Consider the following 271,169-nt stretch of genomic DNA (forward strand, 5'->3'; position numbering starts at 1 on the left):
GATGTACCATAGTTTTCTGATCCAGTCATCTGCTGATAGGCACCTAGGCTGTTTCCAAATCTTAGCTATTGTAAATTGTGCTGCTATGAACATAGGGGTGCATATATCCTTTCTGATTGGTGTTTCTAGTTTCTTAGGATATATTCCTAGAAGTGGGATTACTGGTTCAAATGGGAGTTCCATTTTTAGTTTTTTGAGGAAACTCCATACTGTTCTCCACAGTGGCTGCACCAGTCTGCATTCCCACCAGCAGTGCACGAGGGTTCCTTTTTCTCCGCATCCTCGCCAGCACTTGTCGTTTGTTGATTTGTTGATGATTGCCATTCTGACAGGTGTGAAATGGTACTGCATTATCGTTTTGATTTTGGATCTCTCGGATAATTAGTGACTTTGAGCATGTTTTCATATGTCTCTTGGCCTTCCTTCTGTCTTCTTTTGAAAAGTATCTATTTAGGTCCATTGCCTATTTTTTTATTGGGTAGTTTATCTTCCTTTTATTGAGTTGTATGAGTTCCCTGTAAATATTGGAGATTAAACCTTTATCAGTGATAAAATTTGCAAATATGTTCTCCCATACAGTGGGCTTTCTTGTTGTTTTGTTGATGGTTTCTTTTGCTGTGCAAAAGCTTTTTATTTTGATGTAGTCCCATTTGTTTATTTTCTCTTTAGTTTCCATTGCCCTAGGAGTGGTATCAGTGAAGAAATTGCTTCAGCATATGTCTGAGATTTCTCTGCCTGTGGATTCTTCTAGTATTTTTATGGTTTCCCGTCTTATGTTTAAGTCCCTTATCCATTTTGAGTTTATTTTTGTGTATGGTGTAAGTTGGTGGTCTAGTTTCGTTTTTTTTTTTTTTTGTTTTTTTTTTTGCATGTTTCTGTCCAATTTTCCTAACACCATTTATTGAAGAGACTGTCTTGACCCCATTGTATGTTCATGCCTCCTTTGTCAAATATTAATTGAGCATAGTGGTTTGGGTCAATATCTGGGTTCTCTATTCTATTCCATTGGTCTATATGCCTGTTCTTGTGCCAGTATCAGGCTGTTTTGAGAACAGTGGCTTTGTAATACAGCTTGAAATCTGGTATTGAGATCCCTCCAACTTTGTTCTTCTTTCTCAGGATTGCTGTGGCTATTCGGGGTCTTTTTTTATTCCAGATGAATTTTTGGAGAGTTCTTTCTAGGTCTGTGAAATATGCCGTTGGTATTTTAATGGGGAGTGCACTGAATCAATAGATTGCTTTGGGTAGTATGGACATTTTAATGATGTTGATTCTACCAATCCATGAACACAGTATGCTCTTCCATCTATTTATGTCTTCCTCTATCTCTTTTTTCAATGTCCTGTAGTTTTCTGAGTAGAGGTCTTTTACCTCCTTAGTTAAGTTTATTCCTAGGTATCTTAATTTTTTTGGTGTGATGGTAAATGGGATTGTTTTCTTAGACTCTCTTTCTGTAAGTTCACTGTTGGTGTATAGAAATGCCATAGATTTCTTGGCGTTAATTTTGTATCCTGCTACATTGCAGAATTCATTTATTAAGTCTAATAATTTTTTGATGGAGTCTTTAGCGTTTTCTATGTACATATCATGTCATCTGCAAATAAGGACAGTTTTACTTCTTCTTTTCCAATTTGGATGCCTTTTATTTCTTCTTCTTGTCTAATTGCAATGGCTAGTACTTCCAGTACTATGTTGAACAGGAGTGGTGAAAGCAGGCATCCCTGTCTTGTTCCTGTTCTTAGGGGAAATGGTTTTAGTTTTTGCCCATTGAGTATGATGTTGGCTGTGGGTTTGTCATATATGGCTTTTATTATGCTGAGGTATGATCCTTCTATTCCCACCTTGCTGAGAGTTTTTATCAAAAATGGGTGTTGGATTTTGTCAAATGCTTTTTCTACATCAATTGATATGACTATGTGGTTTTTATCTCTCAATTTGTTTATGTGATGTATCATGTTTATTGATTTGCGGATATTGTACCATCCTTGCATCCCTGGGATAAATCCTACTTGGTCATGGTGTATGATCTTTCTGATGTACTGCTGGATCCGATTTTGTTGAGGATTTTGGTATCTATGTTCGTTAGGGATATTGGCCTGTAATTCTCTTTCATTGTGTTGTCTTTATCTTGTTTTGGTATTGGGGTGATGCTGGCTTCATAGAATGAGCTTGGAAGTGTTCCTTCCTCTTGAATTTTTTGGAATAGTCTGAGGAGGATAGGTTTTAGTTCTTCCTTGAATGTTTAGTAAAACTCCCCTGTGAAGCCGTCTGGCCCTGGGCTTTTGTTTGCTGGAAGCTTTTTAATGACTGCTTCAGTTTCTTCCATAGTTATTGGCCTATTGAGATTTTTTTATTCTTCCTGATTGAGTTTTGGAAGGTTGTATTTTTCTAGGAATATGTCCATTTCCTCCAGGTTGTCCAGTCTGTTGGAATAGAGTTGTTCATAATATTTTTAAACAACCCTTTGTATTTCTGTGGGGTCTGTTGTTATTTCACCTCTTTCATTTCTGATTTTGTTTATTTGGGTCCTCTCTCTTTGCTTCTTGGTAAGCCTGGCGAGAGGTTTATCAATCTTGTTTATCCTTTCAAAGAACCAACTCTTGGTTTTGTTGATCTTTTTATTGTTTCTTTGGTCTCTATGTTGTTTATCTCTGCTCTGATCTTTATTATTTCCTTCTTTCTGCTTACACTGGGCTTTTCTTGTTGCTCTCATTCTAACTCTTTGAGTTGTAGGATTAGGTAATTTATTACCATTGTTTCTTGTTTTTTGCAGTAGACTTGTAGAGCTATGAACTTCCCTCTCAAGACTGTTTTCGCTGTGTCCCATATTTTGGGTTGTTGTGTTTTCATTGTCATTTGTTGCCATGATGTTTTTTATTTCTTCTTTGATCTCTCTGGTAACCCAGTCATTGTTTAATAGCATGCTATTTAGTCTCCAAGTGTTTGATTTTTTTGGATTGTTTTTATTGTAGTTGATTTCCAGTTTTATGCCATTGTGATCTGAGAAGATGCTTGATATGATTTCTATCTTCTTGAATTTGAAGAGACTTTGCCTGTGTCCTAATATGTGGTCTATCCTTGAAAATGTTCCATGTGCACTGGAGAAGAATGTATATTCTGTAGCTTTGGAGTGAAATGTTCTAAAGATGTCAATTAAGTCCATCTGATCTAGTGTGTCATTTAGGATTGCTGTTTCTTTGCTGATTTTTTGTTTAGTTGATTTGTCCAATGGTGTCAGTGGGGTATTAAAGTCCCCTACTATGGTGTGTATTGCTATCAATCTCTCCCTTGATATCTTCCAGAAGTTGTTTTATGTATTTGGGTGCATATATGTTTACCAGAGTTATATCTTCTTGTTGAATTGCTCCCTTTAGTATTATGTAGTGGCCTTCCTTATCTCTTGTTATGGCCTTTACTTTGAGGTCTATTTTATCAGATATAAGTATTGCAATCCCAGCTTTTTTCTCATTTCCATTTGCCTGAAAAATGTTTTTCCATCCCTTCATTCTCAGTCTGTGTGAATCCTTTGTTCTGAGGTGGGTCTCTTGCAGACAGCAAATATATGGGTCATGTTTTCTTATCCATTCAGCTACCCTATGTCTTTTGATTGGTGCATTTAATCCATTTACGTTTAATGTTATTATTGACAAGTACATATTTGTTGTCATATTTTTCCTTAATGTTTGTGTTTCTTCTTGCCTTTCTCTTTCTTCTTTTTACAGCAGTCCCTTTAGCATTTCTTGCATTGCTGGTTGGGTAGTGATAAACTCTCTTAGCCCTTTTTTGTCTGTGAAGCTCCTGATTCCATCTTCAATTTTGAATGATAGCCTTGCTGGGTGTAGTATTCTTGGGTTCAGTCCCTTGCTTTGCATCACTTTGTAAATTTCATTCCATTCCCTTTTGGCCTGGAATATTTCTGTTGAGAAATCTGTTGATATTCTAATAGGAGAACCCTTGTAGGTAACTTTCTGTTTCTCTCTGGCAGCCTTTAAGATTCTTACTTTGTCGTTGGTGTTTGCCAATTTAATTATGATGTGTCTTGGTTTCGGTCTTTTAGGGTTCATCTTGTTTGGGACTCTATGTGCTTCTTGGACTTGCATGGTTTTTTTCTTGCCAATATCAGGGAAGTTTTCTGTCATTATTTCTTCAAACAGGTTTTCTATTCCTTGCTTGTCTTCCTTTCCTTCTGGTACTCCTATTATGCGAATATTGTTTGTTTTGTGTTGTCCCAAAGCTCCCTTAGGCTCTCCTCTTGCTTTATAAGTCTTCTTTCCAGTAGCTGCTGTGTTGGTGTGTTTTTTCCTACCTTGTCTTCTAATTCGCTGATGCGGTCCTCAGTCTCTTCTAGTCTACCATTTAAGCCTTCCATTGTGTTCTTTATTGCAGCTATGTCGTTCTTCATCTCCTCTTGGTTCCTTTTCATGTTGGCGACATTCTCATTCAGCTCCTTATAATTCTCATTGAGTTGTGTGTATTTGTCATCCAGCCATTTAAACATCCTTATAACCATTACTCTGAATTCTTTCTCTGATAAGCTGCTAGCCTTAATTTCATTTAATTCCCTTTCTGGTGATTCCTCTTTTTCTTTCCTTTGGGGATTGCTTTTTTGTCTTCCCATGTTTTCCTGTAATGTTTTAATTGCAGATCCAATTGCTTTGCTACCCAGGTTCTTTTGGGGATGGTGCTACTTGTGTAATCTCTCAGTTCCCCTGGGCTTGGTAATCTAGTGTGGCTCCGTACTTGAGCTATTTGGGTTCTCTTGACGTAGGCCTGCGAGCTTGAGAGGCACACCTGTGGTGTCTAGAAGTCAGCAGCCATGGAGGGGAGTGTTTCAATTTTTGCTGTCTTGCACCCTTAATTGTAATCACGCGTGCCCAGCGGGGACTCACAGTGGCACCCAGGAACCGTCTGTTGGGGTGATGGGGCTCAGGGGGCCTGCACTCTGGAAAGGTGTGACTGTGGTGTCCAGAGTTCTGTAGTTGTGGGGTGGGCAGACTCAGCTTTTGCTGCTGCACCTGTGGTGGATAGGCGCTCACTCCCAGTGGCAGCTCACAGGGGCACCCACAGTACGTTTGCCTGCGAGGCACACTGAAGCACTCTGAAGGGCCCTGGCAGTGTAGCCGCATAATTGAGGTGCCTGTGGGCAGGTATCCAGGAGGAGTGAATTCAGAATTTCTACTGCTGGGTGGGAGTGTGCCCCTGTTTGTCCAAGATCACACCCAGGGAGAGCTCACAGTGGCTCCCACAAGCGCCCTGTGGGTAGATGGGTTCACGACACCTGCCTGTTGGAAATGCGCATCTGTGGAGGTGCCTTTGCCTGCGCAGAGCTCTGACACACTCTGAGGGGCCCTGGCACTGAAGTTGCACAGCTGGGGTGTCCCTGGGCAGTTATTCAGGAAGAGAAAGTTCAGAATTTCTACTGCAGGGCCGCGCGTCCTTGTCTGTACAAAATCACACCCACAGGGGCTCCCAGTGGCTCCCAGGCACTGCCTAAGGAGTGGTGTGCCCTGAATGTCTGTGCGTTGTCTGGAGTTCTGCCGCTGGGGAGGGGGAGGTTGCACTTACTGCTGCCAAGCTGTGCACCTTTGGAGGTGGAGGTCCCAGGGTCCGCAGGTCTGCGGGTGGGGCAGCAGGATTTTGGCTGGAGTGGCTGCTGTGTCACAGGGCAGTTCCAAGGCCTGTTTGGTGGTGTTGATGAGTTCTTAAAAAAGGCCGTTCTCCCCTTCAAGATGGCATGGGCTCCGTGCCCGAGTCCCGCAGTCCAGGGAGTGCCCGCAGCAGTGGTAGTCTCTCCTTAGACAAAGAGCCTGGTCTGCCAGCCCCTGCTGCTCCTACGGGGCTTTAACTGTCCCTTACTCACTCACACACACACCACACACATCCACACACTCTCCTTTCATACCCTCACTCACTCACTTCCTCTCCCTCACCTCCGTCCTGCCAGCTGCCATCTTCCGAAATCTCTGTTTGTTTGTTTTTTAATCCTCACCTAAGGACATGCTTAGAGAGAGAGAGAGAGAGAGAGAGAGAGAGAGAGAGAGAGAGAGGAGAGACATCGATAAGTTGCCTCCTAGGTACGTGCCTTGACTGGGACTCAAACTGGCAACCCTTCAGTGCACAGGATGACACTCAACCAACTGAGCCATATGGAGCTCAGGTTTTTATCTATAAGCTTCCATTTATCATTGGTTGAGGGCTGCTTCTGAAGGCATGAAGTCCCCAGGACTCCCAACTAGGCCCTAAGGCGAGCTGAGCCTGCTCCTGTGGCCAGAGAAAGCTTTCATCCAGAGAGCTGCGGGTGGAACATTGCGGGTTGAGGGGACCTGGGCAGGTCATCAGCATGAGGAGTGAACACCTATCCTCAGACTTTAGTTCTGTGGGGAAAAGAAACTCTGACCTGCTTAAGCTACTGTTAGTCAGACTGGGTGTTACTTGTAGCCAAAAGCATTCCTAAATGATACATGGAGAGCAAGAAGAAGCTGAAGTGTAGACCGAAGCAACAGTTTAGAGCAGGGGTGGGCAAACTTTTTGACTCGAGGGCCACAATGGGTTCTTAAACTGGACCAGAGGGCCGGAACAAAAGCATGGATGGAGTGTTTGTGTGAATATAAATTCAAAGTAAAGGAGCGGAGGGGAGAGCAAGAGAACCCTCTGCTCTTTCGGCTCCGCGGGCCGGATAGAATAGCCGAACGGGCCGGATCTGGCCCGCGGGCCGTAGTTTGCCCACGGCTGGTTTCGAGCAAGAAGAGACGAGTGATAATCAGAGTTGGAGGAAAATGTATTGGATTTCACAGACAGTATCAGGGAGGAGGGGGACCTGGTTTCCAGCTGCTACATAAGGTGGGAAAAAGACCACGGAGACTGGTTGTTAAAGAGATGACCCCCGCTGAAGGGTGAAAGGCTTGGAAACATTTCAGTTTGATGACAAAGAGACAGAGACCTGGAGACAGACGGACAGAGTGAAAGGTAGGAGAGGAGCTGAGGTAAAGGCAGTGATGGAGAGAGAGAGAGGAAGAGACAGTGGGAACTGAAGTAGTGTGTACACATACCAACATGTTACCAGGGACCATCATAAGTAGTGAGATGAGAAAGTATGTTTTCTCTCTTTCGTGTGCAATTTTCAAGACTTCTTCATTAAACATGTATGACTTTTGTGATTAGGAAAAGAATTAAGGAAAATGAAAATGTCCCACCTCTGAGGGGAGAACTTACAATTCTGAATAGGAGAATACCAACTTGGAACTGCTCCTCACTTTACTTCTTACATGTTTCTTGAAATGATTTAAATACAAACACAGTTCCCTTCCTTCTCCCCCTCTTTCCTTCTTCCTTTTTTTAGAGAAGACCTGGGTCAGGCAGAACTGGCTCAGTGCTGAACCGGAGCTGAAGCTGAAAGTGGGTGGATTGAAGGTCACTTAAGGAGAGGGCGACTAGAAGCTACTTGGAACTGAGAATCGGATTAACTTTTTCCTGGTTCTCTCTCTGCAAGAACTGTCTTGTCCTAGAGTCACGGAGGAGGGAAGTGGGAGGGAAATTGGCTCTGTTTACAGAGGTAGTAAAATTGGGTGTAGATGACTCATTCTTTCATAGGTTCATTTAACAAGCATTCAGGGAGCAGCTCTTGTTGCCCAGGTCCTGAGCTGCCCTGGGGATATACCACAGTCCATGCCATGAGGGGATCCTAGTTGGCTGAGAGAGACACACACGCAGACTGATAACACTAACACGAGAGGATCGATCCAGGCCAAAATAGAGGTTTGCACAAACGCTGAAGTTCTGCTTTCACCCAACCAGATACAGATCTCACTCATGAAATGAAGAAGTAGAGAGTGATAAGGGAGATTCTTATTTAGAAGGACAGTGGTGACAAACTGATGCAGGTGATTTCCAAAAGATCTTGTCTGGTGCTCTGGAAAGGAATGTAGCTAAACTTGAGACCCCTAGGACTGGAAGATGGCAGGGAGGGGACAGTGTATCAGTTAGCATGCTTTTGCTTCGAGTAATAAAAAAGCCCATCCAAAGTGGCTTCAACAGTAAAAGCGTATATGATCTTTACAAAGCCCATAGCTAGGTGGTTGCAGGGAGAGTTCAACAATTCAACACTGTTGTCAAGGACCCTCCCTCCTTAGCCTACTGAAGAAGAGGCGTATTCCCTCCCATGTGACTCCTACAAGAGGGAGAACCCTTTCCCAGAAGCTACTGGGCAGACTTTGCCTCATATCCTGTTGGCCAGGATTGAGTCATATGTCCATACTTTAAATGCAGAGGTGACCTGGTAAAATAGCATCTCACTTTTCAGCCTCTGTTACAATAGGTTTGACTCTGGCAGCCAAAAAGAGGAAATGGAGTGATGGTTGGATAGGCAACCAACAGTATTTGCCTCAGAAGGGAATTAATCTTAGTTGGCCACTGTTTATAACCCCAGTTGTCCCCAAAATTTCCAGCTTCCCCTTTAATATCTAAATAACAATAGGACCCCATGACTTTAAGAAGACCAAACTTTTATCAGGTTCTTTCTACAGGATATTACTCAGAATCTATGGGGGATGCTCACATGTCACAGGGACCATCCTTGCGGTTGCTTAGCAATCACAGTGAGCCATCTCTCCTTGGACTTCTGCCCTGTCTACCATCTGTTAACTGCCTGCACCAGGATGCTGCCCATCTCCAACACCATCTTGACCTGGAGGTGGTACCCAGTCCTCTTCCTTAACAGCCCCCCCAAAAACATGGCTATGTTAATCAGAATATAGGTTCAGCTACTGTTACTGAGACTACCACTAACAGTGGCTTAGACAAGGCAGAAGTTCATTTCTAACTGTCAGAATGATCCCTGGAAGCAACCAGGAAGACCAGACTCTGCATATCAGCTGAATATCAGCCCTTTTTATGTCTCTCTCATGTATTATTCTATGTGTGATTGGTCTGGGAATGATGACCACAGGATCATGGTGCCAGGCTCCTTCTATCTTGTTCTCTTCCATTCCTCACACATTGCCCTTAGATGCACAGTTCATGGTAAAGCATACTCTGTCCACATTCCAGGCAGCAGGATGGGGTAAAGGTGAAAGAAAGAACCACCCCTGCCCCCATCCTCCCCACAGGGCCCCTGGGCCTTGAGGGCTGATTCAGAAGTGAACCACATCACTTCCACCCACATGCTATTGGCCAGCGTAGAGTCTGTCACATGGTATATCTAGCTTCAAAGGACACTAGGAAATAGTCTTTAGCTGGGCGGCCATGTTCCTGTCTACAATACTATTTTTGTGAAAGGAGAGGAGAATTGATATTGGAGACAATTAGTATCTGACCCAACAACCAAGATGAGCCCATAGGAGGGAACAAAATCTTATTGAAGCCTTGAGGATGACAGAAAAGGAAAACCCAAAATGAAACTGTAGCCAGATAGCTCCTAGAGCCCTTGTACCTTCATCGTACTTTCCCTCGCGCCCGTCTTCACCCTCCTTTCTCTCTAGCCTGCCACCATGTGGTGGGAGTCACCCTGCCTCCCATGGATGGAGGCTTCCTGACACTGCTTTCTCGCTAGGATTTAAAACCAGCCTCCCCCATTCCTTGCCTAACCCAGATATGGGCGATGGACCAATCCAGGAGCTTTTCCTCTTCAGAGGAAAGCTCCCTCCCTCATGTGGTTCCCATGGCCCAGATTAGGCCAGCATGAGAGTTGTAAGCATATTCCCCCAAATCTGGGTCCCTCTGCTTTTAGTCACACAAAGTGTGGGTCCTGGCCAAGGGGAAGAAAACTCCAGGCCAGCCCCTTCCTCTCTGCACAGTTGGGTCTCAAATGGAAAATCATTTCCATCTTCAAATGCAGAAAGACTGGGGCAAAGACTTGATCCAAAATACATACATTTCTCCCAAGGAATCCAGGAACACTTCTGTCTAAATGTGAACTTAGAAGTTAATTCCTTTTCTCTAAAAGTCCAGCTACAGTCTTGCCACAGATCCACACAACTTACAGACATTATCGAGACGCTGCTGTGCAGTGGTGGACAAGTTACATAACCACTCTGTTTCCTCATCTGTGAAATGAGGTTAATGGCAGACTCTCTCATGGGGTTGTTGGAGAGCTCTAGAGAGATGGTAGAGGTAAAATGCTAGGTTAGCCTAGGACTGACCTATAGTTGATGCCCAATATGTGTAGCTATTATAATTACTACTAGAGGCCTGGTGCACAAAATTCATGCACAGGTAGGGTCCCTAGGTCTGGCCGTAGATCAGGGCCAATTGGGGCCTTCCAGCTGCTGGCCAGGGCCTTCTTTCATTCCTCGCCACCCCCTGGTGGTCAGCACACATCATAGCAAGTGATAGAACTCCTGGTTTCTGGGTCAAACTCCTGAGGGACATTTTGCATATTAGCCTTTTATATATATAGACTAGGGGCCCAGTGCACAAATTCGTGCACCTTGAAAGGAACTGTGGCCCGCGGTGGGGCACAGGGGCGAGTCTTGGCCCATCCTCTGCGCCCCTGCCTGGTCCCTCCAGCCACGGCCCCCGGCCCCCTGTCTGCCAGCAGCCCTGCTCCCACCACCGCCGCTCTCACACACTAATGGCACCAGCCCCATTCATACCGGCTGATGGTGTGGAGCAATTGGGGCCATTGCCAGCAGCGGGTGTGAGTGGGGCTGGCGCTGTCAGCAAGTGCAAGCAGTGGCTGCTGCCCCAATCACCCCTCAGGAGCAGGGGGAGGTGGAGAAGCCCTGAGGGGCAATCAGGGCCAGCAGCTGCTGCTTGCACCTGCTGACAGCACTGAGCGATCGGGGCCGGTGCCAGGTGCCAGCAGCGGGTGCGAGCAGGGCCAGTGTCGGCAGCAGGTGAGAGTGCCGGGTGGGACTGCAGTGTGTGGGAGCAAAGAATTTTCAGTAACCACCAGAGGCTCGTCCTGATGACCGCGACCGGAGCCCTGCCTTGGTCTGATGCCCCCGCTCACCTGCTCCACCATCCTGCCACGGCTGACACCTGCCATGTTTCACATGAGCCCCCTGGTGGTCAGCGCATGTCATAGCAACTGGTTGTTCGGTTGTTCCGCTGTTCAGTCTATTTGCATATTAGGGTTTTATATATATAGATTACTAGATAATAATAAACAACTCAGTATGGGGAATCTGTATCTGGATAATGTCACTGTTTTAGGACTTCCCGCAAGAGTGGTGGTTCCTCCAAGAATAAAGGGGGAAGACTATTCCCACCTTCAAAGACAGAAACTGCTCCTGACCCACTTCAAGAAATTGAAAATCGAGAGTTTCACCTCCAGGACTGGCTACAGAATTTGCGGAGCCTGGTACAAAATGATTGTGCAAGTGCCCTTTGTTAAAAAATGATTAAGAATTTCAGGACAGCAACAGCAGAGCATTAAACCAAGAGTGGGCCCTTCTGAGCACAGGGCCCTGTACAGTTAAAGCCCACTGGCCCTGCTCACCTCTGCCAGCAAGACAAAATTAGAGCTGTAAACAGCAGGTTGCAACATATACTATGGAGACAGATCAACCTACACAATCTACACAATTGTAGTAACAACAGCTATATTTATTGAGTCCTTGCTGTGAACTAGAGACCAGGCTGAGACACCATCTCATTCAACCGTCACATCCTTGCTTTATGTAACAGATGGAAAACCCAGGATCAGAGAGGGTAAGGAATTTGTCCAAGGGCACATAGCCCAAGTCAGCCAGAGTCCAGAACTTGAGCCCAGAACAGCTGTATATGTGACCAAAGTGTCCTCCCATCCTGACCCTCTCAATTGGACGAGGCGGAGTTTTAGTGACCTCTGGAAGCCGCCCAGACTCCTCCTTTGCTGAAAGCATGGGGCAAGGTCTAACTTCCCTCTCAGACCTTCCCCCAGGCCTTGACCTTTCTTTCTCAGAACCCATGTGATACCCTAGTTCCCCCTGAGCGCCTTCTCCTTCCCCCACTGGGACAGTCGCCCTTACAGGACCAGTAACTCAGGATTAGATTTATGTATATATTCTTGTTTTATTTTTAATGGCTTGAAGTAAAGTCTAAACTACTTTGTGGGGGTGGGGAAGTGAAGGAGTCTTTATAAGGATAGGGAAGAGAGCCCAGGAAGATGTGAATAAGGAGCTTCTTAGCTGCTAAACTTTCTGTGAGTTCTGAAACAGTGCAGAACTCACATACATTCATAGAATCTCAGAACTGGAAATAGTATCTACAGCTACAGAGGGTTCAAATCCTGGGTTCACCATTTCTTAGTTGTGACCATGGGCAAGTTGCTTAACCTTTCTGGGTCTTGGTTCAAATGGGGGACAATAATAGTACAGGCTTCACCATGTTGTTGTAGTGTTATTATTACTATTATTAGCTCTTTGTGGTTGTTTATTGAAAACTCATGGTAACAATGAGAGCCTTGCAGAGCCTGAACAGCATAGGTGAGAGCTCAGCTGCTGGGAGCAGACTGCTTGCATTTAAATCCTACTTCACTACTTAAAGCTGTGTGATCTTGGTTAAGAAATTGACTTCTCTGAGCCTCAGTTTCTTCATTTGCCAATATTTCTCTTGGCTTAGAGATGGCATGTGAGACTCGATTGGACCAATGAGATTCAAGGCCAGGACTTGTGCTGGCACCACCAGGGGAAAAAAGTATTCTTCACACTGAAGTTGCTGAGCTGGCAGGATGGGGGCCTGGATCTGCTCGGCCCACCTTGGTTACCTCGGGAGGAGAGCCTGCCTGAGAGTAAGGCTAACACAGGGGACACAGATAAAAGAGTTGTTAAGAGACAGTTATGATGACATTGCTTGGGCCCCTGGATGTAGCTGTGCCTGAAGCAAGCCATTTTTGGACTTCCCAGTTTCATGAGCCAGCAAATTCCCCGTTTTGTGAAAGCCACATTCAGTTGGGTTTTTCTCACTGGAAAGCATCCAGGCTGAGACCAGGAGGTTAAGCAACTTGCCCATGGCCTGAAAGCTAGTAAGTAGCCAACCCAGGACATAGATGCTTCTAACCTGCTGTGCCCATTGCTCCAACATCGGGGCCATTCTGCATTTGGGTGTTTGTTGACTTCATCTCTTTACCCTCTATGAGCAGCTCTTTTCTCATCTGAAAAATGGGATAATGCCTAACTTGCAGGGCTGTTGGGAAATAGAAAATGCTGGACAACACTGTTACCTAGTGCTGCTGTCTGTGGCTGCAGGCGGAAGCTCTGTGCATCGTTTTCAGTGCTCTGGCCTTTGGCTTTGGCCCCGGTTAGTTATTCCACCTCAGGGGTGTCTTTGGCTGACCCCAAATCAACCAACTAGTCAAGGTGCCCACACTATGTTAGCATGTGTGACTCTCAGAGGGAAGGGCCATTCCCTTCCTGGTTGCATGTCCTCAGTGGTGAACAGAGGGAGCAGGGTGACCCTGAGGACCCTTCAGCTCTGAGTCTCTTAGGTGGAAAGAAGCCCTGTCTTCTCAGTTTCTGGAACTTTCCAAGGACTTGTGGGCTCTTCTTGTAATGACCTGTAGCTTAAGTCAGCATTGAACCAAATTGACATAGTTTCTTTTCTTCATGAAATCTACATTTAGTGGTGGAGACAGACGATGAACACCTAAAACAAATATTTACCATAGTGCTGTGGTAACCCTGGGGAGAAAATATGACACCAAATGCCTGGTAAGTGCTAAGAAGGAAAAGGGATAGAGTGACTGGGCACTGTTTACCAGGAGGCATCAGAAGGGGCCTCTCTGAGGAAGTGACATTTCATCAGAGACCAATTTGGTCTCACTCTGGATCCCAAGCTCTTAACACTGAGCCATCTTCCAGGAAAAAGACCAGGACCAGGCAACGTGCTGACACTGCTAAGTTAGGAGTCTATGATCCTTGGGAAACACTCGTCCTTCTCCACTGAAACTCTTTAGGACATTTTTAAAAGTTTAATGGGTCATTGATTTCCTCCATTAGCTAAATCCACGAGGAAAGGCCAGAGAAACTGCGTGAGATCATGCCTGCCAGGAAAAGATTTCAGCTATCATGACACATGGCCATTTGTTTATTTTCTAACCAGTCATCACTAAAAGACTCCTAATCACCACCATCACTTCTCCGGGGATTCAAGAGCTTGGCTGGTTCTAGGCCAGACCTTGGCAGGGAATTGGTGAGCTTTACAAATGAAAGGAAGACTCAGAAAGGCATAGCAGACTCTGGTACCACGGGTCACTCCTCCCTACCAAATATCACACAAGAAGTTGGGGGAGATACAGAGAAGAAAACCATGTGAAGATGGAGACAGAGATTGGAGTGATGCTGCCACAAGACAAGGGACCCTGAGCGACCAGGAGCAAGAAGAGGCAAGGAATGTCTCTCCCCTAGAGCCTTCGGAAGGCTTGTGGCCCTGTCAGCCCCATTGATTTCGGACTTCTGGCCTGCAGAACTGTTTGAAAATAAATTTCTGTTGTTTTAAATGACCAAATTTGTGGTAATTTGTTATGACACTCCTAGGAAATTACCACGACCACGAAACAGTCCAGACTTGGACCCTGCTTTAGCCTGCTGCAGCCCCCCTCTCCTCCATCAAGAACTTGTGTGCAGCTTTGGCCCCACTCAAAGGCTGCTGCAGTCCTTGGGTGACACTCCCTGCAGGCTTGAGGGCCACTTGGGCTCCAGATGGGCATTTGATCTATTTACTTATTTAGCTCAGCCCACAATGATAGGAATGAACCAGCCCTATTCTCTCTTCCCCCAAGGAGTTCTGTGAGTACCAGACAAACTAGCACTCAAATCGAGGACAGGAAGAGTATACCAGACCCTGGAGTCACTTAAATGGGCTAAGACTTAAATTAGGCAGCTTCCAAGTGTGGGATTCCCAAACTTTCCACCAGAATGGACATCTTTTGTTAATTTCTTCCATGGAACACTCAGTTTCTAAAGACATTGCCTATTAAATCAATTGCATTTATTCAAAAAGAATTCATTTACCTCCCCGCCTCCACTTGCTATTATATGGAGGTAGGTATATAGTAACGAGGGCTTTTATTGATCCACTCACTATACTAATAGCACTATATATATACTTATTCCATCTTCACACCACCCCTATGAGGTAGGTACTTTTATTATCCTAATTTTACAAAGGAAGGAACAGAGGCAGAGAAAGGTTAGGTATTTTGCTGAAGGTTGCACAGCTAGTATTTAGTAGAGCTGGAATTTGGACCAGGCAGCCTGGCTCCAAAGCATTCCCCTGGAGACTAGGTTAGAATCTCGGCTTGCATACCAATGTGCAATGCAAGTGATTTTGTTTCTCTGCACCTCAGTTTCCTCATCCATAAAGTGGTAATAATAGTAGTGCCTATACTGTAGGATTGTTGTGGAGATTGAGAATGTGTACTTGGAATCCCAGGCAAGTGCCTGCCGTAAGCACTCAAGGAATTATTTCAACCAGCAATACCAGCAGCTTCTCTGGCCAGGTTTGAGATGCAAACAGGGAACAGAGATGATTCGGCCCTCTAGGTTCTCTGACCCCATGCAGTTCACTATTCCAGAGCTGGATGGCTTAAGTAGAACCTGCAGGAAGGCAATCTGACCAGCCCTTTTCATATGTGCTTCCAGAACCACAAGTGTACAATTAGCTGGGGTTGCTGGTAAAAAGTGCAAATTGTAGGTATCTGAATTCTTTGGAGTTGGACCCAGAAATCTGTATTATCCGACACTCTAATGCACCCCAGAATTAGTGCTCCTCTGAGTCTAGTCTGGGCAAGATTTCCTTGATACTTTGGGAAACTGAAAATCATGCCAGGACCTCAATCCATTCCAGCAGCGCCCTAAATTGGAGACCTCAAATGGAAATCTTGCATTTCAGTACAAGGACAGTACAGAGAATAGGGGGTGTCTTCCTCAGCAACCTGGTAAATAAAAAAGCTCTAAGTTTCATGAAAAAACGTGCAGACAACTGGCCAGAGGCAGGAGGCAGGAAATGGAGCATGCTTCCTAGGCCCATATTCCAGCTTGGAGCACTGAGGCCCTGGCGTTGCAGGAAAGATACATGACTATTTCAAGGCCATCCTGTGACTCAACGGGCCTCCTAGAGGTTTGATCTCACTATCCCAGGAGGCCTGGCAAACCCAACCGTCTTGCGTCGGGCTCCCGGGGTCGCCTAGGCAACGAGCGGGCGCCCCGCCCAAGCTCGGAGTTCCGGAGGAGAGGAGGGAGCGAGCACTGCGAGAGGTCTCGCGGGGCTGAGGCAGCTTCCCCGAGCCCACCCCCTGACTCCACCCCGCGGAAGTGTTGGCTGACCTGTCCGACCACTGATTGGTCTTCACTCTGGGGGCGGAGTCCACAGCAGCGCGGTGCGTACTTCCGGCTGCCGGGTTGACATGAAGAAGCAGCGGCTAGGGCGGCGGTAGCGGTGGGAGCCGAGGCTTGCAGCGGGACTCCCGGCGGAGTGCGCGACGCGGCCTAGAGCGGCAGACCGCGCGGTAGGCCGAGGAGGAGGCGCAGCAGCCGCCCTGGCCCGTCATGGAAATGGAAAAGGAGTTCGAGCAGATCGACAAGGCCGGGAGTTGGGCGGCCATTTACCAGGTGCGGGAGCAACCCGGAGCGCGGCAGGCCCTTCGCTTAGGCCGCGTGAACCTTCCTCTCAGAACCCCGAGTCCCGTGCTTCCTCTGGGTCTCGACCTGTGCGTCGGCCCTGCTGCTTGAGGATTCAGTCCGACGGCGGCAGAGGCCGGCCCCCTCTCTCTTTGTCCCTCGGGTGGGCCTTCGTCGCTCCCGGACCTCGCAATTCCCTTTGATCCCCCACTTACCTCGCATCCTCCAGCCCGGTGACCTCTCCAGCCCGGGGGCCGCGGGTCTCTGCTTTCCGCGCGCATCCCTCGCACCCCGACCCCGCCCCCCTTCCTATCCACTCTTTGTCCCCTGGGGTTGGTAGAACGCCCCCACCACTTCCTTTTCTAGACGGGACCACCTCAGACTCTCTTCCTTTGTCTCCCTGGGAGAAAGGGTTCCTCCCCCTCCCTCCTTCACATTTCCTTTCCCCTAGTCTCCGTGTGCTTCGGGAGTCCCAAGGATGACAGTCCCCTTCCCCCTTCCTGTTCATTCATTTAATGGATATGGATTGGCGTGCCTGTTCGTGCTAGGCACCGCTTAGGCGTTGGAGGTAGTGTTTACTGGATAAGACAAGACCTTATCCCTCGTGGAGCTTTGAGTCAAGTAGGACAGTCAAACACATAAGCAAATAATTTCAGATAGTGACAGGTGCTGTGAAGAACACAAAACGTAAGGGAAGGTGGGCTGCATCAGAGAAGGGGGTCAGGGCAGGTCTAGCAGACACTGGCTCTGTGAGCTGAAAGAGGAGCAGCAGCAAGCCAGGCAGGTATCGGGCTAAAGATCCTTCCAGCCGGGAGGCCCGAGGTACCCACTTCACTGGGGCCAAAATACTGTTACCCTTTCAGACAGGGACCATGGAAAGTTAACATTTGTACTGAAATCGCATCTTTCCCCGATGAGCATCTTATCCTTTGGTCGTGGCTGAGATGATTGGGTCTTCCAAGTCCTCGTTTACTTGTGGGCTATGGTGGTGCATACAAGTTAGGAAGGCAGGGTTTCTGACATATCTCTAAAACATCAGATTAAAAACACGAAGCGGTCTGCCTTCACCAGCAGCTAACCCTCTCAAGAAAAATATGTGCTCCTGATTAAATGTCATTGCGGGGGTTGTGAGGATTAACCAAAACCACACTCCATATTTTAAATAAACGATGTACAGAATAGAGAGATGTTGTTACTTGTGTAAATGGAGAAGGCAGTTTATTCTGTTTCCAGCTTATAGGCTCAAAAGGCAAATTGTGAGCTCTATCAGCTGGTAGTATTAAAATCTATTTTGAGCTCCACTTAAAAAGGAAAGAAAGCTTTAAGCAATTCTTGGGTATGCTTGACTAACAAAAGCCTTTTTTTGGCATGCTTGGTTTCATGTAGATTTGCATCAAGCTTATTTGACAGGATTACTTTTACTTAGACTATAAAGTATATTAGTTATTGATAAATATATACAGTTTGTATCCATTGTCTAGTCTCTCTGAAGTAATTGAGTGAATTTCACTAGCGACTTTGAGAATGTGTAGACATGCTGTCTGCGTCAGATTTAATGCAGTGGAATCTAAAGTGGTTCTTAATGAAAAAATTGTTCCTCTGAAGTGTTGGATATTATGATACACCCCGTCACAAGTGGGGGTGGCCTCCACGAAGCATTGGGGGAAATCTGTTATACTGAAACAACAAATTAATATTCTAAAAACTCATATTCTAAAAGAAATTGGTTTCTTACTGTTTTAGGCCAGAGCTTGGAGCATGTTCGTCTTTAACTTCCCTCCTTGTTCTTAAGTTTCTCTATTGTATTTGAACTCCAAGACTTAGTCAATATTTGCAGTATGTCCAGATTCCCTTAATGGATTGCCACGTTCCTAGAGGTGGTTTCTTTTGACATTAGAGAGTTGTCCATTATGGGCTTTCTCACCTCTACTGTACAGGTATTTTTGTTTTCTAACACTGAAATCAGAAGCTCTTCTCCTTTTAGAGGTGTAAAGTGGCTCTTTATTGGGCAATGTGGCATTTTTAAAAACATAGAGTTCAGATGACCTTGAGTTGAAAGTGGCACATATCCCAAAGTGTGTCAATTTATCGAAACCATTATTTCTCAGGAATTCAAAGAAATGTGTTTCAGGTTGGAAGTTAAAAAAAAATTAACAATTTATAGCATGTCACGATGAGGACAGCCTTGTACAAAGTCATTTTAAGCTTGCTTAGTCTATTGTGATTAGAAAAATATAATTTCTGCTTAAAATTTTGTAAACAAGGCAGTGCAGTTATTTCTTATGACACTTCTTTTCTAACTAGAACAAAAAGATGCAGAAACTTGGCAACAATTGGGCAATGAACAAAGGGTAAAGTAGACTTGAATGCTGAGGAATGTGGTAGTTTAGAAAACAAAAGTATCAGGCAAAGATTCTATGTAAGCTTAATCTGATAAAGTGAGCATAACTGTGTTTTTAATTGTTAGCCTAATAAATAGCATAGGTACTAGTGAGCATTTAGGTTTATTAAAAAGTCAGCTTTGATAACACATGTAGATGGTTTAAAAATTGTTCTCTATCATTTAAATGATTGCGTGTCTGGTTTGAAAAGTGGAAGTAATACTAGTGAGCTTAGAGTTTGAGTTGGTCTGGCTGTCTAAGAGGAGACAGAACACAGATGGGAAAAGGGATTAGTTTTTGGAGCTTGAATGAAGAGAAAACAGAACTTGAATTAATAAAAATAGCTGATAAGCTGCCCTCCATCTGTAGTTTAAGGTTGGGGTCAGGTGTTTTGCTCTTTCATCTCTAAATTCTTTGATTCTCTGACACTGTTCATTACCTTTAAATGTGAATGATTTGATTGTTTCACATCAAGGAGGTTGCAACCATAGCTTGTGACTTGAAGACAAGATTTATTCCATGTTAGAGGCAGGCTTTGTAAAATGGGCCACTTTTCCAAATGACTTGTTTTTATAGCTGCTTTCTTTATGAAATATGATCTAATGCATATCTAGGTTAAAACCATGTTATTACAATAGTTAACTAAAATTCTTCACTGCTATATTCAGTATGTTTTTATAATCCAAGAAGATGAATATTAAAATTTCCTAATAATGTTTATTTAAATACCATTCTCTTCAGAGAAAGACTGTTTTGTGAAGAGGAGACAGATCTATACACTATGACTCACTTCACTTAAAAAAAAAAAAGACAAACGGAAATGACATGGAGAGATTGGGAAGTTCTAGTCATCTTGAGTGACCCATTAGATCTAAATGTGCTTGTTTAGCCCTGGTTTTAGTGAACTAAATTTAGGTGTCTGTTCTCCACTTTGGAAATGGTGTAAAGACCTTTGTAATTGTAGGGGCTTATATTAAATTAACTGGGAACACAAGGAGAAATAGTGGAGGGAACTTTCTGCTATCCTTATTTGTTTGACATCACTGGCATATTTATAGGAATACTTTGGTACTTTTGGAAGTACATAAACAGGTCAGCTGGGTGATGATGGTAATGCAAATGATCTCCAGTTGCCAATTATCTGCATTTTAGCATGAATAGCTCCCCCAAACCTCTAAAAATACCTGGTATTGATTAATGTGTTGAATGTACTAGTATACTGAATTTCATGATAGAAATGAATATGAAATTTCCTGTAGGGAGTTTTTTAGAGTATAAACTGTTAGAATAATGACTGTGCCTTTTCTTTTTCTTTCTTTCCCTTTTTTCCTTTTTTTTTTTTTTGGTATTGTCTGTTTTCTGATCTCTTAGGGTGCAGAAATTTTGTCCTATGATGTGCTTTTAATTGCAGGTACTTTTTCTTAAGCCTACCTGAACCCATATGTATTTTGCGCACACTGGCATTCCTCCCTGCAGTGTTTGTGTTCATTCGTTCATGGTAACCAACTAATACTGACAGATAGGCTGGGCATGTTTCTTGCTACTGCCTGTGTTCCGGAAAATGGGAAGTCTAGCTGGGTTATTGTTTCCAAGACAGCATAGTTTGGTATCAGGCACTCAGTGTGTTTTGAGTATCCAGTGAGTGCTGGGGATTTGGACTAGTTTTTTATTCCCCCTACGACATTTTGTTGATTGGTCACCATAGCATTCTTTCTACCACCCCAGTAGTCTAGGTTCTTAAATCTATAATCATAAAAGCATAATATGCAAATTGACCGAACAGCCGAACAGCGGAACGACCATCTGGACGCCCTTCTGGATGACCTTCTGGACAAAGCCGGGGCTGCGTGGGCCTACTCTTGCATGAATTTCATGCATCGGACCTCTAGTTTTGCCTATAATACTATAGTTGTTTGTAGTTTCACACTAGAAACAAGTGAGACCAGTTACATATTATTATGGTCCCTCTAAGTTTCTCCACGTCTCCTCCTACCCCGCCATGTATATTCTTCACATTATCACTGGTAATTGTGTTAAAAACAGACCTGAGTCACTCCTCTGTTTAACTACTTCTAGTGCTTTCATAATACCTGTAAGGTCCATTCTCCTTAGCATGGCAGCCAGGCTCCAGCCATCCCTTCCCATGTATCTCTATTCTAGCTACACTAGAACGTATAGTGTTCTTCAAACTCATCCTTCTCTTTCACTCCTCTATATTTTGGCTCAACACTTTGTGTTGCCTGCCTTTCCCACTCAAATGTGTGCCTCCTCACACTAGATAGATCTTTGTTGTCTCACCTGTGTGTTTCCATACAACTTCATACTTACCTCTTCTGAAGCCTTGCTCTCATGGGAGCTGTTTCTTTAGATCCAGCTCTGTCTCCTCCAGAGTCCAAGCTTCCTGAGGCCAGCTAGTCCATCTTTTCACTCATCTTGGTGTCCTCTGCACCTGGACAAAGTAAGTGCCTAACAAATGCTGAATTGAATTGCTTCTCAGCCCCTTGCCAGGCCCTGACAATATAAAGACAAGCAATACCTGGTTCCCAACTCCCATTCTAGAGAGGAGGATGATAGTAGAGTTCACTCTTGGAGAAAATCATCACATTGTGAGCCATGGCCTGATGAGGCAATTTAGTATTGCCCACTTGGTCACTTGGAAGAAAGGCTTGAATTCATACCCAGTAGAAGTTGGTACCACCAGTTTGTCTCACAGGAACTTTAAATTAACAACCAATTTATACTTGGTCTGAGGCAAACTTAATAGGAAGTTTGCAGGTGATACATCTGTCTCTCTAAGAATTGTTGAATTACTTTATCCTCATCACTTTTGACTTGTTTTCACATGCCTTCTAGAAGGGCTTTGCATGTAGTTGGTTTGTAAATGGTTTTTGATTGTGGGCTATAAAATATGGTTCTCTGTAAAGTAACAACCCTACAAAGTCTGCTTTTTTTTCCAAAGTATAAACGGTAAAGGTTAATATTTTTGGCCTTTGATCAAACTACCTTCAGGCCAAGAGAATAATTTAATCTTTTGCTTTTTCTCTAGTCTTAGCTCTAAAACTAAAAGTGCTGAGTGGGTCCTTTCCTTTCTTTAGGCTTTAGTCCCTTCCTTTTTAAAAGTTATCATGGACTAGTTGATCACCAAGTTCACTTCAAGTAATAAAAAATCTTTAATGTGCTCACAAAGAAAATTTAGTGTTCCTGAAGTAATCCTTGTAAAACATTGTAGTGGGTACTCAGTTTTGTAAGGTGGGTGGGTGTCAGTGGGTACAGTTAAGCTCAAAAATTTATAGGAATTTTATGAGTCTAGCTAAGGACTCAAGAATTGACTATTTTTCCCCCAAGAGGTATTAAATTAAACATTCTTAATAAGTAGGGTTCATTTGATTTAGTAATGTGGGAAAATGAGTAGCCCTGACACATGAGTTATTTTTTCTCTTAAGTAGCAATTGGGTGGTTTTTCCTGTAAAAGATAGAGGAACTGATTCTTGAGAATTTACGAAAGATTCAACCCAAGCTAGGTACATGAAGAGTAGCTGCCCTTTATGTTGTAATTTTTTAAATAAACCAACATCTGGTCTAACTTTATTTGAATAGTGTGATAGTTCACATATCTGCCATGTTTGAGAAGAAAGTACCTAAGTCTCCAGCATTTTAGAAATAATGCTTTACTTTGTGTAGAAGTGGGCTTCCAGCTCCTGCCCTCTCCCTTTTCAAGGCATCTTGACATAATCATGAGTCTCTGACATTTTGTTCATTTTGAATGTCTGAAAACTAGAAACAAGACCAATTCACGTGGAAGATTTGCCCTCCAAAAATAAATAGCCAAAGAAAAGTTAAGTGCTCCCTCCCCTGCCCCCAAATCAGTTGATCTTTGGGATGTGGTACAAGTCACACTGAAAACAAAGTAATATCTACTGATAAATGATTTTTAGCCTCTTTTTTTTTTTAAGTGACATGCTTCAGTTAGCAGTTCTGAATGCTTGTTTCTACCAAGGCAATGAAGTTTTACAGTACATCATGGTGCTTAGACTTGGTGCTTCCAGAAGTTCTTTAGTATGGACTCAAAAAGTAAACATGGCTTATTAGCAAAGTGACGCTTGAGGCCTGCATTTTCTTTGGAGAATATGTGTATTCCCTGCTACTATTAATCTAGTACTATGCCAGGAAATTCTAAATCCTTACTGAGGCTTAACCACTGTTGATGGAAACATTTGGGCCCATGTGTTCTGTGTCCTGGCTGGGCTTCTTTTTTACTGCAGAAGTTTCTTCCCAAAGACTGAGTGAGGCAGGTTTTCTTTACAGATGAACAAGGAAAAGCCTCCTCTGTGTTTGTGGCTTTTGTGGGCGAGCGACACCATTTGCAAGATGAGTATAGCCAAGCTAGGTTTCCAAAAGTGTATTTTAAAAATTTATTAGTTAGTGATTAGAGAAGGAAAACTTTTCCTTATCTCTGTTATGAAACATCCCTCCCCTTTTATTCTTCATGGATCTTATTGATGCTTCTCTTCCTTTTGAAAAATACAATTTAAAAATTGCCATGCTGAGTTCCAGCAAACAGCTTAGCTAGTTTTTATTCTGATGAGTACTGATGAACTTGGAGGATTGTATACTATTGTGAATTACTTACAGGAAAGTGGACATCAAGTAATTGAAAGTTGGAGTTCTCTTAAGAATCTGGGCTTACTTAAAAATGTCTGCAAATGAAATCAATTCTGAATATAACTTAATTCAAGAGAAAAACAGGCAAGCTACATTTAGCATATATGGTGAATTAGCTTTACATTCCCTGATGGTTAAACGTTGATCACTGTTAGATTTATCCCTTTCAAATTTCATGCTTCCTCACTATTCAAATAGGGTTTAGTTTGCTTCTGCAAGGATGAAGGCAAAGGATGCTTTCAAAAATATTTGTGTGGCTCCCTTTTGCACAGAAAGAAGGGGCCTCTGAGAAGATATCCAATGGTCTTTTTGTGGGGGAGGATATTTTGTTGTGTTTTTTGTTGAAATTGTTTTGCTTCATTGTTTTTACCCTGATTTGGGGTGTATTTTAAAAGCATCTTAGAGGTAAGAACATTATTGTTCTCCACCACCTGGACACCACCTCTCTGTTGACAGGGTCTTTAGGATTGTCCTTGGAGGTGGGCTGAAACAGAATGGTGCAAGATCAGGAAGTTGCATTAAGCCACCACCACATTTCTGGAGCAACCCCAGTACACTGATTTAGCCACACATAAGGATCAGCTGGTCCACATCGCTTGACTCTTCCTCGGGAATCCACATCCTGGGATGCGGGTTCCCAAGGAATGGGTGCTTTATGTACTTATCATGGTACCATTTCTAAGTATATTTAAATAGTCCTCATGTCCTACTACAGTTTTCTTGATATACCCTAGGAATATTAGTGTCATTAGCAGTGTTTTATTTCATCTGTTCTTGCCACAAATAACTACCCAGGTCTGCTACTTTCCCTTATTTTTCTACCTGCTAATAAGAATGTTTTTGAGAGTTTGAGTAACAATATTGAAGAATCTACAGTGGCAGCTGGTAGCTTCTGTACTCATCTTTACTTCAGCAATTGTTTCCATCCTTTGGGAGCTTGAATTCCCCCCCCCCCCCCCACCAAACTTATGAAAACATAGTTGTCATGCAGAGAGAATCACTATAAAAGTAGTTGACATTGAATAAACTCATTACCTTTTTTTTTCATGAATGCATATTTGTCAACTAAACTTCCTTTTGCAACTTGTTCCACTACTTGATGACGACAAGCTTTTGTGTTTCCCAACAGACTTGGTTCGTTGGAAGGTGTTGCTTTTGAAAATAGAAAATAAATGACTATAGGAGAAGAAGGCAAGCTTTGGTTTGAAGTAGGAGTCTGGTATGTCCCTCGTGCTCAGTGTGAAACACAGCTGGAGATGGGTGTGGTCCATCATCTAAAATTTCCTATCTTCAGTTTGAGGAGGTGGTTACCATTCTAACCACTGAAGAACTGCATGGTACATGCTGTTTTACTCACAGGGCAAAACTTCGCATTCATGGTTTCCCTTGCACTTGTCTTCAGATAAATAAAATGTCTTTTTTTTTTGGTAGTGTTTACATGCCAGGTCCATTTTAGAAGGAAGAAAGGATACAGTTGAAGTTAAAGGATTAAATTGGCACCACACCTTTAGTTTTGTAAATGCCTTTAGTGTTTGATTTTTTAGGTTGATCATAAGGAAGTGATAAGTATGTTAGGTTATTTGTGGTTTGAGCTAATTTTAGTCTCCTATTCTCAGCTTGCTTTATATCCTTTGATATTAAAACATGCTTTCTAGAAAGATAAATTTTGAATGTAGGACACAATCTGTATTCTCTACTTAGGCTACGTTTCAAAAAATACTTCTCAGTTCTTTGGAAGTTGGACAGTTTGAAAATCATTGACACCTTTGCTTAGTAGCTCTACTTTCCCAGCAAATTATAGATTCTCTCATAGAAGTTTGGAGCTCTTGTTCCAAGCCAGTGGCTAGAAGGGCATAGTTGATATTAGAGGATTTAAAAAAGATCCGACCAACATGAGATGTATCGAAGCAAGGCTTTGATTGTGTAGGAAACCTTCCCTACCTTATCCTCTTAGGTGGTAGAGCCTTTTGCTCCTAAGGTCTGAGGTTTGTGTCTGTCTGCAGTACTGATTATTGGTTTCACACAGAACAGTTTTGTTTCAAAGCTGTAGTCCAAAGCTCCCCCCTGCTACCCTTAACCAACCACCTCAAACATACATGCCTCCAGGGACTTGTGAGGTAATGGAAAAAGAAGACTGGGGCTTCTGAGTCTGCCTTTGACTGTTGTGGGACCTGGAAGGAGTTCCATGCAGGATCTGTAAAATGTGGTGATTGGACCAGACAGCCTTATAGCATGATTTAGATCTAACATTCTGCATCTACATGGTCACATGAGGAGTCAGGAAAATGGGCAATCTTTTTGGAAAAAATTGGGCTTTTCATGTCCCGACAAGCTGGATTTGGATGTTCTGTGATCCTTATTATCTAAAAGTGGGACAGAACTTTGAAATTTCATATTAACTCAAATTAAAACTTTAAAATATCCATTATTATGTTCTTAAGAAATAATAAAACACTGTGAAGGCATAAATCAGATTATTTTATAAAATTACCAAATGCCACACTGATGAATGCAGTTCCCTTTGAAATTTTTCTCATGTCTAAAGGGGATTATTGGGTTTTGTAATTGGTTAAAAAAAAAACAAACCACTCATGCAAAGGAGAAATGCACAGTCTGATCTATGTTCTATCCTCATTCATAATAAAACTCAATAATAGCTAACATTTATTGAATTCTGTTATGTGCCCTAGGCATTGTGCAAAGTGCTTTGCATGCAGTACATTTATTATACACCATAAATTGGTCTTTAATAGCAGGAAATGTTTTAGGAGGACAATTAGGTGTCAGAGCTTGGATGATCTTCGCTTGAGGTCTTCCGTGTCCTGAAGCCAGCTTTTCATGCTCACCCTGATACACAACTGCACAGAGAGAAGAGGAATTGTGCAAAGACTCCCTGATTTTTAATACAAAGGAAGGGATAATTTGTAGATTTTGACCTTTGCCCAGGTTTCTGATCTCTTACCTACATATCACAAATTGGCCACCCACAGTCATATTTGGCTTGGTTCACATAGTGTTTTAACAAAAAGAGGAATTTAAGTTTTGGTCATTGTTTATAAATCAGGAGAAATAGCACAAAAATCTGGACTTCTTGCTCCTCTTGAAAAACCTGAAAGCCACATTGTCTTGGCCCCTCTTGGCAGTCATCTGCTGAATTGGGGGCATTGCTCCTGCTGGACAGACTCATGTGTGTTTAGTTCACAGTCCATGTGAGTCACATTGTCCTCACTGATGTGTGCTACCCAGCCCTTGGACACACTTGAGTTTGCATCCTCTATTCCATGCTGAGTTTTTTCTTGGAGTTTGGTATTAATGTTAGATTTAAGATAATTTAAGCCCTAGCCGGTTTGGCTCAGTGAATAGAGCGTTGGCCTACGGACTAAAGGGTCCCAAGTTCGATTCCAGTCAAGGGCATATGCCTGGGTTTCGGGCTCAATCCCCAGTTGGGGACTTGCAGGAGGCAGCCGATCAATGATTCTCATCATTGATGTTTCTGAATCTCTGTCCCTCTCCTTTCCTCTCTGAAATAAAAATATGTTTTTTAAGAAGATAATTTTAAAAAACAATGTTTAGCCTTTTAAGTAGTTGATTTACTATCTTTAAATGAAATCAAAGCAAAGGAAGACTATCTAGAGTTAAAGGTTTGGTGGTTAGTATGAAAATGCTTGAGAGAGTGTCCTTGATATTAAATTTCAGGATAAAATTATGGCCTAGATGCTTCTTTCCTTCCTACCCTTCCCTTTTCTCTTTTCATCCTTAGACCCCTTCTGCTATTTTGAGGAAGTTGGAAGCTGCGACCATTTTTTTCCACCATGGGCAGCTGAGTGTGACTGTATTTTTATACCATGTTCAATTATTTCCATGAACAATTTTTTTTTAACTCTCACCTGAGGATATTTTTTCCATTGATTTTTTTTTTTTAGAGAGAGAGAGAGAAACATTGATTTGTTGCCTCCCGCACATGCCCTGACTGGGTCTGGGGATTGAGCCTGCAGCTGAGGTACGTTCCCTTAACTGGGAATCGAACTCATGACCATTAGGTCCATGGGCCAACGCTCTAGCCACTGAGCCAAACTGGCCAAGCTGAACTATTTTTGATGACCAACTTGGAAATTAAATTGAGTGGTCTTTATGGAAATTGGTAAAAAGGAATGACATATGCTTGCACTGAGAAATCTAATTAGTAGTGTTTTTAATGACTTGCTCTATGATTAGGAATGATACTCTTTATTTTCTCTCTCAGCTCATGATTAGATAATTTTTCTACCTTACCTTTTCTGTCAAGGGGTGAAAATAAATGATAGCTATGATAACAATAAAATATATAGGTTACAAAAAACGTGTGTTGTTAAAAGTCTTTATTGCTATTTAGCAATAGAAATGCATATTATGTTGTAGGACATGCTTTTTCTTTGATCCTTCTTGAACATCTATTATTTCATAGATGTTGTATATGACAAATTAGAACAAGCAATAAATAGTTAAGGAAGATTATTGATCATTATAAAACAATTAAGGTGTTTGTTCCAAGTTTTGTACCTTCCTCCAAAAGCTGAATCTCAAAAGGACAAAACCAGCTTGGTGTTTTAGCATTCCTGAATCATGTGGCATGATGGTATAGCCACTTTATATTTTTTTGTATATATGAAATTAAAATCAGTAACTGAAGACCAACTTCTCCATGAAACGAAGCTTTTCATCTATCCTTCGTTTTCTCTTCTATCCTAGAATTACAAGCTCCTTGCAGGCAGAGTCCATTCAGTTACTCAGCAGATATATGAGCAGCCACTAGGTGCCAGACTCTGTGCTAGATAGTGAGGATAAGTGGTGAACAAGATTTGGTCCTTGTCCTTAAGAATCTTAATACTTAACTAGAGGCCCGGTGCACGAATTCATGCATGGGTGGGGTCTGGCTGGCCTGCCCTGATGGGGGCCCATCAGGAGAGCCGTTGGGGGGAGGGGCTGCAGGCGGTTGGCCCCACCCCCAGTCCGGGTGTTGGGAGCCGATCAGGGGTGGGGCCTGCCAGGGGGAGTGGTGATCGGGGTCTGGATCTGGCTGGTTGGCTGCTGCAGTGCGCATCATAGCCAGCAGTCGTTCTGGTCATTCCGCTTTCTGGTCGCTGGGCTTATATACGTATATATAGATAGTCCAGTCAGCAAACAGGCTGAATAGAGACAATCCCAGTTCAGAGTGTTAAGAGCTCTCATAGCCCTAGGTTCCAGGTATTGCGGGGACACTCAGGAAGAAGTAGCCTATTGAGATTGGGAGTAGGAAAAACAGATGGAGGACCGATTAGGTAAGGATAGTCTAAAAGTAGCATCTAAGTGAAGATTTCAAGGGCAAGTAGGTGGAAGCTCCATATGTTCTCCACATCACTAATCTGGGGCTTGCTTTTTGTCCTTCTCTGTTCATATCAAATGTTCTGTTACTTAAGTTTAAAAACATAGAAACATATTTAATTTTCTTCCTCTTAGGTCTTAATCCTCCTCCTCCCATTCCTTCACCCCCACCCACAAATTCACATTTTCTCTCTCTCTCTCTCTCTCTCTCTCTCTCTCTCTCTCTCTCTCCCTCCCTCCCTCCCTCCCTCCCTTCCCCCCCCCCCCACATACATATATACTAGAGGCCCTGTAAACAAAATTTTGTGCACTGGCAGGGGGGTGTCCCTCAGCCTGGCCTGCATCCATCCTCTCACAGTCTGGGACCCCTCGCTCCTTACCGCCTGTCTGCAGCAGAGGCGGGAGAGGCTCCCACCACCGCTGCGCTCACCAGCCGTGAGACCGGCTTCCGGCTGAGCAGCACTCCCCTTGTGGGAGCGCACTGACCACCAGGGACAGCTCCTGCATTGAGCGTCTGCCCCCTGGTGGTCAGTGCGCATCATAGAGACCTGTCGTTCCATCGTTCAGTCGATTTGCATATTAGGGTTTTATTATATAGGATGGGTGGGCAAAAGTGTTACAGTTTTGAGTACACAAAACATGGAGTTTATTATTGTATTATTTTCTAGATGAACAGCTGTAACCCTACTTTTCCCACCCCCATATATATGTATATTGTTTTCCCTCTCTCTGTTCTTTTCTATTTCCTCTGCCATTACTTCTCACCTTGATTGTGATAATGACCTCTGAACCCTTCTAATAGGCTGACATAGTGAAGGTTACATTGTGGCATTGACCTCACACCACCAAGTAGTGAAGTAATCTGTGTAGGTGTCTTCTCCAGGATGATGTTTGTATTCTGTTAAGTTGTATACCCCTAAAGCACCAACAAAGGTATGTTGTACTTAGTAGGTAAGTTGTGCAGTATTCGTTACAATGAACTGATAACTTCTGTGTAAGGAGTTTTATTTTTCTTACCCAAGTATATTTGCAGATACTTAGTCTGTTCAAAAAGCAGCAGTATAATATATTTAATATGCAAAGTACCTTATTTTGTGGTGGTTGTTAATCCTCACCTGAGGATATTTTTCCCATTGCTTTTCAGAGAGAGTGGAAGGGAGGAAAGAAGGGGGGAGGGAGAGAGAGACAGAGAAAGAGAGAGAGGGAAAGCACTGATGTGAGAGAGACACCTTGATTGGTTGCCTCCCGCACACATCCCAACTTGGGACAGGGAACAAATCCTAAACCCAGGAATCGAACCCCCGACTGTTCTGTGCGACTCTTCAGTGGATAGTCTGACCATCCTACCATTGAGCAACACTGGCCAGGGCAGCAAAGTCTCTTAAAAAGAATCTTTAAGTATAAGACTGACTCACTAAGAATAAATTGAAAATATGTAGCTAACCCCCTGATTTGCAGGTGACACTATGAGAATAAAGATCTCATTTTTTCATTGTGAATTTTAAAGGATATTTTTAATGATACTGGCTGGCTTATCCCATTATGTGGTCTGTTTAATAGCATTTCTTCATACACAGATGGCTTTGTTTGAGTGATTCTTTCAAGTTAAGTACCTTGTAAAATAAGTTTACTGACAGCCTACTTTTATTTTTATTTTTTTATTTTTTTAAAATATATTTTATTGATATTTTACAGAGAGGAAGGGAGAGGGATAGAGAGCTAGAAACATCGATGAGAGAGAAACATCGATCAGCTGCCTCCTGCACACCTCCCACCGGGGATGTGCCCGCAACCAAGGTACATGCCCTTGACCTAGAATCGAACCTGGGACCCTTCAGTCTGCAGGCCGACGCTCTATCCACTGAGCCAAACCAGTTAGGGCACTCCTGGTCCTTTTCCCCATCTTCTAGCCATCGGCATACTTGACCAACTCTAGCTCTGGATCAGGCCAGCCACCTGCCTTTCTCGCCCTGGGGCCAGGCCTCTAAGTGCTGCTGGAGAAAATCTACCACTTTGTAGATTGAGCCACTAGAAATCCAGTCTCTAACCTCATATCTTTTTCCCTCAGTTCTGGCCATCATATCATCCATCCTTTCTGCCTCATTTCTCTCACAAGGAAAAAGGAGCCATTGCTCCTGGCTAAGGCAAACCTTATATCTGTGCTCTTAACACCTTCCCAGCTCACCTCCTCAAGGCATCAAGTCACAGTTTAGAGACTCTTTTATGTATCCTTAGCCCTCTCTGTATGTTGCCAATTTACTTGGACCATTTAAGTATTCTCAGGCTTCCTCCACCTGCAACTCTCCCTGAAGCCACTGCTGTATCCTTTCCTTCTCTAGTTGAAATGTTTAAAATAAATAGGTCACTGTGTTCATTGGTCACCTCCCTGTCATTCCTCACCTAAGGAAGTTAGTTAGGCTCCACCCGATCAAGTCACTAAAATAATCTCTTGACTGATGACTATTAGCTTCCTTGTTGCTTATCCACTGGATATTTTGCATCCTTATCATAGCACCTTTTAACATGGTTGACCTCTGCTTCTTAAATGTTCTTTAATCCCAGTTTCCATAACTCTCTTTTTTTCCCCTTTTCTTTTATATATTCTCTTTCGCTATCTAGTCCTAAATCTCACTTTACTGGGGGATCTCCTCAAGGGTCTCCCCACACTGCTCTTTTCCTCTGACTGTTCTTCCTCAGCTGACTTATTTATTCACCCAGAAAGTAGTAGTGGCCCTTGAATTCAGAGCGTGTACATACACATTCCTGCACTCTGGTACAGCTTTCAGAAGTGCTTTTAGCCTGGTTGGTATGGCTCAGTGGTTGAGCATTGACCCATGAACCAGGAGGTCACCATTCCATTACCAGCCAGTGCACATGCCCAGATTGTGGGCTCGATCCCCAATAGGGGACGTGCAGGAGCAGCCGATAGATGTTTCTTTCTCATCAGTGTTTCTATCTCTCCCTTCCCTTCCTTTCTCTCTAAAATCATAAAAACATTTTTTTTTAAAGAGGCCCTTTTAGTTCCTGAAATGGCAGTGCTCTCTGTCTCTTGCAGAGCCTTTGCATATGCCTTTCCTCTGCCTGGAACAGTTTATCTTGCTAATTTTCATTCCTCTCCTAGGCACATCTTAGGCAACCTTTTTGAGAATAATTTCTCTGATGTCCCCTTTTCCCAGGTTCAAGGTAGCTGCCTAGAATCTTCTTGATCCTCTGGTGGCTCCTGTACTTCCCCCTTTTCTAGCACTTTGTGTGATTATACTGTAATTAAATCCATTGTTCTCTAATAACCTGTTTACTTACCTGTTGCCAAGTAACCATCAAGTTTTAGAAGGGGCAAGACTGCTTTCATTTCAGTCATTTGTATCTCTTAGTACCCAGTATAAGTGCCTAGCATATAGAAAGGACCTAATATTTCTTCTTTTTTTTTTTTAATATATTTTATTGATTTTTTACAGAGAGAAAGAGAGAGAGAGAGTTAGAAACATCGATGAGAGAGAGACATCTATCAGCTGCTTCCTGCACGCCCCCTACTGGGGATGTGCCCGCAACCCAGGTACATGCCCCTGACTGGAATCAAACCTGGGACCCTTCAGTCCGCAGGCCGACGCTCTATCCACTGAGCCAAGCCGGTCAGGGCGGACCTAATATTTCTTATATGAAGAGAGGAGCTATATACTATTTAGAAGGTTCATGAATTGGAAACTGATGATTGGGTTTATGTATTGCGTGAACCATGTGATACTGACTGACCATCAATTTAGCACACACTTTGTTTTCTCATTTGTCCTTTGTATTAATTTTTTCCATGTGGTATACCTTCCCAGTGAGATTAGAAGCCCCTTCTGAGCAAGAACTGTGTGTGATTTTTGGTGTCTCCCTCAGGAAGCCTTGTATGTAGTCGGACTTTATTTCAGGAGCCTAATCCCAGATATATATGATGGAACTAAGTGTCATCTATAATCCATCCTTGTCTTCCCCAGCTGGTCCTGTCTCTGTGCCATGCACAGACCATGCCACTCTGGAGAGGCAATTTCCCTGTGGTTTCCTAACTCTTGTGTTCCAGTGTACTGGCCAAGTATGAGAGAGTCAGAGGTATGAGAGTATTTTTTGTTCAAACTTCATAGGTTTGGTAGTTAGGACTGACCAATGCTAACAGGAAATAGAGGCATTTATTTAAAGCCAGAGAGTTGTCAACTTGCAGGAAGCAAAAGCTCTTGTTAGCATATGATTTTGTGGTTGGTTTGGTGGTACTCTCTGAAAGTGAAGAACCAGACAAGAATAGGAGGAGCATGTTTGGGCTCTAAAGTTAGTCCTTTTTCCTAATTTGTCTTTAGAGTTTCATTTGTTTGTAATTTCCTGAGATTTTGAAAAAAGTTGCCAAAAATCTCACAGGAAAAAAAAAATCTAGCCAGGTGAAGCATTTGCATCTGAAACGAAATTTTTGTTTTTAACCTTTTTCCTTAACATATTATCCTTGATGCAGCCCTGAAGATTATTCAATTATTTGTGAATTTCAACTTTTCCCTCATCTTCTGGATCTTATGAAATTAGTGCTTTTTGAATGGAGAAGAGGAGGAGAAGAAAAAAATAAATGTAAAAGCCTTGGCAAGTTTGGCCTTATATCTTGGAGTGGAATGACATGTCTAGTCTGGTGAAGAAGGGATATTTAGGGTTGGTTTGGCTTCTTATTCTATTTGATTTTTCTATTTAGGTTTGTCTTTTAAACTGGAGTTTTTATGTGAATGTAACTGAATTTAGAATAAAAGTACTTAGCTTCACAATTTGCAGAGCACTTTTCTGTTACTTTTAGGACAAATCATTGTGATAAATGACTTGGGACAAAGGTTGTTTTTCAAAAGAACTGAGACCCAGAATGATGAAGTGGTCCCAGGACAGACCTGCTACCGGAAGGGAATCCTTTTCTTCCTGGTCCAGTGTACTTTCCTCCAGATGTGCTGCTTTCCTGACGTCCTGGGATCGCCTTTCATCAGGGTAACTGAGTTTAAGTGGAATAGACACTTTATGTCAGAGCAATGGTTCTGAATCCTCAGTGTTACTTATATCATCTATATATATAAAAAGCTAGTGACCCTAATGGCCGTAACGACTGGTTGCTATGACGCCCACTGTGGCCAGCCAACTGTCAGATCAGCAGATTGGGCTGGCCACCCAACCTCTTAGCCCCTCCTCCCTCCCCCCTCTCGGCCTGCCCCTGATCGGACTCTTCCTACCCCACTCAAGAGCTGGCTGCTGGCCAAACGCCCCCTCTCTCCTCACCCCCCCCACCCCGCCAGCTCTGCCCCTTATCAGCCCGCCCCACCATGATAGGCCTGCAGCCACCTCCTCCCCCCAGCTGCCTGCCCCTGATCACACCCCCACCCCAATAGGATGTGGGGCTGGGTGGCCAACCACCTGTAGCCCCTCCCCTTGGCCGTCCTACCCCTGATAGCACTCCCCACCCCAATAGTGGGCGGGGCTTGCCAGCCAATCTGCAGCCCCTCCTCTCAGCTGGCCACGCCCCCAATGGGCCCCCACCACCCTGATCGACCCACAGCCCCTCCCCCCACCTGGCCCACCCAGATCAGCCCCCCCACCCAATCAGGCAGGGCCAGTCGGCCAACCACCCATGGCCCCTCCCCCAGGCCGCTGGCCCCCAATTGGCACCTCCCAACCCATTCAGGGGTGGGGCCAGCTGGCCCACTGCCCACAGCCCCTCTCCATGGCCAGCCCCCCCAATCAGCCCCTCAGCCCCAATTGGGGGCGGGGCCCACCGACCAATTGCCTGTGGCCCCTTCCCCCAGGCAGCCCAGCCCTGATCAGGCCAATCAGAGGTGGGCGGGCCGGCCAACCTCCCACCATCTCCTCCTCCTGACAGGCCCAGCCCCGATACTCCCCAGTTGGGGCTGGGCTAGCCGGACCCCACCCGTGCATGAATTCGTGCACTGGGCCTCTAAACAAAAATGCCTTTTAACAAGATTGAAGGCCAGAGGTAGAGCAGTTGAGAACAAAGTAGAAATAAAGCTTGAAAGACAGGGTTGTCGGCCAGAGTCTTAGAAAAGACATTGAAGACTGTGCGGGAAGCCATAAACATTTGTATTCCAGTGTGTTGGGTTCAGACATACGTGTTGTAGTCTGTTACTGAGCTCTCACCCACAATCATACTCTAGTCTTGTTTTTCCCCTTCCTTGCTTTCTCTCCTTACCACGCTCTCCCCCCATGGCTTCCACAACCACCACTAGCAATTACCCACATGCTGGATCTTGGGGCTACTTCCCTATAAGGACACGGGGCATGTGGTGTTGGCTATAGACATGGTAACCAAACTCTGTGGGTTCCCTCCCTGTATACCTCATGACATTTGACAGACTGCAAGCTAGCAGTAAACTGCTTCTTCTGCTGTCTAATCTATCTGTAGTTCCTTTCTATCTATATTTAATGGTACATCTATCTTCCAATGCCAGTGAAGAGGATGGATGATAGAACCATATGCTTAAGCAAGTTGAGAGGGATGTTAATAACAGCTGAAAAAGTAACTACAATATCCTGTAAAATTGAAATGGTCAGTTTGTGGCAAAATTTTTGTGTTTGTGAGTTTTGTTTATTTAATATCCCCATATAGTTCTTTTAAACCCATGGGCTTTGGGTAAAAGCCATGATTAGTCTTAGGTGTCATGGAGTGCCTGGTTTGTGACGCTCTAAGATTATTATTATTTAAGAGTGTCTCCTTAAATCTTATTTGGGTCAGTTCACAGGAACAGTGGTGAGATGAACTTTTCTGAGTGGCATGGAGTCAAAATGGTAACCAAGCATGAGAGTTCAGACCATCCCTAGTACACAAATGTGTCTCCTTCAGAAGTTTGAAAGTTGGTTTATCTGAGACGCTGAACATATTTTTCTAGTTAAGTTCCAAGCTCACCTGTAGACATACTTAATATGCAGTATACCTGTAGTATTCCTATTAAGGTAATAGGAAATTTCCCCATAGAATTACTATAGATGATAATGATTACTACATATAATACTTAACATTACATATAGTGGTGACTTTATGAATTCTGGGTTCCATGTGGGGGGTTTGACTCCCATGGATTGTGGAGGGAGGATGGATTCCAGGATGCTGGGGGTAGATCAGAGCCGTGAGGAATACGATTAGGCTGGAGTTTCTGGGGCTGGAGAGCATTGACAGTTAGCTCCCAGGGACACTTCTTGGGCCTGGCTCTTTCTTCATTACCGTCTTTTGTTTTTTCCTTGGTTACCTTTTGTTTTTTCTTTTTGCCAGCATTTTTGCCTCTTGTCTACAACTGAAGATCCTATCAGTCTCCTGTTTTTGAACTAAATATATAGTCTTTTAGAGGTTTTCTAAATTAAGTGTTGTGACAGAGTTAGTTACCACATGTTAATTTTGCAGTGAGAAAATACAGAATTCCAGGTGACTAATTTTTTAAAACTGTGCATATATTTCAGTTGTATTCTCCTTTATTGTGTATCACATTGCAGAAAATAACAGCTTTTATGATTAACATCGCCTTCCTTGGTGATATTTCTTATTTAAGGTTAGTTTCCAGACCTTTTCATGACAGTACATGAAATCATATGGTGTGCTTCCTTCCTATTTAAACCCTCTTAAACTGTTCACTGCAGTATTTCTTCTGCCAAGAGACTGGATAAACCTGTGAGTTGGTCATCTCTGTGGTTTCTTATGGCTCAATTCATGCTTCACATGGTAAAAAAGCTTGGCATTGTAAGTTAGTCATAACACACTCTGAATGGCCCTGCAGGGCTTGGCTGTGGCAGCTCTGTGAAAAAAATTATTTGTCTCTGGGACTTTTCTCTCTCATAAATATCCCATCCCTCTCCTTGAACCCCCAGGTCCTCAACCAAACACTGCCGAGATGCTGGGGCATTGGGCTGTTAGTTGATGAAGGTAGCAGGTCTAGAGCAGTGGTTGGCAAACTGTGGCTCACGAGCCACATGCAGCTCTTTGGCCCCTTGAGTGTGGCTCTTCCACAAAATACCACGGCCTGGGTGAGTCTGTTTTGAAGAAGTGGCGTTAGAAGAAGTTTAAGTTTTAAAAATTTGGCTCTCAAAAGAAATTTCAATCGTTGTACTGTTGATATTTGGCTCTGTTGACTAATGAGTTTGCCGACCACTGGTCTAGAGTATTTCCTTGCTTGTGCTTTTAAACCAGCTTGTGAAGAGCTGCAGAGCTGGAGGCTCCCTACTTGTTCATACACAGTTTTTGTCCCTGGTTTGACAGTTGCTCTTTCACTTCTCAGCAGAAAGGAGCACCCACGTACACCCATGCACACCCACGACCACCCAGAAAGGAAGGTTTGATATACCACTTCTGAAGGGTTCATTCTGGCATCATTGTAACCAAGAAGATGAGTCAGGTGGGGCTGAAGGTAAAACTTGGCTGTGTCCCAGAACTATAGATTGTTCCACAAGTGCATTCTGGCATAGTATGATGGAAGTTTCTGGCATTTTTTTCCTTAATAATTATGGGCACAGAAGGTCAGGGTGTTGCCTTGCCATAGAAGCTGTCATATAAAACAGCACTTTCTGTTTTTATTTTATTTTTTAAATTATTTTTTGTTAGAATTTTTATTTGTATAATTTAAACAAGATTTCAAAAGAGAGTTTGTAAATGGCAATTCTGAACAGTTTTCAGACTCTTAATATTTCTTTTTTTTTTTTTACTTTATTTTTACTGTTGTACTTTCTGCTTTTAGCAAATTTTACTCAAATGACACTTTAGATTGTTTCTCTAATTTACTGGCAGCTCTTCTGAAAAATATTTTTGCCAGGAAATCACTCAAACACTTAAGTCATTTTTAACCTCTACAAATATGCTACATTTAAAAAAAAAAGTCAGAAGTGGGTTACTCATAAAATTTTATATATTTCCTAATACATTCTTTTTAAATAAAAATAAGTTTTTACAGACTTTCTCATGCTTTTATTTAGAGGATGTTTTTTGTAATGTAGAGCACTGCTTCATCTTGTCCTGTGAGCTTGATTTTTTAAAACACTAAGCATTTATTTTTGTATTTAGAAATAGATTGAATAATTATAAAATCAGTGGACACTTAATGTTTACAAAGTTATATATGTCTGTTCTTAGTTGCACTAACTCATAACCTAAAGTAACCTTCAACTCTTTAATTTACTCTTACATATGATTGATTGCCGAGTCCCCCAACTTTATACTTGAAACAAAAATCTGAACCTCCTTCTTTTTTTACCCTTTTCCCTTTGTTCTTTTTTTTTTTTTTTAATATATTTTATTGATTTTTTACAGAGAGGAAGGGAGAGGGATAGAGAGTTAGAAACATCAATGAGAGGGAAACATCGGTCAGCTGCCTCCTGCATACCTCCTACTGGGGATGTGCCTGCAACCAAGGTACATGCCCTTGACTGGAATCGAACCCGGGACCCTTGAGTCCGCAGGCCGACGCTCTATCCACTGAGCCAAACCGGTTTTGGCCCCTTTGTTCTTTTTTATTTTTAATATATTTTTATTGATTTCAGAGAGGGAGAGAGAGAGAGAGAGAAACATCAATGATGAGAGAGAATCATTGATTGGCTGCCTCCTTCACGCCCCCTATTGGGGATTGAGCACGCAACCTGGGCGTGTGCCCCTGACAGGAATCAAACCCGGGACCCTTCAGTCCGCAGGCTGACATTCTATTCACTGAACCAAACCGGCCAGGGCCCTTGTGTTCTTCAGGCCCCCCTCATCTCTGGCCCTTTATAGTCACCTTCAGCCTCTTCATTTCCATCCTGTCTTTAGCTGGTGAAGAAGTGAAGTCACTGTCCTACTTCAGAATTTCAATGGCTTTGCATTGCTAAGAGTATAGCGTCTAGATTCCTTGGCGTCACCTAACACAAGTGCTTAAAAGCAGGTCTGGATAAAGTTGTTCCCTCAACTCTCCAGGCCCAGCTGCCCCAGCCAGCCTGCCCTAAACTCCCACACCTTCATCACATACTCCAGTCTAGGTCCATATTGATGCTATATCCTGCGGAGCCACCACCATTCACCGTCCTTTCAGCTCACAGTCCCTGCCTCAGTGAAGCACATGCCTCTTCACACTGAGCCAACATATCTATTAAATTTCTTTGTTTTTGAACTATGGAAATATTAATGTGCTTTCTCTATTGACTCTGTGAACACATTAACTTTTCCCTAACTCACCTGAAGAATCCATCTGCCCAAGGGCAAGAAAATTAGGATTTGGTTACAGAAAGCCACTAGAAAGAACATTTTCATCTTCTGACATGCTATTCTTTTTTAAACACTTAATAGCAGTTTATATAAATTAATATTTTATTCTAATGATTATATATTACTTTCTTCTCAGTTAGAATGTGAACCTCTAGGAATTTGCAATCTTGTCTTTCACATCTTTGTATCCTCACCACCTAAGGTACCATTGTGCTTTGCATCGCCTTGTGGAATCAGATCATGCACAGATTTAACCTTTCTTAGCTAAACTATATGTACTGCTCTTCTCCCCAAAGAGAAAAAAAAAAAAAAAAGAGAGAAATCCCTTGAAATACTACATTGTCCTCTCAAACCACACCTTGATATCCTCTATAGAGAAAGGGAGGCTAAAGTTAAAAGAGAAACAAAAGAGATTAAGATCTAGGCTTTAAAATAACTAAAGCTTTTGTCCTGGCATTTAAGGTATTCTTTCCAAGGTTAATTTTAATTATATGCAATTTTGCCTCATTAACTACAGAATTGCTGTGTAAGATAGGGTACCTCTGTAAACCCTTCAGAAATGTTTGTGGAATTAAATAAACCACAGAAGGACTCAGCACTTGCGAATAATCTACCTAACAATTATTCTTGACCAGTGTCCTAATTTTCTCTGTAATCCATTATGATGGTCATCTATGAATTATGTTGGCACTTAATTCATTAAAACATGATTAGGTGACTGCACTTGCCTTAGCAGTGTGCTAGGCACTGACAAATTCAGGGATGATCAAGAGCACATACCTGTGGTCCCTTTTATAGACATAGGAGGAAGACAACATGAAACAGTCACACAGATGATTCATTTTCATTGGGAGGAAGTGCTTTAAAAGAAGAATAAAAGGTGCAATGACAGTGTTGAAGAAGGACCTTTGAGCTGGTTTGAAGTGGTCCCTAGATGCTTAAGCAAGGCCTAAAGCTTGGGGTGGGTGAGACTTGTGGTTAGAAGTGGCTTAGCAATTTTCAAGAACACTGAGAAGGCTCGTATGGCTAGGGCATTGGTCTCCAGAGTACATCACCTTCTCAGGTTATGATTGCCAGAAATTAGTTATTTATTGGTAGAAAATAGTATTTCACCTTGGTTTATTCAGTATTTAAAAATTAAGAATTTATCTTACATTAGAATCCCATGATTTGTTAAACAGCCCTATAGTTACTTTATTCATATTCTTAGAGATTTTATAAAGTATTTTTAAATGTTCCAAGTCTTGATTATATCTTCTCCCCTTGTTAAGAATTCTTATTTTTTAATCATATACGTATTTTATTATGAAGTGATATATTTACTGTGGAAAACAAAATTTTTCTTTATCCTATCACTACACAATGTAAGTACTATAAACATTTTGTCTATGTTCTGCCAATCATATTTTTAACCGAAATTTTCAGTTAGGTAATTGTAGATTCATGTGCAATTGTGAGAAATAATACAGAGAGATCCCTTGTACAGTTTGCCCCCCCCCCCATGCAAAACTGTATGTAGTACTATATCACAACCAGGATATTGACATTGATACAATTTGCCCATGTTATGTAGATTTCCCCAGTTTTACTGCTACTCATTTGTGTGTGCACATTTGTTTTCCATAGACTGTAGTATTGGTAATGTTATTTTTTAATGTGATTTAGTTTTAATATTTTCCCCTCGAAAAGCATGCCTCCCCTAATCATATATCCCTCTCATGCTCTTGTGTGTTTTCTCTAAGCCTGTTTAAGAAAGTAGCTACTTGTAAAAGAAATAAATAGATGGAAAACAGAAATGTGAGTCTGAATATATTTTACTAGCCTGCTGATTGTTATAGACAGTTTAGCCAGTTTATAGTTCCTGAGTTGCTGATGAAAGATACACTGGATGTTTTCTAATCGAGAACCATTTAGTGCCATTCAAAATGGACTGAGGTGTCAATTGTGTCTGAAAAAGGCCTGATAGTGATATAAATGTCAAGTTGCCTATAATTCAAGTAGAGCAGAGTAGAAGAATAAACATGCAGGAAAAGTACCAGTAGCAAAGGAGGCTTTGAGATTTTGCTTTTAATCTTGAGTGAATATTCTTCTCAGATGATAATAGACTATCTGATTTTCCACTGACCCCCTCCCTCTCTGTGGGACAAATAACCAAAAAGATATTCAACACCCTGGTTGAAACACATGTGATCAGTTGATTTTCAGTGGTCATATGATTTTCATATGTGGTCTGGTTCTCAGTATTGCTTGAATCTTCTAAATAAGAATATTTATAATATTTATAAGCTGAAAATACTCCCAATCATCAATTTTGGGGTATAAAAAGGAAAGAAACACTTGATAAATGAAAAGTAAAAAGGGAGTTGTTTTAGAGTAACTGAGTTCAGACAGCATGAAGAGAGCAGGAGTCAAGCCAAAATGATTGATGCTGATCATCAAGTTGCATGGGGTAGCTAAATGCACATCAACCAGATAGTCAGCTGGAAAAAAATTAAAAGCAGGATATAACTACCAAGGGACTCTAACCGAGAAAATTGAAAAGACCTGAAGAAAAACTAGTTAGGTGTGATTGTCCGGCTAGATTTTGGGTATTTAGAAATGGGCGTTCTTTCTGTCCAGAATAGGTTCTCTCAGTGGATGTTGGTCTAGCCCTAATGAGCAATAACAGTTGAGTTCTAGTTGGACTTATACAGCAGCTCTTAGTAACTAAAACTTAGTAACATAAAGAATAGAAGGAAGCTACTTAAATAGGGGAACCTGTTTAACAAACCTAACTGTTAAAATGCTGAAGTTATTTTTAGTATATTTTTATTTGTTTATTTAAATATTTGTATTGATTTTTAGAGGGAGAGAGAGAAACATTGATGTGAGAGCAAAACATGGGTCAGCTGCCTCCTGCAGGCCCCTGACCAGGGAGACCGAGGATCAAGCCTACAACTCAGGCATGTGGCCTCACCAGGAATTGAATTAGCAACGCTTCAGTGCACAGGACAATGCCCAACCAACTAGCCAGGATTAGTTGAGTTTATTTTTAACCTATTCCAGCTTTTATTGTTTTGGAGGTTCTAGGTAAAATAACAAGAAAATTAAATTATTGCTAAAATACTGGGATTGACAGATTTATTCTATTTGCCAATGTGACTGATACACCTATAAACCCAGTTAAAAATACATGAGTAAATGAAGGTAGGTTAGATGGCTGATTACAAGATGATATCCTAGATATTTTCTAGTAACTGAATTGTGGTGATGATGGCACAGCTCTAAACTTCCTAAATGTTAATAAGTTGTACAATTACTAAAAACAAACAAACAAACAAACAAAACACCAAGATGATATCCTATGTAATAAAAGAGAAACATGCAAATTGACTGTACCTCCGCTACGCCCACAAGCTATGCCCACCAGCCAATCAGGAGTGAGTATGCAAATTAACCCAACAAATATGGCGGCGGCCACAGAGCTGGAGCAAGCAGGAGGCTTGGGTTGCCCCCAGCAATGGAGGAAGCCAAGCTTCCCACCCGCCCTGGTTGGCCCTGGCCTCCGCTCAAGGCTACACAGTTTTAATTTATAGAAGATAAATAAATCCCAACAAAGATGGCGGGGGCCACTGAGCTGGAGCCAGCCGGAGGCTTGGGTTGCCCCCAGCGATGGAGGAAGTCAAGCTTCGCACCCACCCTGGCTAGCCCTGGCCTCCGCTCAAGGCTACAAAGTTTCAGTTATAGAAGATAAATAAATCCCAGATACCAGGGCCTCTGCTTGGGTCGCCAGGGGGCGTGGCCGGCCTGCAAACCACCACAGGCCCCTCGCCCAGGCCGCCCCATGCCCCAAGGGAACCCCCACCCTGATCCCGGATACCCTTCAGGGCAAACCATCCGGCCCCCACCCATGCACCAGGCCTCTATCCTATCTAATAAAAGAGTAATATGCAAATTGACCATCACTCCAACACACAAGATGGCTGCCCCCATGTGGTCAAAGGTGGCTGCCTTCATGTGGACACAAGATAGCCACCACAAGATGGCCAGCAGGGGAGGGCAGTTGGGAGGGACCGGGCCTGCAAGGCAGGGCAGTTGTGGGCGATCAGGCCAGCAGGGGAGGGCAGTTGGGAGGGACCAGGCCTGCAAGGGAGGGCAGATGGGGGCGATCAAGCCTGCAGGGGAGGGCAGTTAGGGGTGACCAGGACAGCAGAGGAGGGCAGTTGGGGGCAACTGGGCCTGCAGGGAAGGCCACTTGGGAGGGACCCAGGCCTGCAGGGGAGAGCAGTTGGGGGGGGACCAGGTCTGCAGGGGAGGGCAGTTGGAGGGGACCAGGCCTGCAGGGGAGGGCAGTTAGGGGTGACCAGGCCTGCAGGGGAGGGCAGTTAGGGGCAATCAGGCTGGCAGGGGAATGGTTAGGGGGTGATCAGGCTGGCAGGCAGATGCGGTTAGGGGCAATGAGGAAGGCAGGCAGGTGAGCAGTTGGGAGCCAGCAGTCCTGGATTGTGAGTGGGATGTCCAACTGCCTGTTTAGGCCCGATTAGGATCCTAAATGGGCAGTCGGACATCCCTCAAGGGGTCCCAGATTGGTGAGGGTGCAGGCTGGGCTGAGGGACACACACCCCCATGCATGAATTTCATGTACCAGGCCTCTAGTTATAGAATAATATGTATACTATGTAAAAACAATCAGTAAGAATTCAATATTTATGTTTGCAATTGTCTGGAGAAAACTTTGGAAGAGTAGAAGCTACTATATTGTTAACATTGGTTACCTTTTATATATATATATATCTTTGTATTATACACTAGAGGCTCAGTGCACGAAATTCGTGCATGGTTAGGGGGTCCCTAGACCTGGCCAGTGATCAGGGCCAATCAGGGCCTTCCAGCTGCTGGCCGGGGCCTTCCTTCGTCCCGCGCTGCTCCCTGGTGGTCAGCGCACATCATAGCGAGCAATCGAACTCCCGGTCTCCTGGTTGAACACCTGAGGAGGCACTTTGCATATTAGCCTTTTATATATATAGATACTAGAATTGTTCATTTTATCATTAAGTCTTTTGGTATTTAGGAATGTTTGCATTTTAGCCAGTTAACGGCCATGATATTTTGAATTTAATTTAAAAAGGTCCACCGCTTGCATCTATAGACACTTGTGACATACAAATGGATATAATGGTTACTTCTTTACTAACATAGTGTTTATTATATATCCTTAGTTCCTTCAGTTTAGGGGTATTACTGTGATTCCCTTCTGTGAGCAGTATTGAAGTTAGCTGCTACAATCATGCACCACATAACAGCATTTTGATCAACGATGGGCTGCATATATACGATGGTATATGCCACCTAGCCTCAGTGTTTAATAGGCTATGCCACCTAGGTTTGTGTAAGTACACTTGATGTTCGCACAGCAATGAAATCACCTAACAATGCATTTCTCAGAATGTATCCCTGCTGTTAAGTGGTACATGACTGTAATCGTCTATTCTCTTTCCCTTCCCTTTCCTCCAGCATCTGATTTGAAGTATTCACAGTTGATATCTGAGGATTCTGTTTATATCTGTGAAACCAATCATCAAGATTATCTACTCTGCCTCCCATACTCCCTTTTTGATATTGTACTCCACATTTTATAGTACACCATCTCCCTTACAGCCATCCTTTTGTCTTAGACCTACTAATAAATACTAATGCTCACTCTGATTTCTTTCTATATTTCTCTAGTCGTCGTTTGCCTGACACTCATTCTCTACTATATTCTTCGGAAAGGGTTTATGGAAACATCGTTCCATAAGTTAATGTTCATAAGTTTATCTGCAGCTTTTATATTTGAAGGCCATTTTGTCTATATATAAAAATCTTTGGGTCCTATTTTCTTTCCTAAAGTAATTTAAATTTGTCATTTCATCGTCTTCTGGTATAAAGACAATCTAATTGTCTTTCCCTTAGAAGTGACCTGATCTTTTTGCTTAGATTCCCAACAGCTTTTATTTTAACCTTTTATTTCAAAGTCTAATCATTTATTGTATTTCTTCTGTTACATTGTTTTGGTTTCCTTCTTCAAGGACTCAGCTTATTATGAGTATGTTTGATCTTCTTTGCTTATCATGTTTCTTTCACCTTCTCTCAAAAATTTTAAAATCTTTTTATTTAAAAAATAAATGAAAATTTATTAAATATAATTTCAAAATACTAAATATAATTTTGACTTACAGAAAAATTGTAGCAATAGTACAAGGAACCTATTTCTATTTGATTATTTCTTTTGGGATTTTTAAAAACTCTTTTCTATTCTGTTTCTTTTAAGGCATTAAATACGTTTATTTGTTCTTATGTTCCTCCTTGTTTCGTCTTTATTTCTGAAAATATTTTTTTCTTTCTTTTCTGATTTCTTTCACCTCTTTTTTAATCTTTATTTTTTCCAGTTGCCTTGTTTTTTGATTTCTCATTCTCATTTATGTTGTTCTTCCACAGCTTCTACCATTTTTTTTTAAAGAAACCTCATCTTTAATATAAGGATTACCAGTTTAGATTTGCTTATTTTTTTTTAATATGTTTTTATTGATTTCATAGAGGGAAGGAGAGGGAAAGAAACATTAGTGATGGGAGAGAATCATCATTTGGCTGCCTCCTGCATGTCCCCTACTGGGGATTGAGCCCACAACCCGGGCATGTATTGTGACCAGAAATCAAACCATGACCTCGTGGTTCATGGGTCAACGCTCAACCACTGAGCCACACTGGCCAGGAGCTTCTACCATTTTCTTAATTCCTTTTAGCTTGTTGGATTAGTGTTAATCTATTATGGGCACCTTTCTAGCTTTCTTTTCTGTAGGATATTGTTTTGTCCCTTCTCATTAATATGATACTACTGTATAAAACTCAATTGTCTCATGTCTGCTCATTTTTAAGTGTACAGTGTTTCCCTATAGTTTTAGGAAGAAAGGGGTGGATCAGATAGATATTCTAGCTCAGGGCCCTCAGGCTCTCTCTTCAGTGATCTTTGTGGTTTTTAAAAAGATCTTGTACTTTCTGCGATCTGCCTTCCCTGTTCCTCCCATCCTACCTTTTATCTTAAGCTCCTCTTTCCTCAGAGCTGTCTCCTAGAAGGGCGTTTCAGTTTCTTAGTTTTGAGAATCCATTGGGTCTAGACTTTCCTAGCTTCTTGCCAGGAGGGGAAACCAGGCACTCCCTGACTGGGAATTGGAGCCTGCAGAATCTACTCACAGTTTGGCTGCTAACACAGATTGGCCTATCAAACTTTCCAGAGCCGTCAGAGTCACCTGTGTTGGTTCTACTTCCTCCCACACAAATGCTGGTACCACATGGGTCTGAATAAGTGGCCTATCTCTACTTATTGGTACTTCCAGAATCAAAGTGTGCCTCAACCCCAGGTTTGTCTTAATTGTCAGAGGAATTCATTTTACTGTCCTTATTGCTATGTTTATTTTTATGGAGAAATTCAGGGCAAATTAAAAACTATGCTACTGCTGCCGAGTAATCTCTCAGAAACATATCATTCCCCCCACTTTAAAAAAAATGGAGTCTTAAGACTCCTTAATGAAAACTTTCAAACATACAGAAGTAGAGAGATTAATATAATGAACCCCTATGTATCCATCACCCAGTTTCAATAATTGTTAAACTCATGACCATTTTCTTTCATTTGTATCCCCTTTCCCTCTTTAACTCCTCCTAGCTCTGATTTATTTTGAAGTAAATCTCAGAATCATAACAAATACTTTAATAAAAAAAAAAAAAAAAAAGCCCTAATCGGTTTGGCTCAGTGGCTAGCGCGTCAGCCTGCGGACTCAAGGGTCCCAGGTTTGATTCCAGTCAAGGGCATGTACCTTGGTTGCAGGCACATACCCAGTGGGGAGTGTGCAGGAGGCAGCTGATCGATGTTTCTCTCTCATTGATGTTTCTAACTCTCTATCCCTCTCACTTCCTCTCTGTAAAAAATCAATAAAATATATTAAAAAAGAAAAACATTTTTGAACACTTAGATCAAAGGAGCCAGAACCACATCTATATGTCAAGGAGAGGACCTGATACCATCCTGGGTCTGGGCTGAGGTGCCCATCAGCCTGGAAGTACATTCAGAGTATAGCCTGTAGGAAGCTGATCATCATGGCAATTTCTGTGGCACAAGAAGCTGGTAAGACAGCACTTGCCATTCCTACCTGAATATTTGCAGCGGAGAGCCCCAATGTGTCTTGATTTGAGAGTGCTTTGTACTACACTGAATCTCTCCTCAGCCTGTCGTGGGGGCTCCATGTACAAACCTAGATATCTCAGCCATTGATGTGCTCCTTCCCAAGTTTATAAGGAGGAATGCAGCCTTCTTCAGGAATATACCACATTAGAAAATGGGGCTGCCTGCAGGAGTAGGGAGGAAGCGTTGCTTTCTTCCAGAAAATGTTTCTATCACACCCAGCCATTTCCTGGGTATCAGAGCCAGAAATTACTCATTTCTGGAAAATCATCCATGAGCTTTCTATTGAGGAGATCAAAGAGACACCAGACAGCGTTCTCAGAGTTAGTTGGGTCATTGGTATTTTCTTAGGCAGTCAGTCATTATTTTTTCCACTGTCATCCTCGTGCAATATTTGTTTTCTAATTCCAAATCCATAGCTCTCATTTCAGTTCTTGCTGATCCTGTTTAGCACACTCATTTAGTAACCCCTTATTGAGGGCCCTCTGTCTGCAGGAATTGTGCTGCACTGGTGAACAAGCTAGGCCCGATGAGTGTCTGCTCCTTTGAGCTCGGGAGGCTCACATACCATCTCTTCTGGAAAAGTCTGTCCAGCCCTGTTAAGTAGAGACAGGAACTTGTGAAAGTGTTATGTGTATCCTGCGTACCCTTAGGAGTCTAGGCACACAGACATGAGTTGCAGGCCACTATAGTAAGGTGGGCCCCATCTCTCCTTTCTGATCTTTGGTATAATGGTGGCTTGGAGAGTAACAAAAGCAACAGACTTCTGGGGTTGCTGCAATGGAGAATGGCCATCCCTTCTTCACCCCAGCCTTCATTGCTGATCTCTCCTTTCAAGCAACAGTGCTGGAACAGACTGGGCAGAACAGCTTGGACATAGCTATGTATTTCCTCCCATTGATGCCAACCAAAGTCTGCAAGGAAAGGCAACTGGTCAGCAATGCCAGGAAGATCTCTTTCCTCTGCACCAGATGTGGTTCTCCATAGTTTCCCCTGATTTGATTGTTCTCATTTTTGCTAGCTAACTTTGATGCCTTCTCTTGTTGTAGGATAGCTTTCCCCTCTGATCATACTTTCTACTCAACAGTTTTGTTGTGGCTACAGGTGGTATTCCCGCAGATATAGGGGACTGACTCATTGAGGACAGAGACCATGAGAACCTGCCCCACCAACACTGTCATAACTTGAAATGCAAGAACAAAATTTGGCAGCAAGTACAATGATATATTGTGGTTGTGATTCTAAAGGTGATCCTCAAAACATGACTTTGGCATCTTCTGTAAGAATTTGCTTTAAAGAATATACTTGCGTGGTAAAGCCAATTACCATTAAAAAAACTACAGTTTTGGCTTTTTAACTGTTCGGTCCTCTTAACAGTGAAATGTTATACTGTTTATTGTGAGTAATCTTGTGAAATTGCTTTCTAGCACAGTAGGAAAAAAACATTCTAATAGTGATTTTTTTTTTTTTTTTTTTTAGTTTATGTAGTGCCATTACATGAAAGTGTCATTAGATTCAGTGTTTCTAGAATTATTTATTTTAATTATTGCTCCATTTAGTCCTAGAGATTTATGTTGCTCTAGCCCAGTGGTCGGCAAACCACGGCTCGCGAGCCACATGCGGCTCTTTGACCCCTTGAGTGTGGCTCTTTCACAAAATACCACGGCCTGGGCAAGTCTATTTTGAAGAAGTGGCGTTAGAAGAAGTTTAAGTTTAAAAAATTTGGCTCTCAAAAGAAATTTCAATCATTGTACTGTTGATATTTGGCTCTGTTGACTAATTAGTTTGCCGACCACTGCTCTAGCCCAACTTAGATATCATCATTTTGTGAACCTTTGAAGGGAGAGTGTTCAGCTAATTGTAATATCTTTAAAGGATATTGATCCTGCAATAGCTTCAGTTATTATGTAATAATAGTGATCCCATGTCTGTATCCTGCAAATATATACTACTATATGGATTTTGGTTCCTATATAGTTTTAGATGTGGCACTGAGATATTGAGAAAACTCTCTTGAGGAAGGATTTAGCATCTGTCAGCCTTCAAAAGCTTCTAAAAATTGATTATATGTTATTAGCAAAGGTTTACTGCCTCCTTCTATTGTATAGAAAATAAATGTATTTTTATGCATTCAACTCTAAGAAGGCAGATCACCAAAAAGATCATGCAGCTGTTGCCCAAGGCTATGACGAGAGGAAGAAGGGATAGAGCCTTTATAAAAGATACCATCTCAATAAATATGTTGAGGAGGTGGAAGATATAATAGTTTAATTTGTTAAGATACTGCTGCTTTATGCTGGATCTAATTTGAAGTAGTTCCTCTAAAAGTTGTGTTTTAATTAAATATACTTAAGAAATTTGCTCCCATTGAAGTTAGAAAGTTAGAAATCAGGTAACTGACATGGAGAAAACTACTTGTTTGTTTGTTTGTTTGTTTGTTTGTTTGTTTTAACAGACCTGCTTATGAACATGGTGAACAGAAGTAATTTAATGTTTTTTATTTTTCTTGTATTTGACTACAAGTCAACAATACACGATACACACAATAATACATAATAGATAAGTGTGTTTGGGGGGGGGGGCGGTGTTGTACCAGCCATCTGCCCCTTTTTTCCTTACAAAAGAACAAAGTAACAGCAGTATTCATTTTAACTACAGAAATACTACAGTAGTATAAAATTCTCTATATTTTAATCTCTTGTGTTCCTCTTAATCTTTAATTTGCTAAATAGTTGCAAAGAATCTAGCCTGCATCATCTTCTGAAAAAAACAAACAAAAAACAATTCTACCTATCTCTGAAAAAATAGTAATTTATTCATTCTGAAATTTAAATTATCAGATGCAGCTGCGTTTTGTTTCTGTTTGAATTTAGGGAGAGGGAGGAGGAGCTCTCCATAATATACAATCTGAGCTACCGTGATATGCAATCAGAGATTACACTAAGAAGGCAGATCGCAGAAAGTACCAATAAGTAGAGATAGGCCACTTATTCAGACCCATGTGAAACACTGATGGAACCATGGGAAACACTTATTCTTAGCATAGTGTGGGATTTAAAAGCAATATTATGAGCATAGTTGAAAATTGTAGGAAAAAATAAACCCAGATGGATTAAGATTACGTGTTTTTTAAAAGTGAGGAAGAATACTAAGGAGAAAGACTTGCTATTAGAAGCCATAAAGGAAATTGCAGAGAAAATGATCAGTAGGTATGGGTACATAATTATTTAAAACTACTTTTAAACTTTATTACACAGGTAATGCATATTTGCTATAGAAATATTGGGAAAAAATGAAAAATAAAAACCAATCATAATCCTACCAAGTAGCAGTAGCAGCTCTATCGTTACCATATTGGCAGTTTTGTGATCCTCCTACCACACTTAAATTTAATTTCCCATACATAAAAATTTTGTAATGTACAAACAGGTAAATTGGAAAAGTGTTTTCCAACATAGACAAAGAATTTATGGCTTTAAAATATGCAAGTAGCTTATATGAGTAAGAAAAACATTATCAAAGACTAGTAGGCATAGGACAGAAAGAGACAAACCACACTACCACTACGTGTGCATCATCCAGCAGACATTGAGCGCCTGCCTGCTAACCAAGTTAGGCATCCTTATTAAAGTTGTGCATACTGTGCACATAAACAGCTGTTAAAGGGACAGACATGTCATATTGTCATCTATATGTTTTCCAGCATTTTGAGGAATAATTAAGATACAAATTAAAATGTGCAGAAAATATTTTTCTTCTGTTGAACTTTCAAGAATAATGTAGGAGGATGTATTTTTTAACTTGGGATGGGCAAATGTTTATTAAACAGGATACTAAAAAAAAGTTAACAATAAAGGAAAAGATTGATAAATTGAGCTACATTGAAATTAAAAACTTCTCTTCATTTAAAGACACTATTAATATGCAGAAGTAGTCTTAAATTCCTCCCACCCCTGTCTGCATTCCCCTCTGAGTGTTTACTCTAATCAAGAGGTAGAGAATAACTTTTGAATTTGTCCTTGGCTAGCAGAGTATTGGTGATCATGACACAAACAGAGGCATAAAAAAGTATTTGCATGTTGGGCCTTGCCCTCTCTTGCTGTTTTTGAGAATTGTACAATCACTACCATGTGAACAAGCCCAGGCTAGTTTATTGGATGGTGAGTACCATGTCGCCTGATTACTGTCATTGCCCATGTGACAGCCAGCCAAACATCAAATATGTGAGACCATGGGACTACCAGCTGACCACAAATGCATATTAGAGCCCAGCTAACATCACACAGAACAGAGACAAGGCGTCCCAGCCCAAAGAGCCAACCTCTAGAATCAGGAACAAGTTGCTAGTTATAAGCCATTATGTTTTGGGGTGGTTTATACACAGCAAAAGCCAAATGATACAGAGAAAGGTATTTGCAGGGTATATAATCCCCAGAGGACAATTTTTAGAATAAATAAGGAACACTGCATATCATTTAGAAAAAAAAAGACAGCCTAATAGAAGAAAAAAACAGTGGACAAAGCCTAAGTATAATATGATTTCAACTATATGACATTTCTGGAAAAGGCAAAATGAGATTAACAAGATAGGTGGTTGTCAGGGTTTTGCGGGGGAGAGAAGTATAGATGAATAGATGGAGCACAGGAGGATTTGGGACAGTGAAAATATTCTGTATAATACTGTAGTGGTGGATATATGTCATTATACATGTGTCAAAACAAAATTTACAGCACCAAGAATGAACCTTACTCCAATACACTTTATGTGGCCTGTAGCAGTGGCATCTTTTTCTAGTGTTGCCACTTGTTCAGATGGCTTGTGAGCAGTTGTGACATGTGCCACTTAATGATTTTCAATGCTGATGTTATGAATAAGTTACTTTAAAAGAACTAAATTAGAGTATCAGTAAAGTCATTCCTGTAATGTTACTTTCACTTGTTTTATTCAGATGAGCTCTCAAGTAGGAATTTCAAGTAACACTGAGAATTGTATGACTTTTGATGGAAAAAAACAAACAAACAGAAAACCGCAGGCTATGGACTCATGTGGGTTTTGGTCTCTTGTAACCTCATGATAAGACTAGCATGACTTGGCTTGGTAAATAGTAAGCATTCACTAAACTGATGATTTTAGTTTTGTAAATGTCTTCTTTCACCAAAGAGATATTTTCCTGAAACCGTAGTTTTTAAGACCTTTGCTGTTTATTTAGCAACATTCTAAATTAGCTTTATGTCAGTAGAGTTGCATCTCACTCATGGACTGGGGTCTAAAAAAATGAGAAATCTGCGTAGATCAGGTTATCCTTAAATTTATCCCTAAAGGATGGTCGTTTTATGTGTGCAATCTGGTACCATTGTTCTTAGGAACATTTCAGTGCTAGAGCCCTTAATTTAACCCACAGGAAGAAGCAAAAAGAAAGACGCAGGCACAGATACAGATTGGTGCTTTTGAACCACTCATTCTGCCTTTCCTCGAGTGATCAGATCCCAGGATGGGGAGGGAGTGTAGGTAGAGTATCCACTTGTTTAGGGGCTTTACTTCGTCTCTTATACTGTTATTCCTCTCTAACCTTGGTGACTACTCATGAGTGTGTTTGTGAGAGTTACATGTGGCAGTGCCTAGCTCGGAACCTAACCTAATCTGTTTATCTGGCTGTCCTCCCCACTGAAACGCAAGGCACATGGCAGCAGGACTTTTGCCTCTTGTTCATATTCATATTCTTAGTGCCTGCCACATAATCCATGCTCAGTATATATAAGGTGGGGCAAAAGTAGGTTTACGTTGTTCATATGGAAAACAATACAATCCTGCATAATCCTATATAATAAAAGCCTAATAATATGCAAATTGTCCCCTCAGGCTGTCATTCGACCAAGAGTTTGACTGCTCACTATGATGTGCGCTGACCAGGGCGGGGCGGTGTGGAACATGGCGGGCGTCAGTGATGCACTGTGACCTCTCGCCAGCTATGAGGGGACAGGGGTGATGGGGAGGGAGATGCAGTGAGAATGCGAGGTGTCCACCGAGCTTGCTCTCACTCCCCCTGCTATCCTCCCCCAGGACGCCAAGGCTCACACGCTGGGGAAGGCCCTGCGCTCAGGTGCTGGGCACCCACAAGGAGCCCGCCCCGCACCCACGTGGCGTCTTCCAGGTGAGCCGGGCCACAGCTGCCGGGACCACAGGGGCCGGTCGGGCTCCCATGGGTTTGCACAGGAGCCAGTCTGTAAGGCCGGCCAGGAGAGAGCATGCTGCCTGCCCGGCTTCCGTGTGGTGTCGCTGGGCAGCCCAGAGGCCCATGCTGCGCCCCAGCCCGCAGCATCCGGGTGCCATGACTCAGGCGAAGAGGGGCACGCAGGGGCCCAGAAGCTGCCCAGATCCCAGAGGTCAGCTGGCACCTGCCCTTCCACACCAGACACTCACACTTCGATCACCGGCCAGGCCTAGGGACTGCACCCGTGCACTAATTTTGTGCACCGGGCCTCTAGTAATTAATAAATAGTATATAAGAATAAACTGTTTCCCATACTCACAACTGTAAACCCACTTTTGTCCACCCTGTCTTTGGATGAATTGAAGAAACTCATACATCGAATCTAAACCTTGCTTCCTTAATCCACATACACAGAGTTCTTTGGAAAGCCATGTGGAAGAGCTTGGTCACCTTCTTCTCTTTTCCCAAATTGTTATTTTATTTTTGTGGTCTCACTAAAGAGCTACCACTCCATGATTTGGGTCTTTGGTTATGTTTTCCTTCTTCATCCCTAACCCCCCAGATGGTGTTCTAGAAAAGTACATTGTACTAGAAAGTATTTAGATTATTGGTTGATAATGATGCAAAAGTCCTTTCTTTGAGTATGGTAATAGGATCATGTTCTGCTCTTAGAATATTAAAGCAATTCTTAACCAAATCTGGTTTTATTTTGACATTCTATTTTCCTCCTATTCACACTCTTAAATTATGCACAAAAGAATATACAGTTTCATAATTATGGTTCTCAGTCATTTCAGAGTAGGAATAGCATGTGGGTTCATAAGGTCCCTCCCGGTGACCACTGAGCTTAGAAAATTAACCATGGAGGGAGGAAGCTAGTGGTTGACAGTGTGATTCCTTGTAAAGGAAGGTGTAAACCTTCAACTTCCAGATGTCTGCCAGCTACTTGCATCCTTAGTCAACTGAACCACTATCCTCTGGCAAAGTGCTCCAACCCCAGGGCCTGAAATACTTAAACTGTCCTTATGGAAAGCAGAAGGTAAGCAAAACAGAAGTGAAAGTAGATTCAATTTTTTAGACAGTTCTCTTACAGGAATAGTTTTGTGGTTCTCAGCATTTAAAAACTGGTTCCAATATGTTTTATTGACATCAGTTACTGTAAGTCTGATTCATTTTCTGCCTATTGATTTCTGCCCACGGTGAAATTCATGACATTAAACAGAAAACATAAGTGATTAAAAAAACACATACTATTAAGGACTGAAAAATAAGGTTTAAAGTCAGTGATACTTTAAAAAGCAATATTTGTACTTTTTTGTTAACATTTTTGGTAGCATAACCATAAGAGTTGTTAAAAATTAAGTAAATGAGGAGAGAAACCAAGATGGCAGCATAGGTAAGCACCTAAACTGCTGCCTCGCACAACAATTTCAAAACTACGACTAAAAGACAGAACGGACACCATCCAGAACCACAGGAAAGCTAGCGGAGTGAAAATTCTACAACTAGAAGGAAAGAGAAAAGCTCACAGAGAATTGGAGGTACGGCAAAGGGTCTTTGTGCGCGCAGAGAGGAAGGGCGGCTGAGAGCCTGGCTGACTTTCTCTGGCGGAAGGGGGAAGGAAGCCCCCGACCGCACTGAACCCCAGTTCTGACTGCACTGAACCCCAGTTCCAGGCAAGCACCTGGGGACCCACGCTCTTGTGGGGGGAGTCTGGACTCGCGGGCGGAGACTCGGGATCTGGGGAAGGCAGAAGTCTGAAGGCGCGTGCGTGCCAGTGCGCACAAAGGCTGCAGAGGTTGCCACAGGCTTTCCCTAGTGGAAGGAAGTCAGAGGCTCCTGACTGCACTGAGCCCCAGTTCTGACTGCACTGGACCCCAGTTCCAGGCGAGCCCCTGGGGACCCACGCTCTTGTGGGGGGAATCTGGACTCTCGGGCGGAGACTCGGGAGCCGGGGAAGGCGGAGGACTGAAGGCACGCACGTGCCAGTGCGCACAAAGGCTGCGGAGGTTGCCACAGGCTTTCCCTAGTGGAAGGGAGTCAGAGGCTCCTGACTGCACTGAGCCCCAGTTCTGACTGCAGTGAATCCCAGTTCCAGGCGAGCCCCTGGGGACCCACGCTCTTGTGGGGGGAGTCTGGACTCTCGGGCAGAGACTCATGAGCCGGGGAAGGCAGAGGTCTGAAGGCGCACACGTGCGCACAAGGGCAAGGCTGACGGGAAGCCAAGACTGAGACTCCACCCCATCCAAGCTGAGCACAGAGGCTATTGCAATTTGGCAAGTCTAATCCTATAAGGCTGTCTCCAGCACCGAACTTCTCCCAGCATAGACACAGCTGATCCTTACAGCCAACTGGCCTGGAGGTCAATTCTTCCCAGTGATACCAACAACAATCAAGACTTAATTACAACAAGGCTGTACACACAGTCCACAAAGGGGTGCACCAAGAGTGTCCACCTCAGGTTAACTGGGGAGGCAGACCCACTGGGCCATATAGGAAACCTAGCACACAAATCTACCTTACCAACTCAGGGAAGCAGTGAAAATGCGGCGTCAAAGAATCAGATCACAAACGAAAGAAATGGAGGAAAACAAACAACTGGATATAGAATTCAAAACCACGGTTATAAGGCTTTTCAAGAATATCCTAGAAAAGACCGATAAATATAACGAGACTCTCGAAGATATGAAAAAGGACCAACTAGAAATTAAACATACACTGACTGAAATAAAAAATATTATACAGAGACCCAAAAACAGACTAGAGGAACACAAAAATCAAGTCAAAGAATTGAAATACAAAGAAGCAAAAAACACTCAACCGAAAAAGCAAAAAGCAAAAAAAAAAATCCAAAAAGTTGAAGATAGTGTAAGAAGACTCTGGGACAACTTCAAGCGTACCAACATCAGAATTATGGGGGTGCCAGAAGAAGAGAGAGAGCAAGATACTGAAAACCTATTTGAAGAAATAATGACTGAAATCTTGCCCCACCTGGTGAAAGAAACAGACTTACAAGTCCAGGAAGCGCACAGAACCCCAAACAAAAGGAATCCAAAGAGGACCACACCAAGACACATCATAATTAAAATGCCAAGAGCAAAAGACAAAGAGAGAATATTAAAAACAGCAAGAGAAAAACAGTTAGTTACCTACAAGGGAGCACCCATACGACTGTCAGCTGATTTCTCAACAGAAACTATGCAGGCCAGACGGGAGTGGCAAGAAATTTTCAATGTGATGAATAGCAAGAACCTACAACCAAGATTACTCTACCCAGCAAAGCTATCATTCAGAACTGAAGGGCAGATAAAGAGCTTCACAGATAAGAAAAAGCTAAAGGAGTTCATCACCACCAAACCAGTATTATATGAAATGCTGAAAGGTATTCTTAAAGAAGAGGAAGAAGAAAAAAGTAAAGAGAAAAATTATGAACAACAAATACATATCTATCAACAAGTGAACCTAAAACTCAAGTGAATTAAAAACCTGAGGAACAGAATAATCTGGTGAATATAATAGAATCAGGGGCATAGAAAGGGAGTGGACTGATAATTCTCAGGGGGAAAGGGGTATGGGGGGTTCATGAAGAGACTGGACAAAAATCATGCACCTATGGATGAGGATAGTGGGGGGAGGTAAGGGCAGAAGGTGGGGTGGGAACTGGGTGGAGGGGAGCTATGGGGGGGGGAAAAGAAGAAACAATTGTAATAATCTGAATAAAGATTTATTAAAATAAAAAAAATAAAAAATTAAGTAAATGACAATGTTAAAGCCCTGTTAAGCTGCCAAAAGATCATTGTAATTTATTTTGAGGATTCTTTATCCTTACTGTTGTGTAGCTTTACTCTTACCCTAATGTGTCTGGGCTCTGGCTTATTTTTTAGGTGTATCCTGGGGCCTCTCTATCCTCTGTTCCTTCGTGTTTCCTAGTTCTCCATGTTGCATTCCTCTGTACTAGCTTTCAATTTACTCATCCCTTGACTGCGCTCAATGTAGAGTTTACCCTCACTATTGAGGTTGTTTTGTTTTTTTCATTTCAATGATTATTGTTGTTTTTTTTTTTTCATTTCAATGATTATTAACTTCATTTCCAGAATTCATTTCTTCTTTCCTATTTACTTTTTCTGGTTTCATTTTTTCCTGTCTTTATTCATAACTAGAGACCCAGTGCATGAAATTCATGCACTTGGCGGGGGGGCTGTCCCTCAGCCTGGCCTGCATGCTCTTGCAGTCTGGGAGCCCTTGGGTGATATCCGACTGCCATGGAGGTGGGAAAGGCTCTGTGGGAGCACACTGACGACCAGGGGGCAGCTCTTGCATTGAGCATATGCCCTCTGGTGGTCAGTGTGTGTCATAGCAACCAGTCATTCCGCCATTCAGTCGATTTGCATATTATAATAGGATACTAGTGGCCCGGTGCACGGATTCATGCACCAGGCCACTAGTAAAATTAACAAGAAATTGAAAGGAAATTAATTACAAGGAAAGGAAATTAATTACAAGAAATATTTCCGGGCTGGGCTGGGCTGTGGGCCACATTTTGCACCATGGGGTCTTGGCAGTGTTGTCTGCTATTTGGTGGGGTGTTGCTCTGGGTGGTGACGGGTCTGTGTCCCATTTGGGTGAAGCCAAGTGTTTGTTTGTTGGCGCCAGGTTCGTGGTGCCGTTTATTTTTAAACTAGAGGCCCGGTGCACAAAATTTGTGCATGGGGGGGGCGTGGTCCCTCAGCCCAGCCTGTGCCCTCTCACAGTCCAGGAGCCCCGGGATCGATTGCCCCAAAGAGGGAGGCCCTGCCTACCTGCCGCAGCCCGCCGGTCAGTGGCCTGGGCATCTTTGGGGCAATCATGGAGCCGCCCCGATTAATCGATCACCCTGCCAGCTGGTGGCCTGGGCCTCCCTCTCTCCCCTCCCCCTCCCCCTCCCCTCCCCTCCCCCTCCCCCTCCCCCTCCTTCTCCCTCTCCCTCCCTTTCCCTCTCCCCCTCCCCCCCCCCCGCCAAAAAAGTGCACATTAATGATCCTTTGGCTGAATCAGTTACACACTGCTATGGATATTTTGACCCTGATTTACTCAGTATTCGGTGGTTTGTCCATATTAAGTATTTTTTCCATCTTCATCCATTCACACTAATTGAACTGACCTGATTGTTTCACCTCACAAGGCACAATTTGTACCTGTTGCTAAATGCTTCAGACTTTCATTTTCATTCCTTCAAGTTATTTTTTCTGTGCTCTGTAGCATTTTCCTGAAAGCTTAATCATCCATAAAAGATGTGATGTGTGTGTTACTACTAGATTCATTTGTTTAATTATAAACCTACCTAGGTTTATAATCTGTCATTGTGCTTTTAAATTATTGGCTTATCCTCTACTATGAGTCAAAAATTCCTCTCTGCCATTTTGCAGTTTTTAAATAAGTAGAATAGCAGGATGTGTGCATTCGTTTTTCTTCCTTTTTTTTAATCCAAGTTAAAAATGCACATGGCTTAAGAAGTTAAAATGTACCATAATAGGTTTGTGATAAAATTCAGTTATTGGCTTGCCCACCCCAGCCATTACCCCAGTCTTTTCTCCCCACAATTACCACTTTCAACTCTTGAGCTACTGATTCTAGCTTGTGTATATTGTATATATCCAAATTTCTAAGGAACATGTTTATCTTTTGATTCATTAATTTAGGCCTTTACTAAACTAAATTTCATTTTCTTAAACACCTCCTGCTTTTGCTCTCCTTTGTTTCCCCTCGCCATCTTCCCAATATGTTATATTTTTTTTTGGTAAAAAACAACATTATTTACATTATTTGCCTCTAGTAGTCACAGATAGTGTAGTACTGTGCCGTTTCCTTTTTAAAAAATTTCCTGTAGTTAATAATTGCCTGTTATTTTCATTTGCATACTTTTCTTTCTACCTATTGCTAATTCTTCTCATACCTTCTAGTAGCCTTTCAAAACAATTTTCTCAAGGTCACTTAGTGCTGTCCAGTAAAAATACAATACAACCCTCATATATAATTTTACCTTTTTAAGTAGCCAGAGTGAAAAAGTTTAAAAGAAGCAGATAAAATTAATAATATAGTTGACTTAACTCAAGATGTTCAACACGTTATTTCAACAAATAATATTGAAAATATTTAAGACATTTTACTTCCTTTTTTTAAGTACTAAGTCATCAACATCCAATGTGTATTTTATACTTTACGGAACCTCTTTTTTCAGACTGGTCACATCTCAAGTGCTCTCAGTAGCCATGTGTGACTTGTGGCTGCTGTATTGGACAGAATAATTTCAGGTGATTGCTTGGTTTCAATTTTTTTTCTTGCAGACATCCCTACTGCAGACCTTCACTCTCTTTCTCTTTGGGTTGGTTGGACTGTAGGCATGTCACACTGAGCTATCATCTTGAGGCTTCCTTTGCTTTTCTTCTCAATTAGATTTCCTCTCCCTAGATTTCAGGTCTTTTCCTCACTTCTCTCTGGTCCTTTTGGTCATAGTTGGTACACGGAAAAAGGCATATTTGTTGACACGTGTATCTCTTGAGTCCTTCTGCTTATTTCTGGCCTGTGTACTTCCTAGGTCTGTCCATGGTTGTCATCCTTGGAGCTCCTTCTTTCAGTTTTTGGGGAATTTGCCTTTGCTTTTATGTCAGATTTTTTTTCTTGTATATCTTGTATCTTTCTTTTTGGTTTATTCTCCCCTCAGGTAGAAGATATGCTCCATTGGATTGCTGAGAAAGGGGAGCATGGTTAGTAAAGTTTTTTAGACTTTGCATATCTGGAAATGTTATTATTGTCCCTCTCACTTGATGATTATTGGGCTGGATATAGAATTCTAGGTTGGAAATCATTTTTCTTCAGAATTTTGAAGGCATTGCTCCATTGCTGTCTAGCTTTCAGTGTTCTGGCAAAATCAGAAGCCATGCTGATCACCTTATTCTTTGAAAATCATCTATTTTTTTCTTCCTGGAAACTTATAGAATATTCTCTTTGTCACCAGGATTCTGGAATTGCAAATTCATGTGCCTTAGTATGGGTCTGTTTGTATCATTATGATGAGCACTTAATGAGTCTGGAAGATTTTCTTGAACAAAATTTTGATGTTTTCTTTCCTTGTATATTTTTAAAGTGTTCTTTTCTCTATGGTTTATTAAAACAGGGTTGTTGTTTTTTTCCTGGTGGGTTTTTTTTTCCTTGTGAATCTTTTTTCTACTAGAGGCTTTGCTTTTACATCTTGTAACCAGTGGTTGTCTGCACGTGATGAAGAGTAGGAGGTTACAAGGCAGATCAAGAACTCTGAGCAGGTGGAAGAGGCTTGTTAGTGCTGATCTGGCCACGAGCCTCTGGATTGTCAGTTGCACACCCTGGTATCTTTTGGTCTTTCCTCTTGTCTGCTTGGATCATCTAGAGAGCACTCTGCCTCTTGATTTAAGTTTTTCAGAAAATCTCCAGATGTCTGCAGATCTGGAGATTTTCTGAGGCAGTAGGAGGGGGGATAGTGGTGGGGGTGAGATCCTGTGTCACTCCTGACAGATTTCATCCTGCAGTGAATCCCATCCCCCTTTCCAGAGAGGCAGCACTGGTTGAGCCTTTGGAGGGTTCTGTGGTGTAAATCAAGGTGGTTCTCTGCTTTCCCCACTGCAGGCTTGCATGTCCTGCCAGCTACTGATTGCCAGCTTCCAAAATTTTGTTGCTGTTGTCTTCTCTCCTTTTCTTCCCTTGTGGATTTGTCTTTTTTTTTTTTTTAATTGGAGTAAAATATACATAAAAAATTTATCACTGTAACCATTTTTAGGTATACAGTTTAGTGGCATTAAGTGCATTCACATTGTTGTATGGGTTTGTCTTTTAATAATAAAATACCAATTAAAAAGCAAAGACTTTTAATGTGATTATGGTGGTGTCTTAGGGGGGCAAAATTAGATGTGTTTAATCAGTCTAGCAGGAGGCATAATGCAGATTTTCTGTTAATCCAGGTACTTCCTCTTTCTGACAGTTGAGTATAATGGAATTTATTTACCATCTCCTAGGAAAGCAGTTGGATAATTTATTGACATAAAAGTGCATTTTATCTGCTCTAACAACTGTAACTTTATAAAAGGTTATAGGTGGACTCCCAGGCTTTATGTTTAAGGCTGTCCAAGGTCTGGCCTACCCACCTGTATGCTCCAGCCATTTGTCATTCTTCCCCACCAGCCAACTGACTGTCCTTTCAGCCCTAGTGCCTTTGCTGTGCTGAGTGTTCCTGAGTGGAAACACACACACGCACACACACGCACCTTCCTTTTCCCTGCTCTCTCTGCATGTGTCCAGCTCCTAGCCCCACACTGCTCGAACCCCAGCCACAGGGTTGTTCCTCTTCTGTTTTTCTCTCATGACCTTGTACATGCCTCTGAATTATCACCTCGAGTTTCCCACACTGCCTGCCTGGCTCCCTTTGATGTCTGTTTCTGCACTGGGTCTTCCTCAGTGCTTGGCACATAGCCCATGCTCAGTTAAATGTCTGCATGAATTCCTGATGCCAGAATTTCAAAAGAGAACTCTTTCTCCTTTTTTCATAGGATATCCGCCACGAAGCCAGCGACTTCCCATGTAGAGTGGCCAAGCTTCCCAAAAACAAAAACCGAAACAGGTACAGAGATGTCAGTCCCTGTAAGTATTCACATCACCATTACTGCTCCTACTGCTTCCTTTGCGTCGGGCTCTTCCTCAACTGCAGGGACTCTCAGTCAAGACTCCGTTAGCCCAGGAGTTTGGTAATAAATCAGTAGCCATAGAGGTTTATGAGTTGATTGTTTCCTAAACAAAGGCATTAGAGACTTATAGTAATGGTTCATTTTTCCACCATTGTAGAAGGGATAAAGTTTCATTTTTCTGGAAAATTCAGATAAATTCAGAGCACTATTTTAGCTTTGACTGTTTTTCTGATAAATCATTTTCCTACCAGCTGAAGCAGAGTAGAGCAGGAGAAATATATTCTTTTCTGGATGACTCAGCAACAGTATTACCATTAGACCCCAAGCATTATATTGAACTGTGATGATGCCCTACGCAGGCATTCAGGGGTGGGAGCTGCTCACTCCCTCTTCTAAAGGCGCAAGTCAGCTCTGCTTGTCGAGTCCCACCCCCCTCTGCCACCATATTCTATTTCCAGCTGTTTTCTGCTGTTAGCTCTCAGTGTGCCTGCTGGCTTCTGGCAGCCTCTTCTGCCTTCTGAGTACTTGGCTCTCAGTCTACAGATATCTTGAAAGTAAATAAGTTGATGTGTTAGAATTTGTATAAAGCAAGCCACACTGGAACTTTGCCATCTCCTCTAGGCCACAGAAGCCTTTTTGCCTCATCTTCATGGTTTTTAGACATTGTCAGTCGGTGAGTTGTAACTGCCGACATCTCCTATGGCAGTATTCTCTGCCAGGGTAGAAGATTCTGTGGGTCATCCCTTAAGCAGGTACTTCCTGCATGCCTCCTAAAGCACACAGCCTCTGTTAGCAGTGCTCCCTGCCCTGAACTGAACAGTGCCCAGGCTCCTGGGAGGGGAGTTAAAATGGTACTAGGTTGGTACGGAGCTCTCTGTCTCTGACTGCTGCCACAGTTCCCTGCCTGGGTTTCTGTCTCAGCCTGCCACTTCCAGCTGTGTGGCTTTGGGCACAGTGTTCTCTTCTCTGACCCTCAGTAAAACAGTAATCATACTGAAGATGAAATAAAGTAGCATCAGCCACTTGGCCTAGTGCAGCCTTGGGCAAACTACGGCCCGCGGGCCGGATCCGGCTGTTCTATCCGGTTCTCTTGCTCTCCCCTCCGCTCCTTTACTTTGAATTTATATTAGTTCACACAAACACTCCATCCATGCTTTTGTTCCGGCCCTCCGGTCCAGTTTAAGAACCCATTGTGGCCCTCGAGTCAAAAAGTTTGCCCACCCCTGGCCTAGTGTCTCACTCAGAAATGTTGGCAGTGGTTGAGATCGTCATTAACTAAATGAAGGCAAATGCCAACAGCATCTGAAGTGTAATTCTAGGTCATCAGGTGACACATGATTGTACCTCAACACCTGACACTCTTGAGTTAGCATGTCTAGGCTGTGACACAGAGAGTATATATTCTTTTTAAACTTCCCTGAGTGATTCTGCTGTGAGGTCCTGGCCAGCTGCCTGGACCTTGAAAGGAATAGTTACTGTTTGCATCTTTCAACATTGCCAGGAGATACCCTTTGTTTCTAGCTTTTGCTGTACTTTCTCTGAGTTAGTCAATAATGTGTTCAATATTTCTTTTCTCCATCTTTGATCAGTGCTCAACTAAATGGTTTTATGAACCAGTTTTACAGAGAAAGAAAGCCTTTAAAATATTCTTCTAGGGAGACATTCCAAAACTTCTTTATCACCAATCTCACTTCTCATACTGTTATTTTCTCCCTTACATCCAATCTCCAGTAGAAAAACTAATTTGCTTTTAAGGTTATGAAGGAAATGGGAGAATGATTCAAGGTGGAAGGGGATCTTGTTATCTTCCATTCCAGTGAAAAACCGAATGCTCAGAGGAGTTGTTTGCCCAAGGTCCCCCAGCGCTGTTTGAACCTGCTCACATAACTCACCAGTGCCAGTCACATAATTTTTCTTCATGACCCACTTAACATATTATCAATCAAACTATTTCAGTTGTGTTAACCTTCCACAATGGAAAACAGTGTTCCAAACAATTGCTAATTTTCAAAAACATCTCTTTGGAATCTTTTAGAACAAAAAGCCCCAAACCATTTATTCTCACTAGCTTCTTTCCCATTGGGCTGGGGAGAAGATGCTTTTTATGGGTGATCACTTGAGTTCATTATCCCTTATGTTACATCAAAAATAAAAATAACAATAACCTGTTCTTGTTAGCTGCACTAGCAGGAATAGGAAAGTGGCCCTTGGGGAATCATTGTTTCTTTGACAAAGTCATGGTAAAAGGGGAAAAAATGCTGTACTTTTTCACTAATCTGGACAGAACTTCCAAATGAGAGTTTATTTTTAAAAGCTATTCTGAAAGTTACATTTAATATACTTTCAGTTTTTTTAATTCAAAATTACTTTTTCTAGTAAAACTCTTTTTTAAATGTCTTTGATGACAGATTCTGACTTTGAATGATTTAGAATTACTTAAGTATATTATACTTGAACTTGAGTTAAAAATAAAACCTGTGTAAAGGAATTCAAGATGTGACTTTTCACACTGTTGTGTACTTAGGTCATTTAATCTTCAAACCTTTAGATGTAGGTTAAGTTGGGGTATGCTCATAAATCCTATCCTATAAAAGTATATATAGCCCTAGCTGGTTTGGCTAAGTCATTGGTCGGCAAACTGCGGCTCCTGAGCCACGGTTTGCCGCTCTGTTGACTAATGAGTTTGCCGACCACTGCGTAAGGCATTACCCTTACCCAGAAGTTTTGACTTCAGGTTAAAGACATTAGTACATTATTAAAACATTTTTTAAGTGTTTTTCCCTAAGGCAGTGGTTGGCAAATTCATTAGTCAACAGAGCGGTAAACCACGGCTCGCGAGCAGCAGTTTGTCGACCACTGGGCTAAGTGGATAGAGTGTCAGCCTGCAGACTGAATGGTCCCAGGTTCGATTCTGGTCAAGGGCACATATCTGAGTTTTAGGCTCGGGCCCCAGCTCTGGTCGGGGTGCATGCAGGAGGCAACTAATCGATGTGTCTCGCTTACATAGATGTTTCTCTCTCTGTCTCTCCCCTTTCTTTCTACTCTCTAAAAAATCAATGGAAAAATATCCTCAGGTGAGGATTAACAACAACAGAAGTATATACAAGGTGGGGCAAAACTAGGTTTATAGTTGTGAGTACACAAAACAATTTATTCTCATGTTATTATTTATTAATGGTTGTATTATTTTCCATACAAACCACTGTAAACCTGCTTTTACCCCATCCTGTATTAGGCATCAGAACAGATTTCTTGACATCTCCTCTCCCCAGTCTACCAAGTTGTGAGGACAGTAATAAGTGTCATAGGAAGATAAGACCTAAGCATAGATTTCCCAAATGGGAAATAATCCATGTTTTAGTGTAGTTTGTCCCTGTTGCTATTTAGTATTAGGTTTCAGACACTTTCTGAAAGTTACCCCCATATTAAATGTTTCCATTTAGAAGGCATTGCCTCAGCCAATGTGAATGCCCTTAATGCTACCAACTCAACTTCTTTGCTTTCCCTATGGGTGCAATGCCTGTGTAGACACTTTGGTCGTCCAAGATTAACCTCTGAGTTCTGATTTGCCTTTCAGTTGACCATAGTCGGATTAAACTACATCAAGAAGATAACGACTATATCAATGCTAGTTTGATAAAAATGGAAGAAGCGCAGAGAAGTTACATTCTTACCCAGGTAAACCCAGGATTGTCTGAATTTTTTTTAATGGTTTTTGCCTTACTTGATGTCAATTGAAGCATTTTAGAGTTCTGTTACTACACCTCAAACAAAATCAGCCACATTCTTTAGAAGCTCAGGTTTTAAACCACCCATAAAAGCAACAAGATAGGAAAAAATCCTCCTTCAGAGATTCAGTTTGGTTGTAACACTAATCTTTCTGAGAAGTATGACATTGCTGGGCTTATGAGAAACAGCATTTAAATGCAGAATTGCCTGTGGTCTGTTCACAGAGGAAGCAGAGCCATGGCTAGAGAAGGGCCTGTACCTGTATTGATTCCATAAGTGCCTCAGAGCATTGAATGCTTCTCATGGAAATCTTAGAGGAGTAGTAGTTACTAGGAACTTTTGTCCAGATATCCATTCAGAATTCTGTGGCATGGTCCTCCTTTTTTGGTTCAGAAAAAAACCATTAGACTATGTGAACAAGGATGCAAAATCACTTAAAATTCCCATTGGCTTTGGCATCTTTATGGAAAGGATCATAAAAATGGTTTAATAATTGATATTCTTGTGAAACATTTACTGGTATAAGGCCCAAAACAATGGGTTTCTGGGAATGGGGATAAAGGAAATTCTTTTTGATTAATTTTCTCAAGTCTTATTCTGTTACCTGTAAGTTAGTCTAAACTAAGTTTCTCTCTTTTTGTTTTCTTATTCCATATCAGTTTATCAATCTTGTATATGGCTTTGAGTTGTAGGGTGATTTTGAACATCAGAATTCTGCCTAATATTTGGAAATTAAAATTATGGAGAAGCCAGAAAGCACTATGAACAAAGGGCTGCTTTTGGGGCAGGGAGCTAGATGAGGGCATATAAGTCGCAGCCCTTCTTCTCTGCCCCTTTTTGTCCTGTCCCAGTTCCCTATGTCCATGGCCATAATCAGCCCAGATGCCTCCCAGTTTTAATGTATGGAACATCAGCCATGCAGTGTTCTCTTCTGGGGGCTATTGAGTAAGTCCTTGGTATATGAATAGGGGACAGGCCTTTACTGGGATGGTTGGGGTGGGGTGATAAGGAGGAAGATCCTTTGTGGTGTCAAGCTGGTGGGAAGAGGTTGAGGCAAAAGTGGCTTCTTGGGAACTTCTCTTTTCAGAAGAAGTCAAGTCTTACTTTCTGATTTCTGCCATTCAACTTTGTGTGGGGTCAGGAAGCCCAAAGCAAAGATTCATAAGGTGTATAGTCAAATGGAACGAAAAAATCACCATGGAAACTTTTGCATCCTGTCTTTACCACCCCTTTGCCCCGACAATTACTTGGCACATCTGAAGTTCTGTCTGTTTGAAGGGTGGTACCACAGATGTATCTAGCTGCTGACATGGTCTCCCTTTGCCCTGGGACAGTGGTCGGCATACCGCGGCTCGCAAGCCACATGCGGCTCTTTGGCCCCTTGAGTGTGGCTCTTCCACAAAATACCACGGCCTGGGCGAGTCTATTTTGAAGAAGTGGCGTTAGAAGAAGTTTAAGTTTAAAAAATTTGGCTCTCAAAAGAAATTTCAATCTTTGTACTGTTGATATTTGGCTCTGTTGACTAATGAGTTTGCCGACCACTGCCCTGGGATTTACAAAAGGGATTAAAGCAGCCTAACCCCAAAAGTTGCACCTCTAGATAGTATGACAAACATTTTCCAAACCACCAAACCAAGAAAACCCTGCCTGTTTTTTAATTTTCATTATTGTTCATTATGCAAATAATACAAGTCTTTTTAAAAATCAGAGGTATAGAAGTGTAGAGAATAATGTCAACAGTGCCCACCTTCACCTCCCCCATGAAGTGTTGGCTAAGTTTGGTATGTATCCTTTCAGATCTTCTGGTTCTTTAAATTGATTTTACAGAGGAAGGGAGAGGGGGAGAGAGAGAGAGAAATATTTCTATTTCTCAATGATGATAATCATCAGTTGCCTCATGCAGGCCCCCTACTGTGGATCGAACTCATAACCTAGGCATGTGCCCTGACCAGGAATTGAGCCATGACTTCCTCGTTCATGGGTCGATACTCAACCACTGAGCAACACCAGCCAGGCTCCTTTCAGATCCTAGGTGATATTTAATCCCTCAGACCCATTTGAAGCTGGAGTGATGTTGGAGGGTAGGGAAGGCAACAACTGGTAACCAGAGCCAGAGAGCTGCATCTGTGGAAGGCCCAGTGAGGGATCCTCGTGCTCAGGTCAGAGATTGAAAGGCCTGGGTGGCCAGCCAGGAGGCCATGTGATTCCAGGAGCCACTTTTCTGCTAGTTGGAAGAAAGGGTTACACATGTAATCCCTGTTGTGTGAGCCCTACGGCATGTACGTGGAGTGCAGACTTTTGGGTCAGACAGCAAGTCTGAGATGAGTTCAGAAAAGAAAAGGAGAGCACTAATGGTTTGCCTGGGCAAAGAAAGTGTGGTGAGACTCCAAGGGAAAACACGTAAAGAATAAGGAGAAATTGGATGAAAATGGGTAAGAATGGAAACCATTCTAGTGCTGGAGGAGATGACTTATTCTGACATGGAGGTCATAGGTGATGTCCCTTCCAGGTCTTACTGAAAACAGACAAACTTGAAGCACTTGTACCCTTGTACTCACTAAACATCTATGCCCTTTGTAGGTGGGCTAGAGTGAGACAGGCCAGCTGCTTGGCAGTCACTCGGTCATGACCCTTAGGCCACCTGACTGACCATTTGTGTTGTCCACATCTCTTACGTTCCATGGTCCAAGGATGAAGGCTGTTTATGATCAGGTTTACTATTACTAACAGTAATAATAATAGCTAACATCTCATTGGTTGTTTACTATGTTCTAGGTACTGTGGGAAGGCATTGATATATGTGAACATAGTTAATTTTCAAACCCCTATGAGTAGATGCTGTGCTTAGTCAACTGAGATAAGTAGAGAGTGAGACTTTAGAAGTGAAGTGACTTGTCCAAGGTCACACAGATAAGTGATTGGAACTGGAACCAATTGCCGTTGGTCACTTCCCCATACCCACTAGTTTTGCTTAATATTCTTCTGCACCTGGTAGTTTTGCCTAATAGGTTGGTCTTAGTGGAGCCCCTTGACTGACCAGCCTAAACCAGAAATCAGAATCAGTGTTTTTTCTCCCCTGTTGACCAGCCCTGAGATGTGGAAATGACCTTTCACCATGTGTTAGAAAATAGAATGGTGGTTACTGACCACTAGGCAGGGAGAGTTGGATCTCTGTCCCAGCCTCTGCCACAACTCTGCCTCAGAGCACTGTTATCTGCTAGTTGCCAATGGTGAGCTTGCACTGGAGTATGTTTCTGTGTAAATGGCATGCACTTTGTGGGTTGTGTTTTTGCAGGGCCCTTTGCCTAATACGTGTGGTCACTTTTGGGAGATGGTGTGGGAGCAGAAAAGCAGGGGCGTGGTCATGCTCAACAGAGTGATGGAGAAGGGATCGGTAAGTGTGCATTTACCTATTCTTAAATCACTGTCTGCCTGTGTCATTCCACAATGTTAACAGTTTCTCTACGTTTGCTTCTTTGAATTGCTTTTAGATTTCTTTTACATAGTGTCTTTTATTTTAAAAAATTAAAGAGGTACTATGTAAATACATGTTTATTATAAACAAGTCAGATAAATAAGTGAATTAGTAAGAGAGACAAAGGTAAAATTGCCCTGTCCCCTTCCCACCCGCCATCAGTGAGCTTCTCTCTAGAGTTGTTTTGTTTTTTTGTTGTTGTTGTTAATTCTCACCTGAGGATATTTTTCCATTGATTTTTAGACAGAATGGAAGGGAGGAGGAGAGATGGAGAGAGAAACATCGATGTGAGAGAGACATCAATTGGTTGCTTCCCACACCGGCCCCAACTAGAGCTGGGGATCGACCCTGCAACCAAGATAAGTGCCCTTGACCAGACTCGAACCTGGGACCCTTCAGTCCGAGGGCTGACACTCTACTGAGCCACACCAGTTAGGGCTCTCTCTTCAGAGTCTGATGTGTGTGCTCTGCTTCACCCTCACCTGGGGTTCCTGCGCTGCTGCCGTGCATTATGGAGCTGTGGAAGCATAGTTTTGTTTTGAAAGGCTACTGTGTCTTCACATTAGCTTTTTTGGCTGTGGGAACGGCTGGACTCTGTATTTGCCTCTGTAAAATCCCAGCCGCTTGGCTCCTGGCCACACTCTTCAATGTGGACACTATCAGCTTATGCATTTACTTCAGGATTTGTGTTACCCTTTCTTCTAAGTTCTTTGCACCTCTCAAAACATTCCTTAGTCTAGTATGTGGACTAAAGGTGTGTGTTTGTTCAGGCCATCACCCGTGCATCTGTCCCTTTAGCCATCCCCACCACCCTGCTTTCTAACCTCTCCCCTGTCTGTTCTGAACCTGCATCCAGAATGGCCTTTCTAAACCCAGTCTTACCACACTTCTTCCCTCTGAAAACCCTTCTGGGGCTCCTCCTGCCTCCCAGTAATAGGGAAGGTGGCTACAGGGTCTAGCGTGATATTGAGTGTGGTTGGGCCCCAGTTAACTTGGACCCCACTCTCCCACCTCCGACTCCAGCCAGAACAAACCTTTTTTTCTTTTTTCTTGTTAAGTTTCTTGCCAGCTTACCATGTTCTCTAGGCTAAGGAGTCTGAATCACAGTGCCCACCCTCACCCCACTCCCAGGTGTCCTCAGATTGCTTCCCCTCTGGTCAGCCGTGGCTTGTGATGCCTTCCCTTCCTACACAGCTTATTCTGCAGGATTGCCTGTTAAAAGCCTGTCTCCATGTAAGACTCCATGCATGCCCAGCATAAGTGTGGTATTCAACATAGCAAACAGACGCCATCTCCCCACTACCCAGGTCCTTCCCTTCTCCCCCGACACACGGCTCAGCTGGGGCTCTCCAGCCTCAGAGGTTAGGCCCCAGGAGAAGGTGAGCTGAGGATTCTTCTATGACCTGGTGTTCAGGAGTAGAGAACTGGGTGTGCTGGGCCTGCCAGGTGCCAGTACTGTGCTCTCCCGGGCTTTGCTGGGCACAGCTCTCCCAGCTGTCCCAACCACCTTGGGACACAGGTGTGGCTTGCCAAAAGAACATGAAGGCTCCAAAGAAGCCACTTCTCCAAAGAAAGCACAGTCATGGCCCTAGAGAGTAAAAAGAAGTAACACATCAAAGGAAACTTCAGCAATGAAAACGGGAGGCATTCACCACAAAGCCTCTCTGCTCCTCCCTCAGGAGAAATGGTCTCAGTTACAGCAGATAATCCTCTTACTACAGCATGTGTTTAAAATCTTGTATGTTACTTCTGTCCCCTATTCTTAAAGGAAACTACTTATTTGCTCAATAGTAATGAAGCACTTACCTTTGTGTTGACGTTGATGAAATAATTTTGTCATTTTTTCAGTGAAAGTGGTTTTTCCTGCTTCATTGGCATGATTAGTAAAATGTGAAGTTGCAAATGTGAAGGAAGCCCCTACCTGTCACCACTCTTGTCAGCAATTTTGAATAAAGAAACAAAACATTAGGTTCCCACAGCACACACTCTCCCCAAGGGAAAGTGAAACATGGTGGCCTTTGCGGGTGTTCAACACAGATCACCATTCGGGGATTTTCAGGCTGGGCACTGCTTGCATAGGGCTGTGGCATCCCTGGTCTCCACCCTTGAGGCGCCAGCAGCAACCCCACCCCCAGTTGTGGCAAAATTGTCTCCTGACATTGTTCGTTATCCTTTGGGAGGCAATTGTCCCTGGTTGACTGTTCTAGATGATGTGAAGGGTGGGAGTTTTAAATCAAGACTTATTTATTTAAAAATCACCAAATATGATAGCATTTACTTTAATTTACTTGTTGCTAAAAGTTCGGGTAAAACCTCTTTGTTGTTTGCACACGGTTTGCTTTAACTAACATTGTCACAGTACAACAAGGAGCAGTGTCCCAGCACTGTAGTTACATGTTCGTCACCAGGCCTTGCTCTTGATTGTCTCCCGCCCATGGCTGACCATAAATGAACCGTAGATCCACTATAACAACCTTATCCTTAGATTGCTATGTCGACCATTACGACAACATGGCTGGTTGGTTTTGTTATAGTTTATTGTGATAACATGACGTAGTCCCTACTTTCCTTTATACTAACTGTTTTCACTCAGGGTCATTTGAGCATGAAAAGCAGCATATGATTTGACATTTTCATTTGGCATCAACAGTATCATCCCGTAAGGACTGACTGGCAAAAAGTATAAGAAAATGCAACGTCTTATTTGCTCAGCTAATCTAATTATAAACTATCCTCACAGCCGTGGTAAAAGCCAGTTTGCAGAGCGTTTCCATTTTATGTATGTTTGTTTTCTGGTTTCCTTCCTTCACCAAATATTGTAGGATGTTCTCTTCTTATTTTTGGCAAGCCTGCCTGTTACCCTTTGGGACCCTGTGCTTCCTGGAAAACAGTGTGCAGAAAATGATTGTGTGTGTTAGACTGTGGTCATGCAAATGGCCACATTGATTTGATTTCAGTATTAACTGTAGGCATGTCAATGTAGAATGTGATATGTATGTAGGATTGGGATTGTTGTTTAGGCAGGGGAAATAAACAAGGTGAGTTTAACTTGTTATTCCAGAAGTATGGCTTATGTCTCTCCTGAAATCCCTAGTAAAGGTGCTGTTTGAATTCAGGTGCTTTTGGGGCTCATCCATCTCTCTCATGCTCTGCTTAGTTCTCTGTGTTCATCATTCTTTGGAAAAGCCAAATGGACTGTCACAGGGTCACCCAGATGACTTTCATAGATTTTTCTTCAGGTTGCCTAGCTATTTTGCTTTAGGAGGTCCCAAGGGCACTCTCTCTCTTTTTCTCTCTTTCACACATACACACACTCACTCACATCTGCCTTCATGGCAGTAACAGCAACTAGGACAATACTGCCACATTGCTGTTTGTTGCCGATCCAAGGGATACCTCAGTTGGAATCCTGGTGAAAGACTGCTTTCTAATTAAATCTTCTTTTCAGGTCATATATTTCTATTCAATAGGATAACATGAAGTAGTGAGCTTGTGCTTATTTTTTGTTTTATTTTGTGTATCCAAAACAAAATTTATACAGGAAATGACAGAGCAGAGTATGGCATGTTACTGTAGATGCCTAAGAGTTCTCAAAAGTAAACATCAGTTGATTGACACAGGATTGCCAGAATTCCTCAGTTGTAGAGTTCCAGAGCCTTGGTCTTTACCCAAATTACAGAGATTTATTAGGCTTTAGTGGGTGCTTGCTGTATGGAGGTGGGATTTAAAAACTCATCTTCCCTGCCCATGAGACATGAAAACATTGGCCTCTTGGTGACTGGCCATTCTATGTCTCTGCTCCTTTATTCCATTCTCTCTGCACTTGCCGTGTTGGGTGCTCATGCCAGCAAACATGGTTTTGAACTTGCCCAGACAATCACTTTGTTTCTGGGGCCTTAAGGGATTACATAGGTCTAATTATTTGACATGTTGAAATAAATGCATCCTTTAAAGGTCTTCTAAAGTCTTGCTTTCAGCTGCCCCACCTACTTTGGCCAAGCATGGGTCTTGCCATTCGTTAATGTTTCTGTGTCCTGAGAGGCAGAATTGCCTCAATGCTGACAGATTGGCCCCATTCCAGAGGTTAGTTTATCTTTGGCAGTTCATCATCAATGTAGGGGGGAGGGTGACAGGGGTGAAGCTGGCCAAGAATTTCAAACAGGCCTGTGTCCAGGCTCTTAGAAAGCCCTATTAGCCTTCTGTTTGGGGACCGTGGAGTTAGATGTTGTGTTGGCATTGCATGCTGGTATTCTTGATTTGTTTCTGTTTTTGCTTTGTTTTTTGGTAGTGTGCAGATTTAGCAGAGCAGGATCGATGGGCATTTGTGGTTCTGTGTTCATCATCCTCAAGAGCCTCCTGGCTCCTCATTGCCAAGGTGATACCACAGGTTCCCAGGCCTGCTGCCAGAGGCACTGTGGTCTGGGGCCTCCTTTGGCCCCGTCTTCCACTGCTCCTCTGAGATGGGCTTCTTTGTAGTCTGTGCCTAGGTAATCCTAGACATCCTTCCAAAATACCTCTGTCAGAGCCTGCTTCTTCCACTGAGCCTTCTCTGATCTCTTTCCCATAACCTCAGCCAGCCTGAAACATTTACCTCTTCTGAATTCCCAGGGCACATCCATAGCATTTTCTCCTCAGCACTTCCCTTTGGCCATCTTGTCACTGCTGGGCATGAACAATCTGTCCTGATAGACAGTTGGCCCTGTAGGGACTCCCTCCACTTACTGTGGCATTTCAGACACAACCATCCTTTGCCTTGAAGGAGGTGTTGAGTGGGTGACCGCATGTTGAATTACAAGTGTCTTGAATTTATACCATTTCCCAAAGAGCTATTTGCACACACTGATACTTTATTCTATGGAAACCATAACGTCTTTGAGGTTCCATCTGTCTAGATACATTATCAGTCCTGGCTCATAGACAGCTGAGCTCTCATCCTCCAGCTGTTTTTGACCAGAACAGTTATCAGCAAGCAGAAATGATAGGCACTGGCGCAGAAATTTAGTTCAAGCAAAGTATACCATAAAATTTGAGTCAAATTCTTAAACTCTAAATGAAACCAAATCTTTAGAATTTTACTTGCTTTAAAGAAAAGGTTATTCAAGACCATCAAGTAGTTTCTGAAATTATTAGGCTAGAACATCAATAGTGTTTTTCTGAACTGAAGCAAAGCAGAATGAAAGTGCAGGATGAGGTAGTGGGTGATCCCATGCCTTGGAGGAGCCCCTCTCTAAACCATTGCTAAATAGTTTTCACGTAATAACAGTCCTTCAACCTTTCAAAGTGTTTCACATGGTCTCTTCTAGCCATGTTTTCAATTAGCCTGTTATTTTCCCCAGGGTAAGGTATCTGCACTATGCCAACAGCACTGATCAGATTCCTGGCAGTCTTTGAAATGATTACATAAAGTACTTTGCGAGAGACTGAACGTTTTGTGTAATATGGCTTCCCCTCGTAGGTGATAGGAAAAGGATCTGATCGGTGAAACACCTCACTGTCTGATTACCAGGGAGCTGCTGGCTTTGGAAGTCTACCCTGCCTGCACAACTAGCCCTGGCTCGATCTTTACAGGCCCCACCCCATCTCCCCTAAGGAAGGCAGGTTATGCTGATGGTGACTTCCAGGGTCAGAAAACCTCAGGCCTTTGGGTTTTCTTCAAGTTCGTGGAAGGTACTTCGAACCTTCTGTCATAGGAAAACAGTCATTTGCTTATAGTAATTCATTGTTATTTTCTCCCCTAGTTAAAATGTGCACAGTACTGGCCACAAAAAGAAGAAAAAGAAATGATCTTTGAAGACACAAATTTGAAATTAACATTGATCTCTGAAGATATTAAGTCATATTACACAGTACGACAACTAGAATTGGAAAACCTAACAGTAAGTATGGCATGTTCTTAACTATTTCACACGGTTACTGGTTGAGATTTATTTTTCTTTGGGTGATAATTACCCAATTCCAGTTTTCCTGGTTTTGTAAACCCTGAGCAAGATGTGGTTTTGGCACTATGGTGAGCAGACCTTACCTGCTTATTTACCAGATCATCAGAGATGTCTTGAGTGGCAAGGGAGGGGTCTTATATACCTCTTTTCCCATGGAGCTCACTCTCTAAACTTGAACATTAGGTCACACCAGTTCTTAGGAGAGGGGAGTTTCTTATCTAAAACTTATCTGTTCCTGCCTTTGCAGAGGATTGAAAGGGAAGCCTGCAGGTTAAATACCAGCAGAGCATGCTGCCTTCTTTCATTGTCTGCGGCCTTTCTTCTGAAGAAAGGGGAAAGGGTCCTTCTAGGGCTCAGCCCAGTTTCATAAGTTTCATAGCCAGTGTAAGTTTTCTAGGTAAGGTCTTAGGTTGATTTGTTGTGGGAAGAATTGATAATACCAAAGGCTGGCTATTAGTAAATGGTGGTGCTGGAACATGGCAAGACACTGTGCTAAGAAACAGCACCACAGAAGGCCCTACCCCTGAGGATTCTGAATCGCTCACCTGGAGCCATCTCTCTGAGGAGCCCATAGCTCAAGGCAGTTCCTGGGGACATGCCCAATCGAGGTGGTCAGCCACTACCTTCTGGAACTAGAGTGCCTGGGGTTGATCCTGGCCCACCATATCAAACTGTCAGTCTCTGGGCAAGGGGCATATGGCTCACCATGTCTCAGTTTTCTGACGGTTGGAGGAGGTAATATATGTGAAGTGTTAGAGCAACACCAGGCCTAGAGCATGTGCTCAGGAAGGGTTAGCAGTGCTGTGGGGTTGAAGTCACATGGGATCATTCTAGGAGTTGACCAGTTAAAGACAGATGACCAGTTAAAGGCAAAGTCGGGGGTGGGAATCACATGGATTGGGGCTTTCGGGCGGTGTTAAAAAGTAAGGATCTGAGTCTGAGTTACATTTGCTGCTTAGGTGCTCTCCAGTCATGACTCCAGCTGCTGAATTTAGTAGTTGAAGTAAGGTGGAGAACATAGCGCAGGTCACTGTGAAGTAGAGAACAGGTTAAAATCGCGTGGCTTTTGAGGAATGCAGCAGTGTGGTTTATCTGAGTGCTCTCTCTCTTCTCCCTCTGTGATAGCTCAAGCTGTGAGCCCTGCCCTAGCCATGCACGGAGGCTCAAGGGAGTGATTTATGGAGGATTTTCAGGAGTAATGTTGGCAGCAGGCTGGAATGTGCCTGAAGGATTATGTAGTAGACTTTTTAAAATGCTTTTGAGCATTTGCAAGCCCGATATATTAAGAGTGACTTCTGGTAAACTCTTGAGAATATTTCTCCTGCTTGTTGAGGGAAACGGAATTTGGACGGAGCAGAAGAGGTTTGTGCTGTGTTGGTGGGGGAGCAGATACAGCCACTCAGAGGCCTCAGTGTTAGTTAGGAGGATCTGTTTGCTCTAACAGGCTTTGTTTTTAAAAAGTCTCTTCTCAGACATGTGTATCTGTTCAAGCACAGCTCTAGAATGAATTCCTTGAGAACAAGCTGGGCAGGTGTGAGGGAGGGTATAAACAAGAGATAACCCATATCATCTTTAGGATTAAAAGAGATTATTCACTTTTAGCATACTTTTAAATATATATTAAGTGCTTTTCTTTCCCTAAAAAATAGAAGAGGCATTTCTTTTTTAAGCCAGTAAAATATTAGGAGATCATTTGCTAGGGAGGAAAGAATGAAATTGCTTAGTATCCTATATAATAAAGAGCTAATATGCTAAGTAGACCAGACGGTGGAACATTCCGAACGACATTCCAGAACGACCAATGGGCGGGGTCATGAGGGCCAAGCCCCTTGCACGAATTTCGCGCACCAGGCCTCTAGTGATTCTATAAATTACCCTAATGTCATAGGTAGATTTCTCCCTGTTCTATAGAAAGATAGCAGTGTATGCAATGGCAGGGTTGAATGTAGGTAGTCTTTTCTGATTTTAGGTCATTGGTGTTTATTATAGGTCCTTTCATTCGTTTTCATCACACTAGAGTCAGGGAAAGTTGTTATAACTAAGTTGTAAGCTCTGGAAGGGCAAGGGTTGTATCTTTACCTCATGGTGGCTGGCACACGATAGACATGTTGTGGACATTTGCCACATAAAGGAAGAGAGTGTTAGTAAATGGGTCTCTGGCCTGAAGCCGTTCTCCATCAGCTGCTGTCCAGGTGACCTAGGCATTGCCATGGTCCTTGGCACTGCTTTGTAGGAGACCCTCAAGGCTGGCATGGTTCCTTCAAACCTTCTTCCTATGCCCACTTTTGCAAGGATTGAAGGCCTTACTTACCCGGTGCCTGGTTCCCATTTACTGTGTGCCTTTAGCTTAGAAAGCTCTTGAGTGCTCTCTTCCCAATGAGAACTGCATTTTGATCATTGCTACTGGAGACCAGGTGTCCATTCTGGGTCTGGACTGTCTGAGGCTCAGAGGAAGGAGCAGAGCTAGAAGCAGCACCAGAAGTCATTCTTCTTTCTGCTCCAAGGTGAGCAGACTGGGCCGGGGGAGAAACACTTGGGGACATGGGCCAGGGTCCTTTCAAAAGTAACTGAAACTGGCCCTAGCTGGTTTGGCTCAGTGGATGGAGCATCGGCCTGCGGACTAAAGGGTCCCTCCCAGGTTTGATTCCCGTCAAGGGCACATGCCTGGGTTGCAGGCTCAACCCCCAGTAGGGGGCTTGCAGGAGGCAGCCAGTCAATGATTCTCTCTCGTCATTGATGTTTCTGTCTCTCTCCTCCTTTCCATTCATTTCTGAAATCAATAAAAAATATATATATATTTTAAAAAGTTACTGAAACTGGCTCTGAACATGGGCTCGAGTCAAGCAAACTTAGATTGAAACTCCTGCTCCTCCACTTAATGGAGGGTTGGCCTCTGAGCCTCAGTCTCCTAATCTGGAAAATGGGAATAATGGGAATACATGCCTTGAACCACTGTGCTCAGCACTAAAATGAAGTAAATAAATGCTCAGGATCATCTCTTCAGCTGGGTATTGAGCCACATGTGGCAACCTCCAGTCTTTGGAGGTGAAGTTGGTTGCCTTTTTTTTTTTTCTTTTTTCTAAAATGACGATCCTCTGAGATGTCCAGATAGTCTGATAAAGTTACCCAGAGCTGATGCCACATACACGCAGTTTATGTTTTCACTCTTTCATGTGCAACCTTGTGCTGCTTTATGGCATGGTTATCGTGGGTGGCAGTGCAGCGTCACTGAGGGGCAGAGAGAAATCAGTTGTAATCATGAAGGCAGCAGAGATGAGAGGGATAGTGAAGAAAAGAGGTGGGCGAGGCTCCTCCATCCTAAAGGAAGTGAAGTCAGAGCAGGAGCAGCCAGTGGTCTGGTGTCAAGCCCAGGGCCTGGCACCTCGGTGCTTGGTATTTGTGATCTGGGAGACTCATTGTTCCTGGGAGAAAATCTGAGAATTAAAGCTGTTCTTAGAGTGAATGGAGGCACTTCGTGCTTACTTGGAACCTGCGATTTCTGTACAGATAATTCTCTAAGAATCTGCATGAGTATTTTTCTCTTTCAGTCTAAAGAAACTCGAGAGATCCTACATTTCCACTATACCACGTGGCCTGACTTCGGAGTCCCTGAATCGCCAGCCTCGTTCCTGAACTTTCTTTTCAAAGTCCGAGAGTCGGGGTCACTCAGCCGGGAGCACGGCCCAGTCGTGGTGCACTGCAGTGCCGGCATCGGCAGGTCGGGGACCTTCTGTCTTGCTGACACCTGTCTCTTGCTGGTAAGGAGGCCCTGGAAGAATCCGGGAAAAGAAGGGACCATTTGTAAACCTCTCCTCTGGCCTGGCCACAGCTTCTCTGGTAATGTCTCTTCAGTAAACGATCTTTGATCTTCCCTTTGTAACAACTTCCCTTCTGTAAAAATAGCTTTACCCTAAATAGCTTTGTTCAGAGGGATATTCTTAATTTTACAGTGAAATCCAGGAAGATCCAAATAATCCCGTTTCTCATTCTTTCCCACCTGCTTACATGGTCCCAGTTTTGCTGCACTGGCTCACATTTTCTAGAATCCTGCCTTCCCTGCTGTGATTTTTTTTCTGAGTGGGCACTGGAGAGTTGGGCTGGCTGAGTTGTGTCTCCTGTCTGGCTTTTAGATGGACAAAAGGAAAGACCCTTCTTCTGTTGATATCAAGAAAGTTCTGTTAGAAATGAGGAAATTTCGGATGGGACTGATCCAGACAGCAGACCAGCTCCGTTTCTCCTACCTAGCTGTGATCGAAGGTGCCAAATTCATCATGGGAGACTCTTCAGTGCAGGTCAGCATTGCTTTTGCTTTCATTGATTTTCAGTTTTTGTCTCTGAAGAAGGGAGCTGTCCATTGTAAAAATTCAAACACTGTCATCTTCAAGTGTATGTCTAGAGACCCGAGAAGCAGAGATAGCCCCTCACCAAGCCATCACCTCTGCTCACTGAAAGGGGACAGATTTCCTGACAGAGCAGACAGGCACAAACACTGATGGGGCTCCATTTGCTGCTTTTTCCAGGAGCAATGGAAGGAGCTCTCCCACGAGGACCTGGAGCCCCCACCTGAGCATGTCCCACCCCCTCCCCGACCACCCAAACGAATCCTGGAGCCACACAATGGGAAATGCAAGGAGTTCTTCCCAAACCACCAGTGGTTAAAGGATGAGTCCGAGGAGGATAAAGAAGATGGCCCCATCAAGGAAGAAACCAGAACCCCCTTAAGTGTCCCCTGTAACATAGAAAGGTAATGTGAGATGGTTCTGGCTTATTGGGGGTGAGGAGAAATGACCTTCTGTTCCAGAAACCCGTGGATGCAGCCTCCTGTTGGCACACAGTGCTTCTATGTCCTTGGGGAATGGAGCCCCTGGACTGTCCTGCTCCTCCCCTGGTTGGAGGAGCCCAGGTACAGAGCCACAGGTTGGCCCTGGGAAGTGACCAACTTCAGTGGAGTTCTAGCACCACCTTGTGGTGCTGGTTGGAATCAGGAGTCCAGTGTGCTGGGCGTCCTGCCCAGTGATGACAGTCTCCTTCCCCAGGCTTCCAGCCAGTCCAGAAAGGGGATTTCAGCCCCCAAAATGGTCTTTTTGGGAACTTAAACTTTTCATGTAGCCCTGAATGGTTTGGCTCAGTGGATAGAGTGTCGGTCTGCGGACTGAAGGGTCTCAGGCTCGATTCCAGTCAAGAGCATGTACCATGGTTGTGGGCACATCCCCAGTAGGGGGTGTGCAGGAGGTAGCTGATCGATGTTTCTCATTGATGTTTCTAACTCTCTATCCCTCTCCCTTCCTCTCTGTAAAAAATCAGTAAAATATTTTTTAAAAAATCTTGACCCAAGTGGATTGCCATTTTGCTTCCTTATAGTTCTTTATTATTTTCTTAATCCTCACCCATTTATTTTTTCCCATTTTTTTTTTTTTAGAGGGAATGAAAGGGAGGGGGGAGAGAGAGAGAGAGAGAGAAACATCAATGTGAGAGACACATCAATTGGTTGATTCCCATTGCCGCCCCAACTGGGGCCAGGGATTGAACCTGCAACCAAGGTACGTGGCCTTGACTGGGAATTGAACCTGCGACCCTTTGGCCGACATGCTAACTATTGAGCCAAACCGGCCAGGGCTGCTTCCCTTATAGTTAAACAAAGATTATCCAGCCCTATTGATGCGTGTGAAATACTGAGATAACTAGAATATAGCTCCTGGTCTATGTTTTAGACCCTGTTGTTGGGAAGGGGACAGTAAATTGTAGTGGGAGCCTGTGGTCAGTGATGTGATGGGGTGCACGCGGAGAAGAGACACGCAGCCTTCCCTGAGTGTCAAGGAAGGCTGCCTATAAGAGGTGGCACTGTGGAAACTAAGAAGAATGCATGGGAGTTAGCTCCAACTTGAAACTAGGGAGGCAGTGTCCTTGGTACCTGCTGTTTTAGAGGGTAATTTAAGATGAGTGCACATTTTTACCCAGAATTTGTATGTATCTAGAAAATTAGCCTACAGTAGTTCTCAAACAAATGTGCAAAGAGTGTATAGGAAGAGGTGTTTGTTGCGACATCATTTGTAATGGTGAGAAATTAGAGATGAGTCAATTATATACCCAGGGATTAGGTAAATCCTCTTTCTCCCTTTGTTGGGATGCTCTGCAGCTCTTAAAGAATAGAGCTGGCTGTTCTCATGTGGCTGGACATTGGGGTGGCAGTATCCGAGAAAGCGAGTGACCATGTGTACCCCACAGGGTCCTCTGGTTAAATTGATCATCAGTATCTCACCCAGGCACCAATTCTGACTCATGAACCTGAGTCTGCAGGTCCTTCATGCAACTGGTCCTTATCACAGAAACACCAGACTTGGTTCTGGAGAGAAACTTGTCCAGTGGGCTCCCAGAGCAGGTGCCTTGTGATGTGCTGAGCAACAGGTCATTGGCTGTCCCTCAGGGATGCTGTGCCCGGTTTCCAAGGGCCTCTGTTGACATTCTCAGGGTGGGCTAGTGTGCTCCATCCGGGGGCTTACAGAGGGCCAAGGATGAGAGAAACAGGCTGCAAATGACTTACGTCGCATTTATGTGCTGTTTTCCTTATTTGTGAAGAGAGCAGTGCCTTTCACATTCTGTGTATGAAGATGCTGTGTAGGGAAATAGGGGATTTGGGAAGCTAAAAGCCAGAGAGTTCCAGAAAAAAATGGAGTTGTACCAAGAACATAAGTGCTGCTGGGTACCTGTGGGAGCCCACATGCCCATAGACTTCAGTGCTGTGCCAGGGCCTCGTAGGGAGGGCGCTGCAACCAAGTGCTCCTGCAGCTTCCTCCTGTCTCCTGGGAAGGTGGTGCCTCAGGTGATTTTGTCCGGCACAAGATGCTGCTGGGGTAGGAAGGCCACGGATGCATGTGTGAGGCCGAACTTCCTGTGGCCAGGGCCTCCTTGATGGAGGCAAGGGTGGAAAAAAGGAAAAGGCCTGGAGCAGGAGGGGAGTGGAGAAGAAGGGCCTGGCTTCTCATGGGCCCGTGATTCTCTCCTGAGACAGCCTTGGAGCAAGAACACTGCACGCTGTCCCCCCTGGGTCACCATCATGAAGGCAGCTAGATGACTGACTGCACAGGACGCCTGGGAAAGTGTCCCCCTGGCAGGATTGGATTAGTGCTTGGGATTCGGGCCTGGGAGAGGTGGGCAGAGGGTCCGTGGGAATGTGTGGTGTCTTCATGTCAGCAGCAACAAAGGCCTTGTGGATCAGCATCTATCAGGGTGTCCTGGGAGGGTGTGGAAGCATGTGGGCCACACCATTGCCTTTCCTGATCTGAATGGGAACATTCTACAGCAGACTCCAGGGCAAAGTTAGCACTTGTCTTTACACCAGTGGCTGTACTTCTCAGACCTTTACCCACCCTCCATCACTAAGGAGTCCACAGGACTCCTGAGCCCTGCCCTAGCTCTGAGGACCACCTGAACCCCTGGGAAGAGGCAGTGACAAGTGGGCCCTAGACCCATGTCAGCACTAAGCTCTGTCTATATACATGCGACACACATTTTCCTAGAATTCCCTTCCCCTTCCCCCGTAATAGTGTCTTTGCCATTGTTTTCCCCAGAGTGAGTAACCCATCTCTGCCCCTCTCATTCCTCAGCACGAGTCAAGACACTGAAGTCAGAAGGCGGGTCGTGGGGGCAGGTCCTACCCAGGAGCCGTCGCCACCCAAGGAGGAGCAGGACCAGGCGCTGACTCACTGGAAGCCCTTTCTGGTCAACATGTGCATGGCCACAGTTCTCACGGCTGGCGCGTACCTCTGCTACAGGGTATGTTTTCACTGACGGACGTGCTGGTGAGACCATGTGTACAGAAAGCACTGGCCGACAGCCTGGCGTTAGCATTCAGTGCTGTGGAAGGATCTGAGCCAGTCTCAGAAGAAACAGATCAAAGGTTTTAAAGTCTGGAACTTGTGAAGGGCTAACGAGAGAATTGAGGATTGATGCACTGGGGTTTTAAGGAGCCCTGTGGTCCCAAGAATACAAGCATCTAATCTCAGGGCCTTAACCTATTCAGGAGTAAGTAGAGAAAATGCCAAATACATCTCTTTCTCTCTCTCTCTCTTTTTTCTTTTCTTTCTTTTTTTTTTTTTTCATTTGTTTTTGGGGAAAAAATAGAATTACAACACATTGTTGTTTTTAACCTTTATAAAAAGCAGCTTTTTGTTATTTCTGGGGGGAAAAAAGACTAGGCAGTTATGAAACTTTCTTATACCCTTAGCTGGTGTAACCTGATACACAATTTCTATTTGATTTCCCAGGGAAAGACTCCCACACTTGGAGGAATGTAGAGTCCTCTGCAGACGAGGGTTTAAGGGTATAGGACGCTGACTTGCTCAGTCACTTCCTCTGCTGTGCGCACTGAGCTTGGCCAGGTCCTGCCAGCTTTCCCACTTAAGAAGAAAAACAACAAAAGGCCATCTGTAGGAATTTACTAGTAAACCTGGCTTGTGCTTTTGCTCAGGGTGTCCCCACTGGTTTTCCCTCATTCATGTCTCCATTGATCCCTTCTTGTAGCAGCCATCTTGCTCATGTCCTGCCCTCAGCACCCATCCAAAACAGGGTTCCTTGAGGACCCTGCCTCAGGGTCAGAGGTCACCACAGGTGGGTGGCCACCGGCTTTTTACCCTGCCATTGAGATCCAGAAGGAGCAGTTCCCACTTGATTTGGACTGTAAATGCCATTTCAGTAGACATCCACACCTGAGAAGTGAGTTGCTGTTAAAGTAAGGGGAAGGGAGGATTAGCTTCAAAACTCTGGTCATGGAAATAACCTCACAAGACTTTTATCATTTTAAAATTTTACCTCTTTTCAGGTGACCATCTTTGAGTGCATCAGATGGTTTAGTAACACACAGTTTTTCCTTAAGGGTGATTTTTGAAGGGGTGGGGGCTATTGTAAAAATAAATAAATAAAAGCCTCTTTATTGGAGTGGCCAGGGTTTGGGGGTGGTCAGGTAGTGCCAAGTCTGCAGCTCTGCCGGGCGGGTCCGGGCTCAACTGAAAAAGTTTGGTTTCATTCCAGTTCCTGTTCAACAACAATACATAATCTGACCCACCTCCAACCCACTGCCCGCTCTACTCACAGAGCTCACACCTGACTAGCAGGCAACAGTGTGGCCAGTGTGACGGGGCAGATGTTTGCCCTGCACTGAAACTACCCTCCCCAGCTGTTGGTAGTTTGAAACTACCCCTTTCATTTTACTCCCCCCCACCCCCTTCTTTATGTACCAGATCCACAACCTGTTTTTTTGAGGAGAGCAGAAGAGAGTCCCATGCTGGTGGCACAGAGTAAGGTGGCCTGTGCAGGGCGGCACATGGCATTTCCTGGGAGACTCCACGGAAACTGCATGTTGTGAGCCTCTCCACTCCATATTTATTTTTTTATTTTTTTCCCCAGAGGCATCCATAGTGCACTAGCATTTTCTTAAACCAATAATGTATTAAAATGTTTTGATGTCAGCCTTGCATGAAAGGCTTTCTCAAAAAGTACAATAATAAACCCTCAGGTAGTGCTGGGAACGTATGACTTTGCCATGAGCCCACTGCGTCAGACCAGTGCTAGGAAGGAGGACAGCTGTGAGCAGTGGGTATTTCATGACACTGTGGGGTAATGTGAGAGGAGGTTTGGCATTTGTTTATAGAGCAGTGGGGTAATATATAATGAACACTTGGATATTTAACATACATGACGGGAGATGACTTTGTCCGGTTATTCCCCTTCCCAGTTTTATCTACTAGAACTTTATTCTCGATCACCACTTTCCCCGTGGGTATTAGAATGCATGTTCAGTCTTCTTGTGTCCTGATCAAATACCACGTGCTTGAAATACTTAGATCTCTGCTTATAAAGTGCCCTCGTGTATAAGTCCAATTTCCCCTTGCATGATCAGACCATTACATGGCTGTGGTTCCTAAGACTGTTGCTGAACTATTCGCCGTTCAGCACTGGAGGGATGTTTCCAGTAAAAGATATTGGCCTAATTCCTGGCATGAAACTCTGGTGACTTCCTGGTGAGGTCCGGCTGGGTCCCACTGTAACTCAAACATTCCAAGGAGATGGGAAGCCATAGTCACACCTCACACTCTGGACATTTAGGCAAGCAGGGTCCCCTGCACACACACCTTTGGGATCAGCCTCCACTATCCCAAGTTCACACTCTTCTTGAGAAGATTGTGATTTGGAACCAAGGCAACTGTTGGAAACCACACTTGAAGCAACCTGGATGATGACGGTCCCTTGGAGTCAGCCTGCTGCTTTCTCAGTCGGAGGGCCTTGCTGAAAGAGGCCTGTCTGCCCCTGCCCTTGAACCCTGGGGACTGATGGTGCTCACGACTCTTCTTGTGAGGGGAACTTAAGACCTCCACATTAAGTGGCTTTTTTAACAAGAAAAAAAAGCAGCTGTAGCTCATGAGCTGCTCTTTTGCCAGCATTTTCACATTTTGCCTTTCACGTGTTAGAAGCCCGTGCAGAGAAATTCTGTGGTGGGAACATTTGAGGCATCGCCCCGCAGAGCCTTGTGAGGTGTGGATGAGGCTGAGGTGCCAGGCTGCAAGCATTTTGAGTTGGGCTTGTTTGTTTTTGAAGTCCTGTATATGTATGTAGTAGTTTGGGTGTGTATATATAGTAGCATTTCAAAATGGATATACTGGTTTAACCTCCTATCTTTGGAAAACAGATGGCTCTCCATCTTGTTACACGTATGTTAGAGAAGTAGCGAGCTGCTCTGCTATATGCCTTAAACCAATATTTACTCAGCAGGTCATTATTTTTTACAATGGCCATGGAATACACCATTTTTACAAAAATAAAAACAAACAAAAAAAGCGAGGTGTTTTGGTATAATACCTTTTCAGGTGTATGTATATGTGGATGCATGACGGGGTGGGGCGGGGGGCGCGTCTCAGGGTCTTCTGTGATTTCACAGAACTGTCAAATTGTACAGTTTTCCAACTTGCCATATAAAAATGATAGGTTTGCATTTTAGTTGCAACAATAAAATTTTTTTTTCTAAAGAATATGGATTTGGGGTGCTTCCCATTTCTTTGCTTAACTGGGCCTAAACCAGAATGGACAACCCTACTTTCCACCCCTGCTAATGTGAGGCAGATGTTGTCAAGCGGGGTTACAGGTTTCCACGTGTAGGAATCACAAGGGCCTCCACAAGATACACTGGGGCATTCTCCCTGAATGGAAGTTCATTTAACACATCCTGCCTCAACCTACTTCCTCCAGCAGAACCCACCTTTGGCACATAAGGCCCTTGGATAACTTAACAAACTTGTACAAGTTGTTTGAAAAGCTGTTCAGACCTCAAGAACATGCCTCTTAACCAACTGCCTGTGAGACCCAGGGGTTGTTACCGCATCTCAGTACGGTCATGTTCGATGTAGAATTGACGTGGGAATAGTAAGATGTGCAGAATCATGTAGTCTTCCTTTTTTGTACAAAATAAACGTAAATCTCCCCTAAAGTGATTTTTTGGCTTTTTGTTTTGAGATAATTTCAGACTTGCAAAATGTTGCAAAGAGGTACAAAGAATTTTCTTATATCCTTCAAGGCTTTCTGACTGTTTCAAGGCTGGCTACTGAGTGAACTGTTTATGCTTTGGCCTCCTGGCAGGATCCTGGAAGTGGGAAACAAGCACAGTCATGATCATGTGACCACACAATACCCACTGTGGTGGCCAGGTTGGTGGTGCCACACCCATGGTCACTTCCAACTGTTTCACATACCAAAAAATGGCATCTAAGCTTTTATGAAGAGGTGGAATGCCAGTGTGGAAAAAAAATAACTTAAGTTTGTGACTTTGGAACAGAAATCAGATGGGGCAAAAGGCCAGGCAAAGGCCATACCTCATGGTGTCTGGGTAGGAAAGAGTGTCTAGGGAGCTTTACGAGAATCCAAGGGACACACTGCCTTTCCTACGCCTACTTCTGTGGAGAACCCGCTCCACAGTGTCACACTGGAGCGAGTGCACTCCGGGACAGGAGGGGCAACTTCTCCCAGCGGGATGTTTGAAAACAACCACTCTTTACTTTTTCCAGGTAAAATGAAACACCAATAAAAATTGTTCTTTTTAATTGAAATTTCAGAAAGTTCAACATACAAACAAATCAAATAAATACTAAGTTAAATCGAAAAACAAAATATATATAGGAAATATAAATGAGAATGTTTAAGTTACAAAGTTCGCTGATGGCGTTGTTGATAGACACATGCACACCCCAGGTTATCTCAACATCATTAACACAATAGCTCAGGACACATTTGAGTCTTAGACTTAACAGGAAACTAACTTTGTGTCTTTAAAACAACATGCTGTTCAGTGAAATCTTTCTTCACACCAACTATGGCATCTGAAGCAATTTATTTACTAGGCCCTAAGTTGACTTGCTTCAGAAGTGGGATTTCACTTTGTTTAGTGAGGTCACAGTGAATGCTTTTACTGACGTGATACTTGAGGCTTCTGCTTTCCTTTGTGCTCTTGAACATGGTGGAAAGAAGGTCCATGGGCAGCAGACTGCCACTGGGCATTTGGGCCACAGCTCAGGTTAAGAGTTGAATCAGAACCCCTGGCTCTCTGCAGTGGAAATGACTTGACCCACGGCACTCTTTCCTTATTAAGCTCATAGGCCTGCCAGCCTCCTCAGTCCCAGTATTTGTTGAGCCAGAGGTGCTGAGCCAGCTGACTTGCAAGGAGACAAAGTCACCTTGGAGCCTTTTATTCCAGGCCTCAACTCCATAGCATGGCTGGCTCTGCATCCTGGGGAACAGATTCTCAAAGCCAAAAGCTGATAGGTTGGTTGAAGTGGCTCGGCCCGTGTGCTCCTATACAAAAGTCCCACTTGTGCCCTGGGGCTTTATAACTGATCTGAGGGGGAGCAACTCTGGCCAGCTCACACTTCAGGGGCACACACAGCGTGCCCCCATCCACAGCTCAGCCCCTGTGTCAGGACTGGGCAGCAGCAAAAACAAAGATGCCAGCTTTGAGCTCATCGGCTGAGATTTTTTTTAAAATATTGTGATTTCAACATCTGCCTCCTGGAAAAAGGCTTCTTCTCTTTGTTCTAAGCAAAGTTTGTCCATTTTCTCAAAAGCGAAGCGTCCTTTTTCACCTGCAATATTAAGATGATTTGTCACTAGATTGTTCCCTGCCTTGGATGGCCTTAGCAATTACTGACACCTGGGTCTCAGGGGCCGGGGGGCATTGGGGTACCAACTCGTGCCTCACCCTTATGTCCAAGACAGAGTCTACTGAATCATGTCCCTTGAATCTGCTTTTATTCCCAAGAAACATAAACTGACGTTTAAGGAGGAAATAAAGCATTTCTTGCCACCTTAACCATGAAGGAAACCTGCCTTGGCCAAATGCAGTTAAAGGTTGCTAACAGTGGCCATCTCATGTGCTAATTTGCATCTTTTGAGAGCCGGCCCTGGCTGCTTCAGCACAACCTTGCTAAGGACCCACTGCACATAACGATTGATGCTGTACTTTACCGAATGACAGCGTGGCTTCCCGGGCTGCCGCTCTCACAGCCTCCAAGTCAGATTGGCACAGGCCAGCAATCTGATCAATGCTTTCAATGCCCTGCTTAGGAAAAAGAGGATCCATTAGGAGACTTTTTTTTATTATTACTGATTTCAGAGAAGAAGGAAGAGGGGGAGAGAGAGAGAAACATCAGTAATGAGAGAGAATCATTGATTGGCTGCCTCCTGCATGCCCCCTACTAGGGATTGAGCCCACAACCTAGGCATGTGCCCAGATTGGGAATCAAACCGTGACTTCCTGGTTCATAGGTTGCTCAACCATTGAGCCATGCTGGCGGGGCCATTAGGAGACATTTTAGGTAGCAGCTAGAATCTACTTGTAGAAACCTGCAGAACCAGCCCTCGCATGGTCTGGGGCCTGATACCTTTTCTGAAGGCTCTGGGCTGCTCTTGTGGCCTCCGGTTCATCCAAAGCACCATTGCAAGGGTCTCATTTTTCAGTCCTGACACCTGCCAGCAAATAGGCCACTAGCAATGATGTATGGACACCTGGCAGGCCCATCTTGAAAATGGGAAGACCTGATGCCCTCTGGACCTTTCTACCTCCTTCCTGGTCTCCCAACCATTCCCTCCAGGTCAGACTAGGAGAGGGGGCAATCAGGGGCTCCAATTCAGGACCCCTGACCCCAGGATGTTCTCCAGGGCCAAGGAACAGAGTGCACTTCAGCATCCTTTACTGGGTACCCTGACTGGCTATTTGATTATAACCAAACCATTCCAGAGTGAATGGGGTGTTTAATCTGTGCGGGACTATTTTTCACCTAGTAAATCGGCATTTAAATGAGAATTCTAGATGCAATGAGGTTGAAGCTTTATGCACAAAAATGCTTATACTGACATAATAAGTGGATAATGAAGCTAAGTTTTCTACAATAAGAGTAGGGGAGTAGGTTAAATTAAGGTGTAACTTAGATAGATCCTTTATAAAAAAATTCAAAGGCGCATTACCAGTCTAACACAAAAAGTTATTTTGTTCACTGTTTTTAAACTATAATATCAATTTTCAGTGCCCACACATACCCACAAGCAAAAAGGAAATACACCAAAATGTCAGTAGTTTCCTCTGTTAGGATGATTTACATATGTGTTTTACACTCTTTTTCCTCTACAATGAGCTTTTAGAAATTTTTAATCGAGGATATTAAAGCATATGATGCAAGAGTTCAGAAGTGAATTCCTGGAGCCACCTGTGCTTCATCAGAGGCAAAGCAAATGCTCACGACTGGTGGGGCTGCCGCTGCTGGCTGCTCCTCTCAGACGAGCTCTGCAGCTCTTTTTTTGCCAGCAGTGATTTTTTTTTAAATTATCTTTTTGGTCCTGGTGGAAGAGTTTTGAGCTAACTTTAACACAAGCAGGCTTCTCCAGCACCGTGAGGAAAGGTTGAACTCACCCTGAGATGTTTCAGTGCCATGCATGCAGCTTGCTGGAGTTTTGCATCATTCTCAGTCAGGGCATTGGTGTAGAAAAGCAAAGCCTGGGAAATAAAGCTGCTGTGAATGAAGGAGGGAGGGTGCCGAAAGCAAAGCCCACGGTGCCCACGGCTGATCCTCCAATTGCTGACAGTAAGTCAAGCCCTTACCTTTTTCTAAACAAAAATCAGGTCATGATCCATTAATCTTTGGGCCAGGTGCAAAGTCCCGAGATGGATACTACAGTACTGAGCTTCTCTCTAAAAACACTGGTCTCGTGGTAACCGAATGAAGAAAGCTCTTTTTGTCTAATGTCTACAAAATGCATTCTGGAACTGCTATCTAGAGGAAATGCTAACTCGGGATCGGATGTTTAGCTGGGACAAGAGAACTGAACACACAGATGGAAAAGCATCGCCCCTTCATCACCCTCTTCCAGTCACAGCTCTGCCCCTGCCCCCTTGGTGACATGACCATGGCCAAGTCACTTCCTCTGGAAAATAAAGTTGGCACTTGCTTCACAAAATTGTTGTAAGCACTTGGGGATGTGCCTGGCCCTCAGCAAGCCTGAGACTATAGTAAGGCCCCAATATTGCCCTCCTAGGAGGCTGATATCTTAAATCTAGAATAGTCACAGGTCCAGGAACCTAAAAGGCATAGGGGGTCCAATTTCTTCGTTTTCAAAAAATGGACTGAACACAACCAACCAGCAACACATTAATTGCAGGTAAATGAGGATGACCACTGGAATTCCAAGAAACATGCAAGTGACATCTCAAAGACCAAATAGATGTTGCTTTAGAAACACTGAGGTGAGGGAGGTGTGTGGCATGTGGTTCCTCCCAGGGCTGGTGCTGCCGAAGGCGATGGCGTGAGGAGAGCTGTGTTCATGTTTGGAGCATCCCTAAATCCAAATACCATGCGGCAAATGCAGCTCCTGTCACACACACCTTGGTCTTTTCCGAGAGAGAAAGCCTCCCTCCCTCCCTCCACCTCCCCACACCTACGGCCAGGAGGCTGCCACCTCCCCTCATACATACCTTTTCCCGAAAGCTCTTGTTCTTGGCTGCGCTGGCCAGAGAAGCGCTGGCCGCCCTGCACACCTTTGGAGGCCCGTCCAGCTGGAGCAGTGCCCAGGCCCTTAAGGTCTGGGGCAGGGGCTGGAGCTGGCCCAGCTGCTTCCCCTGCAGCTTCCTGATCGCCTTGGCCTGCCCCGTGCACTGCAACTCCTCCACAAGGGTTACTGGAAGAGACGGAAGAAGTGAGCCCAGGGTCCCCTGTGATGGTGGCTGGGCTGTCCAGCTGCAGGTTAGTTTGGCCATGGCATTAGCCATGGAGAAGCAAATCCCAGATCAAGCCCATGTGGTCACCAAGGACCATCTGCCAGGTGTCCATACATCATTGCTAGTGGCTTCAACGGGGCCTCCTGGAATCTCTAGGAAGGCTTTCTAGCAAGGGATCAAGTCCGCCCTGAAAACTGATACAGCCCAACCCAGACTTCAGGGTTGCAGGCCAGTAGAGTCTCCCATCATACCCACTGTGATTTTTGCGCTGTGCTGAGAAAAGTCTTCTTCCCCTAGAGCTAATCTCATCACAGGGACTGAAAGGGGGTCTCATTAAACTGGGGTTCTTAAAAGAACAGCTGGAGCAGACAGATGCAGTGGTTCTTCAAAGCTGGCTTCCGGGAGCTGGGACAGAGGCCTCTATGGATGGAGTCCCTTTGCTGTTGCATGTGGCCACGCTCCCAGCTCCTACCTTCCTTGGTGAGCTGGGCAAAGTGCTTCTCCAGGTCTGAGACACTCTGCCTCTGCAGGTAACTGTGAAACTGGAACCAGGTGACAGTCCGTTCTTCGGGGAGGCCGGTTCCAGGGAGCAGCCCACTGCAGCTGACCACCTGCTCCAGGAGCCTGCGGCACGCTGGCAAGGAGACACAGGACGGGGCTTTGAGACACAGAGACCTCGCCCCCTAGGAGCTTCTTAGCTGGCGAGGCCATGTCAGCTTAAAGGCTTTCTGAGGGCATGTGGGTGGGTGTCCCTCCCTGCACCGCCTGTGCCCGGGGAAGGAGGGTGCTCCAGTTGGGGTCGCAGGCCCGGGCTTGGGCGGTCCCGGGGGCACATTCACATGGCTGAGGCCAGGACTGGGAATATGCAGGCAACTGAGCAGCCAGCCCAGTTGGTGGTCAGAGCTGCTGACAGCCACCCAGCTTCTGGAGTATGAGTGTCACCTCCAGCTGTGAGCAGGAAATGCTCTGCCTTCTGAACCCACACTGCGGGGCAGATAAAGGCTTGCCTACCTTTCCATGAAGGTTCTTTCTTAGCCCTTCAAGGTTCTGGTGGAAGCCATGGAATCCGCCCTCAGGAAAAGGCCCAGCCCACTAATGTCTGCAGGTTCGCAGGCCCCACCCTCTCCCCAGCAGAAGTAGGTGTTTGCAGTAATGTCACGCTTGATGCCATGAAGACACTCAGGGGCAGCTAGAGCGGCGGCGGTGAGGCCCGCTGTGACATCACTGAAGCCGGACACAGGTGCGGGGGAGCAGGGGGAGTTACCTATTTCCAGTTGTCCCGGGTACTTCCCCCTGACTCTGTGCAGGAACGTTTTCTTGAGCTGGTTCAGTAGTGTGGTGGCAGGGCAGGCCAGGACCCCGCCAGGCTCCGTGCACCCTCTCCACAGCTTCAGGCAGCCCTTCCTCCGTGCGGCCTGCGGAAGGACTGAAAGCCCAGGCTCAGATGGACTGCGCGGAAGAGCGAGCACAGGCCCCAAAGGTTTCCCTCCACTGGGACTTGAGGTCAGAAGCTGAAGGTGACATGCAGTGTCCTTTTCCCACACTCCATGGTGACAGAGAGAGGACAAGCAGCTTCAGCTCTAAGCACCTCACCCGGGTCACCACCCACAGTCCTCACAGCAGCCCGACTACTGTCACCATCCTGTCCTTGTGGACAAGGGGAGACCCTGGGGCAGAGGCCGATCTGGGGTCACAGCTGCTGTTTATGTGAGCGCATGCTGTGTGCCTGGAGTGTGTCCTAAGGATTCCTTCACTGACCCATTGCCCAGATGGGGAAGCTGAGGCTCCGAGGCCCAGAGACACACAGCTGACCACAGAGCATGTGCCTCTTTCTCCAAGGCTGTGTGGCCTCCCTTCCCGCCCCCACAGTGTCTCTGAGCCCAGTCCAGCCGGACACCCGGGCTCCAGTTAACTGGGGGCATCAGGAAGGGAGATGAGGCTCTCCTGCACTCAAAGCCTGTCCCTTTGTGCCATTCACACAAGCAGCCAGTGGTGGGCAGTTACTTACTCTCTTCAACAGACGTCGCCTCTCTGACCTTCTCAAAATCCAGCATAGACAGAGTCTCCAGGACCTGCTTTTGCTGTGCAACTTCTTCCAGAAGGCTCTCCTGGACCATCCTCGACAGATTAGGAGAGGCCAGTTTCTGGGAAGCAATCCATGTGCTCCAGGTTAGCACGGACACGCCCTCTGATGTCAGTTGTTACGACTGTGGCCCTCACCTGCCCCGAGCCCATCCTTTCTATCCCTGTGGAGGCTCCGTGGCTGTCACCTGGGAGTCCCCCTTCACCAAGGTGGCTGAGACACAGGGTCCAGGCTGGCGCTGCCACGGGCTGCCTTTGCCACCACAAGGGACCAACCTGCCTGAAAGTAAAGTCAGCCCACACAGGAAAGCAGAGCTAACAGAGGGAGAGGCCCAGTCAGGATGGCATTTGAAACCCTGGATCCAGCTGGGCCTGAAGCCCACCTCTGGGCTTGTCAATTCTATGAGCCAATACATTTTCTCTTTAGGTTGAGCCAGTTTGGATTGGAGTTCTGGCTTCTACGACTGAAGGCGTCACAGCCACTGCCTTTGATTCAGAGCTGGGCTGCAGAAGAACCACATGACTCCACCCAGGCCTGGCCTGAAGCTTCCCCAGGGGAACCTCCTCAATCGCAATGGCTCTCAAGGTGCGGGCCTCTGGCCCCTGCACCGTGCTCCCTGCCACCTTCAAGGTCAGCCCTTTGCAGAGAACTCACAACCGCACCGGGCCCCCTGGCCAGTCCCTCCCTTTCCACCTCACTCCCCTTCGCCAGGTCCCTTAGCACCTGCAGCAGAGCCTTGCAGACTTGGAGGTGGACCGTGAGCAGCGTGTCCAGCTCAGGGGCACCAGCCGTGAGCTCCCTGGATGACTCTTTCAGTGATGGTGGTGGGGGCCGGGTCCTGTCCTTTCTGAGTTGAGTGGAGAGCTGGGTGACCATCTGGTTAGGGTAGAGGGAACCCTCCCTCCCTGGAGAGCTCTGACCAGGGAGACCAGGGTGCTGTGGTAGCTGAGGGTGGATTGCTATGCAGAGGGGTCGGGAGCAGTGACTGCTGCATGTCAGGTCAAGGTTAGAGGCTCTACTGTGTCCTCCATCATTATTTTTTAAGATTCAAAAGAAGTCCATTGCTCGGAACAGAAAGCTCAGGGCTAGGCTGAGCTATTCTCCTTCACTCTGGTCACTGGGAACCTGCTCTGTATCAGGCAGTGGACATGTGGGGGTAGAAGAGGGGGCACAATAAATAATCAGAATAAATATCAATCGGGCAGTGGGAGACATAGCAGGAGGCTGATAGGAAGGAAGGAGCTAAGGCTGGTCACCTGGTCAGTGCTGGCGGGAGCACTCACCGGGGACCCTGGGGACTCCCAAAAAGGGACAGCTCGTGGGGGGCAAAGTCGGCGTTGAGGAAGGCGAAGCTCTCCAGGATACATTCCATCAGGCTCTCGGCCGAGCTGTGCTCCCGGCGGCCTCCGCGGGGCTGTGGACGGAGCAAGACCTCAGGGCAGCCTTCCCCACTCACCCCTAGCACCCCCACCTTAACAGCGTTCCCCAAGTGGGCGATGGGCACGGGGGCACAGCACTCCCCAAGCACCCTCCTGAGTGGCATGTGACAAGGTATGGTGCAAAAGCTCAAGGGAGACAGATCTTAAAATTCTCAACTGGCCACAGACGCCCATGGGAACAGGGTAAGAGACAGGAGGGAGGGAGTGGGGGACCATGCAAAGTAGGAGAGGGGGTGCCCTCCCCGGAGAGGCAAGCTGCTGCTCCAGCTGGCACCTGCCACTTCGGACCATGGGCCAGTGTCACCAGATCGTTCAGTTTTCTAAGGAAAGCTGGAAACCTAGATTTTGTGGGAAGCTGCCCCATTTTTAAATATTGACAACTGATTTCAAATTAGTGTTAAAATATGGTGTGAGTCAGGCCAAACACCTCTTCAGGAAGTGCAAAGGTGTCTGCGGATTGCAGGGAGATGGGGAAGGAGAGGAGGCTGGAGGCAGCGCTGATGGAGGGGTCGTGTCCGGGTGCATGTCTGAGCGCTGCCCCTGCTCCGTCCTCAGAGCCTCCTGGTGGCAGGTCTGAGCATGCGTGCGATTCTCGGTCTCCGCGGTGGTCTATAAAGTCTCCGTGACCCCTGGCTTATGATCTGGAACCATTGCTCCTCAGGGAAATGCAGAAGCTTCAAGCCTCTGGTCACATTTTCATCAGCGGCCAATATGTAACCTTGTTTTATGTGTGTTTCTGTTTAAAGACACTTTACTTCATATGTATTATTTATTCCTAAATGAATTCAAGCCAACAACATGAAACTCACGCCTAACCCATGTATGTTCTCCGGGAGGCACATCACAGCCATCTGCGCTTAGGACACTAGCCAGCACTTCAACCCTGCCCTGGGAGCCTTTAAAATAGTACAGTCACCAAAAAAAACACAAAAATAGAAAAAAATGTAGCACTAAATAGACTACAAAGGGGACACACCTACAGTGAGGGAGCTGACATCAGTGACTCAACGTTTCTGTCACTCAGAGCCTGACAGAACCATGAGTATTGATTTGGGGCTATGTACATGTTTTTGCAAGTAAATGAATTCACAAAAAGAGAATCCATGAATAATGAGTACATATGTAAACACACACACGTATACACACATACATGCGTGTGTAATTTCTCTTTTAAAAGTCAACCTAAAAACCATAGTCTGTAGTCATTTTCATTCTTCTAACTTGGTTTGCCAAAAAAAGAAGAGTTCCTCAAGATGTTTAAAATTATTGCCTGATTGCAGTATGATTTTAAGATGTTTATGTGAAGTATAATTTTTCAAATTTCAGGTGACAAGCTGCATGCTTCCTGAGAGATTGTTCTACCAAAAAATGCTGTTAAGAAATTGAAAAAAAAAACATTCTTTTTCTTCTTTTTTTTTTCTTGAAATCTTCAGGCAGGCCCATAGCAGTGGTAAATAGTGAACATTTTTTTTAAGTTACTAGATAGAAAATCCACCTTTCTTTTCCCCTGCACTGATTTGTAATGTTGGGGGTGGGGAAGGAATAAAGCAAAACAGGTTTTTGTAGGGAGCCCTTAAGCTGTTTCAGCGCCAATGTGTGTTTTCATAAATTAATTGATGTGTAAGTAGGTGCTGATGTGATACATTTTATTTTATGTACATTTAAATTCATACAGGCCCAAAAAGGTATGAACTGCCCAGGCCAGCACCCTGAGAGCCAGGCAAGAACAGCCCCTGGCGTGGGCCCTGTAAAGAGGTTTCGGGCTGGGTGGGGTGTTGCTGGGGACTTTCCGCGGTGCCAACTCTGGCCATGAGAATGCCCTAAGTTTGGGATTTTAGTGTCGAGCTGCTGCCTCACCTGCTCGGGTCAGAAGATGTGAGATGGGGTAGATTCTGGCTGGATGTGGAGCAAGTTATTCACTCTGAGCCCCAACTTCCTCCCAATCCACCTTCCAGCCCGATGAGGGCTCTTGTAATCCCCACTTGACAGACGAGCAAACTGAGGCCCAGAGAGGAGACATTGCCTACTCTGGTGATGCAGAGGTGAGAGCGGGCTGCCGGCCCAGTACTGGGTGTTACACCCTTGGCAGAGCAGTGCTGCTGCCTCCAAAGAGCGGACATACCTTCAGCCGGTCCCTGAAGCTGAGGACCTGGTACTCCAGCTCCTGGAGCCGGGGCTGGGCGGGGTCTGTGCACCTCAGTAAATCCAGGACCTCCTGCAGGGGCCTCTCAAGGGTCACCCCAGGCCCATCCACTCTGTCCCCGGTTTCTCCTTCATCGTGGTCTTTCCGGCTGCCCGGCATCATATGGTTGTGGAGTGGGGAGCCCCGTGGCAGGTTGGGGCTCTCTACTCCCAAATTCCTCCAGCCAGGCCGCTCCACAAATGCGCCTCCTGACAGGTGGACCATCTCTGGCAGGAGGCCCAGGGATGGGGAGTCCTCCTGAGCCTCCTCTTCAGTGGAGGTGTTGGGGCCAATGGCCAAGGGCAGGAACCCCACATCCGAGGTGGATGCTGACGTGCTGGTCTCGGTGTCTCGGGGGTCCTCAGAGCTGAAGGAGTCCATCTCAGGCAGCTCCTGACTCCGGCTGCACAGGCCAGGGCCCCGCAGGTCGCTGTCGGACAGGTAGCTGAGGATGGAGGTGGCCCTTGGACTGCCCAGCAGCAAGGCCTGCTGCGCTGGCTGCTGCAGGACAGACTGGAGAGGGGGACACAGGACCAGCCTCACTGGCCACCCCAGGCACCACAGTAAGGCCCCCGGAGGGGCTCCCCCGCCAGACACTTGCTCTGCATACCCACGTTCTCTGGATGACTGAGGTCCACCAAGCTGACTCGGAGGTGCTGGTAGCACCCAGCATCCTCTCTGCTCTTATCCCTCATCCTCTCTAACTCACACCTTCCAAGCCACAAAGGCCTCCTGCTGTTTCTCACACTCTCCAGGTTCATTCACACATTCCCACCTCAGGGCCTTTGCACTGACTGTGCTTCCTGCCAAAGAATATTCTGCTTTATTTCCCAGTCTTTCTGCCCCTCAGGCAGGCAGTGCTCCCTGAGGGCACAGTCCTCACCTGCCTGCAGAAGAGCCTGGCATATAGTTTTGAATGAGTGAAATGCATGGCGGAAGGAAGGACCTGACATACAATACACGTAAGTGCTCATTGCATAGAAACAGCAGCAGCTCGTCATTAAATTAAGCATTTGGTGTTTCATGCCCTGTTCGGAAGGCCTCGGAGTCCTGCCGCATTCCTCCCTCACACCTCCAGTCTCCAAAAGCATCACTAGGTTAAAAAGGCTGCTATGGATTAGAAGATGGAGAAAATGACGCGTCTGCTCCCAGATGGTATAGAGCAGTGGTCGGCAAACTGCGGCTCGTGAGCCACATGCGGCTCTTTGGCCCCTTGAGTGGCTCTTCCACAAAATACCACGGCCTGGGCGAGTCTGTTTTGAAGAAGTGGCATTAGAAGAAGTTTAAGTTTAAAAAATTTGGCTCTCAAAAGAAATTTCAATCGTTGTACTGTTGATATTTGGCTCTGTTGACTAATGAGTTTGCCGACCACTGGTATAGTGTCTCTAGAAGGGTGTAAAGTGTACAATGACCCTAAGATCCCTGGAGGTCAGAGGAAAGAGATGTTTTACTGTGTAGTATGTCAAGGTATTACTTACTGGAAATATATTCAGTTTAAAACAAATAAATTGGAAGCCAAGGCCATGGCCAGGGTGACAGAACCATCCAGAAAACCTTATTCAAGGTATCCAGGAGAACCAAACAAGTCTAGCAGCTCCCCCCCCGCACCACCCCTGAATTAAGGGGCCAGCATCAAGGAAGAAAAAGTACAGAAAAACACCCAGATAACCCAAAGCAAGGGAGGCTGAACCCAAAGCTTGCTACATCGAGAAGTGCTAGGCTACCCAGCCCAGTCCCACATGGCTGCCCTGGGAAGTCACCCCCACCACCAGTCCCAGCAAGACCTCCGCAGCCCTGCCCCGGCGAGGCCCACTCACCAGGTAGTACCTCTCCCGGAAGCTGGGGGTGCTCGGGGGTGTCCAGTTGTACAAGGAGCCCTTCCTGCTGCCCACAGAGAACTTGATTGTGGGGCTGGGTGACACCAGGAAGCTCTCAGTATCAAACGGGCTGGAGGGGGAGAGCAGCGACCAGGGTGTCACTGATGCCTAGGGGACACTCAAGCCCATCCAGGGCCAGGAGACCAAGGGAGATGGAGGCCTTGCCTGGGGACTCCAGGTCCACATTCTCAATCTTCTTAACCGTCTCTCAGACACTCACCACCCTGCGGGCCCTTAGTCAGATGGCAAGGGGCAGTGATTGGCCACCACTCATGTGAATGGATCCCTCATCTATACAGGGCACCATCCCAGAAGGACCTCTGGGCCAGTCACAGTCACAGTAAGGCTGGGGCCTCAAGGCCTCGCTGACCTTGCTCCTGGATCAGGGAGGTCTGGGTACAGCCTCCCGGCCCGAAGCGACCTGCTCGCTCTCATTTGCACAAAGGCCTGACTAGAGGTGTCTGGAGCCCAGCCCGACCACCAGGGCCCGTGTCTCAGGCACTGTGGGCACCTCGTGGGAGTTGAGGGCAGAAATGCCCACGAGTGGATGCTAGAGTGTGGTCAGGCCACCAGGGGGAGCCAGTGAGACCCACCGGGCTCAGGCTCTGGGTGTGCATCCCTCCAGGTAGGAATTTGGTGCTGGCCCTGGGGTGGGTCAGCAGGGCAGGGAGCCAGGCTGGCCCCTACTCACTTCCACAGCACCTCCAGCTGCAGCTTGATGGTGCCCAGCTCTGTGATGTCCACCACGATGACCTGCGGCCGGGTCGTGAAGAAGTCAGTGATGTCACACGTCACTGTGCCCACCGCCAGGGAGCTCAGGCCACGCAGCTCTGTCACCTGGGGGTGAGGAGTTGTGGGTGGTGTCTGAGCTGAGCCTCCACAGGCCCTGGCCCTGCCCTGCCCCTGCCCTAGGCCCCACCCACCTTGATCTCCAAGTTCTCGTGCAAGGTGGGGATAAAGGCCTTCTCCTCCTCGTCCCAGGTCTGGCTGTCGTCAGACTCGATTCGGCCCTTCAGCTTCCAGCGCTGGCGGCCCAGGCGCATGAGCACCTGTGGGTGAGGGCCATGAAGGGGTGGGTCAGCTGCCCCAAGTGGATGCTCCCACTTGCCACGTGCATGGAGGCCCTCCCTGCCAGGTGGGGCCCTGGGACCCCAAGGCCTGGCAGGAACCCTGGAGGGTGGCCATACCTCATACTGGTCTCCTGGACAGAGGCGTGCGTAGCCCACCAAGCCTGGAACACAGAGATGGGCTGAGCCCTGTCCTCCTCTGCCCCTGCCCCGTGGGTCACAGGCCTTCCCCTGCCTGAGTCTAGGAATCAGACTCAGAGATGAGCCATCACGATGGACAGTGGACAGGCCTGGACCCTCACATGCAACTCAGAGAGGGGGCAGGACCTGCCTGAGGTCACATGTCTCAGGAGTGCAAGCCCAGGGCTGGGCGAGGACCCCTGAATTCTGACCCACACCCCACCCTTGGCAGGAGTCCCAGGGCCTTCAAGAAGCCTGACACCCACTCAAAGCGGCTGCTGCCCACCCCCTCAGCCCTGTTACCTTTCATCCTGATGTGGAACTCGCCCAAGTGGACTTCCAGGGCCCCTTCTATGAGCCACATGTCCTGCAAAGCCCCACAGGATGGCTCAGCACCTGCCCCGAGGCTGGGCCGGGGTTGGGTGAGAGGAGTGGGCTGGAGGGGGGCAGAGGGCAGGGAGGAGGGGCACACACAAACTCTGCCAGACAGAGGCTGGTGGGCAGAGCTTCCTCGGGGCCCAGGGGACCCCCTAATGCTGGGCCTGGCCCCCACTGCCCTCTGGCACCCCTGCTGGCGGCCCACCTCGGTGCACTCCTGCAGGCTCCGGCCCAGCTCCTGCAGGCTCTCTCGGGAGGCGCGGCTGGGGGGGCACCTGGAGAAGGCCTGCTGCATGTTGGAAGCGCCGTCTCGCAGGCGGCACTGGATGCAGTAGCCCTCGTAGAGCTCGTCCACCTGCGGGGGCACAGGGCGGTGGGTGCTGCCCACGCTGAGGGGCAAGGGCCCCAACCTGTGGGTCACTCTCACCCTCTGGGAGAGGCTGCCCCTGAGTGAATGCCCCCACCCAGCCCCGATGGTGGCCACACGCTGCACTTGCTCCCGGCTCCCACAGCTCCCACAGGGACAGGAACCCCATCTGTCTCCTCCACTTCTATTCCAGCATCGGCAGTGGCTGGCAGGCAGTCAGTGCACAATGGAAAGGAGTGACCTGGACAGGTAACTGCAGCCCCTCCCTCTCCCTGCCCAAGTTTTCAACAGGAAACAGGGAGGTAATATTCTGCCTACCCACTGGGCTACTGTGGGGGAGGGGAGGGCGGGGGGTGGGGTAAAGCAAGATCATGGAAGAATTCAGGGACTTCAGACCCTACGGACTTGCTGTGAGACCTTAGGCAATCCTTGTCCCTCTCTGAGCGTCCACTCTCCCATCTCTATAGTGGGAGCTTGTTCTCAACCTTCCCAGCCTCTCAGATTGAGCACGAGGTCTTCCTGGGCCCAGCGCCTGCAGTTCCTGCTCCTCCTTGACTGCTCCAGCCTCAGCACCCAGAGAACCCGCCCCGCTCGGAGGGGCCTCCTGGCTCCTGCTATCTGGTGGAGGCCCAGGAAGAACAGACCACCCAACCCCACCCTGAGATACCCAGGCACCAGCTGACCTTGCTGATGTGAAATTCCATCTTCCGAATGTGCCTCTCCACAGAGCGCGTTTGCTTCTCCCAGAAAAAGAGAAGATGCTTTAAAAGTAGCCTGGACCACCTGCCAGTCTCGCCACCCTCCTTCAGGCCCTAACACAGAGACCTGGGCTCAAAGCCAGGCCAGCCCCTCACCTCCCTCGAGGAAGGCTCATCGCTGGGCCTCAGTTTCCCCATTTGTAAAATGGGGAGGACCCCAGGTACTTCTCCTAGAGGATGACCATAGGACGGAATCGGGGGAGCACACTATGCTCACCCAGCCAGGCCTAGCCATAGCCGCCTGTTCACCACATGCTGATGGAGGCAGGTTCACTCACCTTGTCAAGGTCGTAATAGAAAGCCTGTGTGGGAGCAAAAGGGGAGGGTAAAGGTGTCAGGGCTCTGGATGCTCCCCCAAGATCCATGAGGCTACATCCCAGGGGCACCTGAGCTCCGAGGACAGAAAGCCAGCAGCCACTCCACCCTCTGAGGCCCGTGGTCCAGGCAGAGGAAGAAGAGGGATTAGACTCATGTGCTTTGGATGAGGCAGTTCTAAGCCTGGCTCTGTTTCCCAGCTCTGTGTCCCCGGCCAGTTTACTCAACCTCTCTGAGCCTCTATTTCCTCACATAAAGTGGGATAGCCATCGCACCTACCCCTAGGCTTGCTAAGAAGAGTAAAAGACACAGTAAGCACTCAACAAAGTGGGGACCATGGCGATTTGACTATTTAAGGGGTAACTTCAGCCACGATCAGAAGAATTGGGAGTGGGGAGAGGCAGCCGGCACCACCAGTTCAAGTCTTAGGAAATGGCAAACGCAGACTGGCCCATCCACGCCAGGGGCCGGGGTGTCACCAATGAAAGGAATATGTCATCGGGGTGAGCAAACCTCTGCATCCATGTGAGAGGCGTGCAGTGGGTGCTGGGAAGGGCTGGGAACCGGGTGGGATCTTGCTAATGCCTCCTTCCTCCATCTGCGTGGCCTGCCCACCCCCCAGGGGCAAGACTTGACTGAGCTGACCATCTTTCCCTCCCCAAAGTGGCTGGCACACTACCGGCCCCCAAGGTCTGCTGAGCTGGAGCTGGGATGCAGAGGGGCCACTTGATAGAAAGATTCGCCTCCCCCTGCTGTCTTCCAACCCCTGCTCTATGCTTCGGCGCTGTTCAGGAGGGAGGCTGGAAAGCAGCTGGCAGGGCAGAGGAGCCCACAGGCAGCAAGGCAGCTCGGAATCCCATTAGGATAGAAGGGTGGGGTAGAGAAGTGGGGGCGGGGATTTCCCAAGACCGGAAAGAAAGAGCCTCCCACTGGGAGGATGGCGGTCCTGAGGGGTGGAGCCTGACAGTGTGAGCAGATAAAATATTGAACACCAGCCTTGGTTGGTGTCCTCAGTGGTGAGCATTAGCCTTGGTTGGGTTCAATTCTGGATTCCAGTCAAGGGCATATACCTAGGCGCAGGTTTCTCATCTCAGTTGGGGTGTGTGTGGGAGGCAACCAATTGATGTGGCTCTCTCACATCGATGTTTCTCTCTCTCTCTTTCTCCTTCCTCTCCCTCCTTTCCTTCTACTCCCTCTCTAAAATCAATGGAAAAAATATCCTCCAGTGAGAATTAAAAAAAATTATCAAATACCCAGTGACATTTATAGTTCTAATAAAGAATGAATAATTTTTTTAAGTATAAGTATGTCCTAAAGATGCATGGGACATACTTACACTGAAAAGTTATTTGATGATTATCTAAAAATCTTATTTAACTGGGATACTATTTTTTTTCTCTTGATTGTGTGTGTGTGTGTGTGTGTGTGTGTGTGTGTGTGTGTGTGTTTGTGTTTCTAAATCTGACTCTGCTAAGGGGGAAAATGGTAGCAAGAGTGCAGAGCAGATGAGTCTTGGGCTAGACAGGCCCCCGGGCAGCCTCTAAGCCACAGCCCTCAAGGTGGCCGAAACAACAGAGGCCTGGACAGGAGGACAGCACCGGGGCCCTGTGACAGACCCTCGAGTCGATGCCTGACCCAATTTCTTGGCATCACATAAGCCACCTGATTACAGGGCACTCAGATGGCCCAGGCCTATAAGATAGGACTTCTAAGACACATGTCTCTGCACACCCACCTGCCTTCGTTACTGCTAGAATCAAAGAGAGAATGGAGGTGGGTCCTCAGATGCGTGAACTCTGCACCATGTTGGGCGGGGAGGGGGAGCTTCCCACCAGCCCCTAGGGTTAAATTGATCCCACTGTAGAGCAAGTCCATTCTTTGTGGCTCTGAATTCCCGAGATTTGCACCCACGGTGCAGGCAAGAGTGTGAGGGAGGGCCCATCTTTGAACCCCAGTCAAGGCTGCCCCAGTGGAAAGGCAGGAGAGGGGTCTCACCAGCCTGGAATTCCTGTGGGTGTCCTTGTGGCGTCCTGACAGGTAATCCAGCTCGGCCTGCTGGACGCACAGGTACTCCCTTGCAAGGAGGACAAGGAAAAGGAGTTGGAAAAAGAATAAGAAAAAAAGAAACAGGCTGATGACCTATGTCCCGCAGCGCAAGCAGCCACAGCTGCCATTGGAGACAGCTGTGGTTCTCTCAGCAGCCTCAGAGGGCAGAGGGCAGAGGGCAGAGGGCAGAGCCACCCCACCCCTCCGGAAGCCTGGCCCCACCCGCCGGGCCTCCAGATCCCACACACAATGGACCACGTGCCCGGCACTGCGAAATATGGGGAGCATCTCTGTTAATTCCCCAAACAACCCCACAAGCAGGTTCTACTCTGATTAACCCCATCTTAGAGATGGGCAAACTGACCCTCAAAGATTGCAGGTAACCCAGCGCAGGGTCACACAGCAGGGAAAAGGCAGAACCCAGGTCGGAAACGAGGCATCTCTCCAGAGGACAGTATCTTCCCCCCAGTCCCAGGGGAGGTCCGCGAGAGCACGCCTCCCTTGTTGACAAGGGCGGTCGCCCTGCTGTCTGCATGCCCAGGGCCAAGCCCTAGAGAGGGGCCTGGGACACCCATTCTGGAAAGCACAGAGAAAGCCATGGGCTGGGAGGGGACATCTCATATGGTGTTGTCCAGTCAAAGGGACTGGACAGGAAACCTGATGTTTGGCCTTGGGAGCTGGGGTGGGGCTCCCTCATAGAGTCACCTGTTACACCACTATCTACAGGCGCTGCTCACTCAGAGGTTGGGCTTCTCGGGAAACGGGATGCTCTTGACCCCAGACAAGTCTCAAACAGGCGGTCCTGGGAGGTGAGCACCTTGGAGACAGGCGTCCCCCCTCCAGCACTGCCCCAGCTCTCACTGCACCAGCACCGGTGCGTCCTGGAAGGAGGGCAAGGGAGGCCTCCTGGGTGGCGTTGGCCCTGGAGGCCCACTCCCTGCTTCCTGGCCCTGGGATCCTGGAAAAATTGCTCCTCATCTTAATGAATAACCTGGAGCCGCCTCTGTGGCCTCTTACAGACAAGACCTGACCATGTTCCCCAGGGAGAGGCAGAGAGGAGCAAGCAGGCAAAAGGCCAAAGAGCCCACTGTTTAAAGGCCACACACAGCCTGCCCTTACTTGAGGCCTCTCCTCAGCGCTTCGAAGATCTTCCGCACTTGCTGCGTCTTGGAGTCCGGGCAAACAGACCCCTTCCGCAGCGTGCCGTACATCTTGGAGGATTTGGCAGGTATGCGAGACCTCACCGAGTTCCTTTGGATGGACTTTCTGTGAGAAGAAATTGGGGCGGGGGGCGGGGGGGCGGGGAGTCAGAGAAAGAGTCTGGACCCAGTCTTTCCCAGGGGCAGGCACTTTGGGAACAGCGGCCAGAGCGGAGTCCGCTCCTTCCACCAAGCTGCATGGTTGCAGGAAAGTTGCTAAGACGCTCTGGGCCTAAGTTTCCTCATCTATAAAATGGAGTTTGGAATTTTAGGATTAAAAGAATACTACTACTAATAATAACCTGATAGGAGAAATTAACTTACAGTGAGAAATACTAGTACAATCAAGCAGCCCAAATGCCAGGACTCTCTGTTCAGCATGCTTCGTCAATGCAGGCAGAACGACGTTGAAGGCCAACTCATAATGCTGTGGTGCACCCATGGGTGGGCACCCATTGGCTTTGCCTGCCCGGCATCCATCCAGCTCGATTTTCCTTTGGGTAACCTCCCCAGCCCCACTCTTTATACATGTCATTTGGAAGGAGGTGGCCTAACAAATCAACACACACATATGTGTATACACACATGCACATGAACACGCATACATGAGCATTCGCAGACAAGCCCATGCTCTACGCCTGGGTTAGCCAATATATTCCACTGCCCTGGCCCAGGGAGAAGCATGGGAACCAAGTCTGGCCAATAACTCTGCGGCAGAGCTGGGACCCAAACCCTAATGCATGCAGAGCCTCAGCCTGGGCTCTGACCCACACAGCTGGGAGCGGGACACAGGATTCTCAGGGTCCTCAAAATCCCCCGGAGACTGAGGCTCAGGCTGCTGACAGCCCTCACCCTCCGCCCGCCCCCACCCCCACCCCGCCGCCCCCAACCAGAGTTTCAGGTTTAACAGTTTGGGCCTGAGGATTTGCATTTTAATGTGTTTCTGATGCTGCCGGTCGATCCACTGACCACACTTTGAGGAGCACAGCCTTAGGGGATTCACTGTTTCTGCTTCACTCGGGAGACATCCTTTGCTAGAAACCCGGCTCCATGTCCCCCTAGGAGCCTTCACAGTCTGCTGCATTTTTAAGGTCTAAAATCAGGGGCTCAGGACTAATTCATTCATTCAAACACTCACAGAGCAGGGCTTTCCCCCGGTGAGGTGCCAGCATCCCATCCTCCAGGACTCAGTCCATGGGAGAGAGGGGATTGAGGTCTGGAGAGCCAGGTGGGGGTGGGGGTGGGGGGCAAGAGGAACACAGCTCATGCTCCTTCACCAGGCCTAGGAGAAGGGCCATAGGGCCACACCATGCCCTAGTCTCCCAGAGACTCAGCAGGAGACAGGGCTGTATTTCCAGCCCAGCCAGATGCTGCACATTCCACGCACAGATGCAGACACCTGCTGTTGACTCAACAGAGAGCAGCTGTCCTGGCCACCCTACTGATAGGGACCAAGCCCCAAGACCCATGGTTTCCCTCTGGCTGCATTTACAAACCAACATGCCAGAAATACAGACCACAGGCCCTGCCCGGCACGCTGAAAACTGGCCTCGGAGGATGCTACAGCAAGGAAGGGTCTGGAATCCCACCCTGGACGCTCAGGGCCCTTGCCAAGCTGGTAGGACTCACACCCCTGGTCAGCTGCCCATATTCAAATCCCAGCCCCAGAGGTCACAGGTATTTAACTGGAGCCCCATCTGTCAACGGGGGATAATAAGAGTACTTTCCCACAGAGTTATGAGATAGTCATTGATTCAACAAATATTTAAATAAGCACCTATTGTGAACCAGGTACCATTTTAGGGAGTGGGGGTACAACAGTGACCAACACAGACAAACCCCTTCCCCTGTGAGCTGCTGAGCCAGCTGGGGGACACGGTGGGAAGTGGTAACAAGGGCAGGCTCCAGAGAAAGTCACCAGGGCCTCTATCCAGCTCCCCCACTTTCACGCTGTGTGACCTTGGGTAGGTTATTGAACCTCTCTGTGCCTCAGTTTTCTCATTATAAAATGGGAACCAGAGGAAGGGTTACCATGAGAGTTGTGTGAGTTAATAAGTGTAAAGGGCTTCAAGCAGTGCCTGGAAAGAAGTGCTGTGTATGTGTCCAAGTTAAGTAAGATAATTTTTAAAATCATGTATCAGAGAATGCTTAGTGCCAAGGGAAAAAATAAAGGCAGGCTAATGAGTGTAAGTGGGATGAGCAGGGACGGCTCCTCCAATCAGGTGATGTTTGAGTGAGGTTCGTGCACAGAGCACTGGGCACAAAGCCTCTTACATTAGTGCTCATCCCTGTACCTGCTGTTGCCGATATCCATCTGTGACAAGTGACACTTCCCCAAGGCCAAGAAGGGGCTGTACACCCTCCTCCCTACCCTCCCTGAGGCCACATCACCCACCTCTTGGAACAGACCCTCCACAAAGTTGCCATCTCCAGGCCGCAGAGACGGGCAGGGCTGCAGCCTCCAGAGAGGTGGGTTCCAGACAGGCTAGGGTCCCCGCAGGTGGCAGGCAGGCAGGGTGGGCCAGCAGCTTTGAGGTGGGAGCCACGCTCACCTGCCAGCTCCCAGGGGCCCACCGTCCCTGGCAGGTGTGCACCCTCCGCCAGGCCCCCCTTCCATCTACTTGGCAGACATCCTCACCCTGGCTGCTGTTGCTGTGCCTGGAAGCGCCCGCTCCCAGGGAAGCTCTGAGCCCAGCGCTCCGAGGGCTGGCCCAGCCGGGAAGACGACGCGTGTGCAGCCTCCGGATGGCGAAATTGGGCTGCATGTCTGGCCGGTGTCACAACTGCTGGGGCAGGGAGCACCCTCTGGGGTGGATGTTTCGCCAGCTCTGGGCGGACTCAGTAAATATTAAACAGCCCTTGGCCAGCCAGACAAGATTCCAGACGGGCACATGCAACCCACTGGCCCAGCCCTCACGTGAGGCCGGGGGCAGTCCTGCCTGCTGCCGTGAGGAAATACTTCGTCGGAGGCCCTGGTGCGTGGCTGCTGCAGATGCAGGCTCTGCAGGCAGGCAGGGCCCGAGCCGCACCTCCATGTGACCGCAGTGAAGCTACCTTTCCTCCCAGGTGCAGCGGTGCCAGGTGGGCGGGCACTTGGCACTCGCAAAGGTCAAACTGCTCTGCGTGCTTCACGTGTTCTAGCCCATTTCTCCTGGCACAATCTCTGAGGTCCCCAAAGTCTGTGGCTCCACACGCACAGGACAGTGTGAGCGCCTCCGCTGTGTCCTCTCTCCAGCTCCTCGCCTTGAAAATCACAGGCTGCTGCTGAGCTATCCCACCCACACGTCCCAGCCGTCCCAGCGGAGGAATTCCCAGGTTGGTGAGGACATTTCAGGGGCTCCTGGCTCAGGAGGATACCTGCCTGACAGCCTAGAGGAGGGGAGCCCTGGCTGAGGAGGGGAACGGGATAAGAGCACCCCTGCCTGTCAGTCAGGGCAGAATGGGACAGTGTTAGGGCCTGGCCTCTGCTTGTCCCCCCACCTTATTGTATATGGCTTAGTTACAGCAACCATTCACACCTTAGTGTAAAATTCCCCCACCAGATTACTTCTTCAAGTGAACTCTTTGGTTGTGGGATTAAAAGCCCTGTCCAGAGTCAAAGGGGTTTCAGGTGCCAGAGCAGGGGTCGGGGTGGGGAACATCTACCCACCCCATCTAAGTGGAGCCCTGCTCGCCTGCCCTGTGTCTAAGGTTATTTTACCTGACCTGTGCCAGCGCTCAGTGCCTTGGCAATGTGGCTGTGTTTCAGCTGGTTGAATTACCTGGGAAATAAGGCCAGAGGTGAGGCCTGAAACCTGGTACAGGCTATCCGGCCCCGGAGCCAAGGGTCCAGGCCCCTGGGAGTTGGACAGAGATAGGAAGTTAAAAATAGCCGAACTTCTTCCCTATCATCGTGGGCAGCTTCTTCCTCACCCAGGGACGGGGGGACTACAGAGGCTGAGGCCAGATGGTGGCCACTCAGGGACCACAGAGCCCACCGAGGCCAGGCATCTTCCAGAATTCCCCAAGGGGGGACCCCCAGGAGGAGGAGCCCCCCAAGATAGTTACAGCCAGCAGGGCCCTCTTTCTTGGACTAGGATGCAGACTTGGCAGGACCTGCCTCTTACCCTTGCTGCTGACCACTGAGCCCTAGGGTCCGGGGTTGGATCCCCTCTGTTTTCTTCCCTCCCAGAGGGCTGACCCCAGGAACCCGGGAGGGGTCAGCAAGGGGCTGGCAATGGCCTGGGGGGACAGTTCCCATTAATGCTGGAAGTCCCGGGGCCCCCACAGACCTGACAGGAGGGGAGTTGCAGGCAGGACTAGCTACAGAATTTGTGAGGCCCAAGGCAAAGGAAAACGCAGAATTTCTAGATGGTGACAGCAGAGGGTTAAATCTATTCGAGGATCCCTGAGCCAGTCTGCAGGCCCCTCCACATGACAGTGCCTCTGGGTGATCACAGAAAGGCTACCTCCGGTGGACCAGCTCCGTGCCAGGGCACATAGCTTGGGAGGGTCGCATGGGCTGGAGGCCCCCTTGGCGGGGGACCTGCACAGCTGTCCTTAGCAGCCCTGACTACAGACCCCATGGTCTGGGGGACCCAGATGAAACCAGGAAGAGGCAGCTCAGATAGGGCTCATTCAGTCAAGAAACAACATCATTCTCTGGTCAGTTTACACTTAGCCTTTTAGCAGCATTTATGGAGCGCCTGCTGTATGCCTTCCTCACAGTGGCATCCACACTTGCTCCTCTCAGAGACTGGGGTCAGGGGCACTGGGCATTCACCCCTCTGGAACTTTGGCCAAATTTCTTCCCATTTTGGGCCTCGGCTTCAGCCCTTCAGTGGAGCCCTTCACACTGCGAATGTCCTCATGGTGGCCCAGGAGGCCCTCCAGGGTCCTCCCCACTCTGTCACCCACACGCCAGCCACAAGCCTGCTTTCTGTCACTTAACACGCATTCCCACCTCAGGGCCTTTGCACTTGCTCTTTCCTCTAGCTGAGAGGCTTCCCCACCCCTGCACCCCGTCCGCACGTGACCAGCTCTTTTTCTTCTCTGGCCTTCACTCAAACAGGGGGGAGGGGGGGGGCATTCTCTGATGCTTTCCTCGCAGCCCTCGCACAGTTGGGTCTCTCTCAGTGATTGTTGGCTTGTTTGCTGCCCGGGAGGAGGGCAGGGCCTGGGTCTCTTCCCAGAGCCTGGGGCAGGGACTGGCCAGAGTGGGTGCTCCATACATGTTTGTGGAATGAATTAGGGACTCCTAAGGGTGCTTCCAGCTGGGACACACCAGAATTTCAACCCTGAGATGACCTCCTTCCAGGTACACCTCAGAGCTGAGCAGCCCGGGGACAAGGTGAGTGAGCTGGGCGGCCTGACTGTGGGACCAGGCGTCACAGGACTCTAATGTGCACCTGTTACACCCGAAGGAAAGAGCTATGGGAGGGTGAGGGCCTGGCCTGGGGCTCAGGGGGTCCCCCAGGACATGGCATTGAAGCCAAGGCCCAAAGAAGATAAGCAGGAGCTGGCCAGGTGACGGCTGGGAAGAGTACCAGGTGCGGGCACAGCCTGTGCAGAGGCCGGAGGGGAGAGAGGTGATGTGGCCGCACGCAGAGCCCTGGGGCCTGGCAGGCATGGGCTGACGGCAGTGGCCCCCAGAAGCAGGAATGCACCTTCCTCCTGGGGATTACCTCCTGGGGAGACGCAGTGCAGAGCCACCAAGATCTCATTCCAGAGGGTCAGCACCACACAGGCCCGTCTCCACAGAGGCTGCTCCTCTGCCTTTAAAAACTCCCCACAGCACCTGCTGTGTGCCCGCGTGTGCCCGCGTGTGCCTGCATGTGCTGGCTGCTTGCCATGGGCCACGTCATTGTGCCCTTATGACAGCCATGAGGAAGGGACACTTGTGATCCCCGTTTCACACATGAGGAAACTGAGACTCAGAGAGGTGAACTCACCTGCCCAGGTCACAGCCAGGTGAGTGGTCCCATTTTCCATTTTTTCAAACAGGAAAAACAATCCATCTTAACCCCACCCCCAGGAGCCTCAGTTCCAAGCCCGAATCAATTTGGCTGCATGACCTTGGTGGGCAGCTCCACCTCTCTGAGCCTCAGTTTCCTGCTCTGCCAAGTAGGCCTGATAGGTTTCTCCCAACACCGAGTAACACACACACACACACACACACACACACACCACTTTGTCCTGGGCTGCAGGCCTGGCAGAGAGCGAGCCTTGGGGCACTGGCAGCGGGGAGAGGATGTCCCTGCCCAGCCCTGGACAAGCCCCACACAGGCAGAACTTACGCGATCCTGCGGCTCTGCGCGCTGCTGAAGCCCGCGAAGGAGGCGCTCCGGCCCACGACCCCCACGGCTGCTGCGTCCCCGGAGGACAGGAACCGCACCCTCACCGACATGGCTGTCACCTACAGGGAGAGGGCAGGAGCGTCAGCCTCGCACCACACCTGGTGAGGCTGATCCAGGGCTAACCACCCTCCACCATGGCCTCCAAGGTCCTTCCAGCAGAGAGGGTGCTGTCCCAGCTCACAGATGAGAAAACCGAGGCTCAGTGAGGTTAGAGAATCTGCTCGGGAGCAACGGCAGGAGCGAGATTCAAACCCAGGTCTCTGTACTCCGCTCCAGTTCTTGGTGCCTGAGCAATGCCGTGTCCTCGTGCAGGGGGACACAGTGGCTCCTGGACCCAGCTCTTCTCCCCTCCCCTCTGTGCTCCTCTCTGCCAGTAACCCTCCACCCCGCCACGAGTCCTCACTGAGCACTGCTGCATGCCACACACCGTGCCCAGACACGCACTAAGCAGACAGGCAGAGTTCTTGCCCTCCAGGGCTCCCAGCCCAGCAAGGAGGCCAACGAGCCACCAGACAGATGCAGTAGGAGTCGATAGTGAAGCGGGGGTGGGGGGGATCCCAGGGGGGCTTTGGCCCAGCCTTGGAGGAGGTGACCTAGAGCTGAGAAGGAAAGGCTGAGGAGGAGAGAAGGGGAGGGGAAGGAAGGGGAGGGGAGGGAGGGGGAAGGGAGAGGAGGGGAGGGGAGGGGAAGGGAAGGGAAGGGAGGTAGCGGGAACAGCATGGTAAAGGCCTGGAGGTGCAGATGACATGGTGAAATCCAGAAGTGACAGAAGTTCAGGGGGTTTGGGCGTGGCTCCAGGTGAGGTCGGAGAGGCCAGCAGAGTGCAGCTCACGGAGGACTCAGCCTCACATGGGAGGGTTTTGGGTTTTTGTTGTTGTTAAATATATTTTTATTGATTTCAGAGAGGAAGGGAGGGGGAGAGAGAGAGAGGAACATCAATGATGAGAGAGAATCATTGATCGGCTGCCTCCTGCATGCCCCCCGCTGGGGGCCAAGCCTGCAACCCGGGCATGTGCCCTGGACTGGAATCGAACCTGGGACCCTTCAGTCCGCAGGCCAATGCTCTATCCACTGAGCCAAACTGGCGAGGACCATGGGAGGGGTGTGAATAGGGGGTGACAAAGCCCAATTCACATAAGCCAGGCTGCTGGCATCAAAGGCTTCAGGAAGCCCCCATCCACTGCCCCGTCTGTGACCCAGGCTGCAACGAGGCCAGCCTCAAACCCTGGCTGTCTTCTCTTTTTTCCAAACCATCTCTAGATTGGAAACATGCCACACATCCCTTGGGACCGTCGCCTGCTATCTTCCCGCAGGACAACTGGAAAGCACTCCTCCATATCTAACCTAAATCTCAGCTGCTACGGTTTCATACCTCACTCCCCAGCCCCCCGATTCCGGGACCCCACTGCCCAGGCCAGCCATATAAAGAATCCCACCCCAACAACAAGTCCTGCTGGTGAGGCCCCTGCATTCCACATCCCCTCCGCCTCCAACCGAGTCCAGTCTCCACACCTTCACTCAGGCTGCAGCCTCTGCCTGGAGTTATGTTCTCTTTCCAGCCACATCTGTCCCGCGTCCAGTGCTGCTTTTAGTTTGTCAGCCCCCACCAGGGGCTCCAGAACCCTCACTCTAAACCCCCAGCAGATCTGTGCAGCCCCTCAAGCCTTCCCTCCTCCTATGCACCCCACCCCACAGCCCCACAGGGGAGCATTGGGAACAGAAAAGCCAGACCTGGGCTCAAACCCCGGCTGTAACTGTGCCACTCGTGGGCTCTGGGCCTCGGTGATGACATTTGTAGAATGGAAATTCATAAAAGGACCAATGAGCTAAGAGCACACAATGCAAGAGGCACTCAGAAGGAGCTGACTGTCTCTGTGCCATTGATCTGACCAAGACCCCTGCGCGGCAGGTGAGCTGCTGAGTCAGAGAAGCCGATGAGAGCCTGCCTCCCTCTGGGGGAAGGGCGGCATGTGCTGAGCACTCTCTGTGTGGCAAGCACAGTGCCAGGGACTGTCACCTGCTCCAAACCCAAGAACGACAGCACTGTGTACAGATGGGGAGGTTGAGGCCGTCTGGTGATGGAGGCATCATTTATTGGATGCTCGTTATTAAGCAGACTGGCTAAGTGCCTTATGCAAATTATCTTATTAAGTCCACACAACCCCCTTAGGCCTAGGATCCACTGCAAACCTAATTTGACAGATGAGGAAAATGAGGCTCCGAGAGGACCAGGGTGGCCCAGGGCCCCCCTCGAAAGCGGCAGAGCCAGGTTTAGAAGCGGAGTGTACAGATGCCAACACCAGCACTGTCACTGTGCGTGTCAGTTGTCCCACACTCGAGGACCTGCCCCAGCCTGCAGGGAGGTCCCCACAGCCCCCACCTGCCCTGTGTGGCTGCTGGTGGACCAGCTCACAGAGTCCATTGTTACATTTCCGGGAATTCTGGTAGCTTGAAAGCAGCCACGGTAGGAACACTTACACCACAGACATCAGCGAGTGCTACAAATTAGGGCTTTTCCCCTGCTGATTGTTAGACAATCAGGACCTCCATCCCACCACTCAGCACCTGCTCTGGGTGAACCGCTCCCCATCCCCCCGCCCCACAAGGGAATGAGGAGGGGCAGGCAGGGAGATGGCAAGGTCAGTGGGGGGACCTGGGCTGGGGCAGATTCACAGCACATCCTCATGGGACCAGAGGACAAGGGCTGAGACGGGGAGGCTGCTTCCCCAGCCGCCTGCTGTGCAGCCCGGAGTGCAGGCAGTGGAAGAATAAAGATGAGGATAAAAGGTGAGAATTTCCCACTATGTGCTGCACTCCGAGGGTAGGCAAACGTTTTCTGCAAACGACCAGAGAGTAAGTACTTTCGGCTTCGCAGGCTTTGTCACAAGGACTCAGCTCTACCGTTTTAGAGCAAAAGCAGCCACAGACGATATGTAAATGATATGCAAAAGCTGTGTTCTAATAATACCTTACTTACAAAAACAGCAGCTTCTGATGGCCGACCCTGGGTAGCCAGCGGTCTGCCTACTATCTGTTCTAAGGGCTTAAAACCTCATTTAATTTTCTCCACACTCTAGGAAGCAAATGCTATTATTGTCCCCATTTTGCAGATAAAGAACCCAAGACTCAGAAAGGAGGGGAAATGACTCATCCAAGGTCTCACGGGTAAGAAACCCCAAAGCTGGGATTTGAATCTGGGCAAGGACTCCACAGCCTGGCCACTTGGTGCTGGGCTGCACTGGCTTCGGCTTTCAGGCTGAGGGGAGGCGAGTGCCCCAGAATGGAAGTAGGTTCCTGAAGGGGACTGAGGGGTGGCCTCATGCCCTGCGGGCTCCGGGAGGTGAGTAGGAGCCCAGGTCTCTGTGGGCCCCTTGGACCCCAGTCAGCTCCCCTGCCATCTCACCAGCTGGATGGAGGTCTGGAGATGGGATGGCCTGGCTGAGACCCCTGGAGTCTCAGACACCCTGACCAGCCCCAGTGAAGGCTGGTCACCTTTGATCAAAGGTTATATTCCTGTTTAATCATTGACAGGAGCACTGGCCACCCAGAACAGGGGCAAGACAGGGGCACTGCCCACCCAGAACAAAGGCTGGGCACTGGGAGACTCCCTCCACCTGCAGGCCCCTCTCCCCCGGCTGTGGCTGGCATTAACCCTTCAGCTGCTGGATCATGGGCGGCCCTGGGCAGCCGCCACTCCTCAGGGCATGAGAGACAAGCCAGAGGCCTCACTGGCCCCCGGGGGCAGGGAGAGAGGCATCAGGAGTCATGCAGGTCCCAAACCTTTGGTGGCAGACAGGACTGCCTCTTCCTGTGTCCCTCGCTGCTCCTCTGGCCTGGCAACCTGGGCAGCCCTCGCTGGCAATGCCACGGGGACGCAGCTGGTGGTCGCAGGGAAGACAGGCAGCTGGAGGGCTCCTCACACCAGCTGCTCCCCAGACACTGGGGACCGTCCTGGGCCTCTTCCCCAAGGTGTGGCTGAGGAGCCGAGCCCACTCCGCTAAATCTGTCCCCTCACTGCTGGCCAAAGCCACCGCCTGCCCGCCAGAGGGAACCTGCAATTTCACCTCATTTGGAGGTGAGGCTTCTAAATTTAACGCTGGGCTCCCAGGGCTGGGCAGCGCTCATGCCTGAGCCCCTCACTTAGGGCTCTTTCATATCCGCTCAAATGCCAGCCAGGGTTTAGTTTGCTTACAGGAGTTTCCAAAATAGCCCCTCTGGTTTAGCACGAAAGGAAATGGCAAAATAGCCTGAGGAATGTGAGTATAGCCACGAGGCCTGGGCGTCCCGAGAGGGCGGCTCTGGGAACTAGACTGTCTTCGCCAGGGCTGCCCAGTTACAGCCCCTGCGACCTTGGGCCCTGCCTGGGAGGGGGTCATGTCTGGCGCCAACTCAGACCTGCAGGTGCCTGAAGGACCCATCCCACGAGTGACTACACGAGGGCACAGGCGGGCCATCGTCCTGGACCTCACAGCACCGCTGGGCCCATTTCACAGGTGAGAACACTGGGCACAGCCACAGAGGGCCAACTGCAAGGGAAAGGTCAAACCCGTGGCTCAGCTGCAGGGGACATTTGTGTGGCCATCAGGAATATGACTGTGAAGAGTAATGAGGTGAGAATGTTCAAAATAAGATGTTGCGTGACAAAGAGCAAGATGTCAACTATATGCAACACAGTCTGTTTTCATTTTGAAACCATGCCTTCCCAGTGTTCTGCAATGGACACGTGTCCCCCGAATTAGAAAAAAGTGCTGATTTGAAGAAAACAGAGAGACCTCTTTGCTCACACAGTAATTGGGCCGAGACCTGACTCTGGTGTCCTTTTGTCTAGAGCCCACTGCTCTTCATGGTGAGCCCGGGTCAGAGCAGCTCTCCTCTTCCAACAACATTGCTTAAGGTTCATAAATATCGTCCTCACTCCCACCTGACTCTACCGGCGTTTTTTGTTTGGTTGGTTTTTATTTATTAATTAATTTGTTTTTATTGATTTCAGAGAGAGGAAGGGAGAGGGAGAGAGAGATAGAAACATCAATGATGAGAGATCTCCACTGGGGATGGAGCCTGCAACCCGGGCATGTGCCCTGATCAGGAATTAAACCGTGACCTCCGGGTTCATAGGTCAACTGAGCCACACTGGCCGGGCACTACAGGGGGTTTTCTGAGATAGAGACGGCTCATGATTTCTGTGAAATACCCAGAGGGCCTTTTAATTTAAATGGCCTCATTGCTGCCCTGATCACCACCGACTCACCTGGAAGAGACAGCTACTCTGGGGCAGGAGCGTCCTGAGCGGGAGTGTGTGCAGGGATAGGATGGGGAGGATGGGGAAGACGGAGCCTGGATGGGAAAGAACACAGGTGGGAGCCAAAGCTGAATCTTCTCCCAAAAGCCACCCCCTCCCTGGTCTGCTGTAGGACCAGGGATAACCATGGGGCTGGCAGGAGGGACCGAGCTGCAGTGAGGGTGACCGAGGAGGGCAGTGCCCCCTCGGGAGGACAGGGTGAGGCCACCCACTGGTCACTGATCCAGGCCAGATGCCTCTGTTGGATGTCAAACGCGGAAACCCGCAATAGCGCTGACGACAATCCACACTTAGAGAGCACAGGCCCTGTGCCAGCAGCCGCCCTGTGCCAGCGGCCGTGCGGCAGGGTCTCCGGCCTCCGCACCACCGACACTGGGGCCGGATCACTCTTCGCTGCTGGGTTGTCTGTGTAGTTACCAGTGTCCCGACTGAATGGCAGGAGCTCTCCCCTCTCCAGCCGTGACAACCAAGAATGTCTGCAGACACTGCTGCGTGTCCCCTGGGGGCAGAGTCGCCTCCAGTGGGAACCATTGCTAAAGGCAGCTCTCAAGTCTGCACTAAGGTCAGTGGGTTATCATGATGCGTGTCACGGAGCACTTTCATGGCTGAAAGGAGTAAGACTGAAGATACCTTATTCGGTTGACTTCAGATATTGTCCGGGCTTCTTCCCCTCACATGAATAGGGTGTGGGAAGCTGAGGGACCCGGCAGCCTGGCATTTCAGCAGGGGCCCTGGGCCTGCAGCTTCCACAAGGCCTCTGCCACCCCACCCTGCACACACACACATATGCACACATGAACACACATGCACAGGACATGGACAAGAGCCTGGGGGTCTGAGACTGGGCACTTGAACTTGGAGAGGAGGCTGGACTCCTCCTTGGGGTCTGTTTGCTGTGACATGGGTTCTGGTGAGACCTGCCTTCCGTGTAACCCCCACCTGCAGCCCTCGAGCAGGGATCCAGGACTTCCTACCCTTCTTCACCCAGACAACCCGACCGTGGATGAGCGCACACTGGGTGGGCAGCTCAACACAGGCGGGGTTAGGACTCACACCCAGGTGGGCTTCCCCGAGCCACCTCGGCCAGCCACTCTGCACTGAACAAACCACCCAAATTCTCCAGAATATCGGGGAACAGAGCCTCCCCCACAGCAGGACACCAGAGCCTCTCTACACATCAGCCAGAAGGACGGGGGAGCATCCTCTCCCTGCTGCTGTCTTTGGAAGAGCCGTCACTTCTTCCCCCGGCCCAGGGGCCCTGCGCAAAGGGCCCATGAAAATGCTTGGATTGCTTTTAAACTCAAACACAAAACAGGTCTATGAGAATGTTTATTACATAATATTGGATATATCCTTATTTATGTATTAATTAGAGGCCTGGTACACAACATTCGTGCACTGGCGGTGGGGGGGGGGGGGTCCCTCAGCCCAGCCTGCGCCCTCTCACAGTCCAGGACCCCTCTGGGGATGTCCACCTTGCAGTCCAGGACCCCTCTGGGGATCTCCACCTTGCAGTCTGGGACCCCTTGCTCCTTACCACCCGCCTGCTGGCTGCTCCTTAGCACTGCCGTGGAGGCGGGAGAGGCTCCCACCACCGCCGCTGCGCTTGCCAGCCATGAGCCTGTCTTCTGGCTGAGCAGCGCTCCCCCTGTGGGAGCACACTGACCACCAGGGGGCAGCTCCTGCATTGAGCATCTGCCTCCTGGTGGTCAGTGCGCATCATAGAGACAGATAGTTCTGGTTGTTCTGCCGTAACAGTCGCTTAGGCTTTTATTATATAGATAACATGTATATCATTATATATGTACATCTTTATACCAATTCAGCCATAATAGACATTATTTCATCTTTTTCATGAAGCGTCCCAGGAGGCCAAGGTGCTCAGGGGCCATGGATGTCACCACGGTGCTGCTGTGGCCCTGTCCTAGCCCCCCTCCAATCCATCTGCTCTTCCCCTCCCGCCCACAGGTGCCTTCTCCTGCTCCTTCCCACCCAAGTCTTCTTATGCAGATCAGAGACTTTCTCCCCCTTCCCTCAGTTTATCTCCCACTCTCCCTACTCCCAACTCCACCTGGCCTAGCAGAGACGAGCTGCTGAGAGTCAGGCCGGGCCCTCACCCGCTACTTTGTCCCATCCAGGCCCTTAGGGCTGAGGAGCTCAACTCCAGGCAGCCAGGCTGTTGGCCCAACCTCTCAACCACAGGCCTATGGTCTCAACTGACAGGTCAGTAAAATGGGCCAGAACCCTTAGACAGGAATCACATTTGTAACATTATGATAGTATAGCCCCACCCCCAATCTGGTGAGGGTGACTGAGGAGGGCAGTGTCGAGAGACCCCTTGGGAGAATAGGGTGAGGCCAGGTCTGGAGGGGGGCGCTCCCCAGATCAGGGAAGGCTCCCCTCCTCAAGGAGTCCTGTTTAATCTCTCCTATCTGCCTGCCCTCCTAGTCCCCTTCCCACCTTCACTCTGACCCCTACTCAAAGAGGGTGGGCCTCGCTGCATTTCCCTGGTTCCTGAGAGCCACCTGTCACTGTCTTTAGACTCTTCTGGGATTTGCCAGTCTACATAGTCCTTTGTCCGGTTATCTAGATTTTTTTACTGATTAGAAGGAGCTGTCCATAAGTCCAGGATGGTGATCCTCTCTCGGTTTTCTCCCAGCCCCTCACTCACCTTTTAACTTATTCTCAATGAGGCACTCGCGTGCACGTGTGTGTGTGTGTGTGTGTGTGTGTGTGTATGTGTGTGTGTGTGTGTGTGTGAGAGAGAGAGAGAGAGAGAGAGAGAGAGAGAGAGAGAGAGAGAGAGAGAGAGAGAGAGAGAGAAGCTTCCAATATGTAGTGCCCGGGTCTGTCTTGGAGTGTGGAGCCTGCTCCCTCTGCCCCTGTGATGACATTTCTAATCTGCTGACACTGAAGCCTCACCCCCTAGCCTGGCTGTAGAGCCCTTCAGAGCATCTCTCTCCTCCCTGGAACTCAGTCAAGAAACTTCACTGTCTGCCCTGCTTCTCAGAAACACCCTGATCTGTCACCCCAACCCCCCCCCCCCCACCCAGAAACCAGAGCGAGCTTTAAAAGATGTCCATCAGCTTCCTCATACCCCAGCCCAGGCTCAGGGCTTCTGCATGCCTAGAATTACAACCTCAGCCCCACACCACACCCAGACCACCCTGAAGGAGATGCCACCTCCAGGGAGTCCCCCAGGGACAGCCGAGAGCTCCTATCCACTGCCCAGGAAGGCAGGTGCACCCCATTGTGCCCCCTTCCCACCCCTCAAAAATGAGTCACCACCGGGTCTTGTCCTAGTAAGAGCAGGTGTGGGGCGGAGCTGGGTGGGAGTCTTCACGATCATCCTCTTTCCACCCAACCCCACCCAGCCTACGAGGCAGGAAGAGGTGTCAGCCCCCCACCCCACCCCTTTGGTAGCTGAAGTTCTGTGGCTGAGAGAGGGGAAGCGGTTTTTCCACCCTCACACAGCCAGGTAGAGGCGGGGGCAACAGGGAAATCTTGGCATTCAGACGTATTTTGAGCCCTTTCACGGTGACAGGTGAGGGTGGGGTGAACAGGGACCACACTGGCGGAGCCTGTAAGTGGGTGAGGGGCTAGGGCCATAACTGAGAAGCCCAGTGGGTATTAGGAGTTGCTCTCCATCCCGACCACACCCCATGGGTTGGCGCCTAGACTACACCCTGAGTCTCATGAGGATCCATAGCCCACTGAGTCAAACTCCTGGAATGCCCAAGGCTCCCCAATAGCAGGCCCCGGAGGCCTGCACGGACACGTGATCTGATGGAGGGGCTGTTTGCAACAGAGGCTGCTAGCACAGGAAATGGTCAAGGGTTCAACAAGAGACGAGCCATCTGGTCGTCCCGAGGTAAACAATTTACAAGGGACAAGTCAAGCCAGCCTGCTGTTCTGGTTTTTCTTTCAACAGGGGGATGTGCAGTTTCTTTTTCCTCGGGGTGCAGGGTGGAGGGGGGGGGAGAGAGAGAGAGAGAGCGAGCCAGTCCCAGGCACCTTGCCCCAGCTCAAGCGCCTCCCTGGGGCAGGGAGGCAGGAAAAGTCAGATTTTTTCACACTTCTTTATGCCAGATGGTTAACCCACATTTTAAGGAGAGTAGATTTTTCTCCCAAAGGAACAAACTTATTTTCTAGAATCCAAAACCTTGAATTTCTAGAATCTTCAGCCTTAAATCCATTTCCTATGGCAGTGGTCGACAAACGGCGGCTTGCGAGCCACATGCGGCTCTTTGGCCCATTGAGTGTGGCTCTTCCACAAAAATACCACGGCCTGGGCGAGTCTATTTTGAAGAAGTGGCGTTAGAGGAAGTTTAAGTTTAAAAAATTTGGCTCTCAAAAGAAATTTCAATCGTTGTACTGTTGATATTTGGCTCTGTTGACTAATGTGTTTGCCCACCACTGTCCTATGGGAAGAAGACCCCCTGCTGGTCTCCCCCGGTATTGCAGCCCTGCTCTACCAGCCTCTGTAAATGCCCATAAAAGCCATAGAGGGGCTCCATGCTCATCCTGGGGAGGGAAGCCGATGGATTCCCAAGCACGCGGGATATTTAGGTGGCTTAACAGCCTGAAATAAACAGCTTGTGCTGGAATTGTCATCCTGGAGTTTCCAAAAGTGTTGCAAAACATCCAGGCTGACTCGGAGTTTGTGTACTACAAGCTGTTTATCAATTAATCCCCTGTTTGCCAAACATTCTTTCTTGGGTCTATAGGGAGATGGTTTTGGTGGGAACGCATCTCCAATTTTGGAATGAAAATTGCCAATTTTGTAATGAAAGCCTCAAATTTTGCAATGAAAATTTTGTAATGAAAGAGGGCTCGGTTCATAGAGGCTCATATTACAGAAAACGTGTCCGGAACAGGTAGTTCCCACAGGGACAAGGACAAGGATTGTACTAAGTTCTGAGCTCACGTAATAAAAATAAAAAAAAAAGTGTCACCTGGGGACTAGAATCTGGGGACTCTGCAGTAATCTGTGAGATACACATCCATAGAGTCACAAAGAGGTGATGAGTGTAAGTCTGGGGGGAGAGGGGTGGTCAAAAAATCCAAGTTCAAGTCTAGCCTTTACCTCTTTCTAAGTATTTGACCGGAGAAGTCCTCTGAGCCTCAGTTTCCTTATAAAATGGAAGCTATTGAAATTACTTTATTTTACAGTTTTGAGGACATGCATTCTTCTTCTCACTAAAAGGAAAAACCAAACTATAATTATCAGCTTTTTCTACTGCTTTGTGCTGCTAAGGTTAGGAATGTGAGGTTGTATATTAATTTCCTGTGGCCGCTGTAACTAAGACTTTACAGTGGACAGCTTAAAACAACAGAACTGTATAGTCTCACTATCCTGGAGACCAGAAGGCCATGTTCCCTCTAAAGGCTCGAGGAAAGAGTCGTTCCTCGCCTCTCCCACCTTCTGGTGGTGGCCATCACTCTTGGCTCATGGCTGCATCACTCCAACCTCGGCCTCTGTGGTTACATGGCATCGCCCTGTGTGCCACTGTCTTCACGGGCGTTTCCCTCTTGATATAAGACACCAGTCACAGTGGATTAAGGCTCACCCTAAAGACTTCATCTTACCCTGGTTATATCTGCAAAAACCCTATTTGCAAATAAGGTCACATTCACAGGCACAAGGGGTAGGACTGCAACATATGTTTTGGGAGGTACCATTCAACCCATAACAGACAGAAAACACTTAGTTTAGCCCAGCAGTTTAATGAGATTTGGGGTGTGCTAAAGTGGGCCTTGAGCATTGGTAGGTGGGGGAAGAGATGCTAGACTGACCCAAATAAGAAAACCCAGAAGTGTGTGTGTGATGACTGACAGCTGGAGAAGGGGAAGGCTTTGGGGGAGCTGAGGGGACAGCACATGAAATTCTCTGGGCAAAGGATAGGGATTCTAGAATTTATTTCCAAGTGTGCTCCCTCTGGGTTCCCAGGACCCCAAATTCTGTGGACTTTCTTCCTGATGGCACCCCATTTTCCTTTTGAAGATTTAGTTCTTGCCCACTGCTGTCGGTTTGATGGGACTGGCCCAGAGCCCCATGGGCCCCTCACCAAAGAGAGGCACAAGACCCATGCCAGGCTAAGCAGACACAGCCTCGCTGGAAAAGGCAGGACACGGACCGTGCTGGCTTTTCATCCTGTCTGCTGTGAACCCCTCTCGGGCTCCTGAGCCCCTGGTCCAGGCCCATTTGCAGGCCTGGTTCTCTGGACCCATTGGTGGGCCAGGTTTTTTTTACACCAGCTCACAACCGATATCTCCCAAGTCAGCTGTTCCGGAAGCCTTGTGTCAGCAATGCTTTGGGAAGAACAAAAGAACTGGAGCAGTGGACATTTGGGATGAAAGGGAAAAGATAAAAAATTAACATATCGGCACAAAGGTGACTAGAAGAAATGTTAAGCCCCTCAAGCATCCTGGGGGATTGTGCAGAGCACAGGGAGGAGGCGGTCCTGGGTTTCTCGCTGAGAACTCTGCCTGGTTTAAATATTAAAGGGAGGGGTATCCCACAAGAAATCCAGAAAATGAGGGTGCCTTGGGGCTGACGCTTGGGCATCCATGTCAAGTTCCAAGTAGAATGCCTGGCACACAGAGACACAGGACAGGGGGACCGCTACCTGACATACTGCCTTCCGGAGAGTGTGGCCCCCCTTTGGGCTGGGACATCACGCCTGGGCAGATGCCTCCCCCGCTGGGGTTGGGCCCCCGCCAAGCTGAGCTCCAGCACGTAGCTGCTTGGACTCGGCGCCCCTCAGGCTTTATTGGTTTTCCTGCTTAATGAGGTGAGGTTCGCCAGCCCAATAGGATCCCTGTAACAGCCTTGAGTTTCATGACCCAATGTGCTGAGTTTACAGGGAAGCACTCCCTGAGGACTGGGCTGGCTGGAAACAGATGCTTTCCCCTTTCTAAGGCAGTAAGAGGTTCTAATGGGAGGCAGGGGTGCTGTGGGTGCCAAGAGCCCTGAGCTGGGGGTCAGAAGATCTGGACTCCAGCCCCCGCTGGCTAACTAGGCATTCGCCTCTCCCTCATGGGTAAAGTGGGGATAAAACGCGCATCTCACAGCATCACTGTTGGGGTACAAAGACATGTGGAATCACCCTGAACGCCACAACGCTCTGGCTAGTGAAAGGACCAGCCTAACTGTAGCTGTCATTCACACCACCATTAGAACCTAAGACTTCCTGTGGCAGGCAGAGCATTGAACCCCCAGTGACTCTGACCTTGAATAATCCTCTCCTGTTCGAGTGTGGGTGGAAGCTGTGAATATAATGAGATATGACTCCTTTAATTAGGCTCCTCCAGGCAAAAGAGGTTTAAAGCATGAGAGGGATTCGGTGTGAGGGAGGTTCTTTATTTCTGGCTTTGAAGACGGGAGGCCACGTGGTAAGGGAAGCTGGATGCCTCCAGAAGCTGAAAGTGGCCCTGGCTGACAGCTAGCAAGGACCTACAGCCACGTGGAACGGAGTGACGCCAACAAGAATTATCTTGGACGTGGATTTGACCCTCCAGACAAGAACTCATCCTGACCAGTATCTTGAATTTCAGCTTTGTGACACCCTGAGCAGAGACCCCAGCCTCGTCACGCTGGGACGCTGCCCTGCAGAGCTGGGAGCTCCTCAGTAGGGACTGTGTGAAGTTGCCAGGTTAGAGGCAATTTGTTACATGGCAACAGAAAACCATACCCACTCTGTAAAGGAAGCCTTAACATGGAAGGCTCCTGCAGGAAGGCTCCTGCCCTCCCAGTGTATCCTAGTGGTTAGAGACAAGATTCAAACTTGACTATACTGCTCACCACCTATGTGATGTTGGCCACACTATCTCCCTCACCTCTCGGAGTCTCAGTTTCTTCATCTGTAAAATGGGCATGGAAAATAGAGCACATCATAAGGGCATGTAGTAAATGCTCAAGAAACATGAGCATTGTATATGTTAATTATTAGAATCTGCTGACAACTAACAGCGGTCACCTGTGGTCTTCAGAGCCCTGCCCCACACACCAAGAACATGGGAATGAGCTCTGACCTGGGAGTTATAGGCCACTTGGGGAATCAGGACCCCAAAAAGCCCCAACTTTGAAGGAAATAGGTGGCAAGTGCATAACATTCTTAGTGGACACAGCAGGGCACAGACCAGGCCTCAGAGCTCACAGCTCCCCCTTGGAGTCTGGCTCAGGCCTGGGTGTAGACCCTTCCTCAAGATCCCTCTGCACTGACTTACTAGTATAAGAGGAGGAAAATTATTTTTTTAGGATTCTGCTACTAAGCCTCTGTCTCAAGGCTGAGCACAAGGCCTTGCCCTTGTGAGCATGAGGAGAAATTGGAAGCCTTGGACACTGCTGGTGGAAATGTAAAATGGTGCAGCTGCTTTGGGAGGTAGTTTGGCAGTGCCTCAAATGTAAGCATAAAGTTACAATCCGACCCAGCAATTCCGCTCCTTGGTACACACCCAAGAGTAATGAACATACATAAAACCTGTACACAAATGTTCTTGGCAGTATTATTCATAACTACCAAGAAGTAAAAAGTACCCAAATGTCATCAGCTGATGAATGGATAAACAAAATGTGGTATATCCATACAATGGGATATGTTATCCGGCCATATAAAGGAATGAAGTATGGATATACACTGAGTGGCCAGATTATTATGATCTCTGAATGCATAATAATCTGGCCACTCAGTGTGTATATATATATATATATATATATATATATATATATATATATATATATTAGAGGCCCGGTGCATGAATTCGTGCATGGGTGGGGTCCGGTCAGCCTGGCCAGAAGGAGGGGACATGGGCGGTTCGCTGGCCTGCCTGCTGGTTGAACTCCTGGTCAAGGGGATAATTTGCATATTAGCCTTTTATTATATAGGATATACACTGACTGGCCAGATTATTATGCATTCAGAGATCATAATAATCTGGCCACTCAGTGTATGTTACAACATGGGTAAATCTTTTTTTTTTTAATTTAATAAATCTTTATTGTTCTGATTATTACAATTGTTCCTCTTTTTCCCCCCCATAGCTCCCCTCCTCCCGGTTCCCACCCCACCCTTTGCCCTTACCTCCCCCAACACTGTCCTCATCCATAGGTGTATGATTTTTGTCCAGTCTCTTCCTGCACCCCCCATACTGCTTTCCCCCTGAGAATTATCAGTCCATTCCCTTTCTATGCCCCTGATTCTATTATATTCACCAGTTTATTCTGTTCCTCAGATTTTTAATTCACTTGATTTTTAGGTTCACTTGTTGATAGATATGTATTTGTTGTTCATAATTTTTCTCTTTACTTTTTTCTTCTTCCTCTTCTTTAAGAATACCTTTCAGCATTTCATATAATACTGGTTTGGTGGTGATGAACTCCTTTAGCTTTTTCTTGTCTGTGAAGCTCTTTATCTGACCTTCCATTCTGAATAATAGCTTTTCTGGGTAGAGTAGTCTTGGTTGTAGGTTCTTGCTATTCATCACTTTGAATATTTCTTGCCACTCCCGTCTGGCCTGCATAGTTTCTGTTGAGAAATCAGCTGACAATCGTATGGGTGCTCCCTTATAGGTAATTAACTGTTTTTCTCTTGCTGCTTTTAATATTCTCTCTTTGTCTTTTGCTCTTGGCATTTTAATTATGATGTGTCTTGGTGTGGTCCTCTTTGGATTCCTTTTGTTTGGGGTTCTGTGTGCTTCCTGGACTTGTAAGTCTATTTCTTTCACCAAGTGGGGGAAGTTTTCAGTCATTATTTCTTCCAATAGGTTTTCAGTATCTTGCTCTCTCTCTTCTTCTGGCACCCCCATAATTCTGATGTTGGTACTCTTGAAGTTGTCCCAGAGGCTTCTTACACTATCTTCAACTTTTTGGATTCTTTTTTCTTTTTGCTTCTTCAGTTGAGTGTTTTTTGCTTCTTTGTTTTTCAAATCTTTGACTTGATTCTTGCATTCCTTTAGTCTGCTGTTGGGTCTCTGTATAATATTTTTTATTTCAGTCAGTGTATGTTTAATTTCTAGTTGGTCCTTTTTCATATCTTCGAGGGTCTCGTTATACTTATCGGACTTTTCTAGGATATTCTTGAAAAGCCTTATAACCGTGGTTTTGAATCCTATATCCAGTTGTTTGTTTTCCTCCATTTCTTTCGTTTGTGATCTGTTTCTTCATCTCCCCATTTTTCACTGCTTCCCTGAGTTGGTAGAGTAGCTTTGTGTGCTAGGTTTCCTATATGGCCCAGTGGGTCAGCCTCCCCAGTTAACCTGAGGTGGACACTCTTGGTGCACCCTTTTGTGGACTGTGTGTACAGCCTTGTTGTAGTTAAGTCTTGATTGTTGTTGGTATCACTGGGAGGAATTGACCTGCAGGCCAGTTGGCTGTGAGGATCAGCTGTGTCTACACTGGGAGATTTTCGGTGCTGGAGACAGCCTTATAGGATTAGCCTTGCCAGATTGCAAAAGCCTCTGTGCTCAGCTTGGATGGGGCGGAGTCTCAGGGGGAAGCAGAGAGTCTCGGCTTCCCGTCAGCCCTGCCCTTGCGCGCGAGTCTCCAGACCTCTGCCTTCCACAGTTCCCGAGTTTCCGCCTTGCAATCCAGATTTCCCCTGTAAGAGCGTGGGTCCCCAGGGGCTCGCCCGGAACTGTGGTTCAGTGCAGTCAGGAGCATCCGACTCCCTTCCGCTAGGGATAGCCTGTGATAACCTCCGCAGTCAGTCTTTGTGTGCACTCGCGCCTCCAGACCCCTGCCGCCATGGCTCCCCTGAGTCTCCGAGTCTCCGAGTGTCCGTGTGCCTTTCTCTCTATCTGACAGTCCAAACTCCCTGTATGAGCCTGGGTCCACAGGGTTTCGCCCAGAACTGAGGTTCAGTGCAGTCGGAACTGGGGTTCAGTGTAGTTGGGGGTTTCCTTCCCCCTCCCGCCAGAGAAAGCCAGCCAGGCACTCCGCTGCCCTTCCTCTCTGCGCACGCGTGTCTCTGTACCTCAGCCCTTTGCCGCTCCTTCTCTGTGAGCTTTCCTCTTTCCTTCTAGTTGTAGAATTTCCACTCAGCCAGCTTTCCTGTGGTTCTGGATGGTGTCCGTTCTGTCTTTTAGTTGTAGTTTTGAAATTGTTGTGCGGGGCAGCAGTTTAGGTGTTTACCTATGCCTCCATCTTGGTTTCTCCTCCCTGTTTTTCTCATGTCTCATTTGATCCATTAACAAAGAGGCTCAAGAGAGGTTAACGTTTTCAATTTGGACACAGCTGTTAAGGGGTTGGGAAGTCAGAATTCAAATACAGGTCAGTCCCAAGGCAGGCCCCTAGCAGAGCATCCCCAACACTGAGCAGTCATTTCCTCCTGAATCTTGAAAACATGATGCTGAGTGAAAGAAGCCAAATGTAAAATTATTCCATTTATATGAAAGTCCAGAACAGGCAAATCCTTAAAGACAGGAAGTAGATTAGTGGTCGCCAGGGGCTGGGAACAGAGAGAATGGGAGTGGCTGCCAATGGTACGGTGTTTCTTTTGGGTGAGATGAAAATGTTCTGGAATTATATGGTGGTGGTGGCTGCTCAACTTTGTGAATACGCTAAAAGCCATTGAATCGAACACTTTAAAAAGCGAATTTTGTGGTATGTGAGTTATATCTCAATGTTTAAAATCAATTTTTTAAAAAGGTTCTGTTACTAGCTGCAGGACCTGGCACAGGTGACTTGGCCTGAGTCCCCAACTCCTCACCCTTAGAAAAGGACCCGAACCACAGTGCTACCTCCTGGGTCTGCTGAGGTCACATAAGCAAATGCAAGAAAGCCGTGCTCGATAAGCGGAGTTTTAGGATCCATGCTAGGATTAGTCACTGGAAGAGTGGAAGGTCGGGGTGGCCTCTCAGGGTCTGCCTCCTCCCGCAGTTCTGCTCCCTCTGCCTGGAATGCCCTGCATGACCTTCCCTGGCAGGTCAGCACTCACCCTTGCCTTCAAGTGCCCCCAATAGCTCCTCCTCTGGGCAGCTCTCCTGTTCCCAGCAGAGCCCTAGGGCATGCTGTACCCTCCAGAGGCCCTGGCGAGAGGCGCTGACCGCAGCCTGAGTCACCATGAGTGCCCTCATCTCCGGAGCCAGGTCCTCTCTGAGCAATGTGATGAGAAGCGTCATGAAGCCCCACATTTCATTCATTTATCACCTCCACAGTTTTCCCCGTAATTCGCGTACCAGCTATATCAAAGTTACTCAATCCTTTCCTTTGTATCAACCTCACTTTTCAAAAAAATAAGTGTCTTTTAAAAGGACACTTAAGCTTGATGGTAAATGAAGAGCCAGGGTCATTTACCATCAATAATAACTTAGACAGGAAATTACAAAGCAGTCCCACTGGTCACAAGACCCCATTCAGTGCAGGTGGGCCGTTGCCGAGAAGCCTCTGCCACCCCAGTAGGCAGATCAGTGGGTCTCAATGAGGCATTGAAGGCATTAACAACAAACAGACCTTCTCACTGGTGTAATCGGGGCTGAGAGATCACTGAAAAGGGACTTACTCGCCCTGTGAGTCACTGTTATTTAATGCCTGCACCTCCTAAATCATCTCTCCTCGTCTCCTGCAGGTGGTGACTAAATACCACCTCCTCAGGAGGTGTTTTTTGGCCCCTCGTCTCTGTGAGTCCACCCCTGCCCCCCATTTCCCAGCCCCCTTCCAGCTTATTTTTTATTGAGTATTGATTGCCGTTTGATATCCTATATGCTACATTTTCCTATTGTCTGTCACCCCAGCTAGAACGCAAGCTCTAAGCCGCGGTTTACGGCCAAGGGCCCAGTACTTCCCGAAAGTGCCTGGCACCTAAGAAGCATTCCGTAAATATCTCCTGGATGGATGGATGGATGGATGGATGGATGGATGGATGGATCAATGGATGAGTGAATCTCATCTCTCCAGGACTTTGCACTATCTTATACTAGATTTGCACCAAATCTTACACTTAGGAGGTGGCCCGGTAAACAATTGCTGAGTGAGAGAGTGAATAAAGGAACAATCCATCCATGAATTTTTGCCTGGACAGTGAAGCTCCCAATTTTTGAGACAACCCAGACCTCATGTCTGTATGTTTTCAAAGTCCCCAGTTCTAAATTCTTCCTGCAGACTGTCTCCAGGACTGAGAGAACAGAGCCTTTGACAAAAAAAGAGGTTGCATTCCCAGGCCTCCGGTTTAGATTAAATAGTGATGGCTTACTGGAAAAAGAGAGTTGGGGATCCCAAGAAGTTGTGGGGCGCTGGAGGAGTGGGGAGAGCATTCCCCAGGGTTGGTCCCCAACGTGCCCTCCTGCCCAGCGCCCTTGGCACACTGCCGAGTGGGAGAAGCCGGCCAGACACACAGGCACGCTGCACTTACTAAGTGATCCTAAGTACATCAAGATGGGCACATGGACGCCAGCCACCCGGCGTGGATCTGGAACGAATTGGGGGGTTGTTAAGATCGCCGACTTGAGCCTCTTCTCACAGGAAAAATATTTCACCGAGCTCTGCTTTCTGGAAAGTTGCGCCTGTAACAATCTGCATCGATCTAGCAGAGTTTTGGCTACTGCTGGTTTTTGTCTCCTCTCCTGTCTCAGGCAGCGTGGGCTGAGTGTGCGCACGCTCGTGTGTGTGCGTGTGTGTCCATGATTATTAAGCAATCAGCCATAAGACACAGTCAGGACACTCTGCTCTACTTTAACCAGAAGGAAAAAAAAAAGGACATAAACTGAGTTCATGACATGGGACAGACACAAGACCTGGGTGTTTTAGCTGCAAAGATGCCTGCTTGCACGAGGCAATTACTTCTTTCCTTCCCTTTTTATCCAATATGCTCCTTTCCCCCCCCCCGCCTAGTTTGTGGGGAAAATACAGACAACTATAAGGAAGAAAGTAAAACTCACTCTTCCAAGGAGCCACGATTAGCCTTCTGTGCACAGTTCTTGTCATTTCTTTTCTACTCGTTGGAACCTAAGGGTTTGAATTCTGGCCTTGCCACTTGCTGGCTCTGTAAGCCTGACAGTCATGTGGCCACCTGGAACCTCTGTTTCCTCATCTGTGAAATGGAGTAAAAATAATACCATACTCCATGGGGTGTTGGGAGGAGTAAACAAGAGAAAGTACATACAGAGCTTAGCAGTTTCCAGCACATAATAATGCTCACTAAATGGTAGCTATGTTTATAGGATATATATATATATATATATATATATATATATATATATATATATAATTTTCATATGTTCTTTTTCCCTTTTCACTATCCTAATAATAACTGCAAAATATTCTCTTGCAGGGCTACACCAAACATTATTTTTTAAATATATTTTTATTGATTTCAGAGAAGAAGGAAGAGGGAGAGAGAGAATCATTGATTGGCTGCCTCCTGCATGCCTTCTACTGAGGATGGAGCCTGCAACCCAGGCATGTGCCCTTGACTGGAATCGAACCCGGGACCCTACAGTCCACTGGCTGATGCTCTATCCACTGAGCCAAACCAGCTAGGGCCCAGACATTATTTTTTAACTGTTCCCTGTGGGTGGAAATAGAGGCTGCTTCCACAGTATTACAAAAATCGCTGTGACAAACTTCTCCAGACTCAAATCTTGGTCTGCATTCGAGGTTCTGTCTCCAGGATGAATAGGATGAATTCTCAGAAGTGGAATTATTTAGTCAGATGGTATGAACACTTCCAAGAACCGCAATATATCATATTTAGCACTGGGAGCTGCTTTCCAGAGAGATGGACGTGTCTGAGAGATTCCATCTCACCACAGCCCAGCTGCACTGAGGGTAATTGCCTTTTAGTTGTTGCTAATTTGACAGGCAAAACGTCATCTCAATTCTTTAATTTCCATTTTTAAAAATTTTACTCACTCTTTTTCTCATACTGATTTTATTAGCGGCAATATGTTGAATGTGCACTATAGGCCAAGCATGGGCTTAGGGTCTTTGTAAACTATCTGCATCACACTCTGGGTAAGAAGTGGAAGCAGGGTCTGAAGCAGACATGTGCGCACCTGTGTTCATAGCAGCATTGCTCACCATGGCCAAAAGGTGGGAGCAACCCAAGTGTCCAACAACAAGTGAGTGGATAAACAAAATGCAGTATATGCTTCCCACTGAATATTACTCAGCCTCTAAAAGGAAACGAGTTCTCACACATGCTAGGGCATGGATGAGCCTTGAAGAGGTGCTGAGTGAAGTGAACCAGTCACAAAAGGACACGTATTGTCTGATTCCTCTGATATGAGGTTCCTACAATAGTCACATTCATAGGGACAGATGTGAGAATGGCGGTTACTGCGGGCTGAGGGAAGGGGAAATGGGTAGCGCGTGTCAGTTGGGGTGAAAGAAAAGTTCTAAAGATGAACGGTAGTGGTTGTACAACAGTGTGACTGTACATAACGCCACAGAACCGTAGAATGGTTGAAATGGTCAATTTAATGTTATGTATATTTTACCACAACAAAAATAATTTTTAATCAATCTTCATGTACTTAATCAAAGTACACGTTATTACCCCCCTCCTTTCTTTAAAAGATGATGAAACCGCCCTGGCCTGAGTGGCTCAGTTGGTTGAGTGTTGTCCCACGCACGGAGAAACTGCGGGTTAGATTCTCATTCAGGGCACATACCCGGGTTGTAGGCTTGATCCCCAGTAGGGGGGGCATGCAGGAGACAGCCAATCTCTGTTTCTCTCTCTTCTCCTCCCTTCCTCTCTCTCTAAAAATAAAATAAAATTTTTTAAAAAAAGATATTTTAAAAATAAAAATATTTTTTAAAATAAATAAAAAATTATGAAGCTACTGCCTAGAGAGGTTGAACACATTCCCAGAGTCACAGAGCCTATACATAGTGACAGGCTAAGATGCTAGGTCGTACCCTTGAAGGCCACATTATACTACAAGAATTTTGTGGATGCAGGAGCCAGAGGTAAAATTCAACCCAACTAAAGGTAGCATGTGGAGTTAGCAAGACACAGCGCCAGACTCCGGAGCTGCTGGCCCTGGAAGTTCAGAGTTCAGTTCTAAATTTATTCTCCAACCTCCTTGTGGGTTCTAAATATGGCCAAACAAGTCCTTCCAGCCTAATCAATGACGTGGGTGCGCTGTTTTGAAGATCAAACCCTTTTCCTGCTATGAAAGTAATAAAATGATGCAGCGTTTGTTTGGAGAGCAGTCTGTTTAGCAGCCATCTGGAATGAGCCTGGGCTCGCTGATGGTGGACACATGTGGCTCTTAACTGATTTCGTGGGATTAAAACCGTTTCCTAAATCCAAGTCTGAATTTCTCCTCCTGAATGAACCTGAAACAGACCTTCCGGAAATAGCAAGGCAAAAACTTCTAACCTGAACCAATAATAAGATTTTCCTAAAATTACTAAATAAGACAAAATGGGACTCTTTAGATAGCCTCCAAGCCGGAGAGAAACAGCAGGGTCTTTGGGGACTCCCAGGCCGAGTCCCCACTTCTCTGGGAAGGTGCTGGGTGCGGTGAGGGGGGAGGGGGAAGTGCTGACTGGTCCATTAACCCTTCTCAGACATGCTGCCTCCACTGAGGTGGAGTGGGCCTGTGACCCTCGTGGTCTGGCAACCAATGACTGAACAAGCCCTGAACGCTGGACTCAGGAGAGACCACCACTCACTTCCCAGAAACATACACCTTCTGGTGCTTGGCCCAAAAGGATGAGCCTAGGCATCATATTGCCTCCCTCAGGAATGCAAATAAGAGATACAGGACGTTGCAACTGGTGCCGATACTAGAGCTGAAGGTCATGGATATATGCAGTGGGAATGGCCATTCTGGGGGCACAAGCACACAGATGTACATGGAAGAGGCGCAGGCGCTGTGGCACTATGGATCACAGTGATAGTGTTGTGTGGCTGAATCAAACTTCACCTGAAACCCACCCTACCATTGGACTTTTCAAATTCATTTTATTAGATTTCCTGGGCTTTGATGTTTGTGTGGTTTTTTTTTTAAATAAATCTTTATTGTTCAGACTATTACAATTGTTCCTCTTCCCCCCCCCCATAGCTCCCCTCCTCACGGTTCCCACCCCACCCTCTGCCCTTACCCCCCTCCCCACTGTCCTCATCCATAGGTGTATGATTTTTGTCCAGTCTCTTCCTGCACCCCTCATACCCCTTTCCCCCCAAGAATTGTCAGTCCACTCCCTTTCTATGCCCCTGATTCTATTATATTCACCAGTTTATTCTATTCATCAGATTCACTTGTTGATAGATATGTATTTGTTGTTCATAATTTTTATCTTTACCTTTTTCTTCTTCCTCTTCTTAAAGAATACCTTTCATGATGTTTGTGTTCTTTAAATATATTTGTATTGATTTCAGAGAGGAAGGGAGAGGGAGAGAGAGAGAGAGAGAGAGAGAGAGAGAGAGAGAGAGAGAGAGAGAGAGAAACATCAACAATGAGAGAGAATCATTGATTGGCTGCCTCCTGCATGCCCCACACCAAGGATCGAGTCCAAAACCTGGGCATGTGCCCTAATTGGGACTCGAACTGTGATCTCCTGGTTCATAGATCGACACTCAACCCCTGAGACACACTGGCCGGGCTTGATGTATTTTTTTTAATAACCAAAAGGAACATCTCTATAACCTTCCAATGCATGCCTTTTACCTAAATTGTTAGAGTAGGTTGATGATCCACAGAACCCAAACAGAGCACACCCAGTGGGCAGAAGCTTTTGGGAGAGTTTAGGATACAAAGCAGTGTCCCTGCAGGTCCCAGCGACAAGCTTCCTTTTCCTGTCTGAGGCACTTGGAGGAGGGACAAAGAGGTTAGGACTTTGCTGCAGGAACACGCTGTCCTCACACCGACCCTTTCAGCCTCAGAACTGCTGGTATCGGACTCTCTGGAGGTTGGACAAAGGGTGAAGCCAGGAACTCCTGAGGCTGCAGGGCAGGGCAGGGGCCTGGGAGAGAAGGGCAGGCTGAGAGGGAGCGGAAATATGTCTTTTGTTTCCCTTGGGCCCTTGCAGCACAGCTGTTGTCCACAGTGAGTTTAGCTGACAATGGGGACGAATAGCATTCACTGGACAGGCAGTGACCCAGTACTGGGGGAGGGGGGGAGCAGGGGGGAGCAGTTAACCAAGTGTCATCCAGGTGAGTGGTGGCTCTGGGATTTGAACCTGCGTCTGATGGGCTCCAAGTGTGGCACCTTTTCCAATATCTGCCCTCGGACTTCCCTTCCAGCTGGTTCTGCAATCAGCAGCCCCTCCAGACGTCCCCCAGTGGCGGCGAGGAGCTCATTGCTGATGAGGAAAAAGATTAGCCACAAACCTGCCTCCCCCTCCAGCCGCCGCCAGACCCAAAGGAGGCGTGGGTGTGTCCGCCCACCTGGGAACATCTGCTTTTGTCGTCAGACAGATCACCCAAAGAAGGGGAAAGCCAAAAAGAATTAAAAGTAAACTTCCAAAGGAAATAAATAAGCAATGAAATTGGCCGCATCTGTGAAGCTGAGCGCTTCAGAGCCAGACACTGGGCCTGCGTGTGAACCCAGGTGCTAGACATCCAGGAGCTGCCATAATGGCTGCAGGGCTGCGCCTGGGGGAACTGCTGGAGGCGTGGAGGCCCAGCCCCCTTAGGCGGTTCATCCTCCAGGGCCCACCCAGGACCCTCCTCTCGGCTGCCCAGCACCACTTCCCCCATTGGCTCCTTGCCTTTTCCCAGGGCCCCAGGGGAGACAGCTGAACCGGAACCAAGATACGGATTTGAGTCCTTGTCCCACGTTCACTGGCTGTGTGACTTGGGGTAAGTCCATGCTCCTCTCTGAGCCTCAGTTTCCTCACCTGTACAATGGGGGCCTGTGCTAGACCAGACGTTTTCAAACTGCTGATTGCGCCTGTCTGTGGGCTGTGAGCTCAACTGACTGAACTCTAACAGGCATGTACTGATGTTATTTCGCCTCCACGGCGAGGGGTACACCCCGTCCTTTCTGGGGACGGCCACGTGCTTCTCTGATCCCACCCGGCACCTTGCTCGGAGCTGCTGCTGGGCGAGCGTGCTCACTGGCTAAGTGACTCAGGCTCTCTGTTCTGTTTCTCTGTGCATTGTCTGCCAGCCAGGAGTGTGGCTCGGTCAGAACTAGGGTCAGGCAGCCCAGTCCGTCCTGACTCCAGGGTGGCTGCCTCCCCAAGCCTCTGCTCCAGCATCCACCATAGGACCTCCTAGGACCGTCCTGTGAATTTGAATTGAGATGAAGCATGCAAAGCTCTCGGCTTTGTGAGAAGCACATGGTGAGCCCTCACACAACAGGCTTCTTGAGGTCAGGACAACCCTCGGTACCTTCCCACCACCGAACCAGCAGCCAGGTCTTGGGCACCGATTTTATGACTGATTGATTGGCTGGGGCTGAGCTGGGAGAGTAATGGATATCAAAGGGCTTAACCCAGCCGTGGGCAAACTACGGCCCGCGGGCCGGATCCGGCTGTTCTATCCGGTTCTCTTGCTCTCCCCTCCGCTCCTTTACTTTGAATTTATATTAGTTCACACAAACACTCCATCCATGCTTTTGTCCCGGCCCTCCGGTCCAGTTTAAGAACCCACTGTGGCCCTCGAGTCAAAAAGTTTGCCCACCCCTGGTAACCTCTACTTTCTGGCTTCCTTGGGCTGGTTGCCAGCCCTTTCTTCTCCCCTCCAGGACAGCCCTGACCCCTGTCCCCAGCATCACCTCCATTCGAGAATGGGTGTTTGGCAGAGCATGTGACTGGCTTTTATGATATTTGAGGTAGGGCAACAAAAGCCCATTGAGGTCTCTGTGGACAGACCAATGGTTTGAGGGTGGATTCCTGAGCGCCATCCTGCCTGTGCGCCTGCCGTGCTGCGCTCAGCCCAGGGCAACACTGAGCCAGAGCCAGGTCAGCGGCTGAGCTTCCTGGCTAACCTTGACCTCGGGGTCTTTCTGATCCAGGGGCAGCAGCCGTCTGGAGTGAGTCTCCACTGAAGGACAGACCTCCTCTTGATGCTCTGGTCAGGCAGAATCCCACAGGAACGTGGGGAGGGTTCGGTCTGAGTTCCTGTGTGACACTAGGCAAATCACGCCGATTCTCAGAGCTTCATTTCCGTATCTCCCTGGGCTTAGAACGGAACTTACAAACTGGTTTGGGCTTGTGTTCTGACACCACTGGTGGGTACAGGCTGCTTTGAAGAAGTGTCGAGATGGATTCTGAGGCTGTTTTGCTCCCTGGGAAAGGGTGCTGTGATTGATTGTCAATGTCTGCCATGAATTGAAGGATGGGCAAGAATAGTCTGTTTGGTGTCACACACTTGCCACCCCAACCCAGAAGGGCTACAGGGCTCCTCAAGTTGTGAAATGGTTCCGATTCTTACAGTTTCACTGGATCACACAAAATGTAAGCTCTCTCTGTGGATCTGACCTTTTTTCTAACAGCACCCAGGTTTCTCCTGGGCAGGGACCCAGCCCCACTCTTCAGCGCACACCGTGGAGGCCCGTTCAGACCATTACATCACACAGCCTCAGTGACTGGCTCGGCCAGGAAATCTCCTCCGGGCCAGGTCACTGGAAATCAGCCCTAAGAGCCCCCACCCGCACTGGATCCAGCCAGACCTGAAGCTAAACCTAATTCTACACTTTCACATTCTGTGAGCCAATACATTGTCTTTTTTGCTTAAGCCAGTATTAATCAGCATTTCATCACTTGTAACTCAAAGAGTCCTAATGTGCAAATTCTTTCTTTTCCCCAGGCAGGCCCAGAATGGGCACCAAAGAGGGTTTGGCTAACATGACAGTGAGAACATCTGGGGCTTTGTTTTTCTTTTCTTTCTTTCATTTATTTTTTAAAATCCAGGCTGGACAAGAAGCCTAGAATGCAGAAAAAAAGAGACCAATTTCTTCAAATGTAGAAGCCTGGGAGACCCGTCGTCCTGAGGGGTCTGTGTGATAAGATGGCCCCTGCTTTGGATGAGTAGAGTCAAAAAGAGGACAAATTGTCTGGAACATCCTTCTATTCCCCGCAAAACAAAGTTTTCATGAATGCTTTTTCCTTCGCTTCCTGGGGCACTGAATCTAGTGTGGTTAAAGTTTGTTTAAAAACACTGACATAAATCATAAACACCCTTGAGAGGGATCATTAACCATCAACCAGCCAAGTTAATATCCCTGCATGCCCCCGTCTCCTCCAGCTAAATGGCCTGGAACCTCCACCCCATCCCCAGAGGAAATGTCCCTGCCTGTCCTGGAACATTTCAAAATTGGGCTTCTGCGTAAGTTCTTGACGTACCCTCATCCAAGCTCAGCATGCTGGCCTGGCTCCTCCACAGTGAGGGGATCACGATGTGGAACTAGCAGCTCTGGACATTTCTGGAGTCTGGCTTCGGAAGATTTTTCTGGAGCAAATTCTTCTCTGCACCTCCCCCACCCCCACTCTCCTTCACCCCCCTCCCGGCAACCATCTGGGAACCTGAAAGGCACAGCAGCAGTGGGAGAGAAGTGAAGGCTTTAGAGTCAGATAGACCTGGGGACGAATCCTAGCCTGACACATACTTGCTGTGTCGCCATGGACAAGTTGCTTAACCTGTCTGAGCCTCAGTTTTCCTTTCTGTAAAATGGGGGTAATGCCACCCATTGAAGGGCTGTTTCTGAGAATTCGATGTTACAGTGCTTGCACTGCGCCTGATTTAGTAGCAAATGGTAGTTGTAGTAGTAATATTTATGTCATTCTCATTTTGATCTGCTTAGACCAGGGCAGGAAGGAAAGAGGATGGAGAAGAGAGAGAGAAGGGTGTTTGGGACATCCTCAGAGCTTCTGCATCATTCTACCTTGGGGGCGGGTCACGACCTCCCCAGCCCCTCTAGTTCGAGACTCACCCTTTTCAGTCCACCTGGTCAGCCCCTGGAGAGCTGTCTGCTTTATCCTTTCAGAAGACTGATTGATCTCTTTCTTCCCCCCGTGGGAAAACTGAGGCTGGGCCTCGGCCCAGATCCCGGAGTCCGTTGGCAAAGACTGAGCCGTGGCAGGAGCTCTGACCACCGGGTCTGCGGGACTTTGTCACGGTTGCCTGAACAGGCCGCGACAATTGTTGCACACCCTCGCTGCTCTTCTGCGTCTCTCTGTCAGCACAGTTAGCACAACTGTCCCCAATTCAGTGTGTGGTCGTTTCAGGAACAGGTAATAGTTAGGAAAATCTCACTGCACTTTCCTCCTTGCCTTGCCTTAAGCAGCCCTCCCTTCTTGGTCCTCAGGCGTCCACCTTCCTGGAAGACTGGGTTATGCACAGAGGGCTGCAGAGCGCACCACGCAGCACGCAGCACCTCGTAATCGAACAGACAGTAGACCTAAAAGCCACCCTGTGAGAAAACTGATGCCAGGAAGGCAAGCAGTGACCAGGGCATCATTTTTGTAGCTTTTCTGAGAAAACAGTTTTTAAAAGTCCATTAGTGCCTTGGCCAAGTAGCTCAGTTGGTTAGAGTGTCATCCCATTATGCCAAGGTTGCTGGTTCAATCTCTGGTCAGGGCACATACAGGAATCAACCAGGGAATGCATAAATAAGTGAACAAACAAATTGATGTTTCTCTCTCTCTCTCTCTACTCTCTAAAAATTCAATTAAAAAAATTTTAAGTCCATTAGCTCCCAATTAACATGGCAAAGGCATAGATTTTCTCACATGTTGAGAAAGTAAAAAGGTCTTCCTTCAATACCTCGGGCAGGAGCCCATGCATAAAAGGCAGGACATCTCTCTGTCCTTCTTGGCCTCAGCCACAAAGGACAGGAGCATGGAGGAGGGTGGTGGTGAAGAGTATGGACTCGGGGTTACCTGGGTTCAAATCCCAGCTCTACCACTTATTAGCTGTGTCACCATGAGCAAGTTATTTTGCTTCTCTGTGCCTCAGTCTTCCCATCTATAAAGTGGGACTAAGCGGATTTCCTCAAAGAGTTGCTGTGAGTATTAAATGAGTTTATGTGTGAGGTTCTTAGAATGGGCTTTGGTGGATAACAGGCATTCTACGTGTCTGCTGTTTCTGTGTATTTGTGTTTTTTATACAAGTAGAGTCAGCTCCAAAGGCCGGGATTGCACTGCCCCTCCAGGGGCTCGAGGGGGAAGCTGCACTGAGACCACCAGCCACCAGTGTACGGTGGGGACCCTGGAATTGCAGCAGGTTGAAAGGCAGGAAGCTCTGATGTTCCACTTTCCCTGGCTACACAGGGTCCCCCCGTGGTCAGGATGGGCTCCACACATGCCCACTCCGGTGTGGACACACTGTTAGGGCGAGGGCCATTGTGACTGCAGCAGGGGCGGGCGGTGACAGTCAGGGTCGGGGGCCAGATGCAGTGGAGACGAGGGTTCAGAGCCAAGGTGGAAACAAGTGGGCCAGGCAGGGCTCCAGGCCCCAGCTCCTCCAGCTGCAGCCACAGATGCCAGGAAGGCAAGCAGTGACTGGGGGCATCAGACACGGCTGCAGACCCCGCCTCATTCCCCCACTGGGGAGTCTCATGGTCAGCACACCTCTGGCCACACAGACCCAATGGTGCCCCCTACAGAGAGGCTGAGGAGGCAGCGGAGGAAATCTGAGCTGAGCAGGACCTAAAGGCCTGAAGTGCTGGGTCAGATTAAATAGACCAGATTACACTAAATCTGGTGTTTTTCCTTGTTGCCCTGGGACTGGGGTTTGTGAGAAAGCTCAGATCAATTACAGGAAATAAAGAGAAGACATTTCTCTCCACACACGCACGTGATAGTGTGAGTGAACAGCCCTGTCCGTTCAGCAGGCCAAGAAGCCGCTAGGTTTGGGGTCCTGTGTGAGGCAGCAGCTCTGTACCCATGGACCAGTCACTTAACCCTGATGTGTGTACTCTCATCTGAAAAGGGACATAATATCCACACCTTTCCACCTTATGGGTTCATTGCAAAGACCAAGAAGATGAGTAAACGAATGAATGGACGGATGGAAGGGACCACTGGTTGGATTACAGATTCAGGCAAGAAACCCAAAGGGGCAGGATGGAGCTCTTACTGAGCAGCTGCCACAAGGCCATGCCTGTACCTTTGGGAGGGCCCCTCACTAAGGGGAACCCCTACCTCCATCCTCACTTCACCAGCCGTTCTTCCTGGGGCTCGCGGACCAGTGCTCAGAGCTGCCGGGATGCTCAGCATCCTGTGCCACCCCCACACGGAGATCTGCTGTCCCTTTTTCATGGATTATGTTCCCCAAGGGGCTGCTGTTGCCCAAAAACTGGCCGGGCTTGGCGCCATGGAGACAAACAAGCGGATAGCCACAGCATCTGATAGCCCCAGAACCTGACCCTCGTGGGAGAGCCACAGCCAGCTGGCATGAGTCCCACGGCCTGGCCGCAGCTCCTGGGCAGTCAGTCCTGGGAGTGACAGGACAGAGGGGAGGAGTCAGACTTCAGCCTGCACGTGGTCACAGATGCCCGACTGAGTCAGGAGAATAAACGCAGGCCTGGATACACATCGCAGGACCCGGGAGCCTTAACAAATACGCTGTCCACACTCCCTGCCCGGATCTGTGTGACCCCCAAACCTGAGCCTGAGCCCTCATGTTGAACCAGGCTTGACTGCCCACAGAGGCGCACATCTGTCCCCCATCTCATCTGGGGCTGGAGCCACTGGAGCAGAAGGGCCATGTGGCCGTCGTCTGTCCCTCCCTCCCTCCTAAGTTGGGGATGTGAATCAGACCCTGGATGCCCACAGGTATGGAGACAGGTTGTGGGGTTTGAGGGTAACCCCAGCCCCTCTCTTGGGGTCCTCCCCACTCTAGCTGATCCCACAGCCTCTTGGATGCTGGGCACAGGGGCCCCCCAGTTGCCCTGAGAGGCAGGTACTGGGAGCAGGCTCCTGCTCAGTGTGCATCAGGCAAGTTGGGAGCCAGGCCCCTGAGCCACAGCCAGGAGACCGTAGTGCTGTTTCTCTCGTCTTAACTGAGCGCGCCCCCCCCCCACCCGCCATCACCACCATGACAACAATGGTCAGCATTAATGAAACCCTCTATGCCACTAGCTCAGGGATCCCCACAACCCCCTGCCCGCAGGTAGGTTATGTGATAATCCCTATTGGGCACAGGGGCGGGCTAAGACCCCACTGGTCAGTGAAGGAGGCAGGGCTTGAACCCAGGCAGCCTGGCTTGGAGGCAGTGCCCCCTGCGATGTGGCTGGCTCCTCCACGCTGGCCAGCCACCCCCGGCCAAGCTCTGCAGGCTGGCTTTGCCCTTCGGGAACCCCCGTCTCCCCAGAGGCCTCCAACCCACTCGCTGGCCGGGGCAGCTTCAGGCTCGCCCTGCTGACACAGCAGCTATTTCTTGGCCCCAACGCCGCAGTTGTTGGAAATTACAATCCTTCCTTCCTGACTCCGAGCTCACGGCTCCAAGAGGCTCCTAATGCGCATGTCGCCCATTATCCAGAGCAAGTTCTTTCCATGGCCACGACCCAGGCGTGTTAAAATGTAAACTGCCGAGCACCATGTGGCAGCAAGCTCATTTGTCTCTGTCAGGCCCCTCTCCCTTGCTGTCAGCCTGCGAGGGGCTTGGCCAGGCCTGGCCCGAGAACTCAGGGTCTGAGGACCCCACAGAGTGCACCACGACGTGAGCATCTAATAGCGTTGTCTCAATGTCGAATAAATCACACCTTCATAGACCATTTTCCAATTTGTAGCCCCAAGTCAAGACTCCTAAAACGTTACCAGCTGTCAGGGAGGAGATGTGTACCTCTGGCACGCGGCTTCCTACCCGTGGGAGAGCCGGGCACGGGTGATCTGAGGCAGAACGCAGCTTCCTGTTTGCCACTCAAAAAACAAGATTCCTGCCCGGCCAGCGTGGCTCAGTGGTTGAGCATTGACCTATGAACCAGGAAGTCACAGTTCAATTCCTGGTCAGAGCATATGCCCGGGTTGTGGGCTCAACCCCCAGTGTGAGGCATATAGGAGGCAGCCGATCAGTGATTGTCTCTCATCATTGATGTTTCTCTCTCTTCCTCTCCCTGCCTCTCTGAAATAATATTATTTTTTTTAAAGAAAAAGAAAAAGACAAGATTCCTCCCCCCACCTTGTTACAGCCTCTTTGGGGGACATGCATCTGGAGAGGTCTGGGCCAGAAGCATGTCTCACATGGTTGGGATTCTGGGACAGAAAGTATGGCAACTCCATGCTCGTGGAATGGGGCTGGAGGGCCTTGAACCCTTACCAGCTTTGGAGTCAGAAAGAAAAGGGTCAGAACCCTAGATTTGCTATTTACCAGCTGTGTGACCTTGGGCAAGTCATTTCACCTCTCTGGGCCTCAACTAAGTAATCACAGCACCCCCTTCCCAGCCTGTGGAGGGGCTAAATGGGAGAAGAAGAGAAAGGAGCTTAGAGTGTGTTTCGGGGATCCTGCGGTAAGGAGAGTGTTAATAACAGCTAATATTTATTAGGGGGTTTCGTGAATTAAACACTGTCCCCCCAAATAGGCACATCTCCTTGGAGTCTTAGAGCATGACCTTTGGAAATGGAGTCTCTGCAGATGTAACTGGTTAAGATGAGGTCGTACTGGGCGAGGTGGCCCCCAATCCAATGCTGTGTCCTGGGGGAGGAGGAGAGGACAGGAGGAAGGCCTGTGAAGGAGCGAGCAGCTGCTCACTCACCTGCTCTCTCGTTCAGAAAAAGCCCAGCAGCAGACCAGGCGAGGCCCGGCCACATCAGTGGTGCAGGGAGCCCTCTGGCCCGATCGGTGCCCTCAAACGATTCCAAGGTCACCCCTGCATTTACCCTATCTGGGTCTCACGCAATTGCTGCCGCTAAGCAGTAGAATGGGGAGAAAGTAGCAAAATACAGGCAAAACCATCCTTGCGATGCAATCCAACAGCAAAGATCCCCCTCCCGGGTCAGGAGTGTTTTTCCACCCGGAAACCAGAACAGTTCATCTGAGTTTCTTCACCCTTTGTCCCAAGACGCAAAAATGTCAGAAATGTCCCCCCTCTGGCCTGAGGGACACGATCTCGCCCTCGTGGTCCATTTCCTGCACCAGCTGAGGGTCGGGGTGAAGACCACTGGCCGGAGAGGCAGGACAGTGTGTTGGCTCCTGCTGGGCCATGTGCTTGCTGTGGGGCGCACGGGGGTGGGGGTGGGGTGTCCCTCTCTGGGTGCCAGTTTTCTTAGCTGTAAACCGGGGGTGATAATGCCTGGTCATCATCTCACAGATTAAGCTGGAGCAGGTCATACAGGGCTGTTTTCCTCTGTCTCCCCTAAGGGGTCAGCAACGTGAGAATCAGGCCTCTATCAGTGCCTCCCCAGACCCTACTTTATAACGCGGGGACTTGGGCTGTGGGTAAATCAATTTGTGTCCACGGAGCACCAGCTGCATGCTCCATGCCATGCCAGTTTCTGGGAGGTTACTTTTTTAAAATATTTTTATTGATTTCAGAGAGGAAGGGAAAGAGAGATAGAAACATCAACGATGAGAGAGAATTATTGGTCGGCTGCCTCCTGCACACCCCCTACTGGGGATCAAGCCTGCAACTGGGCATGTGTCCTGACCGAGAATTGAACTATGACCTCCTGGTTCATAGGTTGATGCTCAACCACTGAGCCACGCTGGCTGAGCTCTGGGAGGTTATTTATAACTGTTAACACTGATGCTTAGCAATACCAGCAGGAGCCACCATTTACTGAGCATTCGCTATGTGCTTTGCCTCTGTTAACTCTCACAATAAACCTGCAAGATACATATCATTAGAACCCCCGTTTTCCAGGGAAAAATCAGTTCAGCAGGAGTAACTTGCTCGAGGCCCCACAGTTCAGTTGGACTCCCTTTCAACTCTGCCTCCAAAGCAGACCCTGCTGCCCGCAAGGACCCACGGCCCAGTGTGCGGCTGCGGTGAGACCAAACCCCCCATAGATATGACATTCCTCACAAAAGCTTGTATTCCTAATGCCCGACACTGGGTCAAACAATCCATATGCCTTACGTCGCTGAGACCTCATAAAACCTTCCTGAGAAGCCATCGTCATTATTATCCTGTTTGTACAGATGAATCGAGGCCCAGGCGGTGACAAGGATGGTGGCACAAATAAGCCAGGAGCAAAAGCTGGCCTTCCTGACTCCACATATAAGGTTTTGCCCCCACCCTTTTCTTTTTTTTTTTTTTAATAAATCTTTATTCAGATTATTACAATTGTTTCTCCTTTTTCCCCCCATAGCTCCCCTTTACCCAGTTCCCACCCCACCTTCTGCCCTTACCTCCCCCCCACTGTCCTCATCCATAGGTGTATGATTTTTGTCCAGTCTCTTCATGAACCCCCCATACCCCTTTCCCCCTGAGAATTATCAGTCCACTCCCTTTCTATGCCCCTGATTCTATTATATTCACCAGATTATTCTGTTCCTCAGGTTTTTAATTCACTTGATTTTTAGGTTCACTTGTTGATAGATATGTATTTGTTGTTCATAATTTTTCTCTTTACTTTTTTCTTCTTCCTCTTCTTTAAGAATACCTTTCAGCATTTCATATAATACTGGTTTGGTGGTGATGAACTCCTTCAGCTTTTTCTTATCTGTGAAGCTCTTTATCTGACCTTCAATTCTGAATGATAGCTTTGCTGGGTAGAGTAATCTTGGTTGTAGGTTCTTGCTATTCATCACATTGAAAATTTCTTGCTACTCCCGTCTGGCCTGCATAGTTTCTGTTGAGAAATCAGCTGACAGTCGTATGGGTGCTCCCTTGTAGGTAATTAACTGTTTTTCTCTTGCTGCTTTTAAGATTCTCTCTTTGTCTTTTGCTCTTGGCATTTTAATTATGATGTGTCTTGGTGTGGTCCTCTTTGGATTCCTTTTGTTTGGGGTTCTGTGTGCTTCCTGGACTTGTAAGTCTATTTCTTTCACCAGGTGGGGTAAGTTTTCGGTCATTATTTCTTCCAATAGGTTTTCAGTATCTTGCTCTCTCTCTTCTTCTGGCACCCCCATAATTCTGATGTTGATACTCTTGAAGTTGTCCCAGAGTCTTCTTACACTATCTTCAACTTTTTGGATTTTTTTTTTTTGCTTTTTGCTTTTTCGGTTGAGTGTTTTTTGCTTCTTTGTATTTCAATTCTTTGACTTGATTTTTGTGTTCCTCTAGTCTGTTGTTGGGTCTCTGTATAATATTTTTTATTTCAGTCAGTGTATGTTTAATTTCTAGTTGGTCCTTTTTCATATCTTCAAGGGTCTCGTTATATTTATCGGCCTTTTCTAGGATATTCTTGAAAAGCCTTATAACCGTGGTTTTGAATTCTATATCCAGTCGTTTGTTTTCCTCCATTTCTTTAGTTTGTGATCTGATTCTTTGACGCCGCATTTTCACTGCTTCCCTGAGTTGGTAAGGTATATTTGTGTGCTAGGTTTCCAATATGGCCCAGTGGGTCTGCCTCCCCAGGTAACCTGAGGTGGACACTCTTGGTGCACCCCTTTGTGGACTATATGTACAGCCTTGTTGTAATTAAGTCTTGATTGTTGTTGGTATCACTGGGAGGAATTGACCTCCAGGCCAGTTGGCTGTAAGGATCAGCTGTGTCTACGCTGGGAGAAGTTCGGTGCTGGAGACAGCCTTATAGGATTAGACTTGCCAGATTGCAAAAGCCTCTGTGCTCAGCTTGGATGGGGTGGAGTCTCAGTCTTGCCTTCCCGTCAGCCTTGCCCTTGCGCGCACGTGTGCGCCTTCAGACCTCTGCCTTCCCCAGCTCCCGAGTCTCCGCCCGAGAGTCCAGACTCCCCCCACAAGAGCGTGGGTCCCCAGGGGCTCGCCTGGAACCGGGGTTCAGTGCAGTCAGAACTGCGGCCCAGTGCAGTCAGGAGCCTCCGACTCCCTTCCACTAGGGAAAGCCTGTGGCAACCTCCGCAGCCTTTGTGTGCACTGGCACGCGCGCGCCTTCAGTCCTCCGCCTTCCCCGGCTCCCGAGTCTCCGCCCGAGAGTCCAGACTCCCCCCCGTAAGAGCGTGGGTCCCCAGTGGCTCGCCCGGAACTGGGGTTCAGTGCAGTCAGAACTGGGGTTCAGTGCGGTCGGGGACTTCCTTCCCCCTTCCGCCAGAGAAAGTCAGCCAGGCTCTCAGCCACCCTTCCTCTCTGCGTGCACAAAGACCCTTTGCCGTACCTCCAATTCTCTGTGAGCTTTTCTCTTTCCTTCTAGTTGTAGAATTTTCACTCAGCCAGCTTTCCTGTGGTTCTGGATGGTGTCCGTTCTGTCTTTTAGTTGTAGTTTTGAAATTGTTGTGCGAGGCAGCAGTTTAGGTGCTTACCTATGCCGCCATCTTGGTTTCTCCCGCCCCCACCCTTTTCAAAATGGGGCTGGATACCATGGGTGCTAAATCCATGCAGACAGCCAAGGGTGTTGGGGAAGAGATCCTAGGGGGCTTCCTGGAGGAAGGGGATCACAAAGGATGGGCAGAACCTGCCAGACAGAGAGTTCCTCTCTGCAGACACCTGAGGGCATTTGCCAGGAACCTGGGAGCTGGAAGGCCCCAGCTCCATCCTTCTGAAACATAGCCCCTGGCACCTCATTCCCCCGAGGGACGCAGGAGGAATCTGTCCTGCCTCCCACCCCGCCCGCCGCACAGGCTTGTCTGCATGCCAGGCAGGGCTGGCCCTGCGCCCTGTGCACCTCTCTCCTATTCGTTCCTCGGGCCTCAGGAAGGAAGGTACAGAGCCAAGGTTATCGTGGGGCTCGCATACCTTAGGGGAGGGCTGGGTACACAAAGCACAGGTTGTTCAATGAAGCATTTATTTGCAATCACAAAAGACTGGACCCAATCTCACGTCCATCAACAGGAGACTGGATGAAGACACTCAGGCACAGCCACATACCACTCAAGGGTCAGCCGAGGAAGAGTGGGAGGGACATGGGAACACGAACAGCTGACATCTGGGAAGGACTTTACATGCACATGGGCAGGGCCTCATCCACGCATATTAAACCTTACATCAACCTCACGGGCAGGACCGTGATCATCACTTTAAAATGAGGAAGCTGAGGCGTGGAGAGGTCGAGTCCCTGGCGCCAGGACCGATGGCTGTAAGTAAACGGGGTAGCGGGGATTTGGGTCAGGCAGTGGGTGTCAGAGCCACGCTCAGGACACTCTGCCACATGGCCTCGCCCCTCCGCCAGGAGCACCCCAGCATCTGGGAAAGAAGAGAAACATGCGGACAACCTTCGCACTCCCATCCTGCACTGGCCTGACGAACGGATTGTGATAACTCAGATGCTGTGGTAGCCAATTTCTCTCTCCACTCCATTATGGCCAGTGGGCCCATTGATTAATTTTATAGCCTTTCCTGGAGTCAGGACAAGGAAAACGAAATGATCCGCAGGACCCCTTTCATCACCAGCAGCCGGGTTTCACGGTGGCGGTGGAGGAAGGAAAGAAAAATCAGTTTTTCCCCACTTTGAGCTCATCAACAGAACTCAAGGCCAGGCGGCCAACATGTTGGTGTTGAGAAAAGCTGTTCTCAAGCAGAACTAATTGGCAACAGAAATGGAATTTTCCCCAAAAAAAGGATAAACACGCTTTATCCCTGGGAATTACCCTGCAGAATAGGTATTCCAGACACGTTGTGTGCAGCGACCCGCATGCGGCCGGCAGCTCAGCCAGACGAGGCTAAAGGGGCCTGTGCTGCTCACCATTCAACCAGGTGGGCCTGCTCTGCACTAAAGATGCTCACGTAGGTCAACGGCCCAAACCAGTGCCGCCCAGAGGCGCATGGCTCTCCTCTTGCCTGGCATCACTTCCCTCCTCCAGGAATAGCAGCTGGCTTTGGGGTCCCCCAGACACTGGTTTGGCGGAGTTGACCGTCCCCTCCCTCCCCGCTCCCGCCCTAGCTCTGGGGACTGCCTGGCAGGCTTCTGCCAAAGAAGAGCATACTCCAGGGCAGTGGTCGGCAAACTCATTAGTCAACAAAGCGGCAAACCGCGGCTCACGAGCTGCATGCGGCTCGCGAGCCGCAGTTTCCGACCACTGCTCCAGGGCTATTTCAGGAATGGGCACACACCCTGAGAAACAATAGGCATGGCAGGGGGGAGGAAACACACTGAACGAGGCTTGTGGGAAGGGGAGCTCTGCCATTTTAGAGGTGCAGAGAGGCGGTCACACAAAATTCAAGACAGCAGCTACTGCCGAGGGGAGGAGGACATAAATGCATATAAATAATGTCAGCTTTCCAGTTCTCAGTGGGCAGAGGGTGTACAGGTGTTTTTTTATTTTACAACTGGATATGGTGAGACTTAGAGAGAAGATAAAGGGGGCCATTTGGGCGCCCCTCTCAGGGTCTCATGATGAGACGATGATTAATTCAATTATGGACCTGAGGTCCATGTTTTAAAGTCTTGAGGAAAACCACGAAGACAAGAGGAGAAACAGTCCAGAGATGGAAGACACTGACGACGCCTTGCCACACTAACAGTCAGCAGCTGTGCGACGCAGCAGGTTGTCTAGGACCAAACCAGAGAGGGTCAGACCTGCATTGCCACCATGTGCCCACCATCCAGATATCATTGCTGACATGTACACATAAGGAACTGTTTGACATTGAAACGGGGACTCAGAACTGTTGGACATTGAAATTGGGACTCAAACATTTTTTGTTATTATATGTTTATTTCTAGTCTGCAGAGGCAAGATTTTTTAAAGGAAAGAAATGGGGGGGAAAATAGATACAGAGGCAAAGAAGTATTGAACAGACTGTCAAACTACAGTGGGAAGGCAGGGGAGGTTGGGGGGGGGGGCTGTAAGAGATCAACCGAAGGACTTGTACGCATGCATATGAGCATAACCAATGGATACAAGACACTGGGGAGGGGGGACAGGTAAAGGCATGTACTGGGAGGTAGGGGAGGCCGGGGGGAGGTCAATGGGGAAAAAAAAGGAGACATATGTACTACTATTTGTAATACTTCAAACAATTAAAAAAAAAAAAAAGAAAGAAAAAAATAAATAAAGTCTTGAGGAAAGCTCTCGGTCCTGGATTTGGGGATCGGGGATCTACAGGGACCCCCTCCCTGGATAAGTGAGCAAAAGACATGAGGCCCTGAGGCTGTTCCCTCTGCGGTTAACCGGGAACAAGCCTCTTTGGTCCCTGGTGGGTAGAAGCGTCCAATGGCATGTTTGGAGGGATCGCATGCCCCCTTCCACCTGCAGGGTCTCCCCGCCCCTCCGTGGGGTGAGTGTGAAAGGCGATGCTGGGCCTGGTCCCGAGGAGGGCTTCCAGAAGCACTGGGTGGAGGACAGCACAGTAACAGCCACTTGACACTACAGAATCCAAGTCCCATAACCTGCCTGGCTCCTGGGTTTATCGGGACTCAGGTGAGGAAGAGGGTGTTGTTTCCAGGGCCCTCCAGCCCACCTGAGACAGACACTGACTCCCACTGCGATGCAACTGAAGGGCCACTCATTGGATGAGTGGTGAATGAAATACAGACATGCAGCTAGGCAGGGGTGGGCAAACTTTTTGACTCGAGGGCCACAATGGGTTCTTAAACTGGACCGGAGGGCCGGAACAAAAGCATGGATGGAGTGTTTGTGTGAACTAATATAAATTCAAAGTAAAGGAGCGGAGGGGAGAGCAAGAGAACCCTCCGCTCTTTCGGCTCCGCGGGCCGGATAGAACAGCCGAACGGGCCGGATCCGGCCCACGGGCCGTAGTTTGCCCACGGCTGACTGCTAGAGGCTCCCTAGGACTCTAATTCAGGATTCTCCCCAAAAGTCTGGCTGTCTTGTCACCCTTAGCAACATAGCAAAGCAAATATGTCCACAAGTATGTACTGAGTGCCTAGTATGGGCTATAGCATTGAATAAAACAGTCCCCACCCCACCCCTAAAAAAAATCCCTGCTCTCAGGAACCTTACATTTTAGGGGACATTGAAGAAAAGAAAAATATGTAGTATATTGGATGATGGATGATAAGTGGTGAAGAGTGAGCCAGTGGAGATCTGGACAATGAGTGCCCCAGGCAGAGGGGAAAGCAAGTGCCAAGGTCCTGAGGCAGGACTGTGCCTGGCACAATTGAAAACAGCAAGTGCAGTGAGGGGGAGAGTGAGGGAGATGAGCTCCAGATCCTGCAGGACCTTGTTGCCATGGCGAGGACTTTGCCTTTTACTCTGGGTGAGGTGGGAGCCAGGACAATGGTGTCCAGAGCAGAGAAAGGACAGGATCTGATTTCCTTTTAACAGGACCCAACTGGCTGCAAGTGGAGAACAGACTGTCAAAGCGGCAGGAGGAGAAGCAGAGACCTTGGTGAGGAGGCAACTGTAATGGTCCAGAGAAAGATGGTGGCCACTTGGGCCAGGCGGATGCAGTGGCGGTGACAGGAGGTGGTCAGCGTCCAGGTGGCGGGTAGAGCCGGTCAAATTCTTTTTACTGAAGAGTGGATGCAGCCAGGCTCTACTCCTGTGTTTTGGGATCGAGAAAGTTGGAGACCTGGTTAGCAAGTAGAGACGTGGTTATCAAAAGGGCTTTCTTCTTACAGCCTCCTGGGGCTCGTGTCATGCAGGCATTGAAAGGAATGGTTTAGGTCTTTGTGGGCTAAGAGGGAAAACACCCAGGACACATGGGCAAGTGAAAAAAGGAAGAGGCAGAGTGGAAGGGGAAATGTTCTCGCTTTTGAAAACCATGAATAGGAGTGAATGAATGGTCTGGGAGAACAGGCACACCTGGCCCTTAATTACCTGGAGTGAAGATTTAAACTCGTGATTGCCCTTCCTGCCACACAAAGTAAAATGATAATAAACCCCGTTTTTAGTTATTTTTTAAGTTGCTATGGCCCAGCCGGCGTGGCTCAGCATCGACCAGATTCCGATCAGGGCACATGCCCGGGTTGCAGGCTTGATCCCCACTAAGGAGTGTGCAGGAGGCAGCCGATCAGTGATTACCTCTCATCATTGATGTTTCCTCCCCTCTCCCCCTCGCCCTCTCCCTTCCTCTCTGAAATCAATACAAATATATTTTTAAAATAAAATGAAATAAAATTGCTGTGGCTGCCCTCTGCCATCACAACACACTTCTCTTAGCCAGTGTCCCTACCTGGGCCTCCTCCTTGGCCTGGACTGCAGGGAGGCGGAACTTGGAAAGGAGAAATATTTTCCTCTCGTGCTTGCTGACTTGGGAGAGCTGGAAAGAGCCCACCTGGCTCCTAAAGTTTCTAAAAATAGAAAGTTGTCTTAACTTTCCTATAGTTTTGGCTTAGCCCTTCCTTCTACTTGCGCCAAGATGCCGTTTGTGTTAGAGAATCGGTCACTCTGCGTGAAAATACAGGCTGGCAGGGCAAGACCTGCAGCGGGATGGAATGAGTGGGCAGCTGCCACTGAGGGGCCACCAGAGATGCTACCAGTGGGGACGACTCCTCCTACCCCACCAACCCCTGCATCCATTCCAGCCCCTGCTTCCATCCCAGCCCCTGCATCCATTCCAGCCCCTGCTTCCATCCCAGCCCCTGCATCCATTCCAGCCCCTGCTTCCATCCCAGCCCCTGCATCCATTCCAGCCCCTGCTTCCATCCCAGCCCCTGCATCCATTCCAGCCCCTGCTTCCATCCCAGCCCCTGCATCCATTCCAGCCCCTGCTTCCATTCCAGCCCCTGCATCCATTCCAGCCCCTGCTTCCATTCCAGCCCCTGCTTCCATTCCAGCCCCTGCTTCCATCCCAGCCCCTGCATCCATTCCAGCCCCTGCTTCCATTCCAGCCCCTGCTTCCATTCCAGCCCCTGCATCCATCCTAGAGATCAGGGCAGGGAGAGCAGTTTGGCTGTTCAGCTGAGAAGAGGAAGTTGAGGGAAGGGTTCCAAGGCCCAGTGCCTGGAGTCTGAATCCTTCTGGGTGAGGGCTGCGGACGGTCAACCTCAGGGCTTCTGAGATGCTGTGTGCCAGTGGTGGGCGGGTAAAGCGTTTACCATAGCTCCCCAGGAGAAAGTGTGTCTCTGTGTGTGTGTGTGTGTGTGTGTGTGTGCACGCACATGTGTGTACATTCAAATACTATATATGCACATACGCACGCACACATACACATACATGCATATACTTAGGGTTATTATACATTGTATTGACATAAAGGATGTGTAGCACACAATTTACAAATAAAAACAAAATTTACAATACCCCTTTTTGTAAATTTCATATCATCCATTGTTTCACACAGAACATTTTCATTGATTTTTCCCCCCTCTATTCTTGCATCTGTAGTCAACTTATGGATATAATGGATGCGCAACCATAGTTCTTCAGGAATGTTGATTGATATTTAATTTTACCTTAAGGAGTAAGACCACCATGATACAACAAAGAGCAGTCGAGCTTAACCCCTTTTTCAATGAAATGAGCAACTTGCTCGATGTTTGGTGCTATTCACAGTGTAACAGCTAGAGAGGCAACAGGCTTTTATGTTTAATCTGCTTGGTTAACTTTTTCTCCCTCACTTTCTCAAATCTAGACAATGAACAGAACACAAATCAAACCCTGCATCATACTCATTTGCCAATTCCCAAAATGTAAACACTCCCAATACGATCAGTATCAGGCTACCAACCTGACATCGCTAACAATGAAGTTGGGAAGAGACGCACCACAGCACACCGACATAGTATTCCCACCAGACAGCTACCCTGGATGAAAATAGCCTCAGGACCACAGGTAACATCATAGGTGCCAAGGTCCTTGCTTGCCCGGGACCGAGGGGGCTTCTGGGACTAGCCAATCACCCTGGAGCTGCGAACACCACTCCGGTCTGGGCTTGAGCCTAAGGCCGAGCCAGTTCCTGAAAGGACAGGAGGTCTGAGTCAGTGCAGAGCTGCTGCGGGATGGAATTTTCCAGGGAAGAGAAAACAGGAGGCCACATCTGGGTGCCAGGACCTCCAACTCTGTCCAGATGCCTGCCACCCGAGGGATTTCCCACCTGCCATGGCCCTGCTGTGTATTTCTTATCTCTTGGCTGCTGCGGGCCACAGCTGCAGGGCCGCATATGCAAATCGCCTGTGATAATATTAATGTGGGATGGGCGGGCGGTGGGGGGGGGGGGGAGGTGCATGTGGAAAGGACTGTTTGTGTTTCACAATTCCGTTTCTACAGAGGAGCAGAGGGGGCCCGGAGTGATTTGAAACACATTTTTGAAAAGGCAAAATAAAACTGGAACAAAACCTAGTAGAGACATATGCCACTCTTTCCAAACCCAGCTCTCCCCACCCCTGCCTAAGATTAACCCTCTTCTCTCACTACAACAGAGCAGCAAACACAGCAAATGACACTGGGTGGGCACACTTCATTCACACCAGGAGCCCTGCCCTCCCACCCCAGGACAGAGTGCCCCTTCCCTGGGCTGACATACTTCCAAGGAGCTAAAGGCTGCTCAGCCGGTTGCTTCTTCCTCTGTCCACATCTCTGCCTCCCTCCTCCAGACAATGCTCCCTCCTCCTTCACCCCGGCTTCCTGGGGTGATCATCACAGACTCAGAACACAGAATACTGGCTGTTAGTGAAAGTCAAGTCGGAAAACCGAGATCTGGTTCTCATCTCGGCCAGGGACCAGCTGTGTGTCCTTGGGCAAGTTATTCCACCTCTCTGAGCCTCTGCTTGCTCAGCGTACAATGAAGAGAATAATAATAATAATACCTCCTCTCTGGGGGATTGTGGGGTTCCCCAAGCTAAAGTTTCAAAATGCCTAGCACAGTGCCTGGTACACAAGCAGACACACAAGAAATAGCAGTCATAGCAAGACCCCCTTAAAGATCGCCTCGATCAGCCACTCCATTTTAGAGATGGACAAACGGAGGCCCAGAGAGGGAGAAGAACTTGCCCAGCGCCACACAGCGAGACACTGCAATGTCATCTCAGCTCCAGCGCGGGCTCCCTTCCCCGGCTTTGGGAGCTCCAGGTGGGAGGGTGAGGACCTGCTGCCCTCCTCACACCTCCCCTCCCTCCAGGGTCTGGTCCCCATGCCAGCCGCACCTGGAGCAGCCACTTCGCACTCACCATCAGCAGGTCTGGACCTTTAGCGCCCTGTCACCATCCTCCTGGGAAGCAGCCTGGTTGATCGCTATAGCCAGCGGGTTCCCATTCACGGCAGGACTCCAGCCAGGACTCGCCGCCTCCCAGGAGCCCACTGTCCCCGTGGTCTTTGCGACTGTGCGCTGCTGGCTCTGATAGAGCAGCCGGCTCTTATCTGGCCTGTGTCAGGGTGCAGGCAGCTGTGGAGCCGGGGTTCCAGGAAGCCTGCCTGGGGCGCCCCCAGTGGCCTGTGCCCCCGGATGCCGCCTGCCGCTCTGGACACAGCTGATTTGCCCGTCAGTGTCACTCGGAGCGCTGCCGGGGAGAATTCCATGTGGCCCCCAGCAGGCGGGGCCCCCACCCCTTCACGTCCCACCCCTCCACCCCCATCCTGGCAAGGGGACTGGGAAAAAAAAGGCAGCAAGTTTCAAGTCCACACGGCGTTTGTGGTCGTGTCCTGAACTCTCCGCGATTAATCCTGGAGCATCTGATTTCTGCTTTGCCTCGGAGGGGGGTGTGGGGACGCCTAGAAGTTTCTGTTTACTCCATTCTGCGGGGCTGCGTGCTAATCACAAACAGACAGGGACGCAGCCTCTCCCCTCCCCCCTCCCACCTTCTCCCTCTCCTTACCTTGCCACCTTCTCCTCACGCTTTCTCCTTTCCCTCCTTTCTTCCCTCTTTGCCATCAGTCCCCTCCTCAGACTGGGATTTGATCCTCCACACACCCCTTCCTCCGGTCCTGGGTTTCCCCCAAACCCCATCGTCCCCTCTGCACCTCCCCCATCTCCTAGGATGCGAATTGGCTTGGCTTTTCCCCTTTACATCTTTATAGTTAGTAGTCAGCTTCTTTTATTACCTTTTTCCTTTTTTTACAACCTAATTATTTCAGGGCTTGCGCCGCCACCCCCCCACCCCCCGCACACACACCCTCCCCTATTACATTTGTGTGTGTAAGACTCCTAGAACATGGTGTCTCTGAGTCAAGGGGTGGGGTCCCAGGCTCCTTTGGTCACCTCATGCATCTTGCTTTTTATTCTGCTCAGGGATGCAACCAGGAACAAAGTCCCCATTGACGGAGGCGGGCCCTGAAGGGCCTCCCAGCCTCTAACACCTAGAGACGAATTTCTCTCTGCCTCGCCTTGGCTTCTTTCCACCCTACAGCCACTGCAGACAAGAAACCAGGGCTAAACAGCCCCAAAAGAACAGAAACTGACACCTCCCACCCCACTCCCCCACACACTCATACCCTGAAGGGTAACTGGGCAAGAGCTTTGAAAACGGAAAGTGAGTGGAGGGTGCACCCAAATGTCACTTGTGCTTGTGCATCGGAGGCACACAAAGAGACGGAGGCACACAAAGAGACGTTTGCTACAAAACAATGGTTTATCACAGGAAACAATTGGAAATAGATGTCCATCAAATAAGGACTATTAAATAGAGCCCGGAAGAGTCATACTGTGGCTTACAAAGACTGAGGGGTGTCTGTTTGTAACAAGAGAGATGCATCTCCAAGATGTATTATTGAGGGCAAGGGGGTCAGAATGGAACATTTTATAATCCTGATTGTGTGACCCTCCCCCTTACACACACACACACATAAAATGAAATACTATGGAAACACATATGAAGCCAGGAAAATAGTCTGGAAGAATACAAACCAAACTGAGTCATTACCTCTGGGAGAGGGGGCGGCAAAAGGTTTCAGGGCTATGCTCTGACCTGTAATAGCTTCATTTCGAAAAATGAAAATGGATTTGCCTGTTACTCACGTCCCAACCAGCTTCCTTCTCTGGGGACACTGCACCTCACACAAGGAGAAAACCTCATCCCCCCATTTGCCTCCTTGGACCAACTCAAAGAATTCTGCACCCTGTCAGCGGAGAAATAAACAGCCGGCCTAAGGCGTGAACCCAGACATTCTGCAAACGCTCCAGTCGGATCACCTCGGGTTAGATGTTGGGACACCTTGAGCCAACAGTGACTTATCAGAGTGAAATTCCTTAAGAGCAGGGAGCTGTCCAGTTCTCCCGCAGCGGGCCAGGCCTCCTGGCAAGGACAGCAGATCCGTACTTGAAAGGAAAGGACTGGAGAGGGATGACTTCGTCTCAGGAAACCGTGGCACCTACTCTAACTTATAAAACATGAAAACCTTTTTGAGGCACTTTAAAGGAATACATTTGAACAAGTTCAGACAAAGGGCTACTGAGAAAGCACAGTGTCGATTGAGCCACGTTCCTCCCCCTTGCTGGCTGCACAGAGGACCACGTCTCACAGACAGGAGGGGCAAGCGGACCTTATATCCTACGCAGGGTGCATTCTCATGCGCTATGGTTGGGATTCTCCGGCACATTCTCTTGTGTTCTTCACTTGTCAAGAGGCAGCTTTATCTGGGGGAGTTGCTGTGGAGAAGACAAATGACATTCCCCATAGGCCTGAGCTAGTAGGGGCAGCCCCCTTCCCGCCCCCATCCTCCCGGGCAGAAGAAAGCCCCAGGTTTGGAACTCGGTCGTCGTGAACTTGGGGTTTCCAGCTGCCTGAAGGCCTAACATAGCCAGACCGTGCAGTTTCCCAGGCTCACATAGGGTGGTACCCAACAGGACTTAGTGACACACAGACTGGGCACCAGATATAGTGGGAAAGTCATGTTAAACCTGGGACAATGCTCTTCCAATTCCAACTGGCCTCTGCCTTGAACATCACCCACCATTTACTAACCTGCCTTTTTAACCAAGAGAAAGCTGGCCTTAGGCTTTCTTCACTCAGTGGCCAACAGCCTCCAGTTAGAATTGTGGTTTCCCATGGACACTTTCCAATCTTTACATTTTTAAATTTTAAAAGTGACTTTACCAGATAAGGAAAAACTAACAAAACATGGAATTTAGTTCTTGATAATCCTATATAATAAAAGCCTAATATGCTAAGTGTGCATCTGTTCATCCATTCAACCAATCAAAGAGTAATATGCTAAGGATATGCTAAGGCCACTCAACCACTCGCTCTAACGTGCACTGACCACCAGGGGGCAGAAGCTTCTACAAATTGGTTAGCTTACTGCTGGGGTCCAGCCAATGGGGACTGAGCGAGATGGGCCGGACATGCCCTGGAGCCCTCCCGCAATCCCTCCCCAGCCCCAATTGTGCACCGGTGAAATCCCTCGACCTGTCCTGCGCCCTCCCACAATCTGGGACCCCTCGGGGGATATTGGAGAGCCGGTTTTGGCCTGATCCCACAGGCCAGGCCGAGGGACCCCACTGGTACAGGAATTTGTGCACCTGGCCTCTAGTGTATCAATATTGGTGCATTCATTGTAACAAATGCTCCATAACATGTAAGATGTCAACAGGAAGGGAGACAGTGAGAAACTGGAGACACATTACATAAGAATTCTCTGTACACTCTTTGTAACTTTTCTTTAAATCTAAAATGATTATAAAAGTGAAAGTTTATTTAAATATTTTAATGGACCTAGAAAATAAATAATTTCATGTTGTTGTTCTGTTTTTTTAATCCTCACCTGAGGATATTTTTCCATTCATATTTAGAGAGAGTGTGAGAGAGAGGGAAAGACAAAGGAAATATCTATGTAAGAAAAACATGTCGATTGGTTGCCTCCTGCAGGCACCCCAACCAGGGCCTGGGTCGGGGAAGAGCCCAAAACCGAGATACATACCCTTGACCAGAATCTAACCCGGAACCCTTCAGTCTGCAGGCTGACGCTCTATCCACTGATCCAAACTGGCTAGGGCCCATGTTGTTGTTGTTTAATGTATATATGGAGAGAAATAGAGAGAGAAAGCAAATGTGGCAAAAATATTAACAATTGGTGAATCTAGGTGAGAGGTATTTGGCTATTCGTGGTGCTATTATCTCAACTTCCCAGCAGGTTAGAAATTTGTCCAAACAAAAAGCTAGCAGACAAAGGAAATCAATTTAAAGAGAAATATTAAGTACGTAAGAGCCCAGGTGGCAAATGAATTTGGCCAGGTGGCGGCTGAGCTGCTGGCACTTCAGGCTAAGAGGTGCCTGGCAACGAGGTGGATCTGTGACGACTCCAGATGACCTCCCTAGACCCTGAGCGGCCACACTCACCACTGCGGCCCCTCCGGCACACACTTCCAAACCACACAGCTTTTCTAACACTTCCAAACGATTTCCCATCTCTACCCATGTTCCCTCATGAGGTGAGCAGGGAGGTGTCATCGTCCCACACAGCCAGGCTGGGTGTTTGGCGACAGAGATGAGTAGAGAGGAAGTGTTCCGTGTGGACAGGTGTGTCGGGCCATCTGCACCGCAGCCCAGGTGGTAAGTGCTGTCGTCAGAGCAGTGGGGAGGGGCCTCTGCCTTTGAGAATGGAGGGGAAGCCCCGGGGGAGTGTGTCACCAGGGAAGGATGAGGAAACAGAAAGGTTACGTGATCTTTTTAGAACACCTCTATTCTCAGGCCTCAGGGGAAGGCCAGTCCCACAGCCTTAGCCGCCCTGCGGAGCCAGAGCCTCGCTGTCCAGTCCCACGCAGTCCCCTTCCTGTCTCCTGCTTGGGAAGGGGGTGAGGGAGGTGTGGGGTGCTTTTAACAGGAGGAACAGTCTCCAAAACCCACCCCACTTGGTACAATCCATCATTCTTCTGCAGATGGTGGCAGCAGAATTCTCCACTGCTGCCCACCCTGTCAGCCCTCAGCACTGACAGGAGTGTCAGTTTGCTGGATTCTTCCTGGAGATAAACATCTCCATCCATCCTTCCAGGCTTCTCTCCCCTGCACTCTCACCCAGCCCACAGCCTCTGCCAGCACCTCCGCTCACGTATCAGATAGACGTGCGCTCTGGTGAGCTGGGGAGGCATCTGGGATGACAGGCTCCCGCTCTGGCCTCAGCAGGGGCCATAAACCTCAATTCAGCAGAGAACGAACCTGCCCTGCAACCTTATCAGTTGGAGGGACTATTAGAGGCCTCGTCCTGACCTGAAAGAAAATCCAGACACCGTCCACACTCCCTCGGGGCCCTCAGGAGTCAAATATTTTCAGAACCAGCCCCAGTTAAGTAAATAGTTTCCTGCATGTGAATGCTCAGGGGGTTTCTCGGAGGACCTGACATTCTCCACTTGGTGACAGTCGTTTCCTTACAAACATAACATGGAGAGCAAGCTTTGCATTCCCGGGATGACTTCCCCCGCTGAGGAATTCTGCGATCCTCCTTCAGTTCAGGGCTGAGGAATTCTGCGATCCTCCTTCAGTTCAGGGCTGTTGCTCTATTTTGTGCTTTGATGACAACACCCCCACCCCCACCCCGAAATGCATCCTGTATAATTTGATAAGAGCCCTTTACGCTCCCACCCCATGCCTGTCTTTCTTCGCCACAAATTTCTAGGAAACTCTTCAAAATATGCGCTGCCTAAATTGGACCCTGATGCTGGGAGCGCTAATCGGTGTCCCCTTCAAAGCGATTCTCTACCACTCAACCACGTACGTGGGGCCGGAGACAGTGGGCTGAAGCACACAATTTATTTGGCTTGGCCGGTTTCATGCTGGTTGGAATCTGCTTTGGGGGGAAAACAAAGCCTGCATAGGTTTAGATTTATAATTTATACCAAAAGCACAAATACCTCGCAACAGGGCCAGAGTGAGACGCAGTTCTGAGCAGGAGCCACTGTCCATGGAGGCTGCCCTCTGTCCTGGACTCACTAACAGATTACAAGCTGCTGTTGAGTAAAGCCCCCTTCTTCTCTGCCCCCTCCCCAGGGAAACAGCTGTGGCAGACGCTCCCCACGGGCGACCTTTGTGCAAATGGCCTGCTACGGCTCCTTCCTCACTGCCTGGGTGGTGCCTGTCCCGTGCCCCGTCCTGAGAGGTTCCCACTGACTACCTCCCTCCCTCCTCATACACCGTCCCAGGCATCACGGTCCCCGAGCCAGAGAGGAGGAAACAGCAGTAGAGGAAGGGGAAGTCACTTCCCCAAAGTCCACGGCGAGCAGTGGACAGGGCCCGGATTCCAACTCAAGGAGTCTTGTTCTAGGATTAACGTTCTCCATCCTTAGGCGCTTTCCGAGTAAGATCTAGCCGGGATGCTTTACTAACTGGACTTTTCATTGTAGCCGAGTTGAAAGAGAAGCAAGACAATAGCAAGAAAGTAAAATGAAATCATGACTTAACCAAAGCAAAAAGGAGGCCCCGCTTCCCAGATTAAACCAAAGAAAAATGGAGAAAGAACATATTCAACCTACATCTCCTCAGCCTTCTCCACCTCCATCTCCAGGCCCAGACAAGAGATGTCCAGTTCGGAGAGGAGACTCGGAGTCCGTCCATCAATAAGCACAACCCAGAGCTGCCCTTTGGGTTCCAGAACAAAGACCTTGAGGGTGCACTCCGGAGAGATTGCTGTGAGGAACGTTATAATAAGGGCCCCCATGAATATGCCTTCCCAGATCCATGGTCCCCTGCAATGGGCTGACCCTGCTCCTCCCGTAAGAGGTGGAGCCTGGATGTCCACCCATTCGGGTCTGTGACTTGCTCTGACCCACAGAATGAGCTGGAAGTGATGGATCGCCAGCTTTGGGACCTTCTTCCTGCACTTTCTATCTTTGCTTTCACTTTGTTGTAACCTCAAGACCAGCAGTGGTGAAGGAGCCTGGACCAGAAGGTGGAGGCCCATGTGGAAGGGAACCTCCGCACCTTGGCCAACAGCCAGGCACTGCTGGGCGTGTGCGTGGGGCATCTGGACCCTTCAGCCCGGGTCCAATTTTCAGATGCCGGCAGTCACGTGAGTGAGCCCACGTGAGACCAGCAGAGCATGAACACAAATGTTCTCAGCAGTAGTATTCCTAATCCAAAAAGGAGAAACAACCCAAATATTCATCAGCTGGTAAGTGCATAAGCAAAGTGTGGTACAGCCACACATTGGAATACCATTCAGCCTTACAAAGAAGTAAAATGCTGATACATGTGTTGACCCTAAAAAGTAAGAGTCAAACCAGGCTGGTGTGGCTCAGTGGTTGAGCATTGACCTATGAACCAGAAGGTCATGGTTCAATTCCTCATCAGGGCACATGCCCAGGTTGCAGCTCGATCCCCAATAGGTGGGGTGCAGGAGTAGCCTATCAATGATTCTCTCTCATCATTGATGTTTCTCCCTCTCCCTTCCTCTCTAAAATCAATTTACATATATTTTAAAGAGTCATTTATATTACCGTACCAGCAAAATGGGTTTATTTAGAAACAGCAGAGGAATTGCAATCTGGGACAAGCAGACTACAAAGAATCAGACAGGCCTGAAGAACAGAGGACGGGAGCTGGCTTGTGCCAGGGAAAAGGAGGGAGCTGAGAGGGCTGTTTCTGGAGAGTTCAGGGTGGTAACGGCTTCTCATTGGCTGAGTGTGTCAGTTATTCATCAACTGGGCTGTAACCAGGAGCCCAACCTGAAGGCAACCAGCTAAAGGGGTTCAGGTGGCCATTGAGGCGTTTGCTGGACAAGGAGAAATCCTCCTTCCTCCTGCTGTGTATGTCCTCCTTTTGGGGTCTGGGTGGCAGTATGGAGAGCTCCCCCTTCAGGGCTTCCCAACTCCATTTCAAATGAGGTTTTCTTTATTTTTAATGCGTGCTACGATGTGGATGAATCTTGAAAACATTATGCTAAATGGAAGGAGCCAGACACAAAGGCCTACTGTAGATTGCATTTAGGTGAAATGTCCAGAATAGGCAAATCCATAGAGACAGAAAGCAGACTCATAGCTGCCAGGGGCTGGGGCCAGAGGGGTGGGGGAGGGGTAAATGGACGGTGACTGTTAATGGGTACAGAGCTTCTTTTGGGGGTGATGAAAATATTCTGGAATGAAACAGTGGTGACAGCTGTACAGCTCCCTTAACGTATTTAAAACCACTGAACTGTACACTTTAAAGGGTGGGTTTTATGGCATTTAAATTATATCTCAAACAAAACAAAACGAAAAGATGAAGGCCAACAGATAGCCAACCACACAAGGCATTGTGGCCCCTGCTTGGGAGCTTTTAACTTCAACCTCAGACTAATGGGAGCCACTGAAGGTTTGAGGCATACAATGGCAATATAGGTTTGCATTTTAGAATGACCTCTGTGATGAGTGGGCTGGATATAGGGGGCATAAACGGTGATGGAAAAAATAAAATAAAGAGTGGACTGGAGATGGGCAAAATGGGTAGTTTTGAAGGGTGATGAAGCAGGGTGTCCAGAAGAATGCCTGGCTTGGAGCTTGAGCAACTTGATGGAAATGGTGCCATTTGCCGGAAGGCTAAAAGGCAGCACATGGAGAGCAGTTTGCTGCAACAGCTGTTACAGAGATACAATCGTGCGTGATGAGATAAGATCTGGAAGAAATTACTTCTGACTGGCAGCACCAGGGAAGACTTCTTGGAAGAGGCGGCATTTGAGTAGAACTTTGCAGGGTTGGCTTAGGGCAGTGGTCAGCAAACCGTGGCTCGCGAGCCACATGCGGCTCTTTGGCCCTTGAGTGTGGCTCTTCCACAAAATACCACGTGCGGGCGCACACGTACAGTGCGATTGAAACTTCGTGGCCCATGCATAGAAGTCAGTTTTCGGCCTGGGCGAGTCTATTTTGAAGAAGTGGCGTTAGAACACTCAAGGGGCCAAAGAGCCGCATGTGGCTCGCGAGCAGCGGTTTGCCGACCCCTGGCTTAGGGCATACAAAGATTCAAGGGGCTTGCTAGGCAGAAGGAATCACACAAGCACAAATATGGGGGCTAGGAGTGCCCAGGGATAATGTGGTTCTGTTTAGCAAGGTCAGAAGGGAAACAAAAATGATGGTGATGCATTTATCAGCGTTCTCCAGAGAAACAGAACTGATGGGATATAGAGAGAGTAACCTACGAGGAGACATTATAGAAATTGGTCCATGCAGTTACGGAGGCCCAGAAATCCCACGATGTGCCATCTATAACCTGGAGAACCAGGAAAGAGTCGGTGGAATTCAGTCCAAATCTGAAAGCCTGAGAAGCAGGGGAGCTGTGGCCAAGGCCCGAAGATGACTGTCCCAGCTCCAAGGGAACAAATTTGCTTTTCCTTCACCTTATTGCTAGATGCAGGCCCTCCACAGATTGGATAATGACCAGTAGCATTGATGAGGGTGCCCTTCTTCACTCACACTCCTGATTCATCACTAATCTCTTCCAAGACACCCTCACAGGAATGTTTTACCGGCTCTCTGGGCATCCTTTAGCCCATCATACCGACACAGAAAGCTATGTCAACTTGGCACCCATATGCATCTCCTTGAACCATACTAAATCTCCTAATAGAGACAGTGCCTCGGTCATAATTCTGCCCAACGTGATACAACTATCCTGGGAACAACTGGAAACACCCTAAACTGGCCAGGAGGGGGTGTCCTCTCATTTCTCACACCTTCCCTGTGAGGCACTAGCTCCTTTTCACAGGAGGCTGAGGTTCCAATGGGTCTGAGTGACTTACACCTGATGCCCCATAGCTATAAAGAGGCTGCCGGGTTTTTAATCTTAGGTCTATTTGGGAAAAAAAAAAAAAAAGATGCACAGGGTGGGTTCAAACCAACGTATAGCATGTGGACTTTATTTTATAGTCAATAAAGTCATTCTTTCTCTTCCTAGGCTGTAAAACTCAGTCTTCCCCGCAGGTTTGTTTTGGATTACACATTCCGATCCCTCGAATCTTTCGAATGCAAGTTTCCTTAAGGGAGAAATTGTGCTCATTGTTTGGAAAATGTAGTTCGTGGTTGCACAGAAGATGATGGAGGGCTCCTGACACCTACATGTAGGGATGTAGGGTGTGTGTTCTTTAAGCGCCAGAGAACCGTAACCTGGGAACGCTGTGTCAGTGGGGCGATGACAGCTGCCTCATATTGCACAGCAGACTGTGTTCTTCCTGCTGCTTACACCCCCGGGCTTTGCTCCGAGCCATACGTACCCAAAACAAATACATATTTGTTGAATTCTTGTTTAATTCTGGTTGGATTCCAGTTGTTGAGATAGAACCCTTTCTTTATGTAATGCATTTTTTAAAAATGTACTTGAATATTTTTACCTTATGGTTTCAACAACCATGGGGAAAGTCTTGAAATATCTTTAAAGGGAGAAGGGTGAGGCAGGGGGGGAGGTCACAGGGATGAAGGATACAATGATTAGAACTTGGGGACCAGCGCAAACCTAGTTGGAGACGATGGGGACATCTGAAAGGGAGGAGAGTGAAGGGGAACAGATGCCAAGTACATGCCACCAGCTTGCTTCTCACCTGAGATGTCATGCAATCCGGGACACCCAGCGGGCCTGGCTGAGGGACAGAGCGACCGGGACTGCTGGTTGCTGCAGCTCTAAGAAAAGCAGAATTGCCTCCCAAAGTTAGTCTCCTGTCTTATCTAGCCTTTCCCAGAAAGTGCATCATTTCCCAACTTGCCTCAGGACAAACACAGCCACAGGTGCTCTTTAACAAGGCAGGTTTAAGGACCTAACCTAAAACCAGTGAAATGGAATGTGCGGGAGAGATTGTTAACTGAATGATTACAGGCAAGCTACTCAGCTCATAGGTGCCTCAGCTTCATCTTACAATAGTGATGGGAACAAGCACCCAGCCCCGGGGTTAGGTGAGGGTTGAATCGGGGAATCCCAGTGATGAGCTCAGCAGCGTGCTGGCACCTGTCCGTCCTCGATGGCTGTCACCTGCTTATCTCCTATTTTCTGTTTCACGCGAGGCACACATCTACAACGTCGCCTTCTCCAGCCTCAGCCTAGGGGAGTCTCCTCAGAGTCAGTGTGCATCTTGTTCCACCTGAATATATGTCACCTCTTTTGTGTTTTGGCAACACCGCCTGTGCCCTGGCTCACCTTTCGCCAGGTCAAGTGGAGAGGTGTTGCCTTGGGTTTCGTCTCAGGTGGTCACTGCCTCTTAGAACTACACGGGTTTCCATCGCTCAGCCTCATCCACTTACGAGCACTGACCTTGGGGCAGAACTATTCTAGGTCCTGGAAATAAAGTCGGCAAAACGAAGTCCGTGCCTTCGCAGAGCTCACCTTCTTGTGGGGGAGGCAAATAAGAAAGAAAGAAAGAAAGAAAGAAAGAAAGAAAGAAAGAAAGAAAGAAAGAAAGAAAGAAAGAAAGAAAGAAAGAAAGAGAGTAGATATGTCCAGAACCTGACCCTTTCTCACCGGAAGCAGAGAGCAGGAAGAAGTGAGGGAGAGGCAGGGGAACCTCAAAGGCCCTGAGTGAGGGGAGGGTGGTAGGAGATAAAGTTAGGGGAGAGGGAGGAAAGATTTGGGCATCAAAGGCTATTGTAAGGAGTTTGGATTAACTTTGTGTGAGATAAGAAGTTTTCAAAGGGCTTTAACCAGAGGAGGGACAGGGTATCACTTAGGTTTTTCCACGTTTTACCTTCTGGCTTGGTGTGGGGAATAGACTGTAGAGGGAGGGGCAGGGGTAGAAACAGAGAAACCAGAGAGGTGGCTACTGCAAGAGTCCAGGCAAGAGATGATGGAGACTTGGTCCAGAGTACAAAATATGAAGGTGGTGAGAAGCAGTTGGATTCTGGATATTTTTGGAGGTCAAGCCAATAGTCTTGGATGTGAGGTAGTAGTCATCTGGAAGACACATCTGCAAGGATAGAGTTGCCATCTGCTGAGGAGGAAACAGCTTCTTGATGAGCAGTGGGTAGAGAGAGCAAGAGTTCTGTTTGAGCTGCCTGATAAGTAAGGGGCCGAGGAGGCAAGTAAATACACACATAAGAAGTTCAGGGGAGAGATTGAGGCAGGAGATATCTATGTGAAGCCATGTCATTGGAGGAGACCACCTGGGGAAGGAGTCATAGACAAGAGGTCCAACGACCCAAGCCTGGGTGCTCAGGGTGTAGAAATGGGGGCCAGCAAAGCATCCGCTCTACAGATGCGGAATCCAAGCCCTGCTTAATGTAGTCACCAGTTGCTACACCTCCTTGGACCTGCTGACTGTGGACGATAGTGGAAAGAGACCTGGCTTTAGATTCCCAAGACCTGGCCCCTGCCACTCACTATGGAATCTTGAGCACAGCATTCTACTGCTCCCAACCTCCTCCTAAAAGTGGGAATGCTACTTCCCCCGCCACAAGGTGATTATAAGGACCCAGTGAGATTATGCCGGGAGGGAACACCACAAATTCACAAGTCTTGGTCAACACTTAGCTCTTCCTCAAGGGGCCCAGTCCAGAAATTCAGCCTGGCTAGGGGAACTCAGTGATTGAGGGTCGACCTATGAACCAGGAGGTCATGGTTTGATTCCCAGTCAGGGCACATGCCCGGGTTGTGGGCTCGATCCCCAGTGTGGGCGTGCAAGAGGCAGCCGATCAATGATTCTTTCTCATCATTGAGGTTTCTATCCCTCTCTCCCTCTCCCTTCCTCTCTGAAATCAATAAAGATATATCTAAAAACAAACACACAAAAAAAAGTTCATTCTGAGTCTGATCATATCGTCAACTTTTACTCATTCAACAAACATTTCCTGAGAGTCTCAAATGTGCCAGGAGCTGGTTCCCCAGCAGTAAGGATAGACACAGTCCCTGGCTTGCTGCAGCTTATTTTCTAGTAAAAAGACCGTCGTCCTAACAGGCACCTTTAATAGAATTCTACTTCTCTCAGAATCCTTGCATTTTGTGTTTTTAAGGTGGGTTTGTTTTTTGTTTTTTCAATTTTGTTTATTCCTAAGAGATGAGAAGAGAGATGATCAGTTTTTTATTTGTAAGTGCTGCTCCCCTGAGTACAGATATGTGTAGAATCATTGCTATGTTTTTGTTGTTCTGTTTGTTGCTTTTTTAAATATAGGTTTACAGTTGTGAGTATGCCAAACAGTTTATTCTTGTATTATTATTTATTAATTATTGTATTATTTTCCACATAAACAACTGTAAACCTATGTTTTTATTTTTAAAATGTATTTTTATTGATTTCAGAGAGGAAGGGAGAGATAGAAACATCAATGATGAGAGAGAATCATTGATGGGCTGCCTCCTAACACCCCACCCTGGAGACTGAGCCCGCAACCCAGGCATGTGCTCTGACCAGAATGGAACCGTGACCTCCTGGTTCATAGGTCAACGCTCAGCCACTGAGCCACACTGACTAAGCCATTGCTATGTTTTTCTTTTTAATGTTGATTTTGTAATAATGCAGGTGCCCCATTAACTAGATTACGTCGCAGTTCTGCTGTGGGGGGAATAAAGCAAATGCAGGTCTGAGAGAGAACCAGTGTGATATGTACAGCCGCACGTGCGTGGGGCGTGTCACCGGAATCGGCGAGCGGCTGAGCCTCGCACCCGTTCGTCTGTACTCGCTGGGCAGGTGGAAGCTCCTGCACTGCCAGCTGTTTCACGGGAAGTTTAAAAATAATTACTTCATTCATCTTTTCAAAGTGGAGATGGAAGCCACTGCATTTTTGACATTTCAAAGGACTCTCTTAATTAACAAACCCCGGGGGGGATACGAGGCGCACCCTTGGGAAACACAGTTAAAACACCCAGGGCTTTAACTCAGGCATCGCCGCTGCCTGGCTGCATGACCTTAAGCAAGTCACTACATCCCTCTTTTTCTTAATTGATTTGAGAGAGAGAGAAAGAGAGAGAGAGAGAAACACTGATTTGTTGTTCCACTTATTTATGCATTTACTGGTTGATTCTTGTATGTTCCCTGACTGGGGATCAAACCTGCAACTCTGGTGTACTGAGACGATGCTCTGATCAACTAAGCTACCTGGTCAGGGCACAAGTCACTACATTCTTCTGACTCTTCGTTTCCTCATCCATAAGGAAGGATCATAATACTTCCTATCTCCTGAGAATGAAATGACATCATACCTATAAAGGCCTTTGCTTTACACAGTCCGCTCTCCATAAATGGCAGCCATGATTATGGGGACTGAGGCACAGGGTTGGAGGCAGGCCCTGGAGAGCCCTGGGTGTCAGGCGAAGGTCGGGAGGGGTGGTCCCCCAGTCAGCCAGGCTCCAGAGAGGCGGTCAGATGGCTCTGGCTGCAGCCTCAGATGGGGCGGCTCAGACCCGTCTGCCTGTGGTGTTTACTAGTAGTTTCAGCAGGAGATCACGAAGGCCCACTCTGGGGTGCTGCTGCGTGTTAGATGTTCGGAATCGGGCAGCTACAGGGCCAGAGTCCAAAATAAAGTGGCGGTCCTGGATGGCCAGAGACAGTGAGGCCGAGGACAGAGATGGATTCTGTTGAAGATAGAGAAGCACAGACAGATATTTAGGAGAGGAAGGGCTCAGATAGGGATTAGAGTGCAGGGAGTGCCTGTGGAATTTGGGGATGTGGCCACTTCTTGTCCTTAAATAACCTCTTCAGAGCAATGCACCGGTGATAAGTAAAACGGACTCTCACCTCAATTAGATCTGAACTCTGAGGCTAAATTAGCACCATGGGTGCTTCTCCCTAATGCTCCTGCTCTCTGTCGGAAAAATCCCACTTCCAGCTCAGACTGCCCTCTGTTGGACACCTCAACCGCAAGTCCGATCCTTTTCAGCTCCCCAGGAGAAGGGTAAGAGAGGACACTATTTCCCGAGAGCCTCCCAAGCCTTTGCCGTATGGTTACCTTATTTCCACGATCACTTTGTGCGAAGGTTACTATTTCCAAGGTGGGGAAACTGAGTCAGGGCAGAGGTAAGCTTGGAGGCCAAGTTCTGTGCTTCACTCACTGTTCTCAGCTGTCCCTATCTATGACAAGGATGGTTAGGTCAAATGAGAATCAGATGTTCCTCCAACGGGGCTGCCAGGGCACCCCAAATCACAGTCCCTTTCTTAAGGGATTTAAGGCACACTCTTAAGGACCACGGTTAAAACCTGACACAAATATAATTATTCAAAGCCTTCACTCCTGGTTCTGCATAGGGCACCCCACCAGTCAAGGCCAATGGCATGGGGCTGGTAGAGGTCGATGGAAACACTGAACTTCACCAGACAGAGTCAGGAGTCTGTTCTTGACTCTGTCTTGAACTCACGTGTGACCTCGACCAGGTTCTTCCCCCTTTTGGCTTCTTGATCAGCAAAAGGAGGAGTGAGTTCAACAGCACACGTTTCCAACTTTAAAATCAGATGTGATTTGTACTACCTTTCAAGAGGACTGTTTTGGAAACACCTACAACACCCACTGGCTTCTTGGAACCAATCCTAGAGAAATACACATATATGCATGTGGGACATACGCACATGATGTTTACTGCAACACTGTGAGTAATAATGACCTAAGTGTCCACCATCACAAGACTGCCTAAATAAACGATAGCGTACTTAGACCTCGGAAAGCAATGCCACCTGGGAAAAAAGAACACAAGGAAAGTATCTAAGTATCAGAGTGGAAGTATCACCATGATATGTATTGAGTGAAGTAAGCAGATTTGTTTTTTAAAAATTCTGTGTGGTATAAGCCCATTGCTATATTCATGTGCATATAATAAAAGACCTAGAAGGAAGGGTAAAGGGGAGGTTTCTTTTTCCCCTACAAAATGCTTTACTTTTAGAATAAGAATGGTTTTTAAATATTCTAATCTGTAGAGTTCTTTGTAAGTCTAAACGGGTTGCATCTGAGCAGTCAGAGTGCTTGAACTACCAAAAGGGAATGATGATGAGACTTGCACAGTATTCCTCAAATCTGGGTGTGTCCAGGGCTTTGTGTGTTAGCTACACCCAACAACCCTGTGGAGCGGGGAAACTGAGGCCGCACAGATGATTGAGCCCTTTGGATTCCTACACAACGATTTATGTTCCTGTCTTTTGGGATCTCAACCTATGAGGACATTTATCACATTGTGTTGTAACTATGTGTACAAACCCCCATGCTGGTCCAAATGTGGTCTGCACAAAATGTGGAATCCAGCACTAAAAAAATGGGGCTTGCATTTTGTATGTCTTTGGGATTTTTAAATTCCTTTTTTTCCCTGATAATTCATCTTTATTATATTCTACAAAAGTATCCATCTGCAACAATTAAAAAGTGTAAATTGGTCCTTCAGCACTGTCTCCGAGAAGCACTGGGCGGAGGGAGTGGTTGAAAGTGGGGCAGGCCCTCCAGGTTTGGTGTAGGAATCAGTATGTAACAGACAAATGGCTACATAAATGACCCAGGAAGGAATTTGCCCAGAATCCAGGTTTCTCACGCAGGGCCATGCAAAGGGGAGAGAGCTCGGGACTTCAAGTTCATGGCCAGACTCCAGAGGAGCATCCCTAAACGCTCACTCTCCTGATTTACAGATGAAGCTGGGAGACCTTTCCCCCGCCCCACCCCACGTCATAGAACTGACCCGCAGAGGAAAAGTACCAGCAAGGGCCACACGCAGAGGCAAAGCAGCATTCACTGCTCATCGTTGCAAAAAATCAGATGGGGTTTGTGGACTAAGATAAACATCCTCCTTACCATCCTGAGCTAGCAGCTGTAAACACAGGCTCCAGGCACAGCTCCTATTTTAAGGACCGCTGTTTATGTGGAGGGTTTTGGACACATTTACCACGGGGTGATGGTACTGAGGAGGGGGCTGGGTTCAGCCCTAGGGCACAGGTTCAAGTCTGCCTGGAAGCCCTTCGAGTGTGTGGAAAACAACTTCAGCCTGAAGTCTTTGCCTCTGCACACAGGCAAAAACTCCCCCATCCAGAAGGCTGCCGGGCACACCTTGCTCCATTTTGAAATTTCCCTTTCCAGAAACAGATCTTAATATTTAAGGGGACCTGAGACTAGAAAAATGACATTTAAAAAAAAATTATTACTGTTATTTTTTTTTTTTAAGTTTCCCTGGAAAGTTGTGCAGTAAAAAGCAGAGTCAGAATGGACCTGGGTCCTAATCCCTCCCTCTCTGTGTGACTCTTTAAGCCAAACCCTGGATCCTCCCCTCTGTGCCTTGGTGTCCACATCTGCAAATGGAATAATCATCACAGTCCCTGAGTTACCGTGAGGATTAAGTATCAGGTTGTGTGTGGGACACCTAGCTGAAGCCTGACATGGAGGGAGCCTTCAACAAACACTAGCTCAGATCTCTGTCTAATCGCAGACCAAAGGCATCCTGACCAGGAACAAGTACCATTTACTCAGCGCGTGCGGTGGGTCAGAAACAGTGTTAGTGAACGACTTCTAATCTGCTGGGTTCCTTAACACGGCCCTCTAAGGCAGACACTCAGTATCCCCTTTTGGAGAGGAGACTCAGAGAGGGAGGTCCCTGCCCCAGGTTAGCCAGCTCAGAGACAGGCAGGCAGGACTGAACCAGGCCCCCACTCTGCTCCCCATCACTGTGCTCAAATGTTCTTGGCTTCCTTGATCTCGCCTTCTTTCTGTTTCCCAAGAGCATATGATTGTGGGCATTGACTTTGGATGGCTTTGTTGTTGTTCTCAAGCCTCTTTCATCATTGGTATAATTTTACATAAACTTGGCATTCCTTTAAGTTTTTTAAAAATATGTTCGGTTCTTAAATGTCTCCCAAGGGAGAAAAGGGTTTCTGTAAATGATTTCGTTTTCTTCTTCTTAATGTTGAACTTAATAAGGCTCAGTTACTGGATCTCGGTTAACGAGTTGAGTTGTTTGTTGGTTTATTTTCATTTTGGAAACTCCTCTCTGTAGTGAACAACACTCTCTCTCCTCCTGAAAAAAATCCCATGAGGAATTTTGATCAGATGCTGGGGCTGTGGGGGCAGGTTCTCTGGAGGGTGTCATGTTTCTAGAAGGCTCCTAGAAGACAGCAAGTCTTGCAACCTGACTCTTGACTGACTTTTTACCTGTAGGATTGCCTCAGGGCAGGGAAAGGGCACAACCATGCTTCCTGCTTCCAAACAAAATGATGCATTTCATAAAGGAAGACATATTTTTTTTAATATATTTTATTGATATTTTACAGAGAGGAAGGGAGAGGGATAGAGAGCTAGAAACATCGATGAGAGAGAAACATCGATCAGCTGCCTCCTGCACACCTCCCACTGGGGATGTGCCCACAACCAAGGTACATGCCCTTGACCGGAATCGAACCCGGGACCCTTCAGTCCGCCGGCCGACGCTCTATCCACTGAGCCAAACCGGTTTCGGCAAGAAGACATATTTTTAAACTAAGAATTGAAATTCACTTGACCCTATAAAAGGCAATGTGGAAGGGTAAGGGACCTGGAAATCAATGACTTGGGTTTGAGTCCCAGCTCTGCCACTTAACCTGTGTGACCCTGAGCAAGTTACTTCTCTGTGCCTCAGTGTCCTCATCTATAAAATGAGGGTGATAACTGTCCATAAGTTTTCGTGAAGATGAAAGGGTTTGCTAGGACTTTTCTGGGGTTTTCTGGAACTCTCGGGGCTAAAACTGGGAAGGTCCCAAGCAAACTGGGTGAGTTGATGAACTTAAAATGAAATGAGAGCAGACGGTATACTCTTTAGGAACAGCCCCGGCACATTTTAGTGCTCCATAATATTTATGTCATTATTTGTAGCTGCCTCCAGCAACCATCTTATTCCTCATGATTTGTTGCCTTGGTCTCTTGTTTCCTCACTATTCACTCTGCAGGGGCCTTCAATGTGCCTTTTATTCTGACAGTACACCCCAAAGTCCCCAACAAAATGTTTCTGTCCATTCACAGGACAAGCACTGGGAGAACTGATCATATGCCAGGCAAGCAGCTTTTAAACCAGGGGTGCGGGACCTTTTCTCTGTCAAGGGCCATTTGGATATTTATAACATCATGTGCATGCCGTACAAAATTATCAACTCAAATACTAGCTTGATATATTTGGTCAAACATTTAATTAATTCACTCCTATGCCTTGGCAGGGCCAGACCAAATGATTTCGCAGGCCTTATATGTCCCGCAGGCCAGATGTCCCTCGGGCAGATGTCCCTCTATGAATGAATCCTATAGTCTTTTTCCTCATCTTTCAGGCAACATGTAACTTAAAAGTTAACATGGGGAAAATTCAATGTGATTATAAAATGGGAGACTTGAGTGATGCCCTTGCAAGCGCAGGAATGCCAGTGAGGTGGCCACCCCCTGGAGCTGGGAGTGAGGCCTACATCAGATTCTCCCTCTGCCTTTGGTTTCCAGAGCAGTGAGAGGACACATTTCTGTTGTTTTAAGCCTCCCATTTGCAGTACTTTGTTACGACAGCCCTAGAAAATGACTAACGGTCCCCTTACACAGCCCACGTCCAGCCCTTCCCCCTCATGAGTCCTGACACCAGCTAGGGCCCCAGGGTCTTCTGCCTGCGAGTATTCTGTCCTCAATCTACCATGGACACCTGGTTCTGACTCCTAAGTCGGAAACCTGCAATGATGCCTACATCACCATTTTCCCAGACTTACCTGAGGGTAGGAATCCCTGGATGATAGTTAAGATTACAGGTTCCCTGAGCTCCATTCCAGAAATGGGACCACAGAAGGGGGGTCCTCAAATCTACATTTTTAATATGCACCCAAGATGATTCTTAGCCTCAGACGTGCTTGGGACACCCTGGCTTACAAGATAAAATCCAGAAGAGACCAAAGCCCTTGGTTGAATGATCTCCATAAAATGGCACCAAGCCCCCTACTTAAATTCTAGGGTCTGGAATCCATCCCAGTGTGCTCACTGCCTCACTCTCTTTCAATGGTCCTCCACTCAAGGGTGAGTGAGAACTTGGAGAACTACTTTGTTCTCACCATTTTCCTCCCTAGAACATCTCTTTGTTTCCTCCTTCTTCTGGGTCTAGACTCAAAGGCCACAGGCCTTAACGTTATTTCTAATTATTCGGAGACTAGAGGCCTGGTGCACGAAATTCATGCACAGGAAGGGGGTCCCTCAGCCCGGCCTGCACCCTCTCCAATCTGGGACCCCTCGGGGAATGTCTGACTGCTGGTTTAGGCCCTATCCCTGTGGGATGGGGCCTAAACTGGCAGTCGGACATCCCTCACACAATCCGGCTCCTAATCACTTGCCTGCCTGCCTGCCTGATCGCCCCTTACTGCCTCTGCCTACCGGCCTGATGTCCCTAACTGCTCCCCTGCTGGCCTGATGGCACCCTAACTGCTCCCCTGTGGCCTGATCGCCCCTAACTGCCTCTGCCTGCTGGCCTGATGCCCTTAACTGCTCCCCTGCCAGCCTGATCACTCCTAACTGCCTCTGCCTCAGCCCCCACAACTGTGGCTTTGTCCAGAAGGATGACCAGAAGACATCTGGTCTAATAGCATATTACCCTTTTATTAGTATAGATGGCTTCTCGGTGAACTTCTCCTCAATGACCTGGCCCTGCCCACCTCACCTCGGGTTCACCTGGAGCCATTCTTCTCCTTCATCCAGAAGCTGCAGGCACGGCCTTCCTTTGAATTCTTCAAACACACCAAGTTTTCCCCTTACTGGACTCTTAGTACATGCTCTTCTCCCTCGCCCCCACCCTTACCACCTTGTAAAACTTAAATATCACCTCCTCAGAGCTTTCCCATCCTAAATAGAACTCTCTCTCTCTCTCTCTCTCTCTCTCTCTCTCTCTCTCTCTCCACTTATTCTCAGTCACGGCACTGTTCGATCAGTTGCCATCATTTAAAGACCAGAAAGTTTCACTTAAAAATGTCAGCGTCTCCTCTAAAGAGTCAGACCTGCACTGTGAGGCCCGCCTTCCTGCAGGCCACACCAGCTGGCAGAGAGCCTGGCTGGGGCTGGAGCTCTCTCCTCCGCAGGCCCCTCCCTGCCTCTTCACTCCTTTCAGTTACCTGCCCCGCCACAAAGCAGTCTTGTTTGTGACACTCCCCTGCCCCGCCTCCCAGCTGGTCTTATCCCCAGAGCAACCCCAGCATCTAGCCTGTGCCTGGCACATAGCTGGACCTCCATAAAGATGTGCTGAATGAATGAATAAATGAATGGAGGGATGTCCTGCCTCCTCCCTAGGTCTCAGGGGCCACACCACTTATTCTGCCATTTAATCATGCCCTTCCCTGCAAAACTCATTAATTTGCTGTCCCCAGTGCCTACCTCCTGGCTAGATCTTATGAAAACACAAATCTGATCCTTTTATTGCCCAGTTTTAAAGATTTTTCTCCCAGCACTAACTGGAGAAAGCATAAGCTCCTCCCCAAGGCCTTTGAGGTCATTGTCATCTGGTTCCCACCTACTTCTCCAGCCCCCATCTCCAGAGAGGACCCCCACCCGGCACACACCCACACCCCACTCAGTGGCTCGGGGAACACACCGTGTTCTTTCTCCCCCCACACACCTCTACTGGGAAGCTCCCTCTCCCTGGAATGCCTCCTCCCCTTCTCACTGCCCCCCTCCCGCAATGCCTCTAGCTAACTCCTACTCATTCTTCTGCCCTTGCTCTAACCAAAGTCACTTCACCCCTGAAACACTCCAGAACTCCCCGGGCTGACTTAGTCATTCTCTCTGCTCCCACCCGCCTCTCCCATACCCCAGCCTTGTACTGAGTAATGTCTCAAAACAGCAGCTGGTGTCTCCTGAGCACTTGCTGTGTGCCAGGCACTGAGTGAGCTTTATCACCTTTAGTCCTCACACCCCAGCAGAGCCCTGCCTGGAAGCCGCCCCCCCCCCCACCTCAACCTGAGAATGAGGAGGGGGGAGGGGGAGGGGGCAACTGGAAAAACAAGAGCATCATTTTCTCACCTCCAGCTTTCCTGAGAGGCCATCCCTGCCACCTCATGTAAATTTCTCTCTCCATCCACACCTTGCCCCCTCTTCCCCCTCACAGCCAGGCCTCCCCATCCCCCTTCCCTGCTTAAGTTTTCTCCAGGGCTTTTAACAGGAACACACTATATATTTTAATGAAATAATTGGTGTATTCTCTCTCCCCGGGGATGTCAGCTCCAGGAGGCAGGGATTCTGTTCTGTCTTCTATACTATAGGATCCATCTAGAATAGTGCCTGGCACATCACAGACACTCCCTCAATAGCTATTAATTCAAAGAAGGTAGATACTATTACTTATCTTCCGTTTATTCCTGCGGAAAGTGGTCTTTAGAGAGAGTTCCACAGCTGGCTGGTGGAAGAGCCAGATGTGATCTCTGGGTGGTCAACTTCAGCAACCCCACCACATCCTTAACTGCTGTGCCCACCACTTCCAGAAGACGTCTCTCTGTGCGTCTGACCTCTCAGCTACAGTTCCTTGGAGGCAACAACTCTGTCGTATTCATATTTGTCTGATCCTGGTAGGAACTCAAGGAATGTTTACTGAGCCGATCTATATGTAAACTGAAGTGCCAGACAGTAGGAATCATATCTTCATTCTCTTTTCTTATTATCTTTCATCTCCATGTCAAGCACAGTGTAAATACATGGCTGGGGTTTATTAAATACTCATTAATGAATTCTATTAGGGCAATAGGTAATAAAAATAATTAGACAGCAATAATGACAATGAAAGGTAACATTTATGGAATTCTGACTCTGTATTGAGTCCCATTCTAAGTGCTTTATACGTGAATTAAGACAGGTAAATCTCATAGAAGCCTCATTTTATAAATGTGAAAAACCAAGGGTCACAGAAGTTAAAAACTTGCCCAAGGTCACCCAGCGAGGAAATGGCAGAGGCGGGATTTGAATACAGGCATCTGGCAAGTCCTGTTATCAATGACTCTAGGCTGACTCTCAGCGTATCTAAGAGATGTCCATTAAAAGGTTGCTCTGTGTGAAAACAAAAAGAATAGTTTAGTACACATTTCTGTTTTATTTCAAGGAATTTTTTTCAAAGGCTTTCATAGGCAGTATTATTAGCTAAGTAATAACGACTAATATTCGCATCACACTCGATGCTCTGCAAAGCTGTTATCTGATTCCAGCAACAATGCAATGGGCACTGCCATCTCTTCTTATAGAGGAGGACTCTGAGGCTTCGAGCGGTTAAGAGAACAGTGTCAAGGTCACCCAACCAGCAAGGAGCAGAGTTAGGGGCTCAAATTAGCATCCATCACCTAAATTTTTTTTTTAAGATCTGAGTGCCTCTGAATGCAAAGCTCTTTCTGCTGCTGCTTAAACGTGACTAAGATAATCCTCAGGAAAGCTTTGCACAGTGCCTGGCACCTGGAAGGACCCTCTTAAGTGTTAGTTTTCATCATCTTCACCAACACTTCCTAGAAACTGGACTATTTTAGCTGATGACTGCAGCCTGTCTGTTGACCCTGAAGAAAAGATTACCCTTTTCCTTCCAGTTTATCCCTGGTAATGTTGAAATAATGATCAATCTTCATTATCCCCGGGTACTGCAGAATGTTGAGAGCTGGAAGGGACTGTGGAGATGATCTCATTCTGGCGCCTGCCTTTGCAGATGGAGAAATTGAGTTCCAGAGAGGAAAAAGGTCAGCTCCTCAAAGGCTGGGCTCACGCACAGTACCTGGCACATACTGCCTCCCACGAAGATGGTGATGTTGCCTAGAAGGGCATCTAGCCTGTTATAGGCCACAGGGGAGAATCCATCAGTTTCTGGAGCTGTGAGTTCCAACCCCCACACCCTCCGTGTGCATCCACGAATGCGCAGGCACACACACACACACACACACACACACACACACACACACAGAATTAAAGTATTATAAGCTATTAACCAGAAAACAGATCATGTGACTTAATTCCACCTCTGCTAAAGAGCTTAAAATGCTTTGGTGAGTAGTCTGAGATTCATAAATATACACTTCAACTCTTTCTCAAAGAATTATTAACCAGCTCCATCAACTGGAACTTGAGCAATCAAGAAGAAAAAGAGCTGGCAAGAGAAACTTCTCTCAAGATACCTCACCACCATTATGTATGACTCCTTGCCACCTCTTTTTTTTTTTTTTCCTAAGAGTTGGAGGAAGAAGGAAAGAAAAAAGTATCATTATGCATGACACGAATCAGTAAAACTACTTGTGGAAAATTACAAACTCTTTTCACCAAACGAACACAACCGTGTGTTAAGTTGTAGAACTTAAAGACAGAAAGTCTTGAATAGGATAAAGCAGAAATGTAACAGCCCTTGCTAGCTCCTTTCAGGGGTGGAGATGGGTTAAAGAGATCAGAAGCTATGTGGGTGTGATAATCAGCGGTAGCAGGTTCCCAACCAATGATTTTTGTGAACCTATTAATTTATAGAGTCCGTGTCATACACTCGCTTCACTTTATCTTCCTAACTCCCTGAGTACTAATTCTCCCAGGCAAGGGACTAGCTTTTCATTCCACATGTAGGTCTTGGTCAGCTTGAGCTCCAGGATTTGGGGGTGGGGAGGGATGATGGAGAGAAATGAGATTAGGATTCAGCCTTCAAACCAAAGAAACAGATATAAACCCTTCTGTGTGCTTTTCTCGGGGCTTTATGTTTCTGGAGAAAGGCTGAAATTCAGGCCCCGTGAACAAATGTGTGGTCCTAACTGCTCTCAGGATGACAGGGTTCCCCTCCTCCACAGCGCCTTTATCAAAGTCTAACTATTTTCCACATTCCTTCCTTACACAGCCCAGGCGTGCTTGTGAGGCAGGCCTCCGCGCAAATTCTGCTCAGGAGATCCAGGGAGCTCTGGCCTGGCTCTCCCTTCTAGAAAGGAAAGTCCAAGTAAAGAGGGATGCCACACCCTGGGGGAGGGGAGAGAGGATATGACGACACCTCCAGGAATGCAGGGCCCACACAGGTGTGTTGGCACCCACAAACTTCCTTTTTAAAAGGGCCAGATAAATCAGTACCGATAACAGCAATAAAGCTCAACCACCCAACAATCACTCACACAAAGCTGGGGCTCTTGCTCCCAGGGTGTGGCCCTGGCAACTGGGGAGAGGAGGGTGACAGCTGAGATGGAGATCCCTAAAGGTTGTGACATGTTTTCTAGTCAGTGGTTCTCAAAGTGGGGTCCCTGGGACCTTGCTAGGGGATTCTCAAAGCTAAAACTATTTTCTCAATATTGTGATGTCATTTGCTCTTGTCACCCTCCTTGTGTATACAAAGGAGTTTTCTAGAAGGGACATGACATGTGATCTCATCACCCTGATGACTACTGGAATGTGTGCTTGTGTATTCTTGTGTCTTAAACATTTCTCACTTTTCATTCTAATACCATGAATATTGAAAGACATAACACATATAAATAAAACACTTGGTGGCCTCTGTAATTTTTTTAAAATATATTTTTATTGATTTCATAGAGGAAGGGAGAGGGAGAGATAGAAACATCAATGATGAGAGAGAATCATTGATTGGTTGCCTCCTGCACGCCCCCTATTGGGGATCGAGCCCGAAACCCGGGCATGTGCCCTTGAGTGGAATCGAACCCAGGATCCTTCAGTCTGCAAGCCAACGCTCTATCCACTGAGCCAAACGGGCTAGGGGACCTCTGTAATTTTTAAGAGTCGTAAGGGGTCTTGAGACCAAACCATCCTACGCCTCATCACAGGAGCTTGCTTCATTTCCAGCTCAGCTTGAGTCACAAAGTAGGTACTTATTAGTATGAACAGGGGTGGAGAAGGCAGACTTATTGTTATTCAGCTTGGGATGGTATCCTTTCCACCTGTACTGCCACGCAAAATGGCTAGAAAAACCTTATATTCCCCACAAGCATTTGGTGACTTGAACCCCTCAGGGGAAAAGATGGATTTTTCACCTTCGAAGCCAGGTGGGGCAAGTTAGCATGGAGAAAACACACTCCCTCAGCACCAGCACCCAGCAAAGACGTATCTGAGCACTTGCCAGGAGTCAGGTCCCATGCTACATGCTCAACAATGAACAAAGCCGATGTGGTCTCTGCCTTCCCACAGCTTTCATCCAGGGCAGAAGTGAATTACACACACACACACACACAGGAAAACTTCACCTTGTGAGTCACATGCTGACATGGAGGTGTGCAAGGTGTCAGGAGGGATGTGAGATGAGGGAGGAAGGCCCTGAGGACTCAGGTAGAATGAAACATCCTAACCAGCTACTCTTGGCCATTCCAGGTTAGACACCCGCCTGCAGGCCCAGGCAAAGCTCAGGAGAGGGTTCAACAGCTCTTTGTTGAGCAGCAGTCCCACAGTGAGCCCTTCTGCAGGTGGGTGCAAGGATTTGGGGGTCTCCTCCTCACCTCCTCATCGTGGCCAAAGCTAAACAGGGTCTCTGTGAGGCGAACCGGACTTAGAGCATTTGGAGAGGAGTCAATCTTTTGTTATTAGATACACAATCCAGAGGCGGTTATTGGTAGAAACAGCAAATGGCCAAGAAATGGCTGGAGGACGGGAGAGGAAGACCTCAGAAATTAAAACAAAGAAAAAGGAGGAAAGGGAAAAAAGCCTTGGAGGGCCTGTCTAGGAGAAATCCCAAAGGAGGCCAGACCTGCGAGGGCCATCCCGGGCCTCAGCCCACGTTCCCTCCCTCCAGGCACCCATTCTACCCCCTGGGACCTGACGGTTCGCAGAAAGTCTCTACGGACAAAACCAAACCAGAAAAACCCCGAGGTTCTTTCTCCCCCAGTAACTGTGGTAGAAGCGGGAAAACTTGAATTTTGCAACCGGAGTTGCAGCCTGACACCTAAAGAACGCAAATGGATGGTGGAGGGACGTTGTTTCAGGCGGCAGCATCCCAAAGTGCTAGCTAGCAGAAGGAGCAAGTGAAACCCACCCACCCCTGGACGACGCACCCGGCGGCACGTTATATCCCCCAGCGGGGTGCTAGCTTCAACCCCGACCTGGGCAACCCGGCCCGCGCCCGCGCATGCGCAAAAGGCCCACCCACCCCAGCTTGTCTCCAGGTGCGCTCGCGCTTCCGGCTGGCCTTCCCGGGGCGGAAACCACAGGGCGGGTGCATGCGCTTTCCAACTCTCCCTCTGGGTCAGAGAGGCCCAGAGCTTCAGGTGACCCGCCCCGCCCTCGCAGCGCGAGGCCAATCGCGCTGCGGTGGGCGGGATTTTCTAGACGGTGGCCCTCCCACGCGCCCTGCAAGACGTGTCCCGATTGGTTGGCTCCGCGGGCGCAGGTGCGCGCTTCCTATTGGGTGTGGGCGGAGCGCGAGCCTCCGAGGCCTTTAAGGAGGCTGCAGGTGAGAGCGCGCGCGCCGCGCCTCCCGCCCAGCTCGGGTGCGCGCGCGCGCGGGCTCGCGTGGGAGGCGGCCGAGCGCGAGGCTGCGGAGCCTGTCGCCTCTGCTCCGCCCCTCTACCCCCTCCGCCCCCTCCGTCGCGGGTGCCGCCAAGGCCCTGAGGGAGGGAGTCGCGTCCCCGCTGGCCGCGCGGCCAGTCCCACCCTCGGTCTCGCCGCGTGAGGAGCCGCCCAGCGGAGCTCTGCGCGGAGACTCTAGCCGCGGCCACCCCTCTGCAGGTGCCTGTGAGGAGGTTCCCGGCCGCAGCCACGTCCAGAGCCCTCCGGCCACGCACTCTCTCCCCGCGCTCCTGGGGGGCGGCCCGGCTGCCGGAGGCCGCCGCGGGGCCCGGCCTCAGCATGAACCGCAGCCACCGGCACGGGGCGGGCAGCGGCTGCCTGGGCACCATGGAGGTGAAGAGCAAGGTGCGCGGGGCCCTGGCGGGGCGGAGCGGCAGTCCTGATGGCAGCGGGGGCCTGGGGGAGGCCAGGGACTGGTCAGGGACGGCCTGAGGAGCTGCCGGGCGTCTGGGTCGGTGAGAGGCGCGGTAGTGGGATTTGGAGGCAGGAGATGGTGGATAATAAACTTGCTGAGAAGGAGAGGGCGTGGGGAGGGGGGCTTGTGTCTGCTCCTGGCCCAGGTAGGTAGATGACCAGTGGAGCACTTTGTCTGGTTCCTTAAATCTCATTCCTGTTCATGGACGGGAGTAAGGGCCAAGATACACCCAAGCCATTTGAGCGCAGAGAGGTTTCAAAACGTTTGGGGGAATTCTACCTCCTGGCCTATGAGTGCAAGGTATTTGGAGCACCCGTGGTCACAACATGTTACCCACTTCTGTGGTTCAGGGGTGCATGGGGTGGTGAAGAGGGAGCCCAATGAACTAAATAACCCTTTGAAAGTTGACTTTGCTTCCTGCTAGGGAAGTTCCTGGCACTGACTTAGGTATGCACTGAGTCTATAACATTAACACGATCACCTTTCGTTTGAGTAGCACTTCTACAGTTTGAGTCTGGACGCTGTTTTCATTCCATCATGCTACCTTTTCACATCAAGTGTTTTTCATTCTTGACCAACGGTATGCCAATCTGCTGATAATTACTTCGGTAATCTACTGAATTTCTACATTTCCAGGCTCCCTGAGCAGGGTAGTCTGTAGGGATTAGTTAGGGAATGCTTTTCCAAAGGAGGTTTTGAGCTGGAATTTGAAGGTGATCGGCAGCCACGGGAACATTCTCATGAATTGGAGAGCCAAAAGGAGCTTAAATAATCTAGTGTCATTCTCTGAGAAGACAGGGGCTTGGAAAGGTTACGACTTCTAAGGTTATGACAAAAACCTTAGAGCCTTTTTACAGAGTAACTTTTAGGCTTTATAGAAAAGGAAGAGCGGGCACTGGCTGGGCCCTGACACATGTGAAATAGAATCAAGAAGACCAAAACACATAAAAGGGTAGGAGAAAGTAAAAGCGCCTCAACTTCAGAAATAATGAAGCATCATTGAGTGTAAGACTACTTCGAATACACGCCAGGGAGGGGAAGGAAAGCTTCCCGGAGCCTGTGGGTAAATGCTTTTTATATTATCTAGAGTTGATAGACAAAGTTCTGTAAGTTGTTGTAACTGAGATAGTCACATCAAGAATATCTATATTCATTTTTAACATCATTTTACAATGTTCTCTGAAACTTAACTCATGTATCAGGATAGGCACTAGTTTCAGAAGCCTTGCTGCTTCCTAAGAATCGAAATGTAATAAGAGCAATTTAAGGAGAGGGTTCTTCCCTGTGACCCCCATGGAGCTGCCATCACAAATGGAAGTGACACATGCTTGAACTAACAGTTAAGATGATTTAAAACACAGAAAACTTTTCCTCTAGCAGTATAGTAGTGGTAGTGGTTGATAGCTGCCCAGTGTTGAATCTTCTAATGGCATTTCTGTTATAAATCTAGTATGGTTTTGTGGGAGTTGAGGTTAAAAAAAGAAAAACACAATATTGCATTATCTCAAAATTCAGTTTATGGTCCTAATTTTGGTAGCAAGTCTTTAATTTTTTTGGTCACAGGGAGAAAATGAGTAGGAATTCTAGGTACACTGATAAATACAACCAAATAGTAATTGATCTCCCGAGACTAGGAAACCTTGAGCTCTTGGGGACTGGAATTTCAGGCTTTCTGTCAACTGATTTGTAAATCTTTCCCATACTTATGTCTAACCCAGCCGTGGGCAAACTACGGCCCGCGGGCCGGATCTGGCCCGTTCGGCTGTTCTATCCGGCCCGCGGAGCTGAAAGAGCGGAGGGTTCTCTTGCTCTCCCCTCCGCTCCTTTACTTTGAATTTATATTAGTTCACACAAACACTCCATCCATGCTTTTGTTCTGGCCCTCCGGTCCAGTTTAAGAACCCATTGTGGCCCTCGAGTCAAAAAGTTTGCCCACCCCTGGCTATACTAGTATTATATATGGGACCTGCCATACTGCACTTTTAGTGAACTGTCTCTTAAATAGAATCAAGGCATTCTGAGAACCTGCAGGGAATGAAGTGTCATTTCACTGTCATTCTAGCTATTGATATAGGCACGGTATAAGCTCTCTTTCTAATGTGACACCTTGTGTTTCAAATATATATGGTTGATACATTTATCTTTAATAGAGTAAATAAAACACCTGTTACCTTTACCATTTAAAAATATTTGGACAGATGTTTTCTTTTTCACTGCTTTAGTGATAGTATGGCTTTTTACAAAAGTGATCCCTGAGAAGTTAGGTTGTGACCACAGCTAGGTGATGTGTAAACCCACATTTCAGGATCTCTTTGTTCTTCATAGAAAACAGTGTCAACTTTATCATCTTTGCTCATGGAAGGGAAAAATGGTACAAGTAAAGTAATGAATATTGCAAATATAACTATAGTTAAATTGTGATACCAGCTACCATGTGACTTTTCTTTGGTAACTGATTTATCTTCCTGTTTCGCCAGAGTTGGGTAAGTTCTTAATCAATAATCAAGGTGGTGTCCTTTAATAACCTTGGAGCAGTCTTTGAGCTGTACATTTCCTAATTATTATTCATGGACAAACAGAATATTAAAATTAAGTTTGCATTTCTAGAATGTACCAACAGATGCTAGGAGAAGGGTATTGATTCACATTCTGGGTAATTGAGACAAATTAGACCAAGCTAAAAAAGTTGTAAGTGGTTTATATAATGAATAGTTGTTGATTGGTCTTAATTTTATCTCTACCTTCATGTTTTGTTTTATTTTTATGTAGTAAAAAAGTTCTCTTAATCCTATTGTTCTGATGCAAGAAGCATAACAATTTCTCTTTTTTTCCTGCTAACATTTGCAAAAGGGCACATCAACTGTGAGCCATACAGTTTTCTATTGTTTTTGTCATAACATTTAAGCGAGAGAAGAAAATGTTGAGCAAAGAATTTTCATCCAATAGCTTTAGCAAAAGCATTGAAGCCCCAAAATGTTCAGTGATTAGATAGATGTTACTCCCATTTCTGGATCATGGGAAGTGATAGACACGGGTGAATCAAAGCCCTAGGAACTTTACGTTGTGATACCAGAATAAAGAAATGAAGGAGAAACTATGACTTTTGATAACATCATAAGACTAACTCTGATATGAAGGGTGTTCCCGAGTTTTTATTTACTTTGAAATGAGAAGGTGTGACTAAACTTTTTGAGAGCCCTGAGTATGAGTCACCTTATATTTCTTGACAAGTGTTAGTGTTTATGGTTCAGGAATGTATTTTGGAAATTTTTAATTATTTATTAGAGGTAATAGGTGGTTTTGGTGAGTTTTAATGTAAAACTAGTGAATATCGTGGGTAAGCAAGGGAGATGAACTTCATAGAGTAAGAGCTGTGACTCCAGATACCCATAAGGTCCTTGGAAAAATGAACTGACACATTTGTAACCTCAAATTATTCTGATAGGGACTTTGTCTGCAGGGTGCTTAAGGCTGTCTTAGTGGTGCATTAGTATTTCTTATAATAGCTATTTAGAGGAAAAATGAGTTCAGTGGTCAAGCACATTTGGCAAACATTTGGTTTTTTGTTTTTGTTTTTTGGGTTGTTTTTTATAATATTCAGATGCTTATATATTGAATGTAAACCATTTAAATGGTATTTTTTAAAATACATTTTTATTGATTTCAGAGAGGCAGGGAGCGGGAGAGAGAGATAGAAACATCAATGATGAGAATCATTGATTGGCTGCCTCCTACGCCTCCCCCCTCCACCCCTCCCCGCCACTGGGGATCGAGCCCGCAACCTGGCAAGTGCCCTTGACCCAAATCGAACCTGGGACCCTTCATTCTGCAGACTGACGCTCTATCCACTGAGCCAAATCCGCTAGGGCTAAATGGTATTTTTTCAGGGGGAGGGGTGGGGTGGAGGGGATAATCAGTGGTGGAAACCTTTTATTAGCCTTATCTAACTGATAGTTCATAGGGAGTCAGATGATGGTGGTTGGGTGTTGCTTTGTTCCAAAAATTTGAAATTCAGTGCAGAAAAGGGATGCGCAGATGCCTCCTTGCACCATGATTCAGTTTTGTGATATGATGGCTTCCCTGATAGAGCTTTTAGTTGAAGATATCCTTGTTTTCCTTATTTCCCATAGTTTGTAGTTCTGGAATATAGTTGCTACATTCAAGCCTTTTCCAGTCTGTTTCCAGAACTTGATTCTAGGGTATGATACCTTCCTTTTAGAGCAGTCTTGATGTCGCTTCTTCTTTAATTCCCTAGTTGTAGGACTTCATTCAGCCAGATTTCAGGGGGTTCTGAATGATGGTTGTTCTGTAGTTTAGTTGTAATTTTATTGCTGTTGTTAATCCTCCCCAGGGGATATTTTTCCATTGATTTTTAGAGAGTAGACGGGAGGGGGCGGGGAGAGAGAGAGAGAGAGAGAGAGAGAGAGAGAGAGAGAGGGAGAGAGAGAGAAACAAACATCGATGTGAGAGACACATCGATTGGTTGCCTTCCACACACACCCTGACCGACCAGGGTGGGGATGGAGCCTGCAACCAAGGCACATGCCCTTGATTGGAAATCGAGCCCTGGACCCTTCAGTCCTAAGTTCTATCCACTGAGCGACACTGGCTAGGGCTATTGTAATTTTGATGCGGTTGTGGGAGGAGATGCTTACCCTGTTTATTTATGCCACCATCTTGACCGGAAGTCATTTGTGAACATTAGCTTTAAAAATATTTTAATCAACTGCAGGACTTAACTGAACTTTTACTATCTGGTCTCCACAGTAACCCCTAAGAGTGTGACTATAGTTATGTATCATTTTCTACTTGTGTGGCTGGGTACACCTTTTTGAGGAAGGCTGATTAATCTTTTTTTTTTTTTTAATATGTTTTTATTGATTTCAGAGAGGAAAGGAGAGGGAGAGAGATATAGAAACATCAATGATAAAAGAGAATCATTGATCACCTGCCTCCTGCATGCCCCACACTAGGGATGGAGCTCCCAACCCTGATATGTGCCCTGACTGGGAATTGAGCATGATCTCTGGGTTTATAGGTTGATGCTCAACCACTGAACCACGCCAGCCAGGCTGATTAACCTTTCCTAGGTTTCCACATTTGGGGAGAAATGCCATTCTAGTCCCATAGTAAGTCCTATAGATCCTGTTGTTCATGTACTATATGAAATCAGTCCTTAGTGTTGAATAAGGGCCACTTGACTAATTCAGCATTTGGAGAACAGAGGTATGATTCTAGCATAGGGAAGCAGACCCGAGAATCAGAATTGTGAAGATAAATATTGGGCCTGGTAGAGGTGTCATGTACTCCCTGGTGGTATGATCCGTTAATACCTCTCTGATGTAACTATTCTCTTTATCCACTAATTGGTAAGCTCATGTAGGCCTGAGCCTTTCATTCTCTAGGGTCTAGCCCTGTGCCAAGCATATAAACACTTCTTGTGTTCCTGGGTAGTTGTAGGACATATACTTGACGTATTAATAAAGCTTTTTTAATAATATTAACAGGGAAGATGCTTATCTCTAGACTGATTTCTTAAATACTGTACCTCCATTTGTATCGTATCTTAAATGCCAAGAAGCTCAAAGTACTTTTTGTACCTGTTTCTGTTCATTCTTGCCACTTCTGTGAATTAGCAATTCCTTTTATGGGGGAAGAAACTTAGATGCTTTTTGTTAATGGTCAAAATAAAGACTTGGGCACCTCGTACCCCATGGCCTGAGTGAGGAGAGTGCTGCTTTCAGGATCTGGGCTGCAGACAGGGTGTGAGAGGACAGTCCCCAATGCAGCCTTGGTGCCTGGACATTGAGGTAAACCTGCATCTCTTGAAGTGATGCCCTTCAGAGATACAGCATCAAGAAGACACATCCCTGTGCCTTTCTTATGTTATTTTATCTCCAGATGATGAGGTTTCTGACAATAGACTGTGTCACTGGAACTATCTTCTTTATTAAGAGAAATAAATAAGCCTGATAATTTTCTGTGGCATGCATTTTAAAATTGAGTCCTGTTACTTTTTAAAATTAATACATTTTTTATCTTTATAGTTTGGAGCTGAATTTCGTCGTTTTTCACTGGAAAGATCAAAACCGGGAAAATTTGAGGAGTTTTATGGATTACTGCAACATGTTCATAAGATCCCAAATGTTGATGTTTTAGTAGGCTACGCAGACATCCATGGAGACTTACTACCTATAAATAACGATGATAATTATCACAAAGCTGTTTCAACGGCCAATCCACTGCTTAGGATTTTTATACAAAAAAAAGGTAAGTACCACTGTTTACAAAAATTGCTTTACAAAGAGAAATGGTTTTATTTTTCTCATTGATAGAATACACAGACTTTGCCACAAACTTACTGAATAGACATTTTCTGTGAATCTTACCATATTAAGCAACAAGTGAGTTTAAAACATTTTCAATATTATTGGTTTAATGATTATCTTTACACTTCACTAGTGTACTTTAGAAAATTTGTGGGAGTTTTTTGTTTTTGTATTTTTTTAATCCTCACCCAATAATATGCTTACTGATTTTAGAGAGAGAGAAACATCAGTGTGAGAGAGAATATCGATCGGTTGCCTTCTGTATATGCCCCAACCAGGGATTGAACCCACAGCCTTTCGGTATACAGGATGATGCTCCAACCAACTGAGCCACCTGGCCAGGGCAGAAAGTTTGTGGTTTTAATTACTTTAATTATAACCCTCTTAGATTTTTAAAAATAGAAATTTGGAATTTATTGAATCTTCACTTTAATGAATGAAATTTTGTTCATTCAGGAAGATGTAGAAAGAGTATGACTTTGGAGTCAGAGAAACATTCTAGTTTTTTGGTGACAACCAACTTTCAAGTGCTGTACTTAATAGATACCTAACGGAAAGCTGTTTATCCTTCCTGGGTCTCAATGTCTTTTTCTATAGAATGGGCATATTATTACATAGGATTACTAGGAGGATTGAAAGAGCTAAGTACAGTGCCCTGGCATGTAGTAGGCAGGCATCCAGAGACTGTTTTCTTTCGTTTCTCTTTTAGGATATTGTTCACAGAAAGCAAATTAGTAGTTACTCATCTGGAAAATTAGATAGCAACTCATTATTTTGGAGGAATGTAAACGTTGATATTTGTCTTATAAAAGAACATTTGAAGTAGCCACTTTATATTGCAAATGTTTTCAAATGTCTTTTGAGTCCTAAGTTTTTATTTTTTTAACTTTGTGTCTTCCTTCATGTGTGTCTCTCTGTCTGCAGATGGGCAGGGTGTGTGCCATTTATTCCTTTGTCTTTGGTAAATGAAGAGGTTTAGAAAGCTAGCAGGGAAGCAGCAGGCACTGTATTGGTGGGATAATTAAAGCCTTGCTGTGTTTGTAAACCAATCCAGAGACAGAGAATGGTAGGGATTACCCTTGAAGATGAAACTTTCTTTCCAATCAGTTGATAAGCATGGGACCACTCCCAGGGCTTTGAAATTCCACTGATTATGTATGTTAGCTTTTCTGGGTTTGGAGGAACTAAAGTCCACCAACAGAATAACCTGCCAAGCGCAACTTATATCTTTATCACTTGACTGTTTACAAAATATTAACAAACACAATTTTCCTTAAACCCCCACCCCCAGATGGATTTTGTAGATAACAGGGGTGTGGTACAATTAGAGTATTACGTTAGGAGATTAATTTGGCTGTTGAGATGAATTGGAGGAGCAGCAGAATATGGAAGAGGGATGGACTTAAGAGAAAATTGGTTTGGTCTTAGGGCAGAAAAGCTTATCTGGCTGGGGAGTTTCAACTGTGTTAGGAAATTAGAAATGGTAATTAAAGACCAAGGATAGACCCTTAGAAAACTATGTATAGAATGTTAGAGAAGAACTGCAGTAGAGGAGAGAAGGATAAAACATTTGAGTGGAATTTGTCATTATGAGTAGAATAATTTAAATAATTGTTGTTAGATAGTAGGCCTTTCTTGTTAGCAGTTGCAATTTTCACTAAAAATTTAGTTGCTCTCTGGAATGTGTATTCAAATGTAAAATGACTATTTTTAAACCATTGCCACCTGACAAAATTATTCCCTTCGTTAGAAAGATTATATGAGTTGGATTATACCACCACATGTTTTTGCTACTGGATTTGTAACACTTATGTGATCATGGGATTAATTAGTCCTAACATCTTTTAAGGATGGTTATCTTCTGCTATTTCCTTTTTAAATGTTTCTATGTGAACAAAACTTTTCTATGTTGTAGAGATAAGCATCCAATACAATTAATAGTCTCAGAGTTTGGCTTAGAAATAGGTAGTCCATTCAACAGACAAGTCTTTAAAAAATATATAAATTTAAGCCCTGGCTTGTTTTGCTCAGTGGTTTAGTACATTGGCCCAAGGACCGGTGGGTCATGGGTTCGATTCCTAATCAAGGGCACGTGCTTTGATTGCATGTTTGATCCCGGGTCCCTGTCAGGCACGTGTGGGAGCAAAAAATGAACAGGAAGTTCCTGCTTAATTCCTGCTTAAAACCCTGTATTGGCTTTTCATTGCATCAAGAAGAAACTCCTTCCTCGTTTGGCCTTTGCCAGTTCATCTTCCTCAGTTCTTCCTCCCTCATCACAGCCACACCGGCTTCCTGTCCCTCAGACTTGGTTGCTGTCTCTGCTTTTGCACTTGCTTTTTCTTCTAAGAAAGGTTTCCCTCTAGCTCTTCCCATGGCTGCCTCTTCATCCTTCAGATCTTAGCACAGATCATGTTCTCAGAAGGGTTTCTTCTGACCACCCCTAAAGGGCCACACCCTCCCATCGTTAGCAGATGAACTACCCTCTGAAGATCTGGAATTCAGAGTGTCTTTGAAGTGAAAGCTCAGGGTTGAATGCGTAAGCTACTTAATAGCCTGAACTTGAAGATAGGAATGAAAAGTTTTATATTTTGTAATAATTTGTTAGAAGAAAAACCCCATACTCCATTTCTAGGGCTGTTATCATGGAAGCAAAAACAAAACAAAAAACGATATCTTAAAAGTTTATTTTCACAGAGAGTATTTCCAGGTCTTTTGCCAGCCCCCATCCCCACTGGAGTTTAGAATATTGTCATTTATTTGGGGGAGGGGAAGAGAAGGTACAGAGTAGTTTTCCTCCTTTTGTTTAGATTATTATTGTACGACAAACAATATTAGAAAATATCCAAAGGTTGTACCTTTAAAAAATACTCAGGTTATTCCTGTAGGTTTGGAATAAAGCCAGGGAAATGTGTATTAAAAAAAAATTAAAAACTTCCCAGCCAGTCATGGTGATCAGCCAAGTCTGGGGTCTGTTGAAATGCAGAGACTCCTCGCCAGATCTGATCAGAATGTGCACACCACAGTTCTTGCTGTATGTATCACCACCTGTTTTTGTGTGACATTAGACAAATATGTCTGCATCTTGGATATATTCAGAGGAGTTTGTTGGACTCTCTAAAAGGTCCTTGCTTTAAGCATCCCCTCACTTAGGACATGGCCTTGTGGCCCTGACACCTGTACGTAGACATTATTTTGCAAATGGACTTTAAGATTATATTTTAATGAATCAGGGTTTAATTTAGAAATGTCTAAGTTACATACATTATAATAGTAAGTTGTAAAAAAACCCCACAGTTTAACAAAAGGTATGGCCCTAGAAATTAAACATTAAATAAAATAAAAAGAAGAGAGAGAAAAAAAGAGGAAATTGTGGAGTAACATCTCAGAATATGACACCAGTTCTCATGATGGAAACCTGGGAGCCATCTTCAACACATACCTGTTTTTCTTAGTCACCAAGCCTGTTAAAACTGTGTTCTAATTATTTTTCAGGTGTTTTGCCCTATCTCCATTGCCTCTGCTTCAGGCCAGGTGCCATTCTAAACCACTGCACAGCCTCCTATCTCCTCTCAGGTCCATTCTCCAGCTCGAAGCCAGAGCTTTAGAGAAAAACCGAAACTCTTGGTTTTCTTCCTGTTGCCCTTAGGCCGAAGTCCATAATCCTTAACACTTCCCTGAAGTCCCCATTGGTCTGCCTGGCCCCTGGCTGCTTCTGACTTGGCTCTGGACTCCTCCTCCTCCTCCCCGCCCCTCTCCCCCAGCCACCCTTTAACCTCACTACATTCAATGGGCCACATAATGAGGTTTCTGTCAACAAATTCGACCACATATATGGTGCTCCATTAGAATACAGGAGCTGAAAAATTCCTATCGCTTAGTGACGATGTTGTGGCTGTAGTAAGGTGGGAGTGCATCACATTCCTCATGCAGTTGTGGCGATGCTGGTAAACAGACCTACTGCACTGCCAGTCCTATAAAAGTTCAGCCCATGCAATTATGTACAGCACTTAATACCTGATTATGATCATAAAGGACTGTTGCAGGTTTACATATGTACTATCCCAGTGGTCGGCAAACTCATTAGTCAACAGAGCCAAATATCAACAGTACACGATTGAAATTTCTTTTGAGAGCCGAAAACCGACTTCTGCGCATGGGCCACGAAGTTTCTTTCTTTTTTTTTTTTTTTAAATATATTTTATTAATTTTTTACAGAGAGGAAGGGAGAGGGATAGAGAGTTAGAAACATCGATCAGCTGCCTCCTGCACACCCCCCACTGGGGACGTGCCCGCAACCAAGGTACATGCCCTTGACCGGAATCGAACCTGGGACCTTTCAGTCCGCAGGCCGACGCTCTATCCACTGAGCCAAACCGGTTTCGGCTGGGCCACGAAGTTTCAATCGCACTGTATGTGCACGCCCGCACGTGGTATTTTGTGGAAGAGCCACACTCAAGGGGCCAAAGAGCCGCATGTGGCTCACGAGCCACAGTTTGCCGACCACTGTACTATACTTTTCATTGTTATTTTAGAGTTTACTCTTTCTACTTATTCACAAAAAAGTTTGCTGAAAACAGTAGGCCCTGTTAACACCGGCAGCATCCCTATCTCATGTCTCTCTCTCTTTTTTAAAAAATATATTTTTATTTAGTTCAGAGAGGAAGAGAGATATAGAAACATCAATGATGAGAGAGAATCATTGATCAGCTGCCTCCTGCATGCCCCCTACTGGGGATTGAGCCTGCAACCTGGTCATGTGCCCTTGACCAAAATCAAAGCCAGGACCCTTCAGTCCTCAGGCCGGTGCTCTGTCCACTGAGCCAAACCAGCTAGGGCTCATGTCTCTTGATTGCATCATTTTCTCTTGTGCTTGATTTAATCTCGTGTAGTTTTATGCAGTAACCTGCTGTACAGGCTTGTAGCTCTGGAGCACTAGGCTAGAACATGTAGCTACCCTAGGTGTGCAGTAGGCTATACCATCTAGATTTGTGTAGGTCACTCATGATGTTCGCTCAACGATGATATTGCCTAACGATGCATTTCTCAGAACATATCCCTGTTAAGCGATGCGTGACTGTACATTGGACTCCTTCCCCTTCCTCCATCCTGCTCCTCTCTTTTATTCGTTGTATTCTATGCCTGGAATGTCCTTCCCTGATTAGTCTCAGCGTGATCCTTACTTTCCTGATGAAGCCTTTCCTTTCCTGTGCACCATGCTAGGTTCTCATTTACATACTTGCACAGCACAGTGTACATCACAGCTCTTGGCACCTTTGTAATAATTCAATTATTTGAAATTAATTTCCATCTTCTCCTTTAGACTATAAGCACCATGAAAGCAAGCGCCTTATCTGTTTTGTTCACTGGATCTATGGCCCAGAAACCAATGCTGAACCACATACGAGATACTTCTTAATATTTGGTGATTAATTTTTCTTATTAGGAAGTGAAGGGATCTGCAGAATTTGAATATCGCTTTAAGTGATGTTTAATCTTTGTAAAGTTGCCAGATCTGTTTCATTTAACCATTTTGGATTAGAACAAGGGTTGGCAAACTAAGGCTTGCTGGCTGTTTTGTAAATAAAGTTTTCCTTGGAACACAGCCAAGCTCATTCCTTTATGGTCTGCCTATGGCTGCTTTTGCAACAGGAACCGTGTGACCTCCAGGACCTGAAATATTTACTGTATAGCTCTTTACAGAAGAAGGTTTACAGCCCCTGGATTACAATTTCAAAAATCATTTCATTCTTCCCTGTCTTCCTGCTGAACCTCAAACAAGTCATAATCTTGAACTTTCTTAATGACTCTAACATGAACTGTTCCTATTTTGTTACTATAAAAGGATGCTGATGCTTCACCCCCCGCCCCCCAAGGTTTGCTTTTTATCCACTGTAGGCTTTTATTTCTTGTATCTGTGTCTTCCACTCACTAGTGGACCCTTACCTCTCACTCTGTAACTTTTGACACTCTGTGAGCTAAGGAATGAGATAACCAGGCTTTTCAGAATTAATGTTTACAGACTAAGGGCCTGCAGGGCTCCTCGGTAAGTAAAGCACAGGAGCTTTTTATGTGGAAAGAAGTGAGACATCCTTGGCAGGTCAGTGGCCTTGCAGGTGGCTCGTTGTCTGTTCCTGTTAGCTGAGATTGTCTGCTGAGGGGCAGGCTTGGGGTAAGGGAGGTGCTGCTGTATAAGCCGGTATCATGTACTGTTGCGTAAACCTGGCTTTATACAAGTGGAAGGTTGCTATAAGCCAAATTTCCAAACTTCCTATCACAGTCTGAGTTCAGTGCTTTGATATACATACTCAGGTAGAAAGTGAACTCCTACTCCCTGTGGACATTCACCTTTACACTTTAAACTAACACCCTGCACCCTGGCTTTCTGCCAAAATATTTTTTCCCAGTGGCTGGAAACTGATTAGCTAGATGGGAGAACAAAGGTGCCTTTGTACAGGGGCATATTGCTTCTGAGAATTTAGCAGAGAGCATTCAAACAGGGTCAGGATGCAATGCCAAATTATGCAGATTTGAGGGTTTTGGGGTCAGGTTTCCCACGAATAGGTATGTAGGCAACTTAATTTTGTTCGAAGTTTGTATGGACTGGAATTTTTCTTATATTAGGTGGGTTTTCTTAATTGATTGTTTTAAAATGAAAATATATAATTTTGAAAAAAACACATTTATAAGATGATTGTTAGATTTTTGGCCAAATTTTGCCAAAAAGATTTTTGTATCAATGAATTTATTTCCACAGCCAAATTATAAATTTCTGTCTCTTTTAGAACCCAGTCTAAATATTTTATCTATAAATGAGGACAAAATTATCCTGGGTGGAGGGAGGGGAATGCCAAAATAATTAACTACCCCTAGTCTTGTACATTTCTCTGAAACTAGCTTTCAAAGATGTTAAGTAGCATGGAAAAAAAAATGCCGAAGTTCTCTATACTCTGACGGCACAGTTGATACTTAACATTAATTGTATGAATGTGTCAGGTATTGGCCTAGAAAGAACTCCTGGGTCTAGTCTTTTCTCTGTAACTTATTATATCCCCGTCATTTCCTAGTCTATAAGGTAAAGATGATAATAGTTATCAATGTGTGTGTGTGCGGGGTGGGGGTGGGGTGGTGGTGGCAGAGGGTCACAGGAGAGAATACAAATTGAAGCCTTGGACAAACGGTGATGTTACTATTCTCTGTAGTAGTAGCCAACACTAGGATTTTAAACTAGTTTTTTTTTGGGGGGGGGGGCCTTTTGCCTTTATTTTAGTTGAAATGGGATTTCAACTCATGTGCCTGCTATTAATTTCATTTCCTTTTCTACCTCTCATTCTCTGATGAGATGCTTTGTTTATGGCTGATCTTTCTTGATCCATGTGATCTAAGAATATCTGGTTTTAGGTGCCCTGTTGTCCCTTAATATACATCAGAGATTATAAATTGTTGGCTTGAAGAATGAATTCAACCCCCGGGTGTTATTTAACTCAGATAGGTTTTTGTTGTTGTTTCACTGGGTGTCAGCATTTTAAAATGGGAAGATTTTTACCTAAAAACCATGACTCTGGCAAATTCCTACAGGACATGAAGAAAAACTGTGGAATGAAGAGCAGCTGTGCCATTAAACAGGGCAAAATGCATTTTAAGTAACTTGTTTAAGAATGTGTTTGCACCTGGCTGGTGTGGCTCAGTGGTTGAGTGTTGACCTCTGAACCAGGAGGTCATGGTTCTATTCCCAGTCAGGGCACATGCCCAGGTTCTGGGCTCGATCCCCTGTGTGGGGTGGAGGCAGCTGATCAATGATTCATCATTGATGTTTCTATCTCTCTCCCTCTCCCTTCCTCTCTGAAATCAATAAAAATATATATTTTTTTAAAAAAAGAGAATGTGTTTGCAAAACTTACCAGAATTTCATTTGGCCATGGTTCATGTTGTTTCATAGTTATCGAGCATTGTTAGATTTAATGTGCACATTGGGTAATTTTATGTGTACTTGAGAGGGCCACCTAGTGGTTTTTTTGTGTGTGTTTTTTTCTGATATAGCGTATCTTATGCACTACATTTTGATTCCATTAGAATAAGCTAATGTTTAACTAGTGTGTTTATGTACCAAATACATTTTAATTATCCTTTCTGTACAGATTCAACTGCAGATAAATGGTGTTTTCACAGCATTTCTATAATTATTTTATTTTTAAACAGAAGAAGCAGACTACAGTGCCTTTGGTACAGACACACTAATAAAGAAGAAGAATGTTTTAACCAATGTGTTGCGTCCTGACAACCACAGGAAAAAGCCTCATATAGTTATTAGTATGCCCCAAGACTTCAGACCTGTGTCTTCCATTATAGACGTGGATATTCTCCCAGAAACGCATCGTAGGGTCCGTCTGTACAAATACGGCACTGAGAAACCCTTAGGATTCTACATCCGGGATGGCTCCAGTGTCAGGGTCACACCACATGGCTTAGAGAAGGTCCCAGGGATCTTTATATCCAGACTTGTCCCAGGAGGTCTGGCTCAAAGCACAGGACTGTTAGCCGTTAATGATGAAGTTTTAGAAGTTAACGGCATAGAAGTTTCAGGGAAGAGTCTGGATCAAGTAACGGATATGATGATTGCAAACAGCCGCAACCTCATCATAACAGTGAGACCAGCAAACCAGAGGAACAATGTCGTTAGGAACAGTCGGACCTCCGGGAGCTCCGGCCAGTCTACTGATAACAGCCTTCTCGGCTATCCACAGCAGATGGAACCCAGCTTTGAGCCAGAGGATGAAGACAGTGATGAAGATGACATTGTTATTGAAGATAATGGAGTGCCACAGCAGATTCCCAAAGCTGTTCCTAACACGGAGAGCTTAGAATCATTAACACAAATGGAACTCAATTTGGAGTCTGGACAGAATGGTTTTATTCCTTCTAATGAAATGAGCTTAACACCGGCAGCAAGTGGCACAAACACTGAATTTGAAACGCGTGTTCCAAATCAAAAACTCTTAGAAGAAGATGGAACAATCATAACACTATGAAACCACTATCTGACGTTTTCTGAGTGAAGATGCCATGGGAACCTATACATTCCGCTAGTTTAAAGCATATATACCTCTGAACCAGTGACCTGGAATGGGCATGAGAAAAAATAATATTGCAAGCTCAGAATGTTATTAAAATAGTAGTTTGATAATTCTAATATAAACTTCGGTGGGTCAGAGGTGAATTTAAATCTAAAACAGAGGGGCCTTTGCTAATGCAATTATGTGCTTTTGCTGTTTTGTCTACAGATAACTGGATGTTAGAGCACATTCTAGAACTGTGTGAGAGGACTAGATAATTTCCGTTTGAAGTGGTTGCATATTTAACCTGCTGTGCAGAGCCCAGTTAATTTTTCCTTTGTATTTTTAAAAATTCTAATGTGAAGAAGTCTCATTCTAACTTTTGGTACCTTGGGGACCTCAGCTCCTATGTTCTCTGTATTTTATTTTGATATTTTAATGTTCCTCTGTTGTGAATTGTAACAAGCAATGTTTCTAAGTGCTTTTTTTCCTAATTTCTAAGAAATCAAACTGATTGACTGTTTTTAGGAGTTGCTTCCTATGTTATAAGGCATCAAAACTATGTTCCTGCATTAAGAAACTCTACCAGTTGTTCAGGTGCCTGCCTGTCCTTCCTGTAGTTTTCATTCTCACAAACGCATTCCATGTGAGTGTAACTTACCCTGGAAATGGCAATGCCACTGACTCTGGGCATTGGGAGACTCTCCCTTAACCTCAACCTCTTCACCTCTTCACCTCTTCTCACCCTCATTCCTAATCTCATTGGAAATTATCCTTTTGTTGTGTGTGTGTTGTTGGTATGCTTTTATACTCTTTTAATGTATTCGAGAAGTGCAAATCATTTTGGATTTTAAAAAATGCACCCAAATTCAGAGATTTTTTACACACAGGACAAACTTGTGCACTTTTTATATGAACAATTTGGGTTTTCCTTCATGGGATTTCTAGGAACACTGCCTACACTTTATGAAAATTATATAGTATTCACCTTTGACAGGTAGAGTTTATCACTATTGATTTTATGAGGCTATTTATTACTTTCTAATGCATCCACTTAGAACAAGTTAAGTGTAAGGCTGCTAACTTCCATTCCTTGCCTGATTTCACTATACAACGTGCACAAACACTACAGAATGCTTGTATATAGAAACAAAGAATAGTATGAAGTACATAAGTTCCCTGTGTCTTATGGATATTACTGTCAGAGTTATTTATTGATTAATTTTATGGTAGGGCTAGTACGGATACCTGTAACAATTGTGTGCTATTAAAACAATGAAGAATCAGATGACTCCGTTTTGAAGGATATTTTCTCTATATGGTCAAAATATATGAAGAAGTAAAGTCTTGATTAAATGAAGATCACTTGACTCAGAATACTTAAATGTATTTTGTTCACATTACCACTAAACATATTGTCACAACTATTAATTGCACAAATATTATGTAATACAATGTACTTTTTGTTGAATTCACTGAAGTTCTTCCACTTACATACCACTGTTTTATAATGGCATTCCAGCTTTAACATTCTGTGAGTTTTATACATTTGACTCTTGAATGACAAAACAATGATAATATATATAAGGTTAAATTTCATTTATAAGCGGTGCAGGGGTTCAACATTTTAAGTAAAAATACTTTCACTACCTCTCTCTTTTTTTTAAACAAAGTTTTAACATCAGAACTTTTCTTGGGGGGGAATACTTCAGGGCTTGACTTTTTGTACAAATTTTAACTAAAATATAGACTTGTATGTCTTCATGAAAATGGAAGTCAAAGCTTCTAATGCTTCTTATTTTAATTATCCTGCTAAAGATATATGTGAGGGTGTCTTCAGCTAGATCTCACTTAAATTATTGGTAAAATAATTGATTACTAGACGTATTGTAAAACCAATAGATCTTGGTTATACAATAAAACGTGGATTCATTGGTTGTCTGAATCAGTTATTTCAAGTGTATCATCGTTAACAAAAGTATCAGTGGATGCAGCATAAAATTTCCTAGTACTAAGTGTCAAGCCTGTGAATTTTGTTCTGTATCTTTAAGTAAATTTATGCTAATGTTCTCATGTGCTATCAACAAAATGTATGTACTTTTGTGAACTATGAATTTTCTAATTAAATTTTACATATGACAACATGATTTGTACATGGATGACACTTTGTTTAAACTATCAAATGTCAGTATTTTACTACAATTTTATTATAAAATGTACATTATCATTAACTGAACTTTGATTTTAAAATCAAATTGGCTTTAGTTGTATATTATTTTTTACAAATAAAGATAGACTTGTATAAAGGCTACTTTCTTGTTTGCAAATATATGAAAAGTGCCCAACAGTTATTTACCTATCACCCATTATATAAGCTATAGCAAAGTCCTAGCTTCCTTAACTTTTAATTTTTAAAAGATAAACATGAGCCCAGCCAGTGAGGCTCAGTGGTTGAGCATCGACCTATGAACCAGGAGGTCACGGTTCAATTCCTGGTCAGGGCACATGCCGGGTTACAGGCTCTATCCCCTGTGGGGCATGCAGGAGGCAGCCGATCAATGATTCTCTGTCATCACTGATGTTTCTCTCCCTCTCCCTTCCTCTCTGAAATCAATAAAAAGCTTTAAAAACAAAGATAGCCCTAGCCAGTTTGGCTCTGTGGATAGAGCATCAGCCTGTAGACCAAAGGGTCCCGGGTTCCATTCCGGTCAAGGGCACATACCTCCATTGCAGGCTCTTCCTTGGTGCAGGCCCTCGTCAGGGCCCGTGCAGGAGGCAACCAATCGATGTGTTACTCTCACATCGATATTTGTCTTTCCCTCTTTTCCATTCTCTCAAAATCAATGGAAAGATATCCTCGGGTGAGGATTAAAAGAAAACACAAAGATACACAAAATTGTATGTACAGCCACTACAACTATACACTGAGTGGCCAGTTTATTATGATCTCTGAACGCATAATAATCTGGCCACTCAGTGTGTGTGTGTGTGTGTATGTGTATATATATGTGTGTGTGTGTGTGTATATATATATATACACACACACACAAACACACACACACACTAGAGGCCTGGTGCACGAAATTCGTGCATGGGGGAGGGGAGTGTCCCTCAGCCCAGCCTGCACCCTCTCCAATCGGACCCCTCGAGGGATGTCCAACTGCCCCTTTAGGCCCGATCCTGGTGGCTCCCAACTGCTCGCCTGCCTGCCTTCCTGATTGCCCCTAACAGCTTCTGCCTGCCTTCGTGATTGCCCCTAACCGCTTCTGCCTGCCAGCCTGATCACCCCCTAACCACTCCCCTGCCAGCCTGATTGATGCCTAACTGCTCCCCTGCCAGCCTGTTTGCCCCTAACTGCCCTCCCCTGCAGGCCTGGTCCCCCCCAACTGCCCTCCCCTACAGGCCTGGGTCCCCCCCAACTGCCCTCCCCTGCAGGCCTGGTCACCCCCAACTGCCCTCCCCTGCAGGCCTCGTCCCCCCCAACTGCCTTTCCCTGCAGGCTTGGTTGCCCCCAACTTCCCTCCTATGTCCGCTTGGTCACCCCTAACTGCCCTCCCCTGCAGGCTTGATCGCCCCCAACTGCCCTCCCTTACAGGCCTGGTCCCTCCCAACTGCCCTCCCTTGCTGGCCATCTTGTGGTGGCCATCTTGTGTCCACATGCAGGCAGGATCTTTGACCACATGGGCGCAGCCATCTTGTGTGTTGGAGTGATGTTCAATCTGCATATTACTCTTTTATTAGATAGGATAGAGGCCTGGTGCACGGGTGGGGGCCAGCTGGTTTGCCCTGAAGGGTGTCGCGGATCAGGGTGGGGGTTTCCTTGGGATGTGAGGTGGCTGGGCGAGGGGCCTGTGGTGGTTTGCAGGCCGGCCACGCCCCCTGGTGACCCAAGTGGAGGCCCTGGTATCTAGGGTTTATTTATCTTATACAATTGAAACTTTGTAGCCTGGAGCGGAGCCAAACCTTCTGCTTGCTCCGTGGCGGCAGCCATTTCTATTGGGATTTATGTATCTTCTATAATTGAAACTTTGTAGCCTTAAGCGGAGGCCTGGGCTGGCCAGGGTGTGCGGAAAGCTTGGCTTCTTCCATCGCGGGGGGCAACCCTAGCCTCCTGCTCTTTCCAGCTCCGTGGCTGCCACCATTTCTGTTTGGTTTTATGTATCTTCTATCATTGAAACTTTGTAGCCTTGAGTGGAGGCCTAGGCCGGCAAGGGCAGGCGGAAAGCTTGGCTTCCTCCATTGCCGGGGAAACCCAAGCCTCCCTCCTACTCTCTGTGGCCATAGCCAGCTTGGTTGGGTTTATTTGCATATTCGCTCCTGATTGGCTGGTGGGTGTGGCTTGTGGGTGTAGCGGAGTGGTGGTTAATTTGCATATTACTCTTTTATTATATAGGTGTTTTTTTTTTTTTAGGGGCCCAGTGCATGAATTCATGCATGGGTGGGGTCCGGCCAGCCTGGCCAGGGGGAGGGGACATGGGTGGTTGACCGGCCTGCCTGTTGGTCGAACTCCTGGTCAAGGGGACAATTTGCATATTAACTTTTTATTATATAGGATATACACTGAGTGGCCAGATGATTATGCATTCAGAGATCATAATAATCTGGCCACTCAGTGTATATGCATGTATTGACTGGAAGGTTGAATTGAAAATGTACTTAATTCTGATAAATGTGGGAAATTGTGCATGATAATCCATCAGAGTTATCATTTAGGTTTTAAGATGATTTGAAACAAGACCAAAGTGGTTTGTAATGTGACAGTTTATCTTCTGAAACTCAAACTCACTTAGTTATACTTTCTATTGCCACCCTATATGGATTGAATTCAGTTTATCCTGAAACATGTACAGTAAAAGGCCCGAAATAAAACAGACCATTTCTAATCCCAAATTAGTCACCCTGTCATTGGCTTAGTTGGCCTCTGCACTGTCTCTTCTGCTAACCAGTGTGGAGGATAATTTTGATTCCTTCCCCCAATGAAAAACAGCTTGAAAACCCTCTTAGTAAAAATTCAACATCCTGTCTTTAGACCTTTTCATCGTGGATTGGTACCCATTGTGCTTCATCCAATACCTGGTATTCATCTCAGTTTCAGGGTCCATGAAGCAATGGTGTACTAAAACATCCCTTTCACCCTATAATGTGATCCCGATGCTGTTTGATCTTAAATCCCTGCTGCTTTCAAGTTTGCACTCCGGTAAAGGAATAAAATTTGATTTTGAAGTCATAGAAATTTGCAAGGAAAAGCTAGCCCCCTCTTTCGGGTTGTGCACCTTTAGATACTCTAATTCATGGTTAGCAACTGGTTCTTATTTGCTTAAGATGTTCCCATCTTCAGATTAATGGAAGGTTGGATTGTGGGTAATGAACTTTAAGTGTGTGTATGTCAGTGACTTTGGCAGGTGAGCTCTCTTGAATAGGTTGGGAGGGAGGGTGCTTACTTATAAGACATTGATCGTTTGGACTTTATTTGGGACAGCGTGTCACTTGGTGATGGTGGCTGTTACCTGCAGGGTTGAGCCTCCAGCTGTGATAAGTTCACTGATATGCTACTTCAGTGTTGTAATTGGGTGGATGTCTGACTGGTTATTGGAAGGTATATAGAAAGGAAATTAACATTAGATTTCATAATTTCAAAGTCCTCAGTATGTAGTAGTCTACCAAGTTCTTCTCTACAAACAGGATTTAGATAATATTTTTAAAGCTACTATGTTTATCCTAGTTGCTTTGCAACATTTGATGTGTATTTTATAAATTAATACTAAAAGTCAGTGGAGTTTGTGTTCTTTACAAGCTGTATTTAGGTGTTTTCTCATTTTAAATGGCTCTCTTTTGGAAATGGTATTTATTCTCAAACCAGTATTTTCCATGTAATAGAAAATCACTATTTTCTAGTTCATTATAATTATCTACTTCATTATAATCCCAAGGGATGGATAACAAAACTATTTAATACTATTAGTAAAGAAAACTTAAAAAAAAATTTAATCATATAAGTAATACATAAATTCATTTTTTTAAAAAAGGTTCAAATCCTTTTTGGTCACCAAACATACTTATGTGTACTGTGCTTTGTTATAAAAAGGAATTAAATTGGCTTAAAATAAGAGCAACTATAATTAATCATCTAAGTGGGAACACTTTTGCAAGAGAGTGGGTTTGCTGTTATGCCACAATGGGCACAAAGGAGCTGTCTCAGGTAAGTTGCCAGGTGAGTCATCCTATTAAAGATCTTGTAGTAGAATGGCTTTCAAACAATTTTTGAAACTGTAACCCACAGTCAGAAACGCATTGAATATTGTGATCTAATACACAGGTGTGTGTGTGTATGTATATGGATGTGTGTATATACATATACACACATACATATAATTGCAAGTTTCAAAAAGTCAATATTACATGAAAAATGCTCTGATTTTTCTATTCCATTTTTACGTTTATTATAAAAATGAACTATGTCCAAACAATTTTAGGATGCATTCTTTGAAAAATACATTTAAAGAATTTCGTTTTCCACTTGAGTGATTTGCCATGGAAAAATATTAGTATATATTTTTCCTAATGGGGGAGATACACTATTGCTTGTTTGCTTTCTTATTTTGAAATAATTAAACCTAGAACAGAGCTGCATGGAAAGTATAGTTTCTACCCTTCACCCAGATCATACCCACATTTGCTTTATCTCTGTGTATTTTTTCCTAAAACATTTGAGAATTGTTTGCAGAGATCATAGCCCCTTAACTTCTAAAGGCAAGCATATATTTCCTAAGGACAAGGAAATTCTCTCTCCCTCTCTCTTTTTATTTTTTGTTTGTTGTTAATCCTCACCTGAGGATATTTTCTCCATTGATTTTAAAGAGAGTGGAAGCGGGGAGAAAAGACAGGAACATGGACATGAGAGAAACACATTGATTGGTTGCCTCCTGCACGCGCCCTGACCAGTGCCCAGGATCGAGCCCACAACCAAGGTAAGTGTCCTTGACCACACACTGTCAAATGGCTAATTCCCTGCTGTGAATCCAGTCCCTCAATGGTGGCTGTGACAGCTGCACAAGGTAATGTGTACAAAGCACTTAGGACAGGGCCTGAGGACTGATGAGCGCTCAGTGAACGTGAGCTGTTCTGTCCCCTTCTCCAGATGACTGAGGGCCAAAGGGACTGGCCAAGGCAGTTTCTTAACTCCAGTGACTCTGGGATGTTGTCCCCAGACCACAGCACCTGGGTGTCTGTTAGAAATGCAGATGCTCAGGCCCCACCTCGGCTCCACTGGACAGAATCTCTGCTGAAGGCGTCCAGCAGGTGCATTTTAACAAGATTTCCCCAGGCGCTTCCCATGCCCGTGAAAGTTAAGGAAGTGCTCAAATTCAGCTCACTTTTCTTTGTCTCTCACTCTCTCTCTTTTTAAAAAAATTTACTTATGTAATGGTGGTGTTGTTTTCTAGTTAATTTGAGAGAGAGAGAAAGAGAAACATTGATTTGTTGTTCCATTTATTTATAGAGTCATTGGTTGACTTGTCTGTGCCCTGACTGGAGATCGAACCTTGATGTATCAGGACAACTGAGCTACCCAGTCAGGGCTCTCTCCTTCACTCTTAGCAGAACTGCTTTAATGAGCATGGCTAACACTTTCTTCTAGAATTCGTAAAGATGTCAGAAAAGCCTTCACATAATTATCTGGCATATATTGTTCTGTCAACTCACTTGGCCAAAGTCGTCGTCAGTCTCCAGCCCCTTGTGCAGAGGGCCACACTGTCTGAGTCAGTAGAATCTGACTTATCGGAATTGTACTTTGGATGAAATACTGTGCCCTCAGCCCCACCCCCCACCTGCCAAATCATTGTCGGTGTGCAGAAAATAAGCCCCTGAAAACTCCAGGCTTCATTTTTGTGCTGGCTTATCTGTCCCCACCCACCAAAAAAAAGGAGAAAGGCTAGAATTGGACTAATAGTACAACCCACAGATGGTATCAGTGTAGCATTCCTGTTCCATTCCGTCTCCTAGCAATGCATCAGGCGACAAGGAAGTCGCATTCAAGGCATTGTTTGTGACAGACCTGGAGCAGGTTACGCTCAGATAAAACCGGCGCTGTGCCGATAGGACGATAGGACGTTAGCGCTCTGTTCCCAGGCTTTCTGCCCTGCCTGCCCGCGTGCTAGCCTTACATCTACAGTAAGTCCTAAGTTGCCTATCAGGTTCTCTTTAACGTTCCCAGAGGCCCTCAGCTGCTGTCTCAGGCATGTGCCCCAGGTGACTCAGGCAAAATGCTGTATGCTTAGTGACTCAGAAACTAAATCATTAACTTGGTAAATTCCTGAGGAGCATGGGTGAAGGAAGCTTGAAGGAGAGGGCGTTAGAATGTGAGCCTCCAATGTCAGTGACCACAAACGCATGAAAAAGCGATCCCGAGCCGTGTGGCTTCTCAGGTGGACCAGAAACTGACCCTAGAATCCCCTGAATCAGAAAGAATCTCCCATCATTCACTCTCACGGCAATGATCCACACATGATAACTTACAAAGAATATAGATTTCATTTCTTTGAATCTCTATCTGGTAAAGCAGAAAAATAAGGGAAGGATTCTTGGCTTAAACACACACATATACACAACTTTTAATTAGTTGACTTTAAATTGGGAATATGCATCTATACATACGTACACACACACACACAAATCCAAATCTGGTCTGCCTGCATGTGAAATTAAACTGGTGCACACATACACAAAACACCAGACAATACCTGAAAAATGATTGCAAGCAAATCTCACCCCAAAAATGGCCATGGTAATAATTTTTCAGTCGCCCCGTGGGAGGCAACAGTAACCCCTTTGCAACAAAACCTTTGCAATTCAGTTGTGACCCATGAGGGCTTCTCTAGTGAGCTGCCCTTCCCCCACCCCCTGGGCACCTTGGCTGGTGTTCACAGGGCCTGTGCCCAGTGGGCCTGGCATGCGCCTCCAACAGCCAAGCACATGGGGCCAGGGGAGCGCGAGGAAATAAACGGTAAAGGGAGGAGAGCCAGGAGAGGAGGCAGGGTGGCTGGGAAGGTGGCCAAATGGCTCAAGGCTGAATGGGCGACATCAGCTCCTGACAGCTCCTCAAATATCCTCGCCGTCCTTTCCCACTCGCTGCATGGATACCAGGGGAGCACGACAGCCCTTTGCCCGGGCGTCCCCGAGAATTCACCAAAGTTCGTTCTTAAAACAACGAGTCAAGTAGAGCAAGACGCTTGTGATTTTGAGGGATGACACGTTGATGCAGAAGGTGAGATCACCGTGCCATCCGTTAATCAGGGTGTGAAGTTGAAGTTCCTTGCCAAGTTGATCCCTTATTTTCATCATGGTTAGTTTTTCCACTTCAGAAGGGTTTGTGTTTGAATGTTTGTGGCTGTCCTAGGGGGGAAGGAACAATGACAAGGCTGATACTGCTTATGGTGGGAGTATGTTCTTTCTTTCCTCTTTTAGCTGTGGGGAGACGAATAATGGTTAAGGGTGGATGAAATATTTAACAGTGGCCATACATAATTTATTCCGGAGCCGATGCCCATTTCCAGCCCAATGGTTTGCTCGCAATTAGAGCTTCTCAGAACATCGAACCCCCATGTCTCCTTGGCAAACTGACATTGTGCTTGTTTTTACTCTTTCCTCCCTAAGGCTCATTGGCTCTACATTTTCCTGCTGAAGTCCTCCTTCCTTGATGCTGTTTTCATCAGCAGGCAACAAAAGTAAAAAGTGTAAGCAATTTTCCATGTGCAGATTCATTTCTGGGCTCAGGCTTTACTCTGAGCTTCAGAGACATACTTGGGAAGGAGAAAAATATCTGTGTATAGAAATGTGGTTGATGAAAAGTAGACTGCTTATGTGTCCAGTGAAGTAATATATGATTTCAGAAGACATTTTAGGGGAAAAAGTATATACAAGGAAAAAGCCACCTCTAAAAATCACTGTTCACAGATAAACACTCACGTTTTCCTGGTCCCTGTGCATATCAAGATATATTGCCTACTGCGTATTTGGACAAAAGCAGGATCACCGCCTCCACGTAAATTATTCTGAAGTCTGTGTTCTTCAGGGGAGAATATATTGTGAGTGTCTTTGCTCTGTGTTTCTCACGGCTTCATCGCCTCACTGCACAGAGAAGCCAGCGTCTTCTATCTCCCATCCCCTACCGTTAGCTGCTTCCATTGTTTTTCATGACTATAAACAGTGCTGTGGTGAACAGCTTTTAAACACATCCTTCTGTACTTTGCAACCAACCTGAGTGTCCATCAGTGGAGGAATGCATAAGCCAACTGTGGCACATCCATAAAATGGAATATTACTGGGTTGCCAAAAGGAATGAAACACTGGTATATGCCACAACATGGATGAACCTTGAAGACGGAGTGAAAGAACTCAGACACAAATGTTACATAGTTAGGGAAGAGAAAAATCTATAAGAACAAAATATTAGTGGCTGGGAGTGGAGGGAGATGGGAGTGATGGCTAAGGAGTGAGGGCTCTCTTTTTTGGGTGATAAAAATGTTCTAAAGTTGATTGTGGTGCTGGTTGTACAAATCTGTGAACATACTTTGATGGTTTGATAATTGCACCATTCTCTAAATATAGTGTACCATTGAACTGTGCGCTTTACATAGGTGACCTATATGGTGTATGAGTCATATCTTAATGCTCTGTACAGGCTGACCTTTTACCCAAAGCAGAAACCGTCTGTCCTACCCCCTTGTCAGCCCTCTACCCAAAGCAGAAAATCATCTATACCATCTGCATGTGCCAGTTCAGTCTGGGAGGTGGCAGTCTGACTGCCTGAACTGTCCCATCCGTGGGACTCACTGCTTGGAGAGCTGTCTGGTCAGGAGTCTGGGTACGGTTACCGGGTCCTTGGCTCAGGGTCTCTTTTCCCCCATCAACTCAGCAGAAATTCATTGGTGGGGTAACACCTGACATGAGGTTTATCTTACATAATCCAGGCTTTCTCCAAGCAAAACAGTGCCAGCTCCTTCACACTGTCATCAGATGACATGGCTTTATTGTCCACTCGTCCCACAGACATTTATCGAATGCCTACTTGGTGACAAATATCTTGCCTGGCAGTTTAATCGATTATATTATTTATCTGGCCATCTAATCTACCTTCCCTTGAAAACATTAAACTTTGACAATATTCCACTTACAATGTAATACGTGGTGTGTGTGTGTGTGTGTGTTTTTTTTGTTTTTTTTTGAGCACTCACTTTCTGTCAGACAATGTTTAAGGCGCTTTACATAGATTACCTCATTGAATCTTTTCAGAAACCATAATGAAGTTGTATTATGCCACTTTACTGACGAGGAAATTCAGGCCAGAGAACTTAAGTAACTTCACCAAGGTCACACAGCCTCGGTACATCATAGGTGAGGAGCCAGATTTCAAGCTCAGACACTTTGCCTCTAGAGTCCCTGTAGTTAGCCACTGTGCATTGCTCCCTCCCAGAGCTACCCTCTGTACCCGGCAGGGGGCACCCAGGGCCCGGAGCACATTTCACTTTTACTTCTTTGTACAGAATTTTGTATTTTTTAGTTAAAGCATCTTCACTCTCATTTACTTTTTAGCAGGTGTGTTATTTCATTGCCTTAAGTTGGACTCAAAGCCAATTTAAAAATTCTCTGTCATGTGAATTGCTGAAGACAGGATTTCTCACATGCTCACAAAGAAAAATCCTCTTTTTTCCCCCCTTTTGCTAGGTTTCATTGTATTTGCTTTTGGCCACTGTTAAAACCAGAGGCCTCTCTCAGCTTTTTGTTTGCTGCTGCTATGACTGCAGGTTTCACTGAGGGCAGTGTCTCCTTTATGGAGTGCCTACTGTATACATAACACCAAACCATGTAGTCCAAGGACAGGAAAGGGCCTTCGAGGCCTAGTGAAACAGAGGTACAGTTTCCTGAAGCAAGAAAGCGAATCTATTCACATGTCCCGAATAGTCGGAAGCATACTGTTTTCACTAGGGCACTTACCTACTCTCTAACATCTCCTGACATATTCTGATCCATCTCAATGTGATATAACAGAACGAGCCTGTGCATTCTTTTTCTCTCCCATCAATTCAGCAGAGATTCATTGGCAGGGCAAAACTTGAGCTGAATGGCATGAGTTTGTGTAAGACCTGTATTCAGTTCATGTAGGGTGAATTGACACATAATTTGCTAAGAAACACTAAGTTTGCTGGCAGGATGCTGCCCGCCCTAGAGGTGTTAACATTGTAAAACCCAGAGTTCTCACTCAGACACAAGTTTGTCCCCAATGGTTTTTCATAGGGGTGGTGGACAGTAGTGCTCAGGGTACTGTGAGCACTTGTGAGCATCTATAGGAAGCACTAAGCTCAGACCTCAGAACCTAAGTCCTGCCCCTCAGACCTCCTTGTTTGGGGCAGTATTTTCCATCCCACATCTGTTTATTTTTGTTTGTTTTATTGTTGTTGCTTTTTGTTTTTGTTAATCCTCACCCGAAGTAATTTCTATTGATTTTTAGAAAAAGTGGAAGGGAGGAGGAGAGACAGAGAGAAAGAAACATCTATGTGAGAGAGACACAGTTCTGGAGGCTGGGAAGTCCAAGACCATTGGTTGTCTCCTGCACGTGCCCTGATGGGGTTGGGATTGAGCCTGCAACGGAGAAATGTGCCCTTGACCGGAATAGAACCTGGGACCTTTCAGTTCATTGGCTGATGCTCTATCCATTGAGCCAAACTGGCTAGGGCTGTTTATTTTTTTAGCATGTTTATTTTATTTTTTTTTTTAGAGAGAGAGGAAGCGAGAGGGGTAGAGAGATAGAAACATCACTGATTGGCTGCCTGCTGGGAATCAAGCCCGAAACCCCGGGCATGTGCCCTGACCGGGAATCAAACCAATCATCTCTTGGTTCATGGGTCGATGCTTAACCACTGAGCACACTGACCGTGCCATCCAGCATCTGTTTAGAGGGGCCCACATTTCAGTAGCTGGGGGCGGAGGGGGGGGCAAGCACTCCTCTCTCCTCTTCCTTCTCAAGACCAAAGCTAAACGTTGACATGGATGGAACCGTTTGAACCTTGACCCTCGGCCCGCTGCTTCCAAAGCTGCAGGCCCTCTCTGTTGCTCTGTTGTGGAAGGGGGAGGAGTGGAGAAAACTGATCAGATTACTTGGGAGAATGACTAGCTTTCCTTTACAGGGAAAGAACGGCAAGGGGTGCTGTTGCTGCTTCCTGTACTTAGTGATTGTTTCAGAATCGTGATAGAAACATGCGTTAAAACCTGGCTTTCCACGATGCTTCTATGAAGATGGGCTGTGTTCTGAATTTCGCCAATGGGGAAACAGAGAGGCTAAGTAGGACAGTGGCTTCACATTTTAGAGATACGTGTGCTGAGGATTTGGTGCAAAGGCAGCCTCCTGGACTCCTATATCCATCTCCCCAACACATTCACGAGACATTTCCTTTGTCCTCCAGGGACTTTCTGTCTGGTCATGAAATGACAACTTAGCAGAGGGTGGCGGGGGAGGGGTGGTATCGGAAGGCAAGCTTAAAGGGCATATCTGTTGGGGGTCAGAAAAAGGCTGTTGGAGAGAGACCTGGAAGGCCAGTGGAGGGCAGGGAGGGCGGTCCGCTCCGGCAGCAGGGCATCCAGACAGGAAAAGATGGATGTAGATGTGGAGCCGGGCAGACCTGGGCATATTCAGGGGATCACAGAGTCAGAGCCTCAGATATCTTCAGGGACCAACAGGCCAGTGGGAGACTGGGCCGGGGGGAAAGACTGGGGCAAACTGGGCAGCTCCTGGCCTGGCCACATCTTACCAGGCCAGGGCAGGCCCACTACTTCCTGATCCCTCCTTCCTTTTCAAGAGAAGCCACATGTCTGAATGTCCATGTGAACCATAGACTGAGTGGCTTATAAACAACAGGCATTTATTGTTGACAGTTCTGGAGGCTGGGAAGTTCAAGACCATGGCACTGGCAGGCTTCCTGGTCTCAGATAGACAACTTGTCACTGTCCTCACACAGCAGAAGGGGAGGGGAGCAATCTTGGGGCCTCTTATATAAGGGCCTTAATCTCATTTAGAAGGGCTCCACCCTCATGGCCTGATCACCCCCCAAGGCCCCACCAGCTAATCCCATCACTTTGGGGAGGGGTGCAGTTCAACATATTAATCTGGGGGCGTGCACACATTCAGTCCATAGCAGCAGGCTGCGTGGCAGGGCCAGGACTTGGGAGAGATTAGCAGAAGCCCAGGGCACTTAAGGATGCCAACCCTGAGAGAGAGGTCCCTCACAGTTTGTACTCTAAGTGCCTCCTCCCTGGGCTCCCATTTGCAAGTTAGGGTTCAAAGAGCAAAGCAATGACAGACATATTGGCAAGATAGGGCTAGGTCTTTGAACTTCACTGGGTGGGCACTGGGGAGCCACTGAAGATTTATGAAGATGAGCATCATGTGCTTTGGGAGGGCAGTGAGAATGTGGGCTGGTAAGGGCTTTCCTAATAGGCCAGGCTGGAGCTAGGGAGGCGGCCTCAGGAACCAAAAGGGGTTTGGTTATCTTGTACGGAGGTTCTAGAATCAGATTGTCCAAGTTCAAATCCCGATTTTTCCATTTATTAGGTATGATCCTGGGCAAGCAATTAACCTCTCCATGTCTCAGTTTCTTTATCTGTAAAATGGACATCATAGTAGGGCCTGCCTACCTCACAAAGTGGTGGAATTTCAATGAGGTCATCTACGTGAAACGTTGAGAACAGTGCCTGGCACATAGTAGGCACTCAGAACACGTTAGCAATGCAAACTGATGTAGAGGCCAAGGGACCACCAGATCCCCAGCACCCACGAGTTAAGCAAGCCCGGGAACAGTGCAGGTTAGAAGCACCTGTGGGATCTTTTAAACCTCCCCAAACCAAAGCCCCACCCCAGACCAATTAAATCAGTCCCTAGGGTGGGGTCTGGGTATTGTTTTCTGGAAGTTTCCCAGGAGTTCAATGCAGCTGAGCTAGGGAATCACTGCTAATCTAGAGGCCTGAGGCAGAGAACTGACCTTGAAAAGACACAGACAGGCAACCATTTTGCAGCAGGAGGTGAAGCCAGATGGAGTGGGGGTGGAAGGCTGTGTGATCTCGGGGCCCAGCTTGGGGCTTCTAGGGTTCCTGGGGGCCTTGAGGGCCTGGCTGTCACCGGCACCCCAACCCCAGGCTGGGATGAAGGCCGCCACCTATACCCTGGAAGGACTACCGAGTAGCAGGCCTGAGCAGCAGCTCTGAGCTGGGCTTGGGCGCCAGGGGGAGCTCGTGGGGACAGCCAGGGCTCCATCCCCGCAGCTGGTTCAAACTGGTTTGGGCAGGGTGCGGCCCAGGCCGGCTGCATTCCAGGCCTCAGGCTTGCAGCCTGCCTCACGGTCTCCCCAAGATCTGGGGGCCCTGGGCAGGATGCTGGGGCATGGGCCCAGTACACTGAGAGACCGGGAGATGTTTATAAATTCAGTTCTCTTTGTTTAAAATCATTGTTTTGGCCTCCCATGGGGGTCCCTAGCTAATGCCAGCAGTAAGAGGGGGCTCCCTAAGTAAGGGTTACTCGCAGACTTCGGTGTGCATGGGACTCAACTGCAGAGCGTTTAAAATGCAGGTGCCCAGCTCCCCCAAAGATGCTGAGGCAGAAAGTTGGGACAGGGCTCAGGGCATCTGTATTCTCAGCAAACTGTTTCTAAGGCATACTCACACATTTTGGGGGGGGGGGGGTGGAGACTAGAAACAAAATGACTGTTGGCTAGCCAACTGGGCCCAGGAATCACTGGGGTGCTTGGGAAGAGTGCAGATCACTTCCCCAGACATCCCCTCTCCAGGGACAGGGTCTCTTGGGCAATCGATACTTTCAGCTAATACCCCAGGCTTTTTGTTTTGTTTTTAATTAGTCATTTTGGGCATTCAAAAAGTTTAAACATTATAACCAATAACAGCAGGAGAAATAAAATGTTATAATTGAACCCCCTTCTCATATCCTTCCCCAATTTACCCCCACCCCAAAGTACCCACTTTCCAATTGTGGCCCAGCTTTATACTCTCACTCCATATGTCTGTATCCATAAACAATATGTAGTGTGCTTTCGCATGTTTTTAAAACTTTACGTTAATGGCAGAGTGCCCTACCGAGCCTTCTGTAACTCTCTCTCTCTCTCTCTCTCTCTCTCTCTCTCTCTCTCTCTCTCTCTCAGCGTTATGCTTTTGAGATTCATCCATCAGGGGAAGTTTGCTGAGCTCAGTCCTATTTCGCTAATCTGAGGCCACTTCTGGGGTTTTCCATGGGAGAGCCCCAGCCAGCCCGCAGGGGTGAGGGTCTGCTCTCCATCCCTGGGTGTGTGTGTAATGTGGGGAAGGGCTCTGAGTAGGAAGGCCAGGACAGTAATGAATGGCTAAGTGCAGGTTCAGTGAGTTCCTAGCAAATCCTTCTCCTAAGCACCTGAGGCCCAAATCTTTGCCCAAAATTTTCCAGAAAATGACTCTGGCCTGAAGGCCTGAATGTTTGGGTGGGGAAGTGGAGAAATTAGCAGTGGACAGCTGTGCAAGTGGGAATTGTGCAGTGACGAATCACCCAGAAGGCAGACCAAGCATGTGCTGCCATCCCCTCCCTCCCTAGGGTCATCAGATAAAATATAAATTCAGACTTAATGGGAGGGGGCGAGGGGTGTCCTGTATATTTATTTGCAACCCTAAGCCCAGCCAAAATTTTTAAAACGAATTTAATATTTTAAAAGAAAAGTCATCACAGGAAAAATTAGAACTCCAGACTTCCCCATATCTCTTTACTTTGCTTAGTATTTTCGTTATTAGCATTGTTGTGGGGGCTGCGCCCCACCCTCTCCAGCCTCTCTAGACTAGCCTCCTATGAGTGACTGGGGAGGGGGGGGCTCAAATTAAGTGCGCTTAAGAATGATCTGGGGAGCTTATTTTAAAAGCTGCTTCAGGGAGGAAGAGGACCGCCACACCCGCATTCCCTAACTTCCAGGACTCCCCTCCTGGCGCCAAGCAGATGCTGGAGGAGGACGGGCCTTGGGGGCTGGGCTGGGGGCGGGAGCTTCGGTCTTTAAATGAAAGGTTCTTTTAGGATAGCCGTTTCCTATCATGAATGCACGCTGTATCACCCTTGGAGATTTAAAAACAACCGGTGCCCAAGCCCCATCCCCCATGGATTCAGGCTGAATCTGTCTAAGGTGAGGCCTGGCTTCCCGGCTTCTGAAAGCTCCCAGGGCGTCCCAAAGCGCTGCGGGGACTGGGAACCATGCTCCCCCGGATTCCAATGAAAAAGGGCCCTTTACACCTCGGATGTATGTTGGAATCATCTGGCGAACTTCGAAAATACTAATGTCCAGGTTTCAACCGAGACTGTGTGTGGCCTGAACTTTGGAAGTTTCCCGAGCCCCAAAAGATTGCAATCTGTCGGGGAGTTTGAGAATCTCTTGTTTACCGGCCGTGCGAGGCCGGGCGCAGTGAGCAACGCGCGCCACTGGGTGGCGCTGCCCACTCGGCCCGGCGCTTCGGGAGGCGTGGGCCGCTGCGCGCACCTGACCTGCCTCCGCCAGGCTGGCCGCGGGGCATGCAGCTGGCAGGGGGCGGGGCTCCGAGGCCGGGTCGTGGTGACGGGTTCCCGGGCTGCCTACGCCAGCTGGACCCCGCTGTCCGCCTGATGCTGTTTGCGGACGCCGACCGGCCGGAACCCATGCGCAGCGGAGCTCGCGAGCTTGCGCTCTTCCTGACCCCCGAGCCCGGGGCTGAGGTAGGGGACGGGGAATGGAGGTGCGGGAGACAGGTCTTGATGTGTGTGTGTGTGGGGGGGGGGGGGGTCTGGGGCCCGCGCGCCCTGGGGGAAAAGTGTACCTCCAGCGCGCTGGTACCCCGACCCGAACTCTCTGCTTCTCCGCAGCATCCTCTCCCACGCGGCGCAGGGGCTCCGGGCCAGGAGGAGGGGCGCGAGGGTTCCCTTTTTTTGCGAAGCGGTGACTTCCTGGCGCTACTCAGAGATGCGCGGCAGGTCGCGCCTGCTTTCTCTTCCAGCCGACCCTGCCCCGTGCCCCCCCACCCCCGTTACGCCGACCCCCCACCCCTGGGACCCACTGGGCTCCCTTCCCCTTAGGCCTCCCAGCTCGGGCCGGGTCATCGGACCCAGGCCGCTGGGAGCTGCTGCCCTTTCCCTGGGGCGGACGACCCCTGCCAGGCACTGGGCAGCTCTCCTCCGAGCTGTTCGCCAGGTGCTGGGAGGAGGCGGGCAGGCTGCATCTGTGCGGGGACGCTCCGGCCTCGGTCCTGTCTGTTGCTAGGAGGGAACATACTTCGTCTCTGCCTGTACTTTCTATTTTAAACGCACAGAATAAACAGTAGGTCTAAAACTAGACCCTTTTTCATCGGAAGCCAATCTGTTGACGGTGCCGTGAAAAAGTTACCCAAGTTCACGAGGAGTTATTTAGGTAGGCCTAGACATTCTACTCATTCTCTTTTTAAATCTCAAAAGCAGTACGAAAGCATATAAAATAAAGGGTGAGCACCCGCCCCCTTTTCTCTTCCACCCGGACCCTAGATCCCTGAGATCACCACCAGTAAGAGTTTGGTGTACACCATTGCACACATTAAAAATGCATTTACAAATGTGGGTCTGCATATACATAGTAATATATATTCCTTTTTCTAAATCTCCACTCCATACTGTTCTGCAATTTGCTTTTCTTTACTTGAAACAGCTGGACAATGGGGCGTGACCGCTAATTATAAAAGGTACAGGGCTGCTTTTCAGGGTGATGAAAATGTTCTGCAATTAGTGGTGATGTTGCACAACTTTAAGAATTTCCCGAAAACCACTGAGTGGTACACTTTTAAAAGGCTGAATTTTATGGTATGCGAATGATATCTCAAAAAATGTTTTTGTTAATCCTCACTCAAGGATATACTTTTTCCTTTGATTTTTAGAGAGAATGGAAGGGAGGGGGAGAAATATAGAGAGAGAAACATTGATGTGAGAGGGACACAGCCGTTGGTTGCCCCTGGCTCACTCCCTGACCGGCATTGTCAACCAAGGTACTTGCCGGATCCTTCAGTCCGCGGGCCAGTGCTCTAACCACTGAGGAAACCGGCTAGGGCTGTTACCTCAATTTTTAAAAGCAGCATGTCCAATAGAAATCTAATCTGAGCCACAAATGTGCACCATCCATGTAATTTTAAGTGTTCTGGACCCACATGATAAAGGAAAAGGAAACAGGTGTGATTAGTTTCAGTTATTTAAAATAATGGTGTAGCCAGTATATCATTTCAACATGTCATCAGTGTAAAAAAAATTTAATGAGATTTTTGCATTTTGAAATCAGGTTTTTAATATTGAATTTACAGTACATCTCAGTTGTGACCGGCCCACATTTTAAGTGTCCCATAGTCATCTGAGGTGGGTAGGGGAGAGTGTAGGTCTTCATCATTCTTTGCCTTCCTAGTATTCCACATTCCAGTGACAATTATCCCTATTTCCTGGGCACATACTATATGCAGCTGTGTGCCAGACTCCGTTCGTGGATTGTGGCATTGCCTCCTGGCAGCGACCCAGTGGCCAGGAGGCAGTTATGCCGATTTTATAGCTGAGAAGACTGAGGCCCTTGCAGAATAAGGGGCGTCCGTCCTGTGGAGGTACTGTAATTTATGACCCATGCCCCCAGGGGTGGGCATGGAGGTTGTGTGCAGACTTTTACTGGTTTGAGCAACGTGTCTTTTTTGTGCTTTCTCTGCCTTGCTCTCAGCAGTGAGATGTCCCTGTGCCCGGTGGCTAAACCTCAGCTTCATTTAGGCTCTATTAGGGGCAGCTTTCAAGAGGAGCTGCGTGTACTAACTTCATTTTCTCACTCAGGGCTGTCTTTAACTGAGACACGGGTTGGCTCGCACTCATTCGTAAGGGCCTTAATGAAGAGCCCAACTCCCTGTAGCTCTGTGCGGCAATGAACCCACTTAGAGCGCTTGCTGAAGTTTATTTACCAAAAGAAGCAGAAACTATCAGAGTTGAGTCATCTGCAGCTTCTACTTACAGCTAATTCATTAGCAGGTCCCTGAGCCTCGGCCGTTTGCAGGTGGGAGAAGGGAGGTCTGGTTTGGGAACAGGCTTGGGCAGCAGGCCCCTCCCCCACTGGCCTTCTCCTGAGTCCACTTTTGGCTTTTAAAGGGAGCAGTGGGAGTTTCAGACCAGCCCAGTCTAGTCCTAGGAGTGTCCTGTGGTTCCTGGTGAAGTGTACTTGCTTCATTGAACACCTTGAACCCCTACTGTATGCCAGACACAGAGGATACCACAGCGGTGAAACACACAAGGGCCCTGCTCTCTTAGGACAGGAAGCACGGAAAACACAAAACCTGTAAATTGTGATGAGTGCTACGGAGAATGTAACATGGATGATGTGATAGCGGGCATCTATCTGTGCCTGGGAGGCAAGGGGCGGGGAAGGCCTCTCTGAGAAAGCCAAGACCTAGTGGTAACCACAGAGGAATGTGCTGGGAGGAAGAACAGAGATCCAGGATCTAGGTGGGTGACTAGCAGAGGGACCCTGGCCTGGTCTGGGTGAGATCAGGGAGGGCTTCCATGAGGCAGTTTCATTGTAGGCTGAGCCCTGAAGCATGAATAGGAGTTGGCTGAGAGGGAGAAGAAAAATATTGCAGGCAGAGGGACCAGAAAGTGCAAAGGCCCTGGGTGGGGTGAAGCAGGTGTTCGGGGCAGAAGAGCAGCAGCAGAAGGGGGCAGTGGGAGATGTGGCTGGTGAGGAGGCAGGAGCCCTGCCAGCACTTGGCACTAGCTCACAGGCTGCAGGGGCTGCTGAGGGGCCGTGTGCTGAGACTGGCTGGCAGGTGAGTGTTTTACTATTTCCAGTGCCCTTGGGGGTTTCTGTCCAACCAGCTTTGTGTCTTATACTGTCTCTTTTTCTGGTTTGAACTTCCTCTTTTGGGGGAAGTTTCAGGGGGGTTGCAGAAGCTGCATCAAGGTGGCAGGGAGAGGGGGAGATGTTTGCCTCTTGGGTGCCCTGTGACTTACAACAGGGGGGAGCTCAGGGCCCTCCCACATGGCTGAGCACTGGTGCGCACGGGTGAATTTCTGGTCTTTCAGAATTCCATTGGGCTTCTACGGCCCACAGATGGGGTTGATGGCCTAGATCAGTGGTTCTCAACCTTCCTAATGCCGCGACCCTTTAACACAGTTCCTCATGTTGTGGTGACCCCCAACCATAAAATTATTTTCGTTGCTACTTCATAACTGTAATTTTGCTACTGTTAATGAATCATAATGTAAATAGCTGTGTAAATAGTTGAGAACCGCTGCTGTAGAGCCTAAGACCATCGGAAAACACAGCTATTTACATTATGATTCATTAACAGTAGCAAAATTACAGTTATGAAGTAGCAACGAAAATAATTTTATGGTTGGGGGTCACCACAACATGAGGAACTGTGTTAAAGGGTCGCAGCATTAGAAAGGTTGAGAACCACTGGCCTAGATGGAAGGAAATGAAGCCAGCCCTTTCTCACATGCAGGATCTTGGCCGAATGAGCAGAGGATGATGGCGGGGAAACCACCTGGGTCCTTTAAACACACGTGGATTAGATCAGGGATTGATGTGGTTGGTTCAAACCAGAGAGGGCTTTTTAAATGGAGAATTGTTATTGTAAAAAAATCCGAGTTTCGCCCTGACCGGTTTGGCTCAGTGCCGTGGTTGGCAAACTGCGGCTCGTGAGCCACATGCGGCTCTTTGGCCCCTTGAGTGTGGCTCTTCCACAAAATACCACGGCCTGGGCGAGTCTATTTTGAGGAAGTGGCGTTAGAAGAAGTTTAAGTTTAAAAAATTTGGCTCTCAAAAGAAATTTCAATCGTTGTACTGTTGTATTTGGCTCTGTTGACTAATGATTTTGCCGACCACTGGCTCAGTGGATAGAGCATCGGCCTGCGGACTGAAAGGCCCCAGGTTCGATTCCGGTCAAGGGCATGTACCTGGGTTGCGGGCACATCCCCAGTGGGAGGTGTGCAGGAGGTAGCTGATCAATGTTTCGCTCTCATCGATGTTTCTATCTATCCTCTCCCTTTTCCTCGCTGTAAAAAATCAATAAAATATATATTTTTAAAAATCCGAGTTTCTTGTTTATTTAAAATTATGAAGAGTCTGGTAATCCTAGGTTCATGTTTCCCAGTCGCAGCCCCCTGTTTGCCACAGTCCCTACTTTTCCCTATCGTCTCCCCCGTACTGAAGCTGGTATCAGTTACCATTTGCCCTGGTGCTTGAACTTTTTTATTTTTCTGTAGTCATGATAAGAGGAGAGGGAACTGTTTCTCCAAACCATGTGTCTGGACTAAAGTAGGAAAACATAAAGATGCCCTTGAGTTTTAAGAAAAATGTAGACAAGGCTGTTTCTTTGTGGCAGCAAAGAATATGTTATTGAGTCCAACCTGCAAACACCGTGTGCCCGTGGGAAGCCCCTCCCCCAGGCGTCCTATCCTTGTGCCTTGAGGGTCCCTTTGGGCATTCAGTCTTCACATGTTCAGATTGGAAGCCTGTGGGTGGTGCCAGGCACAGTCTGCTCTGTCTCAAGCTGTCGTTCTGTATGCATTTGTTCCTCAGATCTTTATGGCAGACCTGCTGTGTGCTGGGCACTGCGCTAGGCACCTGGGAGAGGCCAGGGAGACAGGTGCAGTGCCTGCCCTCGGGGACTGGCCTGGCAGAGGAGCAGACTAATAATGATCAGAGTAACTGAATGCCAGGAGACAGCTGAGTGCCGGGATGGAGACACACAGAGGACTGGCAGGTGCCACAGGGCCCAGGTCCGGAGAGATGAGGAGCTGCCTGAGTGGGAGGACCTCGGTGATCCAGGGGGAGCGTGGGCAGGGCCACATCAGGCCTGGGGCCATGGGGTGGAGAGTGGATCCGATTCCGGGGTCATGGATAGAAACCCTGAGCAGGGTGAGCCGTGAGCAGCTTTATGGACTGCAGTCTGGGGTGCTGGAGGAGCAGGGTGGCAGCGGGGGGGCCACTGATGCGCCCGTGGGGTGGACAAGGACTCAGCTGGCCACCCCCCCGAATAGGAACCTTCAGGAGTGTGAGGAGCCAGGCCAAGCAGGTGCGTGGAGAGGGTCAGCCTCTGTCGGGGGACGTTTCTCCTGCTGTGGAAGGAGCCATCTGCCTCCGAACCGCCTCTTGTCATAGGGTGGCCGCGCTCTGAGGGAGAGTCAGCCCAGAGCCTGGGCCAAAGGTGTCCCCGTCTGGCTGACCCTCAGCGCTCACCAGCTGAGAAGCTTTAGAGCAGACCAGTTCCCACTCATTGGAAACGACCCCAGTGCCCATCAGCGCGGCTGGTCGCGTGGTGATGCTCCTGCACGGTGGCCAGCTGCCTGTGGCCGAGTCAGCTGTGAACGCACCAGGGAGAAAGTGAAAAGAGAGTTTCAAATAAAAATCCAAAGGACTGGCCGCTCCAAAAATATGGCAGCTGTGTGTGTGTGTGTGTGTGTGTGTGTGTGTATTTACAGTGTTACTGTGATATAATTCTATACACATGTTCACCCGTGGAAGTGTACAATTGAATGGCTTTTTATATGTTCACAGAGTCGCACAACCATCAACCACAATCACTTCTAGAACATTTTCATTACCCCCAAGAGAAACCCTCTTCCCCTTAGCTCTCACTCCCCCCAACCCCCTCTAATCAACTTTCTCTCTCTATAAATTCATCTTTTCTGGACATTTCATGTATGCTTGTGTTTTAAAGACACTGATAGGCCAGAGGTTGGAAGACCCCATTCAGCCTGTGAACAGGTTTGGCTGTCATAGTGATTTAAAAATGTTGAGGTTAGTTTTGAACATTTTTGAATTGGGAGAGTTTGCATAAATGTCTGGACCATCATTTGTCTTGAACAAAACAGGTTTGGCACATTCCTACCTGGAACAATCCGCTGGAGCCAAGTAGTAGCCACCCTCTTTAGATGGGCACGGGTCTCCTGTTTGCCACAGTCCCCACCCCTCCCTGCTGTCTCCCTGCCGAGTGTCAGCTGCCTGCTTATGCTGCTGTGTTTCTCAGAGAGAGTCGAAGGGCACTGTCAGAAGTAGGAGACGGAAAACAAGCAGCATGCTGAAAGCTCTTCTGGAGCATGGCCCACTCCCTTGTGCTCATCTCCTGCCTGGTTTCAGGGTCCCTCTGAGTGTGGACACCCTGCTAGGGTCCAGGTTACAGTCATCTCTTTTAAGGATATAGCATCTCACTGTGAGTAACCCAGAAAAATTACTTGACCCTCCTCAGCTTTCATCTCAAGACAGAGAGTCTGAGGATTGTTTTCCTCCAGTTTTCAAATGCGGAAACTGAGGCACAGAGCTGGTCGGAGATGTGGTCGGGACCACACAGCAGTCCAGGCTGCTGCTCTCAGGTCGGGCTCCTGCAGGAGAGTGCGTTTCTTCTTCCTCCTGTCCTTGCTCATGTCTGTCCTCCCTCCCTCCTTCCTTTCTTCCCTGCAGCGAACATTCATTGAGCACTGTATTAGTGATCCATTGTCAGGTAACAAACAAACGTAAGTAGCTGAAAGCAACTACCATTTTATGGTGCATGATTTTGCAGGCTGATTGGGGCTCATTCGAGTGGTTCTGCTCCCATGGTGTCGGCTGAGCCTACTTGTGGGGCTTCATCTGGCTGGAGGCCTGGCCACATCGGAAGGTCAGCATGGCCTCACTTATACGTTGGGCATCTCAGCCCCCCTCCACGTGGCCTCTCCAGCAGAGTTGTCTGGATCTCTTCACATGGCCGTTGTCTTCAAAGATATTGACTCAGGTGCTGCAGCGTCTCTTGAGGCCTAGACTCAGAAGTCACAGAGCATTGCTTCTAGCACATTCTATTGGTCAAAGGAAGTCATAGGCCCGGCCAGATTCAAGGGTGGGGAGGAATGGATCCCACCTCTTCATGGGCAGAGTCATATTGCACAAAGGTATGTGGGATGGAGGGAGGTGGAGGGCCAGCTTTAGAAACACAAGCACCTACTATGTGCCGGGAGTTGTTCTAGGCCAGCCGTGGGCAAACTACGGCCCGCAGGCCGGATCCGGCCCTTTCGGCTGTTCTATCCGGCCTGCGGAGCCGAAAGATCAGAGGGTTCTCTTGCTCTCCCCTCCGCTCCTTTACTTTGAATTTATATTAGTTCACACAAACACTTCATCCATGCTTTTGTTCCGGCCCTCCGGTCCAGTTTAAGAACCCATTGTGGCCCTCGAGTCAAAAAGTTTGCCCACCCCTGTAATCTAGGCCCTGGAAATACAAAGGGGAATAAAATAGACTAACACCCCTCCCCTCCAGGAGCTTTTATTCCGATGGAGGAAAGTGAAAGGAAACAAGTAAAATATATAGTATGGTGGTAAAAGTAAAGAGAAATAAACTGGGGCAGGACAGGGAATGGTGGGTGAGTTGCGAGGTCAGGGGAGGCCTCATCGAAGAGAGATTTGAGCAAAGGAAGCATGGGATGAGCTTCACCAGTGAAGGGAACATCGGGTGCAAAGGCCCTGGGGTGAGGACATGGCTGGTGTGGTTGCGGGGAGTGAGCAGCCGGTGATGAGGTTGGAGAGGAGTGGGAGGGTGCAGATGGTATAGGGAAAGGCAGTCCTATTTGACATTACTGAGTGAGGTGGAAAGGAGGAGAGGATTTTTTTAAATTAAGATATAATTCATACAACATAAATCTGACCATTTTAAAGTATGTAATTCAGTGTTCTTTATTATATTCACTCTGTTGTATAAACATCACCTAATTCCAGAACATTTCCATCACCCCCGAAAGAAATCCCATGATCATTCCCTATTTCCCCTTCCTCCCATCCCTTGGGGGAGACAACCACCAATGTACTTCCTGTCTCTATGGATTTGCCCCTTCTGGATATTCACATCAAAGGAATCGTGTAACAATGGCTTTTGTGTCTGGCTTCTTTCACTCAGCATATTTTCCAGGTCCGTCCATGTCATGGCGTATAGCAGGACCTCGTTCCTTTGTGTGGCTGAATAATGTTCCCCTGTGTGGATGGAACACATTTTCTTTGTCCATTCATCAGTTGATGGACGTGAGTTATTTCCACTTTTTGGCTGTTAAGAACAGTGTCCAGGTTTTTGTAACAGCATGTTTTGGAGGTGTTTGGATATCCTTTGGGATGTATTGCTGGATCATAGGGTACCTCTGTGTTTAACCTTTTGAAGAACTGCCAGACTGGTTTCCAGCGCTGCTGCACAAATCCACGGTCCCACCAGCAGGGTCCACGGAGGGTTCCAGGTGCTCCCTCCACATCCTCGTCAACACTTACTGTTTCCATTTTTGGGGCTGTAGCCATCCTAGCAGCTGCAAAATAGCATGGTGGGAGATTCTGAGCTGAGGAGACTTTGGGTTTAACAGGGTCTTTCAGGGGAGTAGATTGAAGGGGAGCCAGAGAGGAAGCAGGGGACCAGTGAGCAGACTACTGCACTAGTCCCAGCAAGAGAGGACAGTACCTTGTGAAAGGGTGGTGGCGAGGGAGACGGGGAGAAGCGGTTGGATTTGGGATACACTTTTAAGGATGAACCGAGAGGATTTGTGTAGATTGGATGGGATGAGAGGAGAGAAAGAAAGATGAGTCAAGGATGTTCCCAGTTATCTGAGCAACTGGATAATGGTGTTTCTATTTGTTGAGTTAGAGCAGTGGTCGGCAAACTCATTAGTCAACAGAGCCAAATATCAACAGTACAACGATTGAAATTTCTTTTGAGAGCCAAATTTTTTAAACTTAAACTTCTTCTAATGCCACTTCTTCAAAATAGACTCACCTAGGCCGTGGTATTTTGTGGAAGAGCCACACCAAGGGGCCAAAGAGCCGCATGTGGCTCGCGAGCCGCAGTTTGCCAATCACTGAGTTAGAGAAGACCATAGGTGGAGGGTCGTCTTGTGCTTTTTTATGCCAGTCACTTGGTAGGCAGGAGCCAGCCTCTTTTCATTTGTGTGTGTGTGTGTTGCCAACCCAGCTGGGAAGTTTCGATTGGCACTTTGGGAGGAGGGGGGTGTGGAAGAAGAAAGCAAATGCTATGCTTCACATGTTAAAATAAGTGTCCACTGGCCGTGCCCTGAATGTTACTTAAAGTGAGCCATTTGTGTCCTTCCCCTTGGAGTGGGACAATGTGTGCCTGGGGACTGCGAGGGCATTCATCCTGATTATGGGCTGCTTCAAAGGGTGTGTGGGCTGCAGCCTGCAGGCCTCTGCTTTCTGAGGCCACTTAGGGGATTATCTGGAGAGAAAATGGTCCCGTGAATGATTTGTAGGCCTGTGGGGTGCTAATTCTAAGCTCCTTCCTGTGGGTTGGGAATGTCTTGGGGCTTGTTTCTCCCTTAGCCCACCAGACAGTCAGCAAATGCTTTCTGGGCTGTCTCCTGCCTTGGGGCACTGCCCTGAGTACCAGGAGGTGGGCGGGGAGACATAGCTGACAGGTAGCAATGAAGGGGACACATTTCCCTCTTCCCCAGGAGCATTGTGGTGGCTAGGCGTCAGCTCTGGAGTCAGTGCTCAGGGGTCAAATCTGGCTTCTGTACTAGCTGTGTAACCGTGAGCAAGTGACTTAAGCTTTCTGGTCCTTTGTTTCTCAGTCCAGAAAAGGGGGAAGTTCCAGCACCTGCTGTATCCAGTTCTCCTGAGGCTCAAATGAGATGATCCACTTATGATGATTAGCCCTTGCTTTTGCGATCCAGTGAGAGAGAGACAGAAAGCAACCACTTACACACCTACTGTGCGTGGGCTCTCTGTTAAATTCAGCCACGTTTATTGTCAGGTTAGCCTCCTACCAGCCCTGCCCAGCCAAGGCTCCTGTCTCAGGGCAGCCAACCAAAATGCAGAAGTTAAACCCTTGGGTCAAGGTCGCACGGCTGGCAAAAGAGAAGATGGGATTTGAACCCAGGACCGAGTAACTTCCTTTCTGCACCTGCCAGCACAGGTTGAGACGCACTTCCTATGAGGGAAGGAGGCAGCGGTCCAGCTGGGGCGGGTCTGCGTTGTCTACACCTACGCTCCATGGGGGTCTCCAGCACCCCTCTGTGCCCGCTCCCGTCTCCCTTACTCTTCTCTGCATCAGAAGGAACAGCCAACACTCTCCCACCTTCTTTCTCCTTTGGCGCCTTCAAGACATTGTACCATGATTTCACTTCAGAGGAGAACTTCCTGTGTGTTTCCCAGCCTCTCTCCGCTGAGGTCGCCCTCCCCTGTCAAGCCTCCCCTGTGCAGGCACAGAAATAGTCCCAGCTGTGAGATGAAGGTTCCAGAGTTTAAAATTGCAACGGGTACTATTTATACTCCAGCCGGAAAGATGGCTTTTTGCAGTCGTTTACTTTGTGGCGGTGGCGACGGCTGGTGCTGCAAGCAGCCGGCTCTGGCACTGTCTAAGCATTTCCCGGGGCAAGTGGGTGGTGAGGGGCCTTCGGGTGTGGGGGGCGGTCCCAGGCCTGCCCAGAAATGTCTGGTGTCGCCTCCCTGAGCAGTGTGATTGGCCTGGTGAGCCAGAGAAAGAGGTTCAGGGTCTAGAAGTTTCTTCCTGGATGCCTGGAATTTTTTTTAAAAAACACACGAAACCCTCCCATATTTTATAAGCCTTGAGAGTTGTACATACCTGAGTGGGAAAGGGTCAGACTAATTTCTACACACGTGATGAAAGCAGGGCTTATAAACTGGCCGACCCATTCACATTCGTGTTTAGCTTGGCCGGTGGAGCGTTAGAAAAAATGTATCTTATTTTTGAATTGGTGCCACTGTTTAAAAATTGGGACATTTCTCATGAAGTGAGAATTTCTGGCCTCTCTTGGAAAATGAAAGGGGGCTGGCACCTTCGAGATCAGCACGAGGCAAGATGGCGTGTCACTCGGTCACGTCACTGCCTGGCCCTGGTAACTGGAGCTGGGACCCTTCAAATGACATAAAACCTCCTTTTTAGTCTCCCTCGTCACTGTCCCCAATCCCTACTCTCCTGGGCTAATGATAGGGTTTCCAAAGAAACAATAGGGCACCCAGTTCAAGCTGAACTGCAGACAACGAATAATATTGTAGTGAGAGTGCGTCCCAGGCTATCCACAGTTGGTGGTGTCACTGCAGGCCTGTGTCTATTGACCACACACGTCTTGTGTAGTTACAGATTCAGCTTATATTCTGCATCTCCCACGGCTCACGCTTCCTCTCCGGGTGTTTCTCGGGAGGCATGTCTCAGGGTTGATTAGAGCCGGCTTTGAGGCTGTGGGCTCAAACCTACATGAGAGTCCTGGCCCTGCCACTGGCTAGCTGTGTGTCCTCGAGCAGGTTACCTCACCTCTCTGAGCTCAGCGGGGATCTTAAGGGTACCTTTGTTATTTCCGATTGGTATTTATTTCATGTCTTTTGAAAGCTGCATAGAGTGGATGGCCCATGGTGGCTTTGCCCAGTCCTCAAGCATCAAGATTGCGACCAGATTATCCCTGTTTCAGATGAGGCTAGGAGAGGTTTTGCAAAGGAAAAGTCGGTCTAGAGAGGGAATTGGGCAGATAACCCTAACATTTAGCTTGCTCTTTTTAAAAATGAAGGGCACTTGTCTCCCTGGAAACCATTCGCTAACCTCCAGGACATTGTCTTTCAGGCGAAGGAGGTGGAGGAGACCATCGAGGGGATGCTCCTGTGGCTGGAGGAGTTCTGCAGCCTGGTTGACATGGTGAGTGCCGCCGGCCGGAGCAGTGGTTTCCGCAGGCCACACGCCAGGCCCTGCCTGAGTTTTCTGGGGAAGCCATTTGGGTGGAGATTTAGCAACCAGCAGGAGTGGGGCCTCGGCCAGCGGTGAGCGGAAAACCACACCACGCTCTCCCGCTCCACACCCAGGCTTCCTGGGCCGGCCATCTTGCTGCGTCCTCCCCGATGGTTTTATTCCTCAGAGGAGCGGGCACGGGCCACCAGGTGGCACTCTCGGCGCCAATGCGAGCCTTCCGGGATGCTGAGACTATATTTAACTTCCCTCGCTCTGCAGTTCCCCAGGCAGATGTGGAGTCACCAGGAAACGCCTCAGGCCTGCGAGGCCTGGCAGGGCCGGGCCCAGCTGGGGTGGCCTTGGGCATTGCCTCCTTCCCAAACCCTCTTGCTCTCCACCTTTGCCTCCTACCCTGGTTTTTGTGGTCAAATCCCCTTAGTTGGGTGGGGAAGAACATGGAAGATGGTGCCTGAGGCCCAGAAGATAAGATCTCCACTCCCTCCTCTCTAGAAATCTCTAGATCCTGGTGTCCCCAGGCTTGCTGCCAGCCAGGTGTGAGGCCCCAAGGAGCAATGATAGAACATTCTGGAAATGCCCAAGCTTATTAAAGGCAAACCGGCAACCAGAGATGGAGGCTTCTGCCTGGGAGCCGGGAGGGTAGAGTCCATGCTGCGACCTGGCCCTGCCGCTCCCTGGAGCCGAAGCCCGGCCGGCCCTGTGGTGTAGACTGTGCCCTGGGAAGCCAGGTCTGCAGTGGAGTCTGAGAGCCCATGGGGTCGCAGTAAAGCAGCCCCAGATGTTTACTGCACATCTGCTTAGTGCCGGACACCCCACGAAGTGTGTCTCCTGTGTAACCTCATCTCCCCTAGAAGCAATCCAACATGATGGGCATCGTGTCAGCCCCATTCATTCTACAGACCTACCTTGTGCCCACCTGGGCATGGCAGTGAACGGACAGAAACGGTCCCACGAGGACCTGTTTGTGTCTTTCTCGAGAGCCTATATTTTAGTTCAGGTGGTGGCTTGGGTGGGAGCTGGGTAATCAGACAGACTTCATGGTCTCTCAGTCTTTTCTTCCTCACCAAATATGGACGCCTTCTCCAGCTGGGCCCTGTGTGGGTCCGAGGGTACAGGGTCCACCACTATCCCTGAGTCCAGTCCGCTGGGAGGGCGACGTGTGCTCTAGTCGCTGTCATTCACTGTGGAAACGCTGTCATCGTGCTGTGCTCAGGTGCAGAGGGAGGCTGAAGAGGTTTTGAAAAGAGAAAAAGGGTCCAGAAGGAACGGGCACGTAATCCTAAGACTTGGTTTGCTTTAAAAAAAAAAAAAAAAAAAAAAAAGGAGCAGAAGCATTAAATTCTGCCTGGGAAATTGGGAAGGCGTCATAGAAGAGATGGTGATTAATTTGGGGGTTGAAGACACAACAGAAAGAATTCAACTGCTAAGGAGAGCGGGGTCCAGGCAGGGTATGCCAGGAGCAGCGTGGACAGTGAGGGCCCACAGGTGAGTGGCGGATTTGGAAGATGGCGTGGATGGGACCCAGGGACATTGTTGTTGACAAGTCCTAGCCCATCCTCCTGTGAAAGGGGACCCCCTGTGGGTCCAGGACAGCTGGGGGTGGGAGTCAGCGTGGACAGGCCACACCTGCCTTGAAAACTGCCAAGGCTTATGGGGGAAGTCATGTTTAGGTGACCAGGAGGCCCAAGACTACAGGCTGCATTGAGAACGTCCTCTTTGAACCCCACGATGGAGATGCCTTCCTGCAAAGATTTAATACTGAGGTCGCACTCAGGTGCCCCACAGCCCAGTCCTGCCTGCAGATATGTTGGATGTTTTTGTTGTGTTTTTTTTTTGGGTGGGGGGAGGCAGGGAAGGAATTCTCTGCTGTCATTTATAGAATGTCATGCCCAAAATCTGGATTCCTGGCTTCTTAGAAAAACAAAGATCTGGCCCCCATTGGGTGCTGGTTCCCACCTAGCCAGCATCAGCTGGAGCTGCATAGTGGCCACTCCTGTGGCCTGGCCACTGTCCCCTTGCCCCCGTGGGAGCTCCCCTGGCTCCACAGCCACCTGCCGGACAGCCATCCTCTGCTCGTGTGTTTAAGGTAGGGAGCGTTTCTCTGTACTCTGGGCCCTCCTGAGAGCGGGCAAATAAAGCCCGACCAAGAGGGCCCCTGTTTCAAGAAATGGAAGAGAGTGTACTTCTGTGGACATGAAAACTGTTTCAGCATGTTTACGTGCAGTGAGCATGTCTGCACTGATAGAATGTGCCTAGTACGCACTCTTGTGGCCCCAGTAGGCGTTCTGAGTTTGCAGCCCTTCACTGATGCTCTGTGCTGATGCTGTTTAGATCAGGGGGTCCTCTGGGCCCCAACAGCTGAGGCTTAGCTTACCTGGTGCGTCTGCATCCAGGTGTTGTGAGCTCCACAGCACAGGGAGAGATGTCCAGCTGTCAGCCCTGGCTCAGACCTCCATTCCTCTCTTGATCTAAGCTAGGGATGCGTGGGGACCTCTGGGGGGCAGGTGATGTCACACCATGGACCATGGTCCGGGTCCCTGCCTTGGCTTTTGGAAACACTGATCAAGTTAGAGGTCTGAGAGCAGCCAGGCTTCCTGGTACACAGTCCAGAGAGAAGCAGCTTCATTTCTGATAAAATCAGGCTGTTAGAAATGAGTCCGGCTTCCTGTCTGGCGCATTAACTCCTCTGCCGGCCTGTCCCTGATCGCTCTTGGTGACTGGAATTCACTACCCTGCGCCTGTGGCCTGTTTGACCTTAGGAATAGTGCCACTTCAAGCTCTGAGTCTCCCCACTGCGGGGCCTTGGGCACAGCACGTCACCTCTCTGTACCTTTATTTTCTCCTCTGTAAAATGGAGATAGTGGTTCCGACGATCTGCTGCTACATCCAGCGACCCCAGGACGTGGGGCTGTAAAACAACAGCCTATGCATGATGTGGGCCAAGGCAGGGCACAGAAGGGCGGCTTGTCTGAGCCCCATGGCACCTGTTGCCTGGGGCTGTCCACGGTGGCTCTTCTCTCACTTGTCGATGTCTGGAATGGGAGGGGGACGCTGGGGCCTGGCAGGCATGCCGGTCCTTAGTGCAGCCCCCACGTGTTGAGCTTGTGCTGCCTCGTGGCATGGCGGTGTGGCCCCCAGAGCAAGCACGCCAGCAGACTGGAAGCAGAAGGAGCCAGGCTCCGGAGGCTTGCATGTGGAAATCGACACAGGGTCACTTCCGCCTTTTTTTTTTTTTTTTTTTTTTTTGGTCAATCAGTCACGTAGGTGACCCAGATCCACGGGGAGAGGACTTAGACCCCACCTCTTCCTGGAAGGACGTAAAGAACTTGTGGGCATGTTTAGCCACTAACAGTGTATCCATTTCCAGAGTTATCATGAGGAATAGGTGAGGCAGGGATGTGACCCCAATGAAAGGACAGACAATGGCAAGTGTGGAAAGGATGGATATGCCAAAGGGCACAGCCACTTTGGAAAATAGTTTGGCGATTTCTATAAAGTCAAGCCTATACTTACTCCACATTCCAGCCATTGTGACCCTAGATAATTGCCCAGGAGAAATGAAAACAAATGTCCACAAAGGCTTGAACGCAAGTGTGCATAGCAGCTTCGTTCATGACGCCCAGCTGTCCACCGGCAGTAGGAGTGGGGGAATAGATGATCTCATACAGAGCAGCGGGAGGGAATGAGTGCTGCCCACAATAGCATGGTGGCTCTCACAAACGTGATGCTGAGTGAAAGAAGCCAGACACGCGAATACGCTCTATGTGGCTTCCCTAACGTGAAGTTCACAAATAGGCAAAATAACGAATGGTGATGGGAGTCAGAGAGTGGCCAGCTTTGGGAGGGTGTGATGCCTGGGAAGAGGCTGACAGAGCCGCACGGGTGGTAGGGTGTTCTGTAGATGGGCGCGGGTGGTGGTTACACAGATGTAAACACATGTACGAGTTGATCGAGCTGTCCGCTTGAGGCCTGGGCTCTTTATGTCATATGCACCCAATTAAAAATAATTGCTTAGCACGCGGCCTGCTGTGTACCAAGTGACCCACACACGGTAGCCACCGAGGTCATCGTCACCAGCATCAAAGCACCAGAAGGTTGTGACACTGATGAGATGATATAGACACTAGACTGTAGAGCCTCCCGCCTCGGTGCCCTCTGGGGTTGGGGCAGCTGGCCAGGGCCCTCTGAAACCCCCATGGCCGCGGGCCCACCTTCTGGCAGGGAGCAGACTCTTACTTCGCTCACATAATGGAGAGAATGTCCTGTTGGCCTCAGCCCAGCAGTTGCATTTGGCATTGGTGCGTGTTCTTGGGTCAAGTGCATTTGCTCTCCTTCCTAGGGCCCTGAATCATCCTGGACAGCGGTCTTTGCTCCGTGATCACCTCCACCTCCACTGCCCAGACGTCTGGGCTCCGGAGCTCAGCTCTGGGGAGGAGGGGGAACAGGCTGGGAAGGGAAGGGAAGGGCCTCGCAGGCCCTCACCCAGTGAAGCTGCCTGGGGGTCGTCCTGGCAGGGGCTCAAAAGCATTGGTTCCTCGCTGACCTCTCTTTGCTCTTCTCAAGAACAGACAAAACATGCACACTTGGGTGCCTGGGACGCGATGGTGTGATTGTGAGAAAAGAAATGTGTCGCTTCCCTTTGACTCCCCTATAACAAGGAAAGCGCACAGGGTGTCCAGGGACACCGTGCTGGGGACACACTAGGGAGTGGTGGGGACTGTGGTTAACCAAAGCAGGCAGCTGTCACCCAGCTCTAGATGGGTGTTGCCCTGTGGAATCCGGCCTCGTGTGGCCTGGTCTTCAGCAGCCAGAAACCGGGGTTTCTAAGGGAAATAGTCTTAGTTTTAGATCGTGGCACCTGGCTTGGTTGTGCCCTTCTTGGCTTCTTCTTGCATGTGTGTTTGTTGAAGGCACGATGCTGGTTCTCTGTGGAGAGACGGAACATGAGTGTGGATCTCTGGTTTGGCGGGATGGCCTCAGACCAACCTGGATTGGAGTCCCCCATCTTCCACGTTGTAGCTTTGTGATCCTGGGCCAGCTCACTCCGTTTTCCTGACTTTTCCTCAGTTTCATCACCACTAAAATAAGGTTGAAGATAAAATAGTTCCCCTTTTACAGGGCCCGTTTCCCGAAAATTACCCTCTGCTTTCCCCAGAGTACAGCCTGCCTCTGGGCAGGTGCAGATAGTGCCCTAACACCCGCCGTTTTGGCTGGTGGAGTAGCAGCCTCAGAGAGGGGCCCTGGCTCGGCCCACAGACGCCTTTCCTCTGGTTCCCCGGATTCAGAGGAAGGCAGGGGATGCTCCTCGAATCCCCTCCCTGCAGCGTTCGCTTCTCTCCTGTAGGTTGCTAAGACCAAGTCCTCCCAATTCTCACCCCCCGCCCCCCATATGTTTCCTTACCAATTAAGAGAAAGAAAAGATTGCATTGGAAAGATTGCATTTGATCCACTGGTTCTGTCCTCGTCACGAGTTTCCTGCTCTGGATTGCATCATGGCGACTGCTTCTGAGGGTAGCCTTGTTGAGAGATGGGCTTCCCTCTAGAAACATGGCCTTGGGAGAGAAGGGGGACATTGAGGACTTCCCCTATCGCGTAGCAACTGCGGGTGCCACGGGAGCCAGGCAGCACATGGACAATGGTGAGGCGTTAGGGAGGGGTGGCGACTTTGGAAGCCGGAGAGCTGCCCCGTCTGGAGGGAGCAGCTTTGGTGCCTGGGGAGACGCAGGCCCATGTTGCTGAAGCTACTGACTCTTTTTTTTTTTTAAATTTCTTTATTGATTACGGTGTTACATATGTGTCCTTATTCCCCCATTACCCCCCTATTCCCCCCGCTCATGCCCTCACCCCCCTGTTGTCTGTGTCCATTGGTTAGGCTTATAGGCATGCACACCAGTCCTCTGGTTGATCTCTCCCCCTTACCCCCACCCTCCCCTACCTTCCCTCTGAGATTTAATGGTCTAATCGATGTTTCTCTGTCTCTGGATCTATTTTTGTTCATCAGTTTATGTTGTTCATTATATTCCATAAATGAGTGAGATCATGTGGTATTTATCTTTCTCTGCCTGGCTTATTTCACTTAGCATAATGCTCTCCAGTTCCATCCATGCTGCTGCAAATGGTAAGAACGCCTTCTTTTTTACAGCAGCAGCACAGTATTCCACTGTGTAGATGTACCACAGTTTTTTAATCCACTCATCTGCTGATGGGCACTTAGGCTGTTTCCAAATCTTAGCTATGGTGAATTGTGCTGCTATGAACATAGGGGTGCATATATCCTTTCTAATTGGTGTTTCTAGTTTCTTGGGATATATTGAAGCTGCTGTCTCTTAAGAGAAGCTGTACATCCAGACTTCACTGCTGCAGTATTCTTTAAGGTCGTATTTATGTGCTTTGCTGTGGAATAGTTTTGGATTTACAGGAAAGTTGCCGCGGTAGTACAGAGTTCCCATATCCCCTCACCCAGTGCCTGCTCTGCTCACATCCGACATCGCCATGCACCTCTGCTGAAACTATAAAACCCACACCAGGCCGATGCTGCTCACTCCACTCCACACCTCATTTCTGTCTCACCCGTTTCCCACTCGGGCCTCGCTCCCGTACCAGGCCCGTCGTGGAGACCACACTGCCTTCGGTGGCCCGTCCCTTTGGCCTCCGCAGTCTCCGAGTTCCTTTCCTTGCTTGCTGTGACTTTGCAGTTCGAGGAATACTTATCAGGTATTTTGTAGACCAAGCATGTCAAACTCAAAGGCTAACATGGCCAAATAAACAAGGTTTAAGTGTATGTGGGCCGCAAAAGAACCCAAAAGCTTCAATTTTCATAGAAACGTAGGTTTATTTCGATAGAAACATGCTGAATACAAAGGGCTGAAATAAATGAGTAATCATTAACATAAAATAATAGAACATTTTAATAAAAATTAATATTTTTTCTTGAGCATTAATTTACCAGAAACTGAATATCTGCACAGATTAATAAGCGTAACACAAATAAACTTATTTTTCTTGTTCTCCAAAAGCGACAGATTTCCTGTGTGCACACCAAACAAGTCAGTCCAAGACTAATGATGTGGCAGTCGGCTGCTAAAACATTTGCTGCTGGTATTAGTGGAGAGAAATGGTGCGTCTGCGCGTAAGGGAAACGAATGCAACACAATTATAGTAATCAGACATTAGCGAACGTTGTAGTTCGTTATGAATAATTATGTATAACAGGATATTATAAAAATTAAGTTACGAAATTTTTAGTAAAACGTTTCTTACATACAGTTACATTGGCTGGGCCGCAGAAATATTCGTTGTGGGCTGCATGTGGCCCGCGGGCTGTGCGTTTGACATGCTTATTGTAGGTGGTCCCTCCGTTTGGGTTTGTCTGCTGTTTCTCTTGTGGTTGGGGGTTATGGGTTTCTGGTGAGAACACCGCCGAGTGAGGCGCTTCTCATCACATCATCTCAGGGCAAGTGGCACCCACAGGACGTCACTGGGGTTAGTCCTGGTCAGGTTTCTCCACCGCAACATCCCCACGTTCCCTCATCATTTGCGCCCGTCAGACTCGTGTGCATCCATTTGACACGTTGGGTTCTAGTCCAGTTTACGCTGTTGACTGTTGTGCACGTTGCTCCAGCTTCAGCGACTTAGCTCTGCTGGGTCGGCTCCGTGTACCTTTGACACGTTGCCATCCCTCAGTTCTAAACACTCCCCTCCTTCCTGGCCCCGCGAGATGCTCCAGGCCCGTGGTCGGCAAACTGCGGCTCGCGAGCCACAAGTGGCTCTTAGGCCCCTTGAGTGTGGCTCTTCCACAAAATACCACGGCCTGGGTGAGTCTATTTTGAAGAAGTGGCGTTAGAAGAAGTTTAAGTTTAAAAAATTTGGCTCTCAAAAGAAATTTCAATCGTTGTACTGTGATATTTGGCTCTGTTGACTAATGAGTTTGCCGACCACTGCTCCAGGCTAATCCACTTTCCCCGCCCCAGCCCTGGGACCGGCCGTTTCTCCTGGAGCCCCATTTGAATTTTAAAGTTGGAAATTAAGTCAAATTTAAAAACGAAAACACTTTGTGAGCTGAGTCAGGTGCCACATTTAGACATGGAAGATCTCGTTTAATGCCCAGAACATTCTTTTAAGAGAAGTACCCGTAAGCTCCCCGTTTTACAGGTGGATAAACTGAGGCCAGCAGCCTGAGCCAGACCCACCCTCTCAGGACGCTCTTCAGCCTCATGGGGTCAGAGCTGGGGAGGGACTTACCACCGGACAGTGGGCTTGGCGCTAGCTGCCCAGGGGGATGGCAGGGCTGTGCCAGAGCAGCGGGCCCGGGACAGGAGTGTGGTTTGGACATGCCGGGCCATGGGATGGCTTCCGGGAACCCGGGCATCCTGAGGTGGTGGGAACAGACTTCCAGGAGAACCACAGAGGTCTCATGTCGTTAGGCAGAAAGAGGAGGAAACACAGGTACAGTTTTTAAAAACAGGCTTAAAATTAAAATTTTGTCCTGCGTTACTTATCTGTTGCTGCCTAACAATGATGCCACACTTAGTGACCGCAGCCATTCTTTCCTACGTGGCAGCGGGTCTGGTCAGGGTCTGGGTGCAGCCCAGCGGGGCCCTGCGGCTCAGTCTCAGGCTGCAGTCACGGCCTAGGCCAGGGCCACGGTCATCTCCGGGCTCAAGTGGGGCAGGACTGCGTCCAGGCAAAGCCAGTGGTTCTGGGCAGGGCTCAGCTCCTCACTGGCGGTTGGCCGGAGGCCCTCAGTTCCTAGCCACGTGGGCCTCTCCAGCATGGCAACTTGCTTCCTCAGAGCTAGCAACCGAGAGGGCAAGTGAGAAAGAAGAGGGGGGAGAGATCACGGGTGAACAAGCCACAACAGAGAGACGGCCAGCAAGGAGGAGGGACAGTCTTGTGTGAAGGAGGCTCCGGAGTGACATCTCTCCTTTTGGCCGACTCCTCTTCATGAGCAGTGCCTCCCTAGGCCCAGCCCACGACCAGGGGAGGGGATCACCCAGGGCATGAATAGCAGGAGGCGGGGTCACTGAAGACTTTAGACAGCTGCCTGCACTGCCATGCAAACACTCTGCTAAGCCAGCGTAGTCGCTTCCCCGTTAAGCAAAGGAGGGCTGAGAGGGCAGTGGCTTGCCCAGGGTCACACAGCTCCTGGTGGAGAGAGCTAGATTCAGACTCCACTCTGAGTCCCAAGTCCGGCTCCTGTGTGCCCGCCGGTGTTTCTCTGACTGTCCCTGGGCCCCCACTCCAGCTTAGCCTTGGAGTCTGGCTGAAAGCAGATTGCCAGCCAACCCCAGACAAACCAGTCCAGACTCGGAGGGGCCGGGAACCAGCACTGGCTGGCTTCCCGCGGGGAATTCGGACGCTCCCTGGCACCTGAGAGCGGTGTGGTACTGCCCCTCTGCACGGCAAGGACATGATACCATGGAAATGGATTCCCTCTCACACCGAGGGCTGGGCTTGATGCGTTCGGTTCCGAAGGAAAACGGAGGCTTACGTTTCAGGGATGCAGGGAAGGTGGTGGCTTCATAAAATTTAGTCACTTTTGGGGTCCTTCCAAGCCAAAGAAATTGAACATTATTGAGATGCATGGGAAATGCCCAGTGTCTGCATGTGGGAAGCTCCCTGATAAGTTGTGTTTTTCGTTAACATGGTTGATGTTAATGATTAACTCATTAGTATTATTAATTCCAGGGCAGTGAAAGTGTGCCTCACCTCAAATTCAGTTAAGGGATTTGGATTCTTTCCCTTAGCTCCTTTAGTTCTTTAGAAAAGGAAGACCTGGCCAGGTAATCCGATGGTTAGAGCTCAATTTTGTAGGTTCAGTCTCCGATCAGGGCACACACAAGAAGCAACCAATGAATGAATAAATAAGTGGAACAACAAACCGATGTTTCTCTCTCTGTCAAATCAATCGTTCAATAAATTGATTAAATTAAAAAGAAAAGGAAGATACTTTGTTTGGGATTGGTGTTGTTGGTTATTTGGGGGGGACGACAATTAATTTTCAGTTCAGTACATAACACCTGGGCGGGCCTGGGTCCCGAGAAGCAGTGGTGTGGGTCCCCGACTGGGACTCTGGGTTGATCCTGGGCCTGCCCCAAGGCAGGATGCCACTCAGTGTCTTGGCCATCAGTGAGGTCTCTGCTGTCCTTGGCTGATCCCAGAGGCAGGCGGGAGGCTGTGGTGATGGGACAGAGGGCCTCATGAGCTGTTTTGATCCTTGCAGATCAGGAACGACACTTCGCAGATCTTGGAAGAAAACATCCCTCTCCTTAAGGCCAAGGTGATGGAAATGCATGGCATCTACACCAGAGTGGACCAGCTGGAGGTGTGTCCAGAAAAATGAGTTTTCTTTGTGAGATCCGTGGACTTGTTCTGGCTCTTTCGTCTTGTCTTCCAAGATACTGATCTGACCTTGAGGCTGTCAGGCATCGGACCTAGTGCAGAGGGTTGGGCCTCCACTCACATGACATTTAAAAAATATGACAAATATGAATTTATATAAAGTATCCTATTTTAAAAATTGGGTACTTTATATAAAATCTGAATGTTAAGCTGCTTTTGGAAATTCAGAAGCTTTGATAACCCTGGGCCCACATTTCTTTAAATACTTTATTTATTGTTCAAGGTGTAAATATATGAAATGCACCCATCTAAGTATACAATTCAATTAATTTTTACTGAAACTCACATGGGACCCAAATTTGAGAAATGGGACATTTCCAAGCCCTGGGCTGAATTGTAGAGCTGATTGGTGGCAGCTGCCCTTCAGCTAAGGCATGTGCTCGCTAATTCACCGCAGTCCCCACCATGCCCTATTGCCTCACTGCTGCCTTCTCTCCCCCATCTGTGACTGTGTGGGCTGAGCTGCACGGCATCTCATTTTCCTCCTTGCTGCGCTGCAGAGTTGGTGCCCTCCTGTCCCACCTCCCAGAGGAGGAGCCTAAGCTCCGAGATGTCAGTCACTTACCCAGGGTCACACAGCTAATTCCACGAAGCTGGACTCAACTTCTGTCCACTGGGGCCCAAGCTCTTAACTGAACTGCAGCCTCAGCACGGGATCTTGGCTCCTTGCACAGAGAAGGACTGGGAGGCTGGGAGGAGCTTGCAGTGTAATAGTGGTCACCTGGACAGAGGGATGTGGCTCCTTGGAGCTGCAGAGGAAGGGAGCCTGGCAGGCAGCTCTGAGTTAGCAGAGAATTAACATTCTTGTCAGCAGAGAATGAGGCAGGAATATAATTAAAACGTTGCCCTTGGAATAGCTGATTCATTTGAATTTTATTCCACACGTTGGGAAGAGGAAAAAGAAACATGAAGATTTGCAGCCCTGGTTCTTGCCTTGCGTGGGTCGGCCCAGCTCTCCAGCCCGATGCTTTCCTTAGCATTCGGTTCACTAACATCTATTGCGGGCCTACTATGCGCCACCCGTAGTGAGAAAGATAGATACAGTCCACAGCCATATTCTAGCAGGAGAGACTTGACGACAAAGTATTACCTTAGCAGTTTCCTATTGCCACCGTCACAAATTACCTCACATTAGTGGCTTAAAGCATGGATTTATTATCTTATCGCTCCTGAGGGCAGAAGTCCAAAATGTGTTCACAGGCTGAAGTTGAGGTATCAGCGGGTTTCTTTGGGAGGCTCTGGGGGAGAACCACCCCTTTGCCTTTTCCAACTTCTAGAAGCCGCTTGCATTTCTCAGCTCATGACTCCTTCCTCCGTGTTCAGAGCCCACAGCCTAGCATCTCCCAGTCTCTCTCCTACTCGGACCCTCCTCGCCCCTCTCCTGAGGACCCTGTGATTACATGGGGCCTCCTGGATAAGCCTGAGCCATTGCCGCCTTTCAAGATCCTTAGTCACATCTGCAAAGGTCCTTTCGCCGAGTAAGGAAACAGATGCCCCAGTTCCAGGGATGAGAACGTGGACATCTTTGGGGTGATTATTCTCCTGGCCACCATCAGCCCAGGTGACTTAGAGTGAGGCAAGTGCTGGGAGGGCAGGCGACGAGGGGAGGAACCCATCGGCCCCTGGAGGGTGAGTGGAGGGAGCAGTGTCGGGGGAGGTGTGGGCAGGGGCACAGCCGAGATAGAAGCTCTGAGGCAGGAAGGAGATGGGCACCAGAGGGTCAGGCTGTCCAGGTCACTGGCCAGGACCAGAGCAGGGCTGGGAAATGGGAAGCAGGAGCCCCGTTGTCTGGTCCTTGCAATCCAAGGTCAGGATTTGGCCTTTATCCTGAGGAACAGGAAGCCACTGAAAAGACAGCATGGCCTAGTGGTTAGGAGTGCAAGCTCTAGACAGCACAGCCTCGGTGCTATCAGTACTCTGGGCCTGAAATCCTGTGCGGCAGGGCCATCCTGTGGGCATCATAGGGCTCAACAGCATCCTCGGCCTCCACCTCCAAGATGCCCCTGCCCCCCAACTTCATTATGACAGCCAAAATGTCTCCAGACGTTGCGAATGGCTCCTGGTGGGAACCTCTGCTCGAGCGTCCTGCTGCCCGAGTTCAGTCCCGAAGCTACCTCTTCCCAGTGTGGACCCCAGCAAATTCTGCGCCTCCATTTCCCTGTGAAATGGGCAACAGTAGTGAGGTTCTTGAACCCAAAGCGTATCGATCTTTACTCGACAAAGATTTGTAGAATGCTGACTGTGGGCTACACTGAGGTGGGTGCTGGGAACGTGGCTGGGGCGAGGCTCCCGGTCCCCTGCTAGTGGCTGTGGGGTGCTGGGTGAGGAGGTGGCTGGGGGGTGCCTGCCAGACCTAGAGCAGACAGCTGCCCAGGGCTGTGACCTCCACGCTGAGGCCTGAAAGGTGGAGGAGTGAGCCTGGGAAGGGAGCACCGGAGGCTGGAAGGAGAAAGGCCTCTCGGGCAGTTGTGGGTAGGTGTAGAGCTCACGATCAAGGGTGAGGCTGGGGCGGTGGGCCCGCTGGCCAGGGAGAGCCCAGACATGGCTTTCGGACCCTGTGTTGAGGATGCCAGGATTTGTCAGAGGGATTATAGTTACTATACTTTGTTTTCTCTCTGACAAAGCCCAAAATAATTTTTTAAAGTGTTCCATTCAGGGGTTCTTAGTATATTTACAAGGTTGTACAAGTATCACCACTATCTAATTCAGGGGTCCTCAAACTTTTTAAACAGGGGGCCAGTTCACTGTCCCTCAGACCGTTGGAGGGCCGGACTATAGTTTAAAAAAAAAACTATGAACAAATTCCTATGTGCACTGCGGGCCCGGGACGAGTCGGCTGCTAAGCAGGACAGGCAGCGGCACCGGGCGGGTCGGATAAATGTCCTTGGCGGGCCGCATGTGGCCCGCGGGCTGTAGTTTGAGGACGCCTGATAATTCCAGAACATTTTATCGTCCCTAAAGGAAACTCCATATCCGTTAGCAGTCATTCCCCAGCCCCAGCCCTTGGCAGCTGCTCATCTACTTCTTGAATCTATGGATTGGCCTGTTCTGACGTTTCATAGTAATGGAATCATACAACCAACATGTGGCCTAGAGTGTCTGGCTCCTTTCATATAGCATGTTTTCAAGGTTCATTCATGTTGTAGTATGTGTCAGAACTTCATCTGAATAATATTCCATCATATGGATATACCACAGTTTGCTTATCTTTCATCAATTGATGGGTACTTGGTTTGTTTCCACCTTTGAGCAATTATGAATAACTAGAGGCCTGGTGCACACTCTGCTTGTGGGGAGCGAGCCTAAGCCACAGTTGGACATCCTTAGTGCTGCCACGGAGGCGGGAGAGGCTCCCGCCACTGCCGCTGTGCTTGCCAGCTGCCAGCCCGGCTTGTGGCTGAGCGGCGCCCCCACCCCACCCCACGTGAGAGCGCACTGACCACCAGGGGGCAGCTCCTGGATTGAGCGTCTGCCCCCTGGTGGTCAGTGTGCATCATAGCGATCGGTCATTCTGCTGTTCAGTCAATTTGCATATTACCCTTTTATTATATAGGATGCTGTCTAAATTTTATGTGGATGTTTTCATTTCTCCTGGGTAAATACCTAGGAGTAGAATTGCTGGATCATACAGTAACTCATTTTAGGAACTGCCTAACTATTTTCCAACGTGACCACAGCATTTTGCACTCACACCAGCATTTGTTATAAGTTTAGATAGCGGTTGAAAACTCAGAGGCCAATGGGATTCAGGACCGTGCTGAGCCGGCCAACCTCAAGGCCCCCTTTGCTGTTATTTCCAACAGCTGGTGCTGAAAAGCAACTGTCCCCTTCAGTGGATATGATTCTCCAGGCTTGCCACAGTCCCCACTCTCCCCTAGAGCCTCCCCACCATTGGGGCTGATGGCATTTGCCTTGTATCACCCCCTGCCTTCCTGGGCTGTTGCTTTCCTTAGAGGAGAGAGATATTTCTCTGTAAATGGGTCTCTGTCAAAAGGAGAGAAAACTAAGCTAGTCAGAAAGGGTCATGGATTTCGAGGCCAATGGGAGAATATGTACTTCCCATGATGTGGTGTGTGACATCAGAACAACACAACTTAGGCCCCTGTGAGAACCTGACATTGTACCGGGGTAGATGGATTCCACAGCCTGACTCAGCTCTGCCTTTTGGATAACTCTCTTTCCTCTTTCGTCCCCTGCAAGTTGGGGATGTGCTATTTGTCCCTCACAGAGTCCTCATTGGGCCAGCACCTGGCACATTCAGGGGCTCAGGACAAGCTGTCAGGTGGTCACTGCCCGCAGGCTGGGAGAGGGGAAGGATGCTTGCCACTCAGCCAGCCTGCCATGGCCATGGCCATGAGCCCTGGGGCTTCCAGGGAGCCCAAGACCACCCTGCTCTCAGATCCGTGTGACCCACGGGGTGGATGGAGCGTGGGAACTGGGCCCTTTCTCAGTTTTAATAGTAAAACTAACATTTACTGAGCACTTTCTATGAGCCAGGGACTCAGTGCTTTACGCGTAAGAACTTGCTTTAACCTCACAGCAGCCCCAGGAGGAAGGTCCTGTTGTTCGTCCCATTTTATAGAGGAAGCAGCTGAGGGACAGAGAGGTGAAGTGGTTTGCCTAAGGTCACACAGCTAGGAAGTGGTGGAGCTGGTATTGCAAAAGTCTGTGCTCCTGACTGCTCCTCAGTGCTGAATGTTGGCACTTTCTGGGCAGGGACCTGCTCTGAAGCTGGGGCCTTTGCCAGAAGTGTTCAAATGCATTAAACTCAAATATGTTTTAAAACAATAAGGCTTTCTCTCCCCTTCCTTCCTTCCTTCCTTCCTTCCTTCCTTCCTTCCTTCCTTCCCTCCATCCTTCTTTTTCCTCCCCTCCCTCCTGATAATAAAAGTAATGCATTTTAATTGTGTAGAGAAATATATAGAAGTAGCCCATACTCCATAACCCAGCCACCAGGGTGGCTACGATTGGCTGCCACCCTCTTTCTGTCCCCCAACCCTCTCTGTGTGGATGCATGGGTGTCTGCCCCAGTTGGCTGCAGGCTGGGGTGGCCCCAGTTTGGCCTCTCCCTGGCCCTGCTGGGCTGGGCTGCCCTCGCTGGCAGGCATTTGGGAGGCGGGTCAGACCTCGTGAGCGCGCATTCCTCAGCGTGGCCTCACTCCCCACCAGACTGGTATTAGCGCAGGGAGCGTGAAATTGGAATCGGCTGGAAGGACCACAGGACTTTCTTCTATTTCACAACCAGATGTGCTGGCCCAGGGAGGCCTCCAAGCTTGAGGGCCAGAGCCCTGGTCCTGCCCATGGCCCCTTGTCTCACACACACACACACACACACACACACACATACACACATACACACACACACACACCCCGATGTGGCTTATTCGGCCTTTCAGCTCTGCCCCTGCCAGAACCCCAGGGAGCAGCACATCTTGGGCTCATCCAGTGTCTTTTTGCTGAGGATGCATGGGTTCGTTCACTCACGCAGGTGCGCACTCATTCACGCATGCCTCATTCATGCCCTTACCGTCCAGCTGAGCCCCTCTAGCTGACCAGGCTCTGGTCTTGGCCTGTGGACAGCACTGACCCAGCACGTGCTCTTTCAGACAAGAAAACGGTTCAGAGGGCGAGGGGGGCTCCGGAGACAGGGGCTCCACAGTGACTCGGGGGCTGTGTTAGAGCTGGTGGTCAGGAAGGCTGATCCAGGGCCAGAAAGATGAGCAGCAGTCCCCCCATCAGGAACAGAGAGAGGGCGCTGTGGCATGAGAGAGCTGGTGCACAGGCCCTGTGGAGAGTGAGGCCTGCCTGGAGAGAGCGGTGTGACTTCGGGCAGGTGACCCAGCCGCTCTGAGCCCTGGTTTCCCTTCTCTGTAAAACAGGCTAAAAATAGGGTCCCGATGGGGAGAACATGGGAGGACAGGCGGGGGCCCGGGCAGGCCTGGTTAGGGATGGGAGCTGCTGCTGCTATTGTCAGGGCCCCGGGAGATGACCTCCCAGCTAAGGCCTCACCTCTCCAGGAGCCCGCTGTGGCAGTGACGGGGTCGGGCCTCCGCTGGCCGCTGGCCGGGGGATGCAGCCAGGACTGCCCCAGCCGGGGGCAGATGTGGCATCCCCGCTCTCTCCTCCCCGCCAGGCCTTCGTCAAGATGGTGGGACGCCACATCTCCTTCCTGGAAGACCATGTGCTCCGGGCCGAGCGGCGCCACGGAGCCTTCTCACAGGCCCTGCGGAGGTGGGGGTGGCTCGGCTCCAGAGGGCTCCCCGCCTTCAGGAACGTGAGTATCTCCCTTCCCCCTCCCCCTCCAAGACCCTAGAGTGGGAGGGGGCTCAGGAAACGGGAGGTCAAAGGGCATGTCTCATTTCTGCAGACAGGAAACGGTGTCTGGCTGGCCCGGGAAGGGCTGGCCCAGGTGGCTGGGTGTCTCGGTCCCTCCCGCAGGTCCCTCTTCTTGCTCTGAGTTTTGAGCTTCATGTGACCGCTTGCTTATTCATCCACCGTTTATTGAGCGCCTGCTGTTTGCTGAGCATGGTGGTCCATCTGGGATTACATCGCGAGCAGAAACAGACCCTGCCCCCCTGTCCTGTCCTAACAGCCTGAGGACATGCTCATAGACCCTGAATCCAGGTGGGGTCCTCCTTCCAAGGCACGAGCTGGCCTCCAGCAGACCCCAGGGGCTGGGGCCAGGGAGGTGTCCAGCCTGATTGTGGCCTTTGCGACTTCTAAAGGCCTCTCCTTCCCGTCTCTGCTTCTTGGGATCCTCCCAATGGCCGGTAAGGATCATGTGTCCCTTTTACTGATGGGAAAACGGACGTCAAACTCTTCCTGCCATTGAGACCTTGGCTGTTTAAAATCCCTCTGTCTTTTCAGCTTGTCACGTGCTGACTCCCCAGTCCAGGGGACACTGGGCAAGTCCGAAGACATTTGGGTTGTCAGCTGGAGATGAGGGTTCTATTGGCATCTAATGGCTAGAAACCAGGGTTGCTATTAAACACCCTATAAAGCCCCCACAACAGGGAATTGTCTAGCTCTAAATGTCAGTAATGCGAGTGTGGGAAACCCTGCCCTGGGCTGGATTTGCTCATAATAATGGCTTATGTTAGGTCTGTTCTAAGTGTTTTTTTAAAAAAAATTTTTTTTTTTTGTTTAATTTCAGAGAGGAAAGGAGAGGGAGAGAGAGAGAAAAAAACATCAATGGTGAGAGAGAATAATTGATCTGCTGCCCCCTGCATGTCCCCCATTGGGGACCGAGGCTACAACCCAGGCATGTGCCCTGACCGGGAATCAATCCCTTGACCTCCTGGTTCATGGGTCGACGCTCAGCCACTGAGCCACACCATCCAGGCTGTTCTAAGTGTTTTACCTGCTGTTTTATATGGCATCTAATTCTCACACCAGTCTTTGGAAGAAGATACTTTTATCATCACCCCCATTTTATAGACGGGGAGACTGAGGCTCAGGGAAGTGAAGGGAATTGCCCGAGGCCCACAGCCTGGTGTGACAAGGCTGGATTGGAGCCCTGGCTGAGATGTCTCTGGGTCTTGCCCTTCTCAGGAACGGTGTCTACCCAGCCAGCCGCCCTGTCCTGCCCCCGGTGGGGTCTCTCGCTGTTCTTTGAGGTCTGTCTGTGGGTCCCCGCTCTGTTCCTCCATTCCTCTGTGCCTCCTGCTTGCCCCCACGTCTCCAGGTTGTGTTATCTCTGATCGTTGTGCGCATTCGGTATTAACATTACCCCCATTTCATAGATGAGGAAACAGAAGTTTGGAAAGTTTTGGGTGTTGTCTTGTAGTCCATGGACCGAATTTGGCCCCTCATTTCGTTTGGCCCGGCAGTGTTACCTAAGCAGCATATCTCAGGATGCCTGACTAGGCATTCACTCGCTAGTCCCTGCGCGGATCCCACTGCCCCACCTTTTCTTACACTTGCCCGAAGCATGTGCTGTTCACCCAAGAAAGCTGAGATGTCGGTCACACAGTGCCTGCCTCCAGATGAATGACTTGTCCAAGGCCAGTAACAGCTAGACAGATCTTATGGTTTAGAAACTACTATTAATCCTTCAAAGCCCAAGCTAATGCCACCTCTTCCAGGAAGCCCTTTGGGATTTCCCCATCTCCAGACAAATGCAATCGTTTTGCCTTCCAATGACAATGAAATCAGAAGCTGCTGCTTCGTCCTCCTGTTCGTGGAGTTATGGTAGCTCTTCCTAGGTGACTAGCAGCACCCTAGTCACACCGTGCTCTGCCCAGCGATGGCTCCAGAAGCACCTCGGGTGAGGAACATCGGAGGACTTGGCTGCCATGGCCTGCTGGGCCCTTGCCCCCCTACACTTTGCAGTCTTCTCTGTAATCCGCACAATTGTCCCCCTGTGGTTGGCACTAGTGTCCCCGTTTAGAGGCAGAGACCAAGGCCTGAAGAGGGAGAGACACGTGTTTGAGGTCAGTGCTGGGGTTGGAACTCAGGCCTGTGAGGCCCCGAAACTGGGGGTTCCCCGCCCACTCCTGCAGCAGGATCCCACCGGGGTGTGGCTGGGCGTGCCGGGACCTGCACCTTCTCATCTCTGCCAGACTCGGGGCCCCCAGGCCTACCTGCGGTGACTTGTTCCAGGAAACTTGTGGCAGCCCAGGTGTGGTGAGTCATTCTGCACCCCCACCATGTTGGTCTTGGCCCCAGGAGGGCTTTGTCTAAAGCAGGCAGTGCAGGTGAGCGCGCGCGCTCGCGCACACACACACACACACACACACACACACACACACACAACACACACACACACACACACACACACACACACACACACACAGGCCTGAGGTGTCTAGGGCTGCACCTGCCTCCAGGGTGTGAGCTGAGGGCCTTACCCTGTGAGGTAGCTCTGGTCATTGTCTCTGTTTCATAGATGGGGAAATTGCTAGCTCACCCGGAGTGGTGGAGCTGGGATTCGAACCTGTGAGGCCTGGACCCACGCCGGTGCTCTGCACTGCTTGGCTCTGCCAGTCTTTCTGCTCCGACCACCACAACAGCTGTCTGCGGTTGGGGTCCTGGAAGACTGCCCAGATGATTCTCCATTTCTTCCATCTGGGTTTCCCCTAAGCCAGGATTTCACGCTGTCCCAGTCCTCTCCTCTCAGTGCCTGCGCGGGGTGGACACTGCCCTTCCTCGACCAGAGAGGCCACACCAGCCCCTCCCCCTGAAGGAGAGAGAGAGCTGCTCCTTACAGCCCACTCCATCTCCTGCCCCACCCCCACCCTCTGAGGGTCCCATAGAGTGGAGGCTGTGGTGGGACAGGGCTCTTGGGACTAGCCTGGGGCCATGGGATGCTGGCGAGGGGTCCTGTCCCCGTGGGGTGAGCCACCCATCGCTGTCCCCATGGCCTTCACGGAGTCGGGGGAGGAGTGGGGACCCCCTCGTGGGGCCCAGTAAGGAGAGGCCTTTTCGGGGAGATGGGGAGAAAGCTGGTCCTTGCTTTTTCTTTTTTTAAAAATATATTTTATTATTTTTTACAGAGAGGAAGGGAGAGGGATAGTTAGAAACATCAAGCAGCTGCCTCCTGCACACCTCCTACTGGGGATGTGCCCGCAACCAAGGTATATGCCCTTGACCGGAATCGAACCTGGGACCTTTCAGTCTGCAGGCCAACGCTCTATCCACTAAGCCAAACCGGTTAGGGCAGTCCTTGCTTTTTCTGTCTAGCCCCACCTCCTCTTCTCCCTCCTTCCTCCCTCTCTCTCCTCCCTCACTCTGCAGAGAGGGTGCAGGCAGCAGTCCCCCCACATGCAGCCCCAGCACCAGGGACCTGTGGGACAGTGCTGGCTGTAGCCTGGGCTGGCCCCAGGATGCCATGGAGGTGAGGCCTGGGAATGTGGGTATACCACCCCCTACTGAGCTCCCCCCAAGCCCAGGCCTTGTACCTCTAGTTGAGCTGCCTGAGAGGTGTGCCATCAGTCCACAGACCTGCCTGGTGCCCTGGGCTCGGCGTCCAGGTCAGAAATGTGTGTTTCCATGCACAATGCATGTGTTTCCATGCTACAGTGTATGTTTCCATGTACAATGTATGTTTCCATGCTGCACTGTATGTGTTTCCATCTACACTGTATGTGTTTCCATGTTGTACTGTATGTGTTTCCATGCTACCCTGTATGTGTTTCCATGCTGCCCTGTATGTGTTTCCATGCTGCACTGTATGTGTTTCCATGATATGTTTTCATGGTACAAAGGTCCATATTTTCATGCTACACTACGGAAAGGAAAAGTTTTTATTAGGCTTTTGCATTGATCCTTATATTGTTCCAAGATTTTAACTAAGAATCGTACCTCTCCTTCACGGTGGCATGTTTTAGCTGTGTGGCCATGGGCAGGAGGCGGGGCCACTGTAACCCTCAGGTAGCTTAACTGTCAGTTAGCCGATGTGAGCATGATTGTACGCTCGCTGGAAAAAGGGTTTGGATTTGATGCAAAGTGACGGGGCCTCCACAAGAGCCCCAGGAATAAAAAGGAAGAGAAAGACTCCAAAAGTCTCCGAAGGAGGGTTCTGAGCATTGGCGGGTCTGGAAGGCCAGCTCTGCTTGTGCAGGACAGACTGCCGTGAGCAGGGGTCCTGGTTGTGGTGACACAGTCAGCCCTGCAGGCCAGGCACCGTTCTCAACTCAACACCCACAGGGCAGGGGCTGTTTATCTCCCCATTTTACAGGTGAGCAAACTAAGACCAGAGAGGTTACCCCAGGTCACACAGCTGGGCATGAGCATATGAACCCACGTTCTCAACTGTGTCCCAGACTGCCTGGGAGAGCTCCGCCCTTGAAGCTGCGTCTAGTGGGTGAATACAGACAGTGACCAAATGCTGAGCAAATTCAGTAGCTAGTCATTTCTAAAGGGCCCTGGCTTGCTCTGAGGGGGGTCAGGGATGGCCTTGGCGGAAGGGCCATGCCAGCTGAGCCCTGGATAAAGAGTAAGAGATGGCCTGAGGTCAGAAGAAAGGGTGCTCCCAGCAGAGGGAACCGCAGCGCAGAGGCTGTGAGGTGGGGCCAGCAGGCGCTTTAGGAGAGGCAGGAAGCCAGGGTGGGTTGGCCGCGTGAGCAGGGGAGAGTGCAGGGAGACGAGGTCAGGGCCTCGGGCCACACACAGGAATTTAAGACTATTCTAAGGGCAATGGGGAGCCATGGAAGAGTTCATAGGAGGGGGTGACTTGGTCATATTTGCTTCACGTGAAAATTTCCCGGCCTGGTTCTCTGCCCTGAGCAAAGGCTGACATTCAGGGTGGGGATGTCTTGTGGAGACTTGAACAGGGGCGCTGGGGCCCCGGGTTTCAGGGCTCAGTCGTCAGGAAACATCCTTTGCCCTGAGCCCACTGCCATCCTCACATCACAGGGCCTCTTCCTGTCCAATCGGAAGAGAGAAAAGAGCCTCCAGGTGAGGGGCCCAGGTCTCCTGGCCGAGTGGCTGGGTCCCTGAGACTCTGGCTGTCATTCCATCTGGAGGTCGTTTGCAGAAGTGACCATGTGAGATGGAGCTGTAGTCATGTGGACCACAGGCCTCAAAAGGGCTGGGGAGATCATGTCAGGTGTCGCTGTGTCCCCTGGGCCCAGGCCCGGGCTGGCCTGCTGGCCACCATGAGTGTACTGCTAACTGCGTGCTTGGGCCTCTCCTGGGCGCATGTGCCCTGGGACACAGAATAGCCTCGATAATTTGTTGTAAACCACTGTTTGTTTTCTGCCGAGCCAAAACATCCTGTTCTCGAGGTGTCATTTTGATTAATTTTCCAATGGATAAGAGTGTGGTGTTTTCCAAGGAGGCTGTCTGGCTAATAGCAAAATCACTTGCGGCCAGGTCCTGACACCCACACAGAGCCAGTCTGACCGGGCATTGTGGCCTGGCCTGGACTTGGGCCTGCCTAGCCCACCTGTTCCCCCCACAAATACCAGCAGGGCAATCTGATAACGAAAATGAGTTGTCTGCCAGGTGTGACAGTCAGGAGTGGTGGGGACTGTGGTGAATTGCAGAGCCCAGGCCTCACCCAGAAGGGTGGACATGCCTTGCAGAAATGGGGGCATAGCCAGATTTCCCTATTTGGGGGGAAAAGCTGTGCGCCTGTTTTCTTTCCCCTAAGTGTTAAACACTGTAGGTCAAATCTGTTGCACATGTGTGTCACACCCAGCACACTCCCCAGCTCTGGATTTTAGGATGATGGTCTGTACCCCGCAGGCCCCACCCCTTCAAAGGCGTTTGACCAGGGAGAGTGGAGAGCTAGGCCCTTCACTTCTTTGCACTAGCCCCAGCAGGAGCCTGTAGCTTTCAGCAGCAGCAGGACTAGCAGCCCACAGTTTTATTAAGCATCTACTAGTGCCCCAACTGTTGTAGTTTTATATTGAGCATGTCAGTGAAGGCTTTCTGTGCCCTGTCTTAGCTTCCCATAACAACTCCAGAGATGATATTCTTTCTGTTGGTGAGGAAGAGATCTGAGGCTCAGAGCGGGCTGTTCACTTGCCCAGGGTCACACAGCATAAGTGGCAGATCCAGGCTTTGATCCAGCTTTGACTTTGTTCAATGTGTCACTCCTCTCCCTCTTGAGATCTTCCCAAAGGCAGGAACTATAGCCCCAGTGGCCAAGGTTGCAAACTGGAGATTTTTGGGCCAAATCTATCCCATTAACATATTTTGTTTGGCTAGCTTGGTGTATTTATACATTTAATTTGAATTCAATGCCAGCATTTAAAACAAGTTTTACGTAAGAATTTGTACTTCTGACTTCTCTTGAAAAAGCAGAGGTCTGGGCCCCTGAGCAGCATATCTGGCCTATCACCCATTCTCAGTTCCTGCCTGTGGGCATTTGCGCTTCCTACCCAGGTTGAGCACATAGTAGGTGTGCATTAAATATGAATCAATGAATGCTCTTATGGCTTCCATGGCCCTTGATGGCCTCCCCAGAGGCTGTTTCCCGGCTGTGGAGAGCTGGGATGGCATGCCCACGCCTTCCTCACTCCCTGCAACTTGGGGCTGCCTCATGGAGGTAATGGAGGCTGTGAGTGAGCTGTCCTGCCCAGGCTGGCCTGCAGGAGTCGTCAGTGCCAGGTTTGGTGTCTCCACCCCTCCCCCTTCTTGCTCCCCCAGCTCCCTCCCCTCCCCGCCCAGCAGAGAGGAAGCGAGGGAGGGAGGGTGGGAGGGAGGCTCAGCCCTGCTGGGCACCGCCCCCTCCCTCTGCCCAGTTCCCCTGGAGGGTTACTCCCGGAAGGAGGCAGGCTTGGCTGGGGCTTTATCTGGTGGTGGAGGCCAGCGAGGCACCAACACAAAGGCAGATGAGGTTCCATGGCGCCTTCTCCAGGCCCTGTACCGCCTCTGCTTCTCCTTCTGCCCCATCATCCCTTTCGGTAAAAATGCAACATGAGCAGATGGCAGATATTACCGCGAGAGCCGAGTGGCTCTGGTCCCCAGCCCCCCTCCCCCGCCGCCCCCCCAGCAGCCCCCACCAAACTGGCTCCCAGTGAGTTGCTCAGCACTCACACGTGAACAGGTCTGTTGGGCTGGGTAGGAACGTGCTGGGAAGGAACATTGCATTCATTCTTGTTGAGGCTCTGAGGGTGTGTGGAGAGGAAGTTCCTTTTGACAGGAGGGGTTATTATCTGGACGCCTGCATGGCGCACGCCAGCTTCTCCCTGATTGCTGGGACCCTCGTATTGCACCCTTCCCAAACACCATCACCACTGGGGCACCACGTGTCAGCAGCATCCTCAGGTCCTCAGACGGGGCTCCGCCAGCCCTTCCCGCTCTGCACATGCTGGTCCCTGCCTAGAATACCCTTCCTGCCCTCTGCCTGGGAGTGTTTATTCATTGTTCAAGGCCCAGTCAAAGGAATGTTGCCAGCTCTGGGCAGCCCCCTGGATCCCCTGCCATAGCAGGCAACATTCCTCTGGGCCTCCCAATGCCCTGTTCCTTACCCTGTGAGCTGCTGAGTTTTCACCTGTTGTTTCCCCCAGACCCAGGGTTTCTCAGGAGCAGGTACAGGGCTATCTTATCTTTGACTTTGAAGTTACGATGATGCTAGTGGCCTGAGTTTTCTGGGCTCTTCTTTGGGCTGGCACAAGCTAGCACTTCACCTGCCCTAGTTTGGTTCATGTCCATGCCACCTGTTACATAGGTACCGTCTGTTATCATCCCCACTTTACAGATGAGGAAACGGAGGCTCACAGAAATTAGAACATTTCAACTTAACCAGCCAGGCATTGGCATGTGTGATTCCAGAGCCCCACACTCTTCATGCCCCAGGGCTCGGAATTACAGTTCTCACCAGGATCTGGTAGGGCCCTGAGAGAGGCAGAGGGGCTGGGTGGGGACTGTGGCCAACAGAAGAGGCAGGTGTCCTCAACTCCAGCCAGGAGTAAAGGCTCAGCATGGCCTGAGCTTGCCCTTACGTATAAAGAGGTTGAGGATGTAGATTTTTATGTGAAATCAGTTGATTTTGAAGATAAATCTGAGAGGCTCATAGGAATCTAGGGGGCCTGTTGGCTCTCAGGCCTCCATCTCTGCCTTGGCAAAGAGCTGTGGTGAAGCAGTGCCGAGCATGGTACCGAGCCTGGGCGTGGGAGAGGAGGAGAGGAGGGAGGAGCTGGTGTCGCAGCAGTGGAGATCGGCCTTGAGAACTAGTGCTGAGCAGGCAGGCTTGGACTCGCTGTGACCCTGGCCACTCCCGTCCAGGCCATGGGCACCCACTGCCCTTCTCCGAACCCTGGTGTCCTTGGTGGACATAGGGCATCCAGAGGGGGTCCCACAGTGATGTGCCTGGTGTAGCGAGACTTGGCACGTGGGAGCTGTGACCTGGGCACCAGAGGATGCAGAAGTGATGACACTGGGTCCTTGCTTGTAACTCACAGAGGGTAACTCACAGGCAGGTGCAATTAGCAGGTAATTATGAGAAGGGCTGACTTCTGCACGTGCACAACAGGAGAGAAGAGAGGTCGGGGGAAGTCGCTGACATAGGCGAGGAGAGGATGGGAGGGCACAGCATGGCCCGATGGTGGCACCCGCTTCACACTGGGTCACACAGCGCTCCTGGCGAGGGTGGGCCGGGCAGAGGATGGCAGCTCGACGGGCCGTCACAGGTTCTGGGGGGACGTGATGAGCGGAGGTGGGTCCTTTAGGAGTGCAGGTTCCTGTGTGATGCCTGCGCTGGGGTTGGGGCGTCTGGAGAAAGTGTGACCTCGTGATGCCATGGAGCCTGGAAAGCTCTTGAACTTGGTTCCGTCCCTGGTCACTGTTGTGCTGGGAAAGTAAACCACATCTCATTAGGCAGTAAATCCATCCAGGTGCCTGTTTCGGCTGATAGCATCGCACCTTGTCTCATTGCCAGCCTTAAGTCAAGGCCAAAGTTCCCGTTACTTGGAGAGTCCCAAATTACCCTGGAACCCAATTGGAGAGGGGGACTGCTGGCTCTTAAATGGAGGCAGGGGTTCGAGCAGCAAAAGGCAGTTTCGGGGCTGGCCATGGCTGAGCAGTGCTAGACATTGCTGGGAGGTGTCCGGTGTGACCTGGTTGGGATCTCAGCCCGTGGCTCTGGGCCTGCCTTATCCTTTCCCATGTCTGGCAGCTCTTTACTGGCCTGGATCTGGCTCCAGAGGCCTTGGGCAATGGCCCGAGTGTTTGTGTGTGGCGGGGGTGAGGGGGTGATGGCCAGGAGGGGCTCAGATGGCCATAGTCATTGCTGGGAGAGAAAGGGGAGACCACAGCTGCTTGTGGGGTTGGCTGCCCAGTGCACCCAGCAGTCTGTCACTGTCTGGCCAGCAGGCATTTATTGAGCGCCTACTGTGAGCCAAGCACCCTGAATGATAGATGAGCCACGCCTCTTGGTGCTAGAGATGTCCTGGCACTTACAAGTTTTGAGGCTCCTGGTGATTAGAAATGGAAGCAGTGCGAGCATTGTGATTTAGTTTAAACGTTCATGCTTTGAAACTGAATGCACTTAATACTGAAAACGCAATGTTATGAAATTGTACACTCGGGCTGTCTGCAAGCTAATGGTGGCATTTAAAAAGAATACGAATCCAGGGGGCCATAATGATAATGAACTTAGCCAGCATTCACTGAGCAGTTATATTGGCATGACATCCTGGCCCCGTTTCCAAATGAGGAAACCGAGGCACAGAGAGGTTCAGGTGGCCAAGGTCACACAGCTGGAAAGGGGGCCACCTGAGGGGCTGGGAATGGGATACCAGCTCTGTGGGGCTTCGGAGGGGATGTCACAGGTTCCAACATGAGGGCCTCCTCGAGCCCCATGGCCACACCTCCCCTCATCCCCAAAGCGGCATGAGCCACATGTCAGGGGGGTTATGGACAGGCAGACGTGGGAAGTCCCCAAGGCTTGGCCCCTGGACCCCCAGGAGGCCCCAGAAAGTGCACTCAGCCTCTTACGAACGTGTGGGGAGGGGGGGGGGTGAGGCGGGTAGCACGGCCAGGCCTGCAGGGTGCTGCTGTCCTGGGCTTCTTTCTCTTTGTGCCTTGGGCTTTTGCTTCTGGAAACCTTGGATCTTGTGCCTGGAGACAGCCTGCCCATCCCCCTCTGTGCGCACACACTGCCTCTCCCTGCCCCCACATTCTCCTCTGCGTTCTCCTTGGCTACTCCAGGAGCTGCCACATGTGTGACCCCAGCCCTTTACCTCTCTTCCTGCCCAGCCCCGGGGCTGGGCTTAACTCCTCTGATGCCAAATGTACATCCACCGCCCCTCTTTTCTTTCATTCATGCACTTACTCATTCGTTCAACAAATACCCACTCATCCATAGGAGCCGTGCTATTTCATGTAAGAGCCCAGGACAGAAAATGTTCCTGCCCTCTGGCAGCCCGATCTAGTGTATGTAATGTGCCCGGGGGAGAGGGAAAACTGAAGAAGGGCAGGGAGGGTGTGTCTGGGGGCAGGGGCACAGGAAGCTGGACCCTGTAGCTCATGGTGGCTGGCGCCCTGGAGGGAGGCAAGTGTGAGGTGTTCTGGGGCAGCTGAGGGAGCAGGGAGGCCTGCGTGGGTGGCAGGCTGGAGCCGGATGGGAAGGTGCGGGGAGTGAATGTAGCAGATACGGGACCAGTGCAAGGGCTTGGCCCTGGAGAGTTTGGAGAGGGATCTGCCCTGCGTCTGGCCCATGTAAAGGAAGATGAGGGGTGTGTGTGGAGGCTAGGAGGTTAGAGCTGCTGGCATGGTCCAGGGAGAGATGCTGGTGGCCTGGATTAGGGTGGCCAGGGTGTAGGTGGGGAAACATGGTCTATTCTGTGTGTGTGTGTGTGTGTGTGTGTTTACTTGAAATTCTTTATTGAAATAACTAGTAGCCCTGTGCATGAATCTGTGCACCAGTAGCTTGCTGCCATCCTCCAGTAGCTCTCCGCCTGCTGCCCCGCTCTCCTGTAGCTCCCTCCGTGCCCTCCCCCGCCCCCCCATAGCTTGCTGTCCAGCCCCCTCCTGTAGCTCTCCACCACTGGCTTGTAGCTCGCTGCCCCACCCTCCTGCCGATCCCTGATCCGGTTGCTTCACAGTGTAACAACCATTTGCATATTACATCTTTATAGGATTGTAGATTCACATGCAGCTATAAGAAATAATACAGCCCTGTCCGGGTGGCTCAGTTGGTTGAGCATTGTTCCGTACACCCAAAGATTGCAGGTTCGATCCCCAGTTGAGGGGTGGGGGAGGCAACCAATCACTGTATCACCCACATTGATGTTTCTGTCTCTCTCTCTCTCTCTCTCTCCCTTCCTCTCTCTGAAAATCAATTTTAAAAAAGAAAGAAAGAATACAAAGAGACCCCTTGTGCACTTTGTCCAGTTGCCCGCAGTGGTAACATTTTGCAAAACTGTAGCACAATATTACAGGCCAGGATATTGACATGGATACAATCCCTTGTTCTTACTCAGATCTCCCCACTTTTACTTGTGCTCATTTTTGTTTTAATTTCTATACGATTGTGTCAGTTCTATACAATTTTATTTTATTTAGGTTGTGTCTCCACTTTCACCCAGCCCCTAGCAACTGCTAATCTGCCCTCCATCTCTAAAATTGGGCTCTTCCAAAGACGTTCTATAAATGGAATCCTACAGCATGCAACCTTTTGCGACGGTTTTTCTCGTGCAGCATAATTCCCTGGAGATTCATTCCAGTTGCCGTGTGAATGGAGAGAATCCATCTGGGTGCATTTGCAGGTGGAGCCCCAGTTGGATATTCCAGGGTGGGGTTCAGGGCTGGAGGCCTGAGGCTGAATGAGCTGGCCCAGGGAGGCAGAGGGGTGGGTCAATGCCCTGGTCTGTATTGAGTAAGCATCTCCAGGACACCAGGTGCTGTTCGAGGCATGAGGATACGGCCGTGTAAGAGACGGATGAGGTCCCTGCCGGTAACACTGTGGGGGAACATGGGGCCGAAGACCTGGAGACAGTGCTCAGAATCTTCCTCCTCCTCTTTCCTCTCTTCGCACCCAGAGGGCTGGGCCCCTATGAGGCCAGCGGCAGGCAAGGCCCTGGGTGTTTAGACCAGAGGTTTCCAGGAGTCCTGAGTGAGTGAGCACAGAGGGAAGGCAAGATGGAGCCCATTCAGTAAAGACTGATCTGGCTTCTCAGATGGCCTTTGTCCTTTAAGAATATTTTTTTTCTTAGAGAGAGAGAATGAGAGAAAGAGATTGTTTGTTGTTCCATTTCTGCATTCATTGGTTGATTCCTGTATGTGCCCCACCAGGGGTCAAACCTGCAACCTTGGCATATTGGGACGACACTCCAACCAACTGAGTGCCCGGCCAGTGCAAGAATGTTATTTCTTTGACAGAGGGATGTGGTTGGCATATGGTGGAGGGTGGTGGTGGGTGTTTTTCGTGTTCTTTCGAGGCACAGTGACTTGGCTTGGGTTTGGAGAGGCCCTGACCCCATGGAATGACTCCCCAGCTTCCATCCCAGTCTCCTTGTCTCCAGCCTGCAACCCATCCCATCCCCCCTCCTGTCTCCCCACCTGGCCACCTCACTTTCTGTCAGGGCCACTCAGCCCTCCCCTCTCCTTTCCTCACCCCCACATTTTCTCCTCTTTAGCTCTCAATGTCCACTTCCCCTCTCTCTTCCCCACCCCCTCCTTGTTCCCCTCTGTTTCCTCTCTTTCTAAGTCCCCCTTATCTGGTTCTCCCCCGCTTTCTCTCTCTTTTCTATCCCGTTTTATTTTCTGTCTCTGTCTCCCCTCTGTTGTCTGTCCCCCCTCTCCCCATCTTTGATTCTCTCCACAGCTTCATCTCTGTCCCCTGCTCACTCCGTCTCTCCCTTTTCCTTCCTCTCCCTCTCAAGTCTTATTTCCCAGACCTTGAAATCCTCCTTTTCACACTCAAGGGCCTGTCTGATCCACTGTCCTAACCTGACAGGACAGCACGCGAGGCTCTTGTGCGAGGGCCTCTGGGACAGTCCTGGGCCCTGGTGAAGGACGAGGCCGTGGGAGGGAACCAGTGTGGCGACAGGGGCTGTGGAGGCTCCCCGGCAGCGTGCAGGTCACGTGGTGAAGGACGGGCCCAGCAGGAGCCCTGAGGGCACCCGTGTGAGGGAAGGATAGGTGCCTGGACGCCTGGACCAGGTGGCAGCCTGGGCCTTGCCTCGGAGCAGGAGCCTCCAGCCGCTGGGAGGCGGCTGCTCAGCGGGGGAAGAGGCCCCCAGGCTGGGCAGGGACAGGGCAGGCCTGTGCGTGGCTCCTTATCTCCTGTGGGTTCTGGTGGACACCTCTGTTTTTGCCCCTATGGCTTGTTTATTTAATGAAGAACAGCCGCCCACGTTAGGGGCCCGACAGAAGGGTCGATGGCGTCTGTGTGTGCACTCTGCTGCCCAGAGCTCATGGGTGCTGTTTTCAACATTCTTCTGTGGAGCCAACCACCTTCGAGGCCGCTGACAAAACCTGAGGAGTCCACCCAGAGCAGCGCCGGGTGGCGATGTACAGCGCCCCTGACAGTGGCCCAGCACCGTGACAGTGGCCCAGCGCCCCTGACAGTGGCCCAGCGCCGTGACAGTGGCCCAGCGCCGTGACAGTGGCCCAGCGCCCGTGACAGTGGCCCAGCACCGTGACAGTGGCCCAGCACCCGTGATAGTGGCCCAGCACCGTGACAGTGGCCCAGCGCCCCTGACAGTGGCCCAGCGCCCCTGACAGTGGCCCAGCACCGTGACAGTGGCCCAGCGCCCGTGACAGTGGCCCAGCACCGTGACAGTGGCCCAGCACCGTGACAGTGGCCCAGCGCCCGTGACAGTGGCCCAGCACCGTGACAGTGGCCCAGCGCCCGTGACAGTGGCCCAGCGCCGTGACAGTGGCCCAGCGCCGTGACAGTGGCCCAGCGCCGTGATAGTGGCCCAGCGCCCGTGACAGTGGCCCAGCGCCCGTGACAGTGGCCCAGCACCGTGACAGTGGCCCAGCACCGTGACAGTGGCCCAGCGCCCGTGACAGTGGCCCAGCACCGTGACAGTGGCCCAGCGCCGTGACAGTGGCCCAGCGCCCGTGACAGTGGCCCAGCGCCCGTGACAGTGGCCCAGCGCCGTGACAGTGGCCCAGCACCGTGACAGTGGCCCAGCGCCCGTGACAGTGGCCCAGCACCTCTCTGGGGAGGAGAATCTTAGTGACAGGAGGCCGCTGGCCTGAGCAGCCACTGGTTTGCTGCCTTCCCTTCCCTGTTCTGTGCCCAGAGGGTAGTGTCTGCTGCAGCCAAATCCATCCGCTGATGTCCCCCCAATCCACCCCTGCCCCTGCTGCCGCCCTTTGCCCCACACTGTTTTCTCAGCCAGGAGGCTGTCCATGGAGCTGTCCACGTGTGACCTGTCAGGCACAGCATGGAGCATACCCATGCTGGGCCACACAGGGCTGTCACCACAACCGGCTGCAGACTTGCGGGGCCACGTGAAAAAGGAAACCGTGAGGCGCCTTTCGAAGTTTAGGAAGAATTTCCAGGCAGTGACAGTGAGTGTTAGACCAAGCACGGGCCACGGGCCTGTCACAAGCCCTGTCCATCACTTGCAGATGTCACGCTTCGAGTGAGTTCCTGAGCCTTCGTCTCCGCATCTGTAAAATGGGAGTGGCAGTCACCCTCTGCATAGGATTGTCGTGCGCAGTAACTGAGACCAGTCAGGCTTAGCTGCTGTTGCTGGCCTTGATGACATCAGTATTATTACTGCATAGCTCGTAATCTGTGCTGTTCGTGTTTCCTCCGTGCTTTGCACATGCTGCGTGGGTCCGCTCCATTTATTTTGAAATGACCTTTTTGTCTTGGGTGATTTTAAATGTGCAGAAAGCTTGTAAAGATGATTCAGAGTCCCCATATGCCCCTTACGCAGTGTCCCCCATGGTCATATCACACACAGTACAGTCATCGAAGCTCAGACCCAGCACCGGCCCGAGCAGCTACTAAACCCCAGGCCTGGATTCACCAGTTTTCTCTCTCCCCGTGTTCCGTCCCAGGCTCCCATCGCCGGCAAAGCGCTGCTTTAAGCAAGTGCTTTATTTGTAACGTGGTCTCGTGTCTCCAGGGGTGGGTCACAGACCCGGCCAGGCAGGGGCAGCAGCCTTGAGCCCCCAGTGACGCCAGAACAGGCCCTGCAGGTGTCCTCGCGTGGAGACAGGATGGTCACCGCTGGTCTTGGGCCCAGGCCTTTCCTGTCCGCCTCGGGGGCCGACAGACCAGTCGTCCGTTTCTCATGGCCCGAGTGTCTCCGTGAGCCCGGCTCAGCTGCCGCTGGGCTGTGGCCCTGAAGACTGACGTGGTCTGTCCCCAGGGGCTGAGCCTGTGGGGAGATGGTGGTAGCCAAGGAAGAAGGTTGCAGAGTAGGCTCCACGGCGAAGCGGGGGTTGACACATGGTTGGAGGCCCCTTAGGAGGGTCTGAGGAAGGACGGACCCAGCACAAGACCCGGCAGGAATGACCTGAGTGGAGACAGCAGGTGCAAAGGTCCCAGTGAGGTCCAGGCCCCAGGCTGGACGGCTGTGAGTGACGGGAGGTGACAGGCCGAGTTCAGAGGTCAGGCCAGATCATCTGGGGTCAAAACCCCCCACGCTAAGGGGCCAGGCAGGTGGCAGAGATGAGTCACACGGCCAGGGGACTGCGCGGGCGAGCACACACGTCCCCTGTGTAGGGACAGCTGCTGCTCAGCGCCAGCTCCATGTCCGCCAGGTGCCAGGGCTTCCGGTTTTCAGAGGAGCTTGAAATCCATTTTTCATAGGGAAATGGCATTTCATTTAAAAACGTGAGAACAAAACCAACCAAATGCAACAGAACTAGCAAAGAAAGGCCAGTGGCGGCCACACGGGACACGCCTGTGGTCTGGCTCTGCCTGAGGGTGTGACGTGGTGACAGGGCCTGATGACCGGGTCCAGGAGTCGGCTGTGAGTCTCACTGCAGGGAGCTGTGTGGCGCAGGGTCAGCTCTGGTGTTTGGGACAGTCCCTCAGGCTGCCGTGTGGGGAACGTGTTGAGGACAAGAGCAGAGGCTGGGAGGGCACGGACGGCTGCCAGGGGCGAAGGGGAGAGGGGTTTGGGAAGAATTCGCAGACGGGATTGGGGATGGGTTGGCTGCAGCTGTGGGGAGTCGAGGGTGACCCCCAGGTGTCCGGTTTGGACAGTGGGGTGCGTGGAGGTTTAGGTAGCAGGTGGGCTGGCAGTCAATCACTTGACTCCTGAAAGCCTCAAATTTTCTCGTTTGTAAAAGGGCTTGACCTGTGCGATTGAGTCTCTGGCATATAACAGGTACTCAACTAAAAATATTCATCTAAGTATATGTGTAGCTTGTCTGTAATTGGACAACTGCACCCAGTGGCCATGTGATGAGCAAACCCAGGCATGTGGTGTTCAAATAGGATGACTCCCGTGCTGACCAGCACCGTCGCTGGAGGAGGGAGTCGGATCCCCTGGGGGGGCCTCGGGGGTGGGGCCCAGCACCACAAGGTGGAGGGGCCGAGGCTGGAGGCTCAGGTCAGGAGCTGGGTCCCAGGCAGACCTAGTTCCAGAGGGGCTGGGGCGTGACCCGCCTCACCTTGCCCTCCTCCCCTCCCTGAGGGTGTGTCAGTTCGGATGCAGGAGCCAGCGTCTTGGCAGAACTTCTGAGGGCTCCTCCTCTGTGGTTTCCATGTTAACGCTTTCCCTCCAGCTAAAGGCAGAACCCACGGGGATCCAGGAACCTGCTCCCAGGGTCAGCATCGCCTGTAACAAGATTGCGCCAGTTGTCCCTGCTGCTAGGGGCTGCCCACTCCGGGAACCCCCAGCCCTGCTTCCCGGTCCCCAGGGCCTCCGCCTCCCACAGCCACCAGCTGCTGTGGTCCCCAGGCTGGTAGCGCTGGGCAGGAGCCAGGCTGGGCGGACAGCTTCCGCGGGAAGGGTGCATCTGTGTGACTTGAGCAGGCTCCGTCCGTGAGGCTAGCCAGCCAGTCCTTCGGGCAGGATGGGACACGCAGGGGCCGCTTACAGGAACGGGAGGGCTCTGCTCAGCTGTCAGAGCATTCTGGAATACTGCCCCCCCCCCCGCCCTGCCCCCAGCAGGCACAGGCAGGACAGCCGAAAGCCCAGAGGCAGGACAGGAGGGAGGCGAAGGCATCGAGGGGAAGGTCCTGTCACGGGCTCAGAAGAGCCCATTTGAGGCCCAGCTCTGACTTTTACCAGCTGTGCGGCCCTGGGCCTAGCCTACCCGGTCCTCACTGAGCCTGCTTTCTCCTCCATTAAACGGCGCCATCGCAGAACCTCCCTCTCAGGCTCTGGCGAGACCAGGGGAGACCGTCTGTGGGTGAAAGGCAGCAGCCACTGGTCGTGGTGATGACCCTGGGACAGGACAGCCTGGGGCCCGGGCACGGGGCTGAAGCAGAGCCTGCCCCATCCAGCTCCGCTGCAGCCCATGGAGACTTGTCTGAGCCACGTGACGGGAGCCCGGAGCCACTGCCAGCTCGAACGCCTGCAGCTCGTGTGGGCGAGTGCGTCAGGCCGGGCAGGGACAGTGACAAACTGGACAGCACATGCCCTGTCCAGAGGGGCCAGCTCCCTGAACCCCGCAGGAATGCGGCCCAGTGTGGCCAGATAGCTCTGTTGTTCAAGAGAAATAGGAACTCAATACTTCATTGAAACATCCCAGTTCTTCCCTGTTGGCAGCTAACTCATTTTTAAATTTGCATGAGCCAAACCCTGTCTGTGGGCCAGATGCTAACCATAGGCCACCATTTGTGACCTCTGAGGATGCTGGGAGGGGGACCCCTCAGGGTCCCGGACTAGAGCTCAGCCCCGGGGTCACCTCATCCTGGCTGGGTGCTGGGACAGTGCAGATCCTGGGGTCAGGTGGACCTGGGTCAGATTCAGCTCTGCCAGTACCCAGCTGGGCAGTCTTGGGCAAGTGCCTCTCTGAGCCTCAATTTCCTCTTATATGACAAGGGATTGTGGCCCCTGCGTCTCGGTGGCTGTGAGGATGAACGGGCCTGGCCTGCTTGTTTTTCACTCCTCCTTGTCATGGGGTTGAACGGAGAGAGGTCAGACGCCAGAGCTGCTGCTTATGTTTGCTTCCCCCCCTCAAACGAATGTTTTCATTAGAATTAGGGTCAATAGATATGATGATGCAGAGAGTCCCCGTACACCCCTTGCCAGCGTCCCCCATCATCCACATCTTATTTGCTGTGTCCTGTAAACCTGACACGCTGCTGTTAATGAAGTCCACGGCTCCTTCAGATGTCACTCGTCTTTCTAACATCCTTTCCCGTTCCAGGATCGCATCCAGGATACCAGCAGTGTTACATTTGGTCCCCGTGTCCCCCAGCCCCTTTGGTCTGTGCAGCTTCTCAGACTGGCCTAGGTTTGGTGACCTTGCCCGTTTTGGGGAATAATGGTGCGGTGTTTTGTACACTCTCCCTCCATGAGGGCCGATCTGGCGTTTTTCTCATGGTGAGACTGGGCAGTAGATTTGGGGGAGGAAGATCACAGAGGTGAAGTATCATACCCGGGGGACACGCTGTCGCCTGGACATGACACAGATGAACTGGACATGGCACAGATGAAGGCCTGACACCTGGCCAAGGTGGGCTGGCCAGGTCTCTTCCCTGGGCAGTTACCGCCTCCCCCTCACCCCTGCCATTCCATAGTCCACATGGAAGCAAGTCACCCAGGGCAGCCCCCACCCAGCGGGCGGAGAAGCTGCAGCTCCTGGAGGGGGTGATACATCGGTTACTGGGAACTATTTTGTATCTTTTGGAATTATTCTGAGATTTGCATCTTCTCCTCCTGTCTGTTTGCTCTTACACCTAGCAGTTTTGACTTCCATTGGCGATGGTTACATTTCGTTATCTAAGCAATGTGAGCTTCGGTCCTGGCTCCGCCCATTTACTGTCTGTGACTGTGGGCAGCTCTCTCTCAGCTGGAGTGATGACGAGAATAGTAGCAGCCGTGTCAGTCGGTCAGTGTTCATCTGGTGACAGAACTGGACTAAAGTAGTTGAACCAAATAGGCTTTGTGTTTTTTCCTCACGTGACAGGAAGTCATGAGGTGGCCAGTTGAGCTCGTGGATCTTCTCAAGGAAGTGGTCAGGGACTTAGGCTTCTCCTGGCTGCTGCTCTGCCACTCCTAACATGTGGCCTTTGTCCTCCTGGTCCCAAAGTGGCTGCCAGACCTCCAGCACCACTGCTGTGTTCCAGGCAGGACTCCGTGAAATTGATGGCATTATCCCATTTCACAGAGAGGAAAGGGATGCTCACGAGGATGAGAAATCCCTATCTTAAGGGAGTGAGTGCTGTGAGGGCTGAGACCATGTATGTAACCTGGGGCACAGTAGGTGTAGCTATTGTTTGCCCAATGGGAGAGGCCTCTCCAGGTCCCTAGGGGCTGGGGTGCCTGGTTACCTGGGGATGATGGTGGGCCTCTGGGTACTGGAGCCCCTGCACATGGTCAGCCTGGGGCCTCAGACCGCCTGGGGCTGCCTGTGGAACATCAGAACTGGCTCGTGAGTGGGACAGCAGTGTGGCCTGCTTATTTGAGGATGGAGGATGCCGGTTGTGCCAGGACAGGCTGGGGCTGCAAGGATGACGAATGACACCCAGGCCTGGGGCCAGGCAGCAAGGCGGCCTGGCCCTGACTCCTGCAGCTCGTGTCTGCTGATCCGGTACTCAGTGCCCACTGCATGGGAGATACAGGGGAGGGTTTCTCTTGTTCTGTTTAGGAAGATAGATTTAAATTCAGGGGCAAACTATGGCCTGAGGACAAATCTGGCCTACCACCGTCTTTGTCAATAAAGTTTTATTGACACACAGCCATGCCATTCATTTACATATTTTCCCTGGCTGCTTTTATACCACATGGCAGAGTTGAGTAGTTGTGACAGAGACTTTGCAGCTTGCAAAGCTTGAAATGTTTACTGTCTGGCCCTTTGCAGGACTAGCTTGCTGACCGTGGCCTGTACAGAAAGCAGCCAGGATCCGGGCTGTGCAGGCGGGCTTCCTGAGAGGCGTGGTGGGCTGGGGCTCATGAGGGGCTGTGGGGTTTCTGGAAACACAGGATGCAACAGCCATGTGGGGGCTTTGTCAGGAAAGTAGCTGTTTGGGGTGCAGATTGCCAGGGTGCGGCTCTGAGCATCTGCTGAAGCAGCAGGCCAGGCGATGGTGAAGTGGCCTGGGGGCTTGTGGCCCATAGGACAGCACTCCTTAGCTTGCCCCCTGGCGCCACAAGGGGCTGTGGGCCAGAGCAACTAGTTCATGCCATTTTTCAAGAGAAGCCGGCAGTCTGGTTTCATGGAGAACGTTTAAAAAACCATGAGCGCACGTGCCTCAGGTGTGCAGGGTGGAAGTGAGGAAGGTGGGGTGTGTGGGTAGACCTCGGGAGCATGCCAGGCTCAGTGCCCCAGAGATCCCTCCTGCAGAGGATGGCAGGCGGGCTCTGTGCTGGGGGAGGGCACTCGGGGTAACTGGGAGGTAGGGGGTGTGGCTGAGTCCTAGGTCTGCATGGCTGGTCTCCTGTCTCCCATCCTATCGGAGCTGGTGGGTCACTCCTGCCTTCAGGCTTGGCATGAGCCTGAGTGGGGCACCATTCCTTGCTCATCTGGCCACCCCCAGAGGGGAGGGACTCTTACAGCAGCTGTAGGTGGAGGCGTGGGAGGTGGAGATCTCCGAAGTCCCTGAGAGATTCTCAAGGGTTTGGGTTTGCTGCTCTATCCTCATGGAGTTGAGGCCGTGCCAGGAGGGGTGATAGGTGGGGGCTGGGCTTGGAGCTGCATCGGCCTGAGCGGACCCCAGCTGGAGGCTCCTGTGACTTGAGATGGGGATGACTCTTTCATCGCAGGTTGCCATGAGAATGAAGAGAAAATGGGAGTGACAGGGCTGGGTTTGCACAGCATCTGGGGTGCCTGTGCTGGGGCCTGGCCTTGGGGGTGGGCCTGTTCCCCCGACAGCATCTGGGGTACTGAGCTATTTTCAGCCTCACAGATGGGCCCTCACCTGCTGAGTCAAGAACTGGTTTCCAGGCACTCGGTGGCACCACTCTGGGTCTAGTATTTGTTTTAAGCAGGACTCTTGGTTGCAAGTGACAGCAACCAGGTCAGCTTGGCTTAAGCAAGAAGTCCTGGCTCAGGAACAGGGAGTCCAGGGTAACGCTAGCATCTAACAAAATCGGATTCAGGTGCTCAGATGATATTGTCAGGTCTCTGTCTCGCTCTATCTCCAACTCAACTTCTTTGGCAGGCACCCCAGTGGTGGCAGAAGTGGCCCTCAGGCCCCAGCCAGTGTGGCTCAGTGGATAGAGGGTTGGCCTGTGGACTGAAGGGTCCTGAGTTCAATTTCGGTCAAGGGCACGTACCTAGGTTGCAGGCTTGATCCCCAGCCCTGGTCGGGGTGCATGCAGGAGGAAACTAATCAATGTGTCTCTCTCACATCGATGTTTCTCTCTCTGTCTCTCCCTCTCCCTTCTATTCTCTCTAAAAATCAATGGAAAAATATCCTTGAGTGAGGATTAACAACAACAAAAAAGAAGTGGCCCTCAGGCTTGGGACCCATCCTCACAGGAACCTGGGTGGAGGTGGGGACATCCCTGTCCCAATAGCAAAAGTCCCACAGCTGCTGCTCATTGGCCCAGCTTGGGTCACATGATCACCCCTGGACCCATCCCTGCTGGGGGAGGTCAGGCCTCCTCTCACCCTTCCTTTAGCTGTAGGGTGGGCTGGGGGCTGGCACAAGTGAAAGCAGGACAATCAAGATGCCCATCCATACCAGAATGGGAAGTGGAGGCTGGACAGGCACACGCCCTCGCCACGAACACCCACCGACTAGAGCAGTGTTTGGAGCTGAAGAGGCCACATTCCCAGCCCCTGGCTCATCACTGGCCACCTGTTCTGGCAGACGTCAGTCCAGCTCTCCAGCCAGCTGAGTCCCTTTCCCACATTTCTCCACGTGCCCCACCATGTTGCCAGGGGCTTGCTCCAGGGCCGGGGTGGAGCCGCCAGCTCCACAGCCTTGCTTCCGGTCGTGCAGGCTGGGGCTCTCTAGACAAGGGAACGCCAGCCCGTGCGCCATGGCTTGTTCTCGGGAGCCCTGTGGGTTCCTTGCGAGAATGTCCTTTTCTGAGCACACGCAGCAGCTCTCTAATAACCTGGGCCGTCTGGCTGGGCCCACCTCCCTGCACCCCCTTTTCCTTGCTTTCCGAAGCAGGGATGATGTTCCCCTCCCTCACAAGGCGGGACCATTTCTTACATCAGATCTCGCTGGATCTAAAGACACCATTACCTCTAAAGCTGCTATAAGTCTCTTCTGACCACTTCTTGGTTCCTTCATAATGAGATGGATTTTCCTCCTTTTTTGGAAGTCTGTCCCCTTGAGAGAGGAGGCAAAAGCCCCGTCGGTGTGGTAGAACCATTTCAAAAACAACGGGGGTTGGGATAAGGCCCAGCAGGGGCCACACAGCAGTGCCGGGACTCGGCTGTGACCTGGCCTGGTCACTGGCCTGTGGGGACTCTCACGGGCCCCTCCTCTTACCTGGGCCCTAAGCCTGCCTTTCAGGATCACAGAATGGACTTTGGAGTGTTTTCAGGATGGCACTGGGCAGGGGCCAGTTCTCGGGAGGAATGGGGTGAAGGTACCCTAAAGCTGTGGGCTCTCCTCTTGCCTCATCGCATTGCCCTGGTGTGGGTTCTCAGTTGTGGCCGGCCGCGGTGCTATTGAAGGGCTTGTGTCCCATCTGCGGGGGTGGGATGCAGCCCAGGGAGGTGCTGGGAGAAGGGGACAGGTGGCAAAGGCCCGTGTCCCAAGTAGCTTCCAGGTGGGCTGAGCCAGGGTGGGCTGGCGGGCACTGAGTGCATGGAATGTTCTTTTCGTCCATGGCCAAGGTGAAATGCTGGTCTTGGTTTTCAGATGTGGGGTGACAACTCGGAGGTTTGTACTCCGAGACACCTGGGCACGTCCTGCCTTATTGGAAATTCTTTGATGCAATTGAGAGGGCTCGGTGTGGGGAGGGCTCAGGGCCCTGGGCTCAGACACTAGACTCCGCCTCCTCTCACCCTGCCCCCTGCCCATCCCCCCACGGGGAGCAGCCTCTCCGCAGCCTGACAGACCCTCAGCTGTCACTCATTGGGATCAGCCCTGAGAGCTGAAGGTGCCCACCAGGCCACTCCACCGACCAGTGACATCAGCCTCAGGGCGGGTCCGAGCGTGGTCCTTCCTAACCCTCCCAGGAGACTCCCCGACCGTCAGAGTTTGAGGGGATCCTCGGAAAAGCTGGTCTTCCCTCAGATGCAGGGACAGCCTGGAGCACCCTGCCACTAGAGAGAGCTTGGGGAGGGCGCCTGATGGGAAAGCCCCTTCCCAGCCTCCCGGCGCAGAACCCACCCCAGAAATAAGTCTGCACTTCTTAAAATGGTTCGATTAAAAACACAAAAACTAGCCCATGCATATGGCACACACTCTGGCAGCACAGACGGGTCCCCAGTCAGCCCGTCCCCTGTTCCCGCAGTGGCAGGCCTGGCCCAAGCTCCCGGGGACCCTGAGAGCTGTCTGTGCCCTGGCGCAGCGGCTGGCTTTGTCAACGTTCCTGTGAGCAAGCGCCGGCTCTGCCTGTGCTTGCTGAGGCCCACACAGCGCTCCCTGGGCACAGGGACCTGCATGGTGGCCGGCTCCCCAGGGGCTTGGCTTCCGGGCAGAGCTGCCAGAGCCTCAGGGGGTGTCCCGTCACATGCAGGACCCGTTCCTCCACAAAACAAGTGGAGTCACATGGCTGATGGGCACCCCATTTTCTGTCATTACAGAACCTGTCTAGGCCGGCGTCCCCGATGTTTGAGCTGCCCGCATTGTACAGGACTGAGGACTACTTTCCTGCGGACGCCGGGCAGGCAGCGCCCCAGCCCCCCAGCTGCCGTCCCCGCCTGTGAGCTGGCGGCCCTGGGCAGGGACGCTGGGGAGTGACCCTCTGCATGTGGGCGGCTCCGGTTTCTTCTTCTGTTTTTGTTGTCATTGATTTGTTTGCTGAATTTCCCCCCTTGCTTCACGTGAGACCGACCAAGGGGTCTGGAGAAGCAGCTGGAACCTGCGGGGTGATGCCTCCAGGAGGAGCTGCTGAAGGCATTTTCCGCCAGTGGTTGGCGGTCAGGTGTGATGAGCTGCTGTGCCCGAGGGACAGCGGGGACTTGCTCTCTGAAGGGTTTTGCGGGAACATGGGGGACTCACTGGGTGCCACAGGGCTGTGTGGTTGATGCCCCTCGCTGTTGGCTGGTTTGTCTGCCAACCCCAGTGCCCCCTGGCATGTGAATCGTGTCAATAAAGGTGTCAAGAGGTCATGTGTGGTCTGGGCGTGGGAACGGGGTCGGAGGGGTGACCGTTCCTCTCTACCCTGTGTAAGCATTTCCTGTAAGGCTGCTCCTGCCACCTGGGCGAGCCTGCCCCAATCTCCCGATGCAGCCCTGGCCGCACCTCCGGGGGGGGGGGGGCACTTCCGGCTGCAAAGGTGTGTTTGCTCCATTTCTTCTCATGCAGGTGAGTTTCCTGCTATTACCCTGCAAGTCCAGATTCCGCACTTTAGTCATGTTTCTAGTTTTTCTAGAATTCCTCAGAGAGCCAAGGGGATACACACACACACAGACCTGCACTAGAATTTCAAGGAAATTTAACTTAATGAATCAGGTGAGCTAGCAGAAAAGGAAAAAGTTGAGACTTGCCAATTTTAGGGTAATTTTTGGAATTAAACGATAAAGGTGGACCCCTTGTTTCAAGAAAAGCTGATGTTTTTCTGTGGAGGCAATATTTGTAAACTTCTATAATTTTTAAATTAAAAATGTTTATAAATTATTTTAAACTATGGAAGTCCAGCTGACATAGAGAAAGGTGCACCTAAGCGTCTGGTTCACTGAGTTTTCACATCTGTTCCTCTCCCCCAGGTGGAGAAACAAGCAAGCTTGGTCAGTGTCCCGGCCTCCCCCCCCCCCCCCGCTGCCCCGCCCCCTGCGCCAGCCCCGCCCTGATACCTCGCGGTACAGACGGGGTTGCAGCCTCTGTCCTCTGTGGGCTGCAGGGTGACGAGGATGCATACACAGTATGTCCTCTTTGTGTCTGGCTCCCGGCTGACACTGTGCCTGTGGGAGGCGTCCCTGTACAGCTGCGATCGTTCATTCTCGTGGCTGCGTCGGATCAATCCGGACTGTTTTTAATGAAGGAAGCTTAGACACTCGCTGTGCTCCAGCCTGCTAGGGGAGAGCATAGATTCGATGGAAAGTTCATTTTTCAGACACCACTTCCCAGAAGGCTGAGTATATGTTGATCGCTGGAGAGGCCGAGGCTTCTTTCTCCTTCCAGAGCCTGAACCAGGTGCCAGGGAGGGTGACAGGCAATGCCAGTGACTACGCCATAGCACCTTTGGTGGCCTAAAATAGAGACCCACAGGACCGAGGCTAAGAGCTTATGGGCTCTGAGGTCAGCCGGCCTGGGTGGCACCATCATCTCCTTATGCCTCAGCTGTGTGACCCTGGGCTAGTTGCTCACCCTCTCTGAGCCCAGTAAAATGCTGAGGCTAATGGGTTGTTGTGAGGATGAGACAGGATGACCTGCACGAGCACTTGGCTCAGGGCCTGGCGGCACTCCGTGGTGGGTGCTGTGGCTACGGAGGCTGCTGGGAGGAGGGCTGTGCACCACATTTCCCAGTCAACCAGTGGCATTTAAGAGCCTCTGAAGCAGTGACTTTGGAACTGCCTTTATATTTCAGGGTAAGAACAAGTCAGGAGTGACAGCTACCAAGAGTCCAATTCGCTCTCCAGGTTTCGCTGTCCCAAGTCAGTGAGAACATCTATGGGAAAATGGTGGCAAATGAGCTAGAATTGGCCACTCCCGGTTCCTGGGAGTTGCAGTGCCAAACAATAAACTTATGGGGTCATTTCGAGACACCTGGGGGCGGGAAGGTCCGACACGGTCTGTCAGGTATTCCGGTCCTCAGTCCTTGGAGCGCCTGGGATTCTGGAGGCCCTGTCCTTGTGCCAAGTGGCCTGACAGGTGTCTCCTTTAAAGCAAGTGCCGGGTAAATGAAGCCTCAGTGCTGACTCAGCAGGTGTCCCTTTGCAAGGGTCACTTGGCCGCCTTAGAAAGTCGGTCTTTTCCTTTCTCTGTGGCTGTTGTTGGACAGGGAGGCTAGTACAGAGGCCACTGCAAATTTCCATGAGAGCAAGGCTCTTTTGCCGCTGCCTGCCCCTCCTCCAGTGGATGTGAACTTCATGTCCGTCAAATCAAGAGGCTTCAAGATGGTGGCCCTGGGTTGACAGAATGTGTGGTTTGCCCTAAACTGTTCGTAAAATGTTTTTAGGCTGAGACAACTGAGTAACTATCTGGAAAAAAGTGAGTTCCGTACTTCACTCTGCACACCAGGAGCAGCTCCAGAATTCCAGATGGATTAAAGAGGAGTTAAATAGATGAAAATTAATTTATAAGGAGGCAGAAACATTGCAGAATCATACAAAATCCAGAAGCCATAAAAGCTAAATAAAATCGACTATATATGATTAATCCTCTGCAAGGCAAAAACAAACAGAAAACAACAAAAAAAATTCCAAAACAGAACAACAAAATCCTAAGCATATTTAAAAGTCTAATGACAAACAGGGAAAATATATTTGCAGCTCATATGACAGAAGGATAAACTCCCT

General features: G+C 48.4%; 4 protein-coding genes across 5 annotated transcripts; 3 read left to right on the forward strand and 1 right to left on the reverse strand.

Moving 5' to 3' along the window:
• Window positions 1-16,273: 16,273 nt before the first annotated feature.
• On the forward strand, window positions 16,274-86,413 carry PTPN1 (protein tyrosine phosphatase non-receptor type 1). The gene is made up of 10 exons (XM_080684016.1): window positions 16,274-16,529; window positions 62,111-62,201; window positions 65,823-65,923; window positions 69,270-69,368; window positions 75,188-75,325; window positions 78,937-79,146; window positions 79,519-79,680; window positions 79,909-80,132; window positions 82,993-83,161; window positions 83,653-86,413. Exons 1-10 carry the CDS (start codon window positions 16,467-16,469, stop codon window positions 83,680-83,682), a joined length of 1,287 nt encoding a protein of 428 aa, XP_080540142.1. The 5' UTR covers window positions 16,274-16,466; the 3' UTR covers window positions 83,683-86,413.
• A 1,026-nt stretch (window positions 86,414-87,439) lies between these two features.
• RIPOR3 (RIPOR family member 3) lies at window positions 87,440-155,252 on the reverse strand. The gene is made up of 22 exons (XM_080684015.1): window positions 155,084-155,252; window positions 111,801-111,919; window positions 105,446-105,592; window positions 104,276-104,354; window positions 102,244-102,267; window positions 101,891-101,944; window positions 101,046-101,195; window positions 100,766-100,829; window positions 100,403-100,446; window positions 100,139-100,264; window positions 99,907-100,052; window positions 99,156-99,285; window positions 97,279-97,851; window positions 95,001-95,131; window positions 94,441-94,564; window positions 93,643-93,778; window positions 92,899-93,060; window positions 92,107-92,268; window positions 91,392-91,594; window positions 90,333-90,416; window positions 88,892-88,982; window positions 87,440-88,509 (listed from the first exon to the last, which is right to left on the reverse strand). The coding sequence occupies exons 1-22, from the start codon at window positions 155,084-155,086 to the stop codon at window positions 88,406-88,408; spliced, it is 2,856 nt and encodes a 951-aa protein (XP_080540141.1). The 5' UTR covers window positions 155,087-155,252; the 3' UTR covers window positions 87,440-88,405.
• Window positions 155,253-182,017: 26,765 nt separating this feature from the next.
• PARD6B (par-6 family cell polarity regulator beta) lies at window positions 182,018-200,267 on the forward strand. Its single transcript, XM_080684794.1, has 3 exons — window positions 182,018-182,508; window positions 188,626-188,848; window positions 197,104-200,267. The coding sequence occupies exons 1-3, from the start codon at window positions 182,443-182,445 to the stop codon at window positions 197,931-197,933; spliced, it is 1,119 nt and encodes a 372-aa protein (XP_080540920.1). The 5' UTR covers window positions 182,018-182,442; the 3' UTR covers window positions 197,934-200,267.
• Window positions 200,268-215,502: 15,235 nt separating this feature from the next.
• On the forward strand, window positions 215,503-269,327 carry BCAS4 (breast carcinoma amplified sequence 4). 2 transcript variants are annotated; one of them, XM_080685110.1, is made up of 5 exons: window positions 215,503-215,715; window positions 227,577-227,648; window positions 237,919-238,020; window positions 244,231-244,371; window positions 268,293-269,327. In XM_080685110.1, exons 1-5 carry the CDS (start codon window positions 215,536-215,538, stop codon window positions 268,413-268,415), a joined length of 618 nt encoding a protein of 205 aa, XP_080541236.1. In that variant the 5' UTR covers window positions 215,503-215,535; the 3' UTR covers window positions 268,416-269,327. The 2 variants fall into 2 exon arrangements, with proteins under 2 accessions (XP_080541236.1, XP_080541237.1); XM_080685111.1 differs by lacking the exon at window positions 237,919-238,020 and having other exon boundaries at window positions 268,293-268,820.
• Window positions 269,328-271,169: the final 1,842 nt, after the last annotated feature.

This window comes from Plecotus auritus (assembly GCF_963455305.1).
Source record: "Plecotus auritus genome assembly, chromosome: 8".
NCBI lineage: Eukaryota > Metazoa > Chordata > Mammalia > Chiroptera > Vespertilionidae > Plecotus > Plecotus auritus.

Bases quoted from the DNA above. Each gene is read 5' to 3' on its own strand.
- BCAS4 (XM_080685110.1), top strand. From the start codon at position 215,536: ATGCAGCTGGCAGGGGGCGGGGCTCCGAGGCCGGGTCGTGGTGACGGG. The intron at 227,649-237,918 runs GTGAGTGCCGCC...TGATCCTTGCAG, and splicing joins TCTGCAGCCTGGTTGACATG to ATCAGGAACGACACTTCGCA. The intron at 238,021-244,230 runs GTGTGTCCAGAA...CCTCCCCGCCAG, and splicing joins CCAGAGTGGACCAGCTGGAG to GCCTTCGTCAAGATGGTGGG.
- PTPN1 (XM_080684016.1), top strand. From the start codon at position 16,467: ATGGAAATGGAAAAGGAGTTCGAGCAGATCGACAAGGCCGGGAGTTGG. The intron at 79,681-79,908 runs GTCAGCATTGCT...TGCTTTTTCCAG, and splicing joins TGGGAGACTCTTCAGTGCAG to GAGCAATGGAAGGAGCTCTC. The intron at 83,162-83,652 runs GTATGTTTTCAC...TTGATTTCCCAG, and splicing joins GCGCGTACCTCTGCTACAGG to GGAAAGACTCCCACACTTGG.
- PARD6B (XM_080684794.1), top strand. From the start codon at position 182,443: ATGAACCGCAGCCACCGGCACGGGGCGGGCAGCGGCTGCCTGGGCACC. The intron at 182,509-188,625 runs GTGCGCGGGGCC...TTATCTTTATAG, and splicing joins CCATGGAGGTGAAGAGCAAG to TTTGGAGCTGAATTTCGTCG. The intron at 188,849-197,103 runs GTAAGTACCACT...ATTTTTAAACAG, and splicing joins GATTTTTATACAAAAAAAAG to AAGAAGCAGACTACAGTGCC.
- RIPOR3 (XM_080684015.1), bottom strand. The intron at 97,852-99,155 runs GTGAGTGGGCCT...CCCCCTCTCCAG, and splicing joins TCCGGGAGAGGTACTACCTG to TCTGTCCTGCAGCAGCCAGC. The intron at 93,779-94,440 runs GTGCTAAGGGAC...ATTGCTTCCCAG, and splicing joins TCTGCAAGGCTCTGCTGCAG to AAACTGGCCTCTCCTAATCT.